The 288,358-nt window shown below is 43.7% G+C and overlaps 2 protein-coding genes across 5 annotated transcripts in view; one reads left to right on the top strand and one right to left on the bottom strand.

Annotated features, from left to right (window-relative positions):
- The window catches only part of pkhd1l1.1 (PKHD1 like 1, tandem duplicate 1), a 192,886-nt gene extending 86,550 nt beyond the window's left edge, over positions 1-106,336 (top strand). Inside the window, exons 38-78 of the mRNA XM_078539759.1 lie at positions 134-386; positions 1,675-1,820; positions 4,477-4,651; positions 7,133-7,289; positions 7,771-7,927; positions 10,506-10,585; positions 12,604-12,733; positions 14,642-14,771; positions 16,113-16,354; positions 18,054-18,190; positions 23,550-24,579; positions 28,042-28,233; positions 29,346-29,497; positions 31,585-31,747; positions 32,400-32,556; positions 33,059-33,153; positions 34,476-34,627; positions 35,913-36,042; positions 41,001-41,119; positions 41,884-42,013; positions 43,230-43,403; positions 49,639-49,752; positions 52,949-53,068; positions 53,325-53,422; positions 55,151-55,241; positions 58,002-58,150; positions 59,565-59,687; positions 70,385-70,493; positions 71,808-71,834; positions 71,923-72,042; positions 73,459-73,624; positions 76,677-76,909; positions 77,584-77,751; positions 79,534-79,691; positions 88,300-88,435; positions 89,147-89,515; positions 91,508-91,659; positions 95,114-95,260; positions 98,873-99,026; positions 100,784-100,993; positions 105,179-106,336. Of these exons, the coding sequence (XP_078395885.1) occupies positions 134-386; positions 1,675-1,820; positions 4,477-4,651; positions 7,133-7,289; positions 7,771-7,927; positions 10,506-10,585; positions 12,604-12,733; positions 14,642-14,771; positions 16,113-16,354; positions 18,054-18,190; positions 23,550-24,579; positions 28,042-28,233; positions 29,346-29,497; positions 31,585-31,747; positions 32,400-32,556; positions 33,059-33,153; positions 34,476-34,627; positions 35,913-36,042; positions 41,001-41,119; positions 41,884-42,013; positions 43,230-43,403; positions 49,639-49,752; positions 52,949-53,068; positions 53,325-53,422; positions 55,151-55,241; positions 58,002-58,150; positions 59,565-59,687; positions 70,385-70,493; positions 71,808-71,834; positions 71,923-72,042; positions 73,459-73,624; positions 76,677-76,909; positions 77,584-77,751; positions 79,534-79,691; positions 88,300-88,435; positions 89,147-89,515; positions 91,508-91,659; positions 95,114-95,260; positions 98,873-99,026; positions 100,784-100,993; positions 105,179-105,294 (7,061 nt within the window). The 3' untranslated portion in view covers positions 105,295-106,336. The remainder of the gene's footprint in view (positions 1-133; positions 387-1,674; positions 1,821-4,476; positions 4,652-7,132; positions 7,290-7,770; positions 7,928-10,505; positions 10,586-12,603; positions 12,734-14,641; positions 14,772-16,112; positions 16,355-18,053; positions 18,191-23,549; positions 24,580-28,041; positions 28,234-29,345; positions 29,498-31,584; positions 31,748-32,399; positions 32,557-33,058; positions 33,154-34,475; positions 34,628-35,912; positions 36,043-41,000; positions 41,120-41,883; positions 42,014-43,229; positions 43,404-49,638; positions 49,753-52,948; positions 53,069-53,324; positions 53,423-55,150; positions 55,242-58,001; positions 58,151-59,564; positions 59,688-70,384; positions 70,494-71,807; positions 71,835-71,922; positions 72,043-73,458; positions 73,625-76,676; positions 76,910-77,583; positions 77,752-79,533; positions 79,692-88,299; positions 88,436-89,146; positions 89,516-91,507; positions 91,660-95,113; positions 95,261-98,872; positions 99,027-100,783; positions 100,994-105,178) is intronic.
- Positions 106,337-120,906: 14,570 nt separating this feature from the next.
- On the bottom strand, positions 120,907-275,125 carry LOC144679440 (septin-7). Of its 4 annotated transcripts, none has more exons than XM_078539819.1 (14): positions 274,994-275,076; positions 253,863-253,965; positions 206,948-207,054; positions 156,732-156,832; positions 154,703-154,837; positions 151,743-151,860; positions 150,852-150,944; positions 147,120-147,216; positions 139,349-139,400; positions 130,040-130,165; positions 128,130-128,150; positions 126,168-126,303; positions 123,803-123,948; positions 120,907-122,035 (listed from the first exon to the last, which is right to left on the bottom strand). In XM_078539819.1, the coding sequence occupies exons 2-14, from the start codon at positions 253,870-253,872 to the stop codon at positions 121,996-121,998; spliced, it is 1,182 nt and encodes a 393-aa protein (XP_078395945.1). In that variant the 5' UTR covers positions 253,873-253,965; positions 274,994-275,076; the 3' UTR covers positions 120,907-121,995. The 4 variants fall into 4 exon arrangements, with proteins under 4 accessions (XP_078395945.1, XP_078395948.1, XP_078395946.1 ...); XM_078539822.1 differs by lacking the exon at positions 128,130-128,150 and adding an exon at positions 226,285-226,328 and having other exon boundaries at positions 274,994-275,059; XM_078539820.1 differs by lacking the exon at positions 128,130-128,150 and having other exon boundaries at positions 274,994-275,125.
- Positions 275,126-288,358: the final 13,233 nt, after the last annotated feature.

Here is a 288,358-nt window from a genome sequence, read left to right as displayed (position 1 = left end):
CCCATAGAACAGTCCATTCAGCCCATCTGCTCCGTGCTGGTGTTTATGCTCCACACCAGCCTCCTCCCATTTTACCCCATGTTGCCCTATCAGCATTTCTTTCTCAGAATTCTTTCCCTCTCCTTGCTTTTAGGTGTGAGTGGATCAACAATCACCATCGTTGGGTCAGGGTTTGGACCTGTTGCCTCTGATATCAACGTCTCGATAGACAATGTCTTGTGTAATGTGACCATGGTGAATGAGAGCTGTGTTGAGTGCATTGTGGGGCATCATGCTGGTGGTACTTTTCCGATTGCTCTGAAACATGTGGGGAGGGGATACGCAAAGACCTGGGTCTCTTTCCACTATCAATTCAATATAACCAGCATCTCTCCAACTGAAGGCAAGTACAGAGTCACATTTCTTTTCATGTTTCCTAGGTACTTTTGTAAAGACGAAAAAGAAATTGGATTGCGACGATTTATTGTGGAAGATTACAGGAGTGTGGCTGTTCTTTCCGAGACCAATAATCTGAGGAGGGTGGTCTCCAACCCCAGTGTAGGCAGTTTGAGAATTTGAATTCAGTTTAGCAAACTTGTTAATAAAAAGCTAGTCTCAGTGAAAGTGACTATGAAGCTGTTGGCTTGTAGTGGAAACCCACCTGGTTCACGAATGCCCTTTAGGGAAGGAAATCTGCTGTCTTTACCCGGTCTGGCCCACATGTGACTCCAGACCCACAGCCATGTGGTTGACCTGCCCGCTGATGTGGGCCCCCAGTGGGTCACTCAGTTGTGCCTCCACCTTCTAAAAGAAATATAGGAATGGGCAATAAATGCCAGCCTTGCCAACAACACCCGCATCCCAGATATGAAAAAATAATAATGAGGCCCTTGAATGTGTAAGTTAACTCATGTCTGTGGCACTGAGGCACACAGACCCGCAAGGGGGTAGTTTTGATCCCTGATCTGTTAACTTGGCTGATCTCACTTGGGACAGAGTGCGCTACTTGGTCTCAATGTCCATGGATGATGGGGAGAAGCTTCTTACCCTGCTCCCTCTCTTGTAGCTCCAGTAAACAGAGATCGGAATTCCCCGGTCTTGCCCACAGTGGGAATCGTTGCCAGAGGGATGGAAGATTTGATGGGCCAGCCATTGACTTCAGGCGTTAATTTCCAGTCCTGCAGTGAATGGGGCTGGAAAATCCCACCCAGAGAGTGGGTAAGATCACGGGAAATAGGAGCAGCAATAGGCCATTCGGTCCCTCGAGCCTGCCCTGCCATTTGATAATGGCTGATCTGATTGCGGTCTCAACTCCGCTTTCCTGTCTGCCCATCATAACCCTGGACTCCCTTGTCGGTCAAAAATCTAACTCAGCCTTGAATATATTCAATGACCCAGCCTCCACTGCTCTCTGAGGGAGAGAATTCCACAGTCAAACGATGCTCTGTGTAAGAACAGGGTCAGCTCTTACAGGAGGATATCTATGTCTAAACTTCAGATCAGAGAGCATCATCAACAACCAAGAACTCTATATCCCAGCCTAAATCACAGCTTTTGTTAGATCCCATTAAAATGGCTGTATGAGAATCTCAGCATCGAGACACATTGAAAACAAATTAAATTCACACACACACACACACACACACACACCGATTTTCATTGTGTTTTACTCTTTCTTTTCTGGAACACAGGAAGTTTTGGTGGTGGCTCGATACTGACCATAAAAGGTGTTGGATTCGACCAGCAAAGATCCCGAGTGTTTGTGTGTGATGGTGAATGCAGAGTGGGACCATCAGCCTCCACCACCAGCACTCTACACTGTCACGTGCCACTGCATAATGGTAAGGTTCAGTCAGCAATTGGATTGGGGCTGAGCGAGGGCACAAGCGACAGGTTTTGGTGCTGGTGCCAAGTTTCTGTGTCTCGCTTCAGTCGGAGGCCTTGTCCCTTCAACCTTTTTGATCTTTTCTTTATTCTTTCACAGGGTGTGGGTGTTGCTGGCTAGGCCAGCATTTATTGCCCATCCCTAGTTGCCCTTGAGAAGGTGGTGGTGAGCTGCCACCTGGTGATGCAGCAGACTCCCCACTAGGATGGCTAACTCTGGGTGTACTTCTGGAGACTTCGTCACATGACTTCCTGCCTCCAACAGCTCCACCCCCACACTCGTGTCATTGGTTGTTGAATTTACCCATTCTCAAGGCAACCCACCTTCTGACAGCCAATTGGCTAGCGCACAGAACCTCCCTTACACATTTCGATGGCTCTTGGCTCTCACTTCTCTCTCCAACATCCAATATTTTTATAACTTTAAAAATTCATTTATGGGATGTGGGCTTCGCTGGCTGGGCCAGCATTTATTGCCCATTCCTAACTGCCCTTGAGAAGGTGGTGGTGAGCTGCCTTCTTGAACCGCTGCAGTCCATGTGGTGTAGGTACACCCACAGTGCTGTTAGGAACTAAATGAAAGAGTTTCCAAATAATATGAAGACAAATGCACAATGCTCTGAATGATTTTTCAGCATATTCTGAGAATTTGAATCCCACCATTTCCTGATCCCAAATACCCGATGAATCCTCATACTGTATTGTGGAGGTCACACTGTATTGCGGAGATCACACTGTATTGCGGAGATCACACTGTATTGCGGAGATCACACTGTATTGCGGAGATCACACTGTATTGCGGAGGTCACACTGTATTGCGGAGGTCACACTGTATTGCGGAAGTCACACTGTATTGCGGAAGTCACACTGTATTGCGGAGGTCACACTGTATTGCGGAGGTCACACTGTATTGCGGAGGTCACACTGTATTGCGGAGGTCACACTGTATTGCGGAGGTCACACTGTATTGCGGAGGTCACACTGTATTGCGGAGGTCACACTGTATTGCGGAGGTCACACTGTATTGCGGAGGTCACACTGTATTGCGGAGGTCACACTGTATTGCGGAGGTCACACTGTATTGCGGAGGTCACACTGTATTGCGGAGGTCACACTGTATTGCGGAGGTCACACTGTATAGTGGAGGTCACACTGTATAGTGGAGGTCACACTGTATAGTGGAGGTCACACTGTATAGTGGAGGTCACACTGTATAGTGGAGGTCACACTGTATAGTGGAGGTCACACTGTATAGTGGAGATCACACTGTATAGTGGAGATCACACTGTATTGTGGAGATCACACTGTCTAGTGGAGATCACACTGTATTGCGGAGATCACACTGTATTGCGGAGATCACACTGTATAGTGGAGATCACACTGTATAGTGGAGATCACACTGTATTGCGGAGGTCACACTGTACTGCGGAGATCACACTGTATTGCGGAGGTCACACTGTACTGCGGAGGTCACACTGTACAGTGGAGGTCACACTGTACAGTGGAGGTCACACTGTACAGTGGAGATCACACTGTACTGCGGAGATCACACTGTACTGCGGAGATCACACTGTACTGCGGAGATCACACTGTATTGCGGAGATCACACTGTATTGCGGAGATCACACTGTATTGCGGAGATCACACTGTATTGCGGAGATCACACTGTATTGCGGAGATCACACTGTATTGCGGAGATCACACTGTATTGCGGAGATCACACTGTATAGCGGAGATCACACTGTATAGCGGAGATCACACTGTATTGTGGAGATCACACTGTATAGTGGAGATCACACTGTATTGTGGAGATCACACTGTATTGTGGAGATCACACTGTATTGTGGAGATCACACTGTATAGTGGAGATCACACTGTATAGTGGAGATCACACTGTATAGTGGAGATCACACTGTATAGTGGAGATCACACTGTATAGTGGAGATCACACTGTATTGTGGAGATCACACTGTATTGTGGAGATCACACTGTATTGTGGAGATCACACTGTGTTGAGATCACGCTGTTTAGTGGAGATCACGCTGTTTAGTGGAGATCACGCTGTATTGCGGAGATCACACTGTATTGCGGAGATCACGCTGTTTAGTGGAGATCACACTGTATTGCGGAGGTCACACTGTATTGCGGAGGTCACACTGTATTGCGGAGGTCACACTGTATTGCGGAGGTCACACTGTATTGCGGAGGTCACACTGTATTGCGGAGGTCACACTGTATTGCGGAGGTCACACTGTATTGCGGAGGTCACACTGTATTGCGGAGGTCACACTGTATTGCGGAGGTCACACTGTATAGTGGAGATCACACTGTATAGTGGAGATCACACTGTATAGTGGAGATCACACTGTATAGTGGAGATCACACTGTATTGTGGAGATCACACTGTATAGTGGAGATCACACTGTATAGTGGAGATCACACTGTATAGTGGAGATCACACTGTATTGCGGAGATCACACTGTATTGCGGAGATCACACTGTATTGCGGAGATCGATGGGCCATTTTCTTTTAAAGAGACGTATTTTAAGAGTTACCAACAGTTGCTGCCTTGAGTAGATGTGAATTTATTCTTTTCAAACTTCCTTACACAGGTAGCGAAGCCCAGCTGACATGTGACGTGTCCATTGTAAATGGTAAAGATTCAATTAAACTGCCTAACGGTTTCACCTACACATCAGCTTTGACCCCTGTCGTTACAGCGATTAACCCGAAGAGAGGAGGAACTGGAGGAGGCACCAAACTGACTATCACAGGGACAGGTTTCAGGTAAGTGAAGATCCACAATTACATCAGGCATCATACTCAGAGTGACTTTTAATATTGTTCAAATATATTCCCCATTTGTACTTGTTACAGTTAATAGAATTGTTTTGTATTAAATGCTCACAAATACAGCCTATATTCATATGTTTCATGTAGATATATTTCGATACAGCGTACATGCTAGGAGGTTTCAAATAATGATGCATATACTAAATATGCTTGTTATTCTTAACCTATTTTAATCAGTTGACCACCCCCTCCCCCTCCCTCCCTCCCTCCCTCCTCCCTTCAGAAACCAGTAACTCCACACTGTGGCACCTTAGCGTGTCACCATCAGACTATTTACTCACATCTGACATCACAGCTCCTTTCCCGCTATCCCAGTTTGGAGTGACACTAGGCTAGCAGATTGGAGTTATACTGCCAGCCACACATCACTCTCCAACACATGGAACAAGAGCCTTACGTCTGCTAGTTCAGGTTTTGATGTTGGTGGGGAGTCCATGCTAGATTACAAATTAAGTTTGGAAAGTTTTCTGTGTACACAATGCAGATAATTGGAGACATGGTGTGTGGGGAGAGCAGTGAGCCTTGGAAGGAACTGGGGGCTCCAGATCTATGGTTCACAAATCTCTCGACCACTGGGGGGGTTTCCTCACCCCATGTCTGGGTCTGTTGTAAACTCACTGACAGAGATTGAGCTCTGTGATTGGTCAACAATCAGGTGACCACCAGGTTGGGAGAAGGCCAATGAGGTTGACCCTGGCCTGTTCTTGTCCGATAATTCTCCTGTTGTTTTGTTTACACGGGTGGTTCAGAACTAAAACAAAACCACTTCACATCATTGCAAAATCTGCAGAGTTCCTGACTTAACAGGTCCTTGGCGGGAATTTTCCACCCTGAAGCCTAAGTTCGGTGGTGGGGGCGGAAGTGGCAGTGATTCCCGCTGGGAGGGGGTGGGGGCGGAAGTGGCAGTGATTCCCGCTGGGAGGGGGTGGGCGGGGAAGTGGCAGTGATTCCCGCTGGGAGGGGGTGGGCGGGGAAGTGGCAGTGATTCCCGCTGGGAGGGGGCAGGGGGACGCGGGACAGCTGAACACGTGATCTTCCTGCTTTTCAATTCATTAATAATGCGTCCATGCGCAGGATGGCGAGTCTCATGGCGGGGGCGCACCTCATGGGATCGAAGGTCCAGGCATCACCCGGACGGCCTCTCCCCCTTTTCCCCTTAGCCTGAGTTCGGGCTCCAGCCTCCAGCCCACACACTTCATCAGGAAGATTAGCCGCCATTGAAGCCCAGAGAACAGAATTCCCACAGTTCATCCCAATGTTATGCTAGGAACAAGGTATAATTTGGAAGTTGAATATATATATTTGTGTGTTAAGTAAGGTAAAAAGGGTTTCAGTTTCACGTAGGTTTGGCATGAACCTTGGTGCCTGGAAGGTCTGGTGGACCCTGTGGCTGAAAGGTCAGCCCTCTGGGTTTATATGTATATATTTTATTATTGAGGTCTTGCAACCCCTGAAGTTAAAGAGATGGGTTAAAAAGGGGTTAGAAGTTTAATGATTTGGGGGAAAAAACACAAAGTAGAAAAAAACTGGGCTGTTGCCTAGCAACAGTGGTCAGTGACACAGAGAAAGACAGGGGAGAGTTCAGTGTGTGTCAGAGAGTGAAGATAGGGATTTTCAGCTCTCTGAGATAAGGAATGCTACCGGGCGACTGGGAGACTGAGTTTAGGGAACCCGAGTGTGCTCTGCTGTTGAAGCAACAGTGAGTTTACAGTGTGGCTTTGGGGATATGAGTTGGGTGAGAAGCATCAAGTGAATGTTCAAGAATTTACCAGAAGAAAACCATTTGCATGTGTGCGAGTCCCAAGCAAGGAGCCATTGTGTCAAGTGGTAACTCTTCATTGGTTGATGTGTCTGTATAGATACTGCTGGGTAAAGGAATATTGGGAAATTGAACTACCTTCTTGTGTTTGCTTTGAGATCTTTCCAATCCTTTGTCTGGTATAATATAATTCATTTTTCTTGTTTAAAAAATATTTTATTTGTTGTGTTAAAAGTGTGTCAGCAGACTCCTGTGAATTTGTTCAGTAATTTCCCTCCATGGTTAATTCTAAAAAAAGGTCTTACTCTGGGATCTGACTTGTCCAGTATTAAAATCAGCTAGGATCAGAACAGTCCGGAAAGTGATTTTTGGCCTCATTCAGACAGATTTACTGTATATGGTTGTTAAAACAATTCATATAATACTGGAAAAATCTTAAATGAAGTTAAATTATGAGCATTCACAAATGCTTCTAAAATCAAACAATACTTTTTAGTGAGTGCAGAGACAGTGGATAAAGGATGGAGAATTGTTTTAATGTGTGTTGTCTGTGTACAATGTCAAATACCTGATGTCAGTATAACTAGTTTAGAAAGTTACTCACTCACTTACCAGTAATATCCAATTCTCTAATAATGTCCTGTTTTCTCTCTCAGTTCAAACATAAGTGAGAATGTGGTCACCATAGCTGAAACTCCCTGTGAGATCCAATCTGTGAATGAAACCAGCATTGTGTGTGTTACCAACGCACACTTACCATCCCAACAAACTAAAGTCCTAGTGAACGTAAAGAGCAATGGCATTGCCAAACCGGTAAGAGAATTTGCCATCCCAAGGCCTGACATTGGGGAGGGGTTGGGGGGTTGGTTTCTTGGGGCCAAAGTGATATAAGGTCTGGTGCTGAGGATTGGAACCTGGTGTATCCGTTCGACCCAGCAGAGTAATTCCTGCTCATAAATACAGGCTCAGTTCTGGTAGAATTGGCTCTTGGCAGAAGACAAGCTTACCCCGAGCTGGTATATGCAATATGGAAATGAGCTGCTAATGCTGAGGTCCAAAGGGGCAGATACAGAGATTCCCCCATTTACAGAATTACACTTAAACGTGTTGAGGAATGGCAGTCGGTCAGATACTTGTAAGAACTGTCAAAGTGGTTTGACATCACAAGCTTTGAATGTCCAAGACTTGACCATTGATTGAAGTGATTAGTGAAAGCTCTGCATGTATTTCAGTGAAAGGCAAAGGCTAGTGATAATGCCTGTTATTGACCGGAATGTTCTTCGTTTTGCTCCAGGACTATGCAGATTTCAGCTACGTTGATGTCTGGTCCTCACGTTACACCTGGGGAGGTGAGTCACCCCCCGAGAAAGGTTCACTTGTTGTTATCACCAGAGGGCAGACGATACTACTGGACCAAAGCACCCCCATCCTGAAGATGCTTGTCATTCAAGGTAATTACGCTAAAAGCCTCATTGACTGAGGAATCAAAGTATCACTGTAGAGACCAGGGTATGATTTAATACTGAGAAAGACTGACCTACACAGTGAGCTGGCACATTGAGCGTTTGCCTTTGCAACCTGTGTTAATGGAGTGGTTACAGCACAGAAAGAGGCCATAAAGCCCATTGTCTCAGCTGTGTTGAAGTCTCCACTGTCGCCTGGATGTGAAGGTTCTACATGAAAGGGGTGTTGGACAGTCCGAACCCAGTGACCAGAACCTGCAGACACCCAGAAAAAAGCTGCAGAAAATTGAAAAGACAGGTCAGTCTGATATGGAACAGAGATGTTGTATTGTAAATGAAGTGGCTGCTTCCATGTCTCATGACATTCCTAATACTCTTTATAAAACACTGAACACTGCCATGTGGAAATGTTATATGGCTTCACCCTCTGGACATGGGCTGGAATTTATTAAGCAGGTTCCAGACCTGAAATGGGTCCAATGCCCACCCAAAGCTGGGCCTCACGTGGATTATTCAGGTGCATTGTCAGCATCTGTTTTGTCTCCAAAAGCAGCTTTGCCCATTTTACAAAGGAGAATTTTCAACTGTTGGCCTCACCATCCTGAAGGGAAATCAGAGAAGAAGATTGATCGTGAGTCTGGGAGGAAGTGAGGGATGGGAGTGAAGAGCTTCTGTTCATACCGGCTCAGCACAAGCCATCTTAAGCTTGCCTTATATTGCCAGACCGTATAGGAGTGAAGACAAAGCTCCTACTCCACTCCCTTACCTCCCACTTACAGCATGTGGTCCTGAAACAAGCTCTTGCCCCTTAATTCCATGTGGATTTCTGCCCCCTAAGACTGTCTGCGGGATTATTCCCTGAAACTGGGGTTCCCCATGTTTGGTCTCTGAAGCACAGAGCCAGAAATTACACAATGTACAGCACAGAAACAGGCCATTCAGCCCCACTACTCCGTGCTGGTGTTTCTGCTCCACGTCCGCATCCCCCCACCCCCTCTTCATCTCACTCTATCAGTGTACCCTTCTATTCCTTTCTCCCTCATGTGTTGATCCAACTTCCTCTTAAATACATCGATACTGTTCACCTCCGCCACTCCCTGTGGGAGCGAGTTCCACATTCTCACCACTCTCTGGGTAAAGAAGTTTCCCCTGAATTCCCCATTGGATTTATTAATAAACTATCTTGTACTGAGGGCCCCGAGTTTTAGTCTCCCCAACAAGTGGAAACATCATCTTGATGTTAACCCTTAATAATCTTAAATAATCTGTTGGGATTTATGGATCCAGGTTGCACACTTGTTGTAGGATGGTCCAGTTGGTACAATATACAAAGTTCTAGCAGATACTTCTTAGGTGGAACACATTCTGTTTATTTACAAGGTACTCAGCAGCTACACATGTGCTTCTACATCAAACCCTGTCTCCATACTTCTCCTTCTAACTACAGACTACTGACTCCAGAGGCAGCCCACGCTACTCCTCTATTGGTTACCAAGATCATGTGATCTTCCTTTATACCATCCTTCTTAAAGGTATACTACACATTACACACAACCATAATTACCACATAATCTTCATACTCTTAAAGACCTCGATCGGCTCACTCCCAGAGAAAATGGCCACAGCCTATTCACCCTTGACCGATTGGTATAAACTCTATTCTGGCATCGTAGAAACATGGAATCCTAGAATAGTTACAGCACAGGAGGAGGCTATTCAGGCCGCTGAGTGTGCCAACTCTCTGAAGGAACAATTCACTGAGTGCCGCTCCCCCACACTTTCCCGCAATCCTCTCCTCCTTCACATAATGATCCAGTTCTCTTTCTGAATCTGCCTCTCCCTCACTCTCAGGCCATGCATTCCAGATCCTAACCACTCGCTGCATTAAAATACTTTCTCCTCACGTCACTGTTGCTTCCTTTGCCAGTCACCTTATTTCTGTGCCCTCTGACTCTTGATCAACTTTGTAAATATTCTGGAAAATACTTTGGTTTAACTCACGTGATCAGTCAAATGAGAGCCAAATCCTGCATGTGCTGGAGATCTGAAATAATAACAGAAAATGCTGGAAAAACTCAGCGGGTCTGGCAGCGTCTGTGGAGAGAGAAACAGAGTTAAGGTTTTGAGTTGAATCTGAGTCTTCCGAACTGAAGGGCGGGAGAAATGTGATGAGATTTATGCTGTTGAAAGGGGACAGGGGGAGGAAGAACGAAAGCACAGTCCTGGGCTAGTGTACAGGGTGGGAGAGGCTAAATAACAACCACGTCACAGAAGAAAAGGTAAATCTTGTCCGAGACCTTTCCTTGTATTCATCTTCATCGTCCCCCATTCAAGATATAAAACCCATCACATCTTTACCTCCCTTCAGCTCTGAAGAAGAGTCATACAGACTCGAAACGTTAACTCTGTTTCTCTCTCCACAGACACTGCCAGACCTTCTGAGTTTTTCCAGAACTTTCTGTAATCACAGTCAAAGTTGGACACGAACAATGACTGGGACAGAATGTTATGTCACTTGTTTCCTGGTGCTGTACCTTATTCGTGTCACTGAATCCCCCGTCTGCAGGTGGAACCCTCCTATTCGATGAGGCCGATATTGAGCTACAGGCGGAGAACATCCTCATCACAGATGGAGGAGTGCTCCAGGTAGCAACACACCGAGTGAAACTGTATTGATCAAAGTGTAGCACCACATCTCAACTGTTTCTGGATAAATCAGGATCTGCAGTGACTTTGGATAAACCAATTCTGTAGCATTTAAAAGGAACTTGTATATGCATTTGGAAAGAGGCAGTAACAGGTTGTGAGGAAGAGAATAGGGAGAGAGATTGTGTCCTCATCCTGAGCTGTCGACTGTCCAGTTCCTCAGTGGCGTAGGAAGATTGTGCAGTGTGAGGATGGTGACATTGTCCCACCTCGTAAGACAATGGTTAGCACCATGGTGATCAACTGCGTTAGGCATCGCCTGGTGTGGCTCGGGACCCCACTCTAACATGACAGTCTCTGCTGTATTTGCTGCAGACGAAGACAGTGGGCTCAGAAGATGCACAATTCGCTGGCCTCTGTTTTCTCTGGACCCTCCTCTCAGCCAGCTGAGCTTTTCATTTCTGTTCACCTTTTCCAATGCCCTTCCAAACAGTCAGCCTCCAGAGGTCACGACCATCAGCGACTCTCTCTCAGTTGTCCATTGTCCTCAACTTTGTACCTGTATGAGTTGTAAGAGGGACAATGGGGTAGGACTCTGCCTGTCTGATCTGTGGCATTGGTTTCTCAGCTACCGTAAAGCCATTCAACACTTGGGGGTAACAGATAAAATCCTGTGTAGAAGCAGGAGATTATCTAAGGCAATGTGAGCTGCTGATTCTGATTGTAGAGACCAAGGAAACATTTGTGGGGAACAATGCTAATCTGCTCAGCTATAGATTCATTCAGGCAGAACAACTGCAACTTTTAAAAAAATGTTTCCACTACATTTTTTTAATAATTAATTCATGGGATGTGGGTGTCACTGACTGGGCCCAGCATTTATTGCCCATTCCTAATTGCCCCTTGGGAAGATGGTGGTGAGCTGCCTTCCTTAACCCCTGAGGGCTGCCATTGTGGTGTAGGTACACCCACGGAGCTGTTAGGGAGGGAGTTCCAGGATTTTGACCCAGTGACAGGGAAGGAACGGTGATATATTTCCAAATCAGGATGGTGAGTGACTTGGAGCAGAACTTCTGTCCTGCCGGTGGGACAGGACATACCCAGGGATGGTGATGGGACGTTGTCTGTAAGGTATGATTCTGTGAGGATGACTATGTCAGGCTGTTGCTTGACTAATCTGTGAGACAGTGCTCCCAATTTTGGCTCTAGCCCCCAGATGTTAGTAAGGGGGACATTGCAGGGTTGACAGGGCTGCGATTGCTGTTATTGTTCCCGGTGTCTAGGTCGATGCCGGGTGGTCTGTCCAGTTTCATTCCTTATTCACTTGTTTGTAGTGGTTTGATACAACTGAGTGCCTTGCTAGGCCATTTCAGAGGGCATTTCAGAGTCAACCACATGGCTGTGGGTCTGGAGTCACATGTAGGCCAGACCAGGTAAAGATGGCAGATTTCCTTCCCAAAAGGACATTAGTGAACCAGATGGGTTTTTACAACAATCGACAATGGTTTCATGGTCATCATTAGACTTTTAATTGCAGATTTTTATTGAATTCAAATTTCACCACCTGCCATGGTGGGACCACATTCACCACTTCTCCCTCACAAACCCCCCAACACCCCCCAGCCCCCACAACCACCGACCCCCCCTCCACCCTCCACCCTTCACCCATCAACTTGGCCACAGGCAGACAGAGAGATATCAGGGTCTGAGCGGTGAATGGGAGACCCCACTGGGTGGAAGATCAAAGATAAGCAGCTCCCGATCTCGCCTCTGTTTCAATCAGTGGGTGAAATGTGGGAGCGCTCGGAGCCCTGAATCCTCCACTCCACCCTCCCTACCAATGTCACTCTCAACATGAATCACCACCCACCCCTCCACCCCCACCATTTGGGAGAAGATAAATCCCACTCTCCAGGTGTTTAATGATGGGTTGGACACTGAAGGTTTTAAGGGGGGAGGGGGCAATGCTGAAGGTACTAGTCATTCAAATCACCTATCAAATGTTTTCTTGTGGCTAGGTCGGAACTGAAGCTTCCCCGTTCAGGCACAAAGCGATAATCACACTGCACGGTCACCTCCGTGCTAAGGAGCTGCCCCTGTATGGAGCCAAGACACTCACTGTTCGAGAGGGGACTCTGGACCTTCATGGTAAGCCTCTGGGTACTGAAGGCAAGCTAAAGTTTCCAAAGTATACACGTTTTATCAAACAACAGCAACTTGCATTTATATAGCACCCTTAATGTGGTAAACTGTTCCAAGACACTTCACATAAATGTTATCAGACACACGAGGGAACATTAGCACAGGGGACAGAAACCTTGGTCTAATAATGATGTAGCCTTTAAGGAACATCTGAAAGGTGACTAGAGGAGTGATTTATTCCTGAACACATTTCAAGGTTAAACACCTGGAGCGGTGTTAATCCGAATCTATTTTAAAGCCCCACAATCCATGTTCATTTTTTATAAAGTTTCTGGCCAGAACCTCTCGTTGGTCGGGCGGGAGCTTGTCCGGCCGGAACGCGCGGGAAATTGCGCCAAATGATGTCGGGTGTGTGTCCTGATGTCACCGTACACACGGGCAATATCGAGGTGGGCGGCTGTGTGTGTGGGAGTTGAAGCCGTGCCCACCAACAATTAAAGGGCCAGTTAAGGATATTGAAACCCTATTGTCCACGACTTTACATTGCCCGCACAATTTCACACTCGTTACACAGGCAAAACAGGCAGGTGGGCAGCCCATTCCTAACTAAATCTCATCCGGGCGTGGGCTGAAATGTCCAGGGTGAAATATGACAAGAAACGATATCTGGGGACTGATGTTTTTTTGAGTTCTGCTGTCAGGTGCTGCACGGACGCAGTTTGCTGCACTTTTTCCTCCCGATCTAACCTGCCCAGGTCCGCAGCTCCCTGAGGCAGCTCCACCAGCAGCTGTCTGCCTTCAGGGAGCTCACCAGAGGTGCCCACCTTCACCCGCACTTCTGTCAGTGCCCACCCTCCTCGTGTCACCCGGCAGCGCTGAGGCTTTCTCAGCACCGGTTTCACGCTGCCTGCCAACCGGTGTGAAATGGCACTCAGGGCCGATTGTGGGCAGAAGCACACTCCACCTCCGCTTCTGGACCTGCCGACTTATTCCGCACGCCTAGTGTGAAATTCAGGCCTATATTTCAATGAAAAAAATCATTAAGACATTAATCACTTGTCCCCGTTACAGTGTACGAGGTCAGGGGTGTAGTGTGAACAATCGAGCATTCTGTTCATCTACCGTAGTCAATCACTTGTTATGGGTCAATAACATATACAACTCACTAAACAGCTCACTGTCACTTGGTGCAAATCAATGCTCATTCGGTTTATTCTTTGGTGTGAAGGAAGGAATGCGCTCCCGGGATAATGTAGGATTTGAGAGCAGCTTTGGAAATCTGCGGAGAGAGAAACAGAGTCAAAGTTTCGAGTCCGTGTGACTCGTCTTCAGAGCTGAAGAGGTATCATATTCCACATGAAGCATTAGCTCTGTTTCCCTCTCCACAGACGCTGCTAGGGCTGCTGAGTTTATCCAGCATTTTCTGCTTTTATTTCAGCTCCCTAATTAATTTGAAAACACACGGATGGTACATAATGTCCCACACAATCAGCGCCACTCTGAAAGTACCAAGCGAAGGATGAGAGCAAACCAGAACTGTCACATTCAGGGAGTGTTAAGGAGGGAGTTTAGCCTTTATGTTAGAGTATTATAAACACAGTGATCTGAGCTGTCTGTTGTTGTCTAGATTAACCTGACTATATCCACTGAAAGAAACAGGTTATCTGCTCAATAATGAATTGCTGTTTGTGGCAACTCTCACTGTGTAAAATTGGCTTCCACATTCCACATATTATACAAGTGGCTACTCTACAAAAGTATGTGAGGCTGTGAAAGGTGCTATAAAAATGTAAGTCTTTCTCTCTTTCTTTGAATTGAAAGTGTGTAACAGGCACAAACATTCACCGGAATTGTTTCAAATGCAGTAAATGTTAGTTTTCGTATGACAAGTGGTTGTTATTTGCTCCGATTTAGGCCTCTCTGTTCCTGTAACCTGGACGCGTTTAGCTCACACTGCTGAAGCAGGCTCCTCAACCCTCATTTTACAAAAAGCTGTGACGTGGAGACCAGGTGATGAGATGGTCATTGCATCAACTGGTGACAGGTACATCTGGGGATATCTAGGTTCATGTAGTGTGACCAGGAGACCCTACCTGGAACCTCTGAGGGTTTTACCTTGGCCATTTATAACCCAGTGAGCGGGACTTGAACACAAAATCTCGGCTGACATGGTGGTGCTGTACGTAGGGAGTGCTGCACTGTCAGAGGCACTGTCTCTCACACAAGGGGCAGAGTTTTATGTCCCACGGGTGGGCGTGCCCCGCCAAAGGTCAAATTCAGGCCAAGATGTTAACTCGAGGCCCCTGTCCACCTTCACAAGTGAATGTAAAAGATCCCATAGTCCAACTTCAAAGAAGAGCAGGGGAGATTCCCTGGTGAGTCTGGCCAACATTTAACTCTCGAGCAACGTCTAATACGAATGACACAGTTATTTATTTCATTGCTGCGGGTGGGATCTTGCTGTGCGTAAAGGGGCTGCCGTGTTTCCTGCATTTTACCACAGAGCCTACGCTTGAGAAACGCCTTCCCTGGCTGGGAAGTGCTTTGGGATGTCCTGAGCTGGAACAGGCTGAATTGCAGGATTCCTCCTCCCATCGACCTCCACAAAACCTGAAAACTCAGCAGCCCCCACCCCCCCACCGCCCCCCCGTCTCCCTCCGGCCTGGGAGGTTTCATTCCGTGACGTTGGGCGGGATTTTCCACACCCTCCCCGCCGCTGGGATCTTCCCATGCGCTCCTGGCTGGAGCGCCCCCTGCCTGCAGCGGGTCCCACCCACAGCAGGGCCGGAAAATTCCGGCAGTTAGTCTTCGAGTCAATTCTCTGACGAGATGTTAGAATCAACTCCGTGACCTCATGTTAGATTACTTAACGTTATCATAGAGTCACAGGAGGCCGTTCAGCCCATCGAGTCTGCACCAGCTCTTTCCAAGGGCAATTCAGTTAATCTCACTCCCCCCTCTCACCCCACCCCACCCCTGGAAATTTCCCCCTTCAAGTATTTATCCAATTCCCCTTTTGGAAGTTGCTATTGAATCTGCTCCCACCGCCCTTTCAGGCAGCGCTTTCCAGATCACAACAACTCGCTGTGGAATATAAGATTCTTCTCACATCACCCCCAGTCCTGGCAATGACCTGCAACGTGTGTATCGCTGGTTATCGATTCCTCAGTCACAGGGAACAGGTTCTCTTTATTTAGTCTATCTGAAGCCTTCCTGACATTATGTTGTGCTAGGTCATCATTTCTATCGGTGCAGCGACACATTAGAGTCTCGTTTCCCAGTGAACTCCAGCACTTGTCAGTTCACCAACCCGTCCGCGATTTCGGGAATCTTATACTCTTTGGGTTCTGCTTCAGCTTTTCAAATGTTCCCTGGAGTTTTTCAGGCACAGCCAGAGAGAGAATGAGAAGAGGGTTATAGAGGCCGTATCGGCTGATGGGAGGACCCTGACCCTGACTGAGCCGCTGAGTTATCGACACCTGGGGGTGTCTTACCCCCTGCCGGGTGGGATTGTCTTTGAAGCAAGAGCTGAAGTCGGTTTATTAACTCGCAATATCGTGGTCCGAGGCTCGAATCACCTTGAGTGGAGCGATCAGATTGAACCGTGCCCTGATGGGTTTGACACAGGTACGGGTGATATTTCATTAAGTGACAGATTATCCAGTGTTTCTAAAGCTGTTTGAATGGAGATTCACATACAATTCGAGAAATTCAATCAGGCAAAACCGCTTAGGCCCCAATATGGTCAGCAGGAGCGGCTTGACCATTAAAACCTCGCCCGTCTCCCCGTCTCCCCTCCGTCCGTCTCCCCGTCTCCCCCCCGCCCGTCTCCCTGTCTCCCCCCCGCCCATCTCCCCGTCTCCCCGTCTCCCCGTCTCCCCCCAACCCCGTCTCCCCCCAACCCCGTCTCCCCCCAACCCCGTCTCCCCCCAACCCCGTCTCCCCCCAACCCCGTCTCCCCCCAACCCCGTCTCCCCCCAACCCCGTCTCCCCCCAACCCCGTCTCCCCCCAACCCCGTCTCCCCCCAACCCCGTCTCCCCCCAACCCCGTCTCCCCCCAACCCCGTCTCCCCCCAACCCCGTCTCCCCCCAACCCCGTCTCCCCCCAACCCCGTCTCCCCCCAACCCCGTCTCCCCCCAACCCCGTCTCCCCCCAACCCCGTCTCCCCCCAACCCCGTCTCCCCCCAACCCCGTCTCCCCCCAACCCCGTCTCCCCCCAACCCCGTCTCCCCGGCTCCCCCCAACCCCGACTCCCCGTCTCCCCCCCAACCCCGTCTCCCCCCAACCCCGTCTCTCCCCCCAACCCCGTCTCTCCCCCCAACCTGTCTCCCCGTCTCCCCCCCCGTCTCTCCCTGCCCCCTCCATCTCCCCCAGTTGCTGCCTCCCTACACCCACCCCCCACTCCGACCATCCTCATCTCCTTACCCCACTCCCAGTTCCCCTCCCCTCCCCCAATTTTCTCTCCCTTCACCCCCTCCCCATTGCCCCTCCCTCCTGACCGGGTGAGCAGCCCCATGGGGTCAGAGTGTGTCCCCCTCCTGCTGCTTTCACCATGTTCACTCGCTCCTGATGTCCATCAGTTTGTGGCTGGTCTGGAGCTGCCACCAGCCATTCTTGATGGAATCCTGCCCTCTTGTGGCCGCCTGCAGCAGCACTTCGGAAACAATCCACTCTCTGATGTCGCTGGTTATTTTCAATTGGACATTTGCTGAGGACTTTATAACAAATCCTGGTTTTGTTTGGGATTGTGGTTTTTTTGGTGAGAATTGAAAATAAATCCTAGCTTTAGCTCTTAGGAACACTCCGCCTGAGTCAGTGGTGAGTCAATCAATTCCTTCTCTAAAACACCATCCTTGAAAGTGCACTACAGCTGTTGTGACCCTTAGTGACCAGCTCCTTCGCTGGGCGTCTCAGGCAGAAACGAAGGCCACGGTGGACTCGCGTGTAACCGCTTAGCGCTAACGCCTGGCAGTGAAGTTGCAGCCTGTGCTGCTGCCTCACCCACCATCCTGACTTGGAAATATATCACCGTTCCTTCACTGTCGCTGGGTCAAAATCCTGGAACTCCCTCCCTAACAGCACTGTGGGTGTACCTACACCACATGGACTGCAGCGGTTCAAGAAGGCAGCTCACCACCACCTTCTCAAGGGCAACTAGGGATGGGCAACAAATGCTGGCCCAGCCAGCGAAGCCCACATCCCAAGGGTTATTTTTTTTAAAATGAGTGTGCACATGAAACTAACTACAGTTAGCATGTAAATAAATTTACACAGGCTTCCAATCACACCTCTTAACTTCCCAGTCGAAAATTCCTTTTGTTCCAGGTGAATTTGCCACACAGACCTGTTTCCAAGGACGCTTTGGTGAAGAGCTTGGGAGCGACCAGTTTGGGGGCTGCATCATGTTCCACACCCCTCGGCCCAGCGAGGGTCTCGTAGTGGGGAGAATCGAATATGTTGAGGTAACACCTTCTTCCTAACCCCTCAGTTTAGCTACTCGAGTCTGTAGAACCGCTATTGACTGCAGGAATTGTAAGGGGTGGAGAGAGAGAGAGAGATACCGGCCCAGATAGAAAAGTAAAAGAACGAGAGATCACCAGTTTCCAGATTTGATCCTGGAGAATTCAGAATGGGAGGAAGGTGGGAGAGGGAGACAATGGTGACCTGTTGAAACACTCACTGCCTTGATGTCAATGACGGCAATATTTCTTTGTCATATTTGTGAACCTCCAACATTTCCTGAACATAAAAACTAGGAGCAGGAGTAGGCCATTCGGCCCTTCGAGCCTGCTCCACCATTCAGTATGATCCTCTATCTCAACGTCATACTCCCGCTCTCTCCCCTTACCCCTTGGTGCCTTTAGAGCCCAGAAATCTATCTGTTTCCTTCTTAAATATATTCAGTGACTTGGCCTCCACAGCCCTCTGTGGTAGAGAATTCCACAGGTTCACCACCCTCTGAGTGAAGAAGTTTCTCCTCATCTCAGTCCTAAATGGCCTATCCCCTATCCTGAGACTGTGTCCCCTTGTCCAAGACCCCCCACCAGAGGAAACATCGTCCCTGCACCCAGTCTGTCCAGCCCTGTCAGAATGTTATACGTTTCAATGAGATCCCCTCTCATTCTTCTAAACTCCACTGAATACAGGCCCAGTCGGCCCAATCTCCCCTCATATGACAATCCTGCCATCCCAGGAACCAGTCTGGTGAACCTACACTGCACTCCCTCTATGGCAAGTATATCCTTTCTTAGGTAAGGAGACCAAAACTGACACAATGCTCCAGGTGTGGTCTCACCAAGGCCCTGTACAGCTGCAGTAAGACATCCTTGCTCCTTTACTCAAGCCCTGTTGCATTGAAGACCAACATACCATTTGCCGTCTTAACTGCTTGCTGTACCTGCATGCTTGCTTTCAGTGATTGGTGCACAAGGACACCCAGGTCCCTTTGTACATCAACATTTCCCAGTCTACCACCATTTAAATAATCCTCTGCCATTCTGTTTCTCCTACCAAGTGGATAACTTCACTTTTATCCATGTTATACTGCATCTGCCATGTATTTGCCCACCCACTCAACCTGTCCAAATCACCATGAAGCCTCTTAACACCCTCCTCATCGCTCACATTCCCACCAAGATTCATGTTGTCAGCAAACTTGGGAATACTATATTTGGTTCCCTCATCCAAGTCATTGATAGATATTGTGAATAGCTGGGGCCCAAGCACTGATCACTGTGGTACCCCACCAGTCACCGCCTGCCACTCCAAAAAAGACCCATTTATTCCTACTCTCTGTTTCCTGTCTGCTGACCAATTCTCAATCCATGCCAATATATTACCCCCAATCCCATGTGCTTTAATTTTACACACTAACCTCTTATCAAAAGCTTTCTGAAAATCCAAATACACCACATCCACTGGTTCTCCCTTATCTATTCTGCTGGTTACGTCCTCAAAAAACTCCAGTAGGTTTGTCAAACATGATTTCCCTTTCATAAATCCATGTTGACTTTGTCTAATCCCGTTGATATTTTCTAAGTGTCCTGTTATCACATCCTTTATAATAAACTCTAGCATTTTCCCTACTACTGATGTTAGGCTAATCGGTCTGTAATTCCCTGTTTTCTCTCTCCCTCCTTATTTAAATAGTGGGGTTACATTTGCCACCCTCCAATTTGCAAGGACTGTTCCAGAATATACAGAATTTTGGAAGATGACAACCAACACACCCACTATTTCCATGGTCACTTCCTTTAGTACCCTGGGAAGTAGCTTATCAGGCTATGGGGATTTATCAGCTTTCAGTTCCATTAATTTCTCCAACAATATTGTTTTAGTAATACTAATTTCCTTCAATTCCTCCTTCTCACTAAACCCTTGGTTCCCTAGTATTTCTGGGAAGTTATTTGTGTTTCCTCCATGAAAACAGAACTAAAGTAGTTGTTTAATTGCTCTGCCATTTCCTTTTTCTCTATTATAAATTCTTCTGTTTCAGATAGTAAGGGACTTACATTTGTCTTCACTAATCTTTCTCTTTTTATATGCTTACAGAAGCTTTTACAGTCTGTTTTTATGCTCCTTGCAAGTTTACTCTCATATTCTATTTTTCCCCTCTTAATCAATCCCTCAGTCCTCCTTTGCTGAATTCTAAATTGCTCCCAACCCTCAGGCTTGTTACTTTTTCTAGCAACTTTATATGATTCCTCTTTGGATCTAATACTATCCTTAATTTCTTTTGTTAGTCATGGTTGGGCCTATTCATGAAATGCACATTTTACATTATATGTCATATGGAAAAGAATTTTCATCCATAACTCCTGGATGTATCCACTGACAATGCAAGTTACAGGTTATTAGTCTTTGTGCAATTCAGGGACAGTTCATGATTGGCAAGATTCTAGATCAGCTGCCTGAAATGAGATGTGGTAAGTATTACTAATGAATAAAACTTCACTTTCCATTTCTATGTTGAATAAATTAAGAGTAAGTTCAATAATTCTTTAATAAACAGCAGTGTATTGGAGCAGAAAGAGGCTGGTTGAGTTTAGTTATTGGCTGTTTGCTGTCTATTAATACAAGTGTTTGTTAATTCCAGTTGGTAAAGAGGTTAGGATGGTTTTCCTTGGAGAAGAGAAGGCTGAGAGGAGGTTTGAGATGTTCAAAATGATGAGGGGCCTGGACAGAGTAGATAGGGAGAAACTGTTCCCATTTGTGAAAGAATCGAGAAGGAGAGGGCACAGATTTAAAGTAATTGGCAAAAGAAGCAAAGGCAAAATGAGAAAAAAAACTTTCACACAGCAAGTGGTTAAGATCTGGAATGTACTACCTGAGGATGTGGTGGAGACAGGGTCAATCGAATGGTTGGGATCTGGAATGTACTGTCTGAGAGTGTGGTGGGGACAGGGTCAATCGAATGGTTGGGATCTGGAATGTATTGCCTGAGGGTGTGGTGGAGACAGGATCAATCGAGTTGTTAGGATCTGGAATGCACTGTCTGAGAGTGAGGTGGAGACAGGGTCAATCGAGTAGTTAGGATCTGGAATATACTGCCTGAGAGTGTGGGGGAGACAGGGTCAGTCGAGTAGTTAGGATCTGGAATGTACTGCCTGAGAGTGTGGTGGAGACAGGGTCAATCAAGTGGTTAGGGTCTGGAATGCACTGTCTGAGAGTGTGGGGGAGACAGGGTCAATCGAGTGGTTAGGGTCTGGAATGCACTGTCTGAGAGTGTGGTGGAGACAGGGTCAATCGAGTAGTTAGGATCTGGAACGCACTGTCTGAGAGTGTGGTGGAGACAGGGTCAATCGAGTAGTTAGGATCTGGAACGCACTGTCTGAGAGTGTGGTGGAGACAGGGACAATCGAGTAGTTAGGATCTGGAATATACTGCCTGAGAGTGTGGGGGAGACAGGGTCAATCGAGTAGTTAGGATCTGGAATGTACTGCCTGAGAGTATGGTGGAGACAGGGTCAATCGAGTAGTTAGGATCTGGAATGTACTGTCTGAGAGTGTGGTGGAGACAGGGTCAATCAAGTGGTTAGGGTCTGGAATGCACTGTCTGAGAGTGTGGTGGAGACAGGGTCAATCGAGTAGTTAGGATCTGGAATGTACTGCCTGAGAGTGTGGTGGAGACAGGGTCAGTCGAGTAGTTAGGATCTGGAATGTACTGTCTGAGAGTGTGGTGGAGACAGGGTCAATCAAGTGGTTAGGGTCTGGAATGCACTGTCTGAGAGTGTGGTGGAGACAGGGTCAATCGAGTGGTTAGGATCTGGAACGCACTGTCTGAGAGTGTGGTGGAGACAGGTTAATCAAGTGGTTAGGATCTGGAATGTACTGTCTGAGAGTGTGGTGGAGACAGGGTCAATCGAGTGTTTAGGATCTGGAATTTGCTGCCTGAGGATGTGGGGGAGACTGGGTCAATCGAGTGGTTAGGATCTGGAATGTACTGTCTGAGAGTGTGGGGGAGACAGGTCCATTTCTAAAGGGAATTAGAATGTTATCTGAATAGAAGCAATCTGCAGGGTTACAGGGAGAAGGTGAGGGAATGGTGAGTTGCTCATTCGGAGGGCTGGAGCAGGCACAATGGGCCAAATGGCCTCTTTCTGCATTGTAAGAATTTTGTGGTTCTGTGATATCAGTTCACACTCACTCCATTGCTCTCTCTGCATCCTTGTCTCGTATACCGACTGGTAATCTCACATCTCTGTTCCTCCTATATGTGGTCTCCAGCTTGGGTTGAATGGTTGAGGAACAATTAAAGGAACAGCTATATTTATATATTTATATAGTGTTTTTACAACACACTGAGATGGTGCTTTTTGTTGAACTGTAGTACAACTGGTGTGTTGTAAAAATGTCACGGTCGTTTTTTGAACAGCAAGATCCCACAAATAACAATGACAAGATAATTTCTTTCAGTGATAAATATTGACCAAGACATGAGGGAGAACCTGTCAGCTCTTTGAATGAACCGTGCCCTGGGATGTTTTACACACACTGGAGAGAGCAGACAGAGGCTCAGTCACACCAGTCACTCAGAGGCTGAGTTTAATACATTTCCCAGGAGTATCAGAGTGGACTGGGTGTCCAAGCTGGGCTTGAACCCACATCTTCTGATTTAGGGCCACCCCATTCAGGTACCTCTGGACGTGAGAAGTTTGGAAAAGGGAACACTTTAAGGTGACCTTGCTGGTGTTTTCAGGATGCTGAGGGAGACTGAGAAAGTAGACCTGGGCCAATTGCTCATTCTGACAGTGGGCTTAGACTTAGCCCTAAGCTCTGGAATTTCCTCCCTAAACCTTCCTCTTTGACCAAGCTTTTTATCACATATCCTCATATCTCCTTGTGGCTCTGAGCGAAATTTGGTTTGATAATGTTCCTGTGAAGCACCTTGGGATGTTTTACTGTGTTAAACTTAGAAAACTTCCACATCTAAGAGCTTCTATCAGTTTGCATCACTCACATTTCCTGTGGCCTCCAGCCTGAGGGTATCACTCCACATCAAACCTGGCTGCCCAGGAGTCTCTCCCTCTCTTACCACCTGCCGCTGACGTGTGCTGGAAGGATTTTTTGGCCATTTTATGAACACACTTTCCTTGACCATCAAGTGTCTGGAGTGGGATTGAACCTAGGGGCAGCGACACTACCCACTGCGCCACAAGAGCTCCACTGTATACGTACAAGTCATTGTTTATAAAAGAATAGAAAGAGCTGTGTTCCTATAACACCATTCACAACCTCAGAATTCCACAAAGCACTTCACAGCTGTTAGAGAAATACAGATGTTTCTTTCTTTTCCAACCCTGTTGCTTTCTCTTTCTCTCAGATATATCACGCGGGACAAGCCTTCCGCCTGGGCCGATACCCAATTCACTGGCACCTTACGGGGGACCTGAGATATGAGTCGTACGTGCAAGGCTGTGCAATACACCAGACCTTTAACAGGGCTGTGACCATCCACGGCACACACCGCCTCCTGCTGGAGGGCAACGTGGCTTACAACATCATGGGGGGAGCTTTCTTCATTGAGGATGGCGTCGAACAGGGCAACGTGTTACGGTACAACCTGGCGGTCCTGGTGCGACAGAGCACCAGCCTCCTCAACGACGACCTGACACCTGCAGCATTCTGGGTGAGCAATCCAGCCAACACCGTCAGTCACAACGCTGCTGCAGGAGGGTCGCACTTTGGCTTCTGGTACCGTCTGCTCGAGCACCCCGGGGGGCCCTCGCACTCGCGCAACGTCTGCCCGCGCAACGTCCCGCTGGGCCAGTTCCGCAACAACACCGTGCACTCCCAGGGCTGGATCGGCCTGTGGGTTTTCGAAGTCTACCATCCACGGGAGGGAGGGCAGTGCAATTCCAGGACCTCGGAACCAGCCAGGTTCGAGTCTCTAACCTCGTGGAACTGCGAGAAGGGGGCAGAGTGGGTGGATGGTGGAGCTCTCCAATTCCACAACTTTGTGATGGTCAGTAATGAGAAGACTGGTATAGAGACCAAGGCTGTCGGGAGGTCCTATGTGAGTGAGTGGGGAGAGGGCCGGGGGGCTCTGATCAAGAACGCTACCATTGTTGGTCACATTGAGGGGCTCGGTTTCAGCTCCGCCTATTGCACCAGCAAAGGGATCGCCCTACCCCTTTCTGAAGGGTTGACCCTGTCATCTGTCAGGTTTGTGAACTTTGACCAGCCCAAGTGCACTGCCCTGGGGATGGCCACACTGCACGGGGTTCACAGCGCCCAGGCTGGGGGCTGGAACGTCAGGTTCAGCGGCATCGAGTACGTTAATGCTACAAACAGAGCTGCCTTCCACTCGGAACACCAGGTGGTCCTACATGATCTGGACGGATCTCTGACAGGTGAGGGAGAGAGGGGGAGGGCAGCAAGTGCTGATGTAGGGGTCTGAGCTGGTTAAAAACAGCCCCTGAGAAAGAACTTCCCCCATGAATTAAGAGTGGGGAGTGGGGAGTGGGGAGTGGGGAGTGGGGAGTGGGGAGTGGGGAGTGGGGGGTGGGGGGTGGGTGTGGGAGGGGGGTGGGTGTGGGGACTAGGGGTGCGGGTGGGGAGTAGGGGTGCGGGTGGGGAGTAGGGGTGCGGGTGGGGAGTAGGGGTGCGGGTGGGGAGTAGGGGTGGGAGGTGGGGAGTGGGGGTGGGGAGTGGGGGTGGGGGTGGGGAATGGGGGTGGGGGTGGGGGTGGGAGGTGGGGAGTGGGAGTGGGGGTGGGGAGTGGGAGTGGGGGTGGGGAGTGGGAGTGGGGGTGGGGGTGGGGAATGGGGGTGGGGGTGGGGGTGGGAGGTGGGGGGTGGGGAGTAGGGGTGGGGCTTCCGGGTGACATATTTCTACATTCACTCCTTGATTGTGATATTGGAAGGCGGCGACACGGATGGGGTTACATTGGGGAGAATGTTCTCCCTGTCGGGGAGGCTGAGCGGGAGCAGGAGCGGGCGGGTGTGTAGCTGATATCCACCCACAATCGGCTGGGCGCCGCCATTTTATGTGGGCCAGCCAGTTAAGGCCCACCCAGTGTGAAGCACACCCAGAAGCTCCGAGTGCTCTCTGTGTGGGTGGGGAGTGGGGGTTGGGGGTAGGGAGTAGGGGTGGAGAATGGGAGTGGTGGTGGGAGTCGGGGCCTGGGTGTGAAAGAGCCACAGAAATCCCCCTGAGACACGGAGCTGCCTCACGCAGATTAGTTTGATTTTTATGAATTGAAATTTTTTTAAACTATTCGGACCTGTTCCCTCGTGTGACAGAGTCACATGAGCTGGGACATGTCAATGAATATTAATTAAACATTTTATTCAATTTATAAACCCTTCCTGAAGCCTCGTCCCACCCGTGGATAAATGCGAAGGCCGCCCGGGCTCTTCCCTCACTCTCCAGCCCTCAGGCTGGACGGGCAGCTCGGACCAGCTGCTCCATTACAACATTAACAGGCCTTTGACAGTTCAGCGGGAGCACAGGCGACTCTGGTGCGCAGCGGCCGAACTGAAGATCGGAATGACGCGCAGTAACGTCGGGATCACCGTCCATCGTTTTACCCGTCGGCGAGATGGACCCGCCCCCACACGCTGACCAGAGGATTCAGGCCGTGGAATTTCCAGCACAGACACAGACACAGGCCTGTGGCCCAGTTGCTCCGAGCTGGTCTTTCTGCTCCACATGAGCCTCCTCCCATCCTCTCTTCACCTCATCCTATCAGCAAATCCTCCTATTCCTTTCTCTCTCATGTGTTTATCCAGTTTCCCCTTAGATGTCTCTGTACTATTCACCTCAACCACTCTCTGTGGGAGCGAGTCCCACATTCTCCCCGCTCTCTGGGTAAAGAAGTTTCTCCTGAATTCCCCATTGGATTTATTAGTGACTGTCTCCTATTTGTGTCCTTTAGTTCGTGTGTCACACACAAGTGGAAACATTCTTTTACAGCTACCCAATCAAATCCATTTTAATGATTTTAAAGACCTCTATCAGGACACCCCTCAGCTTTCTGTTTTCTCAGGAAAATCTGCTCACCCTATAAGTCTTTCCTGATAAGTGTAATCACTCAATCCTTAATGAAGTTCTCCTACACACTTCACTGACTCTCACTTCTGTTGTTCACAACCTATTGAATGGGCTCGATGGGCTGAATGGCCACCTTCTGGGCGGTACTGACTCTATGACTGCAGGACATCGGTGTGGTGCCTATGAGGTAACACCTGCTCGCTGAGTCAGAGAAGATCCAAATCTCTCCGACCGAACAGTGCTGAGCATCCACTGAGAAACCTACTCCCCAACTTACCTGACTGGTCCCTGCAGATAGAGCACATTGTTCCTCAGAAAGGCAGTCAATGCTGGCATTCAAACTACAAATATTAATGTTAATAATTCATATTAATGAGTAAGTAATTGTGACATTGTGCAAAATGTCAGAGGGTCAGGACTGAGGGAGTGCCGCATTGTCGGAGGGTCAGTACTGAGGGAGTGCTGCACTGTCGGAGGGTCAGTACTGAGGGAGTGCTGCACTGTCGGAGGGTCAGTACTGAGGGAGTGCTGCACTGTCGGAGGGTCAGTACTGAGGGAGTGCTGCACTGTCGGAGGGTCAGTACTGAGGGAGTGCCGCATTGTCGGAGGGTCAGTACTGAGGGAGTGCTGCACTGTCGGAGGGTCAGTACTGAGGGAGTGCTGCACTGTCGGAGGGTCATTACTGAGGGAGTGCTGCACTGTCGGAGGGTCAGTACTGAGGGAGTGCCGCATTGTCGGAGGGTCAGTACTGAGGGAGTGCTGCACTGTCGGAGGGTCAGTACTGAGGGAGCGCCGCACTGTCGGAGGGTCAGTACTGAGGGAGTGCCGCACTGTCAGAGGGTCAGTACTGAGGGAGTGCCGCACTGTCGGAGTGTCAGTACTGAGGGAGTGCTGCACTGTCGGAGGGTCAGTACTGAGGGAGCATTGCACTGTCGGAGGGTCAGTACTGAGGGAGCATTGCACAGTTGGAGGGTCAGTACTGAGGGAGCATTGCACTGTCGGAGGGTCAGTACTGAGGTAGCATTGCACTCTAGGAGAGTCAATACTGAGGGAGAGCAGCATGACCGGATCTCATATGTCCGATGAGACATTAAACCGTGCCCTGTCGGGTGGATGTAAGAGTTTGAATAGCAATGCTGCAGGAGACTGGGCAATTCTCTTATCCAACAATCAACCATCCACTAATGATTAAAAAAAAGATTCTTGAATTGTCCTTCTCATCTACTGTTTCTGGGATCTTACTGTGTGCCCCTGCGCTGTTTTCACATATACTACAGGAATTAATTCGATGTGACGTGCTAGTGAGAGATGAGATGTGTTAAATTCACCTCTTCAGTCACTTTCCTTCTTTAATATGGTCAGATACCTAGACAGGTTCATAAAGACAAACTGCATTTCTGTAGCCCCTAGCATGACCTCAGGAAATCCCAAAGTGCTTTCCAGCCAATGAAGTACTTTTGAGTGTAGTCACTGTTGTAATGTAAGAAACACAGCAGCCAATTTACGCACAGCAAGATCCCATGAACAGCATCGTGATGATGATCGAGTAATCAGTGTTTTTTGTTGGTTGAGGGATAAACATTGGCCAGGACACTGGAGTTAACTCTCCTCCCCCTCCCTGGAACATTGATTGCAGGATCACTAATGTCCACCTGAGGGCTGTACCAATTGGCTTATGATTTAGCAATGAGTGTGCAGAGCTCTGTAAACCAATTGTGTTGGCCTTCTGCTCCGGGGGTGGGTGGGGATATGAATAGAAGAATCCTGGCTGCTAAAGAGAGAGTATCTGACTGATGTGCCATATAAACTGACTTTCACAGGTAACCCTGGTAACAAGGTGGTTCCACACAGCTCGATTTTGGATCCTGCCCGGTGTCACCAGTCAGCAGAGTGGAGCCATGGATACCCCGGTGTTATATGTGACTCCACGGTTACTATCCATCGCTTGGTTATCTCTGGACCTTCACCATTCCCTCTGATAGGGAAGAATGTCATTCTATCAAACTCTCATGGTGCGTTCTCTTTATACACTCACATCTTCTCCAGGTAGAAATTACTGGGCCACCCTTCCTCATTACAGCTGGGCCTTCCAAAACTACTCCAGTTGATAGTGAGTCCCCCACCGAAGGAGACATTAGGGTAGGTGACCAAAAGCCCAGTCAAAGAGGGTCTTAAAGGAGGAGAGAGCAGTGGCAAGGGTGGAGAGGGTTAGCCAGGGAATTCCTGAGTCAATGCTCAAGTCAGCTGAAGGCATGGCCACCAGTGTTGGAGTGATGGAAGTTGGGGGATGCACAAGAGGCGAGAATTGGAGGAGCGGAGAGATATTAGAGAGTTGTGGAGCTCAAGGAGAGCACAGGGTTATGGAGGGGTGAGACCATGGAGCAATTTGTACACAAGAATAAGAATATTAGCTAGTCCTATCCCCAACCATAGTTAACATTGTTCAGTAAGTATTTAGTCCTGTTCTGTAACAATACCTTGTACCTTTTAAGTTCTGTTAATACATAGATTGCTGGGAACTTCTACCAATTGCACATGTTCCAGATGCACAAGTGTAGATAGAGGCTCTATGACTTTTCTGAAGTAAATATATTCAGCTGAAAACTGTGCTTCTTTAGACAGGCTGAAGGCTTTAAGTAAAAACCTAGAGGAAGCTATTTAAAAAACACACAAAAAACTCAATGGGTAAATGTAGTGACATTGAGTAATGTGTATCTTTCAAAGTGTATCACTTGTTTATAATGTTAACTTGGACACTATAAATTCGAATTACTGTTTTCCCTAAAAATACCGTTCTAGTATTTTGATTGGCACATTAACAGACTGTGACAAGCAACTGTTTACATTAAAAATCCCCATTATAAAATTTTGCTTTGGGAAGCAACATCTCAAATGGTACCAAAAATTGTGATAACACAAAGTGAGGTTTGTAAAGAAGAAACACTTAAAATTTTAACAGTGTAAATGTACATGTGTAAAATATATGTTAAATATATTGTATATAGTCATGGAAAGGGTATAACCTGTTCCCTCTAGAAAGATTATATGTAGAACTCTATGACATGTTTTATTAAAATGAGTGATGCTGCTGACTCTGGTTCCATTCTCCAATGTGTTAACACAGGGATCAGCATCATCCCATACCTGAGCAGCCACTTCCTACAAAACTCTGGTTGGAAAGCTCTTATACCCAGCAATGAAACTTTAACTTGGTCTTTCAAAGGGGTGGATCATATCACCAATATCTCTTACACAGCCAAGTTCTACCACTTCAAGGTATTTGTGAGTTTAATTACAATGGATTCACTACTGTACCCATTACTTTACTCAGAGACTCTCCTCATGCATTTTGTGGACTAGCTAAAATTGTCATCCTCATTTTCAAATCCCTCCAGGCCTCAATCCTCCCTGCCTCTAATCTGCCCTCATGCCTATGTAGTTACCTTTGTTTAACTCCAGAACACTAGTATGGGACTCAAGTTTCTCGCTCTCAAACTGAACTTGAAATTCTAGCATGCTATGATCACTCTTCCCTAGAGGATCCTTTACTATTAGATCATTAATTAATCCCATCTCATTACACAAAACTAAATCCAGAATAACCTGCTCCCTGGTTGGTTCCACAACATATTGCTCCAAGAAACAATCTCTAATACACTCTATGAACTCTCCCTTGAGACTACCTTTGCCAAATTGATTAGTCCAGTCTATATGCATATTAAAATCACCCATGATTATTGCCGTGCCTTTCTTACATGCTCCCAGTATTTCCTGGTTTATACTGTGCCCTACTGCTGAACTACTGTTTGGAGACCTATAGATTACTCCCACCAGGGGCTTCTTTCCCTTGCTATTTCTTATTTCTTTAAGACCTTCCTTAAATTCTAACACTTTGACTGAGCGTTTGGTAACCTGCGCTGATGTCACCTTTTTGAGCATCCTATTTCTAGGTGTCTGTTGGCAGCATTCTTGCCCATGGGTCAGTAGTTGACAGTTCACTGTTTGGCTCCAGAGACTTTGATTACCTAGTCAGAGTCGGAACCGGAGGGTCCTTTGGGCTCAGGCGAGTCCAGTGGACTGTGTGCCCAGTGAGGCAAGAGATACAGGCATCCACAATGGACTGATGTCGCCCAACCACTGGAGCATCATCCAAGCAAACCCAATGGGTCAACCAACCCCACTAAGGACAATAACTGAAATAAGAGGCTGGGTATCCTGGGTAACCAGCCAGTGAGGGCAGGCAGGAGGCAGAGGTATACCTACCTGTTCCCTGGTAATGAGGTGACAGAGGTAAACCTACTTGTTCCCTGGTAATGAGGTGCCAGAGGTATACCTACCTGTTCCCTGGTAGATGTGCCAGAGGTATACCCACCTGTCCCTGGTAATGAGGTGACAGAGGTATATCTACCTGTTCCCTGGTAATGAGGTGCCAGAGGTATACCCACCTGTTCCCTGGTAATGAGGTGTCAGAGGTATACCTACCTGTTCCCTGGTAATGAGGTGTCAGAGGTATACCTACCTGTTCCCTGGTAATGAGGTGCCAGAGGTATACCTACCTGTTCCCTGGTAATGAGGTGCCAGAGGTATACCCACCTGTTCCCTGGTAATGAGGTGCCAGAGGTATACCCACCTGTTCCCTGGTAATGAGGTGCCCTTCCACTGACCCTGAAAATATTGACATGACGGTTACTGGGGATCTAATTGGCTGCATCACAAATTGTGGATTTTCAGCCCCGTAATCTTTTCCACTTCTCTGTTCGTGGGGAGAAGCCAATGAGCTCCAAATTGGTGCCAACCAATTATACTTCTGGTTTAACCCAAGTTACTTCACTGCATATTTTTAAAGAAACATGTTTTTCAGGAATTATCACATTGAAGAGCTGGGAACAGAATTATAACCGAAGCAGCGAGTGGTGGAGAATAGAGGGATAAATTATATGGAAATGTTAAACTGGTTCCAACCTGGAATTTTAAAATTCCCTTGGGCTGAACAGAGGAGAAGAAGGAAGAGAGTAAAAGAATGAAGGGAGGAACGGGACAGAGGAGGGGGAAGGGAGCTGGTGAGTGGAGGAGAGGCGGCGAGAAGAGGAAGAGGGGAGGGTGAAAGCAGAGGCGAAGGAAGGAGGGGAGGGAAGAGGAGAGACACGAGGATGGGAGGAGAGAGGAGGTGACAAGAGGAAGAGAGCGAGGCAACGTGAGGAGAAATGGGGTGGAGGAGAGGAAGGGGAGGAGAGTGGAGGAGGGGGAGTTGATGGGGAAAGGGGAGAAGGGGGTGAGGGACAGCAGTTCTAGTTTAAAGCGCTGGGATGTTCGTGTTTGGATTTGAGGCGGCTGGTGATGGTTCCATTTGATTTCTCTTTTAGGACAATGACTATGTTGTTATGTCCCATAATTTCACACAACATCCAGACCATTTCCAGATTATCGAACCAGTTCGGAATAGCTCACTCCGGCCTCTTAGCTGGGCCAGCAATGTGAATGGTGATTGGTACTTTGACCAGGACAACTTGACCTTGTATTACCTGGGTAAGCTGAGTAACAGTGACCACATTTTACATCAAAACACACTGGCTGTAAAAACCCTGAGGGGGGTAGGGGTGGGGATGGGGGTGGGGGTGGGGCGGAGACTGGACTCTCGGGGGTGGAGCAGACTGGACTAATGGGTGGGACAGACACTGGACTCGGGGGTGGGGAGGGAGACCAGATTCTCAAGGGTGGGGGGGCTTCTGATGAGGATTTGAGTCCACACAGGAACATAATGTCAGAAAATGACTTTTTCTGATCTACCCAGGGTAGACTATTGGTTTACAGAAGCTAAATGATTTTAAATAGTTTTCCCATTTTCCAATAACGAGTGTTTTCTGACGGGAACGTTGTGCCTTATCCTTTATTCTGGAATTGTGTCCGTGCTCTGTAATTCCTGGCTTTAAGCTGCTCAGATACGTGATATCCACACAACACCAGGAGAACAGGAGCGTTTCTGCAGCCGGCCACACTCTCCATCCATTTCAAATAAGCAAAGGGGACCCTCACAATTATGGACTCGTGTTTCTGAAAGTCACAAGGAATGCCATTTGTTTTGTCTTTTTCTGTCTCCTTTATTCCTTTCATGTCTCTGAAAAGTCCCATTGTTGCTAAAATGCCACTAGTTCCTGATACCGTTTGAATGATATTTCAGTTTCAGGAAGGAGCATTCCACAACAATCCAACGTCAACTCCAACCTCGACCCAACAATGATTGACATCGATGTTCAGTTTCACGTCTTTCGCTGCTTTTTCCAAAATTGTGCCCCACCTCCCGGGGAAACAATGATCAGTGGACCTGCTGATTATAAGTAAGATGTTGTAATGAGTAGAGACTGGCAAGCGCAGAGGGGGAGATGAATAACATTTAAACAGAAAGCCCTCAACTGGTTGTTGCAATAGATTCACAGAACCTCGGAGCACAGGAAGAGACCATTCAGCCCATCGAGTCTGTGCTGGCTCTTTGAAAGGGCTATCCAATTAGCCCCACTCCCCCTTGCTCTTTCCACATAGTCCCGCAAATGTTTTCCTTTTTAAAGTATTTGTCCAATTCCCCTTTTGAAAGTTCCTATTGAATCTGCTCCCACCGCCCTTTCAGGCAGCGCCTTCCAGATCACAACAACTCACTGTGTGTTAAAAAAAATAAATAATTTCTCCTCACCTCCCCCTCTGGTCTTGCTAATTATTTGAAGTTTGTATTCTCTGGTTACTGACCAGCTTATAAATGTAATTCCAATATTTTCGCATTTATCTTATTGATATCTACCCCTGAATTAGAGAACAAAACCTTACTCATTCGCTAAAATGATTTCTTTCCAGCGTCTGGTCGAACTCTTCGTTCTGGGAATTGAGGCCAGAAAACAACTATACGTTTCCGGCTGAGGGTGACAGTGTGGTGATTCCAAAAGGTGACACTAAAACCAACCAATTTCCCAAATTCCAGAGTAAAAGTAAAATACTGAGGATGCTGGGGATCTGAAATAAAATCAGAAAGTGCTGGAAAAACTGAGCAGGCATCGACAAAGACTCGAAACGCTGACTCTGTTTCTCTCTCCACAGACGCAGCCCGATCTGCTGAGCTTTTACAGCATTCTCTGTTTTTATTTCCAATTCCCAGAGTCCGCTCCCTAAACCAATTTCCCTAATGCCGGAGTTTGTTCCCTAACTGTTCCACACACCAAGTTGCAGTTACTTCTCCGTGGACTGAGCAGGTCCCCGGGGGAGGGTGTTGCCGGTCAGTCTGAGCTACTGTTTGGCCAGATAAAGAAAAGTCCTGCACATGCTCATGAAGCACATTGGGACACGGAGGAGAGAATTTGATCAGGCAAAGTGCACGTTCTACCTAAGGAAAGAATTTTATTTTAATTAAAGATGAAAGTGCACAGCCATTAAAACTCTCACAATAGCAACATTTGTATAATTTGGCCAAGTTTGTGTGGGTGATCCGAAAAACTGACCTGAATTTCTATAGCACCCATCCCGACATTAAGATGTCCCAAAGTGCTTTACAGCCAATGAAATACGTTTTAAATACTCTTATAATGTAGGAAATGTGGCAACCAAGTTATGCACAGCAAGCTCCCACAAACAGCAATGCGATTATGACCAGATAACCTGTTTCCATGATGTTGTTTAAAGGATTGAGGTTGAGATTGGTCAGGCCACCAGGGACAACTCCCCTCCTCTTCTTCAAATTGAATCTGTTATGTTGGCCGGGGGTGGGGGACAGACGCGGCCTTGTTTTAACAGCACCTCTGACAGTGTAGCACTCCCTCAGTGCGCACTGGGAGTGTCGTCCTGCATTATATGCTTACGTCTCTGGAGTGGGACTTGAACCCATGACTTTCTGACATAGAAGTGAGAGTGTTATCCACTGACGTCTGGCTGACGATTGGAGATTTGAAACGGCCATGGATCCCAGAAGACACACAGCGTATGAACAATGACCCAATGTCTGGTGAAGCTTCTCAATATTCAGCCAGACCCAACATCTCCTCCTCCCAACAGAGTGCCACAGTGCCAATCCAAAATCCTGCAGTTCGGCAGGGAGAGTGCACTTGTTGTACCATTTATTGGCATGGCCTCTCACCTCAGGTAACACCTTCACCAGGATTAGGGGCAGGGTCAAGATGACGGGAAAAAGGCCTGAGTTGTGGGGATTTTTGTCAAAAATCAAAAGTTTGGTGAATTAAACGCTCATTGTTCATGTTTAAACAAATTATTCCTGCAGGAGTCTGGCTGGTGGTGGACACCCCGATTCCTCCACTGTACAATCTTACCATCTTTGGTACCTTAGAAATTAGGGATGACATTTCAATGTTGGTCAATCGTTCAGCGTCCTACAAGAGCATCGTACTGAATGCAACATACATTTCAATTCAGGTAAAATGCCATCACAACCAGGTATGTGAACAACTGAGAAGTGAGGGTTAGATTCACCAGGTCAGGAGGTTAAGGGTGGACCTAATGGAGGTCTCCAGTGTTGTGCTGGGCTTCAGTGAGTTAAACAATGATTGAATATTTTCACTGGTCTGTAACAGGAAGACAGGAACTTACATGGGTAGGAGTTTCCACTTGCCAGGCGGGCGCACATCCGACCCAAACGAGCGTAAGATGACGCGCGATGGCGTGGGGCGAGTGTCCCGATATCATCGCGCACTCGTGCGGTATTTCAGTAGGCGGGTGCGCACAGGAGTCACCAGCGTGCCCACCAACAATTAAAAGGCCTATGAAGGCCATTAAAGTAATAATTAAGTTCCATCCAACCTCCCGGTTGGTGGGCAGGTGAAAAGGCCAAGTGGCCTTTGGATTTTTTAGGAAACCTCATCCGTGGGCGGGATGAGGTTTCCAACAGCGAATAAAAACAAAATATAAATGTTAAAATTTAATTCATAACATGTCCCTGCTCATGTGACAAACATGAGGGGGACATGTTTTTAACATTTTTAAATTATTTCCTTTTTATTCTCAGAAATCTTCATCTCCCTGATGCAGCGCTGTGCCTCAGAGAGCTTTTCCTGTGCGCACTCTGGCGCATGCGCAATATTCCCCACTCACCCTCCTCCTCCCCCTCCCTCCACACAGGCAGCGCTGAGCGCATGTTTCACGCTGGTTGTGCCTTAATCGGCTGCCAGCGTGTAATCATGGCCGCAGCCCCACCGCTGCGTTCCCACTCACCCCCACCGAGCCCACCCAACGAGGGCAAAATCCTGGCCCTTATCACTAAAATTCAAAAAGAGATTTTAGAAACTCGCTTTGCAAAGAGGGTGGTTTGTGATGCAAATTCTGTGCAAAGAACTGTTGCTGAAGTAGATTCAGCAATAAAAAGGAATTAGTTGCTTGAAAATGAGGAATATTAAAGGGTACAGGGAGTTATCATTAGAGCGTGATTAGACTGGGAGGGACATTAAAGGATACAGGGAGTGAGGGGAAGAGTGCGATTAAATTGGATGGGATATTAAAGGGTATAGGGAGTGAGGGGAAGAGTGGGAGTAGACTGGCTGCAATATTAAAGGATACAGGGAGTAAGCGGGAGAGTGTAGTTAGACTGAGGCCTGCGACTGCTCCTGCCTCCTCTGCCCCTGCACTTGCCTCCCCCACACTCCTTGTCAGGGCTGGTTCAGACAGGGTTTCACCTGTAATACTGTTGGTGTGGATTTTTTGGCAGGGAGGGAGATTGATCGCAGGAACCCCAGAGAAACCATTCCGAGGAGAGCTACAGATTGTTTTGAGGGGAGACCATTTGACACCAGATTGGCCTTTACAAAACGGACCCAATCAAGGGTCAAAGGTGTTGGGTGAGTCACCTTCGCAGATTGAGTTTTGGTGAATTATGAAAGGAAATGTGTAAACTTGTTTAGGTTATGAAGCAAGAAGGCCGAGGAAATAATCTTTTCCAGTTCATTCTATGAGAAAAGCTGTAGTGTCTGTTCTCCACTTCGACAGAAATAGCTCCAACCTCTCAGACCACAGTTTCCTATTTTATAATTCTGTTCAGGTTGATGCAAAGGTTGGTGCATTATTGAATAGAGCAAAGGCACAATTTGGCTATCAGGCCTCAATATGATAGGAACAGCCCCTCGAGCCTACTCCACCATTCAATAAGATCATGGCTGATTTGATTGTATCTCAACCCCACATTCCTGCCTACCCCTGATAACCTTTCACCCCTTGTTAATCAAGAATCTATCTAGCTCTGCCTTCAAAATATTCAAAGACTGCTTCCACATCCTTTTGAGAAAGTTCCAAAGACTCGCTACCGTCGAAGAAAAAAAAATTCTCATCTCTGTCTTAAGTGAGCAACCCCTTATTTTTAAACAGTGACCCCTAGTTCTAGATTCTCCCACAAGAGGAAACATCCTCTCCACATCCCCCCTGTCAAGACTCCTCAGGATATTAAATGTTCCGATCAAGCTGCCTCTTACTCTTCTAAACTCCAGTCAATAAAAGCCTAACCTGTCCAACCTTTCCTGATAAGACAACCCACCCATTCCAGTAAACCTTCTCTGAACTGCTTCTAATGCACTTACATCTTTCTTTAAATAAGGAGGCCAGTACTGTACACAATACTCCAGATGTGGTCTCACCAATGCCCTGCACAACTGAAGCATAACCTCCCTACTTTTGTAATCAATTCCTTTCACAATAAATGATAACATTCTATTAGCTTTCCTAATTACCTGCTGTACCTGCATATTAACTTTCTGTAATTCATGCACTAGGACACCCAGATCCCTCTGAATCTCAAAGCTCTGCAATCACTCACCATTTAGATAATAAGTTTCTCTTATTCTTCCTGCCAAAATGGACAATTTCACATTTGCCCACATTATACCATGTTTGCCAGATCTTTGAGCATTCACTTAACTTATCTGTGTCCCTTTGTAGCCTCCTTACGTTCTCTTCACAATTTCCTACCTATCTTTGTGCTGTCAGCAAATCTAGCAACCATACCATCAGCCCCTTCGTCCAAGTCATTTATGTAAATTGTAAAAAGTTGAGGTCCCAGCACTGATCCCTGTGGTACACCACTTGTTGTATTTTGCCATCCACTCTCTGCTTCCTGTTAGTTAGCCAATCTTCTATCCATGTCAACATGCTACTTCCTACACCATAAGCTTTTATTTTCTGCAATAACCTTTGATGTGGTACCTTATCAAATGATGTCTGTAAACCTAAGTACAGTACATCCACTGGTTCCCCTTTATCCACAGCACATGTGACTCCATCAAAGAACTCCAATAAATAGGTTAAATATGATTTCCCTTTCATAAAATCATGTTGACTCTGCCTGATTACCTTGAATTTTTCTAAGTACCCAGTTATAACATCTTTAATAATAACTTCTAACATTTTCCTATGACAGATGTTAAGCTAACTAGCCTGTAGTTTCCTGCTTTCTGTCTCCCTCCCGTTTTTAATAAAGGAGTTATATTTGCTATTTTCCAATCTAATAGAACCTTCCCCGAATCTAGGGAATTTTGGAAAATTAAAACCAGTGCGTGAACTATCTCACTAGCCACTTCTTACAAGACCTTCGGGTAAAGTCCATCTGGACCTGGGGATTTGTCAGCCCCACAGCCCCAACAATTTGCTCAATACCACCTCCCTGGTGATTGTAATTTTCCCCAAGTTCTTCCCTCCCTTCCATTTCCTGATTTACAGCTATTTCTGGGAGTTACTTGTATCCTATATAGTGAAAATCGATGCAAAATACCTGTTCAATTCATCTGCCATCTTCCTGCTTTCCACTATCAATTCACCAGACGCACTCTCTATAGGACCAACGCTCACTTTATTAAGCCTTTTCTTATTTAAATATCTATAGAAACTCTCTTATCTGTCTTTATATTTCCAGTTAGCTTTTCTACTCTAATTTTTCCCTCCTTTTTAATCCTTTTGTCATTCTTTGCTGTTCTTCATATTCTTTCCAATCTTCTGACCTGCCGCCCATCTTTGCGTAATTATATGCTTTTGCCTTCAGTTTGTTACTGTCTTTAACTTTTTTAGTTAACCATGGGTGGCGGGTCCTCCCCTTGGGATTTTCCTTTCTCATTGGAATGTATATATTCTGTGTATTTCGAAATATCCCTTTAAATGTCTGCCACTGAACTTCTATTGACCTTTCCCTTAACCTCATTTTCCAGTTCACTTTATCTAGCTCTGCTTTCATGCCCTCATAATTGCCCTTATTTATGTTTAAAATACTAGTCTTGGAAGCATTCGTCTATCTCTCAAAATGAATGTAAAATTCAATCATACTATGATAGCTGCTACCGAGGGGTGCATTCACTAGGAGGTTATCAATTAATCCAATCTCGTTGCTCAATACCAGGTCTAGTATAGCCTGCTCTCTGGCTGGCTCCAGAATGCGCTGTTCTAAGAAACTATCGCAAAAACATTCTATGAAATCCTCATCTAGGCTACCTGTGCCCATCTGATTTCTCCAGTCTATATGTAGATAAAAATCCCCCATGATTATCGCTGTACCTTTCTGGCAAACTCCCATTATCTCTTCTTTTATACTCTGTCCTACCGTGTAGTTACAATTAAGGGGCCTGTACTCCAAACCCACATGTGGCTTCTAGCCTTTATCATTTCTCATCTCAACCCAAACCGCTTCTACATCCTTGTTTCCTGAACTTAGGTCATCCCTCTCTAATGTGCTAATACCATCATTAATTAACCACCCCTCCACCTTTTCCTAACTCCCTGTCCTTCCTAAAAGTCACATACCCTTCAACATTCAGGTCCCAATCTATGTCATCCTGTAGCCATGTCCCTGTAATGTCTATCAGATAGTACTTATTTATTTCTATTTGTGCTATCAGTTTATCTGTTTTGTTTCGAATGCTATGTGTGTTTAGATAGAGCCTTTAGTTTCCTTTTATTATTTTTGTAGCATCTAGCCTTGTCTGCTGATTTACTCATATGTTTGTACTCTCTGTCCCTTCCTGTCACAGTCTATTTATCATTTCCCATGTTAGTACCTGTCTCTCTTGCCTTGTCTCTACTGTTTGGTTTACCACATCTTCCCAAATTTGATCCCTCGTCCCTACTATTCAGTTTAAAACCTTCTCTACTTCTCTAGTTAGGCAGTTTGCAAGGACACCAGCCCCAGTCGGTTCAGGTGTACACCATCCCAATGCTATAGCCCACACTTTCCCCAGTACTGATGCTAGTGCCCCACAAACCAGAACCTACTTCTCCCACACCAGTCTCTGCGACATGCATTCATCTCTCTAATCTTATTTACCCTATGCCAATTTGCACATGGCTCAGGTAATAATCCAGAGATTATTACCTTTGAGGTTCTGCTTCTTAATTTGGTGCCTAGCTCGTCATACTGACTATACAGAGCCTCCTTCCTCATCCTGCCTGTGTCGTTGGTACCTACATGGACTACAGCCACTGAATCCTCCCCCTCCCACTGCAAGTTCCTCTCCAACCCTGAGCAGATGTCCCGAACCCTGGCACCAGGCAGGCAACACAGCTGTCAGGACTCTCATTCTTTGCCACAGAGAACAGTGTCAATCCCCCCTCACCATACTGTCCCATACTACCGCTACATTCCTTTTATGCTCCCCCCACTTGAATGACTTCCTGTACCACAGTGTCATGGTCATTCAGTTCAACCACCCTGCAGCCCCCACTCTCATCCAATCAAGCTGAGAGAGCCTCAAACCGATTGGACAATTGCAGAGCCTGACACCTCTGCCTTCTGTGTCCCTTTACCCCTCAACTGTAGTTACACCCTCCTGTACCCGATCACCTTCCAAATCAGAAGACCCTATCCTAAGTGGTGTGACTGCCTCCTGGTATAAAGCATCCAGGTAACTTTCCCCCTCCCTGATGTGTCGCAGTGTCTGCAGCTCAGCCTCCAGCTCAAAGATTCTGCGCCGAATCTCCTCGAGCTGCAGGTACTTACTGCAGACCTGTTTGCCCTGGATCAGAGTATCTGGGAGCTCCCATGTGCTCCAGCCATGGCACATCACCTGTCCTGCCATATTTATGTGCTTTAATTGATTACTTAATAATTTTATTCAATTCTTTATTTCCTTTTATACATTTATTCATCTTATCACAAACTCCTGTACTGTTTTATACCTTAGGAATATAATAGACCTTGACCACTTACCAGCTACTCACTAAAACAGCTGGCTTCTTCCTCTGTAGTAGTGCACCCTACAGGGTGAAAAGATTAGAAAAAGCAAAGGAGCACCTCCCTCCCCTCCTCAATGAACATCCTCAGCTCACCAAACTCTCTGACTCCATTGAGGTCACACTCCATAGATATAAAAAAAACCAAAAGAATGGAACCAAAAGGGTGGAGTAAGAACATAGACAGGAGGAGGCCATTCAGCCATCGTGCATTATCACTATTCAACTACATCATGGCTAATCTGTACCTCTGCTCCATTTATCTGCCTGTGTCCCAAGTCCCTTAATACCCTTACCCAACAAAAATTTATCAATCTCAGTTGAAAGCTCTAATTGACCACCCTACACCCCCACCCCAGCTCCCTACCAAGCATCCTAAGTCTTTTGGAGAGGCCATTTCCAGATTTTTAACTCTTTTTGTGACAAAGTGCTACATGATTTCACTCCTTGTCCCACTGGACTTTCAATGTAACTATCTGTTTTAGATGCAGGATTCAGGGTTGTTTGTCAGTTGTTTGTTTCTGAAGCCGTTGTCTGGTTTTTTTTTAACTCGTAAGCAGGGCTACAATGTCTCTTTTTCCTCCTTGTTCTGTAGGTGTGTTTGGAGAGCTGGATCTGCATGGTATTCCCCATCTCATCTACAAAACCAAACTCGGTTTAACAGCACAGGCCAGGTCCATCAACATAACCCTGGCAGAAGCTGTCGACTGGCAGGTACGAGCGGCTCCCTGTATGGTGCTTACTGCCGATGACTCTGGGATGGATTCTTTAAGGGGCTATAGCCCCTCCTCCTACAGGGATTGGGGTGGGGTGGGTGTGGGTGGGGGGGGTGGGGCCGGGTGGTGAGACCAGGGGATTGAACTTCATTAAATTGGGAGGGTCTTGCATCGAGGCCAATGAATGGGAGCCTGATCTCAGGATGAGCCCAATCTACAGGAGTGCAAGTGGGGCCCAGTTCTGGGGGCTGAGCTGAGAGTCGGATCTTTTCCTGTACCCCCGACTAGAGTGATTTATTTTCTCTCGGGATGGGGCAAGGATTGAAGCAAACCCCTTCCTCTCCGTTAAGCAGGTCACTCTGGACATCTAGATTCTCCTGGGGTTAGGCAGCTAACAGCCATACCACCCACCTCCACTTGCTCTCCAGCCTGTTACTACTGGTGTTCCCTTTTATGAGGTTTGGCTGTGGTTCTCCCACATGTACCTACAGAAAATCCTTCAGCTTCACTTCCCACCCTCTGCCTGACCCCCTCCCCCACCAAACCCCCCATCGCTGCCTGCCCTACCCAGGAGTTAATGTTTAACTCAATCAGAGCTTCTGATTGGACTTTCTTTATAAAACTGTGGGTGCTGGGCTGGGGGTTGGTGGGAGCAATCCTCTTAAACCAGGCTTAAGGGGATTACATAAACGAGATCCAGTTTATCTAACGGTTTTAAATCTTTCTAGATGAAAGCAGCTGACTGATTTTCATTTTGTTCAGGAAGGTGATAGGATCTTGGTGTCAACAACCAGCTACAATCATTTGGAGACAGAAACCAGAACGATCAGCTCCATCTCCTTTGATAGAAGGACACTGGTCTTGAATGAACCGCTTTTATACACACACATCGGTAGGTAGTGGTTGATTGGATGTTCTGGCAGGTCCCTTGGTACAGACGCCCTGGGCACCCTCTGCTGCAGGTTAACCTCAGGAGAGTGATTTACTGAGAATTACATAGGACCTGCGGCATAGAAACAGGCCTTTGGCCCAACCAGTCCATGCCAGTGTTAATACTCCACTCAGATGAGGAACTCTTTACTTCTACCTTCACTCAAACCTCCTCTCACCCTTCCCCATCTCACTGTATCATCATAACCCTATATTCCCTTCTCCCTCATGTACTGGTCCAGTTCCTTCTTAAATGTATTTATACAATCACTCAGTGAGTTCCATGTTCTCACCCCTCTCTGGCTAGAGAAGTTTTTTCTGAATTCCTGAATTGGGTTTCTTGGTGACTATCTTATATGGACAGCCTCTAGTCATGCTCTTCCCCACAAGAGGAAACATCCGCTCTATCAAAACCTTTCAGTATTATAAATATCTCTATTAGGTCACCCCCTTCAGCTCTCTTTTTTCCCAAGAGCCCCACCCTGTTCATCTTTTCTGGATGTTCTGGTATCATCCTTGTAAATCTCTTTTGCACCCTCTCTGATGCCTCTATATCTTTTTTGTAATATGATGATCAGAACTGTACACAATACTCCAAGTGTGGCCTAAACAAAGTCAGATACCAGTTCAGCGTAAGTGCCCTGGGAAGGCTGATCTAGTGGTTGGGATGTTTGACTGTATCCTCGCACAGGTAAGGAGTTCCTCATCTGGAACTAGTTGTCAATTTTGGCTGGAGAAACCTCATTAGGACCTCTCAATGCAATTCATGGGCAGGTTAGCTGAAGGCCCAGGAGTAGATCAGTGACCCACTGCACCTGGGGCATCGAGCCTCAACAACTACAACTTGCATTTATATAGCAACTTTAATGTAGTGTAAAGACCCAAAGGCACTTCACAGGAATGAAACTCGATGGAGAGAGGAGGATCGAAAAGGGCAATGTACTCTCAAAAACATTATTAATGCATTGTACTTGCAAATGTAAATTAATGAAAATTATGATTGAACACCATAATGGATGAGTCCTGAGAATTCTTACCATCAAATTTGTTATTCTATTAAGAAACTGAATGTAGCCACACATTTCCGGATTGTTATGATTATTTCTGGGGAGTGAAATGTTGTCAGTGTCTCCCTGCCGGTTGATCAATCTGATTGGAGATTTGCTGTTTTATCCAAGCGGAAACTCATGAAGTGAAAGGCAGAGGCCAGAGTTACACCTTGGCAGCAGATATTGGCCTGCTCAGCAGAAACATCAAAATCATTGGCCACAATCACCCTGACTCAGCAGAGGAATTGTTCGGAGCCAGAGTGTTAATCAGTTCCTTCTTTTATAATGATCTGGAGTTCAAAGGTATGTCTTCCTATTTTAGCTCATGAAATCTCCAAACTAAACTATGCAAATATATTCCCTAAGATCTCTCGTGGCATTGCTCTTGGTGAATGTGAAGCTTTACAGGTGATGTGAGGTAGTATTAGCTGGGATAAGACTGGGATCTGTCAGCACCGGGTTAAGAGTGGAGAGTCCGGGGATACCCTGAGCTGTGGTCCCAGGGTTCAAAGACCACTGGAGAGTCAGGTATTCAGAAAACCAGGGCTTATCCTACAATCAGAGATTACCAAGACTGACCCTGTCATCGGGGGGAATTGGAAATCATTTAGGGGCACAAAGAATGTGGTTGTGGGGGTGTGACCACCGAGGAGGATTATCCAATTTTTATGTCCCTGTATTTAAATATTTAAGCATAATATTCCTGCATATTAAAATGAATGCTCTGAAAATCACAGGCTTGGGGTACATGATTTCCTGATGTATATGCCAGTATTTGCAAACGGTGCACTATTAGAGCATTGCCAACTCATATAGTCTTTAATAACTTCCTTACACAAACAAAATAATTATCTCGTAAATCATTCATTAGTTCATAGTTGGTGCATTTTCCAAATCTTTACATTATAAAATTATTAAGCTGGAACAATGGGTCAGGAAAGGTTTTTTAACTGAAGGTATTAACAAAGAACAATGTTTGACTAAAAAAAAATCATTCTCTATAAATCTATTTTCTTTTCAAATAAAAAGAACTCATATTAATAACCGTTATACTTTGTAGTAACTGAAGGTATAGCCTTTCCTGCTGTCTATCAGGGGTCATGTGATGTTCTGGGAGGCTTCGACCAATGAGCCCTGAGTGTGGGTAATCCAGGGGGTGGGGCTTCCTGACGAGACCCCTGATCGAGTGTGTAGCACCTGAAAAGCTCTCTGTAATAAAGTTTATCTGTTTCTTGTTGAAACCTGTCCACTCTGTCGAGTCATTACATACTTCCTGCTTTTTGTTTTTCTGTGAGATGTCATAACAAGGATATCTCAATTGTAATGAATGTATTTAAATAAAGTCATCACCTACCTAAAAAAAGACGCTTTGAGGGGCAGTCAATGGGGTTACATGTACCGGTTGGGGGTTAGTTGAAGCCAGTGTGTAACCACAGAATTTTTATTCATTCATGGGATGTGGGCTTCGCTGGCTGGCCCAGCATTTATTGCCCATCCCTAATCGCCCTTGAGAAGGTGGTGGTGAGCTGCCTTCTTGAACCGCTGCAGTCCATGTGGTGTAGGTACATCCACAGTGCTGTTAGGAAGGGAATTATCATAGTATTTTCTGTAACAATTTGATACAACTGAGTGGTTGCTAGGCCAATTCAGAGGGCAGATAAGAGTCAACCACATTGCTGTGGGTCTGGAGTCACATGTAGGCCAGACCAGATAAGGATGGTAGATTTCCTTCCCTAAAGGACATTAGTGAACCAGATGGGTTTTTATGACAATTTTGTGGTTTCATAGTCACAATTACTGAAATTAGCGTTTTATTGCAGGTTTATTTAATTCACTGAATTTAAACTCCCTACCTGCCACAATGGGATTTGAATTCATGTCACAAGAACACAAGAACAGGAGCAGGATTAGGCCATTCAGCCCCTCGAGTCTGTTCCACTATTTAATACGATCATGGCTGATTTGATTATGGTTTCGATTCCACTTTCCTGTCTGTGCCCCATAACCCTTGACTCCCTCGCCGATCAAAAACCTGTCTAACTCAGCCTTGTATATATTCCATGACCCAGCCTCCACTGCTCTCTGAGGAAGAGAAATCTACAGACTAATGACCCTCTGAGGGGAAAAAAATCTCATGTTTCAATGAGATCACCTCTCATTCTTCTAAACTCCAAAGGATACAGGCCCAACCTTTCCAACCTTTCCTCATAAGACAGCCTCTTCATCCCAGAGTCAGTCAAGTGGATCTTTTCTGAACTGCTTCTAATGTAATTACCTCCTTTCCTGTGTCTCCAGATCATTAGTCTGGTTCTCGGGATTACTAATAATATAACCATTACTAGTAATATAACCATTATGCTACTGTCTGTCTCCCTAAGTGCTAAGATTTGATCTTCATCAATAAGGTGCCCAGATACATACTCGCTCCAGGGGGAAGAAATGAAACTTCAATCTGAAGCAGTCTGGGATCTGCTCAGATTCCTAGACCAGGATTATACAGCCCCACCGCAGCGTGTCTCTCCCCCACCCCCAAGCAGATGCAGTGAGCCAATTAAATCTTCATTCGGTTCGGCTAGACCATAATATTCCGCCAGGTGGGAGGGGCCGTCAAATCCTGGCCCCCATCATCTTAACTCCACAAACCCTGATGGGCCGAAGGGCCTTTTTCTGTGTTCTAGACCTCGATGACTCTATGACAAACACTCCTGTGTTCAGGTCACACACACTGATCTCAGTGACAACCACGTTAACACACCGATCTGAAGTTCCTCTGTAGTTTTCACTGAGGTTTTAGACAAAGTGAGGGGTGCAGACAGACGTTCCTGTGGCCAGAGATGCGACTCCAGAATGCTGCCTCCCTGGGGCCAGGGTCAAGGATGTGATTGAACAGCCGCAGAGATTTCTGGAGGGGGAGGATGAGCAGTTAGAGATCGTGGTTCACATTGGTACCAACGACATAGGTAAAAGTTTGGGGGGGAATGAGGCGCTGCAACAAGAATTTAGGGAGTTAGGAAACAGATTAAAAAACAGGACCTCAAAGGTTGTGATCTCTGGATTACTCCCTGTGCCACGTGCTAGTGAGTATAGGAATAGGCTGATAGAGCAGATGAATGCACGGCTGAAAAGTTGGTGCAGGAGGGAGGGCTTTAGATTCCTGGATCACTGGGTCTGTTTCTGGCGAAGGTGGGACCTGTACAAGGCGGATGGGTTACACCTGAACCAAAATGGGACCAACATCCTTGCAGGGAGGTTTGCTAATGCTGTTGGTGGGGGTTTAAACTAATTTAGCAGGGGGATGGGTTATGGAATGGAGGTATAATAGGGGGTGATGCACAGACAAGTATAGAAGACAAACCAAGTTAGTCTGGAAGGCAGAGTATATATAGTCAAGTTAAAGCACAAAGGAGCATGGCAAGGCTGGATGGCATTTACTTTAGTGCAAGGAGTCTTACAAGTAATATATGAGTTGAGGGTGTTGATTAACACATGAAGTTATGATCTCACTTCTATCACGGAGACATTGTTGAGGGAGGGGCAGGACTGGCAGCTCAATATTCTGAGTATAGAATCTTCAGGTGAGACGGGGAGGGGCAGGGGTGTAAAAGAGGAGGTGGTGTCATAATATTGATCAAGGAGTCAATTACTGCAATAAGGAGGGATGGTATCTTAGAAGATTTCTCCAATGAGGCCATATGGGTAGAACCTAAAAACAGAAAGGGGCCAATCACATTGTTGGGAGTGTACTATAGACCCCCAAACAGTCAGGGAGAGACAGAAGGGCAGATATGTAGGAAAATCTCAGAGAAGTGTAAAGATAATAGGGTAATAATAGTAGGGGATTTCAACTTCCTCAATATTAACTGGGATAGACAAAGTGTGAAAGGCTTAGAGGGGGTGGAATTCTTAAAATGTATCCAGGAGAGCTTTTTGAGCCAGCACATAGAAAGTCCTACAAAAGAGGGGGTAGCGCTGGACCTAAATTAAGGGATCGAAGCTGGGCAAGTGGTAGAAGTGTCAGTGGGGGAGCATTTCGGAGATAGTGACCATAACTCAGTAAGATTTATGGTAGTTATGGAAAAGGACAAAGATGGACTGGATGGTTCTGAATTAGGGGGAAGGCCGATTTTAATATGATAAGACAGGATCTGGCCAAAGTGGACTGGGAGCAGCTCCTTGTAGGAAAATCTATATCAGGTCAGTGGGAGTCATTCAAAACGGAAATAGTGAGAGTTCAGGGCCAACATGTTCCTGTAAAAGTGAAGGATGGGACCAACAAGTCCAGAGAGCCTTGGATGTCGAGGAATGTACAGGATTGGATAAGGAAATAAAAGGAGACTTATGGTAGATGCCGAGGGCTCAAAACAGCAGAAGTCCCAGAGGATTATAGAAAGTGCAGGGGGTTACTTAAAAAAGAATTTGGGAGAACGAAGAGGGGACATGAAAAAAACACTGGCAGGTAAAATAAAGGAAAATCCAAAGGCATTTTGTAAGTATATTAGGGGCAAGAGGATAATGAGGGAAAGAGTAGGGACCAAAGTGGCAATCTGTGTGAGGAGCTGGAAGACGTAGGTGAGGTTTTAATTGTGCACTTTGCATCTGTATTTACTATAGAGAAGGACGATGTAGGTGTAGTAATCAGGGAGGGGACTGTGATATACTTGAACAAATTAGCATTGAGATGGATGAGATATTAATGGTTTTAGTGGGCAAGTATCCCATATGCCTTCTTGCCTCTCCTGTGGCCAGAGAGGATTTTAGCAGGCTTAAAAGTGGATAAATCCCTAGTCCCAGATGAGATGTATCCCAGGCTGCTATGTGAGGCAAGGGAGGAGATTGCAGGGACGCTGACATTATTTTTCAAATCCTCTCCAGCCACAGGAGAGGTGCCAGAGTACTGGAGGACAACTGGTGTGGTACCATTATTCAAGAAGGGTGGTAGGGATAAACCAGGGAACTATAGGCCAGTGAGTCTAACATCAGTGGTAGGGAAACTTTTGGAAAAAATTCTGAGGGACAGAATTAATCTCCACTTGGAGAGACAGGGATTAATCAAGGGTAGTCAGCATGGCTTTGTCAGGGGGAGATCATGTCTAACAAATCTGATTGAATTTTTCTAGGTGTGTAGATGAGGGTAGTGTAGTTGATGTAGTCTACATGGACTTCAGTAAGGCTTTTGACAAGGTCCCACATGGGAGGCTGGTCAAAAGGGTAAGAGCCCATGGGATCCAGGGCAATTTGGCAAATTAGATCCAAAATTGGCTTAGTGGCAGGAGGCACAGGGTGATGGTCGAAGGTTGTTTTTGTGACTGGAAACCTGTGTCCAGTGACTTACCGCAAGGTTTGGTGCTGGGTCCCTGGCTGTTTGTAGTGTACACTAATGATCTAGACACGAATGTAGGAGGTATGATCAGTAAGTTCACAGAGGACATGAAAATTGGTGGTGTGGTAAATAGTGAGGAGGAAAGCCTTAGATTACAGGACGATATAGATGGGCTGGTTATATGGGCAGAGCAGCGACAAATGGAATTTAATCCTGAAAAGTGTGAGGTGATGCATTTTGGGAGGACTAACACGGCAAGGGAATACACAATGAATGGTAGGACCCTAGTAAGTACAGAGGATCAGAGGGACCTTGGTGTACATGTCCAGAGATCCCTGAAGGCAGCGGGACAGGTAGATAAGGTGGTTAAGAAGGCATATGGGATACTTGCCTTTATTAGTCAAGGCATTGAATACAAGAGCAGGGAGGTTATGATGGAGCTGTATAAAATGTTAGTTAGGCCACGTCTAGAGTAGTGCGTGCAGTTCTGGTCACCACATTAAAGGAAGGATGTGATTGCACTGGAGAGGATGCAGAGGAGATTCACCAGGATGTGGCCTGGGCTGGAGCGTTTCAGCTATGAAGAGAGACTGTATAGGCTGGGGTTATTTTCCTTAGAGCAGAGAAGGCTGAAGGGGGGACCTGATAGAGGTGTATAAAATTACGAGGGGCATGGATAGGGTAGATAGGAAGAAACTATTCCCCTTAGTGGAGGTGTCAATAACCAGGGGGCATTTAAGGTAAGGGGCAGGAGGTTTAGAGGGGATTTGAGGAAAAGCTTTTTCACCCAGAGGGTGGGGGGAATCTGGAACTCACTGCCTGAGGGGGTGGTAGAGGCAGGAACACTCACAACATTTAAGAATTATTTAGATGAACACTTGAAATGCCGTAGCATACAGGGCTGCGGGCCAAGTGCTGGAAAATGAGGCTAGAATAGACAGGGGCTTGATGGCTGGCACGGACACAATGGGCCGAAGGGCCACTTTCCCAGCTGTAAAACTCTCTGACTCTAAAAGGTGAAAGAGTTTCACTTTAATGCCTTTTACCGTTAAACCAGGGAAGGATGTTATTTGAAATTACACTTTGATAAAGTCCTCACAACCTGCACGAGATATTACTCTGAGAATCAGTGATTCACATGCTGCTCTTGAAACAGCTTTAATTTTAGCAGCATTTTGAAGATAATTTAATTTTTTGGTGCTGTTGTCTGTTGTATAGGTCATGCCAGAATAGAGGATGTTGAGTTTTATCACAGCGGACAGCATGGTTACCTAAGTTACTACGACCCGCGATATTCTGTGTCTTTCCTCAACCTTGGAGAGGTTTGTAATAGTATTTTAGAGCAGATCACTTTGTTGCACACATTGTAATTTCCTGTGTTTGTGTTCCTGTTGAGAAGTTGCTCAGGATGGCGCCAATACTGGGAACTGAGATACGGCGTACAGCCCTGTCTCAGATATGGCGTAAATCCCCGTCTGAGATACGGCGTACAGCCCCGTCTGAGACACGGCATACAGCCCCGTCTGAGATACGGCGTACAGCCCCGTCTTAGATACGGCGTACAGCCACATCTGAGACACGGCGTACAGCCCCGTCTGAGACACGGCATACAGCCCCGTCTGAGATACGGCGTACAGCCCCGTCTGAGATACGGCGTACAGCCCCGTCTTAGATACGGCGTACAGCCCCGTCTTAGATACGGCGTAAATCCCTGTCTGAGATACAGCGTACAGCCCCATCTGAGACACGGCGTACAGCCCCGTCTTAGATACGGCGTACAGCCCCGTCTAAGATACGGCGTACAGCCCCATCTGAGACACGGCGTACAGCCCCGTCTAAGATACGGCGTACAGCCCCGTCTAAGATACGGCGTACAGCCCCGTCTGAGATACAGCGTACAGCCCCGTCTGAGACACGGCGTACAGCCCCATCTGAGACACGGCGTACAGCCCCGTCTGAGATACAGCGTACAGCCCCGTCTGAGATATGACGTACTGTTCCACCTGCAGACATGGATCAGCCACATCGACATTTAGTTCTGGTTTCCTGATATTCCCCCATCACTCGAAACTCTGCAGAAAAGTTAACAAAAATGTGCAAGTTCTAATGAGACATTCAGCGCTCCAAAGGGTTCATCTCTGTTTCATTTCATTGGCAAAACAATCCAATTGACCATGAAAGGGAATTAGACTGTTCTGTGGAGAGAAGCAGTCTGCAGGGTTACAGGGGCGTGGCACTGGGTGTAATGCTCATGCAGAGAGCCAGTGTAGACACGGGCCGAATGGCCTCCTTCTGCTCTGTAACAATTCTGTGATTCTGTGATTTTTAATTTCCGCTCACTGCTACTGTGAGCGTTCTCCTCTGAGTGAGAGTTCGCACTCGCTGTACAATTTACTCTTATTGTTTATGTGTCTTGCTGTTAGGGAACAGTTTGAAGAATCATCGGGATGATGAGTACTCTGACTCACCACGACATGAACCATAACCGTTTATCCCCCAGCAGTGGGCGGGTCTGTCTGATACAGCTGGAGGGATTGATTGGCTCAAACATCCTATATAATGAGGGGGTGGGTGGGGGGGGAACCACAGACCACACCCCACACCAGAGCTGAGGATCCCATTGGAATGCTGACCCACAATCCAACATCACAGCTCTGGGGATCAGCTCAGGAACGGAGGTGGACAGGGGTCTGGAAACTTCTAGGCCGGCCAGCATGTCAGTGTCCTGACCCCCGCACCTGAAATCAGCCATTTTGATTGGTGAGGATCGGAGTTTGCCAAGGCCACCCAACCCCACCAGGCGGCCTGCGAGTTAGACTCATTAAGCTCCTTGTTAACCGAGGATTAAGAATGCGGTCGGTCTCTGGTTCCCCCATGTGACATGGGGCAGTTTAACTGCCTGGAGTCGGGTACCCAGTAGCAGACCAGGGTGCCAGTGCCTAGAGACCCTCCCTAACTGCTGGGGATGCAGCCTGTCCTGTACAGGGCTGCCCTCCCTCCCACCACCACCAAGCCCACCATGTGGTCTGGCTTTCTGTATTTTGTAATGAAATGTTTTAAAAGGTGATGTGACACCTTTGGAAGCTCCCGCTCAGTTACTTACCCTTTACTGCAGCCTGCTCACCATCTCAAGCTGAATGGCCTCTGATTGGTCCTGCAGGCTTTGTGAGCCTGCCCACTGCCCTTACTTGGACAGGGTACCTATCTCCAGGCCTATTAAGGGGACACCCCAGTCAAAATCTCAAAGGGGGATTGTTTCCCCAGAGGGTGGGTTCAGTGTCTGGAAATAGACACTGTTCTTGTCTTCAAAGTGAAAACTCAGCCCATGCTCTCCACTCATCAAGGCTGCCAAAGTCCTCAGGACAGAGCTGCCCTTTGGCCTTCTACCTTCTCACTGTCCAAGCTCCCAAACACCCCTTCCTGGCCAAACACTGATTTACTTGTGCTTCTTTCAGTTTAGTCTGCTGTATTCGCTGCTCACACTGTGGCCACCTCTACGTTGGGGAGAGCAAATGCGCTCTGGGTAACAGCTTTGCAGAACATCTCCGTTCAGTCCACAAGCAAGACCCCAAGCTTCCTGTTATCTGTCATTTCAATTCTTCACTTTGCTCTCACTCTGACCTTCCTGCCCATGGCCTGCTACAGTGTTCCAGTGAAACTCAACGCAAGCTCAAGGAACAGAACCATATCTCTTAACTCGGCACTTTATAACCTTCTGGCCTCAACATCGAGTTCAACAGCTTCAGATCGTAGCCTCAGTCCTTCATCTTGTTCTGTGTTTTTTCTTTTCTCTCGCTCTGTTTTGTTGGGCTGGTCTTGTCTCGTTTCTTTCTTTATCTCTTCATGTTGCATCTCTCCATGTAGCAATCCACGCCTCAGTTGGGCACAACCTTTGTTTCTTTACTAAACCCATTACCACTCTCTTTGGCTGTTGCATCATGAAATATTATTGTTATTTAATCCTTTCTGCCCTCCATCATATCACAGAGCTTCCTTTTTGTTCTTCCTGCCACCCACCCCCAAACACCCCAACCTTTCTATTGGCTTAAAAACTCTTACATTTCCATCTTTCTTCAGTTCTGATAAAAGCTCACTCGAGCTGAAACATTAACTCTTGCCCCTCTCCATAGATGCTGCTGAGTTTTTCCAACATTTTCTGTTCTTATTTCAGATTTCCAGCCTGCATGGTGTTTTGCGTTTGGATTACTGCCCAGAGTGACGTTCAGACACAAGACTGTTTGACTCATGGTGTCGGGGTGGGGATTGGGGGGCGCTTGGCCCACACTGAGCCAGAAACCCATTTCTCTCAATAGCTTATAAACTTTTGGTTTCTAACTTTTTAGTTCGGGCAGAATAAAATGTTTGGGGTAATTTCCAATAAAGCAGAGGGTGAAACAGGGTGGAATATTGGGGGTGGGAGGGGATATCACAGTTGGTCAATCTGCTTCATCTGGAGTGAGTATTATGAGAAATGTATTAGGAGCTGATCCGCTGAGATTGACTGTAAATAACTCTTTACAGATTGTAGGAAATGATTCTTACATCCGGGGATGTGCTTTTCATCATGGATTTGCTCCTGCAATTGGAGTCTTTGCAACAAACGGCCTTAATATTGATGACAATGTCATTCACAACACCCATGGAGAAGGTAATCAGAAGATAAACACACAGGATTGGTGTTGAGTTGTGTGTGAAGGTGTAAACCAGGTGACTGAGAGTTACCCTGTGCTCTATAACATAGGGTAGCTGTGTGAGACTCACCCATCCTCACACTCGTGCACAAGTCAGTTGTGTCGGAATGTTGGTGCACGATACTTACACTCTTATCAAGGAAATCATTCATAAAATGACTTTAATGTTCAGTCCCAAACTAGAAACTAATCAGCTATTCTCACCTTTTCTAGGTATCAAATTATGGGGCAACAGGAATCGGGTGAGGAGGAACCTGGTGGCTCTCGCTCTGTGGTCTTCAGTTTCCGATAGTTGGACTGCAGCGATTGAGGTTAAATTCATTCTGTTTGAAAGAAGTGGGGGAAGCACATTTAACCAAGATATTCTCTTCACCCTGGGGAGTTCAGTTTCACTTTCGTCCCAAAGTGGGGAATCACCTGCTATTATCCAATTCAATCGAATCCCATCCTATTGAAACTGGGAAACTGATGGGTTCTCTGATGGCCGGTGTAGGGAAATTGCTTTAGACTCATGGTTTAGGCTCAAGTGTATTATCCAAATGCAAGCCTACTGCTCAAACATTAAAAGTATAATAACTATTCCCTTCCCATTCACTTATCCTCTCCATACGGGGATGTGTTAAGTCTGGGCAAGAACGAGCAATCCAGTTCAACATTTTCAAAACTTGGGCAGAGGAGGTTAACACTCCTGCTCCACACTCTGACCCCAAACCTGCACTCTGAACCTGGCTCTGCACTCTGACCCCAGCTCTGCACTCTGACCCCAGCTCTGCACTCTGACCCCAGCCCTGCACTCTGACCCCAGCCCTGCACTCTGACCCCAGCCCTGCACTCTGAACCTGGCTCCGCACTCTGAACCTGGGTCCACACTCTGACCCCAAATCTGCACTCTGAACCTGGGTCCGTACCTTGAACCTGGCTCCGCACCCTGACCCTGGCTCTGCACTCTGACCCTCTACCATTGCAGTAAGTAGCAACTCAGTTGAATCTTTAAAAATTCAAGAAGCAATAAGAAGACTTGCATTTATATAGCGCCTTTCATGATCACAAGACAGCTCAGAGTACTTTACAGCCAATGAAGTGCTTGTGAAGTGTAGTCACTGCTATAATTTAGGAAAAGCAGCAGCCAATGTGTGCACAGCAAGATCCCACAAACAGCAATGTGATAATAACCACATAACATGTTGTTTGTGATGTTGGTTGAGGGATAAATATTGACCAGGACATTGAGGAGACCTCCCATGCTCTTCTTCAAAATAGTGCCACGGGACCTTTCACATTCACCTGAGCAGGCAGGATAGGGCTTCGGGTTAAAGTTTACCTTTATTCTTTCATGGGACATGGGTGTCACTGACAAGGCCAGCAGGCGTTGCCCATCCCTAATTGCCCTTGAAGTGCAAGGCCCATTTCAGAGGGATGTTAAGAGTCAACCACATTGCTGTGGGTCTGGAGTCACATGTAGGCCAGACCAGGTAAAGACGGCAGATTTCCCTCCCTAAAGGGCATTAGTGAACCAAATGGTTTTTTTTGACAACAATTGAAATTAGTTTCATGGTCACCATTACTGAGACTAGCTTTCAATTCCAGATTTATTAATTGAATTTTAATTCCACCAGCTGCCATGGTGTGATTTGAACCCATGTTTCCTTGGGCATTAGCCTGGGCCGCTGGATTATGAATCTGGTGACATTACCAGTATGTCACCATCTTCCCCCAAAGTGTAATCCAAAAGGTGGCACCTCTGACAATTGGAGTCTCAGCCTTGACTTTGTGTTTAAACCCTGGAATGGGACTTAATCGCAGAAGCTTGTGATTCCGAGGTGAGAGTGTCACCCACTGAGACGCTCCATCACACAAACTGGGAAGGGTAGACCTAATGAGCGGCCGGGTTTGACACTGATTGGATGGGCTGAATGGCCTGTGTCCTTATTGTAAATTCTTTGTAGAGATTTACATTCTAAACTGTTCAGGAAAAAACACCTTATTCTTTGCAAGATGTTGTGAAGATTATAATTGGATTTTTTTTTTAATATTTGAAGATAAATCATGGCTCTAAAATTGTACTACAAGGCAATATTGTTGCAGGATTTCAGAAGATTGGCTATCACATTGATGGGGAGCCATGCCCAGGTAAGTCTCAGCCTTTTACAGACACCCACATTCACCTTCTGTCCCTTGTTTGTGTGATATTAACATTCTCCCATTTGGCCCATGTGAAATCACCTACACTTGGGTAATGGACATGGGTCTGAACGAGGAACCCAGAAGTTGAGAGTTTGAATCTTGGAGGGGGTGCAGAGCAGATTCACCAGAAAGGTACCTGGGCTTAAAGGGTTGCATTACGAGGACAGGTTTCATAAACTTGGCTTGTATTCCCTTGAGTTTGGAGGATTAAGAGGTATTATGACTGAGATGTTTAAAATGTTAAACAGATTCGATAGGGTAGATAATTTCTCTCTATCTCTCCTCTGATGGGAGAATCAACAACAAAGGGACGTAATCTTAAAATTGGAGCAACAGTATTCAGGGGTGGTATCACTTTTTGACATAAAGGGAAGTTAAAGTGTAAAACTCCCTCCCCCAAAAAGCTGTGGATGCTCAGGGACAATTGTGATTGGAAGAGCAAGAAGGGTAGACCTTTGTTGGTTAAGGGTATCAGGGATATGGAGCAAATGGAGTTTAAATACAGATCAGCCAGGATCTAATGGAATGATAGAACAGGATCAAGGGCCGAATGGCCTCCTCCATTCAGGGACAGAAATCCAGGGTGGAGGGGCGAGACACACACAGGCAAGGCCACTGGTGGAACGAAGGGAGCAAGGAACTTATAAGAGGCAAGAATTGGAGAAACAGAGTTCTCAGAGGGGTCTTAGAATCATAGAATGGTTACTGTACAGAAGGAGGCCATTCAGCCCGTGTGCCCTTGCTGCCTCTCTGTAAGAGCAATTCACCTACTGCCATTCCCCTCTCCGGTATCCCTGAGATTTATTTTTCCTTTTCAGATAATTATCCAATTCCCTTTCAAATTCCAGGATTGAACCTACCTCCACTACACTCCCAGACTGTGCATTCCAGATCTTAACCACTTGCTGCATGAAACATTTCTCATGTCGCCATTGCTTCTTTTGCAATTACCTGAAATCTGTGTCCCTCTGGTTCTCGATCCTTCCACAATGGAAACAGCTCCCTCCTCTCTATCTACTCTGTCCAGACCCTCATAATTCTGAATACCTCTATCAAATCTCCTCTCAACCTTCTCTACTCCAAAGAGAACAGTCCCAACTTCTCCAATCTATCTACACAACTGAAGTTCCTCGTCCCTGGAACCATTCTCGTGAATCTTTTCTGCATCTCTCTATAATGCCTTCACATCCTTCCTAAAGTGCAGCACCCAGAACTGGGCATAATACTCCAGTTGAGGTTGAACCAGTGTTTTCTACAGGTTTAATGTAACCTCCTTGCTCTCTTACTCCATACCCCTATTAATAAAGCTTCATTAACCGCTTTCTCAATCTGTCCTGCCACCTTCAATGACTTATGCACATATACACTCAGGTCCCTCTGCTCCTTCACCTTTAGAGTTCTACCCTTTATTTTATATTGTCTCTCCAAGTTCTTCCTACAAAATTGAATCACTTCACATTTCTCCGCATTGAGCTTCAATTGCCTCTTGTGCACCCATTCCACCAGCTTGTCTATGTCCTTTGGAAGGTCTACACTATCCTCACAGTTCAAAAAAAACTTCCATGTTTTGTGACATCCACACATTTTGAAATTGTGCCCTGTACACCAAGGGTCCAAGTCATTAATGTATATCAGGAAAAGCAAGGACCCCACTGACCCCCGGGGAACTCCACTACAAACCTTCCTGCAGCCCAGAAACATCCATTAACCACAACTCCATGTTTCCTGTCACTCAGCCAATTCCGTATCCAATACTGTCCCGTTCATTCCATGAGTTATAACTTTGCTCACTCTGTGTGGTGTTGTATCAAATGCCTTTTGAAGTCCTCAACTGCATTACCCTCATCAAACCCTCTCTGTTATCTCATCAAAGAACTCAAGCAAATTAGTTAAACATGATTTGCCCTTAACAAATCTCTGCTGATTTTCCTTAATTAACCTACATTTGGCCACGTGTTATTAATTTTGTCCCAAAATATCGTATATCATTGTGGGGCTGGAAGGCAATTACAACAATGAGGAGGGGTGAGGTCATGGAAGTATTGGAACATGAGGATGATGTGCAGGCTCAACTGCAGGCAGCCATTATTGAACCAGCTTTATTTACACCTCCCCAACAGAGAGGGCAGGATAACAAAATGCTCGGCTATTACAAAATACAACAAAAGGATAACAACAGCTTGCATCTATATAGCACCTTTAATGTAGTAAATCGTCCCAATGTGCTTCACAGGGGCATTATAAAACAAAATTTGGCACCATGACACATAAGATATTAGGACAGATGACCAAAAGCTTGGTCAAGGGAGGGGAGCAAGGTAGACTAGACGGAGGGGTGTAGGGAGGGAATTCCAGAGCTTAGGACCCGGGTAGTTGAAGGCAGCCACCAACGGTGGAGCAATTAAAATTACAGATGCTCAAGAGGCCAGAATGAGATGAACTCAGTGATCACAGAGAGCTGTAGGGGCTGGAGGAGATTACAGAGATAGGGAGGGGTAAAGACTGTGGAAGGATTTGAAAATGAGGATGAGAATGTTAAAATTGAGTGACTGCCTAACCGGGAGTCAGTGTAGGTCAACGAGCGCAGGGGTAAAGAGATATCTGGCTTGTTGTGAGTAAAGACATAGTCAGCAGAGCTTTGGGTAAACTGGACTTTATGAAGAGTGGAATTGATCCATCAAATGTAATTATCTTCATTATCTGCAGAACAATCAAATCCTGTTGAGACTTGGTCTAATAATGAGGCCCATGGAGGGGAGTTTGGTGTTTACATGAACGGAGATGGTCTTTCCAAATGCTCCCATATCCAAGGATTCACTATTTGGAAATGCTGGGAATATGGGATATACTTCCAGGTAAAAGGATCCTATCATTTCTAAATCCTAAAGAGGGCAGTGCATCCCAAACATTTTCCCACTGTGACCCCATTTCGAAGTTTCAAAATTTCTGTGACCACTCAGTGGGAGCTATGAGAGTGGAGTGGGGGAGGGAGGGGGTGAAGAGGCCTGTGAGAGCGGGGGTGAGGGGAGTGTGGACTGGTTCATCTTCACATTTGTTTTTAAATTTACCTGTTCAGTGGGTTTCTTGCAGCAGGAATTAGGCCTCGGGCCACGCCCAGTGTTTAAAATAAAGCGAGGGCCTCACAGCTATTAACATTCAGCCTGGGCTCCACAGCAACCACTGCTGCTGCAGAGTTTACAATCCCAGAGTCTCGTCTCGTCACCCCACTGTGGGTCACAACCCCCCAGTTTGGGAAGCCCTGCCATAGGAGCTTCTCATTCAACTCATCAGAATAAAAGAAATGTTTGCTCAGCTCAGTCTAAGCTGATAAATGATATTTATAAATCAGAATAGAAAATTACTACCTCGTGCTAAATGCTTGGTGAGTTTAGATTACTCAAACGGTCACTTGGTAGTACATTGATCCGCAGGGACCCGTTCTCCACAAACAGAAGGAATATGTTCAAACCTTGTGCCTTTTTTGAATTACCCAGGAGCTTGGGGAGCCTACAGTTCCCGGTTGCTTTCCCTATGGCAACAGCTTAGCCAATCAGAGTCGACTGGCCAACCAATCAGCACCCTTTTCTCCTGTGGTATAAATGGTTGTGATTGTTTGAAATTTGGCATTCTTGCGTTTGTCCTGATGAGTGCAAGATGAAAAGCTTCAGCAACATGTCTCTTTTCAGCAACACACGAAGATTGTAAAGAAAATTTATAATCGAATGCTGTGATTTCAGGGGAAAAATACATCTTAAACGTTTCAGGAGAAAACACCCATATATATGCTTAGTTGGTGACATATTGTAACAGAGCAGAGGATGGATACAAGATCAAGTTATATTTCTATAGCCCCAGCCTGAGGTGGTGGTGAGTTGCCTTCTTGAACCGCTGCAGTCCATGTGTTGTAGGTCCACCCACAGTGCTGTTAGGGAGGGAGTTCCAGGATTTTGACCCAGTGACAGTGAAGGAACGGTGATATATTTCCAAGTCGGGATGGTGAGTGACTTGGAGGGAACTTCCAGGTGGTGGTGTTCCCATCTATTAGCTGCCCTTGTCCTTCTAGATGGTAGTGGTTCTGGGTTTGGAAGGTGCTGTCTAAGAAGCCTTGGTGAGTTGCTGCAGTGCATCTTGTAGATGGTACACACACTGCTGCTACTGTGCATCAGTGTCGAAGGAGGCTTGGTGAGTTGCTGCAATGCATCTTCAGCACAAGGGGGCACAATCTTAATTATCTAGAATGCAACATAATTCATTTTTATTTTATTTCAGACAGAAGAATCAGTGCAAATCTCCAACGTGACTCTGGTGGAGAATAGATTGGGTATTTTCCCAATAATTTATGGATCCTCAGCTACCTCTCACCAGATATCCAACAAGTACATTCTTATTAATGTAAGTGGTCTTATTCTGCTGCATTGTGGCTGTTCAATGTCCAACTGTTCAGATTCCTGCTGTCAGTTTGAAAGATTTGTAGAAATGAAGTTTGGTTATTTTCAGTAAATATAGTCAACAATAATTGTAGGTTGTGTCTTTCGTTTAGATATCATTGAGTTGGAAGAAGTGTTGTTGGGCAGTGGGTAGTGCCTCTGCCTCTGAGCCACAAGCTCCACTCCAGGACTTGATGGCCAAGGAAGGTGCATTCAGAATACAGTCAGACTGAGCATCAATCTGTAAACCCTTTCAACACACGCCAATGGCAGGTAGTAAGAGCAGGAGAGATTCCTGGTCAGTCATGTGATGGAAAGAAAGTTGGAGCCTCTATCGTCACCATCCATAGCTCCAGGCTGCAACATGCTTGTAAAAGTGTATGTTACCACAGCAACTCTGACTCTTTGGGGCACCAGTTGGTTCTATTGGCTAGACGGCCAGGGTGGATCAGATTAGGTTTGATCCCGGCTCCGGCTGGATTTGGGACCTGTCTCCTTGCTCTACTTGTGGTGCTGAAGGTCGGACCAGCCTTCGGACAGAAACCAGAAGAAGAATCATTAAGTTCTATCAGCGGTGATTTTTATCCATTACGTAGATTCATGCATTTGAAGGTGGGTGATTGATCTGATTGAGGCCTCAACTCCAGATTCCGCCTACCTTTGTTCCTTGTTAGTCAAGAATCTACCTACCTCAGCCTTAAAAATATTCATTGACTCTGCCTCCACCACCCTCCGGGAAAGAGAATTCCAAAGATTCACAACCCTCTGAAAAAAATTCTTCTTGTCTCCATCTTCAATGGCTTATTTTAAACTGTGTACTCTAGTTCTAGTCTCTCAAACATCCTTTCAGCACCCACCCTGCCAAGTCCCCTCAGAATCTTATATGTTTCAATAAATCACCTCTCAATCTCCTGAACTCCAGTGGATACAGCCCTAGCCTGTCCAACCTTTCCTCATAAGATAACCCCACCCCATCCCAGGTATTAGTCAATGAACCTTCTCTGAATTGCTTCTAACACATTCATGTCCTTTCTTAAATAAGGAGACCAAAACTGTACACAGAACTCTAGATGTGGTCTCACCCACACCCTGTACAACTAGCATAACCTCCCTACTTTTATATTCCATTCCCCTCGCAATAAACACCAACATTCCATTTACCTTCCGAATCACTTGCTGCACTTGCATACTAACTTTTTGTGATTCATGTACCAGGACACCCTCTGGACCTCAGAGCTCTGCAATCTCTCTCTCTATTTAAATAGTACACTGTTTTTCTATTCTTCCTGCCAGGATAAGTTCATATTTTCTACATTATATTCCAACTGCCAAATTTCTGCCCACGCACTTAACCTATCTATGTCCCTTTGCAGATTCCTAATGTCCTCTTCACAACTTACTTTCCTACCTAACTTTGCATCATCAACAAATTTAGCAACCATACCTTCTGTCCCTTCATCCAAGTCATTGATATAAATTGCAAATAGTTAAGGCCTCAGCACTGATCCCTGTGGCACTCCGTCACATCTTGCCAACCCAAAAAAGACCTATCTATCCGTAATCTCTGCTTCCTGTTAGCTAATCAATCCTCTATTCATGCTAATGTTATCTCCTACACCATGAGTTCTTATTTTGCATAATTTGATGTGGCACCTTGTCAAATGCCTTCTGGAAGTACAGCACATCCACAGGATGTTTTATCCATGTTGCTTGCTACTTCCTCAAAGAACTCCTATTACTTAGTCAAACATGATTTCCCTTTCACATAACCATGTTGACTCAGCCTGATTGCACTGCGATTTTCTAATTGCCCCACTATAGATTCCAACAATTTCCCTACGACAGATATTAAGCTCACCGGCCTATAATTTCCTGATTTCTGTCACCTTCCTTTCTTGAATAGAGGAGTCACATTCACTATCTTCCAATTCGATGGGACCTTTCCAGAGTCTAGGGAATTTTGGAAAATTAAAACCAATGCATCGACTATCTCAGCAGCCACTTCTGTTAAGACCCTACATGTATATGAACATACGAATTAGGAGCAGGAGAAGGCCACTCAGCCCTTCAAGCCTGCTCCGCCATTCAATAAGATCATGGCTGATCTGACCATATCCTCCTGCCTACTCCAGATAACCTGTCACCCCCTCATTTATCAAGAATCTATCTACCTCTGCCTTGAAAACGTTCAGAGACCCTGGCCAGGGTTTTCCGTGCCCGCTGGTGTCGGGAGTGTTTGGCGGACTGAGCAGACAATATGGAGAGAAGGCCAAAAATCAGTTTCACCACTCCGTGATCATCTGCTCAGCACGTCGATGGTGGGCCATGTTCCCCGACATCGAACATCTGGAACCTCACTGTAACCCATCAGCATTTCATTATAGGGCCAGCCCACCGCACTCATCCCTCCCCCCACCATCCCACTGGATCGTCCGCCCACATCTGCAGGAAAACATCCCGGTGCAGAACACGTCTTGACAACTGTGACGTGTGGAAGTCGGGACTTACCCGCCAGGGTCTTGCTCACATTGCGGACACCCGAGCAGATGCTGGAGCCCAACAGCAACGGGATCCTGGAGGAACGTCCATGCTGGGTGGATTCTCATGGACATGGCTCTGCTGTGAAGCAGCTCACGGGAATGGGAAAGTCACCATTGACGCTCACAACGGATGATGGTCAAGGGGGGTGGGGGTGGGAGAGGAAGTCCTAGGATCGACTAGGAAAGGAAGAGGTGTTGGGGGGGGTGAGGTTGGGAGTGGGGGAATGAAGGTTTCGGGGAGTGAGGTTGGGAGGGGGGAGGGAGCACGGGGGGGGGAGGGGGTAACGGTGGAGAAGATGGCAACTGGGGAGGTAGGTGTAGAAGGTGTAAGGGAAGAAGTTCGGATGGGGGAAGGAGTGTGGAGAGGGGAGAGAGTCCGGGGGAGGAAGGAGTGTGTAGAGTGGGGGGGGGAGTCTGGAGAAAAGGTGTGCAGAGAGGGGAGGAAGTAAGGATGGAGGGAGAAATCGGGATGGGGGAGGGGAAAAGCTGGAGGAAGAAGTGAGGCTGGAGGAAGGAGTTTGTGGGGGGAATAACTAAGGATGTCTGAGGGAGTCAAAGGGGAGGGATTAAGTGGGGGTTGGGGATGTGTGGGGGGTGCGGGAGGACTAACGGAGGGGGAAGGGGTTCTGGTGGGGAAGGGATCCGGAGTGGGAGGGATGTCCAGTTGAACTTGCAAGGGTTGGGTCTGATGGGTCGATGACTGTCTCCTGGGGAGCGAACTGAGGGTGGGCATGGTACGAGGCAATGGTGAGAATGACTGAGGGCAGAGTGAGGGGGTAGAGTGGGAGTGGGAGGGTGGGGTTTTGACGGTAGAGGTAGAAGGGATGGCGAGGGTGGTTGGTGGGCACTCAGAGGCAGACACAGACCCTGGGGGTGGGAAGGGGGAGGTCGGGGAGGTGAATATAGATGGGGGGGTGGGATTTTCAGGAAGGAAGGGAATGTGCACGTTGACCTGGACATCCCCGAAGGAAAAGGGTTGTGGCTGGTAGGTGACGGAGGGGTGGTGGAAAGTGATGCGGGGGTGCGGGCGGCTGTGGGGGTGGGGGATTGTCTGTGATGGAGGAAAGGAAATGGGTGACTAGGGGAAGGGAAAAGACGGGGAGATCAGAAAAAAGTGAATTCAGACCACACTGTCCAAATTGAAAGTGAAACGAGAGTCCTGGTGGGCGAGATTAGGTGCTGTATGGGAGTATAATCAGTGGATACGCGGAGATGCAGATAGACAACTGAAAGAGAATCCCAGCAGGCAGCAATGAAAACACTCGGGACATTGAGGCAAGTGTGATACGTGAAGGATCCGCGTGTGTGGGAGAGTGCTTGCACAAGGTTCCAAAATGCCCTGACTCTCTCACACACACACAAACACACAAATGCTTCTCCCTCCAGAATCACTCATTGGCCAGCTGCTCCCTCTGCAGTGACTGAGGATGAGGTTGAGGGGCTCACAGGCAAAGGGGACTCGGAGGGAGCAGACAGCCTCTGAGATTACTGAGTGGATGATCCAGGCATGTCCAGCTGCTACTCCTCTTCCCTTCAGGTGCCCGAGGGCACCAGCCTGACTCCTTGAGGGGAAGAAGCACCTGAAAGGACGTTGAGATGCCCCATTTCCCTCTCGTGTTGCCACTGCAGGAACTCACCCATGGCTCCCGTGATGGATTGCGGGGCTGCACGCATCTCCACGTTCTGCTGGACCAGGGTCTCCATGTCGTCCGCCATCCTTTCCATGGAGGCCAACATACGCACACATGTGGGCACCACTTCATCAGAGAGCAGGCAGATGCACTCCTCCGACTCACATGTCATTCTGTTTTGGGCTTCCAACAGCTGTGTGTGATGTTCCCCGCCTTCTGCTGACTCTCCATGATGAGACGTTCATCATCTGACTGGGATCTCACTGATGCCTCTTCCCCAGCAGCCCTCCGAGTGCCGGGGAGCTCAGCTGAACCTGCCTCCTCCTGCTGCGGACACATGTCCAGATTGTGAGCCCAAGCCTGCTCTAGATCTAGGTTCTGCTGAGGTGTGTGTCTCTGTACTGGTGGAGGGTGTGGGTAAGCGCTGTGACAGGTCTTCCAGGTTGCTTATTTCCAGCTCTTCAATGGAGGAGGTGTCCTCTTGGCTGGAGGTGAGGATGTGGATGGAGCTGAGGGACTGGCTGACTGAGGGTGTCGGTCGCTTGGCAGAGCTCCCTGTGAACCAAAGTAGAGATAATTAGTGCATGGCAGCAGAGTCAAAAGCAGGAGAGAGAGAGAGAGCACTCACAGTGGCATTGAGAGAGGGGGATGATGTGGTGGAGGATCCTCACGAGGGTGTTCACCTCTGACCTCACTGTCGCCACAGACATAGTCCACGTCCTCACCAGTCAGCGCGATGACACACTCCTCAAAGTGAGTGAGGGGCCTAATGTGGGCCACTCCACCCCCGGCCTGGGACCTCTCCCTGCTGCTGTGAACCAGCTTCTCCTGTATGAAAACAGACGGAGAGAGTGTGAGCAGGACACATGGCACTGGGTGGAATGTTTGTGTGGTGAGCGGAGCCATGGACAGGATGAGGACCCGACCTCCAGAGGATATGAGCCTGATGGAGATGTGAGGAAGGGAGTTCCAAAGACTCACTACCATCTGAGAGAAAAACTTTCTTCTCATCTCTGTCTTGAATTTTTTTTATTCATTCATGGGATGTGGGTGTCGCTGGCTAGGCCAGCATTTATTACCCACCTCTAATTGCCCTTGTTCAGAGGGCATTTACATGTCAACCCTTAATTCTCCTCATCTGTCTTAAATGAGCGACCCCTTATTTTTAAACAGTGATCCCTAGTTCTAGATTCTCCCACAAGAGGAAACATCCTCTCCACATCTACCCTGTCAAGACCCCTCAGGATCCTATGACCAACATATCCCCCCTCTCGGGGGAAGATGTGCGAGAGTGGGCGCGGGCGGGCAGGCCTCCGATCAGCGCCCCAGATGGGGGCACACAGCCATTTTCAATCCCTTCATCCAAGTCATTTATATAAGTTGTAAAAGGTTGAGGCCCCAGCTCTGATCCCTGTGGTACACCACTTGTTACATCCCACCAAACAGAAAAAGACCCATTTATGCCAACTCTCTGTTTCCTGTTAGTTAGCCAATCTTCTATCCATGTCAATATGTTACCCCCTACACCATAAGCTTTTATTTTCTGTAATAACCTTTGGTGTGGCACCTTATCAAATGCCTTCTGGAAATCTAATTACAGTACATCCACTGGTTCCTCTTTATTCACAGCACATGTGACCCCTTCAAAGAACTACAATAAATTGGTTAAACATGATTTCCCTTTCACAAGACCATGTTGACTCTGCCTGATTGCCTTGAATTTTTCTAAATGCCCTGCTATAACATCCTTGATAATAGCTTCTAACATTTTCCCTATGACAGATGTTAAGTTAACTGACCTGTAGTTTCCTGCTTTCTGTCTCCCTCCCTTTTTGAATGAAGGAGCTATATTTGCTATTTTCCAATCTAATGGAACCTTCCCCGAATCCAGGAAATTTTGGAAAATTAAAGCCAATGCATCATCTATCTCACTAGCCACTTCTTTTGAGACCCTAGAATGAAATCTATCAGACCCGGGGATTTGTCAGCCCGCAGGTCCAACAATTTACTCAGTACCATATCCATAGTTACTCTTTTCTTTTTAAGGGGCATGACTGTCTCCTGGTACAAAGTGCCCAGGTAAACTTCCCCCTCTCTGATGCATCACATTGTCTGCAGCTCAGCCTCCAGCTCTGAATCTGAGCTGATGCTCCTGAAGCTGCAGACACTTACAGCAGATGTGTTTACCCTGGATCACCCTGGTGTCCAGGAACTCCCACATTCTGCAGTCACAACACATCACCTGCCCTGCCATCTTTATTATTAATTAATTTATTCTTAATTAATTTCTAATTAATAAACACTGCTACTCCCAATAACCTTTACTACCACTAGTAAACCTTACAACTAATAAAACCTTACAATTACTAATAAATTGCACGAGTTTTAAAGATGAACAAGGAAAACATGCACCAATCATTTATCTGGTTTCCTGCGATGTCACACTTTGATCTCTCTCAGAACATGGCTGCTGTGCTCTGGCGACACAGACTGGACTAGATTGGATAGCTCTTCTGGATAGGTGGTGGTTACTCTCTCCGAGTCCTCTCGCTCCTGTAGGTGGGGGTTACTCTCTCCGAGTCCTCTCGCTCCTGTAGGTGGGGGTTACTCTCTCCGAGTCCTCTCGCTCCTGTAGGTGGGGGTTACTCTCTCCGGGTCCTCTCGCTCCTGTAGGTGGGGGTTACTCTCTCCGAGTCCTCTCGCTCCTGTAGGTGGGGGTTACTCTCTCCGAGTCCTCTCGCTCTCCTAGGTGGGGGTTACTCTCTCCGAGTCCTCTCGCTCCTGTAGGTGGGGGTTACTCTCTCCGGGTCCTCTCGCTCTCCTAGGTGGGGGTTACTCTCTCCAAGTCCTCTCGCTCCTGTAGGTGGGGGTTACTCTCTCCGAGTCCTCTCGCTCCTGTAGGTGGGGGTTACTCTCTCCGAGTCCTCTCGCTCTCCTAGGTGGGGGTTACTCTCTCCGGGTCCTCTCGCTCTCCTAGGTGGGGGTTACTCTCTCCGAGTCCTCTCGCTCCTGTAGGTGGGGGTTACTCTCTCCGAGTCCTCTCGCTCTCCTAGGTGGGGGTTACTCTCTCCGAGTCCTCTCGCTCTCCTAGGTGGGGGTTACTCTCTCCGAGTCCTCTCGCTCCTGTGGGTGGGGGTTACTGTCTCCGAGTCCTCTCGCTCCTGTAGGTGGGGGTTACTCTCTCCGAGTCCTCTCGCTCTCCTAGGTGGGGGTTACTCTCTCCGAGTCCTCTCGCTCCTGTGGGTGGGGGTTACTCTCTCCGGGTCCTCTCGCTCCTGTAGGTGGGGGTTACTCTCTCCGAGTCCTCTCGCTCCTGTAGGTGGGGGTTACTCTCTCCAAGCCCTCTCGCTCCTGTAGGTGGGGGTTACTCTCTCCGGGTCCTCTCGCTCCTGTAGGTGGGGGTTACTCTCTCCAAGCCCTCTCGCTCCTGTAGGTGGGGGTTACTCTCTCCGAGTCCTCTCGCTCCTGTAGGTGGGGGTTACTCTCTCCGGGTCCTCTCGCTCCTGTAGGTGGGGGTTACTCTCTCCGAGTCTTCTCGCTCCTGTAGGTGGGGGTTACTCTCTCCGAGTCCTCTCGCTCCTGTAGGTGGGGGTTACTCTCTCCGAGTCCTCTCGCTCCTGTGGGTGGGGGTTACTCTCTCCAAGTCCTCTCGCTCTCCTAGGTGGGGGTTACTGTCTCCGAGTCCTCTCGCTCCTGTAGGTGGGGGTTACTCTCTCCGAGTCCTCTCGCTCCTGTAGGTGGGGGTTACTCTCTCCGAGTCCTCTCGCTCTCCTAGGTGGGGGTTACTGTCTCCGGGTCCTCTCGCTCCTGTAGGTGGGGGTTACTCTCTCCAAGTCCTCTCGCTCCTGTGGGTGGGGGTTACTCTCTCCGAGTCCTCTCGCTCTCCTAGGTGGGGGTTACTCTCTCCGGGTCCTCTCGCTCTCCTAGGTGGGGGTTACTCTCTCCGAGTCCTCTCGCTCCTGTAGGTGGGGGTTACTCTCTCCGAGTCCTCTCGCTCTCCTAGGTGGGGGTTACTCTCTCCGAGTCCTCTCGCTCTCCTAGGTGGGGGTTACTCTCTCCGAGTCCTCTCGCTCCTGTGGGTGGGGGTTACTGTCTCCGAGTCCTCTCGCTCCTGTAGGTGGGGGTTACTCTCTCCGAGTCCTCTCGCTCTCCTAGGTGGGGGTTACTCTCTCCGAGTCCTCTCGCTCCTGTGGGTGGGGGTTACTCTCTCCGGGTCCTCTCGCTCCTGTAGGTGGGGGTTACTCTCTCCGAGTCCTCTCGCTCCTGTAGGTGGGGGTTACTCTCTCCGAGTCCTCTCGCTCCTGTAGGTGGGGGTTACTCTCTCCGGGTCCTCTCGCTCTCCTAGGTGGGGGTTACTCTCTCCGAGTCCTCTCGCTCCTGTAGGTGGGGGTTACTCTCTCCGAGTCCTCTCGCTCCTGTGGGTGGGGGTTACTCTCTCCGGGTCCTCTCGCTCCTGTGGGTGGGGGTTACTCTCTCCGGGTCCTCTCGCTCCTGTGGGTGGGGGTTACTCTCTCCGGGTCCTCTCGCTCCTGTAGGTGGGGGTTACTCTCTCCGAGTCCTCTCGCTCCTGTAGGTGGGGGTTACTCTCTCCGGGTCCTCTCGCTCTCCTAGGTGGGGGTTACTCTCTCCAAGTCCTCTCGCTCCTGTAGGTGGGGGTTACTCTCTCCGAGTCCTCTCGCTCTCCTAGGTGGGGGTTACTCTCTCCGAGTCCTCTCGCTCCTGTGGGTGGGGGTTACTCTCTCCGGGTCCTCTCGCTCCTGTAGGTGGGGGTTACTCTCTCCGGGTCCTCTCGCTCCTGTGGGTGGGGGTTACTCTCTCCGGGTCCTCTCGCTCCTGTAGGTGGGGGTTACTGTCTCCGAGTCTTCTCGCTCCTGTAGGTGGGGGTTACTCTCTCCGAGTCCTCTCGCTCCTGTAGGTGGGGGTTACTCTCTCCGAGTCCTCTCGCTCCTGTGGGTGAGGGTTACTCTCTCCAAGTCCTCTCGCTCTCCTAGGTGGGGGTTACTGTCTCCGAGTCCTCTCGCTCCTGTAGGTGGGGGTTACTCTCTCCGAGTCCTCTCGCTCCTGTAGGTGGGGGTTACTCTCTCCGAGTCCTCTCGCTCTCCTAGGTGGGGGTTACTCTCTCCGAGTCCTCTCGCTCTCCTAGGTGGGGGTTACTGTCTCCGGGTCCTCTCGCTCCTGTAGGTGGGGGTTACTCTCTCCAAGTCCTCTCGCTCCTGTGGGTGGGGGTTACTCTCTCCGAGTCCTCTCGCTCTCCTAGGTGGGGGTTACTCTCTCCGAGTCCTCTCGCTCCTGTGGGTGGGGGTTACTCTCTCCGGGTCCTCTCGCTCCTGTAGGTGGGGGTTACTCTCTCCGAGTCCTCTCGCTCCTGTGGGTGGGGGTTACTCTCTCCGAGTCCTCTCGCTCCTGTAGGTGGGGGTTACTCTCTCCGGGTCCTCTCGCTCTCCTAGGTGGGGGTTACTCTCTCCGAGTCCTCTCGCTCCTGTAGGTGGGGGTTACTCTCTCCGAGTCCTCTCGCTCCTGTAGGTGGGGGTTACTCTCTCCGAGTCCTCTCGCTCCTGTAGGTGAGGGTTACTCTCTCCGAGTCCTCTCGCTCTCCTAGGTGGGGGTTACTCTCTCCGAGTCCTCTCGCTCTCCTAGGTGGGGGTTACTCTCTCCGAGTCCTCTCGCTCTCCTAGGTGGGGGTTACTCTCTCCGGGTCCTCTCGCTCCTGTAGGTGGGGGTTACTCTCTCCGAGTCCTCTCGCTCCTGTAGGTGGGGGTTACTCTCTCCGAGTCCTCTCGCTCCTGTAGGTGGGGGTTACTCTCTCCGAGTCCTCTCGCTCCTGTAGGTGGGGGTTACTCTCTCCGAGTCCTCTCGCTCCTGTAGGTGGGGGTTACTCTCTCCGAGTCCTCTCGCTCCTGTAGGTGGGGGTTACTCTCTCCGGGTCCTCTCGCTCCTGTAGGTGGGGGTTACTCTCTCCGGGTCCTCTCGCTCCTGTAGGTGGGGGTTACAGTCTCCTCTGGGTCCTTTCACTCCTGTAGGTGGGGGTTACTGTCTCCGGGTCCTCTCGCTCCTGTGGGTGGGGGTTACTGTCTCCGGGTCCTCTTTTCGCCCACTCCTCAGTGGGTTAATCAATGGAACAGGGTCCCTAATGAGACAGTGGGAATAGTTAGTGCTCATTCATTCAAATGCAAATTAGAGAGATTTCCCTGAGAAAATAACATTTTGGGTTAGAGTATATGAGAAATTTGGGAGATGTTGAGTGGAGCATGTTCAGGAGGAACAAGTGATTTTGGGCCTATGGTTCCCAAACCTCTCGAGCACTGGGGGGGTTTTCCTCACCTCATGTCTCAGTCTGTTGTAGGCTCATTGATACAGATTGATCTCTGTGATTGGTCAATAACTCCATTATCGTTGTATCATGGGGTTACCACAATGGTGGAAGGTTAATTAGATAAATCTTGGTCTTTAATTGTACAATGAATTCCATGTTCCTCCATGTTTTTTTAAAGAATGCCTTGGTGGTAGGAATTAATCCCAACTTCAACTGCTCGGATATACAGCCTGATGAATCCATCCTGAGCCAGAGCGATGTGAAGCCAGATTCTAGACAAGCTTCAGGTAAGGACAACCTGTTTCAAATGGACAAACGCAAGTGTGGTTTCTCCAAATAAAATCATAGAATAGTACAGCACAGAAAGTGGCCATTTGGCCCCTCCACTCTCCACTGGCTCTTTCAAAGAGCAATGCAGTTAGTCTCACTATCCCCCTTCCTCCCCCTTGTCCCTGCAAGTTTCTCTCCTTCAAGTATTTATCCAGTTCCTTTAGGACGTTGAAAGTGCATCCACCACCCTATCAGGCAATGCATTCCAAATCATAACCACCCTTCGCGTAAAAAAGATTTTCTTCATTTCTTCTGGTTCTTCATGTGTCCTCTAGTTCTTGAGTTATCAGCTATTGGGGATAAATTCTCTCCCCAGGTTTCTCTGTGTTCCTGTAGCCCTTTTAAATTGTACCATTTAGTTTATGTTGCCTCTCCTCATTCTTCCTATCAAAATGGATCACTTCAGACTTTTCTGAGTTGAATTTTATTTGTCACGTATCTGCCTATTCCACCTCCTGTCTTTGTCCTATTGAAGGTTGTAACCACCTTCCCTACTGTTTACTATACTTCCAAATTTCAAGTCATCTGCAAGTCTCAAAATTGTGTCCTGGACACCCAAGTCCAAAGCATTAATGTTTATCACAAACCGCAATGGTCCTAGCACTGGCTCTTAGGGAACTCCTTCTGGTCCATTTGCTACAACTCTCTGTTTTCTACCCTCAGTATCCATGTTGCTGTCTCCATCCTAATATGCTTTACTTTATCAAACACCTGCATTGCCCTCATCCACCCTCTCTGTTGCCTCATCAAAAAACTCAATCAAGTTAGTCAAAAATGATTTGCCTTTAACTGTCCCATGTTGGCTCTCCTTTATTAGTCCACACTTGTCCAAGTGTCTGGTAATTTTCTCCGGGATTATTGGTTCTAAAAATTTCTCCACCTCCCACGTTCACTCACCTGGCCTGGAATTGCCAGATGTCTCCCTTACACAGGACATACGGCACAAAAACAGGCCATTTGGCCCAACTAGCCCAGGCTCCTGTTTATACTCGAGCCTCCTCCCATCTTCTCATCTAAATCTACCATTGTAACTCTCTATTCCCTTCTCCCTCGTCTAGCTTCCCCTTAAATGCACCTTTTTTGAACACGGGAGCATCATTTTCAATGCTCCTGTCCTTCGGAACCATCCCTGTACCTAAGGAGGATTTGAAGATTGGGATGAGTACCTCTGCAATTTTTCATCTTGCTTTCCTCAGCAATGTAGGATGCAACCCATTCAGACCGGGTGACTTGTCCAGCCCCTCTAGTGCCTCCTCATTATCTAATTTTAGCTCATCCAGTATCCTGGAAACCTCCCTGTTTACCATAGCTTTGACAAAGTTGTCTTCCTTGGTTAACTCTGTAGCTGTGTGGCCTGTTGATGAATTTGTATCTTGTTTTATGGAGCAGTCAGTCGGAATGGAATATGCTGGCCAACGTTTGCCTCGGATAAGAACTCTGCACCCTTTCATGCACACGACAGCTTGATGGCCTACCCTGCAATCAGTGGGAAAATGACCGTAGAGAGTAAGTGAAGGAATGACCCTGACTTTGCATGAATTTAGCTGTAATTGATCAGCACAGGGCTGGAATACTCTCTGCCTGCGTAAGTCTCTACCTTTCCAATGTTTTAGGAAGGATTTTTGAGTGAAAGGGATTATACAAGTGGAAGGATCATAATAACTTGCTGGGGGTCTGGGCTTTAAACCTCACATGACAGCACCCACATCGAGAATAAAGAAATACTATACACTCAAAAAGACAAAGGAAGATCCCACACCCAGTACAGCTGATATACAACAGCGTACACCTTGAGACAAGTTGAGCCTGATGAATATGTGCATCCAGGAAAAAGATCTTTGTACATTGGGATTAGTCACAGATTATTGTCATGGTTCTGTTGTTGAACTAATAATCCAGAAACCGTGAGTTCAAATGTCACCAAGGCCCACTTGAGAATTAGGACTCAGTCTCTGTCAATAAAAAGATGGTCTCAGTAAAAGAGACCATGAAGTTGTCGGATTGTCGTAAAAACTCAACTGGTTCACTAAAGTCCCCTTCGTGAAATAAAACCTCCCTTCCTTATCCTATATCGATCTCTAGTCACACATTTACCAGCCCTCTGAAATGGCCCGGCAAACCCCGAATATTGCACAACTAGGAAGTGTAATAAATTTCTGCCCTGGCAACAATGAATTTAAATAAATAATGTCAACTGATTCTGAATTTTGAAGGGGTGAGCTACTAAAATATTCCAGGACTGTCCAACACAGGACAATGAAAGATAAGCTTCTGACCGTCATAAGCCTGAGAAAGTAGTTTTACATAACAGGTGCTTCCATGCAGTGTTTGTGAAAGATGATGGAAATAATGTGCAGTCTTTGCAGCAGGAGTTTGCTGAGACTATCAGCAGCCTCCTGAGCCAGTGATGCACTGAACCAGTGCACCCATTGAGCCAGTGATGCAGTGAGCCAGTGCACCCATTGAGCCAGTGATGCAGTGAGCCAGTGCACCCATTGAGCCAGTGAGCCAGTGCACCCATTGAGCCAGCGATGCAGTGAACCAGTGCACCAGTGCAGCAGGTGAGATTTCTCTATCCGCTTGAAGAAACCAACATTAAGGCCTTCCCATTTAAGGTATAATCTTTGATATAAAAACAGAAAATGCTGGAAAAACTAAGCAGGTCTGGCAGAAACAGAGTTAATGTTTCAAGTCCAATGTGACTCTTCTTCAGAAGTAGTCAAAATGTTAATTCTGTTTCTCTCTCCACAGAAGCTGCCAAACCTGCTGATTTTTTCCGAGATTTTCTGGTTTATTTCAGATTTGCAGCATCTGCAGTATTTTATTTTTATTTTGCGTCATTTTTGTGTTTGTGAAATATTTGAAACTTTTCCATATTGTTAATTCCGTGTGACCTGATTGTAAACTTTTCTTTAATTGAAGATACGACATTTGTTGGATTCAAGGGTATGTGTTCCAAAGAGATGAATGTCATGTTTATCACCAATCCCATGAATGAGGATCTACAGCATCCCATTCTAGTGAAGGGAATCAGCATTGTGGACAGTGAGGAGACAGGGAAAGTCTTCATACACAGACCTGATGTTAAGTGAGTTATTGTGAAGCTGAGATCACTCTGAAGTTTTAGAACTCATTCACAAAGCACTAACAGGCTCTTGTGTGCTGAGCTCAGTCACAGCCACAGAATCACAGAATTCTTACAGCAAAGAAGGAGGCCATTCAGCCTATCATGTCTGTACTGGCTCTCTGAATGAGCATTTCACCTATTGCCCTTCTCCTGATTTCTCCCCGTAACCCTGCACATTGTTTCTTTTCAAATAATCATCTAATTCCCTCTTGAAAGCTTCAATTGAACCTGCTTCCACTGCACTCTCAAGCAGTGCATTCCAGACCCAAACCACTCACTGCGTGGAAATATTTTCTCTCCTATCACTTTTGCTTCCTTTACCAATTATTTTAAATCTGTGCCCTCTCGTTGTCGATCCTTTCATGAGTGGGAACAGTTTCTCCCTATCTACTCTGTCCAGACCTCTCATGACTTTGAACACCTTCTATCGAATCACCGCTCAGCCTTCTCCTCCAAGAGAAACCATCCCAACTTCTCCAATTTTACGTCATAACTCAAGTTCTTCATCCCTGGAATCATTCTTGTGAATCTTTTCTGCACTCTCTCCGATGTCTTCATATCCTTCCTAAAGTGCAGCACCCAGAACTGGACGCAACACCCCAGCTGAGGCTGAACTAGTGCATTATACAAGTTCAACATAATCTTCTTGCTCATGTACTCAATGCCCTTATTAATAAAGCCCAGGATACTGTATACTTTAACTGCTCTCAACCTGTCCTGCCACTTTTAATGACTTATTCACATACACATCCAGGTCCCTCTGCTCCTGCACCCCCTTTGGAATTATATCCTTTATTTTATATTATCTCTCCATGTTCTTCCGACCAAAATGAATCACTTCACATCTCTGCATTCAACTTTATCTGGCACTTGTCCACCCATTCCACCAACTTGTCCATGTCCTTTTGAAGTTCTATATTGTCATCTGCAAACTTTGAAATTGTGCCCTGTGCACCAAGGTCTAGTTCATTAATATACATCAGGAAAAGCAAGTGTCCCAACACTGACCCCTGGGGAACCCCATTACAAACCTTCCTCCAGGCTGAGCACTATCCATTAACCATTACTCTCTGTTTCCTGTCACTCGGCCAATTTTGCATCCATGTTGCGACTTCTGTTTTATTTTATGAGCTGTAACTTTTCTTATGACACAGGTTTTCTAATCCTGCTGTTTACAAAGAGTTTGCAAATGTTGATCTCTTGCTTGGTACCTGGGTATTGTTGATGATTGCAGTCCCAATTCCCAGATATGAATAGCCTTCAGCACTGCTCAGAAAACTAGTGGTTAGAAATTCATCTCTGGGGGTGGGGTATTGTCCCAGCTGATATTTAAATCCATTGACTGCGATGGAATGCTGAATTACAGGCACTCCAAATACTGACCCAAAATCACCTACTTTGTATCATCGCTGGAGGTGAATTTCCTATCCTTTAAGCCTGTTTTCATCAACTACCCAGCCTGTGCAGTAGTTTCCAGCACTACAGGTTTAAAAGAAGTGCCCCCAAACTCTTCAAGAGCCCTGACTCGTGGACAGAATTCTCAACTCTCTGTCTGTCAGGTCCCACTCCAGAGACTCGAGCAGTAAATCCAGGCTGACGTTCCCAGTGCACGACTGAGAGAGTGCGGCACTGTCAGAGGTGGGACATTAAACTCAGGCCTCTGCCCTCTCGGGTAGATGTAAAAGATCCCTAGGCATCGTTGAAAGAAGAGCAGGGGAGTTCACCCGAGTGTCCTGGCCAATATTTATCCATCAATCAACATCACAAACCATTATCTGATCATTATCACATTGCTGTTTGTGGGAGCTTGCTGTGCACAAATTGGCTGCCATGTTTCCTACATTACAAGCGACTGCACTTCAAAAAATACTTTGTTGGCTGTGAAGCGCTTTGGGACATTGTGTGGTTGTGAAAGGTGCTATATAAATGTAAGTCTTTCATACAGCTTCCAACAGCACAGGAAAGACAGGTTTGCAAGAAGCCACAGAGCCCAAAGTTATACCAGGATCAGTCAGATGAACTTGATTTAGTTAGAGAGGATTGTCACCAATGGTAGGTGGTGTGACACCCAGGAACTGGTGCTTTGCTCTCTTGGAGGACCCAGCCTGCTATAGCTCCAGGTTTTGATGATCGAGTCCATTCGACCAAGTGTTGGCAGGGAACACATCCCCACTGACTCCCAGAGCCCCACTGACTCCCAGAGCCCCACTGACTCCCAGAGCCCCACTGCCATTTTACACTCTACCAGGCGATGATAGGTGGTAGATGGGACTCCCACCCTTCACTTGCAAGGAAGTCCCACCTTGGCGAGCTGCGGGCCAATTAGATTGGCCAGCAACTCCCCAGTCTCCAGGAACAGTGCTGCAGTGGCCAGAAGAGGCACTGCAAGAAGCTTCCTGAGCCTAAGTCCAGGGAACCAGAGAAAAAGGTAAGTGTCAGGGGGCCGGGTGGGAGAGTAGGGAAGGTCTGAGAGGTCATAGGGGGGCGATCGGGGTCTCGGGGGATAGGCCAGTGGGGGGAGAGAAGTCCACAGCTCACTGGGCATTAAGGGGAGGGCACCCCAGTCAGAAGGGGGCTCCTGATAAGAGGTGCCCCTCCCTCCACATTCCCACCGATGTCTAACTCCCTTCATTTTCAGCCTTCCCCATCTCCCCCCACCAAGCGGTCATCCGCCCGCCAGTCTAAAAATTGAGGCTGGCAGGAAATGGCCCTTAAGTGGCCACCAAATGGCCAAATACAGGCCTTAATTGGGACATCAGAGGCCCCCCCCCACCCCCCCCAGCGTAAAAGCGCTCCGAGGTCGGGTCGAGTGGGAACCCGGAGGGAATGTCATCCGTGCAATTTTACCCTCCCCTCCCCCCAACCTCAGAACCCACTGGGGTGGGAGTGTAAAATCCTGGCTCTGATATCTGCGGGCTATTCTGCTTTCTCCATTTCTACAATTCACAGGTGAACCTCGCTTCAGGGAGTTGCCCATCTTCACCCAGTGGTGTTTGTTGTTTCTCACTGACAGGAAGGCGAATCCTGCCGACTGTGTGGACATGGTCTGCGATGCCAAGAGGAAGGTGCTGCTGAAAGATCTCGATGGCTCGTTCCTGGGAGCAGTTGGAGCAGTCATCCCTCAGTCAGAATATGAATGGGATGGTGACAGTCGCTATGGGACTGGCGATTATCGAATTCCAAAATCCATGCTGACATATGTAAATGGCAGTCGCATTCCAGTCTCTCAAATTGCGCCACATAAAGGTTTGAAACTGCAGCTTTTTGCTGACGTTTTTATTTCTCTTTGCACAGATGCTGAGTAGAGGTAAAATATAATATCCAGGGAATCGAGAGTGAGGGATTTTCAGGACTCCAAACCAAGGAAAGACTGGGAAAACTGAGACTGCTCTCCTTGGAGCACAGAAGTTAAAGAGGAGATTGAATATCAGTGTTCAAAATCATGGAGGGTTTTAGAGTAAACCACAGAAAATTATTTCCACTTGCAGGAGAGTTGGTAAGAGGAGGGACACAGATGTGAGGTAATTGGCAAAAGAACCAGATGAGTAGAATTTCAGCGAGTTGTTGTGATCTGGAATGCGCTGCCTGAAAGGGCAGTGGAAACAACTTTGGAAAGGGAATGGGATAAATACTTGAAGGGGAAAATTTGTTGGGTATGGTGAAAGAGCAGGAGCGAGTGGAGACTAATCAGACAGCTCTTTCAAAGAGCCACCTCAGACACAATGAGCCAAATGGCCTTTTTCTGTGCTGTCTCGTTGTATGATCCCTGTGCAAAGGGACAAACTGCTCCATCTGTGTTTGAGTTGAAGAATGAATGATATCTAAATGAGATGGGTTTATTCTGTCTCTGCCACAGCATTCCTTTGGGCAGACAGTCTTAAACAGTACTATGTCACCACTGATTGATTGTTTTCCCACAGGTATTATCCGAGATTCCACATGTATCTACGTGTCTGACTGGCAGAGCTACAAATGCTTTGGGCTAAATTACGAGATGCTGGTTATTGAAAGTCTGGATCCTGATTCAGAGACCCGGAGGTTGTCTCCAGTAGCTCTGCTCTCAGAGGGTTATGTCGATCTTATTAATGGTGTGTATTACTTCCAAATTGGCACCACTGCTATTTCACAAAGCAACAGAGTACTTACACCGAAGGAGAAATGAAAAATAGGCAGAGAACCGCAGGCAATTTATGAATGGGAATTTGTGATGGAACCACACCCCGATATCGCAGACTTAATGCCACTTAATCTCTCCTGTCCCCCCACAGTCTCACAGGCTCCCCAATTGTTCTTTCTTCCCCTGCCTCTGTAATTACTTAAAACCCATTACATCTCTAACCATCTTGCAATTCTGGTGAAAGGTCATCGACCTGAAACAATGGCTGAGATTCACAGTCCAGCGGCAAAACAATGGTGTTCACTGTGACCTCAAAGTAAGCTGCCCACAAAGATCTACCAGCGTAGCATGAATTCCCCCTTTCCCAGCATCAGTATGAATCTGCTGCCAAGCCAAAGGGATCTCCAGGCATTCAGCAGCAGTGATGGCATTAAACAGGGTAAGAAGTCAATCACATGGAAGTATCCTCACAGACAGCAAATCAGGAAGTAAAATGCACTGATGTCCTTCATTTTAAATTAAATTTTAGAGATAAGCAAAATATTGCTGAAAAAAGACACATTGTCGAAGCTTTTCGCCTTGCACTCATCAGGACAATTCGCAAGAAAGCAGGTTGTAAAGGGAACAACAATTTATACTGCATGAGAAGAGAGTGCTAATTGGATGGCAAGTGAACTCTGATTGGTAGAGGTGTTGCCATGGAGAATGCACCAGACAACTTATAATTGACAATTAACTGCCAAGCTTTGTTTAAATTCAAACCAGGCAGATTGACTCTGATTGGTCAAGGCATTGTCCTGAGGAATGAACAAAGGAATAGCTGTCACCTATTTTGTTTAATTAAAAAAGGTGCAATGTGTACATGTTCTTTCTGACTACAAAGGACAGGGCCCTGTGTAATAATAGATGTTACTTCTAGCACGCATAAGTGAGCCAGACTGCCAACCTGATTGATAATCTTAAATTGGTTGTCAGTGTGTGCTGAGAACTTCACTTTTTCAGCTAAAAATAAATAGGTGACAGCCATTCCCTGGTTCATTCCCAGGGCAATGCCTTGACCAGAGACCACCTGCCTGGTTTGAATTTAAACAAAGCTTGGCAGTTAACTGTCATTTATCAGTTACCTGGTGCATTCTCCATGGCAACACCGCTACCAATCAGAGTCCACTTGCCAACCAATTAGCACTCTCTTCTCATGCAGTATAAATTGTTTTCTTTATAATTTGGAATTCTTGCAAATGGCCTGATGAGTGCAAGGCAAAAAGCTTCAACAACATGTATCCTTTTTTTGTAGCAAGATTCAAGTTGTGTATGACCAAATGACTATAAACAAAATAAATAAATGGGGCAAAAACAAAGGATTAAGGTAGCAGGTAAAATATCATAAACATATAAAAATTATTATTTTAAAGTTATGTGGAATTTATCCTAATGGAGAAATTTGACATTCAACAAATGTAACATTGCTCTTTCAAGACCAGTTGAAACTTCCTGGGCAATTCCCAGGTGGACCCACACGTCAGAACTTCCACAGTGTCCCAGCACGTAGCTTCAGTCATATGTCCGATCACCAACAACACAGAGATTGAAAGATTTGAGTCATAGACTGAAATAAAACTAAAATATGGCTCTTACTGATTGACTCTTACTGTTGACACTGAGGACTAGGAGTGAGACTGATTAAAATGCTCTACCAGCTTTAAACTGTGTAGTTTGGCACTGTGAAATATTTAACTTATTTTTACTTTGCCAGGGCCCCAGGATCATGGCTGGTGTTCTGGATACGCGTGTCAGAAAAGAGTCTCGCTCTTCTATGGAATTGTGGCAACAAATAAGTTGTATGAGGTATATTTCACCAGCACAAGCCCTCAGAACCTGCGGCTCATGCTTCTCAACACTGACGACAGCAAAGTAAGGAGCCAAGACGAGTGTTTTATACATTCCATTCTGTTGTTTGCCTGGTTTCAGCATTTTTACTTGTAGCAATGGCTTCTCATTGGCCAAGCTGGGCAAGGGTGGGTGGGACAGTACCTGGTTTGATCTGGTGGGAGTTAAAGCTCAATTTGTGTGTGTGAAGCAAAATAACCCAGTTGGTGTGAGATGTTGGGTGGAGGGAGAGGGCCTGAGGATATCAGGAATAGTTTTTATTTTATTATTCGTTCAGGGATGTGGGCATCGCTGGCTAGGCCAGCATTTATTGCCCATCCCTAGTAGCCCTTGTTCAGAGGGCATTTAGTGAGGGACATGGCGCAGGGTGGGGAAGGTTCAACCCCACCCACCTATCGGAAAACTGGGGGATTCAGGTGCAACATCAGTTTTGTATATCTTGCCCAATTTTACTCCAGTTAAAGTAAGTATGGAGCAAGTCCGATTGCCCTGGGATTCCCACCTGGAAAGTTGGGTTAAAATGACCTGAGAAGGAGGCAATTGGAGACACGAACCAAGCTGGTGGAGAAATGATAAAGACATTGACGGAGAGGGAATAACGCTGAGGGCGAAATGGTATGGGAGATCTTAATTTCAGAGCCTAAAGCAGTCAGTGGGCAACACGTGAACCCATCAAGGTTTGAGCTCCGAATAAAATTTCAAACTCCCCATGCTCAGGGAATCTGAATCCCAGTGACATTTTTGGTTTTTCACTTCTTTGCTCTGCCTGGTGGTTGGTGCTTGGTAACCCCCCTGCTCTACACTGTGTCTGTCATCGGTGTCATTCTCTCTGTCACCCACTGATTTACATACCTTGAAACAGGATTCCATTGCCATGTTTGTATCACAAACATTCAGGGCTGGATGGTTGGATTTGGATTTGAGTTGAAGGCAATCAAGTGTAAAGTTGGACTGGGTATAAACCTGGAATCTGACACCCCCACCCCCCAACCTGCCCCATTCTCCCAGGCCCAGGTTAAAATTGGGACCAGGGAGACCGGGTTTAGGTTTGGTCACCAGGAGGTTGTCTGGACCATCTGGTAGTCATGTGATGGGATCTGTGACATCTGATTGCTCAGATTAAATCCTACGAAAGTGCTAGTTACTAATGTGGGAAATGTGGAAACCGCACGGAGATAATTATCTGGTAAGGGAGCATGCAACTTGGTAATGTTGTACAGGCAGATTAATATGGTACAATTGTGACTTAAATGGTGGATTCTAAAATAGAATTTTTAATTTACTTTTGTAAATTTACCTTTGTTAAAAACCCAGAGTCGCACAGGGTGTTTCTGAAAGAGACCAGAGAGAATAACTATCGCGCATCAAGGACAAAAATATTTTGGAAAGGAGAGGGAGTCTGAGTTTAATAACAAAAGAATTCACCTTGCACGAAACACAGAAAGATTTGCTTTTCGATAGTGCTTTTCATGCTCACCAGATGTCTCAAAGCGTTTAACATTCAATGAAGTACTTTTCTGAAGTGTAGTCACTGCTGTAATGTAGGAAATGCTGCAGCCAAATTGTGCACAGCAAACTCCCACACACAGCAATGTGAAAATGACCACATAATCTGTTTTTCACATGTTGGTTGAGAGACAAACATTGGCCAGGGCACTGAGGAGAACTCCCTCGCTCTTAGAAATAGTACCAGGGGATTGTTTATATCCACTCAAGCAGGCAGATGGGGACTCGGTTTAACATCTCACCTGAAAGAATGACCCTCGGACAGTGCAGCATTTCCTCAGTACTGACCCTCCGACAGTGCGGCACTCCCTCGGTACTGACCCTCTGACAGTGCGGCACTCCCTCAGTACTGATCCTCGGACAGTGCAGCACTCCCTCAGTAAAGACCCTTGGACAGTGCAGCACTCCCTCAGTACTGATCCTCGGACAGTGCAGCACTCCCTCAGTACAGACCCTCGGACAGTGCGGCACTCCTTCAGTACTGACCCTTTGACAGTGCGGCACTCCCTCAGTACTGACCCTCTGACAGTGCGGCACTCCCTCAGTACTGACCCTCTGACAGTGCGGCACTCCCTCAGTACTGACCCTCTGACAGTGCGGCACTCCCTCAGTACTGACCCTCTGACAGTGCGGCACTCCCTCAGTACTGACCCTCTGGCAGTGCGGCACTCCCTCAGTACTGACCCTCTGACAGTGCGGCACTCCCTCAGTACTGACCCTCTGGCAGTGCGGCACTCCCTCAGTACTGACCCTCTGGCAGTGCGGCACTCCCTCAGTACTGACCCACTGACAGTGCGGCACTCCCTCAGTACTGACCCTCTGACAGTGCGGCACTCCCTCAGTACTGACCCTCTGACAGTGCGGCACTCCCTCAGTACTGACCCTCTGACAGTGCGGCACTCCCTCAGTACTGACCCTCTGACAGTGCGGCACTCCCTCAGTACTGACCCTCTGACAGTGCGGCACTCCCTCAGTACTGACCCTCTGACAGTGCGGCACTCCCTCAGTACTGACCCTCTGACAGTGCGGCACTCCCTCAGTACTGACCCTCTGACAGTGCGGCACTCCCTCAGTACTGACCCTCTGACAGTGCGGCACTCCCTCAGTACTGACCCTCTGACAGTGCGGCACTCCCTCAGTACTGACCCTCTGACAGTGCGGCACTCCCTCAGTACTGACCCTCTGACAGTGCGGCACTCCCTCAGTACTGACCCTCTGACAGTGCGGCACTCCCTCAGTACTGACCCTCTGACAGTGCGGCACTCCCTCAGTACTGACCCTCTGACAGTGCGGCACTCCCTCAGTACTGACCCTCTGACAGTGCGGCACTCCCTCAGTACTGACCCTCTGACAGTGCGGCACTCCCTCAGTACTGACCCTCTGACAGTGCGGCACTCCCTCAGTACTGACCCTCTGACAGTGCGGCACTCCCTCAGTACTGACCCTCTGACAGTGCGGCACTCCCTCAGTACTGACCCTCTGACAGTGCGGCACTCCCTCAGTACTGACCCTCTGACAGTGCGGCACTCCCTCAGTACTGACCCTCTGACAGTGCGGCACTCCCTCAGTACTGACCCTCTGACAGTGCGGCACTCCCTCAGTACTGACCCTCTGACAGTGCGGCACTCCCTCAGTACTGACCCTCTGACAGTGCGGCACTCCCTCAGTACTGACCCTCTGACAGTGCGGCACTCCCTCAGTACTGACCCTCTGACAGTGCGGCACTCCCTCAGTACTGACCCTCTGACAGTGCGGCACTCCCTCAGTACTGACCCTCTGACAGTGCGGCACTCCCTCAGTACTGACCCTCTGACAGTGCGGCACTCCCTCAGTACTGACCCTCTGACAGTGCGGCACTCCCTCAGTACTGACCCTCTGACAGTGCGGCACTCCCTCAGTACTGACCCTCTGACAGTGCGGCACTCCCTCAGTACTGACCCTCTGACAGTGCGGCACTCCCTCAGTACTGACCCTCTGACAGTGCGGCACTCCCTCAGTACTGACCCTCTGACAGTGCGGCACTCCCTCAGTACTGACCCTCTGACAGTGCGGCACTCCCTCAGTACTGACCCTCTGACAGTGCGGCACTCCCTCAGTACTGACCCTCTGACAGTGCGGCACTCCCTCAGTACTGACCCTCTGACAGTGCGGCACTCCCTCAGTACTGACCCTCTGACAGTGCGGCACTCCCTCAGTACTGACCCTCTGACAGTGCGGCACTCCCTCAGTACTGACCCTCTGACAGTGCGGCACTCCCTCAGTACTGACCCTCTGACAGTGCGGCACTCCCTCAGTACTGACCCTCTGACAGTGCGGCACTCCCTCAGTACTGACCCTCTGACAGTGCGGCACTCCCTCAGTACTGACCCTCTGACAGTGCGGCACTCCCTCAGTACTGACCCTCTGACAGTGCGGCACTCCCTCAGTACTGACCCTCTGACAGTGCGGCACTCCCTCAGTACTGACCCTCTGACAGTGCGGCACTCCCTCAGTACTGACCCTCTGACAGTGCGGCACTCCCTCAGTACTGACCCTCTGACAGTGCGGCACTCCCTCAGTACTGACCCTCTGACAGTGCGGCACTCCCTCAGTACTGACCCTCTGACAGTGCGGCACTCCCTCAGTACTGACCCTCTGACAGTGCGGCACTCCCTCAGTACTGACCCTCTGACAGTGCGGCACTCCCTCAGTACTGACCCTCTGACAGTGCGGCACTCCCTCAGTACTGACCCTCTGACAGTGCGGCACTCCCTCAGTACTGACCCTCTGACAGTGCGGCACTCCCTCAGTACTGACCCTCTGACAGTGCGGCACTCCCTCAGTACTGACCCTCTGACAGTGCGGCACTCCCTCAGTACTGACCCTCTGACAGTGCGGCACTCCCTCAGTACTGACCCTCTGACAGTGCGGCACTCCCTCAGTACTGACCCTCTGACAGTGCGGCACTCCCTCAGTACTGACCCTCTGACAGTGCGGCACTCCCTCAGTACTGACCCTCTGACAGTGCGGCACTCCCTCAGTACTGACCCTCTGACAGTGCGGCACTCCCTCAGTACTGACCCTCTGACAGTGCGGCACTCCCTCAGTACTGACCCTCTGACAGTGCGGCACTCCCTCAGTACTGACCCTCTGACAGTGCGGCACTCCCTCAGTACTGACCCTCTGACAGTGCAGCACTACCTGGACACTGGGGTGTCGGCCTTCTTTTCAAACTCTATCCCTGCAGTGGAATTGGACCCGAGAACCCTGTGATTCAGAGGTGAGTGTGTTACCAGCGGAACCATGCTGACACCCAACATGTACTCTTGTCAATGATTGGCTATTCGTTTAATGTTGACCAGAAACATCCAACTTTTCATTTCAGTGTGACTTCAAAGGGGTTTACATTGATCCTCTGCAGGTGACCAGTTTTACCAGAGAGTCACTTCCAAGTCTGCAGGCTGCAGAAATGTATGTGTGTGTAATTGTGAAAGGGGGCGACCAGTTTAACGTCGCAGAATAAAAACTGAGCTTCAGTTTTAAAGAGGATAATGAGTTTTATGAATTATTCTCGACATTGTTTGGCATTCCTTGTCCTGTGGAATTCTGTCTGCACATTCAGTCCTCTTTTCAAAGAGAGGAGGATCTCTGCTGATACAGTAAGAGTTCTCGGTTGTGAGATTCCTGATGGGGTGGGGGATGAAATTGGTTTTGGGTGATAGCGGGAAACGGGTGATAGCGAAATCAGTGCTTGTTTTGCAGCGACCTCATTTTATAGGTCGGAAAGAAAATCAGGCGAGTGTAAAATGGCAGCTAGTTTTGTGATGCAACCAAAGGCCTGTTTTACCCCCTTACCATCCTTCCCCCTGGATCGTTGCTGTAGTTTCTCCAGATAGATCGAGTAGGAGAGGTTAGAATGAAGGTGTGCTCCCAATAACAAGGGGTGTGAGGTCCGCTGATGGGAGTGCTCAGTAATGCTAAGGCCCCAGTATATACTTAGCATAATAATCCAAAAAAATGTAGCCAGGAACTAGTTGTCTCAGAACTTCACACGCTGCTTTTCAGGTTTTGACTGGTACATTGGCAATTTTTTTTGTCCAGCCTCATATTCACTCTGTCACCAAAACCATTTCCATCTCCAGATTAATGCTCATCTCCTGCCTCAGCTCATCTTCTCCTGGAACCTTCCTCCACGTTTTCGTTATCTGTAATCTCAACTATCCCAATGCTCAATTCGCACCCAGTCTGATGACGCCTCAATTTTAAAATTCTCGTCCTTGTTTTCAGATATATCTATGGTCTCTCGCCTCGCTATCTCCGTAATCCAGCCTTACAACCCGCCAAGACCTCTGCGTTCCTCTAATTCCAGCCTCTTGAGCATCCCCAATTTCCATCGCTCCACCGTTGGCGGCCGTGCCTTCAGCTGCCTGGAGGGGTGCTAAGCTCTGGAATTCCCTCCCTAAACCCCTCCACCCCTCTCTCTCTCTTTAACCAAGCTTTTGACCACCCGCCCTAACATTTTGTCTGATAATGCTCCTGTGAAGCACCTTGGGACATTTTGTGTACTAAAGGGTGCTATATAAATATAATTTGTTTTTATTTAGTGTTTCAGTAGTGTTAGGAAATAAAGATAGTTCAAGTAAGTTATATTTGTGTGTGTTAGGAATAAGGTATATCTTTAAGTTTAAGTTCAATTTATATTTGTTTTCTCTTTGTGGATTAAAAGGTGAAACCTGGGATCTAGTTTCATTTTTGGGTGTAGACAGCCAGGCCTAAAGCTCTGTTTGTATATCTGCATTTCTAATGAGATTTTTATGACTCTTGAAGGGGAGTAAAACAAACCAAGAGTAGGAAAATATATGCTATTACCTAGCAACAGGTGTCCAGAGAAGGAGACCCGCCCATACACACACACACACACACACACACACACACACACACACACGGGAGAATTTTCTCCCCGTTGGGGGAGTTGGGTGGGAGCCCGCGTGAGCAGGTGTGCAGCCAATCACTGCCCGCGATCGGCTGCACGCCGCCATTTTACGTGGATGGACGAGTTAAGGCCCGCCCAGCGTGACACGCACCCGGATGCGCTGAGTGCTCCCTGTGCGGGCGGGGGTAGTGGGCTGAGTCGGGGCCTGCGCTACGCATGTGCATGAAAGATCGCAGAAATCTCCCTGAGGCACGGAGCTGCATCAGGGAGATTACACTGATTTTTAAAAATTTTAATAAAGGAAAAAAAATTAAAGACATGTCCCCTCATGGGACAGGGCCACATGAGCTGGGACTTGTCTATGAATTGTATTAAAAATTTTTATTAATGTTTTAAAAACCTTCATGAAACCTCATCCCGCCCGTGGATGAGGTTCCATGAAAAATGCGAAGGTTGGACAGGCAGCTCAGTTTATTAGTTTAATTGATATTTAAATGGCCTTAACAGGCTTTTGACAGTTTGGCGGGTGTGCAGCCGACTCCAGTGTGCGCCCACCAAACTGAAGATCGGAATGACACACGGTGACATCGGGACACTCGTCTCCACTCACCGACCTGAAGATTCTGCCCAGAGAAAACTTTTAAAAAAGCAGATTCAGTTCAGTTGGAAGCAGCTGGAGGGACAGATAAGTGTTACAGACTTGATCTTTCGGACAGGTTTTTCATAAGGCAAAAGCAAAAAGCTCTGAAGAAGAGTCATACGGACTTGAAACTTTAACTCTGTTTTTTCTCTCCACAGATGCTATAAGACCTGCTGAGTTTTTCCAGCATTCTCTGTTTTTGTTTCAGGTTTTTCATAAGAAACAGTGAACTTTATTTACAGGGCTTCAGCAGCAGTTACATTGCTTCCATCGAGATCCACAACGAGACACAAACTCCACCCCTAACAATCCCCACAGTTAGGACTGATTTGTCCACACTGTCACGTGATACTACACAGTACAATAAGCTTTAAAGCTACAGCCACTACATTCTTTAAAGCTACAATTACTACCTTTCTTAAAGCTACAGTCACTACAGATAGCTGGTCCCAAACCAAAGTTCAGTTGAAGCCAGGATTCCAGAGAGACTGGACAGCAGAGGGACAGATAGCAAGTCCCAAACTAATGTTGAAGCCGGCTGCCTGGAGAGGCTGGACGGGAGAGGAAACTGCAGAAGCAGGTTCCATAAACTAAAGATTAAAATCCCCAAAGGGGAGTGGAACAGGAAAGGCCTCAAGAGGACAGTCTAGTCAAAGGACAAGGACAGAAACCTGGGAAAGGTTCTGTTCTGTGGAAGTGACAGTGAGGAGCAGAGAGGAAGGCTCCAAGCTTCAATCTTAAAGAGAAGAAAAGCTGCAGGAAGCGGATTTAAAGCAATATAGGCTTGGGAGAGGCTGGGAGCTCCACAGGGACAGCTGAAGATCTGTAACTCTTTACTATGGGCATGTGGAAGCAGTGACATGGCTGAGTCAGTGAGACAGGGTATGTGGAAGGAAATTGAATGCACATGGCGATCCAAGGGAGAGGACAATTGGAAGGAAAGTTTGAAACCCTGGAGGTGGACCCTTGTGGAAGGCGTTTGGGAGAAGATTCCAAAGGGAGTTCTTCAAGAGTGAAAATTGGGAACCCTCATGTGAAAGACGGAGTGCAGTGAGACCGGTTGTCTCATGGTGTGACAAGCGTCTGGGTGGAGTTGAGGAGAGATCCATAGCATCTGTCTGGGGTGGCATCTGTCACTTGGTTTCAGACTGTGGTGTGTATGACCGTAGGGTGCCTATTGGTTTACATGGACTGTGCACTTATTGTGGACATTAGAGTATAAGATAGCTTTTGTTAACTTGTGTTATCCTTACAAATCTGTAAAGGTGTAGTTGTGAGTGAAGGAGTATTGTAATATAGTTCATCTTTCCTTGTTTAATAAATGTTTTATTCTTTTGTTAAAAGTTCATCAGCTGACTCCTGTGACTCTGTTCAGTCACCACTCTCCACGTATCTACACAAAAAATAAAAGTTAGGATCTATCAAGCTGGGTTCCACCCTGGGATTAGGCTTGTCCAGTGGTAACCTCAGCTGGGATCCTAACAGTAGATGGGTTTATTGACTGGAAAGATGCCAGGGATATGAAGGACAAAAAATCAAAAGTTAATCATTCTTTCCTTTTTTTTGAAAAAAAGGCTGTACGTTTGGCAATATATTACTCCACATCACAACGTCTGGAAGTGTATGTGAACAATACCTTTGTCCCTCCTACCAATGCGGAATGGAATGTTGAGCACACTGACTTCACACTAAAAGGCCCAACCTATGCAGGTAAACTAATGTCAGAATCTTTCCTTTAAAATAATTGCCTGAATTTCACAGTAAAGGCTCCTGCGCAAGAGAGAAATGAAAGAAATGTGTCACCTGAACTGGATATTTGGGTGTTACATAGTATTTACTGCACAGAAACAAGGCACTCTGCCCAAGTGCTAATGCTCCACATAAGCCTCCTCCCACCCTCTCTTCATCTCACTCCATCACCATATCCTCCAATTCTGCTCTCCCTCGTGTGTTTATCCAGCTTCCATTTAAATGTATCTAAACGATTCACCTCAACCACTCCCTGTGGGAGTGAGTTCCACATTCTCCCCACCCTCTGGGTAAAGAAGTTTCTCCTGAATGCCCAATTGGATTTATCAATGACTGTCTGGGGACTAGTTTTGGTCTCCTTGCAAATGGAAACATTTTCTCTATGTCTGCCCTATCAAACCCTTTCATCATTTTAAAGGCCTCTGTCAGTTATAGTGGGATTTCTCTTTTCTAGGGAAAAGGTCACCAGGCTGTCCAATCTTTCCTGATTGGTATAACCTCTCAGTTCTGAAATCATTCTAGTTTTTATGTACCTCCTCCAATGTTTCTCTGTCCTTTTTGTAATATGGTAGACAGAACTGTTCACAGTGCTCCAGGTGTGATATAAACAATGTTCTATATTCATATAAAGTCTGCTGTGCTCCCTTGATGCATTTCGTTTTATGTTCACAGGAGAATTCGTTCCCAAGTTGGATTCCCCTGTTCCTGGAGCAAATTACTTTGACAGAACATACCAGATGCTTAATGTCCTAGTGAGAGGATCGACTCTAATCGAGGTCCACACATCTCCTGTCCTTCACATCTCCTTTAATCTACCTGCAATGACCGTGGATGAATTCTATGGTCCCAACCTGGTAGAGAATCTCGCGCTGTTCCTAAATGTGCCTCCGAGTAAAATCCGCGTTACTAATATTGTCCGGGAGACAGGGCGTCGCAGGAAACGTGCTACAGGGATTACAGTCGAAGTGGAAATTGGAGAGCCCCCATTGGAGCAGTTCTCATCAGGCAGAAGTAACTTGACCAACACTACCTCGACTGAAGGTAAACAGCAGCTTTGAACACTATGGTCCAGCATTAGGGTATAACTTTGTGTATGAGACTTTCACCTGATCTATTAGTGTCCAGGAGAAGTTCCAGGACAAGCAACCCAAATATCGACAGTTCAAATCCCAGGAGAGCATGTTATGAAATTGAATTGAAAAAGTCTGACAATACCTGGAAAGTGGCCACGACAAACTGTAGGATTGTCGTAAAAACCCAACTGGGTCATGAATGTCCTTTAGTCATGGCTCCGGTCCTACAATAAGGATGACTCTTCAAACCATCTGGAGTGATACTAATGCCACAATTATGACAGAATCATTCAAATTTCCCTACCTCACACCATCACCACATGGGACTGTAGCAGTTCACAAAGGCAAATTAATGATGGGCAAGAAATGCCAGCAGCCTGAGATCAAATATTTTTTTTAAACACTTAACTGTTGCCTTTAAATATGAATTCAAACCCTCCACAGCAATATGTTTTTACATTGGGGAAACAGACCATTTGGCCCAGCTATTCCAAGCTGCCCTTTATCTTTCACATGCATGAAACCCTCATCTTGTGTTTTCACTGTGTTCCTATATTCCTTTATCCCCTTTCCTTCAGCCATCTATCAAACACATTCTTAGATAGTCTCTGTTTTAATCACTTACTCCAGTAGTGATTCCACAGACCACAACCTCTGTGTAAAAAATGACCCTACTGCTCTCAGTTCTAAATCTTTTAACATTTAATCATCACATCTATTTCCCCCCAAAATGGTCCTGAAGTTTTGAAACAGTCAGACATGAGATGAGACCATTAAAAGATGTGCCGGTTCCAGTGATTTACTCACCTTGGCTTCATTTCGCTGATACTCTTAACCAGTTACAATCTATTAATCTCTGCCAGGAAAGCTCCAAGTCATTTTCAGCATTCACAGTTTTTTGGGGGCGAGTTTTCCAGATTTCCACTTCCCCTTGTGTGAAGAAATACTTCCCGAGCTCAAATTTTAAGATTATTCTTCCTTGTCCTGGATCCCTCCCCACCCAGAGGAATGAGTTTCTCTGCAGCTCCCCTCGGTCTGTCTAAATTCAAGAGGATACAAGTTAAGTTTATGTTTGTCTTCCTCCCTAACTTAACTCTCTCAGGCCCAGTATCGTTCTGCTAGGTATGCTGAGGGCGGAATTTTATGGCCCCTTTCACTGGCGGGATTTTCCGATCCTGCCAGTCAATGGACTTTTGAACGGCTCGCTGCTTTTTACAGTCCCTCCCGCTCCGCGATGGGGCTGTCAAATTCTGCCCTAAGTGTTCAAGAGAGCCAGATGATTGCCTGTTTCCCATGTCGATGTATCTTCCACTCTGACTTATCTGAGGGTGTGACTGTAGTTAGTGCAGCGATCCTCGAGTGCTCTGTGTACATCAATGGTTGATCAATGACCACTCAATTGGGATATGGAATCGACTCATTCGTCTGCAATTGGACAGGTGTTTTCCCAATATTCCACCATAACTTTGGCAAAGAGCCTTGAAAATGTGAAGAGGAGGAGGCCATTCAGCCCCTCACGTCTGTTCCACCTATCAATCCAATGTGTATCTCGATTCCATTTTTTCACCTTTCCTCATATTCTTTAACCCAACAATAATCCACCACCTCAGTCTTAAATTTCAATTAACCCTCAGCATCCACACTCTTTCGAGGGAGAAAGTTCCAGATTCCCGCTCCTCTTTCTGTGAAAAAGCATCTGAAGCCATTTCCACACGGTTTTAGATGATCCTCCACTGAAGTTAGGGTAGTTTTTTGGGAGAACACTGCAGCAATTCTACCCTCCCCTCTCCCACCTGTGCCACATAGTAAAGGAGAGGGTGACTGAGAGTAAATGCTGTTTCACTGGAGGCCAATTATGATCCTTCAAATGAAGTACTGAATCAACCTTGCACAATGTTCAGAGGTTTATGAAAAAGTTGGTCCACTGACCTGGGATTTGTGTTCATTTCATATTATCCAGGTAAACTGCAGTTCTCCGATCTGAGGGAAATTGCCAGCAGTCTTGGTGAGGCAATGCTCAGTGGGAACCTCAGTACTTCCCTGGGTTTTACAGTCTCTGCAATGGATATCTCCAGTCCAGTCCCACCTCCTGGTGACGCACAGTGGACCCAGGTAATGCCTTATGTTTGTATTTCATCCAGTTCAGCACTGTACCTTCTCCAGTGCATAAATAGGCAGAGTGGGGAATGTAATTGGCTATATAAACACAAGTTGTTGTTGTTCATTTACATAGAATATACGGCACAGAAACAGGCCAATCGGCCTAAGTAGCCTGTGCTGGTGCTTATACTACTCAAAATCCTCCTCCCATTTCATCTGCCTTCTCTCAGCCTTTCAGCATTTCTTTCTATCCCCTTTACTCTCATGTACTCATCTAGTTTCCTTTTGAAAGCTCTTCACATCAATACATTCCTTCCAGAACAAAAGTAAAATACTGCAGATGCTGGAAATCTGAAATAAAGACAGACAAAGCTGGAAACACTCAGCAGGTCAGGCAGCATCTGTGGATAGAGAAAGCAAGAGTTAACATTTCAGGTCAATGACCAGCATTCCTTCCAGACACTTAACAGAACAACATTCACATTGAATTATTAGTCCAATAGCCTTCAGCTCAGCCTCAAAGACTAACTAGTTATCCTGACTGTGCCAGGAAAAGATAACACAGTTATTGGAGTTTGTGTTTGCTTTTACCAAGTGGAGAGATAAGGAGAATTGCTGAATTTGGCGACTGAAGACACAAGAATGTGTATAAGGAGCTCCCCGAAGAGGAGTTTCTAACCATGAGAATGAGTGGGGAAAGACAGCATTGGCTCGAGGGGGACTAGCCCTCCCAGTGATAAACTGAGGGGATCAGATCATCTGCCCATTTTACACCCCATTGACACCTGGCAGGTTAGAATCACCTTCCCCGTGTCTTCCAATCACAGGGAATAAAGGATCCTTGCACCAGCTGGTAGTGGTATGTTTCTAATATGACCACTCTCCTTATTGAAGCTGTGGTGATTTGTATTTTCACTGGTATTCGTACTTAGGTTTGTCCCTAAGAATTTGATGCTCCTACCTTTGCAAATTTTAGTGAAAACATAGACGTGGTCCCTATCTGAAATTCATGGCTACGACCTCAGCAAAATTAGCAACTAGGAGGAAATCCATCCTTGAATGTTGGAGGAGCATGAAGATTTGGATTCGCCAGATCTGTATGAGGTTTGGTTACTGTCTTGTTTCTCCTGTCACTGGTAATTGTGTGTCTGTTTACTTGAAGAGAAACAAAGGAAAGTTAGGTTACTCTTATTTTAATAGAAAATGTACTCTCCGGGAGATTTGTTGGGATGGGTGACCTCTGGCCTGTTGGATAGGAATGACTGCTCAAGGGTGGGTTCCATTTTGGAAACTGAACACTGGTCACCAGAGTCCAGATGAGTCAATGTGTGCAGTTGGTTTCATAGCGACTGTATCTCTAGAGAGGAGGTTCTGCCAACTGTTTCTTTCACATCAGAAACTCTGCGTGCCAGGTTAATAAATTGAGAACTGAAACCAGATGTGGAGGTGGACGTGAATCTCGGAAATCTTGGCCTTTTGAAAAGTTGTAGTTGTTTTTCAAACCTCTGCCTCAATTTCTCAAACTGAAAACAAGACTTCTCCAAATATCAGCAGTAAAATGAGCCTTAGTAACAGAAGTAACTGCGCCCAGGAGTCACATCAATGTGAAGGATGTAAATCAACAGTCTGTGTCTGTGCTAAGAATCCAAGTTGTGGCTGCACATTGAATAATTGCTCAAGAATGTCCTCGCATACTTGCCATTGTGTCAGCTGAGGATCTTCAGAAAAGAAGTGAAAAACCTAATTTTCTGCCATTGGATGGAAGAAGATCTCAACAAAATGGGATTTAAAGGGATATGGGAATAGGAAGGGCACCAGATCTTGGATACAGCACTTGTGAAGGAGAAAGACCAAAGCAGATGTGTTGGGCTAAGTGCTTTGTTTCAGTGTAACTGCTTTATGTATACTGAGGAAAGGCATATAAACTGAAATAGTGTAATCTACACTACAGAGTCCAGATGAGTACACTATGGTGCAAAGGGTTACATATTTGATGGTAAACTTGGTGATGATACTTGGAGTGATAGTCAGGTAAAAATTAGATTTTTTATAACACAAGTGCTGAGTTCAAAAAAACTCCAGAAAATTTGGGCAGTGAAAGACACATACAAAAGGAATATTCTCAAATTCAGACCAATATGTGTAAATCTGCTTTTAGTGAATGGACATTCTTAGACAAGGAAACTCATCACAAAAAAAACCTCAAATCTGTCACTCAGAAACGAAAGGCACACTTTTGTTGTAATTTTATTGCCGCCATGTTTTGTTTGAGAAGTTCTTCATTTTCTTCCCAATATCCCTGATTTCCACAAGTGTTAGAGTTGGACCTTTAGGAAACAGGTTGAGGGACAGTAACCCGGTAGCAGTGGGGGGTCTCTGTCAGCTGAGGACCTGACCCCATCTCATCTCTATTCTCATAGATACCAAAAAGGTCTCACCAACAAATTCTGCACAAACATATTACACTGTCACATGTACTGTCCATGTAAATGATCAAATTCTGCATTGATCACCATGGGAAACAGTCAAGGGCTTGGTGAAGTTCACCCTCCACTTTCCCGAGTCCAGGATGGAAGTAGCAGAATGATGCCTGTTATTTGAGAGGTTGATGAATTTACTTAATGCCCTTCAAGAAGCAATGGTCTTGAACAGGAGATAACTGCCTGTCTTGTATCCCAACCATCCACCATTGAAGGACCAGTTGCTGCTGGACTGGAAAGTGGCCACCATTTTCTATATAAATAGGCACATGTCTAATAATCACCCATGCACCGTACCGATCAGCAGTGATGGACAAATAAGTTCCTACAGGGCCTTTGTTGTAGTAACTCCAGTTTTGATCAACTGATTTGTTTTCTTGGTAAACTCTAACATTCTTCTCTGTCCTTCCTAGCTCATCTGCTGCTGAAACCTTCATTCACGCCCTTGTTACCTCTGGACTTGACTATTCTAGCACACTCCTTGCTGCTCTCCCACATTCTACACTCTGTAAACTTGAGCTCATCCAAAACTGCTGTCCATGTCCTAACTCATAATAAGTCCCATTCACCCACCACCCCTGTGCTCACTGACCTACAATTGCTTAAGCAAAGTTCTGATTTTAAAATTGTCATCCTTGTTTTCAAATGGCCTCATCCTCCCTTATCTCTGAAATCTCCTCCAACCCCACAACCCTCCGTGATCTTTGCCCTCACCTATCCTGCCCTCTTGAGCATTCCTGCTTTTAATTGGCAGCCGTGCCTTAAGCTGCCTGGGCCCTAAGCTCTGGAATTCCCTCCCTAAGCCTCTCCACCTCTCCCTCCTCCTTTAAGCCGCTTTTGACCAAGCTTTTGGTCACCTCTCCCAAAATCTCTTTATGTAGCTCGGGGTCAAATTTCATTGAAAGTTTCTGTGAAGCACCTTGGCATGTTTTACCATATTCAGGGCTCTATATAAATACAAGTTGTTGTTGTTTCTGTTACTGTAGATGGCTTCAAAACCGGTGCTGAGCAAAGCAGTGAGTAATAACTACATGGCCACTGTGACAGGTCTCATTGTGGTAAAGGAACCAATTGCTGGACAGGCCGGGCAATTGTTGAAGCAACAGCCCAGTGTGATGGCGCTGGATGATAACGTAAGTTAGGCTTCAACCGAAAGGTTTCATTTGCATTGCCTGAAAACGTTCATCATTTTCCAAAAAAAAAAGATACATTTGTTCTTGAGATTTGGTGAGTATTGGTGAGCTAACAATTAAATAAATCCAATAGTATCTCCACATGTTGCTCAGGGTAAACAGGAACCTCAAAATAATTGGCTCATGAAATCAGAATAGTACCACATAAAGGGCCTTTCAGCCTAAGCATTCTGTTCTGGTTCCCTCAAAGGGCAACCTGTGAGGCACTGTGGGCCATCAGCAGCAGCAGAATTGTATTTAAACACAATCTGTAATCTCATGGCCCGGCATATCCCCCACTCTACCATTACCATCAAGCCAGGGGATCAACCCTGGTTCAATGAAGAGTGCAGGAGGGCATGCCAGGAACAGCATCAGGCATACCTAAAAATGAGGTGTCAACCTGGTGAAGCTATAACACAGGACTACTTGCATGCCAAACAGCATAAGCAGCAAGTGATAGACAGAGCTAAGCGATCCCACAACCAACAGATCAGATCTAAGCTCTACAGTCCTGCCACATCCAGTCGTGAATGGTGGTGGACAATTAAACAACTCACTGGAGGAGGAGGTTCCACAAATATCCCCATCCTCAATGATGGGAGAGCCCAGCTCATCAATGCAAAAGATAAGGCTGAAGCATTTGCTACAGTCTTCAGCCAGAAGTGCCGAGTGGATGATCCATCTCGGCCTCCTCCGGAGGTCCCCAGCATCACAGATGCCAGTCTCTAGCCAATTCGATTCACTCCACGTGATATCAAGAAACGGCTGAAGGCACTGGTAAGTCTATTGGCCCTGACAACATTCCGGCAATAGTACTGAAGACTTGTGCTCCAGAACTTGCTGCGCCCCTAGCCAAGCTGTTCCTGTACAGCTACAACACTGGCATCTACCCGGAAATGTGGAAAATTGCCCAGGTATGTCCTGTACACAAAAAGTAGGACAAATCCAACCCAGCCAATTACCGCCCCATCAGTCTACTCTCGATCATCAGTAAAGTAATGGAAGGGGGTCATCAACAGTGCTATCCAGTGGCACTTGCTTAGCAATAACCTGCTCACTGACACCCAGTTTGGGCTCCGCCAGGGCCACTCAGCTCTTGACCTCATTACAGCCTTAGTTCAAACATGGACAAAACAACTGAACTCCCGAGGTTAGGTGAGAGTGACTGCCCTTGACATCAAGGCCGCATTTGACTGAGTGTGGCATCAAGGAGCCCGAGCAAAACTGGAGTCAATGGGAACCTGGTAAACTCTGCACTGGTTGGAGTCATACCCAACACAAAGGAAGATGAAAAAACAAAAACGGAATTACCTGGAAAAACTCAGCAGGCCCGGCAGCATCGGCGGAGAAGAAACCAGCTAACGCTTCGAGCCTTCATGGAAGGGCCATGAAGGCTCGAAGCGTTAGCTGGTTTCTTCTCCGCCGATGCTGCCGGGCCTGCTGAGTTTTTCCAGGTAATTCCGTTTTTGTTTTGGATTTCCAGCATCCGCAGTAGCTTTTAGCTTTTTGTTTTTAACAAAGGAAGATGGTTGTGGTTGTTGGAGGTCAGTCATCTCAGCTCCAGGACATCACTGCAGGAGTTCCTCAGGGTAGTGTCCTCAGCCCAACCATCTTCAGCTGCTTCAATGGGGATGTTCGCTGATGATTGCACAATGTTCAGCACCATTCGCAACTCCTCAGATACTGAAGCAGTCCATGTCCAAATGCAGCAAGACCTGGACAATATCCAGGCTAGGGCTGACAAGTGGCAAGTAACATTCATGCCACAAAAGTGCCAGGCAATGGCCATCTCCAACAACAGAGAATCGAACCATCGACCCTTGACGTTCAATGGCATTACCATCATCGAATCCCCACTATCAACATCCTGGGGGTTACCATTGGCCAGAAGCTGAACTGGACCAGCCATATAAATACTGTGGCTACAAGAGCAGGTCAGAGGCTAGGAACTGTGTGATGAGTAACTCACCTCCTGACTCCCCAAAATCTGTCCACCATCTACAAGGTACAGGTCAGGAGTGTGATGGAATACTCCCCACTTGCCTGGATGAGTGCAGCTCCCACAACACTGAAAAAGCTTGACACAATCCAGGACAAAGCAACCTGCTTGATTGGCACCCCATCTACATTCACTCTCTCCACCACCGTCACACAGTAGCCACAGTGTGTAGCATTTACAAGATGCACTGCAGGAATTCACCAAGGCTCCTTCAACAGCACCTTACAAACCCACGACCACTACCACCTAGAAGGACAAGGGCAGCGGATAGATGGGAACACCACCACCTGGACGTTCCCCTCTAAGTCACTCACAATCCTGGCTTGAAAATATATCACTGTTCCTTCACTGTCCCTGGGTCAAAATCCTGGAACTCCCTTCCTAACAGCACTGTGGGTGTACCTACACCACATGGACTGCAGCAGTTCAAGAAGGCAGCTCACCACCACCTTCTCAAGGGCAACTAGAGATGGGCAATAAATGCTGGCCCAGCCAGCGAAGCCCACATCCCATGAATGAATTTTTAAAAATCTAGTTATCTCCCTCCTCCTCCCTCCTCTACTCTCTCCTAATACCCCTGTAAGTTTTTCTTATTCAAGTATTTATCCAATAGTTGTGCACCCTGAAAGAGGGAAGATTGGTTTCTTGTACTTCAGCTTTTCGAACACCATTTAGAAATCAGCACAATCTAATATAAAAATATAATTGAAAAGATTCCTGTACCTAAAAGTAGCCAATACTTAACTCCATGGCAATTTCTCTATGACACCTGTCAACAGGAGATTCAATGCATTGACTTTCCAGCCTCAGCTCTATTCATCCAGCATTGATGTCAACATTCCAGCCAAGCTTGGGATAGGTTTTAATCAGAATATTTGTTGCACTTTTTGAAAACATATTCATTGCCATTTACAAATTTGTGAACAGTTGGGAAATCTCAGCGAGACCACACCTGAATTCCCAAGGGTCGGAGAGTGGAATTTCCAAAATGTGCCCAGTGTCCAAAAATCCAACCACCATTACCAGACTTTTCATTAAAAGCCTCACGAGACACTCAGTGCCTCAGTGGAGAAGCATTAGAAGTTGGAGCCAAGGGAAAGATGGAGCGGGGGTTGGGGGTGGGTACCAGGCCACTTACACACTGCTCCCAGAAGCTGGCTCGGGTGTGGTTTGGAGAGGAATTGAGATCTGGTTGACCCTCAGCCACGGTCAGGAGACAGTCTCGAGGGTTTGGGAAAAGGAAAACAAGTCTTTAAAAAGTACTCTTTATGACAGTATTGATATTCCATCCTAGGATGGCTTGTTAAAAACATACCAGAACATGCAGTGTAGGGTGTTTTGGTTGTCGGGCAATGGGCCGTTCCAGGCTTTGCCATTAGGGTAGTGGGCATTAGACTGTTGGGTGTTAGGGTAAGGGACTGTCCCACTGTCTGATGTTGTGGTACATGGCATTCCAGCACACAATGTTTTGGTACGGGGTGTTGTGATACACGGTGTTGTGTCTGGAATTCTCGTACACAGTGTTGCACTGAACTCTGTCTATAATCTGATGGTCCTGTTTTGTGTTCTAGGATAACTGTGTGTCAGTGGGTGTTACCTCATGGAGACTGGACGCTATCCTCATGGATTCTCAGAATGTGACCATTCCAGGACTTAATGGGACAACAAGTATCTTGTTCACTGGCTGTTGGGCAAATTACACTGACCTCTCAGTCAGCACAACAGGTAACAGGAATCAGCAGCTCAACTCCCCACAAAACCAGTTCTCTCCTAAAGTAAAGATTTTCTCAAACTGGCACTGCTGGAAGTTACATACCTAACATTCCTGAGTCAGTGACAGAATCTCTGGGCTTTCACTGGTAATATTTCTGTGACCATTCATATCGCTTCTCAGGGTCTGCGATGAGGAAACAGCAAAATCAAAATGATGGAAAAGTGGGATGGGGAGTAACTCAAAAAGGACAGAATCAGACGGTGGGATTGGAGAGGGAGCTCAGGGTCAGAGTGTTGGGGCGATTGTATTAAAATGTGATATCATACAGAGAAACATACCCAGTCCTGTGCCCCATCAGATACTGAACCTTACATTAGCAACTTCTAACCCCAACCCCCCACCATAAACTCGAGGGAAAGGGGCAGGCAGGGTGAGTGAAGAACCTCATCCTGACTCCAGCAGTACCTGGATAGGATTTGTCTCCAGGTCAAATTTCCAACAAGTGGGATTTTTGGGGTGGCAGCCAATCATCAATGTTCCCAGGAAAAGGTTGGTGAGGGCAGTGTTGGACCGGACAGTGGGAATCTCAATCAGGGGGAGGAGGTGGGGCTGGTGAGGATCATGAGTCCAGCAGAGGGGTGGGAGAGGGTCCCTGTTCACTGGATAAGGTTAAAGTCAAAGTGTCTTTGTTGATAGACGGATTAAACCTCATAATTCCAGCTTCACTCCCCAATATCCAGGCAACATTGGCTCTGCCAATCAGCTAGAGGCAGGGCAGAACTTGTTTTCAAATCCTTCCCTATCTCTGTAACCTCTCCCAGCCCCTACAACCCTCCCTATCTCTGTAACCTCTCCCAGCCCCTACAACCTTCCCTATCTCTGTAACCTCCCCCAGCCCCTACAACCCTCCCTATCTCTGTAACCTCTCCCAGGCCCTACAACCTTCCCTGTCTCTGTAACCTTACCCAGCCCTAACAACCCTCCCTATCTCTGTAACCTCCTCCAGCCCCTACAACCTTCCCTATCTCTGTAACCTCCTCCAGCCCCTACAACCTTCCCTATCTCTGTAACCTCTCCCAGCCCCTACACCCCTCCCTATCTCTGTAACCTCTCCCAGCCCCTACAACCCTCCCTATCTCTGTAACCTCTCCCAGCCCCTACAACCTTCCCTATCTCTGTAACCTCCTCCAGCCCCTACAACCCTCCAAGATATCTGGTGGCCTCAGTTTCTGGCCTCCTGCACATTCCCAATTATAATTAGCGGCCATATCTTCAGCTGCCTGGGCCCTAATCTCTGGCATTCCCTCCCTAAACCTCTCCACTTCACTCTGCTCCTTTAAAACCAACCTCTTTGTCTAATCCTTTGGTTGTCTGATCTAATATCTCCTTTTGTGGCTTGGTGTGACCTCTTGTTTTCCAGTGCCCCTCTAAAGTGCCTTGGGATGTGCTATTGCATGAAAGGTGCTGTGTAAAATTTAAGTTGTTATTCTGTGGTGAAAATGTAGAACTTGCTACCTCGGGTTGAAGTGAATATTGAAGATACATTCAAGGGGAATTAAGAGAAATACATGCAGGAGAAAAAAACAAAGATTATGTTGAGAAGATTAGACGGGGAAGTTGGGAGAAAGGATCCTGTAGAACATAAACATCAACGTAGTGAGTTGTGTCAAACAGCCTGTTTCTGTGATGTAAAATTCTAAATCAATGACAAATTGGCTCCAAAACATTTAGACTAATTATTTTTTTGTTGTTAATTATTGTGTCACAGGAACCAGCTACAAACTAATGTTCCAACTGAAGTCAATTCAAACTCGTTCTAACGTCTTCTCTGTGGAACCAACAAATGGTATTCCAGTCAAGCCCGTAGGCCCTAGCACAGCTTCATTCCGTGATAACACAGGAGGGATAATCGGTGGCTGCGTTGTGGGAGGCTTCCTGCTCATCCTCTTCTGTGTTAGCATAATCTGGAAGTTAACAGGTGGGGACAGGGATCGACTGTCAATGTTAAGCTGCTCACTCAACCCTTCAAGCTTGATCCATTAACACTAGCTTACTGTCATTCTAATGTTTGGGATGTATTCAGGGATAAGCAGTGGCCCATTTATGCAGGTGTTCATTCATTCCCAGAATGTGGGCATCACTGGCTGGGCCAGCATTTATTGCCCATCCCTAATTGCCTCCTTGAGAAGGTGGTGGTGAGCTGCCTTCTTGAGCCGCTGCAGTCCATGTAGAGTAGGTACACCCACAGTGCTGTTAGGAAGGGAGTTCCAGGATTTTGACCCAGTGACAGTGAAGGAACGGTGTCCGGACCTTCGAACCTACCAGCTGACGGTGGCCGCATGAATCAACTGCCGACCTGCCAGGATTCGGACCGAAACGCGCCTTTGCATAATTAACGAAGCTCCAAGCGCAGAATCGGGTGCGAGTTCCCGCCCTTCCAGACAGTGGGGTGAGCACTGCCCAAACAGCCCACTACCGCACTTAGTCTCATTTATGGAAAATTCTGCTCACGGTGTTCAGGAAAAATAGGAAAGGAAGAAAAGGGTAGTGGTATTGATTTAGGAGAACATTGCAATGCTGGGGAAAAAGGATGTTCCATAGGGGTCAAGGACAGAATCTATTTGACTAGAGCTAAGGAACAAAAAAGGGTGCAGTTACATTGCTCGGAGTAATGTATAGGCGAGCAAGAAGGGGGAAAGATGCAGAGGAGCAAATTTGCAAGGAATTACAGAGAAGTGCAGGATTTATAGAAAAGTTATAATAGGGGATCATAATTATCCAAATATAGATTGGGATAGTGATAGTGTAAAGGGCAGGGAGGGGCAAGAGTTCCTATAGTGTGTTCAGGAGAATTTTCTACAGCTGTATGTGTCCAGTCAAACAAGAAAGGAAGCACAGCTAGACTTGTTTCTTGGGAATGAGTTGGGCCAAGTGGATCAAATATCAGTGGGAGAACATTTAGGGGACGGTGATCATTGTATCATAAGGTTTAGCCTGGCTATTCAAAGGGCAATGAACAACCCAGAGTAAGAACAATTAACTGGGGGAAACCAACTTCAATGTGGCAAGAACAGATCTGGGCCCAGTCAATTGGAACCAAAGATTGGCAGGAAAAACTGTAGCTGAACAATGGGCAATCTTCAAAGAAGAGATAGTTCATAGAATCTTTCATATGATCTTTACAGTGCAGAAGGAGGCCATTTGGCCCATCGAGTCTGCACTGGCTCTCCGAAAGAGCATTCTACTTAATCCCACAACCCTGCCTTATCCCTGTAACCTTGCACATTCTCTCTTTTCAGGTAGCAATCCAATTGCCTTTTGAATACCTCGATTGAACCTGCCTCCAACACCCTCTCAGGAAGTTCGTTCCAGACTCCAACCACCCTCTGGGTGAAACATATTTTCCTTACATCACTTTTACTCCTTTTGCCAATTATTTTGAATCTGTGCCCTCTAGTTCTTGATGTTCTTGAGTGGGAACAGTTTCTCACTATTTACTCTGTCCATACCCCTCAGGATCTTGAATACCTCTATCAAGTCTCTTCCCAGCCTTCTTTTCTCCAAGGAAATCAGCCCCAATCTCTCCAATCTATCCTCATAGCTACAGTTCTTCATCCCAGGAATAATTCTTGTGAATCTCCTCTGTACTCTCTCCAATGCCTTCACATCCTTCCTCAAGTATGGTGCCCAGAACTGGACATAGTACTCCAGATGAGGCCTAACTAGTGCCTTACGCAAGTTCAACATGACCTTCTTACTCTCCTTTGGGCACAGTCAAGGTATATTCCCTCGAAAGGGAAAGGGAGGGCAAAAAAATCCAGAGCTCCCTGGATGACAAAAGAGCAAAAAATTAAGATAAAGCAGAAAAAGTGTGCTTATGACAGATGTCAGATAGAAAATACAATTCAGAACCCGACTGAATATAGTAGGTTCAGAAGAAATGTGAAAAAGCAAAGAAAGAGTATAAAAAGAGACTGGCAGTTAACATAAAAGGGAATATCAAAGTCTTCTTTAGGCATATAAATAGTAAAACAGTGATAAAAGGAGGAGTAGGGCCGATTAGGGACCCAAAAAAGGGGATTCACACATGGAGGCAGGGGGCATGGCTGAGATATTAAATGAATACTTTGCATCTGTCTTTACCAAGGAGGAAGGTGCTACCCAGGTCATGGTGAAAGAGGAGGCAATTAATACATGGGCAGGATTTAAAATTCACAGAGAGAGGCGTTGGATAGGCTGTCTGTACTTTAATGTGATAAGGCAACAGGGCCAGATGAGAAGCATCCAATGATATGGAGGGAAGTGAGTGGAAATTACAGAGACACTGGCCATAATTTTCCAGTCTTTCTTAGACTCAGGTGTGCTGCCAGGGGACTGGAGAATTGCAAACATTACACCCTTGTTCAAAAAAGGGTTTGAAAGATAAGCCCAGCAACTACAGGCCAGTCAGTTTAACTTCAGTGATGGGGAAGTCTAGAAACAATTCAGGACAAAATTAATAGTCACATGGACAAATGCAGGTTAATTAAGGAAAACCAGCAGGAATTTAAGGAAAAATAGTCTTTACCTAACATGGAGTTTTTTGAAGAGGTAACAGAGAGGGTTGATGAGGGTAATACTGTTGAGGTGGTATACATGGACTTCCAAAAGGTGTTTGATACAGTGCCACACAACAGACTTGTGAGCAAATTTATAGCTCATGGAATAAAAGGGACAGTAGTGTTGCCGGAGGTCACCGGTAATAGTTGTTGGCTTAGTACAAAGAGGAGAAGAGTCAATTCTCTCTTAACTCTCAATTCACTTTATTCACGTCGTTAGATCATCTACATATAGCTTATATGTCTGATTAATATGGATATGAAATTGGCTGAGTGACAGGAAACAGAGTAGTGGTTAATGGTTGTATGTCAGGTTGGAGGAAGGCTTGTAGGAGTTTCCCAGGGGTCAGTGTTGGGACCTTTCTTTTCCTGATATTTATTAATGACCTAGACCTCGGTGTACAGGGAGCAATTTCAAAGTTTGTGGATGATACAAAACTTGGAAGCATTGTGAACTGAGGATGATAGTGTAGAACTTCAAAGGTACGTAGACAAGTTGTTGGAATAGGTGGACAAGTGACAGGTGAAGCTCAATGTGGAGAAATGAAGTGATTCATTTCGATAGGAAGAACATGGAGACACAGAATAAAATAAGGGGAACAACTCTAAAGGGGGTGCAGGAGCAGAGGGGCCTGGGTGTACATGTACATAAATCATTGAAGGTGACAGGACAGGTTGAGGGAGTGATTAATAAAACATACAGTATCCTGGATTTTATTAATAGGGGCATAGAGTACAAGAGCAAGGAGGCTATGTTGAACTTGTATAAGACACTGGTTTGGCCTCAGCTGGAGTATTGCATCCAGTTTGGGTACCACACTTTAGAAAGGATGTGAAGGCTTTAGAAAGAGTACAGAAAAACATTCACGAGAATGGTTCCAGGGCTAAGGAACTTCAGTTATGAAGATAGACTGGAGAAGTTAGGACTGTTTTCCTTGGAGAAGGTGAAGGTTGAGAGGAGATTTGATAGAGGTATTCAAAATCCTGAGGGGCCTGGACAGAGTAGATATAGAGGAACTGTTCCCGCTCATGAAAGGATTGAGAACAGGTTTAAAGTAATTGGCAAAAGAAGCTATAGCGACGAGGAAAACCTTTTCCATGCAGCAAGTGGTTAGGGTCTGGAATGTACTGCCTGAGAGTGTGGTGGAGGCAGGTTCAACTGAAGTGTTCAAAAGGGAATTAGACTGTAATCTGAAAAGGAAGAACGTGCAGGATTACAGGGAGAAAACTAGGCAACTTGCTCATTTGGAGAGCTGGTGCAGGCACAATGGGCTGAATGGCCTCTTGTGTTGTAACAATTCTGTGAATGTCGGAGTTAAGTTTGGTATATTTTGCAAGGGGCATTGCCAAGCTTCTGCAGAATCAGTGAATACATTTAGCACAGTATTGACCCAGGCTGCACGGGCACCTCCCAGGTGATAACTCAATCCCTAAATATCTGCTTCTAAAGCTGCTCTGACAGAGGTCCGGGGGAGAGTGACTTCAGCCACGGATGACATGGTTGCGCTGGCTGACCCAGCTCATGGCTTTTGGTTTTCACACTGTGCTGATATGTTTATTTGCAGCTGTTAACACCAAGATGATTCAGCCTTCTACCGGGCCAGAAGCACAAGACAAGAAGCACATCGATACAGTATCTGCTGACAGTCCAGGCCACTCTCTCCCACCTGTGCAAAACTGACCAGCTCAATGCATGAAAAATGGTAAAATGTTCTCCATTGTGCTACTTCTGGTTAAATAAAGAATACAGCCTGTTGCAGTTTTCTGCATTGACCTCTTTCCCAGCTGCCCAACATCCATACTACACGTGTTGTGCCTCATTTCCCCCCTAGTCTCCGCTTATCTTTCTGGTCCCAGAGAATCAATTTTAAGAGCTTTGACCGCTGTCTTGCTCCTCTCAATCGCCGGGTTCTTCGCCAGCTCCGTTCTCTCTGCTCCATCACTGACGGTCACCTGTTTACAGTTTTGTTCTCCTTACCTAAGACTTGCATTAGCAGTTCAGAGAAGGTTCACAAGGCTGATTCCTGGAATGAAGGGGGTTGGTTTATGAGGAAAGGCTGAGCAGGTTGGGCCTATACTCATTGGAGTTTAGAAGAATGAGAAGTGATCTTATCAAAGGGGGCTCCAGTTCGTGGGGCACTGGCACCTGTACTGGGGAAAGTGGGGGCTGTACCATTGGGACGGTCTACACCTTAACTGTGCTGGGACATGTATTCTTGTGAATCGTATAACTAGGGATGTAGAGAGGGCCTTAAACTAATTAAGTGAGGTGAGTGATCAAGCTTGGATAGATGTGGCAAATCAAGGGGTAGATTCAAAGCAGAAGACCATAATAGTGGTGTAGGAAGTGAGGGTCATAGAATAGCAGGAAGGGACAGAGATAAAACCTAAGAATACGCCAGTAGTCAAGTCTAGATGTTACAAAGATAACAAAAAGACAAAACTACAGGCTCTGTATCTGAATGTGCATAACTTTAATAACAAAGTAATTGAATTGATTAGAGTCATACCTAGCACAAAGGAAGATGGTTGTGGTTGTTGGGGTCAGTCATCTCAGCTCCAGGACATCACTGCAGGAGTTCCTCAGGGTTGTGTCCTCAGCCCAACCATCTTCAGCTGCTTCATCAATGACCTTCCCTCCATCATAAGGTCAGAAGTGGGGATGTTCGCTGATGATTGCACAATGTTCAGCACTATTCATGACTCCTCAGATACTGAAGCAGTCCATGTCCAAATGCAGCAAGACCTGGGCAATATCCAGGCTTGGGCTGACAAGTGGCAAGTAACATTTGCACCACACAAGTGTCAGGCAAGGCCATCTCAAACTATTGAAAAGCTATTCTCTGTGCTAAAAATGAAGATTCACTAGATTTGAATGAAAAAATTCTGGAAAAGCTGTCAGGTGAATTAAAAGAATACATTAGTGTTGATTCCATCGAAGATGATGCTGTTAACAGTTTATACCCTCCAGAGTTTCTACACAGTCAAATTCCAGTGAACATGCTACTGCATAAACCTGGGCTCAACGAGGAAGCAGTTATAATGTTGCTGTGCAACTTGAATCCTAAACAAAGACTTTGTCTTGGAACAAGATTGGTTATAAGGAGGCTGTTTTCTTGAGTGATAGATGCTGAAATTATAGCAGGCAGATTCCACAGAAATGTTGAGTGTCTATACCTCAAACAATATTTGGTCCATCGGATGTAAACCAACCTTCTCGCCTCAGGAAAAAAAATTCCCAATTTGACTTCCACATTTGATGACTATAAACAAGTCACAAGGTCAGACATTTGACAAAATCTGTATTTATATTTCTGAACCTGTTTTCAGCTATATTGTAGCGTTTTCTAGGGTGAGAAGTTTGGATTCTGTTAGTCTTTGCTGAAAGAATAACTAGAATTCCTGTATTTAAAGGAGTACTGTTGCGATAAAGATACTAATTTATCAGCAAATGTTTTGTGGATCTCTGGTATTAAACAGAGAGTTCAAATATTTTACATCCATTATATTTAAATACTAAATTCAATGTAAAACATTGAATCAGTTTAACTAAAATAATCAATTGTCTTGCAGAAGCAAGTAACCCAAATCGCCTGAAGTTGAAGCAACAAATGAAATCGGAAGATCTTCTATTTTCAGGACGTGGTACTTTTGTGTTGTTTTAATGTTTCTCCTCAAACAAAACCTTGAAAATGAGTTTTATTTCTTCTTTCCTGGGTTATATATATTCATTGATATGTACTTCTGTGCGTTTGATCTCACTGCAGTTTTCACAATATTAATGCGAGAGATATTACACAATATTGCAACACTGATTTATTTTATTTACTTTATCTACTTTATTTTGTCAGAGGCCGTTCAGGTAACACTTGTCTCCAGGTGAGCCCTTAGTCTGCTTCTCATATGCCCTTTAATATCCCACCCAGTCTAATCCAACTCTCCCGTTCACTCCCTGCAACCTTTAATATCCCACCCAGTTTAATCCCTCTCCCCCTCACTCACCACACCCTTTAATATCCCACCCAGTCTAATTGCACTCTCCCCCTCACCCTTTAATATCCCACCCAGTCTAAACCAACTCTCCCGTTCACTACCTGTAACCTTTAATATCCCACCCAGTCTAATCCCTCTCCCCCTCACTCACCACATCCTTTAATATCCCACCCAGTCTAATCCCCCTCACTCACCACACCCTTTAATATCCCTCCCAGTCTAATCCACTCGCCACCTCCCACCCCTCAAAATTCCATCTAATCTCACTCTCCTGCTCATTCCCCAAACCCTTCAATATCCGACTGACTCCCCATACCTTTTAATATCCCACCCAGTCTAATCCAACTCTCCCATTCACTCCCTGCAACCTTTAATATCCCACCCAGTTTAACCCCACTCTCCCCACACCCTTAAATATCCCAGTCTAATTCCAATCTTCCTCCCTCAGTGTGCACCCTTAAATATCCTATCTAGTCTAATCCCACACTCCAGTTCATTCCCCTCACCCTTTAATATCCCACCCAGTCTAATTGCACTCTCCCCCTCACCCTTTAATATCCCACCCAATCTAATCCCACTCCCCCATTCACTCCCTGCACCCTTTAATATCCCAGCCTAATTCCACTCTTCCCCCTCTGTGCGCCCTTTAATATCATTCTCTCCCTCACTCCAATATCCCACCTTGTCCAACCTTACTCTCCTGTTCACTCCCCACACCTGTAAATATCCCAGTCTAATCCCACTCTCCCATTCACTCCCTGCACCCTTTAATATCCCACCCAGTATAATCCCACACTCCCTGCACCATTTACTGTTCCATCCGGTCTAATCCCAATATCTCCCTCACTCCCTTTAATATTTCACCCAGTCTAATCCCACACTCCCTGCATTGTTTAATATCCCACCCAGTCTAATCCCCCTCACTCTACGCACCCTTTAATATGCCGCCCAATCTCCTGTTCACTCGCCCTATTCTTTAATATTCCTTGCTTTCAAGCAACTGTAATTTATTTTTATTGCTGATTTGCTTCACCAACAATTCCTGGTGCAGAATGCAAATCCCAACCACACACGGTGCAAAGAGTTTTTCTAACTTCCCCTTTATTTTTGTGCCCATCTTAAACTCCTGTCGCTTCATTATCATCTCACTGACCAGTGGCAACATTTGATAATTATTTGCCCAACTATAAACCAACACAATCCTGGATATCTCCATCTGGTTAATCCTTAACCTCCTCATCCACTGAAAGTCATCCTCACTACTCAGCTGTCTTCATAACTCTCCACTCATGCTGGTAACGTCCGTCACTACACCAAATCTTTTCCAATGATTCTCTATCTGTGTCTCCAATAGAAATCACTGAGCAGCCCCCAAAAAGCTGTTTTAGCCACATGCACTAATTTTAATGATAAATGCCTGACACAATACAGGCAAATGTACTTCCCTTGTTTATATTTATTAAGTAGGCATTTCTCACTCTTCAGTAATGGAGTAAAACACTGTGATCGAGAAACACATACGATTTTTCATTCATCCACCAAGACACAATAGGTTAAAATTCTCTCACACATGCCAGTTTTTGAGATCAATGACATGACACTAATGATGATGTCTGTGATTCCTTTCTGTTCATTAATCGGAAACACAATTGGTCAATTTGGATTTCCAATCAGCGGTGGCTTATGTATTGGATAACCTTCGTTTATGTTGGCCCAATGGCCAAAAAAACTCTATCCAATACTTTTAAATGTTACTGTAGAAGTTCAACATTACCTCAATGTTCTAGCATTCTGTGTCTCTACTCACAATATCAAAGATTGTTTTTGTCCTTTTTCTGGGTTAATCTACCGATGTAATGGCTCAGGTACTTGCACACCAAGGAACACCTGCTCCATGCATAATCTCACCATTTAATATTGATAATAGTTCTTACTTGCAAAATACATTACTTCATATCAGCTGTGTTGAATGCATATAGTTAAAATCAATGGTGCTTGAGTGATTTTGATTTGATATAAAATTTGGCTAACATTTGACTTAATTTAAAGGGTTTTTGATGACATTAAATTGCTCTGGTGTTAAATAAAAACATTTTACAAAAGAAGTGGCCTGCATTAGTTCACAGGGTCAGTGAAAAGGTTTGGAGTTTGGTACCCATTTTGCAAGTGTTGTTGATGAATTGTTTCAGTTTAGAGGGTGGGGAATTGAAGCACCAAATATTCACAAATAAATGTGTCCCTGCTTACGTGTAATCCAGATTCCTGTTAAACAGAGCAGTCCCGGTGGATGTGGAATCAACGCACTTGTGATCAGAGTTTAAACAAACCCCCAACGCACCCACTTCTCCAGTGGACCTAGGCAGGGTGCAGCATGACATCCTGCCAGCTGATTTCTTAGCGGGAAACCGCACATGGTAATTGGAGGGAAATGATGTCACTTGCCACTTGTGCTGCAAGGTCCAAAAAGAAGTGTGGGGTCACACAGGCAGAAATGAACCTCAAAGGTTTCAGCTGTGGTTCAGTGGACAGCAATCTTGCCAGTGAGTCAGAAGTTTGTGTTCAAAGTCTGATACCAGGTACTTAAACACATAATCCAAGCCAACACCCGCCAGTGCTGCACGGTCAGAGGGTCAGTACTGAGGGAGTGCTGCACTGTCAGAGGGTCAGTACTGAGGGGGTGCTGCACGGTCAGAGGGTCGGCACTGAGGGGGCGCTGCACGGTCAGAGGGTCGGCACTGAGGGGGCGCTGCACGGTCAGAGGGTCGGCACGGAGGGGGCGCTGCACGGTCAGAGGGTCGGTACTGAGGGAATGCTGCACTGTCGGAGGGTCGGCACCGAGGGGGCGCTGCACTGTCGGAGGGTCGGCACCGAGGGGGCGCTGCACTGTCGGAGGGTCGGCACCGAGGGGGCGCTGCACTGTCGGAGGGTCGGCACCGAGGGGGCGCTGCACTGTCGGAGGGTCGGCACCGAGGGGGCGCTGCACTGTCGGAGGGTCGGCACCGAGGGGGCGCTGCACTGTCGGAGGGTCGGCACCGAGGGGGCGCTGCACTGTCGGAGGGTCGGCACCGAGGGGGCGCTGCACTGTCGGAGGGTCGGCACCGAGGGGGCGCTGCACTGTCGGAGGGTCGGCACCGAGGGGGCGCTGCACTGTCGGAGGGTCGGCACCGAGGGGGCGCTGCACTGTCGGAGGGTCGGCACCGAGGGGGCGCTGCACTGTCGGAGGGTCGGCACCGAGGGGGCGCTGCACTGTCGGAGGGTCGGCACCGAGGGGGCGCTGCACTGTCGGAGGGTCGGCACCGAGGGGGCGCTGCACTGTCGGAGGGTCGGCACCGAGGGGGCGCTGCACTGTCGGAGGGTCGGCAGTGAGGGAGCGCTGCACTGTCGGAGGGTCGGCACCGAGGGGGCGCTGCACTGTCGGAGGGTCGGCACCGAGGGGGCGCTGCACTGTCGGAGGGTCGGCACCGAGGGGGCGCTGCACTGTCGGAGGGTCGGCACCGAGGGAGCGCTGCACTGTCGGAGGGTCGGCAGTGAGGGAGCGCTGCACTGTCGGAGGGTCGGCAGTGAGGGAGCGCTGCACTGTCGGAGGGTCGGCCATGAGGGGGCGCTGCACTGAGGGTGCGCTGCACTGTCGGAGGGTCGGCACTGAGGAAATGCTGCACTGTCGGAGGGTCGGCACTGAGGGGGCGCTGCACTGTTGGAGGGTCGGCACTGAGGAAATGCTGCACTGTCGGAGGGTCGGCACTGAGGGAGCGCTGCACTGTCGGAGGGTCGGCACTGAGGGAGCGCTGCACTGTCATTTAGCTAAAATCTTAAACCCATCCCCTTAGGTGGACGTAAAAGATTGCATGGAACTATTGGATGATGATCAGGGGAGTTCTTCTCAGTATCCGGGCCAATGTTAATCCCTAAACAGTAAAACAGATTATCGGGTGAATATCACATTGTTGCTTGTGGGAGCTTGCTGTGTGCAAACTGGCTGCTGTGATTACCTCAACACTTCAAAAGCACTTCACTGGTTGTAAAGTGTGTTGGAATACCCTGAGGTGTGAAAAGTTAAATTGGATTTGCCTTTATCTGGACAGGTCACTGGGCAATAGCAAGTGATGACTGCTTTCCCAGAGAGGGTGTACAATCTGCTACCTCAAAAACCTGTGTTGGTGGGGGGGGGGGTGCTTCTCAGCTCACACCATCATTCATGAGGTGTTAAATATTATTACTTGTCTAACTCCAGCCACTTACTTTATTCTTCTTAAAAAGCTGGGTAGCAAACTGAATTTATCAGGCAGGAAGTAGATAAATAGAACAGAATCAGAAATACTCAGCACCTGCAGAACGGGTGCAAACCTTGTCAGACGTTAAACCAAACTGTGGTGTATGCAGGCAGCTACGTCAGAGATTAGGAAACAGACAGTAAGATATGTAGCAACCAGCCCCGACATACAACAGATGACTTAGCATAGCTGTCTGTGTCTTCACCAACTTAACTGGCAACAACTTGTTCCAGCCTTTTGCCAACTGAACTACAAAAGTTCATCAGCTCTGAACTTCATAAGAATGATCGGCAAGTCTGGGCTCAGTCAAGGTCTGCACTTTGTTGTAATGAAGCGTTATGAAATAGATGAGCCCACATGCAAACATGCAGAAAGTCCCACAGACCAAAGTTCACCACAGTACACAGGATGTTCAACAGGTCTCCGTGATCTTGGCCACTTCCTTTCTCATTTTACACTATTGTTCCTAGTCTCGGCTTTGAAAGGAGATTGCGCTCAGTAAGATTAGGAGAGAACATTAACACTTGACCTTGTGTTCCACACATAAACACAAATCTGTGTTACTTTTTCACACTTTGATAAAACATCAGTGACGCTGAAATCAACCAAATTATTTTTAACTCAGTTATTTTATGGAAAAACAGAACACTATAAATGGCACCATTTTTAAAACCTAAGATGTGCAGAGACCTTGATATCCATATGCACCAATCCTCAAAGATAGCAGGGCAAGTTGATAGTTATAAAAAGCTCATGGGTTACTTAAATTTTGTGTTTGAAAAGGCGGTGGACACTGAATCCATAACTAATTTTTCAAAGGGAATTGGGCAAGTATTTGAAGATGAGGAACTTGCAGGGTTACAGACAAAGAACAGGGAGAAGGTAGAGCTCCTGCTCTTTCAAAGAGCCAGCACAGACTGACACTGCAGCACACCCTCCATACTGACCCTCCGACAGTGCAGCACACCCTCCGTACTGACCCTCCGACAGTGCAGCAAACCCTTAGTACTGACCCTCCGACAGTGCAGCACACCCTCTGTACTGACCCTCCGACAGTGCGGCACACCCTCAGTACTGACCCTCCGACAGTGCAGCACACCCAGTACTGACCCTCCGACAGTGCAGCACTCCCTCAGTACTGACCCTCCGACACTGCAGCACACCCAGTACTGACCCTCCGACAGTGCAGCACTCACTCAGTGCTGACCCTCCGACAGTGCAGCACCCCCTCAGTGCTGACCCTCCGACAGTGCAGCACTCACTCAGTGCTGACCCTCCAACACTGCAGCACACCCTCAGTGCTGACCCTCCGACAGTGCAGCACTCCCTCAGTACTGACCCTCCGACAGTGCAGCACTCCCTCAGCGCTGACCTCCTTCGGTGCTGCAAGTTTCTAGGATTTCTTTTGGATTTCCCACATTATACTCCATTCCTTGGCCAATTGAGTGAAAAGGCAGTCTCAGATCAATGTGGTACTGAAACTAGCTGCAAATGTGCTTATTCCATCAAAGTGTCAGCACAAAGCAGTTTTGATGTTGCGTAAATCTGGAGTTGGGCACTCGAGGAATGGAATCTTTCTGCTTACTCAGTTTCACACGCCAGTTTTGCAGTAACTTTTCAGTGTTAATTCAAAGCAAAACATCTTCATGCGATGGTGTGGCTGTAGTGTAAATAGTATCTTACTCTCCTTTATCCATGACAGAAGCACCTTTAATTATTTGGTCTGGGGTACAAGTGACACTGGCGAGCCAGTATTTATTACCCATCCCTAACTTCCCTGAGGGCATTGAATCCATGTAGTGTGGGACTGGAGTCACATGCAGCACAGGTCAGGGAGGAGATTCAGGATGTTCCTTGAAGGATCGGATGGGTTTTTACAACAAACGCTCATGGTCATTTCTCTCGTGCTCCTTAGCAGTGTTTACTGAATTCAAGTCACACTGGCAGTAATACCAAACCCACTGTCTCCTAAATCAAGACAAACTCTGAAAAATCGAGAGATCCAGCACATAAGCTATTAAGTTGCCTTTCCCCGTTCCCACGCAAAGCATAAAAAAAACAGAACAAAAATACAAACCAATATAGAGCGAAAATACCTGACGTGGCGGATAAAGAATTGTCAAAAAGGAAACCAGGATTTTTGGCTCTGTGGGTGGGTGCACGCCCGATCGGACTGAGCGTGAAATGACGCGCGATGATGTCAATTTACAGTTACGCGATAGTTCGGCAGCGCGCCCGCCGACAACTTAATAGCCTTAAATAAGCCTTTTAATTATCAATTGAGTTTAATTTTTACTGCCCGTTCAACCTAATGGTTGGCGGGCAGGTGAAAATTATTTTGGAAGCCTCATCCACGGGTGGGATGAAGTTTCCAAAAGCAAATACAAATAAAATAAAAACTTTTATTTTTAAATTAAAAACATGCACCTGCTCATGGGACGGAGTCACATGGGGGGACATGTTACATTACATTTTTATGCTCTTTATTATTTAAAAAAAAATCTCTCCATCTCCCTGCCTCAGAGTTTATTCAGCGCTCTCTCTCTCACGCAAATGCGTGAAACTCACACCAGGCCTGCTCGCCCTTCTCCCCCCCCCACCGCCCGCACAGACAGCGCTCAGCGCTGCCGCTAGATGGACCTTAATTAGCCCGCCAGCATGAAATTGCGATGCACTGTCAATCGCGGGCGGCTTCCTGCCCATCCTCACCCATCTCGCACGCCAAGGGGGAAATTCTACCCCCAAGTCTCCTTGTAATCTCCTGTCTGGTATTTAGCGACAGAGGAATTAACGGCCTCATCTGCCCCTTGGGAAAAATATAATAATTTGCAAATCTAGGCAATACTTACATTAAAACGGCCCACAAGGAAATATTAACAAATCCCTGGGTTTCAGTGATCTGATCAAATTACAATGAACTGGAAAACCTGCTGAATACAAAATGCAGATAGTTGCACAAACCACTTTCTCCTGTCGGGGCTAATAAAACATTAGCTGGAATTTTCCGGCCCTGTCATGGTGGGTTTCCCCGTGTCGGGTTTCCCGGTGTCGGGTTTCCCGGTGTTGGGTTTCCCGGTGGTGGATGTGGTAGGCCATTCAAATCCCTGTCCACCCCCCTGCCCCCAGGTGTTTGCACCTCACTAAACAATCTTCAAAATATGCCTTACAAATTTTTCCACTAACCTTTCCCTGTAAAATATAGACATTTCAGGAATTTTTTTTAAATTGTGGATTTCATAGAAATAAAACCAATTAGAAAATTTACTATCACAGAAAATCTCAGTGCAGAAGAGGCCCTTTGGCCCATCGAGTCTGCACTGACACGTGAGAAACACCTGACCTGCCTACCTAATCCCATTTACCAGCACTTGGCCCATAGCCTTGAATGTTATGATGTGCCAAGTGCTCATCCAGGTACTTTTTAAAGGATGTGAGGCAACCCGCCTCCACCACCCTCCCAGGCAGCGCATTCCAGACCGTCACCACCCTCTGGGCAAAAAAAGTTTTCCCTCACATCCCCCCTAAACCTCCTGCCCCTCACCTTGAACTTACATCCCCTCGTGACAATATTTAAAACCCAATGGAGATTTGATCATGAGGTACAGGAAAGCAGCAGCAACCACAAGCAGCTGGAAGCTGCATCATTTCAGTGACCCATGTGTGTTTGTCCTCTTGCCTGGGCTGAAATTGGGCAGGATGCCAATGCTATATCCCACGCGCAAGTCTTCATTTACAGACGATCCCATGCTTGGATGCATGACATTAGTATGGCTTGTGCACAGGTATATATATAAGGGCGTCCGTGATTGAGGTAGTGGACAGGTTGCATAGCCTTGGGGGCATGAGGGTCATCATACATTGCAGTCAGTCTCCCAGCTCCATCCATTTTACTGTAACGTGAGGCTTCACTGTATTGAGCGCGCGAGAGAGAGAGAGAGAGAGAACGTGGGAAAAATCAGCATTTAAACCAACTACAAAACTCTGTACAACTTAGTTGTCTAGTTTTTTAATAGAACAGAGCAAAAATGAGAGACACCATTTGGAGGTTATGACTATTAACCCAAGTAGTTTTAACAAAATTTACACTGCACAAGGTTCCATTGCCAACAATATAATCTCAAAGGAACAGAAGACGACCATTCAGCCCTTTGAGCTTGTTGGTTTATCCGAATCTTAACTATTTAATCAGTCTTTGTTTTGTAATCCTTAACAACCTACCCTAACAAAAATCTATCAAAAAGAAAATACTGTGGATGCTGAAAATCTGAAACGGGGGAAGAATGGAAAATGAACAGAAGGGGAGACCTGTGATAGGGTGGAAGGCGGAAAAGATGAAACGGCAAAGGAGTTGGTGGTGCAGCGCCAAAGGGAGCGGTAATGGGACCAGTAAAGAAACAAAAAAAAATGTCCAGAGCAACTGCCATCTGATAGCGGAAAAAAAGAGCAAGACCGAAACCTGCAAAGAAAAGGGAACAGAACGGGGGCAGAAACAGCCTGAAATTATTGAACTCATTGTCAAGTCCACAAGGCTGAAAAGTGCCTAATCAAAAGTCTTAGACACTATCACAGACATTCCCTTTTGTCCTTTTTCCATCCACCCGCCTCCCTCCCACCCTCCGATTTTGCCTGTTTAAAACCTATTACATTTTTATCATTTCCAAGTTCTGATGGAGGCTTTGTTTCAGGTCAATAACCTATCAAATCTCAGTTCCGAAACTCTCAATTGGCCCTTAGCATCAACAGCTTGTTTTTTGGAGGGGGAAAAGAATGCAGAAGAAAGAGCGCCAGATTCAAGATCCATGTCAAAAACATTTCAAACAAGTGACCAGATCCATACAGCAGGACTTCATTGAGAGGAATTTGACAAACTGTAAGCCAGGACTACATAGTCTCAGCTTCCAGCAACTCACTCGCTCTGCTGCACTCACACAAGGCCGACTATAGCAGGCTTCACGGAGTCCATGTTACACACTTTGCTGTATTCCCTCACTGCTGCAGTCCTGAAGTCCTCATGCATGAGAAACAATTGTATTCGAGTCACTAAATAAAGTATTAAAGAATACCTTAAACCAGAAACAATTAGATGCACACAGAATAATATAAATCAGGTTCCCAAGGGTAATATTCTAAATACTTATTGTATTGTCCTACACAACTATAGCAAACATGTAATACGATTAAAAGACACAATTAATATCAACAGCTTAATATTGATGCTAACTTAGGTGCTTAAACCAATTGTTATGACTGCAGGTTCCAATGAAAAGAACAGCACACTCCTTATTAATTGTTGTAAAATATCTTGTACAGATTCAGAAATGGTTGTAAACCTTTGATGCCACTTGCAGCTTTGAACAAATTGGGCTTGCTTTGTCAGTCTGGAGTCTACAGTTTACTCCGTGTACGTGTCAGTGCAGGGGGGGTGGTGGGGAGTTTTCTGTTTTATCAGTAGATACAGGAAGTGCTGAATTAAGGCAGGAAGTAGGTGCAATCTTGCTTCGCTGCTCACAGCTGCCATTTCATCCCTTTTGAAAGAAACTCATTCAGTTTAGCTTTGCGGTTTCAAAGTTTAAGAAAGGAATTCCTCTTGCAGTGCAGAGTGAAATGGAGCTCAGTGAAAACCTGCAGTTTGAGAAATCATTTAAAATCGATGTCAAATTTAAACATGACAATTGAGAGAGACATGTAAATGTTAGCGGCACAAAACAGAAAACAAGCATAAATAATATTCTAATTGTTATCTATTAGTAATTACTACATTATACTACCTATAAACTCTCCTCTCCGCTGCCTGCTATATTGCACCATCATCAGAAACAATGCAGGCACAAAGCTTATTGACAGGGTGCAGTGATGGGCAACAGAAATCTAGTCAAATATCTCAACTGATCTGGGTTCTTGACAAGAGGAAGGAAATACTTGGGAGAAGTTGCACGGGATTATGAGCAGATGCAAATTTCTTAATAGCAGTGGTGTTATTATGCCCACTGTCATAGTTCATATGTTTTTGAGGTATGGCTTTTTAGTTTTAGAAATTGAATTTTAAATGCAAATTCAGTGGGAAAACCCTAGGTAAATATCTTGTGGCCAAACCACACAGGCCTAAGATAATTACAATCAAAAGGGTGAAACAAAAACAGAAAACGCTGGAAAAACTCAGGTCTGGCAGCATCTGTGGAGAGACAGAGTTAACATTTCAAGTCCATATGACCCTCCTTCAGGACGATCGAAAGGGTGTTTGGATAAACTCAGTAAAAGGGTGAGAGTCATAAAACAGCAGGTGGTCTTACTAAGCTACAGAACTGGAGACATGATGCCTGCAGTTATTCCAGTAAAAGATGTGTCATATGGTTTCCCAGAATTAAGGAAAGTTTTGCATTTCTACCTGGGAACAGGTGTGCGTGTCATGTTGCCATGGAGATGGGTGGAGCCAAGTGAGATTCTTTGAGTTATCTTGAGAATTCAGTCAGGGCAAGGCAGGTTCGTGTTTGGAAAAACAACCAAGTGACTGTGTCGGCTTTGGGTCTTCTTTAACTGGCAGCGCCTCAGCAGTCACGAGATAAAGCCAGACCTGCACCTGAAGTACACAAAATGTCGGCCATGATGTAACTCATGATTGGGAGCTGGTATTCAGTATAAGACAAAGCTGGTGTTAGGGAATTTTAACAGGAAGATTTATTTAGCTGGAAGCTAAAGGAAGAAATCTACAGTAATCCTCTCAGTGAAAAGCAGTTAACCTTGTTGCAGTTGGAGCCTGGAAGTAAGCAGCTTGGTTGCAGTTTGAAACCATAGCAACGGGCTATTGGAAATCAAGGGTGTTTTCCAATGTTTTAAGCTGCTGCCCAGGAGTCGAAGGGAGGCCTGTGCTTGAGCTGTGGAATCCAGAGTTGTGAAGTCGGTAAGTTAGGGTCACTTAGCCAAAAGCTAATGGAAGGACCCCATGAAGTCTTTTACCTTGGCGAACAACTGGATGATTGAAGAGTGAATTCCAGAGAACAAGTACCTTTTGAGTTGGTTCCAGGAAAAGTGAATGAATCTTAAAGATTTAGTAGGATAAGGGAACTTGGGGAGGGTCAGGGTGGGTATACAGAAATAGAAAATAGAGCTGAGCTTATAGCACAAGTCTCTTTAAGCTAGTGTTAACAGTGCTAACTTTGTTTAATTTCTCTTTATATATAATAAAGGTTTTGCTAAGAAAAATGTTATTGAGTTGTCATTTAATTGCTGGGTGTTCAGATTTCTTCTTCAAACATTTAACGGCCCCTAACAGGATTGTAACAGTGGTAACATGCGTTATGTTAACTTTGTTTTAACATTTAGAACGGACAAAGTTCTGAGTGCAAATATCACCCGAGAGAACACTACTCAGGCAGATGTCATAGAATCTTACCTGGATGCTTACCCAGAAAATGTTAATACGAAAATCCTAGTCTTATGTCTAGGTAACTATACAGCTGACCCTCCTCCCATCCCCAACTCACTAACCCTCTGACCCAGCCTGATGATCCCCCACCAACCCCCCCGCCACAATCCCCATTTGCCACCCTACCTCCTTACCCACTTAGCTCACCTACCCTACCCCATTACCCACAGAACCTCACCCACCCAACCCCTTTACCCGCATCTCTTCTCACTATACTCTTTCAAAGAAACTTTGGGACATGTAAACTCTAATTACCGGAACACAGTAGCTAGTGGCTTGTCTTCCGCTGATGAGCCGGTGCTATGAAGCAGTTCTATTGCAGATACGTTCTGCATTTCTGGAGTCCAGGATCGCAAGTCTTGGCCAGAAATGCAGAGTTCTGGTGTGGCTCAGGAAAATTCAAGCAGAGTGGCAATCCGACAGTGATTACCGCTCCTTGGAATATTGGGGCTATTGCTTTGATTGGTAGGAGCGGAATCAAGTGAGGGCAATCCACTGAGGTGGTCAATGGAGGTGAAAGTTGGCCTGATCAACTGCAAAGGCTGCAGGGGAAACAGGGAGAATGAGATGGGATAATGCACCCACCACAGACACAGAGCAGGGTGGCTTCTGTGTTGTGTCAAGGATAAAAATCTGATGGGAGAGATTTGAACAGGAAGCTGCAAGGGTGGACAAGGATTTGGGAGACAACACATTCAAGGGCTCAACAGGAAAGGGAGATAGTTCACAGGATCAGAGGAATCAAAGGTAAGGTTTTTTTTTGAGGAAATGGCTGATGACCAAAATCTTGAAACAGGGGGGACAGTACCTAAGGAAAGGGAGCTATTTAAAATATCAGCTGGCATGGGAACCTGGAAGAGGTGGTGAGTGGTCAGTAATTTACAGAGAGTAGGATACAATTCTATGTGAAGGCTCTTTCCCCACATTGAGCAATATCTGAGGCAGAAAGTTGAGAGTTTGAGTCACACTACGGATACAGGCACAAAACCTAGGCTGACGTGCCTAGTGTGGTACTGAGGGACGCTACACTCACAGGCACCATCTTTCAATGAAACGTTAATCCAAGGCCCTGTCTGCCTTTCTTGTGAGCGTAACAAATCCCATGGTACTACTGCAAAGAGCAGGGGAGCTCTTCCCGGTGTTTTGGTCAATATTTACCCCTCAACCAACATCACAAACAGATTATCTGGTCATTATCGCATTGCTGTTTGTGGAAGTTTGCTATACATAGATTGGCTGCCACATTTTCTACATTAAAAAGGTGAATCCACTTAAAAGTACCTGGTTGTCTGTAAAGTGCTTTGGGGGTGGGTTTCCTGAGGTTGTAAAAGATGTTGTATTAATGTTAATCTTTATTTTTCATTTCTTGCACACTGCAGACACTGAAAACAACAAAAAGCTACTTAGGCGCGACTCAAGATACCACAGGTTGCACTACACAAGTTAAGTGTCTCACTAACACCCTTTGTGACAGACTGGAGCGGATCTCCATCCCTCTATAGAAATATAATCTTCAGGTCAATTGCAAACTCAGGTTAGCCTCCTGTCAACATGGCAGCGAGCCAGACATTGCCAACAAAATCACAATGCCGCAGAAAGCAGTTACGTCATCACAACATCGTTTTATTATGTGACTCTGTACAATACAAACAAAAATACAGAGATGGGTAACATGTATACAGCTAAATGTGACTCTTTTCTCCCTCCCTCCCAACACCACCCGCACCCCCCTCCCCCTCCCCCTCCCCACCCACCCACCCACCCCCCGAACCCCTTGGAGCCCATGAATTCCACTGAGTAAGGAGATACAAGCTTGACTGCAATTAGCTGGAGAAAGGTGCATTAATGGCTCCAGAGCTTACATGTAATGCAGTACTTTAGTCAGTTACAATAAAATGCAAGAGAAAGCATGTTGTTGAATCCCCCATTACTTCCTAACATACAAAAGCTATGCTTTTTTTAAATTTTTCAGCATTTTGCTGGGCAATATATGATGAAATATCTAAATTAATTGTTACAATAAATGAAGCAGTTACAAAAAAGGTAAATGTTTCGCTAGAGAACGTTAATTATTCAATGGAAACAGCAAAAATCTAAGAGAACACATTATGGAAGTGGCTGAGATTCCACACAAGCCCTATAACATTTCTGTATTGTTGTGGGGACAGGAGAACACTGAAAGGTGGAAAAGAAACTGGTGCTGCCCCCAGAACCGAAATGTGTTAAGACAAGACTATGCTATAGCTGCATCGTATGAGGTTTTTGTGTTATTTCTGAAGCAGAGTAAAGCTGCAACAAATTATAGCACTGTTTCTTATAAACATCGTTCAAAGTTCCCACATTTATGGAAGAACAGTCAATATTCTGTAAACAATCAACCACCAGAACATGATTGCATGACAGTAACACATTTATCTGCATAAAAAGGGAGGCATCAGTTTTTTTAAAAAATTCAGATGTTGTGTCTCTACATACATTACCCCAGATAACTTGAGACTTTTCTAGCTTCCTATTCCAGAGACTACAAATAGAAATTAATGTACAAACATAATATTAGGTTGGCCATTTCACATGCTAATACATTAACATTATAGAGATAATAGGTGCAAAGTTGAATCCTTTCAAAATAAAGAAAAAAAATTATGTCCAGGGCTGGCAAATTGGCAAGTACATAATTTGGTGGTCTTCAAATGTTTTAAAAGATCTTCCCTTTCTTCTTGTTCTTTTCCAAGGTCCTTTGAAAGAAAACAATATTTATATCTCAGCACAGTTCTCATCACATAGGCTGTCTAGAAAATGCAACTAAATAGAACTCTTTAAAAAAACCCAAACATCTTAAGTCTTGTTGTTGACTCAGTTAGAACATGCAAAAGATCTCCACTGGATCCCTGATCAGTTAACTGGAATAGTTTACAGGCACACTAATGGCTCAGTGTCTTGGGGCCAGGCTATTTGTTAACCTGCAATCTGTGCCAAAAATCAGGGGAATTGTGGGGATCAGCCTCAGGTCTCAGCCAAGCTCAGTGGGTAGCACTCCTGCCTCGGAGTCAGCAGGTTGTGGGTTCAAGCCCCACTGTAGAGGCCTGAGCACAAAAATCCAGGCTGACAATCCAGAACAGTACTGGGGGGTGCTGCACTGCTTTGATTATGGCAATAAAACAAAGCCTTACTTGCTCCAACAGGTGGATGCAAAATATCCCGTGAGAGCATGGGAGTTCTCCCCAGTAATCCTGGCCGATATTTATCCCTCAACCAACTTCATTGAAACAGATTATCAGATTGATCACAATATTGCTTGTGGGACCTTACTGTGTGCAAATTGGCTGTGGCTTGTTTCCCACACTATCAAACTGAGTACACTTCATAAGAATTTCATTGGCTGTGAAGCACTTTGGGACGCTCAGAGATCATTAAATGCGCTATATAAATGCAAATCCTTTCTTCTTACATTGATGGTCACCAAGGCAGCTGTTTAAGCTGAAGACCCAACATGAATTATGCCTGACAAATATTGCCTGACATTACCAGCTACTGCCTCGGGTACAACGGAGGGTAAAAACTACGAGAACTAGTACTTGTTTGAAGAAGGCTGCTCTCTGCCCCTTTGCTGGGTGGTAAATTTTACAGTCAGCCATATAAATCCTAATGAATTCACTGGAGATTTGCTTCGTTCAAGGGTCTGTGATTGGATGTACAAATTAGAAACTCCCACCTACAAACAGCTGATTGAAGTGACTATTAGCTCGAATCCAGGGGGTTATGTTGTACAAAAACTAAAGCCAGTGTCACCTTTTCAAAAAATAGATGGTCATTATCTGAGAATTATAAATGGAAATTCAGAGCACTGAACTGCAATCAAACATCTGAGCTCATCCAATTGAACCTTGCATATTCCAGAAAACAATGTCCCTTCTAAACTCTACTGAAACATTAACAATTCACGATTAGGCCACAGGGTTTGATAGTTAGAGCACTCTGTATAGTTTTGGATACCTAATTATAGGCAGGATATTGAAGCAATAGACAGTGTGTATAGTATATTCAGCAGCATTACACGAGAGAAGAAAATTACAGTAATCAGGAGAGAATGAAGAGAGGACTTTCACAGGAACTAAGGCTAGGATTAGATTCAGTTACTTTTTTTAAAATTATGAAGCGCTTGATAGAGTGAATAGGGAGATGTTCTGTGTTTTGGAAGTCAGTGATGTGGAGTTATAAATCTAAAGTCATCACAAAGGGGTGAAGAGGTTTCTTTACAAGGGGAAGTTGAAGCTTTGATTCAAGGTGTGGTTGAAACAATTTCAATACAGAGCTATGAGGAAAGTGGAGCAGTTGGATTAGTTTTGAAGAGTCAACAGACAGGATGGGCTGAATGGCCTTCTTTAGTGCTATAAGTATCTATGTTCCAAGCACTGGCACCACCACCATTATTTAAACCAAAAATTGGTAAGCCATCGCAGGTGCAGTGGATCAAGCATGCAAGGTTTTGGGAGGGGGTGTACCTGGTAGAATCTAGTTTTTGTTGTTCCAGAATACGCTGTTGAGCCTCCCAATTCTGTTTCTCATCTTCAAACTGGCGGCGTTTTTCCTCAAGTTCTTTGTGCTGCGCCTCTAAATTCTTCTTCATTTGTTCATGGCGTCGCTGGAGCTATAAAACACACAGTAATTACATCAAGGCAGCCCAAATTACATCCCCCTGACTTGGTGCCCCTCCTCAATACCTTACAAATCCTATACTGCGTACAACGCTCTGCTGCCTTCCACACCCATGCTATACTAAAATGCCGCACTCACTCCATACACCGCTGAAATGAGGATGAAACCTTGATATTTCACTGCAGGGGGGACAGGGTGAAGGAAGGGAGAGAGGATAAGCTGTCACCTTGCCACCCTCTCAATTCAAACATTTTCTTTTGAAACAAGCAGGTTAACAAAGATGTTTTTTTTAACTGTGAGCCCGTAAGCCATACTGATATGGCTGCAAATATTTAAAGTAACTGGCACAGCACAAAAGCTGCTCAGCCTTTCAATTCATCACATTTTAAACTGCTATACTGCAAAACCCAACAGCTATAATGTAAATCATTCATGGAACATGAGCACCATTGGCAAGGCCAGCAATCTGCAACTGCCTTTGTTGTGGTGGTGGTGGTGGGCTGTCGTTTTGAACTGCTGTAGTCCATCTGGTGTTGGTACGCCCACAACACTGTTAGAGTGTTCCAGGATTTTGACCCAGTGACAGTGAAGGAACAGTATTACAGTTCCAAGCCAGGATTGTGTACACATTATGCTGTTGAATTCCACCTGGAGTACTGTGCTCAGTTTGTCAGGAAGCATGTATCGGCCTTGGAAGGAGTACAGCATAGATTCACCAGTAAAAGCTAAATTATGAGGACAGTTTACATAAACTTGGGTCATATTCCCTTGAATTTGGAAGATTGGGGGGTAATTCAATCAAGGTCTTTAAAATGAAAAAGGGATTCAATGGATAGATAGAGAAACTATTTCCTCTGGTGGAGTAAGTCTAGAAAAAAGCACAACATTAAAATTACAGCTGGGCCATGTAGGTGTGAGATTGGAGAGCACTTGTTCCACATACAGGACAGTGTAATCTGGAACTCTCCCCACTGTCACCAACACCCAAAAAACATCAGTGCATAATGAGGGAGAGATGGTCAACAAACATTTTCGAGACTGAGACTGATAGATTTTGCAATGGATATGGAGCAACGGTGAGTAAATTGAGTTAAGGTGCAGATAAGCCATGATTTACTCAAATGGTGGAACAGGCTCAAGGAGCTAAACAGTCTCCTCCTGTTATCAGGTTCCTGTAATATTTTTGTTAAGATGATCATTTTTTTTCTACAACTTTATAAATTAGGTTTTAATTTAAAAATGGGTTACGGTGGTGCTGCAATAAATACATATAAGGGCACAACCTACTTTGGTGGGGCGGGGGAGGGGGGGTGGAGAGAGGAGCAGGGAAGAAACAGTTGTTACGTTTTAATGCTGGGACTGCTGATATCTTTTCAAAGACGAATCAATACACATGTAGGCGCGGAGGTGATTGAGCATTGCAGCTTCCGTTTTATTTTACTTCAGCAACCGAACTGACAAGATGGATTCTGTGATCCCATTATGTGCTGCCTTGCAAAGTATGGCAAGCTAAACAAGACATACAGTACACAACAACAGTGGCGTAGTAGTAGTCACTGGACTAGCAATCCAAAGGCCCAGGTTAATGTTCTGAGGATACGAGTTCAAATCCCACCACAGCAGCTGGTAGAATTTCTATTCAATGAATAATCTGGGATTGAAAGCTGGTCTCAGTAATGGTGACCATGAAACTATCATTGATTGTCATAAAAGCCCATCTGGTTCATTAATGTCATTTAGGGAAGAAAATCTGCCATCCTTACCTGGTGTCTATACAAGACTCCAGTTCTACACCAACGTGCTTGAGTCTTAAGTAGCCTAAGTCATAACTGCTATAAAATGACCTGCATGGACTATAGTAATTCAACAAGGTGGCCCACCATCATTTTGCACAGCAACCAGGGATGGAAAATAAATGCCAGCCCCATCAGCAACATGCAAATCCTTAGCACTATTTATTTATTTAAGTAAGTGCTGACAACTCAGTAAGCTTGACTGAAACACTCCAGCAATGTGATGGGATCTGGGTGTTTGACACCCCCTCCCCACAAAAAACACTTCAGAACTTGACAATTACTGTACTTTAGGGAAATTATCCCACATCAGCAAACTGATATAAGCAGTATTTATTCTGAAATCTGTAGACGAAAATATTAAAAAAATGCAGAATTGTTTGCAAATTGTAAATGAGCTTGCATTCTTGATAAATACCTCTGCCTCAGAATCTTTCAGTTTCTGAATCTTCTCCTTGACTTTCATTTCAAAGACTTGTTCCATTTCCATTTCCATCTTCTTCATCTTTGCCACATGCTCTCTCCGTTCTTCCTCCATCTGAGCCAGGGGACTTCTATGGTCAGTGAAGAGGATTAGTGAGTTAGTTTCATAATATACAAAATATATGAATGAACACCAGATGTAAATATAGGATAGATGTGATTTTGAGTTTTCAAAGAACCAAATCAGGAAATAGTTTCACATGTGCCAAACCATTATAAACATATCAATCCCATCAAATGATTGCCACACCATCTCAATCTTAAATCCAAAATCTACGGAAATGGAATAGGGATGGCTTCTTCATGTCTCTGGAGAAACCACTGGCCTCGCTCCTTCTAAATGAAAAGCTCAAAGGAAGAGGGGCTTTGCCTCTTGTGAACACATTACACGTGTGTGCGTGTGTGTGCGAGAATGCAGAGGCTTGTTTAATTTAGTTTTTAAAGTAGTTTATTTTCCCTATGGGTTTCCTTGTAAATTATTTACAACCCATACCTCAAGCTCCAGTTACAAACTTAAGATAACTTCCTAGAGACACTACAAGGGAATGCAAGGTCTCAAGAGTCAGAAATACATGCAGTTGATTTTACTGGTTAAACTACCCACTAATGGGGCAGGGAATGAAAAATATCAGAAAACTAGGGCAAGACAGTGTGGGCACAAGATCCAATATAGATGCTTATTTCAACAGGAAATGTGGTACGTAAAGAACTTGAATTGCTAAAGTGTGTTACACCTAAGTATGTGATTGATATATATTTTGATTAGATGAGGTGAAAGGAGGAAGTCTTGTAAAGCAATGAACTCCAGAGAGGGGCAGACACCCAATGAAAACATCTCCAGTTTTGCTTGTTTCGATCATACAATTTAAAAAACACTCCATTTTCCAAAACATTGTCTGAAGGTTTACTCTCAAAGTGTTTTCAAAGCTAATCGTTAACAAAATCACATCATTCCCAAAGCCAAGTGATCGATACCTAGGGAAAACAAAAAGAGGAAATGGGGAACGCAAAACCAGCCAGTAGAATCCTGAAGAAAAAGTCCCAGTCATCCTGACAGAAACCATTTAGCATAAAGATCAGTGTATTGAAAGTGACAGCAACCAATATTGTAGAGCAGTGCTGGGGAACGAGACCATCTTATTTCCTTTGACTAAGATCACGTGGTTCCATTTCTCCTAGATATCCATCAGAAGGATGCAATCATTAGCCAGGTCATTATTATCAACTGCAATGACTGCAGCACCATTTGCACCTCACTGCTTCCACTGAACAAAAGGGAATTGGAAGGAAAAAAGGTTCAGAGCACAGTATCTTTATGCAGCAGGAAACACGACTACTGGATTAGCCTCCATTCCTAAAAGGACTTGTAGAACTGTGGGAGCGAGGAGAAAAGCAAAAAGCAGTTCAAGGGCTTACATACAAGCATCTATCCATGGAAGCTTTTCCATCCTTCCTGCCAGTTACCCATATGTTTACCAGAAAATTCATGTTTAACAAGCAGAGAAAGTTTGTAACAAAGATTGCTCCAAAAATAACACTGCTGAATTTAAAAAAGTCAAATTGCACAACTTGTTAACGTCTGAAGTAAATCTCTATATAATTCTATAATACTTTAGCTTGAAGGAAAATATTTAAATTTACTTGCTCATCTTAGACATTAGGTCCAGATATTTCAATGATTCATTTCTTTTCTTACCGATTAGGTAAGTTTTTGGCAACAGGAAATATTTTTGGAACAAACTTTTTTTTTTATAGTTAGGACCACCTTGTGGTGATAACACAAGAAATCCCACCCAATGTCAGAAATTTAATACTTTTGTGTCCAACGGATCTGAAATTCAAGTTGATGCTAAAAAGTGTTGTAAAGTTCTTACAAATAATTTAAACAACCACTTACATGCCTTCAACTGTGTCAAATCTAAAAAGAAAAACAGATACACAGACACTTAGGATGAGGAAAACACAACTTTACATTAAATTACATGGAGAGGTTATAAAGATGAAATAAAACATTTAAAATCGGACATTATGCAATTTCATTCAATGGCGCAAGTGTGTAACATCCAAGAATACAGCTCATTTCTACAAACATTCAGATTTTCCCATGATATGCAAGGTATCTGACTGCAAGTTGAACCATCCCACTCCACAGTCTTATAATTCAAAACGTGTGGAAGATTAACTGAATTGGCTAAAGAATTTCAAACAAAATCTTGGTGGGTTTCAGCTATGGGAGACTGCTGCATAAAATGCTCACTTATCATGTGAAAAATAACTTGGCATAAAGTAATGCTCTGCTATGTGGCGAGGCAGTGGAGGCAGAATAATAGCTTGATGGTTAAGGTATTGGCTGCACTAATTGTTTATGAAACTGATCAGCTGGATAAGAAACGAGATAGTATTCTGCTGTCTGCTCTATTTCTCTGAATAAACTCTGAACCCATTAAGAAGCACAACTGGTTTCCAATTCAAGTGCTACTTACCATATTTACCTGACAGTTGACATTTAACTGCAACATATTACCTTGCACATCACAGATATTCTGACAAAGTTGGTGCTGGGCAATTTTATTCACAATCACGTTTCACTCCAAATTACTGGAAGTTTTGATATTTGATAAAATTATTTCAGCTTTACAAAAGACAGCATTTCTTCTGATCAGTGCACTCAATTTGAAGTTTAAAGCTATAAGCAGCCTTCACATTTTGAAAGCAATTAAATTTAACACTTGAATTATTCTATATTGCTACCATTTTTAGTTTTTAAGATCTGATACCTTCAGAAATACTGTCTTCAAACTCCATGTTTTTTAAAATGTGTATTTCCTTTATACCACTCATACAAAAGAATATGGTTAAAAATATGGGCTGGTCAACGAAAAACAAACAGATTTCTTAAATGACAGTCCAAGAACACACTCAAAATGCACTATCTTAAAGCCGCATCTATCAATTGGCTGATTAAAAAAAAGTGAAATTCAAAGATTAAAAACCAAAGTCAAATGACAACAGCTAGACAATCAGATCGCTTCCACCATAATTTCCACATGTAATGAGTTTAAGTATGAAAGCTCAGTATTTCTACACCAAATGAAGTAACAGTGCAAGCTGATTCACCAACTGGTGAATACCATAGGTCACCTGTCTGCATTGGCAATGATCTTGGAGTTGCCTGTCTATGCATTTGGTCATGGCCAAGTGCATGACGTGGGTAAGGCACAAGAAATGGCTAAATATCTCAGGGCTTGGGATAGCAATATCAATGTTGCTAGGCTTGCTGCAGAACAAAACAGCCGAGATCGAGGCCCAAGGTTACGTGTATCTTATAACAGTGCCTCACGCTCCATCTTAAAAAGAAACTCTACAGTTTGGCTAAATGCAGATGAGCAACACAAGCACAAGTAAATAACTGAGAGGCTCTCCTTTCATATGAGCATAGGCAAGACCAAGAAATTATAAACCTATTTTTCATTTATAAAACATTTTAAAGCACCTACAATTATTAGCACAGATAATTCCATTCCATTAATGTGGAAAAGCCAAACTTTTGGGAAGCTACAATAGATCACAAATCTTTCTTTTCTTGTACATGTGGAACAAAAGCAAAGCATTTTAAGCACAGCAGACTACATAAGGTTTCCAGATGTTTGTTAACTGAGGACACCCTGAACGAATAGAAAGAATTTCCTTGAGGCATGTAGAACATTTTCAGCAAATCCTGTCAGCAGTTTTGATGGCCACCATTTACTTTGTGTAAAGGAGTTAAAGGGTTAAGTAAATGCCCAAATGGTAGAAGAGGTTTCTTACTTGGTCAACTGTCCTTTATTTTTATTGTTATCAACACCATTGTATGTGACTGCAGCCAACTTTCTGCTCCTGTAGTTCTCGTAGTGAACATTGTTGGTCACATCCTTCAGATCTTGCATGTGAGTTCTGTGTGGAGTGAGAAACCAACAGGTTACACAATCTGGCACACAATCCACGAGCCTCTGAATGCCATCACAAACCAAGTTCCATCGGTATAATAGCCATCACTAATATTTTGCCAAAAAGGTATCTGAATATTTCATTTTACAGCCTTCAATATAAAGTATTGGAGAGTACAACAACTTACGTTAGGAGCCTACTTCACTTTAGTCTGCCACATTTGGAGCTGTTTACTCACATTTCAGTTTAACATCCATTTTAGCAGCAAATCTCAGGGCAGCTGACAGGTTGAGCCAAATTCAAAGCTATTGTGTTGAGAAAAATCACTGAAAGCTGTGGTGAAACTGGCTAAATTTCTGAAACCCAACAGCTCCAGGAGCTCCCCAACCCGCGCACCCCGCCTGTGCTACATATAACTATAATGTTCTACATATCAAAAGGGCATGGCTCCTATCTTAGAATGAAGAAGCCCTCAGGCTCCAAGTGTGTTTGAATAAAAACTGGCTCACACAAAATGTGCATTCAGCAAAAACAGCAGAGTTTGCTCCCAACAGCTTGTTCCCATCATTATAATAGCCCATACATTTAACAGCTTTCAACTGAGGTGGGTCTACATCAGGTGTAGGATGATAACTGTCTAACTAACCTCCAGAGGGCTGGCAAGAAACTCAGGCTTTTCACAGCAACTTTAAACAGTCAAGCCTTTTGCATTTGGAGATGGGCTGAATGCTCGTCAGCTCCAACTGGCTGACAGCCATCCTACAATCAAATCTTTATGCTACTACTTGCCAGTAAGTAGATTTTATACTGAGTCACAGCATTCAGCCTGTGAACTACACACTCTATTCTTCCTCCTAACACTGAAGCAGAATACAAATAGCACTTTAACTATTGAAATCTGGACAGTAGCAATGTGGATACAAAACTGGCTGAAAAATAGGAAGCAGAGAGTAGTGGTCAATGGATATTTTTTGGGCTGGAGGAAGGTTTGTAGTGGAGTTTCCCAGTATTGGGACTCTTGCTTTTCCTGATATATATATTAATGATGTAGATCCTGGTGTGCAAGGGACAATTTCAAAGTTTGCGGATGATACGACGCTTGGGAGTGTTGTGAACTGCGAGGAGGACAGCGCAGAACTTCAAAAGGACATAGACAAGTTGGTGGAGTGGGCAGACAGGTGGCAGATGAAGTTCAATGTATAGAAGTGTGAGGTGATGCATTTTAGTAGGAAGAACATGGACAGACAGTATAAAATAAGGGGTGAAATTTTGAAGCAGAAAGACCTGGGTGTAAATGTGCATTGAAGGTGGCAGGACAGGTGGAGAGAGCAGTTGATGGCATATACTATCCTAGTCTTTATTAATAGGGGCATAGAGTACAAGAGCAAGGAGGTTATGCTGAATTTATATAAGATGCTCATTAGACCTCAGCTGGAGTAGTGTACATAGTTCTGGGCACCACATTATAGGAAGGATGTGAACACATTGGAGAGTGCAGAAGAGGTTTACAAGAATGCTTCCAGGGATGAGAAACTTCAGTTACGAAGGTAGATTGGAGAGGTTGTTCTCCTTGGAGAGGTTGCAGCTGAGAGGAGATTTGACAGGGATGTTCAAAATCATGAGGGGGCTGTACAGGGTAGACAGGGAGAAGCTGTACCTGCTTGTAAAAGGATCAAGAACAAGAGGGCACAGATTTAAAGTGATTTGCAAAAGAGGCAAATGTGACGTGAGAAAAAACTTTTTCACACGAGTGGTTCAGGTCTGGAATGCATTGACTGGAAGTGTGGTGGAGGCAGGTTCACCAATGCATTCAAGAGGGTATTAGATGATTATTTGAATAGAAACAATGTGCAAAGGTACAGGGGAAAGGCAGGGCAATGGCACTAGGTCATAATGCTCATTTGGAGAGCCGGTGCAGACATGATGGGCCGAATGGCCACCTTCTGCGACGTTAAAATTCTGTGATTCTGCTTCAAACTTATGAAATAAAGAATACAAGATCATAGTACACAGTGGTTTGATTCTTTCTACACAAGCCAGTTTTATAACAGAAGAGAGTTTGTTCTATATCCCTATTTCTGTTACGTTGCCAAAGTAAATTACATCAATGTTCAAATTTATCCTTAGAACTATTCCCTGTATGAAATTCACCTGACAATCATAGCTGTTGCTTAGATTCCTTAAATCATACCTCAAGGCTTGAGCAAAGATGTTTTAAATAAGCCCACATTAATATTCAGCAATGTTAGTATTTAAAACAATTAGTCCTGTGTAGACTGTCATGGGCACTGTCCAATTATATTTTCCTGTGTTCACTAACTGTGAAAGCATCAATTAAAAGGTTTAAGGTCAAATTCAATTTACACGAGGGGGGGGAAGAAAAAGCTGTACTCCCAATTCTGACAGCCAAAGCCAATTAAAGGTGTAAGGAATGAATATATTGAGTACCCACCCTTCAAGAATCTGGAAAATAGGTTTAAGAGTTGGGAGACCACATTGCACAGCAACTTTTCAAAAGCAGATTCATCAGCTCATTTAGTGATTTTCCAAATCTGATCATTTGCAGCAGCTTTGACAATGGTGCATGCTCTTCTACAGTGGGGTCAATACACTGCAGCTGGTTAGAAACTAATCAATCTATATTAAATAGGAGGATTACATCTTGATTTAAAATCGGATGACTAAATTGTGACAGTAGATTTCGCTCACTCCTTTCCAGCTCTCCACCTCCACAAAAAAATAGCACACTAAACCTTCACTTAACTTTGCAAACCACAGTAAACTGCGGAACACGGTCTGGCTGACTGAATATAGAAGATTCAACTGTGACTCATTAAAAATGAACTGGCAACATTTGCACCCACTCCCCCAGTTTAAAATACAATTAGTTAACAACTTATGATTTTTCACCACATACATATATCACACTTTAACATGGGATATTTACTTAAAAATTGATTGCAGTAGTAATGTGATATGACTGGTGAGTATTTTATTTGACAGTGATGTAGGAACCAAGTGTTATAGATTTTACATGTGAACATTATAAAAATACACAGCTAATAAATATTGGAGACTAAGCTGGGCTTCACTTTGAACTACTTACACACATTAAGCCACAAGAAAGATAGCCAAAGTTTACAGTTGGGGGTGGTGGGGGGGGGGTTTGCAGACAGGAGAATGACGGTCCAGTAAAATTTCGTCAAAAAATTAATTTGCTCTCCAATCATTGTTGGAGTGGTATGTTTGTAAAGCGTTTAGTCTTACCCAGGATTTGTGGAAGATTAGGTCTTCAGAATTCCCCTCCCATACACATTGCACACAATACATGGGAACGGTACCACTTAAGATCAATTCCCTAGCTTTAATTTAGCACAGTTTTCCTATCGCTTATGACTTTCATTAACACAAGCAGATCCTTTTTTTTGCTTCCAACAGCAAAAAAAATTAACTGTCACCAATCTAGAGATTTCCAGATATGAAATATCAGAGGCAGGTTTTTTTGGGGGCAGGGAGGGTGAAGAAGATGGAACACGCATCAAAATCCCTCTCTTCTGCAAATTACTCTTCAAATATAGACCAAAACTGATCTCATGTTAAATTCAAGCTTTGTTACTCAAGTATCTTATGTATTGACATACGTGACATACTTGACAGCTTTTGAAGTTCTGAAATAAAAAATTAATTATTGGTGAGAGAATGTAAACAGATGCAGCTGACCAGAGTGATCACACTTAAAGCTACATAGCTGCCAACAAACACCCAGTTTTGTCAAAGACAACAGCCCAAATAAAGCTGACAACTGAAAAATAGTCATGAATAAAGGTTTATGGGCAAGGCCACTGACAGAAGCAATTGAAGTTAAATTCCTTTAAGCTACATTTGATAGTACGATTTGTGTTGATTTCACATTGCAATCTGCAATTCAATTTGTTTTTCTACACAACAATGCTTCAAACACCCCACTCGAGGGAGCTCTCATGCTCTCCATCCTGATTCAGTATCAGCTAAATTCACATTAATTTGGATCGATACGGAATTAAAACTACTCAGGCATGAAATAAAAAATGACACGGGCATGGGATAGTAATAAACTGCATTGGTGGGTTCAGTTTCCCAGACCCCCACCCAATTTACACCGTGTGGTGGCCTCAGAAAAATACTACTTTCCAAATGCCATCCCCGATTAGCTGACAGTTTGGTGAAATAGACGGAGCGATTTGGCAATTGTGACACTGCCCATCTAAAAAGGATGGCAAATCATTTGCAAATGGTTATAAACGTAGACTGTGCTTATTGTTTAGACACAATCTTTCAACGAAAGGGTTAGAAACCCATGCCCCAGCCAGATACCATTTTTGATTCAAGATAATCAAGTGTTCAGAGTAGATTGTGCTTGTCAAGAGTGCTGACAACATGGCAATGCTGTTTTACTTTTGATTTGTGGAAAAAAGGGTTGCATTTTAATTCTACCATATATTATGAGCACACCGTTGTTAAAATAGTGGAGCTGAATACAGTATGTGGCTGATATGACGACTAAGCACATAGGTTTTATAAGACCTTGTGGTCTTGATTTGGGATATTTGTTTGCTCGATATGGAGCTTTGGAGCACGAGCCATAACAACCAAGTGCCTGAGGGGCTGCATTATCTTTTAGTTCTTGGAATCTGGGTGAAGCAGCATTTACTCCTCAAGCAGAGTTCCCCTGAGAACTTCAGGAGTCAGCCCATACAACATGGAACTCAGGAAACAGAGTAGGGAGGGCTCTCAGTTTCCAGTTAGAGTGGGAGGAAATCCTACTGCTCGTCACTCAACCTCACCCTCTGAAAGAGAGGCCTCCAAAGCAGTTCAACACCAGGTAGCAAGAGGACACTGAGCTAGATGTGACCCAAGAACAACAACAAAATTCTTTTGAGGCGAAAATATGCAAAGGAGAGGCATTGGTGGTACTTCACATTTCCTCAGGATAAAGTGAAGAATAAAGTGTTTAGGCATCCTAGTAACATGACTGAGTAGTTAGCATTATGGATACTAAACCATATGCATGATTGTCAGGTGTAGTCAAAGCCCTCAATGGGTGCATGAACTTGCACATGTTACTGAACTGCTCCAACGGGTGACTCCAACATGCTACATCAGCACAGCTATATTCTGGTGCAGCATACTCTTAATGACCCTGTTTTTGACTCCACTTGTCAAATTAGTTCAATGTCACTTCCACCAACAGTGCTGGATTAGTAAAGCTGATCTATAATAGTGCAGGAGCTGATGTCTTTGAGGCCCTGCAGATTGTCAGTGTTCCAGCTGAAAAAATCCTCAGTGCCTTATAGAGAGCTATACAGCAGCAAAGTGAGAAGTACCTCAAGAATGCTGCATTTCACGTGATGATTAAATCCGGACATTATCGTTCATCATCTTGATTCAGCACGAATGAAGCTTTAACTGCAACTGGAACTAATTCAGTTCTCAACAGCAGAATTCCAGCACCAAACTGTGTTCTTGTATCATATAGGAATTTGAAAGCAGCAACATCCCATCATTCCCAATTATGGAACATTTTAAAGGAATGTCATCCCTTGCAGTTTTTTTTTAGTGAGAACTGCTGTAGTTAGAACTGCCAGGTTCAAAGAGGATGGGGTATTTCAGTAAGAGATGGGGATGTGATGTCAGGCAAACGGGAAATTTCTGGACTGGTATTCAGAGAATTTGCTACTGGTGCTCTCCCTGACCAAAATGAGTCATTTTTTCAGGATAACATTCTGGAGAATATTGCAAAGAAGGGTATTGTTAGGAACTCCCAGGTTTGAACACATCAGGGCAAGTAGGCCATCTTCAACAAGTCTGTTAGGTATCAAAGTTTGTGACAAAAAAATAACTTGCTGGATTTTGTTCAACAGCAGCGGCTTGCATTTATATAGCACCTTTTAAAAAGTAAAACATCCCAAGCTACTTCACAGGAGCATTACCAGACACATTTGGCTCCTTTTTAAGAGAGGGAAGAGAGGTAAAGAGGTTTAGGGAGGTTAAGGTGCGAGTGCAATGAATAGTTGCGACAGTTACTTAAGTGGATTAACAACTGACGACGTATCAAAAGGATGGGGAGATAGTGTAGTGGCAATGCTGCTCGATTATTAATCCAGAGGCCCAGGCTAGTGCTCTGTGGACATGGGTTCAAATCCCACCACAGCAGCTGGTGGAATCTAAATTCAATTAAAATCTGGAATTGAAAGCTAGGAAAAGCCAGGAAACTATCGGTTGTCAGAAAACCCCATCTAGTTCACGAAGGTCCTTCAGGGGAGAAACCTGCTGTCCCTATCTGGTCTGGCCTGCAGGTGACTCCAGACCCACAGCAATGTGGTTAACTCTTAACTGTCCTCTGAAATAGCCTAATAGCCACTTGGTTGTAGTAATTAGGGAAGGGCAACAAATGCTGGTCTTGCCAGCAACACCCACATTCCATCAAAAAATTTAAAAAGCGTGTTTGATCTGATTATTTAGGTGCTCCACGTACCTGCGGGTGGGATTTTTGCTTTCAAGCTGTAGATCAAAGGTTTAGAAGTTCAGATAGGGGCAAAATTGCCAACATGTTCGAGTGGCATTAAAGTGGGAGGGGGAAGTTTTCAACCAATCATGAGCTGGCTGACCAAGTGCCGATAGGCTGGGGCAGAGGAGAAATGGAAATCATTGGCAAGTGTAAACCGCAAACCGCATTTTTAACTGCAGTTTTAATGAACTGAGTCATGACAAGGGGACGTCGATTTAAAATTGTCCAAGGTGAGTGGGGTTAGCAGAAATTTCTTTATGTAGAAATCTGATGAAGCATGGAGTGCAGGAAGTGATTGAGCCAGAGACCATTGCTGCTTCAAAGGAAAGACTGGGCTATGTTTTCGAAGCAGATAAATATGAAAGGGGCTGTGGGGAGAAATCAGAGCTGTGCGATTAGTTTTGGATTGGTCCAGCAGAGATGGCAGGAACACAATGGTTCCCCCATGTTGTAAACATGAAAACAATAGGAAAAACTGCAAATGCTGGAAATCTGAAATAAAAACAGAAAATACCCAATGTCTGTAGAGAGAGAAACAGTTTACATTTCAGGTTGTGACCTTTCATCAGAAGTGAAAAAAGGTATAGATGTAACAGGTTTCAGTCAAGTACAGAGACAGGGGAAGGTAAAAGAGAGGAAAGAACAAAAGGGCAAGTTTATGATAGGGTGGCAGGCCGGAAGAGTTAACCCCTTCTACTTTGCCAGGCCCCAAACACTCCTTCCAGATGAAACAGTGATTTACTTGTACCTGTTTCAATTTGGCATACTGTATTCACTGCTCACAAGGCTGTCTCCTCCACATTGGGAATGTGGAACATCATTTAATTCACAAGCCTGACCCCTAGCATCCAATCACCTGCCATCTTAACTCTGATCTGCAATGTCCCATTGAAGCTCAACATTATAGAGCAGTATCTCATCTTTCAATTTGGCACGTTACACCTTTCTGGGCTCAACACGTGTTCAACAATTTCAGATCACAATCCTTTCCCCAATTTTCTCAGTCAGCAGCCGTTGGCACTGATTCCGCTATTTCTCATTTCCACCTCCCCATGACCTAGCTTTTGTTTCTTTACTTGTCCCATTACCATCTCCTGTTGCCTTGCACCGTCATCTCTTTTGTTATTTAATCTCTCCTGCCTTCCACTCTATCATAGGCCCTCCCTTTCCCTCTTTCCTCCACTCTATACCTCTGTACTTGCTTAAAACCTGTTGCAACTAACTTTCTCCCCAGTTCTGATGAAAGATCTTCAACCAGAAATGTTAACTCCATTTCTCTCTTAACAAATGCTGCCTGACCTAAGTATTTCCAGCATTTTGTTTTTAATGCTGTAATCATTAATGGTTCTGTGGCACACAGTGATGAGGCTGGGGAACAATAAACATTAGAACTACTCAAGTGTTAGTCTACAAGATAAAGGATTTGTAAATATTGTGTAATGATTGAACATATTTGCATAGCGTGGCAGTATAGATAAGGTACATAGAGTTTTCATTTATCAATCACATGTAATAGAACATAAATTACAGGACGTAATAAAAAGGCAACTCAAAGCCCCGTGGAGTACCATGTGCATTTTTGGCTGTCATATTGCAGGACAGGCATCCTGGTACTCCATTAGATGAAAAGGGCATTCAATATCTGTCTTAATCTCTGGTAGCTCAGGTGTCTGAAGGAAACAGAGTTTGCTTACAAAAAGAGGAAGATAACAAATGAACCTTACAAATATTTAAGATTCTTAAAAGCTTGGACAAGCTCAACCCTAACAAACAGCTTACCATGGCCCCAAGAATGAAAACGAGGCTGACTGGGATGGATCTCAGGAGCAGGAAGGGGAATGGCGAGATCACATGTTCACACAGTGAGGAATGTTTGGAATGGACTGTCTAGCAATTTTACAAGCAAGCTGGATAGGCGTTAGGCAAGAAAATCAGTTGAGGGATACAGGCAATGAACTGTATCATTGGTCATTGAATACTTGGGATGGCCAAATCATCTTCTTCATTTTCTACATTCCTATGTTCCAACAAAACCCTAGGGCAGTATAATTTATAAAGCATTGTTTTCACTTTCAAATATCTACCAAGGCCAGTGAAGAACAGGTAGAAAATCTTAAGGTATATTCACAGCGACAAATCATTTGCTCCCATTGTAGATATGCCTGCTTTGCAGGTTTAAAATCATTTTTAAAAATTCTTTGAAAAGCAGTACTGTTTGTTACAACTAAGATGTTGAAGCCAAGTTACAAAGTGCTAGTCAGTGAGCTGATTTGCACATGTGTAAGGGAACTCATGGCACCTAAAAGACAATGCACAATGCCAATCACTGTAGCAGTGCAAGACAGCAAAATATACAAGACCGCACAGACAAACTGGGGTTGAGACACTTTTGGTGTAAGGAGGGACCAAGCGCGTTTGGAAGTATTGTAGTGCAAATGTTAGAATCTACTGCACTTCTAACATGAGCTGATCTTTTGAATAGTAGTTTAAAGAGGCAATTTTCAAACATTACTTGTTAAGAATTTTATTCTAGTTTTTTTTTTTAAATGGAAAAAATAAGGTCTAGCTTATTAACACCAGTCATGAGGCTAACCTGTCATCTAAGCACTATATGTTGGATCAGTCAAACGTGTCCACCTTACCTGATCAGCATGTTTCGTAAGATTGTGAAGTCACAGTGCTCACTATTTTCAACTGTAAAAAGAGAATTGATTGGAGAAGTGAGTTTCATATTGTACATTGAGCCAGGTGCACTGTATAGTGTAGGAATAAAGGTGTCAGATGTAACAATATTACAGCTAATGTTTGTAAATGCAGTACAAATGGCACATATTGCCTTTATACAACTTTTTACAGTGAGCAGGCATACAAGAGAAACATTTCAGAACATTCAGTGGTAACTTGAATAATCCCCATGCCTAAATGCACTGTTTGGTATGACAAACATTTGCCTGCAGTTGCAGGGGCTTTCACTGGTATTTAACTCAGTGGTAGCAGGTGGTCAGAAAGGGCAGCTGTTCCAATATTCAGCTCATGTTAAAGCAAACACTGATATAGCTGCTCAAATTCAACTTGCATCAAAATTTAACAAACGCTTCAAGGTCACATTGTTGTCTTAAAGTTGCAGTCTGCAGCGTTATACATTAAAAAATCGTTATAAAGAATGAATTCAAAAACAAAATAACCAAAAGCTTCCAGTATATTTTCAATAAATCAGGACAGATTCTGAACATACACAACTTCAAATTACTTTTGTTGAAAAAAATAACTAAAAATACTGATTTATCTACCTGATTGAATTATATTAAAGTAAACATCGCACCCCATGTTGTGTACTTAACTTGCTAGAGACATGAACGACTGTAGCAATATCAATGCAAGTTACTAAACAGGGCCCAGGAAACATTTTTCACAGAAACAGGAGGAGAAGAAGCAAAGCTAAAAATCACAAGGTCAGCAAGTGAAAGAAATACAATTACTCCTACAATGGTTACACGACATTTAAAAAAGCTTCACATCATTAATGACCCAAAGAAACAGAACTGCCAATTTAATCATCTCCTTGAAAATCTCCTTAGTATTTGCCTTGCCACCTGCTCAACCTTCTCCCTCTCCTGCCAGGGTACAGTTCCACAGTGGCTAAAGTGAAACTTGTTAATGGGGATACGACGCCAGAGGTTATTTAGCTTTTCTGAGTGGGGTCCCCTCCAAATTTGGCTCATTCTCACTTGAAGGTGTCAACAACAGCCCAAAGTTAAAAAAAAAGTGAACTGTTTGTTTGTGCAGGACAACAGAAAAAAAGGTTAAATCTACAAACACAGAATAAAATCGGAATTCCTGAGATACTGGGCAGGATAATAATAACTAAAGGCGGGCAGTGAGTTGGCTTCGGGGGCTGCTTTACAGAGGTCAGGAAATCCAAAAAGAGAGACTGGAAGTCCCAGGGAGATGGTAAGTGTCAGGAGGAGTGCATATCTGATTGTGGGGAGATTGAAGTAGTAAACTGGATCCAGCAGGTAAGAGGCAGGGCGCTTACTTTCTGGAACCAGCAATCTTGGCTTCCTTTAGCCACTCCTGGGTTTCCCAGAGGACTGGAAAATGCAACCAGGGTTAAAATTAAAATAGTGGTTAAATGAGGCAGGCAGCCTCATTATAATATTTAAATTGCCAACCCGCATTCTGGGAGGTATCGGTTATCCACACACCCCGCCACTGTCCCACCTCCGTTAAAACCAGAAGTGGACAGGTTGGAGTCAGGATTGAGATTCTTAACATGTTAACTCGCATCTAACCCAAACCTGCCTGTTTCGGGGTTTAAAATTGTCCCCACTGGGTATGTTTTGCCAAACAACCCACAGTGTGTACAGGACAAAACAAAAGCCATCTACACAAGATAGATAATGAGGTAGTCACAACAGTAAATCACTGCTTTGCCATCTCATTACCTCAACAGAATTTGATCACAGTACAGTGAAACCCCATTATAAACTTGCTGATTTGCTTGTCAATAGGGATTGACCTTGGAAGTTGTGCTCCTCTTCTGGTAACAAGAAGTGTTACAAACTATATAAGAATGTGAAAATCATTGTTGCAAGTCTGTTTAAAAAAATCCCAGAAAAGGGTAAAACTTATTCTGGAGAAAAAAAAACTTCTGTCAATAACTTTAAAGGGAGTGGGCCAATGAACACTTCAAAAACAGAAAATTGCTATGGTGATGCATATAGTTTGCAATAGATAGCAGGGTTATTGAAATTATAAGTAATTTTTAGAGGATTGCTTCCTGGCGAACCTTCACAGAGGTGTTTTTAAAAGTTGGACAAGTTCATTTCCTGCCCTTCATCTTGTCCACGCTTTACACATATAATTCATAATGAAATTTAATAGTGTTAAGTAATTGACTGTCCTAATCTCTCAATTATACTGTCATCACCTACTGGTTTTTAACATGTGAAATATTCAGTTTCTACTGGTGAGTAAATCTCACCATGCCAAGATATTCTACTGGGCCTTTGCCTAACAGGACAATGTAGAAAAATATTACCCTCTGCTGCAAATGATTCAGCTATAAATGTACTGCAAGTTTTCATTGTACACAACAACTACTGGCCTGCACAGACAAGGGTTTTAGTTTATTAAATCCAGTTTGGATATGAAATGCCATGTATGGTACACAACTGAGAGAAAATTAGGCTAGTAACAATTAATTACCAGTTTACTTTTCAAAAGGATGTAATTCACTAATGAGGAAACTAAATTTGGGAAATGGGTAGGATAGATCAGCATCGATCAATTTTCACCTCTGGCATTTGGGTTACTATCCAGACCACACTGATGCAATGAAAGTCTCTCTTCCGCTAACTGTAAAGGTTCTACATGAAATGAGCTTGAGATATTTCACCCTGTCCTGCTGGGTACAGACCACAGCACAAAACTGATGCTAATCTTTGCCCTACATTACTCTGAGGCCACGCAATTTGTGGAAAATCAAAATGACTGCACTCATGCTGAGACACATTGGGAAGGAAGAGATGGTGCTTTACTAGTCTGGTAGTGCTCATTATGGATATTGATTGCCCAACATGGTGAATGCACTCCATTACTAACACTCCTCATTTTGGCAGCCTACAAGAGTTTTGTTTTAAAGCATAAAATTTGGCAGACAAAAAACATGTTGAGATTGGTGAAGCACTTCCCACCCTTCAATTCTGGGTGAAGGTCAGTCGCTCAATAAGATCCAGATCTATCCGGGAAAGCAAGGTGGTAAGATGCCTCCTCCGAGGTATCTAGGTGTGTAGAGTCATCTTGTGCAACCCACGTCAAATTTCTCAAATAGGGATGGTGCACTGTGCTGATGTCACTGGAATAGTAATCCATCCGCCCAGATTAATACTCAAGGGACATGGGTTCAAACTCCACCACAACAGCTGGTGGAACTGAAATTCTATTTAATTTAAAACAATGGAATTGAAATCTAGCCTCAGTAATGGTGACTATGAAACTGCTATTGATTTTGTAGAAACCCATCTGGTTCACTAATGTCCTTAAGGAAAGGAAATCTGTTGTCCTTACCTGGTCTGGCCTACATATGACTCCAGACCCAGGGCAATGTGGTTGACTTTTAACTATCCTCTGAAATGGGCTAGCAAGACACTCTGTTTAAGGGCAAATAGGGATTATAAACAAATGCTGACTTTGCCAGCAAAGCTCACATCCCATGAAAGAATTATAAAAATTACATGCAAGATAGGTATAAAATTATATCTTCCAATTGCCATCGTTCCCTTTCTAAAGGTCCAACTCTTGATGTTGTATGGGTCAACTGATACCATCAGGTACCCTTGCCAAATTGTCAGTTATTTTTCTGTAACCCTGCAGAGTGAGTGTGGCAAGTAACTGAATGCTAGGGAGCATTATTACCAAAGTTGATATTGGATTCACCCAATGTTAACATTTCACACCACAGAAACTCAAGAGGTCAATGGACACCAATCAGCTCTCCTGGTTTCAAGGGCACGGAGGCCAATTTTAGCAATCTTGATTCTTGTGTCGGCTTACAAGAATAAACTTCTTGTTGTAGTCGGCATAATATGTTACAGAATATTTATCCACCAACGTGGTGCCAAGATGAGAGGCAGTTTTGTGCTGTGACTACTCAAAGAAACATACACAAATTTTCTTAAGCATTGACTTCAACCAGGATCAGCTGACCTTAGATTTGATTTCTGGAACACCGTTTGACATCACGTAAGTACACATGGCTGTTAGTACATTTAAAGATTTTCATATGCAAGTCAATTTCAAATTATTATTCCACCTTCCCAACACAGGCAGGACCCATAAAATTACCACTGTTTAAATCATGCCCCCATCTGAAATAGAGGTCATGGTCACTACAGCCCTTTCAGAGTGTTGCCACCACTAACAGAAAACACAACCTATCAGCCATTTCCTGATCTTAACAGCAACCTACAGGGACAAGATACAATCTTCCAATCTCATTTATCCACTGGTGCAGCTGCAACTACACCAAAACCAGGCCCCTCAGTTTCCTGACAGCAGCACAAGCCAAAGACCGGAAAGCATTTCCTCTGGAGTTGCTGTCTGGAAATGCTGCTCTGTGTTCACTACATTCAGCCCCTCCATATCAAGACATTTGCAGTTTAAAATTCACAAAGATGTACATTCTTCACCTGCCTTATATTCTAGCAGAATAAACAAACACCAGATCTTTGGAACTTTCAATTTGCACTTGCCCTAGAATTATGCTTTTCCAGGGGGGTGTGTGCAAAGGTTTCTAAATCCATTTCCAAAGCAGCTGTAAATCCATTACTAAAACTGGATTCTGGCTGGATTGATTAAAAATATCATTTGCACTCCCTAAAAGATTTTATCTGATTCACTGAGAAGTTAAACAATAAATACAGGATTAATTTTAAATTCAAGCAAAAAATGTCTCTGGCTAGCAAACAAACTTCTAATTGAATTATACAAGTAGTAAACTGTCAAAACAGACCATCCAACAATGCCATGCCACAAACAAACTTGCTCCCCAGTGTACCTTAAATCTGATTAGAACACTCAGTCATGTACACTTCATAACCCCAAAAACTGCATGATTGAATGCCAGGGGAAAGATGCATCATTTATTTGTATATAACGCAAACCAGCCCCACCCACATTTGGCTTTGGAACTGTTAGAAGAACTCTAGTGCACAGAGATGCTTTGTTGCATTTCCTGTTGCAGTTATGCTGGTTTAGGTCATGTGTTGCACTTCAAGCATTTTAAACAAACAGTGCCACCATTCCCAAGTTACTTGCAAATGGTTTTACTTCAGTCTCTGCATATAATGTGAAACCCCTACTTTTGGGCTGTGTTTTGGTAATTCACAATAGCTATCAAATGAAATACAGATGTAACACTTCAGCAGCAGGTCCACAAAGGGTTGCTTAAAGTGGTACAGCCTGTAATTAACAGTAAGGTGAGCTGCTTGAAATTTTAATTTGATTTAAATGCCATGACACACATTTAACAGTAGTGCTGAATCATCAAACAAAGCCACAACAATCTGGCAAAGAAGAGATGAATGCATTCCTAACACTAAGTGGAAGAGAAGGGGAGGGTTCCATTAAAAATTTAGCAGCTCTTGCCAGAGGTTAGAGGCTGGGATGTGGTGAGATGTGTACCCAGAATTGAAGAGCGTCTACAGCACAGTGACAGGCCATTTGGCCCAATCAGTTCATGCTCACATGAACCTTCTCCTACCTCTCTTTATCTCACCCTAAAATATCCTCTTTCCTTTCTCCCTCATGTGCTTATTTAGCTTCCCCTCTAGTGCATCTATGTTATTTGTCTCAATCAATTCTTGTGGTAATGAGTTCCACATTCGAACCACTCTCTGGGTAGGTACAATTAATGCAGTGAAGTTTTTTTTTACTGTAGAGTATTGGACTGGTTAAATTTCATGTTGAAGTTGTACAAAGATCAGTTAAGGAGTCCCAACATAACACTGATGTCATGGTTTGAAGTACAAAGGGATATGTAGGCAAGGTAAATAACCATCTTGTCTGAACCTCTGATGATCGGGGCAGAACCTGCAGCTTGGAAAGCTTTATAAAAAACACAATAAGGACATTCCTTCGTCCATGAGAAAGGTGAATTCTGCCCAGACGATGGATGCTGAGAGGATGTTTCCCTTTATGGGAGAGGCTCGAACTAGGGGACACAATTTAAAAACAAGGGGTCTCCTATTTAAGATGGAGGTAAGGAGAAACTTTTTTCCTCTGAGGGTTCTTAGTCTGTGGAATTCCCTTTCCCAGAAAGCAGTGGAGGCAGGGCCATTGAATATTTTTAAGGCTGAGTTAAATATATTCTTGAGTCAAAGGTTATAGGAGATAGGCAGGAAAGTAGAGTTGGGGCCGCAATCAGATTAGCTATGACTTTACCAAATAGTGGAGCAAGCTTGAAGGGCTGAATGGCCTACTCTTATTTCCTATGCTGTAAATCATTTGGAGCAGTGCAAATAGTAAAGAAAACAATATACAGCAAGCACTGCAGAACAGATAGTACCCATGCTATACTGAACAAGGCAATACACAAAGCCAAATGTGAAAAATCAGAAGCAATAAACAAGCATCTTGAGGTTCAGATATGTGACCTTCGCCTCATCCCTTAAATGCTAAAATTCAAACACACATGAATTTGCTTTGATGGTAAATTATAATGCCCATGCAAGACATTAATTACACCATGACTCAAGCTAAGAGTTCTGCCAAGGAATTCCATGTCAAAATCTACATTTTTCAACACAATTCTAAAATAAAACTCGGTCTCCCTCTGAACATGAACCATGTGTTGAATTTGTGTAATGTGGAAACAGCCAATGTTAAAAAGCCAATAACCAAAACATAAATCATTCATTCTCATCAACTGTCCTATTTTATACAAGTAATGTTTACAACTTTAAGAATTAAGCAAGTTTACCAAATGCTTTTCAGCCCATCATGCTTACGTCAGGACCACACTGAGGACCATCACTGGGTATTACCTGCTGGACTCAAAAGACCACACAGCTTTCCGAGAATTGATTTTCTGCTAATTTGTTAGCTTGCTTCCATTCCAGAAATTTAAACACACAATTTAGGTTGAGTGTTGTACTGATGGAGCTCTCCCAGGTGTTCTGGGCCAATTTGTGGGGAAACAGTGGTGTAGTGGTAATGTCACTAGACCAGTAATCTAGAGGCCCAGGCTAATGCCCAGGGAACACAGCTTCAAATTCCAGCTGGTGGAATTTAAATTCAATTAATAAAATCTAAAATTGAAAGCTAGTCTCGGTAATGGTGACCATGAAACCATCGATTGTTGTAAAAACCTGTTTCACTAATGTCCTCAAGGGAAGGAAATCTGCTCTGACCTACATGTGACTGCAGGTCCACAGCAATGCGGTTGACTCTTAACTGCCCACTGAAATAGCCTAACTAGTCATTAAAAGGGCAATTAGGGATGGGCAACAAACGCTGGCCTTGCTAGCAATGCCCAAATCCCATGAAAGAATGAAAAAAAAAATATGCTTCAACCAACATCACTCAAACAGATTATCTGGTCATTATCTCACTGCTGTTTGTGGGAGCTTGCTGTGCACAAAACAGCTGCTGCGTTTCCGTTGCAACAGTGACTACACTTCAAAAGTACTTGATTGCCTGTAAAGTGCTGAGATGTCCTGAGCTCATGGATGGTGCTAAAGAAATTCAAGTCTTTCTTGCTGTATTAAAAGTCTGTATGAACAGATGGGAACGCCATACAACAGCACACGTTTAAATCAAAATTTAAAACATATTTGTAAAAATACCACTGCTGTTTACAAATAATTTAAATCATGGATAAAAGCTTCAACATACTAAAAGCAAGAAGCTTACCCTCTGCAACTCCCCAAGGATACTGTCTTCCTCTCACTCGTTTTCCATTCACCTCAATGATAGTATTACTACCTACAACAGCAAGAGGCAAACGATCCTGGAAAAGATTCACATAGATCAGTATAAATATAACTGAAGAAAAAATTAACAGTTAAGATGGTGGAAAAATAAAAACCAATTTAAGACTTAATGTATAATTCCACTTAAGCCTCCACATATAATTTATTTGGGACCAAGTCAGCACCCATGATCTCAAAAATTCTAAAAGAGAAGAATCCTGCACATACGACAATGAAGAGTACAGAATTTATGCTAAACTTCTATCAAACACTAGTTAGGTCCCATCTGGAGTAGTGTCCAATTCTGGGCAACACCATTTAGGGATATGGGAAATGTTAACAACGTGGGGAAATGTGAACTTGTCCATTTTGGCAGGAAGAATAGAAAAGCAGAATATTAATTTAAATGGAGAGAGATTGCAGAACTCTGAGGTACAGAGAGATCTGGTTATCCTGGTACATGAATCACAAAGTCAGTATGCAGCTACAACAAGTGATGAGGAAGGCAAATGGAATGTTGGTGCTTATTGCAAGGGGAATGGAATATAAAGTAGGGATATTTTACTACAGTTGCACAGGGCATTGCTGAGACCACATCTGGAGTACTGTGTACAGTCTTGGTCTCTTTATTTGAGAAAGAATATAAACGTGTTAGCAGTTCAGAGAAGGCTCACTCAACTGAGGCCTGAGATGGAGGTGGTTATCTTATGAAGAAAGGTTGAACAGACTAGGCCTGTATCCACTGCAGTTTAGGAGAGATGATCTTTTTGCAACACAAAAGATTCTGAGGGGACTTGAAAGGGCGGATGTTAAAATGATGTTTCCTCTTGTGGGAGAGTCTAGAACTAGGAGGCACCGTTTAAAAATAAGGGGTCTCCCATTTAAGACAGGGATGAGAAGAAATTTTTCCTCTCAGGGGGTCGTGAATCTTTTGAACACTCTTCCCTGGAGAGCGGTGCAGGTAGGGCCAATGAATATTTATAAGGTAGAGGTAGGTACATTCTTGACTAAGGGAGTCAAAGGTTATCAGGGGTAGGCAAAAAGTGGAGTTGAGGCCACAGTCAGATTAGCCATGAACTTATTGAATAGAGGAGCAGGCACGTGGGGCCAAATGGCCTAATCCTGCTTCTAATTCATATATTTGTAGACAAGGATCCAGGGGAGATTGACTAGAATGGAACCAGGGGTGAAGGACTTCAGTTGTGTGGAGAAACTGGAGAACCTGGGATTCTTCTCCTTAGAGCAGAGAAGACTAAAGGGAGATTTAATACAGGTGTTTTTGACAGAGTGAATAGGGCAAACTGTTTCTACCGACAGGAGGATCCGTAACCAGACACGACAAATTGGAGAATTGGCAAAAGAACCAGAGGGCAGATGAAAGGTTTTTTCTGTGGAGCTATGATCTGGAATACACTGCCTGAAAGGGCAGTGGAAGCAAATTCAATAGGATCTCTCAAATGGGAACTGGATAAATACTGGGAAAGAATTGCAGGCTGTTTTTGCAGGTCGATGAAAATTACACAATGCAGAATTCATTGCAGTGGATGTAAAAAAAAAACAAGAAAATGTTGGGAATACTCAGTTCCAAAAAAATTATGACTTGATATTCAGAATCCAGACCTATCTGCCTGAAAAATCACTGCAGACATTTAACACTGGCTATTAATTTTACTGCTAAGTTTAGTGATTTTCTCCAACTAAACCGTTTCTTTTTAATATTAGTATATAATTCCAAGGTGTCTTGGCTGCATTTGCTTTTTACTGTGCAGTGTGGTGTGTTTCACCACAGTTTGCCCGTTAATTCATATGTACCTCATATTAACCCTGAATGTTAGAGTATAGGGCAGATATTGTAAATTGTTTTATCTTTTTGAAAGTATGTAGTAAAGTTTATTTTTATCTGCTCAAAACCTGCCAAATCTTGTGGCTTTATTCACTGAGCAAGTGTTTTGAATCTCAAACTTTGTCTACTTTAAACGAATCGGATCCTAACCTAACCGGATCTCACCAACAATTTGGGCATCTGATCTAGGGTCATAAAATAGAGATGAGTGAGTAGACAAAAAACCCAGAAATGATCTGAGGAATTAGCTTGGTTGTGTGCTTGCTGCTTAATGAATACCAGTTGTGGGTGTGGGGTGGGCGGGGGAACTGCTTAAACATCTAATTACTGGCTTCTCATTGGTGCACTGCTACTTCATTAGTTAACACAACCATATTTGATTAATAACCACATATCTGTTAAGTTACACCGCTGGCAATATTTTGCCCTATGGTAGCATGATGCTTTGAAGATGTGACATGATGGGTACGTGCTTAAAAAAAAATCACCTTTAAAACAGTCAAGAATTGATGTTTAAATCAATTCTTAAATGGTAGTGCTTACAAATAGTTATCTGATTCATAGGTGTTGCATTGCACTGTTATTTTTAAAAAGCAGTCTTTAAAAATTAATTTTTGATCACAGGAAAACATATCATTTTCCAGACTTTGTGCACAGTGGCAAAACGGATGCTAAAGCAATGCCGCCTCCCAACGTTACATTCGCCTGCTTTCTCTCTCTCGCCCCGTCCAGTCCAATCTTTTAGGCAAGGAATTCCCCACCCACCAATTTTATTCATGGCTTTTTCTGTTCTTGGCACATGGCCTGTCTGCAGCACTAAGATATACCATATCTCCTCCCCCATTGTTACACGATGACAGCACAATGCACGTCTCAGGGTATATTTAAATAAAAGGTGACACATTATCATCTCCACGAGAAAATGAGCAGAGAATCTCTTGTCAACTTCAAAAAAGCTGGGCTGAGAGGCCATTCAGCTCCTTACATCAGATTCTAATGACCCAATGCATCCAAATTTTACATCTAATGCTGAATTTATTTCTCCTTATTTAAATGCATTTACTGGAGCCTGGCGCAGGTGCAGTCAAATTTATGTTCCTGTTTTTAAACACCATTTTTGGCTCTATTTTAAAGCTTATATGAATTATTTATTTCTTCATCGTATTGATTGACCACACAGGCCCATTTATCAGCCTTCTATCCTCTACCTGGTTTGCTATTACATGTTGCATTGTGGCTGATATTTTGGCTTTTCTTCACGTTCACTATCTGGTGTAACCAGGTGGTACAGTCTCCTTGTGACATGAATATTTACATGTTTTTCAGCACTTTGCATGCTTCCCAGGTTCTGTTCAATTTACACTCGAGCTGAACCACAATACATTTTTAACCCACCAATAAAAATATTACAGTTTTAAGACTCATTTATGGATTGCAAAAATTAGTTATATATTTGTCAAAAAGAATATTTAATTCCATAATTTAAGGTCGCTCCAAAATTAGTGCAATTGTACTTACAGAATGAAAACCTTCCAGTGAGGTGTTATTTGCAACACTGCTTTGTCATCACAAATAGCCAGTTATAGGTTAATAAACCCATAAAGGATTTTCTTGTCATCAGTTAGATTAAAAATGTGGGTCCATATTTCAAGACTCAGTATAAAAGTCATAAGGTTTTACATTTCATTAGATGTTCGCTTCAATATGAAATGATGCTTCCACTAATATTAGTTGTTGCTAAAGTTGTAATTAAAGTTTCTCTCTAGGGAAGTACTCATTTTATTAATATGGGCAGCCTGCTGGAATCACATGCCTTCAATGATACACTACCTTAACTTTTTTCACCAACTTGTTTTCTTCTTCATCATCGGTTTCTGGAAATTCATAGATCTTTATTTTGTGTTCCTGGATTTCTCTCATCACCTGTAAAAATAGTTGAAGCATTATTTAAAAAGTAAAGAAAACTCAACGCTGTTTCATTGTGCAAGTGGCTGTGACGTAGAATGTGCTGCCTTTTAAGATAATAGCATCAGATTCAATGCTAACTTTCAAAAGGGAATCAGATAATACTTGAAATGGGAAAAAATTCCCGCAGGGTCGTGGAAAAAGACGACGGGATGAATTGGATAGCTCTACCTAAGATCTAGCATAGGCACCAAGTTGAATGGCCCCCTTCCGTGCTGCAGTTTTACAAGATATAGCAAGTGTGCTGGCTATTTCAAGCAGACCTATTTCTTAGCACTTTGTTAACATCCTGCACTTATTGCTTTACAACATCCCTTGAGCTTTGTAATGTTCGTCTATGATGCACTGGGGATTTGAAACTGTCCCAAGTTAAACTGGAGTTCTATGGTTGCAGAATTGAAGATATTGGGATTTAACTATCCAAAAGATTTGCTAGAACCTCATGCATTACAAAAGCCAGATAGCACTTGTAGACAGTTGTCTACATCTTGAAGTTATTTGATCTGGCCATAATGGGATGTGTGATAAAGAATGAAAATGCATCAGTGTTTTGTGTTTGCTTGGTTTAAACTGTACATGCACTGATGAGTTGGTTTTGTGTCTCCTGCTTATAATGGTAAGCTACATTAGCCAATGTATCCACTGCATGATGGATGCATTGTACAAAATGTTTTATTAAAAACTCATTCCACATGGCCAAGCACACCTTACCACAGCAGACAATATTCTCAAAACCACTAACCATTGTTTTCTCACCTGTCTCTTGAACTGCTGGCATTCTTCTGGAGTGAGGGTGTCTGCTTTGGCGATGAGTGGAATAATATTGACCTTTTCATGTAGGCGCTTCATAAATTCAATATCCAAAGGCTTTAGTCTGTAGAAATGTAACATCTAAGTCAGCAAACTGATTATCCATCCCATCATGTTTGTTTAATGAATTCAAAATAAAAACATCAGATATGTCTTCCATTCATGCTATATAATTGCCAAACATTGAGGGTTTCTACATGTGAAAGGCTAGGAAGCAGAATTGGTCAATTGCCTTCACAATGAGCACTCCTAAAAACAAGTCATAAAGGTCATTATTTTTCCCAAGCAGGTAATGTTTGGGAGTCTGCAGTCTCCTCTGCTCTCAGCTGATGTTAAAATAAAACTATTGCAAGACACTAAGTGTGAAGATGGATACAAACTCATTTTTGACATCATTCCTTTTCAGAAAAAACCTATTTTGCTTGCCTAATCTAATGCAATTAAGAACCAGACCAAGGTTTATTTCACTGAATTGGGCTGTAGTTATTGTTGAATATGATGTTCTTAGACCTCAGGAACATCTCCAAGAGTTATCAAGTCTACTGGTATTTTTGTAAAGGTCCCTATAGGTCAATTCTCCCATTAAATATTAAAATCCAGTGACTGGCAAGGGAAAAAAAAATGTTGCTCCCATTCCTGATGAACTAGTAGCCCCTGTTGGAAACATGTGGCTGCATTTACCACAAGGGGGATATCAGATGCAGCCGATATGAGAAATAGTTAATTCAGTGTCAGAGCTGTCCATCTTTATGTAAAAAAAATGCATCTTACAGCTGCCAGACTTTTAAGGCAGTTGAATTCATGTAACCATTAATCCACTCATTCACAAAAGGCACTAAATAGCATGGAAGACACCTACTCCAATCTACTGCAAATCTCCAGTTGTACAACCACTATAGCAGTGACAAATAAGAGATAGGAAGCAGCTATATTGGCGATGAGAAGCAATAATAATTTGTCTACGATAATAGTTTGTCTACGATAATAATTTGTCTACGATAATAATTTGTCTACGATATTACACCATATCAATTTTATATTTTCCTGGTACAAACATTCTGATCTACTGCTATGCAGCTGGTTTCAATTTGGCAAGCCCAATGGCGTACAGAAACTTGTGCATTCCAACCATTTCCCAGATGGCATATACTTCAACAACGAGATTACGAATAAATGCTTATGTCACTGATAAATTTAAAGAAACCTCCAATGCCACAAGAAACAGTTACAATTCTGCGAGCTGTCTGGGAATGTAGGTCAAGAGACCTGTCCTACAGCCAATGTTGGAGAAAGGTAGCATAGCCACAGGTTCAGGACCATTCAACACTGTAGTGCAGTCAGGTTGGAAGCAGAAGTCTGGAAGCATGGGACAAGGCCAAAAATTAATCTTGGTATCAAAATTTCCCACTGGGTTGGGTCCCTTTAGAACTGGATATAGACTCTAGTGCAATATTAGGGGAGGTAGTGGCACTCACTAGTATTCCAGAGACTCTGGGGGCCCAGGTTCAAATCCCATCCCACAGATGGTGAAATTTGAATTCACTAAAAACCTGGAATTAAAAGTCTGGGATGATGATTATGAAACAATTGTCATAAAAGCCCAGCTGGTTCCCTATTGTCCTTTAGGGAAGGAAATCTGCTGCCCTTACTTGGTCTGACCTACATGTGGCTCCAGGCCCACAGCAATGTGGTTGACTCTTAAATGCCCTCTGAACAAGGGCAATTAGGGGTGGGCAATAAATGCTGGCCTAGCCAGCAGCACCCACATCTCACGAGTGAATAATAAAAATTAAAGCAGTCAGCCGCTTTCAGATGTGAACAGCACTGAATTTCCAGACTTAACATTCAAGAACTTCTTATCTCAAGAACTCAATATTTGAGTTTAAAAACTTCTGCACAACTTTAAATTAAAACATTGATTTCAAATCACTGGACCTCCAAAAGTAAATCAAGTATGCTATTATGGCAGAGAAATACATATGTAATGGAGGACTGAAGTAAATCAAATAAATAATGGATTTGTGAATTATCTTCACACAAGTGCTTTCACAAAAAAAAACTAAAACGAATGGGGTGGTTTGGTGATATAGCAGAGCAGAGGGATTTAGGCTCAAGACAATAAAAGTAATATTTCAAGTGGATAAAGTCTTCAATAAAAAGCTGATGGGATTTTGGGTACAAAGGGTATGGAATATAAAAGTTTCAATGCAATGCTGAACCTATATAAAACCTACTAAGACCGCAGTTGGCCCGTGTACTGCTGTTATCTCAACATTAAGAAGGATGCTGAGGCAGTAAACAGGTATAGTGCTGATTCACAAGGATGCTGCCTGGTATGAGAAAACACAAGACAGATCTGAAAACATTGTGGCCTTTTTTCTTTGGAACAGAGGTGATTAAGGTGCATTTTGGTAGAATTATTTGATGGGATTCGACAAAACAAATAGAAACAGACCATTTTTAGTTGAGACAGCTAGAATGGTAAAAAAAAGAAAATTAAACATTAAACATTTAGGATTGAGAGCAGAATAGAATACTTGGAGGGTGAGGAATCACTGCCAAGCTTTGCAATTGAAGCAGAGGTTATGTCAACATTGAAGAATAAGTTCAAGGGGTGGTTGAAAGAAAGGCAATGGAGATATTGCAACAAGCCAGGTATATGGAACTAGGATACTATTCACGGAAAGGATAAACGGCAACATGGCTGGATCATAAGGCCTGTTTCTATGCATTAATTTCTAGGTCATTTTCAACAATTTCTAAGGCTTTATTACAGAGTGATTTATCAGTGGTAAAGGTGATCAGCAAACACTGGGCTTCATGGCATAAACAGTCAAACCTAGAATGGATTCAACACTAGCTAACAGTTAGCCAGTATTTGTAACCGTACAAAATCTTTTACCAACCCATGTCCTGAAGGAGCAATAAAGTATAAACAACAATGGACTCTGCTGTCTGGCATCTGACGCCGATTCACACGGGACTCAGCGTTAAGGTAATCTTCAAATTTGCTGTCGATATGATCAATGACAGGTTGCCAGCTAGAAAGTCAAACAGCAGTGCAATAATCGGTTAATCAGGGTCTTAAACACTGAACCACAACCAGCAGCTTCAGTTACAAAAACACATTTATATTTTGGTGAATATTAAAACTATGAAATGCAGCTGCATCCGTTTTCCTGGATCTTATATATTTTTCTTAAAAAATTAAAATATAACCTCGAATTTTTGTTTTGTCTTGTTAGCTGTTAGAAATATAGAAAAACATCCCCATACAAGTGTTACAGCAATATGCAACTTTTTTGGAAAAGGGAAACCATAAAGCAATCAAGACTGACATTCACACAGAGCAAACTCAAAAGTCTGCATACAAACAAATGTTAAGCAAGCAAAACTGAAATGAAATTTAGTCCAAAGCCTAAGCAGACACTATTTTACTTTAGGAAGTATATCCCAAAATCAAAGTGCTTGCAGAAATTTTGAAGAGGGGGAAAAAATATTGCATATTTTTCTGAACTTTTATTGAATTATTAAAAATGCAGTTAATTCATTCATAGGATTTTGGCTTTGCTGGCTGGGCCAGCATTTATTGCCCATCCCTAGTTGCCCTTGAGAAGGTGGTGGTGAGCTGCCTTCTTGAGCCGCTGCAGTCCATGTGGTGTAGGTACACCCACAGTGCTGTTAGGGAGGGAATTCCAGGATTTTGACCCGTGACAGTGAAGGAACAGCGATATATTTCCAAGTCAGGATGGTGAGTGACTTGGAGGGGAACTTCCAGGTGGTGGTGTTCCCATCTATCTGCTGCCTTTGTCCTTCTAGATGATAGTGGTCGTGGGTTTGGAAGATGCTGTCTAAGGAGCCTTGGTGAATTGCTGTATATTCTGTTTACCCATCTGTGCTCCTCCAATTCTGGCCCCTTAAGCACCCTGATTTTAATTGCTCCAGCACTGGCAGCTATGCCTTCAGCTGTCGAGTCCCTAAGCTCTGGAATTCCCTCACTAAACTTCCCCCCTCTCCCTTGACCTTGAAGACACCCCTTAAAACCCACTTCTTGGATCAAAGTTTTGATTATCTGTCCTAATATCTTATGTGGCTCAGTATCATGTTTTGTTTGATAACATTCTTGTGAAGTACCTTGGGATTTTTATAACATTAAAGCCATTTTTTAAACGCAAGTTATTGAGAATTGATCAAGATTGCTAATGAGCATATTCTGTCCAATAGTTCAAACTGAATCAAAATTATGGGCATTTCAACTCTAGAAAAAGCCCTCAGGATGTCCCAAAGTGCTTTCCAGCTAATTAAGTAATTTTGAATTACAGTCACTGTTGTCATGTAGGAAATGTGGTAGCCAATTTTTACACAGCAAGCTCCCACAAAAAGCAATTGACAACGACCAGATAAACTGCGGATACCAAAAGAACTTTCCTGCTCTTCTTCAAAATAGCTTTACATACATTTGAGGGGGCAGGCAATGCCTTGGTTTAAAACTCTGGTATAAATTTGATCCCGAGCACGGTTTAATTGATAATGAGGTGTTAGTGCCCTGCTTCAATGTTAGCACTTGTGCCTAAGCGAGAGGGCCATGGGTTCAAGCCCACTCCAGGCCAGAACTTCAGTGCAGTACTGAGGGAATGCTGTATCAGTAAACAGTATTTCAGCTGATATATTAAACTGAGTTGTCTCCAATCTGCTCAAGTGGATGCGCTGTTTAAAGAGCAGGCAATTCTTCTGGTGCGCTGGCCAACATTTATCCATTAAACAACATCAAAACCAAATGAACTAGCCATTTTTCTCACTGCTGTTTGTGGCATGTTGATAGACATAAAATACTTACCTAGTTAATTCATGAGCTGTGAAGCACCTCTAAATGATGTGAAAGGAACTCTATAAATGCAAGCTCATTCTTTACTATTCGCTTTTACAAAACCTTACCAGTTACTGTTGTCCACAGCATCCCCAAAGCCTGGTGTGTCAACTATTGTGAGTAGTAACTGAACGCCACCTTCTTTAACGAATACTTTTGACTGTTCAACCTGTAAAAAGAAAACAATATTATAATACCTGCTTACACAGTAGAAGGCACAATAAAGATCTCAACAGTATTGATTTAAAAGTTCAGGTTTGTTTATATACCTTCTCGGGTTCACTGAGTCAGTCACTCCCTGAAGGAGTCAGAGTGTTATTATTTTTATGGAAATAAGCTCATCATGCCCTGTTCTAACCACATGCTCACACAGCTAGAGGATGTAATAATAGCATCCCCTCATGATGTGGACTGGCTACTCATTTCTATTCATTTATTTAAAAATTTCTCCAAATCAGACCAAGCTAACGCTAGATGCAAAAGTCAATTCTGGTAAGCTGCTTCATTCCACAGGAAGGTAAAACATACAAAGCAGGAGATATCATTGAAGTTGTTTAGTTCAATTGGCACAACCAAAATAAAATATTGCCAACATTAACCTTACTTCAGTGTGTTGTCATTCTCGTTTGTCCCAGGATGAAGTGTCTTGTTTTCAGAGTTTTACTGACTGACTGACAGAAACAGGCTACGCTTCTAAAGAACAAATGCGACTTTTTGGTATAGGTTTCCTTTTCCAAGACTGACTCAAGCATCAGATTCTAAGTAAGACTGGTGCCCCTCGCTGTTCCCTCAAATGTTGAATCCTCCTGCCCAACTTGGCAACAATACGATCAGGGTTAAAACGGATGTTTGGTGCAACGTGAAGTTACTGGGATGTCACATTATCTTTTGTCTTCAGGATGAATTCAGACACATGCCAGAACTGCTGCTCTGAGTTATTGCTTTAAAGGGAAAAAGTTCCATGGGACACACAAGAATGACAACACACTGAAGGAAGGTTAATGTTGGTACATGTTAAAGAAACTCATATCAGAAACTTTTCTGTAGAAAATGGTCAAAAATTGCATAAATACGACAAATCTAGACAGCATAGGTAAGATAACCAATGGTTAACTGTCACTTTTATCCTGGATGGGGTAGAAAGCAGTGTAGGTCAACACCACCCATCATAGCAAGTGGGGAGTATTAATTACACTTCTGACCTGTGCCTCGAAGGTGTTGGAGAGGCATTGGTGAGGTGAGTTATTTGCCATAGAATATCCAGTCTTTGATCTGTTCCAATAGCCACAGTATTTATATGGCTGGTCTCATTTAGTTTTTGGTCAACGGATGTTGATGGTGGGTGATTTTGTGATGGTAATGCTATTGAATGTCCTGGGGAGGTGTTTAGACTGTTCCTTGTTAAAGATGGTCGAGTGGCACGTTTAGTGCAAACATTACTTACTTAATATCCCAAACCTGAATGTTGTCCAGATCTTGCTACATGTAAGAACAGATGGCTTCATTATCTGAGGAATTGCTAATCAAACTGAACACTGTGCAATCAGTGAACATCCCCACTTCTGACCTTATGACGAAGGAAAGCCATTGGTGAAGCAGCTGAAGATGGTTGGGCCTAGAATATACCCTGAACAACTCCTGCAGAGATTTGCTGGGACTGAGCTGACCTCCAATCACAGAATCATAGAACGGCTACAGCATAGAAGGAGGTCATTCAGCCCATCATGTCTGTGTTGGCTCTCTGAAGGAGCAATTCACCTAGTGCCATTCCCTGCTTTCTCTCCATAGCCCTACACATTCTTTCTTTTGAGTTAATAATCTACTTTCCTCTTGAATGTCTCCACTGAATCTGCCTCCAATGCATCCTCAGGTATTGAATTATAGGTCCTAGTCACTTGCTGCGTAAAGAAAATTTTTCATGTCATCCTTACTTTCTTTGCCAACTACCTTAAATCAGTGCCTTCTGGTTCTACCAATGGAAAGTTTCTCCCCCATCTACTCCATTCAGACCCCTCATCATTTTGAATACCTCTATCAAATCACCTCTAAACCTTCTCTTCTCCAAGGAGAACAATCCCAACTTCTCCAATCTATTCACATAATTGAAGTTCCTCATTCCTGAAAACATTCCCGTGAATCTTTTCTGTACTCTCTCCAATGCTTTCACATCCTTCCTAAAGTGCGGTGCCCAGAAATGGACACATCCTCCAGCTGAGGCCGAACCAGTATTTTATATAGAGTCAACTTAACCTCCTTGTTTTTGAACTCTGCCCCTATTGATGAAGCCCAGGATAAACCATTTCTCAACCCATCCTGCCACCTTCAATGACTTATGCATATACCCCCAGGTCCCTCTGCTCTTGCACTGTTAGAATTGTACCTTTCATTTTTTATGGTCTCCCCGCATTCTTCCTACCAAAATGAATTCTTCACAATCTGCATTGAAAGTTCATCTGCCACTTGTTTGCCCATTCCAGCAACCTGGTATTTTTGATGTTCTACAATATCTTCACAGTACTTCAAAGTTTTGTATCATCTGCTAATTTTGAAATTGTGCCCTGTACACCAAGGTCTAAGTCAATAATACGTATCAGGAAGACCAGGGCTCCTAATACTAACTCCTGGGGAACTCCACTATAAACCTTGCTCCAGCCCAAAAAATCTGTTAACTACTGTCACTCAGCCAATTTCATATCCATGTTGCCACCGTCCCTTTTATTCCATGAGCTACTTTGCTCAGAAGTCCATTGTGTGGCACTTAATCAAATGTCTCAAAGAACAGATATTTTGCGTCTGCCTTCACTGTAGAATATAGAAGTAATATCCCAGAAATAATTGTGAATCTAGAAGTGAAAGGGTAAGAGGAACTAAAAACAATTATAATCACAAGGGAAAGGGTACTCAAAATTATTAGAACTAAAGACCAACAAGTCCCCAAGTCCTGATGGATTTCATCCTAGGGTTTTAAAAGCAGCAGCTGCTGGGATAGTAGACGCATTGGTTTTAATTTTCCAAAATTCTCTAGGTTACGGAGGTCCCATTGGATTGGAAATTAGTAAATATGACTCCCCTATTCAAGAAAGGAGGGAGACAGGCAACTACAGGCCAGTTATCTTAACATCTGTCAGGGAAATTGCTGGAATCTATTAAGAAGGTTATAGCAGGGCACTTAGAAAATCATAATGTGATCAAGCAAAGTCAACATGGTTTTGTAAATGGAAATCATGTTTGACTAATTTACTGAAGTTCTTTGAGAAAGTAAAAAGCAAGATGGATAAAGGGGAACCCGTAGGAAAGTTGTGAAAAGGACGTAAATAATCTGCAAAAGGGTATAGGCAGGTTAAGCGAAGGGACAAAAATTTGACAGATGGAATATAATGTGGGAAAATGTGAACTTATCCACTTTGGCAGGAAGAATAGAAAAGCACAATATTATTTAAATGGAGAGAGATTGCAGAACTCTGAGGTACAGAGGGATCTGGGTGTCCTGGTACATGGATCAGGAAAAGTTAGCATGCAGGTACAGCAAGTGGTGAGAAAGGCAAATGGAATATTGGCGTTTATTCCGAGGGAATGGAAAATGAAAGTAGAGATATTTTACTACAGGGCATTGGTGAAACCACATTTGGAGTAATGTATAGTTTTGGTCTCCTTATTTAAGGAAGGATATAAACGTGTTAGAAATGGTTCAGAGATGGCTTATTTAACGGATACCTACAATGCGGGGTGGAGGGGTATTTTATGACGAAAGGTTGGACAGGCTGGGCCTGTATCTACTGGAGTTTAGAAGAATGAGATGTGATCTTATTGAAACATAAGATCCTGAGGGGACTTGACAAGGTAGATGCTGAAAGGATGTTTCCACTTGTGGAAGACACTAAGCTAGGGGGTTACAGTTTAAAAGTAAGGGTCTCCAATTAAGACAGAGATGAGAAGAATTTTTTTCTGAGGGGCGAGAGTCTTTGGAACTCTTCCCCAGAGAGCGTTGGAGGCGAGGTGAATGAATATTTTTAAGGTAGAAGTAGATAGATTCTTGACTAACGAAGGAATCAAAGGTTATCGGGGGTAGATCGGAATGTTGAGTTGAGACTGCAGTCAGATCAACCAGGATCTTACTGAGTGGCAGAGCAGGCTTAAGGGGCCAAATGGCTTACTCCTCCTCCGAATTCATATGTCCATATGTCCAAGTACACATCAACAGACATTACCCTCATCAACCTTATTACCTCAGGAAATCTCACGCAAATTAGTTAAAACACGCTTTGTCTCAACAAATCCATGCTGACTTCCTTTAATTAGCCAAGGTTGCCTAAGCGGTTATTAACATTGTCCCAGATTACCATTTCTAGAAGCTTACCCACCACCAAGGTTAAGCTCTGAAATAAGCAAAATGCTACAGATGCTGGAAATCTGAAATAAAAAACAGAATTAACATTTCGAGTCGAATATAACTCGTTCAGAATCATATTCGACTCAAAATATTAAGCCTTCTCTTGTTATGGATGCTGCTAGACCAGCTGAGTATTGCTTCGGTGCTGCTCCATGCTCTCGTCTGGACCTGGAGAAATGTATTAATTTTGCTTCCAATTTCCACCCCTCCATCATTTTCACATGGTCCATCACTGACCCTTCCCTTCCCAGGTTACGGGGAGAAGGTGGGAGAATTGGGTTGAGAACCTTATCAGCCTTGATTGAATGGCGGAGCAGACTTGATGGACCGAATGGCCTAATTTCTGCTCCTATGTCTTATGGTCTTCCTTGACCTCTCTGTCTCAATTTCTGGTGATAGACTGTCCATCAATATTCATTACAAGCCTACCGACTCCCACAGCTACCTCGACTACAGCTCCTCACACCCCGCTTCCTATAAGGACTCCATCCCATTCTCTCAGTTCCTTCGCCTCCGTCGCATCTGTTCTGATGATGCCACTTTCAAAAACAGTTCCTCTGACATGTCTTCTTTCTTCCTTAACCGAGGTTTTCCACCCACGGTGGTTGACAGGGCCCTCAACCGTGTCCGGCTCATCTCCCGCGCATCTGCCCTCACACCTTCCTCTCCCTCCTAGAACCCTGATAGGGTCCCCCTTGACCTCACTTATCACCCCACCAGCCTCCGCATTCAAAGGATCATCCTCCGCCATTTCCAACATGATACCACCACCAAACACATCTTCCCTTCACCCCCCTGGCAGCATTCCGCAGGGATCATTCCCTCCGGGACACCTTAGTCCACTCCTCCATCACCCCCTCCCACGGCACCTTCCCATGCAACTGTAGAAGGTGCAACACCTGCCCCTTTACTTCCCCTCTCCTCACCGTCCAAGGGCCCAAACACTCCTTTCAAGTGAAGCAGCATTTCACTTGCACTTCCCTCAATTTAGTCTACTGCATTCGCTGCTCCCAATGCGGTTTCCTCTACATTGGAGAGACCAAATGCAGGCTGGGTGACCGCTTTGCAGAACACCTTCAGTCTGTCCGCAAGCATTACCCAGACCTCCCTGTCGCTTGCCATTTCAACACTCCACCCTGCTCTCATGCCCACATGTCTGTCCTTGGCCTGCTGCATTGTTCCAGTGAAGCTCAACGCAAACTGGAGGAACAGCACCTCATCTTCCGACTAGGCACTTAACAGCCTTCCGGACTGAATATTGAGTTCAACAACTTTAGATCATGAACTCTCTCCTCCATCCCCACCCCCTTTCCGATCCCCCTTTTTTCCCCCCAATAATTTATATAGATTTTTCTTTTCCCACCTATTTCCATTAATTTTAAATGTATTTCCATCCATTGTTTTATCTCTGCCTTTTAGCCTATTTTGATCCCTTCACCCCACCCCACCCCCACTAGGGCTATCTGTACCTTGCTCGTCCTGCTTTCTACCCTTAATTAGCACATTCCTTAGATAATATCTCCACCTTCAACACCTCTTTGTCCTTTTGTCTGTGACATCTTTTGGTTATCTCCACCTGTCACTGGCCCTCTATCCAGCTCTACTTGTCCCACTCCCGCCCACCCCCCCCCACCACCCCCACCGCCCCCAAAACGAGCTTATATTTCACCTCTTTTCTATTTTTCCTTAGTTCTGTTGAAGAGTCACATGGACTCGAAACGTTAACTGTGTTTCTCTCCGCAGGTGCTGCCAGACCTGCTGAGTTTTTCCAGGTATTTTTATTTTGAGTATTTCCAGTACTGTTTTTAATCATCAAGGTTAAACTGACCAGCCTGTAGTTGTTGGGCTTATCTTTACAGCCTTTTTAGAACAAGGGTGTAACATTCACAATTCTCCAGTCTTGTGGCACCACCCAAATCGAAGGAAAATTATGGTCAGTGCCTCCAATTTCCACTCTCACTTCCCTCAGAATCCTGGATGCATCACATCCAGTCCTGGTGCTTTATTAATTTTAAGTACAGAAGTCCATCCATTACCTCTTCGTCATTAATTTTAAGCCCTCTAAGTGTCTAAACTGCCTCCTCTTTTATCATGACTCACATAACGTCATCTTCCTTGACAAAGGTAGACACAAAGTATTCATTTAATACCTCAGCCACACCCCCTGTCTCCATGTGCAAATCCCCTTTTTGCCCTGAATTAGCCACTCCTTTTACCATCTTTTTACTACACATATGCCCAAAGACGACTTTGGGGTTCCCTTTTACGTTTGCTGCTAGTCTCTTCTCATACTATCTCTTTGCTTCTCTTATTTTCTCTTTCAATTCCACTCTGAACTTTCCATATTCAGCCTGGTTTTTGGTTGTATTATCCACCTGACATTTATGATACACTTCTTAATTTCTATCTCTTTTGACATCTCTGGATTTATTTGCCCTACTTTTTCCCCTTAATGAGAATATAACTTGACTGTGCCCAAACAATTTCTTTAAAGGTAGTCCAGTGTTCAGTTACAGTATTGCCTGCCAACCTTTGATTCCAATTTATCTGGATCAGATCCATTTAGGGCACACAATATTTTGGAAAGACAGGCAGAACGGCAAAGGAGGACGGAAGCCCTGATAGTAAAGGATGACACAAGGACAATAGTGAAAAAGGATCTGGCCTCAGAAGATCATGAATCAGAATCAGTATGGGTAGAAATTAGAAATAGCAAGCGTGAGAAAACACTGGTGGGAGTAGTTTATAGAGACTTCCTAACAGTAGTTATCTCACTGGGCAGAGCATTAAACGTTATATCACTGGGCAGAGCATTAAACAAGAAACGATTGAATCTTGTAACAAAGGCAATGGAATAATTGTGGGAAATTTTAATGTTCCTATAGACTGGGACAATCAAATTTGAAAGAGTGGTCTAAAAGACAAGTTTGTAAAACGTTTTTGAGACAAGTTTCTGGGAGCAAAACGTTGTGGAGCCGACTAGGGATCAAGTTATCTTAAATCTAGTATTATGTAATGAAGCAGGGTTAATTAGTAATGTCATAGTAAAAGATCCACTGGGAAATAGTGATCATAATGTCATTGAATTCCATGTTAAATTTGAAAGTGATATACTCCAATCACAATCAAGAATCTTAAGCTTAAACAAAGGTATGAGTGCAGAACCGGCTGAAGGCAATTGGGTAAATAGACTAAAAAGCATGGCTGTAAATGAACAGCAGGAAACATTTAAAGAAACAGTTCAAAATGTCCTACAAAATACATTCCATTGAAAAACAAACTCAGCAAGAAAGACCCATCGTTGGCTCACTCAGGAAGTTAGGGATAGCATTAGATTAAAAAGAGGCTTACAATATTGTAAAAAAAACAGGTCTGAGGTTTGGGAGTGTTTTAGAAACCAGCAGCAAAGGGCAACCAAAAAATTGAAAAAAAAGGAAAAAGTAGAATGAGAGTAAATTAGCCAGGAATATAAAAACAGATAAGAGCTTTTATATGAATACAAAAAGGAATAAAGTAGCTCAAATAAATGTTGGCCTATTAGAAACAGAGATAGGAGAAATTATCATGGCGAATGAGGTATTGAACAAATATTGTGTGTGTCTGTCTTCACAGTAGAAGGCGCAAGTTTCATTCCAGAAATAGATGGCAAACTAAAGGCTAAAAGGAACAAGGAAATTAGGGAAATAACAGAAAAAGTATTGGAGAAACTTAAGCGACTAAAATCCAACAAATCCCAGGGCTTGAGGCCTTGACTCACGAGTTCTAAAGGACATAGCTACACAGATAGACGATGAGCTAGCTGTGATTTTCCAGAATTCCTTGGATTCAGAAACAATTCCATCAGATTAGAAGTTGGCAAACGTTACTCAACTTTTCAAGAAAGGGGAGAGAGAGAAAACAGAACTAAAGGCGAGTTTGCCGAACATCAATTGTAGGGAAAATACTGGAATTTGTTATTAAGGAAGTGTTAACCACTCATTAGAAAAGCATACTATGATTAGAAAAAGTAGGCATGGTTTTACGAAGGGGGAATCCTGTTTAACGAATTTATTAGACTTTTTTTTTGAGGGTCTAACTGGTAAAGGGGAGCCGGTAGATGTAGTAGTATACCTGGCTTTCCAAAAGGCATTTGGTAAGATGCCACACAAGCGATCAATAAGAAAAGGGTGCATAGAGTTGGGGGTAAAATATAAGCATGGATACAGGATTGTTTAAAAGGCACAAAGCAGAGAGTGGCCACAATTGGGAGTCTTTCAAGTTGGCAGGTAGTAAATAGTGGAGTACCGCAAGGGTCTGCGCTGGGGCCTCAGCTATTTACAATCTATATTAATGACTTAGGTGAAAAGAGAGAGTTATGTATCTAAGTTTTCTGATGACACAAAGCTAAGTGAGAAGGTAAACTGTGGGGAGGACCCAGAGAGGCTGCAAAGAGATATAGATGGGTTACATGAGTTGGCAACAAGATGGCAGATGGGAGTATAATGTAGGGAAGTGTGGAGTTATCCACTTGGGTCGAAAGATTAGAAAAGCTGAATATTTTTCAAGGGTGAGAAAACTTCTAACTGTTGATGTTCAAAGAGACTTGGGTACAGGAATAAAGAAGTCTTCCTACAGTTGTACAAGATTTTGGTGAGGTCAAATCTGGAGTAGTGCAGTTTTGGACTCCACAATTAAGGAAAAATAAACTTGCATTGGAGGCAGTACAGCAAAGATTCACTAAATTGGTCCCTTGGATGAGGGGGTTGCCCTATGATGAGAGGCCAAGCAAATTAGGTTTCTTTTCTCTGGAGTTTAGAAGAATGGGAGGTGGTCTAACTGAAGCCTACAAAATTCTGAAGGGGCTTGATAAGGTAGACACAGATTGTTTCCTCTGCTTGGGGAATCTAAAATGCAGGGGTCTCAGGATAAGGTGCCAATCATTCATGACAGATGAGAAATTACTTCACTCAAAAGGTTGTGGATGCTCCATCATTGAATGCATTTAAGTCTGGGATAGACAGGGTTTTTTTTTGGGAATCAAGGGATACAGAACACGGGCAAGTAAGGGAGTTGAAGCCCAAGATCAGCCATGATCGTTTGGAATGGCAGAGCAGGCTCCACAGGACATATGGTCTACTCCTGCTCCTCTTTCCTGTGTGCTTGTATATCCTTATCCCAGTGAACAACCACAACAATCTTCCTTTGTACTAGATAGGATTCCAACTAATAGAGAGTTTGCCCAATTCCAATGGGCTTCTTGATGCCACACAGTCAAATGTGCTGCCTTAAGGTTGAGGGCAGTCACTCTTTCCTATGTCTGCAATTCATCTCATGCCCATGTTTGGACCAAGGTGTTGAAACAAATAATTCTTGCAAATTTAAAAAAAAATGCTCCATTTATTCTTTCATGGGATGTGGATGTCACCAGCGAAGGCTGTATTTTTAAAAATTCATTTACAGGATGTGGGTGTCACTGGCTGGGCCAGCATTTATTGCCCATCCCTAGTTGCCCTTGAGAAGGGGGTGGTGAGCTGCCTTCTTGAACTGCTGCAGTCCATGTGTACACCTACAGTGCTGTTGGAAGGGAGTTCCAGGATTTCGACCCAGCAACAGTGGAGGAACGACGATATATTTCCAAATCAGGACAGTGAGTGGCTTGGAGGGGAACTTCCAGATGATGTTCCCAGCTATCTACTGCCCTTGTCCTTCTAGATGGTAGTGGTCGTGGGTTTGGAAAGTGCTGTCTAAGGAGCCTCGCTGATTTCCTGCAGTGCATCTTGTAGATGGTACACACTGCTGCTGCTGTGAATCGGTGGAGGGGAGAGTGAATGTTTGTGGATGTGGTGCCAATCAAGCAGCTGCTTTGTCCTGGACGGTGTCAAGCTTCTTGAGCGTGGGGAGTATTCCATCACACTCCTGACTTGTGTCTTTGGGGAGTCAGGAAGCGAGTTACAGGATTCCTAGCCTCTGAACTGCTCTTGTGGCCACAGTATTTATATTGCTAGTCCAGTTCAGTTTCCTGAACTGCCTTTGAACCGATTGGCTTGCTAGGCCATTTCAGAGGGCAATTAAGAATCAACCACAGTGCTGTGGGTCTGGAGTCACACGTGGCCCAGATCAGGTAAGAATGGCAGATTTCCTTCATTACAGAGCATTAGTCAACCAGATGGGTTTTTACAACAATCTACAGCTTTGTGGTCATGAGCCTTCAATTCCAGTTTATTTTTAATTGAATTCAAATTCCAATGTGGGACTTGAACCGCAACTCAGGACATTTACCTGGGCCTCGGGATTACTAGTCCAATGATATTACCACTATGCCACCATCTTCCCCGTAATCCAAACTGAGCATTGCTGAGTAGGTTTCTGATGACTTAGCCACTTAGTAACACTATTCAAGACTTCTTCCATGATTTTTGGGGGTCAATTCACTCAGTTGGCTAGAAGGCTAGAGTGTGATGCAGGATAACTCCAATGGGTGGGTTCAATCCCCATACCACTATGGTATTTCATACAGGCCTGTCTCCTTAACTTGTCCCACACTTCCAGGCTGGTGCCCCTCAAGCTACATATAACCAATTGGCTCTCTTTAATGGAGATGCCGCCTCTGGTCCTTCATGGACTATGGTAATTACCTCACCATTATTATACCACAGATTGTAGCAGGCTTATTGGGCTATAATTGTCAGATTGGATTTATCCTGCCTTTTGTGGACAGGATATGCTCAGGCAATTTTCTGTTCTTTTGGGCAGATCCCACTGTTGGAGCTATACTGGAACAGATAGTTCTGGAGCACAGGCCTTCAGCATTACTGCCAGGATATTGTCAAGGCCCCATAGCTTTTGCTGTTGAGTGTACAAGCCACATGGGTGAATGGAATTGATTGAAGACTGACATCTGTAATACTGAGGACTTAGGGGATGGCAGAAAAGGATCATCTACTCGGCACTTCTGGCTGAAGATAGTTGCAAACATTTCTTGTTGCAGGGAAACTGATGACCAGGCTGTAGTTTTCCAATTTATACAAACAATAAAGAAAGCAGCGGTGTACTTCGCTTTTGTGGCCATCAAGCTTGACCACTGTTTGAGGAGAGTACAAATTGGGCTCTGAAATGAAGATCACGAAATTGGCATTGAGACAAAAATTTTTCACTAGAGCTCTTGATAAGTCAGGATAAACAGCATCTGCACACAGTCTCCAATAAATGAGTGGACAACTGCAGGTCACAGTGGCAAAACAGAAGCAGCATAAGATAGGACAGAACATTATGGCAATGCCGTCACTCCAATTTGTCCCACCTGGCAATTTTCCATTCAACTCTGTAGCTTACACACATCTGAACACTGGGTGACTTTAAGTATTATTCCCATGAGCACAAGTTACCTGTATATGACTAGTCCGAGACACAAGTACAATATATGCCGTGGTTTCTGTGATTCAGGCAACGTCAGTGATCCGCTGCAAGTCTTACTGCAAGCAGTCATTTCCTTCGTAAACTGGAATATTTTTTGTAGTTGCTTTCATTTTAGTCAATTGCCCGTGTGATCCTGATCCAAATTGCTTCAGTAAAATTTGATTCATTTCAGTAAAATTTTTACGTTACTCACTGAAGTGCCACCCATCCTGCTCTGGTTTTTGCTGACTAACTACAAAGATAAACGTGTCCCTGGCTACATTAACATATACAGGAATTCCTCGGTGGCAATCACACCCTGCGCTTATACACACACCCACACAGTTCACATTGGATTCATACTGCCAAATACAGTCTAACTTCACAAGTTAAATTATCTAAATCAAATATTTTCACTCAAATACATAATGCCACGTGCTATACCTACATTGCTCAATTTAAAATATGGCTGATTCAAATCATGTGCCAAGCAAAAACAACTTGAAATCAAACAGAAGTAAACTATCAGATGCTTTACTAGTTATTCTCACCTTATATATCATCCACCATATCTCACAAGAGAGTCAGCATATTGTTCCCAGTGCATCCCAGTGCAATCATTGACATCACATTGGGCCCCATGGCTACACAAACGCCCTTCTGCCTCTCCTCAACGGATCATAATGATCCGCATTGTTGAAGTCAAACTATCATATGGAACTGGTGAGCAAAGTTTTAAAGATAAAGCATTCTTCTAAAAATTTCCAGTCTAAGGCCATGATTGCGAATAGTTTGCAGTACACAGTGGCATGCTGCATTCCTGCGCTACAGCTGGGACAACTGCCTGGATGCAAATCCACGGCACTTGTCTATCCGTATGGGGAGGAAGGGGGTCTGCTCAACTCCGCTAAAACCTTCCCCATGCGGTTAAAATGGGTGTTATGATAACAAAACCATTCTCTTCTCCCTCTGCAGCCCACCACAAACTATGTTCAATACATGCAGCAACTTATTAAGGTTACTTTGACAGTACATCCCTTCCCTTAAGATTTCTCCCACCAAGATGCCGTCAGTGGGAATACAATGATCTTCAAGTCACACGTCATGCAGACGTGAACATACATTGTTATTCTGGGATCCCCAACACAATGCCATTATGGGAGAACCATCAGCACAAGTAACTCAGTAAATAGGCCTAGCACCTTCACAGGGAATAAAGCATGGACCATGAATATGGCACTTGCAGGATTTGTCATGGCTCAAGAAAAGGATTGGCTACAAATTTAGAAGCCCAATGTTTTTCATAGGACAAAGACTTTATTTTCCAAAAAAAGGGTCAAATCATGTGAATTTCAGAGCCACTGGGAAGATTCAAAAGGCGGTTATTAATATAGCATATAATGAAATATATTGCTGGCAACTGTGTGGCCTCTTTAAAATTTAAAGAGACCAGCTACAATTTGTGGACAGTCTGAAGCAAATACTGTCATAAATTAACAAAATGTTAAGAAAAATTCCCTTTTTTGCCAAATATTGTGATACAGAACATATCATTCCCAGATAACCAGATTCATTCCTATGAAATGAAACATCTGATACGGTTTGGCTGCAATTTAAACCCATTCTATACAGGCCAACAAAATAGTGAAGCTGTGCAATTCGCTTCATCTGATTCGCATCCTGCAAGTCAAATTGTGCTTCTGTCCTTTCAACACCATCAACCTTTCACATTAGCTCAGCTGTCAAAAAATCAGAACTGATGCAAGTTAGCTCACACACAGACAAGTGCACGCCTTTAGATTTTGATTATGTTGAGGATGAAGTTTATAATCAGCATGATGGAATACCAAAGTGCTCGTTGTATTTGTCTATCACAAAAATTGCAATGTCTCATCAATGGCAATGGACCACAGAGATCCACAATCACAACACAAATGTGCAATTCAAGGGGTATTTAATTGAAGACAATACAAGGCTAATAAAATGAACTTACAGAAGAATGCAAATCCAGAACAAAAATAACCTTCAAGTTCCCATTTTATGCTAAATAGAAGCTCCTTCTAAAGACAAGAAAAGGTGCAGTGGAGAAGCAGATCTCAGGGCTATGAGCTCTGCTTCAGAGGTCAGATAATGAGGGGCTGTGGGCCACTTAATGGAACACAGGCCACAGTTTGAACAGTCTTCTGAAACACATATAAACCAAGTGATTTCAAATCGCTTTCTTTCCAGAAGCATTACTGCAGCTAATGCATCTGATCAGCCACACTAGGGAGGTAAACACCACTTACTTGACACAGATTAGCCGAGGCTGAATGTCTACATATTTTTTTATTATTGTAATTAAACTGTGAGTAGCAAGTATCAGCCTGCATATGATGGAATGATGCAGGACCTTCTAAGCCCTGATTTTGATAAAATCAAATTGTTGGTATTAAACAGCGAATCAAACCCCCATCCACTCCATGTGGTTTGAAAGTCTTCCAGCTTCCTTCCCAAGAGCAGCTGAAGATGCAGCATCGAGGCAGGAGCCCAGGTACCAATACTTCACCATTAATTTCATTTTGACAGAGTTATACTGTCCAGCAGCAAATATCTAAGTTTGGTGGCTGATTGAAATATTAATCTGTTTCACCAAACGAGCTGTACTTTGACTTGTTAATGTTTGAATGTATATGGTAAAATGAAAAGGTGGGCTGCACTGCATACCAGTTTGTGTAATCTAGACAAATCTATGATATGCTGTTCAATGCCTGTGCTTAGCTGCACAGAAGGCAGTCTTTGAATGACATGTGCAAATCAAGTTGTGCACCACACAAGACAATCCACAAAGTGCCTTTTGTGATTTTAAACATTGGCTTCTGCGGCACAACCAATCATGTCACACCCTCTCATGCCACGATAAACTGTTAATTATCCAACTTGACAAGCTACACAGAATGCACCATCTGACCAAAGATGTTTAGCTGCTAGTTCATGTTTCACCCTCACCACCCTCCCCCCCGACCCCAAAGTATCTTGCTGGCCACCCACCCACCCCAGAAAAGTGACAGCAAATTTTAAGCTTACAAGCATTTCCCTCATGACTCACTGCTCAGTTCAATGCCAATAAATCAAAATGACAGATCGTCCTATCAAGGTTGCAATTTGTCTAAGTCAGGAACACTCAGCATTAAGGACTTCTGTAGAGTTCCCTAGTTTTATCAACCTTTATCCAATAAAACGTCAGCCATTAAATGCGCATTTTGAATGCTGCTTATTTTTGGTTGAAAATAAGTCTTGAAATCTCCCCATAAGCATGGAATAAAATATTCCCGATTTTATCAAAGCTTTCTAATATTCTACATGCGACAGGGTGGCCATACATGGGAAAATACAAAAAGCAGAAACTGGAAACATTCCAGGGAATGTTCCTGTAAACAACTGACATTCACATAACAATCCCCGACCATATCCCATCATCTGGTTTTCACATCATTCCCTTGAGAATCCTCAAATCCAGAGTCCAATTCTTGACATTCCAAGCTTACATTGTTCCAATCACACCATTCTCTATCACTGTTCAGTTACTGGCATTAGCATCTTCTCAAGCCATCAGAACACATGCATTGCAAAAAGTAATGAAATAGCATTGAGGTATTTTTGGGTTGTCAATATTAACTAAAGAAAATAGCCCAGTCCAGGTCAGAGATGTTAATGGGACAGACTGTGGGAAATAAATTCAACAGCCACTTCTTACATGGAAAAATAGTTAGCATTTATGTCACTGAACCAGCAGGACCAGAAGAGTGCAAACAAAGTACTATCTTAGTATATGCTTAGTGTTTCCAGATGTGATTGTGTGCAACTGTGCATTTGCTAGAAGTTTGCACCATGCTCAACAGTTATTCAAACATTACATATACATATTCTTTACAAGAAGTCACAACATGGGTAGAGTGCCCAATTTGCCTAATAATGAAAGTAATTAGAAGTTTGAAGAGAAACAGTCCTCCGTGAATTTGAGTGAAAAGCCGAATGATAAACTGACGTACTGATATTTACACAAGAATAAATCTTGTGTGATTATCAGCCATTTTATGCAGTAAACCCACAGACCAGGAAATGGCTCATCAAAATTTTGGCAAATTCATCCAAGAGAGTTGAGGATTCATCATGTCACAGATATGTAAACTAGGTCACAAGAACAATGTGCCTCGTTAGTAAAAGTCTATGGGAAACTTGAAATCAGCAAAGCATTTTAAACACTGGACAAATTCAGGCTCATGGGCAGACCAATAGCATTGTAAAACTTCCACTGGAGGATTTGTCAAAAAGTAAAAATAAGCTCCCATGTTACATCAAGGCAAGACGTTTCCACTGAAAACAGATTTACTATTCTGTGCCCCAGTAACTCAATGCTCTGATTACGCTAAGGTTCATAACTCATTGCTATCGCTATTTCACAGGGTTTATTCCAACAGTTTGATGTGTTATGCATGTTGGCCAAGCCATTAAAAGGGTTCACGCTATGACACACAGGGCTAGAACATCTCTGCTTGTTTAACCGTCCTATATTAAAATCAAACTTCAAAGCAAACATTTCAATTTTGCTGCTGGGCGGTAAAGAGAAAACCCAATCACAGTGAGGTACTGTACATCAATACACAACATCCAAAATAAAGCTGTAAAAACCAGCTTCAAATAAAGGTCAAATGGGGTGAATGCTCCTCATTAATTTGTGGCTAAAGAACAAAGTTAATTTTGTTACTGGTTGACTGTAAACAGTTCCAGGATATTAACTCACCATCTTGTGGTTAATTCACAATAACTTGAGAGCCAATTGTATTTATACCATGGAATCATGCCCCGGAGGATGTAAATTTATTCCAGCCTTACTGAAGTTTTAAAGCATTAAAAATTTTGGAAAACTGCAATTTTTAATATCTGAATGTGAATGAGTCTCGCTGAACTGCATTTACTGCCTAAGGTTAGTTGGCTTCAGCAGGTGGTTGTGAATTTTCTTGAGCTGCAATGTGGTGTATGTGCTCCCACAATGCTGTTTTGTAGAAAATTCCATGATATAACCAAGTGATGATGGAGGAAGAGAGCGCCATGCTGCAATCAGGATGATGTGTGGCTATGGTGGGGAAACTTGGCAGGAATAATGTTCCCAATGAATAGGGAAAATGGAACCAGATGAAAAATAGGCTCGCTCCTGGCCTCCATGGTCAAAGGGGAGGGCAGAACTATGCCAACGCTCTTAGCAAGTTGCTGCAGTGTACCCTGTGGTTTGCATATAATGCAGCCACTGTGCACTGGTCTTGGAAAGGCTGGATACCGAGTCAAAGACCATAAGGATTAATTAAACAGCTACAGCAGTTTGTGTTGTGCAGCTATACTGAGTTACATGGTGAACATTCCATCTGTAGCACTATTGACTAAAATCTTGTTAGGTGATGGAGAGGCTTGCAGGTATAAAAAGGTGAGCCTATCATGGTAGTGTATTCAGCTTCTGCTCTTAACAGCCACAATATTCATTTGAATAGTCCAATTTAGCTTCTGCTTAATACCTCCACTTCTTTTGTAACAGTCACTGTCTAACATTGAGTGTAACCTGCCTTGTCATTCAAATATGTCACTAGGCAGGCACAGCTGCTTCATTATCAGCTAACTTGTGAATGGAACAGACCATGAACTGTTGAATGGCCCCACTCTTGATCCCAAGATGGAGGGAAGATATTTGATGAAGCACTTGAAAATAGTTGGACTGAGGTTGTGATGATTGTGCAACAAGCACAGCCGATATGTTGCTACTTTTGGTAGATTTTCCCTCCGCCCTCATTAACCCTTGGCTTGCTAAGGCTCATTTGTCAGTTTTTAACCTGTTTGGGCGTTGAGGGAAGTTACTCTCACCTCTCCTCTAGTATTCAGCTCTTGCGTCCCCACATTTATTAAGGGTTAATTTTACACAAAAGTACCTGAACATATCTCACGCTAGCATTTCTTGGCCCAATTCAAGTTCCCCGATTTAGTCTTCTCATTTCTACAAATTCTACCAATACAGTGATAAGTTCCTGTCATAAGAGCCCCATATATCTTCCTTTCACACCGCTGCTGCCATTGCCATTTTGAAAACTGGGTTTCATTAGCTGATCAGCTTTTAGGTATGTTTTGTAGCCAGAGGACTTGGCAACCTTCTCATGTGAAAATCTCAAATAGTGAATTGCCAGCAGTTGGCATGTAAGCTCATCAGTGTATCGAGAAATCAACTGCAATTGTATGGCCCAAATTTAAACCTCTCCCTATTCATTAGCTATTCTGTGCTTTGGGAGGCATTAATTGAATTATTAACAACAGGTCATGAAATTACTGATTTAAAAGTGGACCAACAATTAACCAAGTCTTTTTATACAAAGACAGACAAATCACACTGCAAGTTAAAAAAAGGACCATTTTAAAATTTGACTGGGTTTGTGCTCCTTCAGTGGTTCTGGATTCTGTGTCTGAAAGTGACGATGGTTGATGAGAAGAAACCAGCTCCCAAGAAAGGAGGCAAGAAAGCCTTAAAGAAACCGGTAGCAAAGGGCGGCAAGAAGCGGTGAAAGTCGAGGAAGGAGAGTTATGCCATCTACATCTACAAAGTGATGAAGCAGGTTCACCCCGACACCGGCATCTCCTCCAAGGCCATGAGCATCATGAACTCGTTCGTGAGCGATATTTTCGAGCGCATTGCGGGTGAGGCTTCCCGCCTGGCCCATTACAACAAGCGCAGCACCATCAGCTCCCGGGAGATCCAGACCGCCGTGCGCCTGCTGCTGCCCGGGGAACTGGCCAAGCACGCCGTGTCGGAAGGGACAAAGGCGGTCACCAAGTACACCAGCTCCAAGTAAAACTCCCGAACTGACTGAAAAACACATTGTGGTTCTGGCAGTATGCAACAGCCATGCAGACCAGAATATCCCAGGTTGATCTCCTATTTGGTTAACTGATAGAAGCAGGGTATTGAATCAGGGAGGGGAAGAACGCCATTTGGGATTGCTAGTAACCCACTCAGTGACGCAGGTGTGCGTAGGATCCAATTCAGATTTCAAGTCTCCCTGTTAGAAGAGCTGATGCTCGCCAACTGGATTCACTAATAGTCCTTGAGAGAGATACCAGCCAGCAACTGGTGCCTTTGAAACAGTTTCACAGCAACAATCAGCATTTCCAGGAGGAGAACATTCCAGGAGTGGGGAGACAACAGGGGTGAAAAAAAAATCATTAACAAGGATTTAAATTAACACTAATTTTAGTCAGTACTTTCTTAACTTTCAAATCGTCAACCCCCATACCTGGAAAATGAAAAAAACCAGCAACTGATGAGGTTGTTTAATACAATATATTCAAGCGATGATTTGGTAAGCTTGTGGATACAGGCATGTTTCTATATCCATGTGGTACATAGAACTAAGTACAACAAATGCCTGGTGACTGAGGGCAAGTCATTTATGAAGTGTATGCTAAAAATCAGGCCACGTTTGGAGTACCATGTACAGTACTGGTCTCCTTATTTAAGGAAAGATGTAAATGTGTTAGAGGCTCAGAGGGGGCTGACTTGACTAATAACCAGGAGCGGGCGGGCTGTCTTGTGAGGAAAGGTTGGACAGGCTAGGTTTGTATCCGCTCAAGTTTAGAAGAGTAAGTAGTAACTTGACTGAAACATAAGATCCTGAGGGGTCTTGACAGGGTGGATGTGGAGAGGATGTTCCCTCTTGTGGGAGAATCTAGAACTAGGGGTCACTATTTAATGAGGGGTTTAAGACAGATGAGGAGAAATTTTCTCTGAGGGTAGCGTCCTTGGAACTCCCTTCCTCAAAAAGCAGCGGAAGCAGAGCCTTTGAATATTTTTAAGGCAGACGTAGAAAGATTCTTAATAAATAAGGGGGTGAAAGATTATCGGGGGTAGGCGGCAGGTTACAATCAGATCAGCCATGATCTCATTGAATGGCAGAGCAGGCTCAAGGGCGGAGTGTCCTACTTCTGCTCCTAATTCGTATGTTTGTATGTAAATCCTGTATTGTTATAAAATGGCATCTCAACAGCATTTCTTAAAGTACAGTCCTGCAAGTGTTCTGAACATTGTTCAATTTATGATAGCAACTTTCCTGCCTAGCTTCAGTTTTCAAAAAAAACTCTAAATTACATACACAGCAGGAAAGGCAGATATTGACTAAATGCCAACTTCATTTGCATGTACAGGAAGAATCTTAATTATCTCAAAAATATTTGACTGCCAATAAACATAAATAACATCAAGGGGAAGACAGTTTTGAATCCATGGTGTTGCAATGTACCATCTCTGGAGGCAGTGGGGAGGATCGTCCCCATTCCACTCTAAAGAGGGTGAAGATTGCAAACTCGTTCCAAGCTTGCAGAGATTTAGGAATTTTGGGGTGAGATGTTAAGTTTCTGCTGGAATGACAAGTCGAAATGGGTTGCTATATAAGCTTTAGAAAAGGTTAAACATTTATATAATCTTTGGGAACAAATCAGATTGAGAAGAAGCTTATGCTGCAAGATCCTTACTTTGATGTTGCATTGTAAAGTTGTTCTGCTCCCGAAACTGCAAAATATTATTTGGTTAATGCACCTTCAGCTTCAAACATGTCAGCTATGAAAAAAGTCTAACCACTTATGAGGTTCATTAAAAATGTCTAGGACAGGTTGAAGATTGTGTGCAATGTTCGGATATAAATCTTTCTTCAGGCGAGGGAACAGAGAGAGAAAGCGGAAGAGGAAGTAATAGGGTGAGAAGTTTTTTTAAAAATTAACCCGTGCACCCAGACATAAAAAGGCAAACTATGTTTCTCCCTCAATCTCAACAAACAAAAAAAATCACACTGTTTCTGTAACAAAAATTCAAGAGAATGGAAACAAAGACTCTCTATTTGATTCATTAAACCTGTTCCTTCATAAGCCATACACAGTTACCACCGGTCTCAAGATGCACTTGTCTACATTTCACTATTCATGTCTTCCATCGCTGGATATCTCCAAATTTCCAGCAGTTCAAGAACTATAGCCAATAAGGAATCAGTTTACCTTATTCATAACTGAGCCTCATTGCTTGGTCATTTTCAGGTATGGCTTCTCTTCCCAACAAAGCACCATTCCTTGAAGATTCCGACAGAAGCTTTCCTCAGTCCCCTATTCCTCATCTACATGCTGCCCTTTGGTAACATCAGACCCAAATATGTTAGTTTCCACATGTATGCCAACTACATCCAGCTCTGCCTCTATCTCTAGAAACCCCTTTAACTGCTTCTGCTTTATATATGTGAAACATCTTTAGGCTGCACCATCAGCTCCATAACTTTAATACTGCTTCCATCCCACTTGCCAACTACAGCCTCAGGTTGAACTCAATTGTTTGCAGCCTCGGTAATGGAGCTCATCCAAGCCACTGCTGCTCATGGTCTATCGAACATCAAGTTATGCTCTATGACTGCTGCCTTGTTAACCGATGTAGTCTCTCAGTGCCATGAAGCCTCAAATTTAGAATTCCTATCATGTTTAAATTTCATGTCCTTGCCCTTCTCCACCTCCAGCCCAACAACTGCTCCTTCAAACTCAGGCCCATTTCATCCCCACCATTGGAGAGCCGTGTCTATAGTTGTTTCAGCACCAAGCTCTGATGTTCCCTCCCTAAACCATGACACCACTGCTACCTGCCCCACCACGTCCTCTTTAAAATCTTCCCTAAAGCCCAAAGCTTTTGATCAGGCTTTTGTTACATCTTAATACACTTTCTTTGGTTAAAGATAGGAATATAGGAGTAGGCCATTCAGCCCCTTGAGCCTGCTCCACCATTCAGCTGGACCATGGCTGATCTTCTACCTTAACACCATTTTCCTGCACCACCCCCATATCTCTTGATACCTTTAATATCAACACTCAATTTGTTGCTAATGCTCAAAAGTCTTTTGGGGATGCCAGATAACTGCTGTATAAATTAAAGGAGCATTAGATAACCTTGCCGGTTTAGGAGAGTTTTCTTTAGTATCATAGTCAATACCGGCTGACATCAAATTTTGTTGCCTTGACAAAACTGAAGGCTAACTATCATCTGAAGCCCAATTTCTGCTCAGTCTTGTTCCGCTAAATGCTGCTTCCTAAATGAGTGGTTGCAATGAAATCCAGCAGCAGTTGACACCCACATTAATCTTGAATAGTTATAGGGGAGGGAGGGTAGGAAGAGAAACACCATGTCAAGAGTGCCAAAATTAAGAACATCTCTGAGGCTGGAGAGGAACTTGGGAGCGATAGGGGAAGCATCCAGTTGTCGTGGTCTATGTGGGTACCAATGGCATAGAGAGAACCAAGACAGAGGTTCTGCTGAGGGAGCTAGATGTTAAATTACAAAGCAGAACCACAAAGGATTGCTACCTCACGGTAGCAATGGCATAGGGTAAATAGGATCAGAGAGTTGAATGCGTGGTTCAAAAGATTGGTGTTGGAGAAGTGGATTTCGATATGAGGCACTGGCACTAGTACTGGGGAAACAGGGAGCTGAACCACGCTGACACCAGTGTCCTGAAAAATAATTTTTAAAAATTTGTTCATGGGATGCAGGTGTCGCTGGTTAGGCCAGCATTTATTGCCCAACCCTTGAGAAATGGTGGTGAGCTACCTTCTTGACTACAGTCCATGTGGCGTAGATACACCCAACAGTTTTGTTAGGAAGGGGGTTCCAGGATTTTGACCCAGCCACAGTGAAGGAACAGTGATCTAGTTCCAAGTCGGGATGGTGAGTGGCTTGGAGGGGAACTTGCAGGTGGTTTTGTTCCCATGCATCTGCTGCCCTTGTCCTTCTGGGTGGTAGAGGTCAAAGGGTTTGGAAGGTGCTGCATAAGGAGCCTTGGTGAGTTGCTGCAGTGCATCTTGTAGATGGTGGTGGTGGAGGGAGTGAACGTTTGTGGATAGGGTGCCAGTCAACCAGGCTGCTGTCCTGGACAGTGTCAAGCTTCGAGTGTTGTTGGAGCTGCGCTCATCCAGACAAGTGGAGAGTATTCCATCACACTCCTGACTTGTGCCTTGTAGATGGTGGACAGGCTTGAGAGTCAGAAGGTGATTTGCTCTACGCAGAATTCCCAGCCTCTGACCTGGTCTTGTAGCCACAGTATTTATGTGGCTGGTCCGGCTCAGTTTCTGGTCAATGATAACCACCAGGTTGTTGATAGTGGGGGGGATTCAGTGATGGTAATGTCATTGAACATCATGGGGAGATGGTTAGATTGTCTCTTGCTGGAAATGGTCATTAGTGCCAAACAAGTGCCAGGCAATGTTACTTGCAACACAGAGCTATAGAGAGGGCTTTAAACTAAAAAGCAAGGGGGACAGATCATGAGGGGAGATTTGGAAAGTTGAAGTGGAAAGACTAGGTAATAATGCAGGGTAGCAATATACATAATGATAACCAGGGTGTGACAGGATGGGACAGAGCAAACAAATATACGAGTGCATCAGAATATCTATTCTAACTTGCTTTCAGATTAAAGGTAAATAGGAGAAATATTTTACAGATTGATAAACTAAAGACCAGTAGAAAATTTAAAAACAAATTGAATAAAATAGAGATGCAGGGCCAGGCGATGTGTTGTAGCTGCATGATGTGGGAGCTCGTGGACCCCATTGTGTTTCCTAGTAACCACATCTGTAGCAAATGTTGGTTGCTCGAGGAACTCCGGCTCAGAGTTGATGAACTGGAATCTGAGCTTCGGACACTGCGACACATCAGGGAGGGGGAGAGTTACCTGGACGCTGTGTTTCAGGAGACAGTCAAGCCCCTTAGATTAACTACCTTAAATTTGGCCAGTGGTCAGGGACAGGAGGGTGTGACTATGAGTGACGCAGGTTGAGGGATCCATGAAGTAGCGCTGCAGGAACCTCAGCCCTTATCCAACAGGTTCGAGATTCTTGCTCCCTGTGAGGACGAGAGCTGGGACTGTAGGGAGGATGAGCAAATTGACCATAGCACCGTGGTACAGGGAACAATTCAAGTGGGGGGAGAGAAGAGAAATGCAGTTGTTATCAAGGATAGTATAGTTAGGGGAATAGATACTGTTCTCTGTAGCCTGGATCGAGAGTCCCGAAGGCTGTGTTGCCTACCTGCTGCCAGGGTTAGGGATGTATCATCTGGCTGCAGCGGAACTTGGAGTGGGAGGGGAAAGATCCAGTTGTCGTGGTCCATGTAGGTACCAACGATATAGGTAGAACGAGGAAAGAGGTTCTGTTAAAGGAATACAAGCAGCTAGGGGCTAAATTAAAAGCAGAACCAAAAAGATAATAATCTTTGGATTACTACCTGAGCCACGATCTAATTGGCACAGGGTCAATAAGATTAAAGAGGTAAATGCGTGGCTCAAAGATTGGTGTGGGGGAAATGGGTTTGAATTCATGGGACATTGGCACCAGTACTGGGGAAAGAGGGAGCTATTCCGTTTGGACGGGCTCCACTTGAATCAGGCTGGGACCAGTGTCCTGGCGAATCGCATAACTAGGGTTGTAGATAGGGCTTTAAACTAAATAGTGGGGGGAGGGTTCAGTCGCATGGGAATATAAAAAATCAAAGTTTAAGGAGAGGGTAAGTGTGCAGGTTAGTGACAAGGCTGATTGCTACTAAAAAGCGAAAGGGACAGTGTGTATGAACGCCATATTGCACCAAAGAATCATAGAGTAGGGAAAATTAAGAATAGGGAAAACTTAAAAGGCTTTGTATCTGAATGCACGTAGCATTCGGAATAAAACTAATGAGTTAACAGTGCAACTAGAGATAAATAGGTATGATTTGGTGGCAATTACCGGGACATGGTTACAGGGAGAACAGGTTTGGGAGTTGAATATCCAAGGGTACTCCGTGTTTCGGAAGGATAGGCAGGAAGGAAAAGGAGGTTGTGTAGCTTTATTAGTAAAGGAAGAGATCAGTGCTATAGTGAGGAATGATATAGGCACTGGAGAGCAAGGATAATAGTCAGTCTGGGTAAAAATAAGAAATAGCAAGGGAAAGAAGCCCCTGGTGGGAGTAATCTATAGGTCTCCAAACAGTAGTTTAGCAGTAGGGCACAATATAAACCAGGAAATACTGGGAGCATGTAAGAAAGGCACGGCAATAATCATGGGTGATTTTAATATGCATATAGACTGGACTAATCAAATTGGCAAGGGTAGTCTCGAGGGAGAGTTCATAGAGTGTATTAGAGATTGTTTCTTGGAGCAATATGTTGTGGAACCAACCAGGGAGCAGGCTATTCTGGATTTGGTTTTGTGTAATGAGATGGAATTAATTAATGATCTCATAGTAAAGGATCCTCTAGGGAAGAGTAATCATAGTATGTCAGAATTTCAAGTTCAGTTTGAGAGTGAGAAACTCGAGTCTCATACTAGTGTTCTGGAGTTAAACAAACATAGGCATGAGGGCAGATTTGGCCCTAGTGGACTGGGCAGGAAGACTACAAGGTAGGACAGTTGATGAACAGTGGCAGATATTTAGGAAGATATTCAATTCCTCCCAAGCAAAATATATTCCAAAGAGGAAGAAAGATGGTAAGAGGGGTAAAAACATCCATGGCTAAGCAAGGAAGTTAAAGATAACTTAAAGGCAAAAACTAAGGCATACCAAATTGCAAAGGTCAGTGGCAGGCTGGAAGATTGGGAAACTTTTAAAGATCAACAAAGGGTTACTAAAAAAAGAAAAAATAAAAAGAGCAAAGGTAAATTATGAAAGAAAACTAGTGCAAAATGTAAAAACTGATAGCAAAAGCTTCTACAAGTATATAAAAGGAAAGAGAGTAGCTAAAGTGAGTGTTGGTCCCTTGGAGGATGAGACTGGGGAGTTAATAGTGGGGAATGCAGAAATGGCAGAGGCGCTTAATCAATATTTTCCCTCAGTTTTCACAGTGGAAGAGATAGTTTTAGTCTAAGGGGTGGTAGATTTAAATCAGAGATGATGAGAAATTACTTTTCTCAAAGGGTCGTGAATCTGTGGAATTCACTACCTCAGAGTGCAGTGGATGCCGGGACGCTGAATAAATTTAAGGAGAGAGACAGATTTTTAATTAGTAACGGGCTGGAAGGTTATGGGGAGAGGGCAGGAAATTGGAGTTGAGGCCGAAATGAGATCAGCCACGATTGTAATGAATGGCGGGGCAGGCTCAAGGGGCTGAATTGCCTACTCCTGCTCCTAGTTCTTACGTTTTTATGTTCTTATGTAAGAAGCGTCAGGGATGGGCAACTAATGCTGCCCTTACCAGCGATGCCCATATCCCATGAAAGAATTTTAAAAAGGGTCAGAGCAGCAAAAAATGGCAAAAAGAGAGAATTAAAGGCTCTTTATCCGAATGCATGCAGCATTCATAACAAGATGGATGAATTGATAGCACAAATAGAAATAAATGAATATTGTGTGAAAGCCATTACAGAGGTATTGCTACAAAGTGACCACAGCTGGGACCTGAATGTTCAACGCTATTTGACATTTCAGAAGGACAAGGTAAAAGAAAAAGGATATGGGATAGGTCTGTTAATAGGTCAGTGCAGTAGTGAGCGATCAAAATGCAGAATCGATTTGGGTGGAGACAATTAACAGCAAAGTGAAGTCGTCACAATTGGGCATAGTTTAGAGGCTCCCTAGCAGTCCTTACACTGGACAGAGTATAAAAGGAATAATGGGGGCTTGTAAGAAAGTTACTGCAACAATCATGGGAGATTTTAATCTCTATCTAGATTGGGCAAATCAAAATGGCAATGGTAGCCTGGAACTCTGGAACCATTCAGGGGATAGGCTATTTTCCACATGGTAATTTGTTGTCAGGCTGGATTAATTAATGACCACATAGTAAAGAATCCTTTAGGTAAGAGTGATCATGAAAAATCAGTCTGAGGGTGAGAAATGAAACTACTGTCTTGAGCTTAAATACAATTACAAGGGTATGAAGACAGAGTTGGCTTAAGTGCAATGGGAAAATGGGTTAAAAGGCAGACAGTAGAGAAGTAGTGGCAGATATTTATGGAGATCGTTTCTAACTTTCAAGGATATATTCCATTGAGAAAGAAAGCCTCTGCTAGAAGGATGCATTATCCATGATTAACTAAGTTAAGGATGGCATAAAATTGGAAGAAAAGATGTACAGTGGGCAAAGGATGACTAAAAAAGAGAGAAATTGGGAGTATGAGAGAGAAATAAAACCGATAGCAAAAGCTTTTACAAGTATTTAAAAAGGAAGAGTGTAGCCATAGAGAGCAATGGCCCTTTCGGGCATCAGACTGGGGAACTGATAATATGAAACAAGGAAATGGGAGGGTTTGAACAAGCATTTTAAACCTGTCTTCGCAGTAGCAAACACAAAAAGCATCGCAAGAATAGTAGAAAATCAAGATGCAAAAGGGAGGGAGGGACTTAAAACAATCTCAATCATTGGGGAAAAAGTACTAGGAAAACCAATGGGACTAAAAGCTAACAAACCCCATGGACCAGATGCCCTGCATCCTAGGGTCTGAAAGGTTGCTCCCGAGATAGTGAATGTATTGGCTGTAATCTTCCAAAATTCCCTAGGTTCTGGAAAGGTCCTAGCAAATTGGAAAATGCAAATGTGGCGCCTCTGTTCAAGAAAGGGAGGAGAAAAAATGCAAGAAACTATAGGCCAGTTAGCCTAACATCTGTCACTGGGAAAATGCTAGCTTCCATTATTAATGAGGCAGTAGCAGGACATTTAGAAATCAGAGAAAGTCAACATGATTTTGTGAAAGGGAAATAGTGTTTTTGACAAATTTATTAGCTCTTTGAGGATGTAGCAACCAGGGTGGATGAAGGGGTATCAGTAGATGTAGCGTATTTGGATTTCCAAAAGACATTCACAAAGGTGCCACATAACAGGTTACTGCATTAGATAAGAGCTCAATGATGTTAGGGGTAATATATTAGCATGGTTAGAGGACTGCTAACTAACAGGATGCAGAGAATCAGAAAAATTGGATCATTTTCAGTTGGCAAACTGTAAAGTGCGGAGTGCCAGAGGGATTAGTGCTGGGGCCTCAATTATTTACAATCTGCATTAACGATTTGGATGGAGGGACTGACTGTATAGTAGTCAAATTTGCTGACAATACAAAGACAGGTGGAAAAATAAGTTGAGAGGATATAAAGAGTCTGCAAAGGGATACATATGTACAGGTCAAGTGAGTAGGCAAAAATTTGACAGATGGAGTATAGTGTGGGAAAAAAGTGAATTGTCCATTTTGGCAGGAAGAATAGAAAAGCAGAATATTACTTAAATGGAGACTGCGGAACTCAGTGGTACAGAGGGATCTGGGTGTCCTTGACAAGAATCGCAAAATGTTACCATTCAGGTACAGAAAGTAATTAGGAAGGCAAATGGAATGTTGGTCTTAATTGCAAGGGGGATGGAATATATAAATAGCGGAGTCTCACAACAACTGTACAGGGTATTGGTGAGACCACACCTTGTGTACTATGCAGAGTTTTGGTCTCCCCAAGGATATACTTGCATTGGAAGCAGTTCAGGGAAGGTTCACCACACTAATTCCTGGAATGAAATGTTGTTTCATGAGGAAAGGTTGAGCAGGTTGGGCCTATACTCACTGGAGATCAGAAGAATGAGGGGTGATCTTACTGAAACATAAAAGATTCTGAGGTAGATATCATAGATAGAAATAAATGTGTATGTATAAATATGACCTGATAGCCATTACATCGATATAGTTGAAAGGTGAATACGGCTGGGACCAAATTATTGAGGGCATTTGACGTTTTGGCATGACAGGAAGCTAGAAAAGGTGCTCTGTTAATTAAGGATGATATCAGTACAGTGGTGAAAAATGACCTTAGCTTGAAAGAGGGAGATGTGGAATCAGTTTAGGTAGAGATAAGAAATAGGAAAGGTAAGAGGTCACTTCCACTATTAGAACTAAAAGCTGACAAGTCCCCTGGCTCAATCATCCGCATGCTAAGGTCTGAAAAGAAGTGGCTGCACAGATATTAAAGGCATTGGTTATAATCTTCTAAAATTTAAAAGACTCCGGAAAGTTCCCAACGGATTGGAAAATAGCAAATGTAAACCGCTATTCAAGAAAGGAGGGAGTCAGAAAGCAGGAAACTATAGGCCAGTTAGCCTAACATCTGTCATAGCGAAATTGCAAGAGTCCATTATTAAGGAGGTTTTAGCGGGGTACTTGGAAAATCATAATCAGGCCCAATCAATGTGCCTTTGTGAAAGGGAAATAGTGTTTAACTAATTTATTAGAGTTCTTTGAGGAAGTAACAAGCAACATTGATAAAGGGGAATCTGTAGATGTGGTGTGCTTGGATTTCCAAAAGGCATTCGATAAGGTGCCATATCAAAGGTTGTTACACAAAATAAGAGCTCATGGTGTCAGGGGTAGCATATTAACATGGATGGAGGATTGGTTAGCTAACAAAGCAGAGAGTACGGACAAATGGCTCCCTTTTAGGTTGGTGAGCTCTAACTAGTGGACAGTGATCAGTGCTGGGACATCAACTATTTAAATCTATATCTATGCCCTGGGTAAAAAAAACCAAACATGTGGTAGCTAAGTTTGCCGATGATACCAAGATAGGTAGGAAAGTAAGTTGTCAAGGGGTGGTAAAGAGTCTACAAACGGGTGCAGATAGGTTAAGAGTCGACAGAAATTTGGCAGATGGAGTATAATGTGGGAAAACGTGAATTTGTCCACTTTGGCAGGAAGAATAGAAAAACATTATACCATTTAAATGGAGAGAAATTGCAGAACTCAGAGGGCGAGGGGGATCTGAGTACCTTGGTACATGATTCACAAAGTTAATATGCAGTTAGAGCAAGTGATTAGGAAGACAAATGGAATGATGTCATTTATTGCAAGGGGAATGGAATATAAAAGTAAGGACGTTTTACTGTAGCTGTGTGGGGCCTTGGTGAGGTCACATCCGGAGTATTGTGTACAGTTTTGGTCTCGATTTCAAAAAGGATATAAATGTGTTGAGAAACAGTTCAGAGAAGGTTCACTCAACTCATTCCAGGTATGAAGAGCTTATCTTATGAAGAAAGGTTGAACAGGTTAGGGCTATACTTACTGGAGCTTAGAAGAATGAGAAGTGATCTTATTGAAACATAAAAGATCGTAAAAGAAACATAAAGAGGGGACTTGAGAGGATGAATGCCAGGAGGGTGTTTCCTCTTGTGGGGGAGGCTAGAACTGGAGGACACAATTTAAGAATAAGAGGTCCCATTTTTAAGATGGGGATGAGGATCATTAGTCTGTGGAATTCTCTTCCCCAGAAAGCAGTGGAGGCTGGGTCATTGAATTTATTTAAGGCTGAGTTAGATAGATTTTGGAGTCAAGGGTTATGGCAGAAAACAAACAGGAAAGTAGTTGAGAACAGAATCAGATCAGCTATGATCTTATGGAATGGTGGAGCAAGCATGAGGCTGAATGGCCCATTCTTGCTCGCCAGTCCTTTGTTCCTATGAGGGGGCTTGACAGGGTAGATGCTGAGAGGATGTTCCCTTTATGGGTAAATCTGGAACTGGGGGGGAATTTAAAAATAGGAAGTCTCCCATTCAAGATGGAGATGAGGAGGAATTTCTTTCTCTGAGGATGGTTAATCTTTGGAATTCTCTTTCACAGAGATCAGTGGGGGCTGAGTTTATAGAATGTATTCAAGGCTGAACTGGACAGATTTTTGATCAACAAGGGTGTCAAGGGTTATGGGGAACAGGCAGGAAAGTGGAGTTAAGGCTACAATCAGATCAGCCCATGATCTTATTGAGTGGTGGAGCAGGCTCGATGGGATGAATGGCCTAATCTTGCTCTTATTATTGTTATGAAATAGAGTCAGTTTGAGTTATATTTATATTTCGGGGTGTCAGGAATGAGTTTTAGCTTTAAAATTTAAGTTTAATTTGTATTTCTATATTTGCATGTTAAGAAACGGTCAAGTTGAGTTATAGTTTCACTTTAAAAGGTGCATTCCTAATGAGTTATTTTAGGACTGTTGAAGAGAAGTTAAAGCAAGCACAAGAGTAGAAAAAACTGTGCCATTGCCTAGCAACAAGGGTCCAAAGGAGCAGGCCCCACTCACCCACAGGCAGAGCAGTTGAAAGCAGTTCGAGTTCAGTTGGAAGAAGAGGTGCCAGGACAGGCAGGACATGAAAAAGAAACAGACAGCTAGTCCCAAGCTAAAGAAGAAAGGTCCCAACGCCAAGGAGTGAGACAGGAATTAAGGAGAAAGTCCCAAGATGACCTTCTAGCCAAAGGAAGGTCAGGAACCTGGAAAAGGGCCTGTTAAGTTAAGAGTGAGGAGCAGGGGAAGGCTCAAAGCTTCAAGGAAGAAAATCTGCAGGAAGCAGATTTAAAGCGAGAGGCCAGAAGGTCCAAAGAGACGGCTGAAGGCTGTAACTCTTTGGCTATGGGCATGTGAAGCAGTGGTGTTCTGTTGACAGCTGAGTCATTGTGTGTGTATGGAAGAAAGCTTGAATGCATGTGGTGACACGGGGGAGAGGAACAGCGGAAGGAGAGTTTAAAGCCCTGGAGGTGGACCCTTGCGGAAGATGCCTGATAGAAAGCAGCGGTTTGGGAGAAGATTCCAAAGCGAGTTCTTGGCGAGTGAAGATTGGAAGCACTCATTTGAAAGACGGAGCTCAGCGAGACCAGTTGGCTCAAGCTGGGACAAGCGTCTGGGGGGAGTTGAGGAGAGATTCATAGCATCTGTTTGTATTAGTCATAGAGGTCTACAGCACAGAAAAAGGCTCTTCAGCCCATCGAGTCTGCGCCGGTCAAACAAGTACCTAACTATTCTAATCCCATTTTCCAGCACTAGGTCCATAGCCTTGTATGCCATGGCATCACAAGTGCACATCCAAATACTTAAATATTATGAGGGTTTCTGCCTCTACCACCATTTCAGGCAGTGAGTTCCAGATTCCCACCACCCTCTGGGTGAAAAAATTCTTCCTCACATCTCCTCTAAACATCCTTCCCCTTACCTTAAATCTATGCCCCCTGGCTATTGATCCCTCCACCAAGGGGAAAAGTTCCTTCCTGTCTACCCTATCTATTTTCCCCCTCATAATTTTATACACCTCAAACACGTCCCTCCTCAATCTCCTCTGCTCCAGGGAAAATAACCCGAGTCTATCCAATTTCTCCTCATAACTAAAACTCTCCAGCCCAGGCAACATCCTGGTAAATCCCCTCTGCACTCTCCGTAGTGCAATCACATCTGTCACTTGATTTCAGAGTATGGTGTGTCTGGCCATGGGTCACCTATTGGTTTGCATGGACTGTACTTACTGTGAACATTAGAGTGTAAGATAGCTTTTGTAACTGGTGTTATCCTTACAAATCTGTATATATTTGTAAAGGCATAGTTGTGGGTAAAGGAGTAATATCTTTTCTGGTTTAAATGTTTAATTCTTTTGTTGAAAGCTCATCAGCTGACTCCTGTGACTCTGTTCAGGAGCTACTCTCCATGTATCTAAACAAAAAAGAGTTAGGATCTATCAAGCCGGGTTCCACCCTGGTATCAGGCTTGTCCAGTTGTAACATCAGCTGGGATCGTAACATTATCTTATGAACATTTATGTGGGGATTAGTAATTCAAGCATTGTACCAAGAGTGCACCATTAACAGTTATGCAAACTATTAAAAACAAACTGCAATGCTTTTCAATAAGGTTCATTGGAGCTAGACAACTCAAATTCTGAAGACACCAACTGATCTCCAGTGACATTGCTCATTGACAAACTACAGTGTCTCATTACTGTTATAAAGGTAATATGAAGTGTATATTTTTTGGTTCATTTTTGGGATGTGGGCATCACGTGCAAGGCTTTCATTTTTTACCCATCTCTAGCTGCCCTTGAGAAGATGGTGGTGAGCTGCCTTCTTGAACCGCTACAGTCCATATGGTAGAGCTACTCCCACAGCACTGTTAGGTAGGGAGCTTCAGTATTTTGACCCAGCAAACGATGAAAGAAACATCTGATAAGTCGGAAAGATGTGAAACTCGTGGGGGAACTTGTGGATGATGCCCTTTTCCTCCTAGGTGGTGGAGGCCACAGATTTAGGAGATGCTGTGAACTTCTGATACACATCCAGCACACTTTGCATCCTCAAACACTTAAGATCCTGACAAACATCTTACAGATTCCAAATCTTTAATTATATGAATCAATGCCTGCAGGTCATCTTATGCAAGACACGTTTAACTGCTAACTACTACAAGCATCTGCCACTCCTTTCCCTCTAATGCATAACCTGTGCTTTAATCAGTGACCAAATACCAGCTCCTCTGGCTTCCTTCAAAATTTGCACCATTGGGCAGGCCCAGAACTTGTGTGACATACATGCAATGATGCATCAAATATTGGAAAATGTTGAAGTGCCTAATATCTAAGTTAAACACCTCCCAGCGCATAATTCCCAGTTTCAAGGAGTTACATTTCGTACGGCAGTGCAAAACATTAGCTATAAGGTACATTGGATTAGAGCGAGAGATTGTCAGTACCAGGGTTAGGCCACTCTTAACATTAGCAGCGCATTGGTAGATTCAAAAACAACTTTAATTTCTGCAAATTTATACTGCTATAAGTGCAGATGCACATTCAAACTTCCTTCTAGACACATGGCTATGTGCATTAAAAAGGTTTTTGATGGCCCTGCACTGCAAAAGTGCTTTGACTTTCACTTCTTAGTGTATGAAGTGTTCCAAAGGACTGAACAAAGGCATTCACTTGTGAGAATGTGGAGGTATCTGCAAAGCATCAATTATTACAATCTCAACCATTTGACTTCTGGCAGATTAGCAGCTGCTGAGAAATAGATTCTGTAACATAACAAGGAGGTCTCCCATATTTGGAAAGTTATTTTGCTGTATAATTGCTAAAGCATTTCAACCAGCTTGTCAGAGAGCTTTCAATGAAAAACTGAGCTTCAAATAGGAATAGTGCATGAATCACATGGATGCAGCAAATCCCAGCATTCTATCACTCCAATGGCTATAACTGATAGTCTATATGTCTGGATTTAAAGAGCAGTGTCCACTGCAAATAAAATGGGAACTAGGCTGATGTACTTTCATCAATAGCACCTTTCAAATCCATGACCTCGACCACCTAGGTCAGGGCAGCAAGCACAAGGGAACACCACGACCTACAAGTTCCCCTCCAAGTCTTCCACCATCCTGACTTGGAAACATTTTGTTCCTTCATCATCCTTGGGTCAAAATCCTGGAGCTCCCTCCCTAACATCACCGTGGTATCTATAGGACACAGACTGCAGCGGTTCACCACCACCTTCTCATGGGCCTTTCTAGTGATGCCTTTGAACGGATAAAAAAAATTCTCTCCTGCAACTGTTATACTATAGAATCACAGAAATGTAAGGCACAGAAAGAGACCATTTGATCCATCATGTCCATGCCAGCCAAAAAGCTATCGAGCTTAATCCCACTTTCTAGCTCTTGATCCATTGTCCTTTAGGTTACGACACTTGAAGTGCATATGCAAATACTTTCAAATGTGACGCCCTTTACCACTCTTTCTGACAACAATGAGAAAGGGGATGGGAAATACAGGACTGAAGGTGTTGTGTCTGAATGCACGCAGTATACGAAATAAGGTAAATGACCTTGTGGCGCAGATTGAAATTGGCAGGTATGATGTGGTGGGCATCGCGGAGACATGGCTGCAAGGGGATCAGGACTGGGAGCTAAATATACAAGGATGTACATCCTATCGAAAAGATAGGCAGGTTGGCAGAGTGGGTGGGGTTGCTTTGTTAGTAAGAAATGAAACTAAATTGATAGCAAGAAACGATGTAGGGTCAGATGATGTAGAATCTGTGTGGATAAAATTGAGGAACCGCAAAGGTAAAAAAACCATAATGGGAGTTATGTACAGGCCTCCGAACAGTATGTGGGGCACAAGATACACCAGGAGATAGAAATGGCGTGTAAGAAAGGCAAGGTTATAGTGATCATGGGGATTTCAATATGCAGGTAGACTGGGAAAATCAGGTTGGTAGTTGATCCCAAGAAAAGGAATTTGTAGAATGTCTGCGAGATGGCTTTTTGGAGCAGCTTGTGGTGCAGCCCACTAGGGAACAGGCAATTCTAGATTTAGTGATGTGTAATGAGGCAGATTTGATAAGGGAGTTCAAGGTGAAGGAACCCTTAGAAGGAAGAGACCATAATATGATAGAATTTACTCTGCAATTTGAGAGGAAAAAGCTGGAATCAGATGTAACGGTATTACAGTTGAATAAAGGTAACTACAGAGGCATGAGGGAGGAGCTGGCCAGAATTGACTGGAAGATGAGCCTAGCAGGAAAGACAGTGGAACAGCAATGGCAGGAGTTTCTGGGAGTATTTTGGGAGACACAGCAAAAATTCATCCCTAGGAAGAAGCAGCATACTAAAGGGAGGACGAGGCAACCATGGCTGACAAGGGAAGTCAGGGACAGCATAAAAGCTAAAGAGAAAGCATACAATGTGGCGAAGAGCGGTGGGAAACCAGGGGATTGGGAAGCCTACAAAGACCAACAGAGGACAACTAAAAAAGAAATAAGGAGGGAGAAGATTAAATATGAGGGTAAACTAGCCAGTAATATAAAAGATGATTGCAAGAGTTTTTTTTAGATATATAAAGGGTAAGAGAAGTGGACATTGGGCCGCTGGAAAATGACGCTGGAGAAGTAGTAGTGGGGAACAAAGAAATGGCGGAGGAACTGAATAGGTACTTTGCGCCAGTCTTCACGGTGGAAGACACGAGTAACATCCCCAAAATTCAAGAGAGTCGGGGGGCAGAGGTGAGTATGGTGGCCATTACCAAGGAGAAGGTGCTAGGAAAACTGAAAGGTCTGAAGGTGGATAAATCACCTGGACCAGATGGATTACGCCCCAGAGTTCTGAAGGAGATAGCTGAAGAGATAGTGGAGGCGTTAGTGGTGATCTTTCAGGAACCACTGGAGTCAGGGAGGATCCCAGAGGACTGGAAAATCGCTAATGTAACCCCCCTGTTTAAGAAGGTAGTGAGGCAAAAGACAGGAAATTACAGGCCGATTAGCCTGACCTCGGCCGTTGGTAAGATTTTAGAGTCCATTATTAAGGATGAGATTTCAGAATACTTGGAATTGCATGGTAAAATAGGGCAAAGTCAGCATGGTTTCATCAAGGGGAGGTCATGCCTGACAAATCTGTTAGAATTCTTTGAGGAGGTAATGAATAGGTTAGACAAAGGAGAGCCAACGGATGTTATCTACTTGGACTTCCAGAAGGCCTTTGACAAGGTGCCGCACAGGAGGCTGCTCAGTAAGATAAGAGCCCATGGTGTTAGAGGCAAGGTACTAGCATGGATAGAAGATTGGCTGTCTGGCAGGAGGCAGAGAGTGGGGATAAGGGGGTCCTTCTCAGGATGGCGACCGGTGACTAGTGGAGTTCCGCAGGGGTCAGTGTTGGGACCACAACTTTTCACTTTATACATTAATGATCTAGATGAAGGAACTGAGGGCATTCTGGCTAAGTTTGCAGATGATACAAAGATAGGTGGAGGGACAGGTAGTATTGAGGAGGCGGGGAGGCTGCAGAAGGATTTAGACAGGTTAGGAGAATGGGCAAAGAAGTGGCAGATGGAATAGAACGTGGAGAAGTGTGAGGTCATGCACTTTGGTAGGAAGAATAGAGGCATAGACTATTTTCTAAATGGGGAGAGAATTCAGAAATCTGGAGTGCAAAGGGACTTGGGAGTCCTAGTCCAGGATTTTCTTAAGGTTAACTTGCAGGTTGAGTCAGTAGTTCGGAAGGCAAATGCAATGTTGGCATTTATTTCGAGAGGACAAGAGTATAAAAGCAGGGATGTGCTGCTGAGGCATTATAAGGCTCTGGTCAGACCACATTTAGAATATTGTGAGCAATTTTGGGCCCCGTATCTCAGGAAGGATGTGTTGGCCCTGGAGAGGGTCCAGAGGAGGTTCACAAGAACGATCCCAGGAATGAAAGGGTTAACATATGAGGAACGTTTGAGGAATCTGGGTCTATACTCGATGGAGTTTAGAAGGATGAGGGGGGATCTGATTGAAACTTACAGAATACTGAAAGGCCTGGATAGAGTGGACGTGGGGAAGATGTTTCCATTAGTAGGAGAGACTAGGACCCGAGGGCACAGCCTCAGAGTAAAGGGAAGGCCTTTCAGAACAGAGATGAGGAGAAACTTCTTTCGCCAGAGAGTGATGAATCTATGGAATTCATTGTCACAGAAGGCTGTGGAGACCAGGGTCATTGAGTGTATTTAAGACTGAGACAGATAGGTTCTTGATTGGTAAGGGGATCAAAGGTTACAGGGAGAAGGCGGGAGAATGGGGTTGAGAAACTTATCAGCCATGATTGAATGGTGGAGCAGACTCGATGGGCCGAATGGCCTAATTTCTGCTCCTATGTCTTATGGTCTTATGGTATGTTAGACTCCCGACACACTGGGTGAAAAAATTTCGACTTGAATTAAACTGAACATTCATTCGTACATCCACATGGATCACATTATCTCCATAATCCTGCAATTTTCAGGCCAACCCAAATAGCCTAGTGCTGATGCAAAGCCAGCATGAAGAGCCTGCACTGCGCAAACTGTGGCTAAATTTAAACAATGGTACTTCCATCTTAAAATTTCTGAATTCTTACCTACAAGAGACTAGTGGAAGTGGGTTTGCTGGTTTGACAAATGCATATATCTTTAAATAGAATTTCTGCATTCAGTAATGGAAAAATCAGCAGGGAACAAAGTTTTTTGCCAAAGTTATGTTTGCTTAACATTCTCCACGTGTCTTCACCACAAATACCACTTCCTCTGGACAAAAATTCCAATGGGAAGTTTCCTGTTGAATCCTTGTAAGCTGGCTCACTTTATAACAATTTTATAGAAGTGATCATCATTTATTGTGTCCCAATATTCTTCTACATTTTGTGCCATTTATGTTTCATAAACATAGCAGTATACATTAATGTATTAGCCCTAAATAAGCTGAGATTTTCATAAGGTTGAGTTTGAACCCTAAAGTATATTGGGTGTAATAAAATGCTTCCACAGACAAGGGTCACGGATCACATTTCCAAATTGACAAATTGTTGGTATTTATCTGGCCAGAATTTGAGCCAGGATTTGTGGTGGTCAGGAAAATTACTAAAAAGCCTCACTCTTACATCAGTCAGTTGCAAACAAGTTTTCTACTCTTCACGGAAAGAATTGTTTTTGTATATAGTAAACTGAAGGAACGTTTTAATCTGATGTAATTTCAATATGCTAGAAAGCATATCATTGTTACAACCTGGAATTTAGCACCAGTAAGGCCCATGACAAAAAATGTGTAACTGAGGCAAATTGTAAGGGAATGAGATGAATTGCAATAAATTAACTGGCAAATGCATCTGATGATTATCACATAGAAAAACAGAATATGCTTCCAACTATTGATGCTGAATGCACAAAATACACATACATCTGAGGGCAGCAAAAATATAAATTAGTAATCACCAAAATGGATTCAGAAGGTAATTAAAGTATAAATTGAGGAAAAATACAGACCTTAATGAGAAAGGATGCCAAACTTTGAGTTATACAAAAATAGCTTTACCAGAAATATTCAAATTAGCATTCTGGTCTTCTGATGGAAATAGAATACTGCCGTGTGGGGCCATCTGCTTAGTTGAACTTATTCGGGGCTGACATTTCAGAGGAGGCATAACAAAAAATACCAAATAAAAAATACCTGGAAAAACTCAGCAGGTCTGGCAGCATTGGCGGAGAAGAGTTGACATTTCGAGTCCTCATGACCCTTCAACAGAACAGACTCTACTCTTCTCCGCCGATGCTGCCAGACCTGCTGAGTTTTTCCAGATATTTTTTATTTTTTGTTTTGGATTTCCAGCATCCGCAGTTTTTTGTTTTTATTTCAGAGTAGGCATGGCTGACCACACCAGCTTAATAAATGGACTCCCGTAGGTATTGGTTCAAGTATCACTGCACATGCCTGACCTGTCTGTAACCAAATTGTGGCTATTCATACCCACAGAAAACTTCATCATTGCTACTGGCTTTCTACCCTGGTAACCACACTCATGAACAGTATGAACCTTATGGTGCAGTGTTGCCTGAAATCATGTCTTCAATCAAGTACCAAGATTTTGTCCTTCACCTCCCGCTTTCAAAACTGTGTTCCTCATGAACCATCCATAACTAGCTATAGTCCATGAGGGGCTGCAGACATCTCCCTGTTCAATGCAATTTGGTGTGCTGCTGTCATTCTTCCCTCCATGCAGTTTCTGTTCTTGTCCACCCATTGAGTCCTACTCCAACCTGACCTGTTCTTTCCTGATGTTTCACCTTCTATTGTCGCAATCACCAGATACTCACCCTGCCTTTCCCAGTGGTCATACTCTCAGCTTCCGCTTCTTCACTCTATCTAAAAGCCCATGAGATGCTGAGGTTCCAATTTTCCTGTGGAAAAATATTGGTTCTTCAGTGTCCAACCAATTCGAAGGACCCCTCGAAGAGCCAGATTTCAAAAGCTGTCATCCTCTTCTCACCAGCCTTGAGGGCCAACTTTCACACCCATACAGCGCAATGTTCCAGCAGGGATTTTTAACTTGCTCTTTCAAGTGTTGGCTGATGTTAGGTACCCTCCATACTTCACTCAGCTAACAAGTTGTAGTGTGGCCTGTTGCTAGTGTTGTCTTGATTTCAGTGCTGCTAGTCCCATTTAGGGTCACTTTCAATCCCAGAAATTGAACTACATTTACAGACTGAATTGGTCACACTGCTCTCATCATGAATTGTCATCTCAACCCTAGCTTCAGTCTCAACTTTCTCAGCTCTTCAGCTGAGATCTTCAGCCCCTCATGGACTATAGCTAGTCATGGATGGTTCATGAGGAACACAAGAATTTTGCAAGTGGGAGGTGAAGGACAAAATCTTGGTACTTGATTGAAGACACAGTTTCCGGCAACACTGCACCAAAGGTTCATACTGTTCATGAGTGTGATTACCAGGGTAGAAAGCCAGTAGCAATGAAGTTTTCTGTGGGTATGAATAGCCACAATTTGGTTACAGACAGGTCAGGCATGTGCAGTGATGCTTGAACCAATACCTATGGGAGTCCATTTATTTAGCTGGTGTGGTCAGCCATGTCTACTCTGAAATGTCAGCCCCAAATAAGGGATAGTTCTTGCTTGTCTTTGCCATTAAGGCAAAGGTTTCATTACAGCCTTGATTCAAACATGGACAAAAGAGCTGAATTCCCGAAGTGAGGTGAGAGTGACTGTCCTTGACATCAAGGCAACATTTGACCGAGTGTGGCATCAAGGAGCCCTAGCAAAACTGGAGTCAATGGGAATCAGAGGGAAAACTCTCCGCTGGTTGGAGTCATACCTAGCACAAAGAAAGATGGTTGAGGTTGTTGGAGGTCAATCATCTCAGCTCCAGGACATCACTGCAGGAGTTCCTCAGGGTAGTGTCCTCAGCCCAACCATCTTCAGCTGCTTCATTAATGACATTCCTTCCATCATAAGGCCAGAAGTGGGCGTGTATGCTGATGATTACACAAATCTTCAGCACTATTTGCAATTCCTCAGATGCTGAAGCAGTGCATGTCCAAAAGCAGCAAGACCTGGACAATATCCAGGTTTGGGCTGACAAGTGGCAAGTAACATTTGCGCCACACAAGTGTCAGGCAATGACCATCTCCAACAGGAGAGAATCCAACTATCTCCCTTTGATGTTCAATGGTATTATCATCACTGAATCCCCCACTATCAACATTCTGGAGGTTACCATAGACCAGAAACTGAACTGGACCAGTCATATAAATACCGTAGCTACAAGAGCAGATCAGAGGCTAGGAGTCCTGCGACGAGTAATTCACCTCCTGACTCCCCAAAGTCTGTCCACCATCTACAAGGCACAAGTCAGGAGTGTGATGGAATACTCCCCACTTCCCTGGATGAGTGCAGCTCCCACAACACTCAAGAAGCTTGACACCGTCCAGGACAAAGCAGCCCGCTTGAATGGCTCACATCCAGAAACATTCACTCTCTCCACCACCAAAGCACAGTAGCAGCAGTCTGTACTACCTAATAGATGCACTGCAGGAATTCACTATGGCTCCTGCAACAGCACCTTCCAAATCCATGACCACTACCATCTAGAAGGACAAGGGCAGCAGATGGGAACACCACCACCTGGAAGTTCCCCTCCAAGTCATTCACCATCCTCACTTGGAAATATATCGCCGTTCCTTCATTGTCACCGGTTCCAAATCCTCGAACTCCCTTCCTAACAGCACTGTGGGTGTACCTACACCACATGGACTGCAGTGGCTCAAGGAGGCAGCTCAAGGGCAATTAGGGATGGGTAATAAACGCTGGCTCAGCCAGCGAAGCCCACATCCTGTGAATGAATTTTTAAAAAAAAGAGCAGTGCCATCAGCATATATGTTCCAGATGTTGTGGCTACCAATATTGGCCCCCAAGATGTGCTGGAAGAGGAGAACTGGTGTCTCTCATGACCTTTTCTTTATGAAAATGAATAGTACTGGTGAAATTAGACATTGTCTGACTCCTTTGCCAAAACTGAATGGCTCTGTCTTGTCTCCCAAGTCCTCATGATAATCTTGTAAAAAAACACTGGTTCGACCTCAACTGTGTCTAGTTCTGGACACCACACTTTAGGAAGAATATGAAGGCATTACAGTGGGCACAGAAAAGATTCACAAGAATGGTGAGGAGCTTCAGTTCCATAGATAAATTGGAGAAGCAGTTCAAAGTGTAGAGTCAAGACAGGAGAGCAAAATAGTAATATGAGAAATGAGGGTCAGAGAATGGCAGGAAGAGACAGAGAGAAAAAAACCTAAGAATGCATCAACAGTCAAGACTAGATGTTACAAAGGTAACAAAAAGAAAAAACTGAAGGCTCTCTATCTGAATGCTCATAGCATTCATAAAGTAAATGAATTGATGGCCCGCAGTGAAGTAAATAAATATGATCTAATAGCAATTAAGGAGGCATGGCTGCAGGATGAAGAAGATTGGGTTCTTAATATTGAAGGGTACATGACATTCAAAAAGAATAGGATTCTAGGTAAAGGTGGAAGGGTAGCACTGTTAATCAAAGAGGGTATTGGTGCAATAGTTAGAGATGACCTTGGTTCAGATCATCAGGATGTAGAATTGGTTTGGATGGAGATGAGGAAGAGAAGGGAGGAAAAGTCATTAATGGGAGTGGTCTACAGGGGGTCATTAATGGGAGTGGTCTACAGGCCCCCTAACAGTAGCCAGCGTAGAACAAAGTATTCAAGAGAAAATATTGTGCACTTGTGATAAAGGGACGGCAATAATCGTGGGCGATTTTAATCTAAACAAACTGGAAAAATCAGATTGGCAGTAGTAGCCTGGATGAGGAGTTTTTAAGAATGCTTTCGAGATAGTTTCTTAGAGCAGCATGTTTTAGAGAGGTTATATTAGACTTGGTATTGTGTTACGTGACAGGATTAATTAATGACCTCAGAGTAAAGGCACCCCTAGGTAGCAGCGATGACAATATGACTGAATTTCACATCCAGTTTGAAAGGAAGATGACTAGTAACTTAAATTTCAATAAGGGCAACTATGTGGGGATGAAAGCTGAGCTAGTTGAAGTGAACTGGGAAACTAGGCTAGAGGATAGATCAATAGAGAAGCAGTGGCGGACATTTAAGGGGGTATTTCAGAGTATTCAGAATAAGTACATTCCTACGTTAAAGGAAAATTCAAAGGGGAGCACCCACCATCCGTGGCTAACTAAAGGTGTTAAGGAAGGCATCAAACATAAGGAAAAAGCGCACAACTCCGCAAAAATGAGTGGCAGGACAGATGATTGGACAGAATATAAAGAACAGCAGAGAATGAGTAAAAGGTTAATCAGGACAAAGAAAGAGTATGAGGGGAAACTAGCTGGAAATGTAAAAATGGATAACGAGTTTCTACAGGTATTTAAAAAGGAAAAGAGTAGGTAAAGTGAGTGTTGGTGCTCCAGAGAGTGACAGTGGGGAGTTAATAGTAGATAAGGAAATAGCGGAAGAAATGAACAAATATTTTGCTTCTGTGTTCACTATAGAGGATACAAAAAACATTCCAGTAATAGCTGCAAATCAGGAGGTGAATGGGAGAAAGGAGCTTGGTAAAACTGAAACCCCCGAGGGAAACAGTACTGAGCAAATATGATGGAATGGAGCTGCAGGTTGACTACATCCTAGGGTCTTAAAAGAGGTGGCTAATGAGGTAGTTGATGCACTGGAGTTAATTTTCCAAAATTTGCTAGATTTTGGAAAGGTTCCATCAGATTGGAAAGTAGCAAATATAACCCCTCTATTCAAGAAGGGAGGGAGGCAGAAAACAGAAAACTATAGACTAGTTAGCTTGACATCCGTCATGGGGAAGTTATTAGAATTGATCATTAAGGAGGTTATAGCTGGTCACATAGAAGAGCTCAAGGCAATTCGAAAGAGTCAGCATAGTTTTGTGAAAGGAAAATCAGGTTTAACCAATTGACTGGAGTTTTTTGAAGGAGTAACATGTGCAATGGATAAAGGGGAGCCTGTAGACATATTGTACTTGGATTTCCAGAAGGCATTTGATAAGGTGCCACATCAAAGATTATTACAGAAAATAAAAGCTCAGTCTAGTGGGTAGCAGATTAGCATGGATAGAAGATTGGCTGGCTGGCAGAAAGCAGAGGGTCTTTTTCTGATTGGCAGGATGTGACGAGTGGTATCCCACAGGGGTCTGTGCTGAGGCCTCAACTTTTTACGATTTAGGTCAATGGCTTAGATGATGGGAGTGAAGTCATGGTAGCTAAATTTGCAGATGACACAAAGATAGGTAGGAAAATATGTTGTAAAGAGGACATGAAGAGGTTGCAGATGGATATAGACAGGTTGAGTGAGTGGGCAAAGACCTGGCAAATGGAGTTTAATGTGGGGAAATTGTGAAGTTGTTCACTTTGGCAGGAACAACAAAAAAGTATTACTTAAATGGAGAACGGCTGCATAATTCTGAGGTGCAGAGGGATCTAGGTGTTCTAGTACATGAGTCACAAAAAGTTAGTATGCAGGTACAGCAAGTAACTAAGGCGGCGATTAGAATGCTATCCTTTATTACGAGGTGGTTTGAACATAAAAGTAAGGATGCTATACTTCAGTTATACAAGGCACTGGTGAGACCGCACCTTGAATACTGTGTACAGTTTTGGTCTCCTTATTTAAGGAAGGATGTAAATGCATTGGAGGCAGGTCAAAGGGAGTTTTACTAGGTTGATACCTGGAATGAGTGGCTTGTCTTATGAGTAAAGGTTGGACAGACTGGGCTTGTTTCCACTGGAGTTTAGAAGAGTGAGGGCTGATTTTATTGAAGTATACAAGACCCTAAATGGCCTTGACATGGTGGATACCGAAAGGATGTTTCCTCTTGTGGGTAAATCCATAACTAGGGAGCACTGTTTTAAAATTAGAGGTCACCCTTTTAGGACAGAGAAGAGAAATTCGCTGAGGGTTGTGCGACTTTGGAATTCTCTGCCTCAGAAGGTGGTGGAGGCGGGATCACTGAATACTTTTTCAGGCAGAGGTAGGTAGATTCTTGTTAAGCAAGAGAATCAAAGGTTATCAGGATTAGATGGGAATGTGGAAATCAAAACACAAGATGATCAGCCATGATCTTATCGAATGGCAAAGCAGGCTTGAGGGGCCGAATGGTCTACTCCTGTTCCCATTTCTTATGGTCTTATGTAAGCTGAGGCTGTTTTCCTTGAGAAGACAAGGTTGAGAGGAGATTTGATAGAGGTATTCAAAATCTCATGGGGGGTCTAGACAGGATAGATAGGAAGAAACTGTTCCCAGTGTGGAAGGGTCAAGAAGCAGAGGAAACAGATTTAAGGTGACTGAGAAGCAACAGTGACATGAGGAAAAACATATTTTTTAAGCAGCGAGTGGTATTTAGGATCTGGAAGTCACTGCCTGAGAATGTGATGGAGGTTGATTCAACTGTGGCTTTCAAAAGAGAATTGGATCATTATCTGAAGGATAAATTTGCAGGGCTATTGTTAAAAGGCAGGGGGAATGGCACTAGATGAGCTGCCCTCGTAGAGAGCTAGTATGGACACGATGGGCCGAATGACCGCCTTCCATACTGTAACCATGCTATGTTTCTATCAACTCCATGTTATCTTAAGTGGTCAACATCAGACACAATGTTACCCTGTCTACTTGGGCATCCATTATCAACCACTAACCTACAAAAACAATCTACTGAAAACTACTGAGAAAGGCGAGATCAGAAATAACCTAGTCACTGAACTTGCCAATTCTATCTGGGGAGCTAAGGCCTCCACTTTACAGCTTCTGTTCTTGCATTGTGTGGCTTGAAGTAGAATATTGCACTCCCATTTGCTTTCACCCACTGCACACTTAACTGGTGGATCTTAAACTTCCTATTATATGTCACAGGGTGCCCTACTCCTCATTCATAGTGATCAGCAATATAGCTGCTCTGTATCTTTTCAATCTAGTGCAACAGCAAAACTGATTAACAGATTTGGTTAAAAAGTCATGTTTCCAGTTAATTCTGGCTTGCTTCCTCTTCCAACCATGTAGCTTTATTTTGGGCACTTATGTCACACATCTGTCATTCCACTGACCTTTTTCTCAGCAATTTGGTAACCTTCTGACATAGGTTAGAAATTGGTTTGGGTAGGGGAGGATGGGAGACGATAAAGTAAGGATAACAGACATTTACTTCAATTGGCAGGTTGTGACCAGGGGATTTTTAGTGGAGCCTCTGCTATTCACCATGATTCAGATGAAGGAAGAGAGTGCCATCAACAACCTTGGTTCTAAGTCAGGTGGCACAGCAAGTAACAGATGGGAGCAGAAAGTTTCAAAAGGGCATTGACAAATTAAGAGAAAGCTACTTAAATTATCAAGACTGGAAGGAATCGTAAACATTATCTATGTAATTAAGAGCCTTGTGTATAACATGTCACATGTAGACTAGTATCTTGAATGTATCTGTAGCAGAAAAAAACTAATCAATTATATACTCAGTATAATGGCTGACTCTTGTTTTTGCCAGCAGTTATATTCATTCGATGAATGAAAATGTTTACAAGACAACTCGAGCTGAGCTGGCTGTTGTTAACATGATTGAAGGCAGCTCAGTGCTAAGTACTGCAGACTGGCACTGCCAAGTCTGGCTACCACAAAAATCAGCAATTGTCCCTAGATAAAGATGTTTTGTTTATTCTTAGAGGGATCTTATCCATCACAATATTTCACTTCATCAGAAACCAACTGCATGAGCAATTATCATTTGATGAAATCCTAAAACTATATGCCAGCATCCATAAAGAACAGTCTTCCAGAGACTGTTTCCCCATCTGATGTGTCAGTCACGGCTTGGTTGGTAGCTCTCTCACCTCTGAGTCACAAGTCTCCGGATTCAAATCACACTCCAAGACTTCAGCACAAAAATCAAGGCCGACACTCCAGTACAGTACTGAGGAAGCACTGCACAGAGGTATCATCTTTCAGCTGAGACATTAAACAGAGGCTCCATCTGCCCTCTTCGGCAGCTGCAAAAGATCCTACGGCAATATTTCAAAGAGATGCAGAGGAGTCATTCCCCCAGTGTCTTGGCCAGTATTTATCCCTCAAGCAACACCACTAAAAGAGATTAATCTGGTCATTATCTGTTGTTTGTGGGAGCATGCTGTGCACAACTTGGCTGTCACTTTACAACAGTCACTACGCTTCAAAAGGGCTTAACTGGCTGGAAGGTGCTTTTGAGACACCCGGTGATTGTGAAAGAGACTAGAGAAAAGGATATCATTTCCTTTTTTCTTCTGTTGCTGTTCTTTATACCTCTCTCAATCATCTGGATTGCTCTGGGCTTTTATATGCTCTTCCTTCAGTACTACTGCTCATGTCTTCTATCAGCTGTGACTGTTTCATTTAGTTAGAGCTCTTTGCCCTAAGTGGTATACATTGATCTTGTAATATGCCAAATTGTTTTTTTTGAACATTTGCCACTGTTCATCTGTATCTTTACCAAATAACTATTTTGACAAGTTTTCTTTTGTCAGTCTCTTTCTGACTCAAGTCAAGCAAAATCTAGAACCTTAGTAGCTTAATGAGTCTTGGTAGCTTGAGTTCCCATGTGAGCAATTTGCACAACGTGAACAGCATAGAGGAGTTCTCTGATCAAGGTGCACTGTATTTCTGTCTTCACTTTCAGTCTGGATAGATTGTACAGCATGCTCTCTGACCTAGTCTGCAGGTAAACTCCTTCCATATCTGCAGGGGTAATGGTCATGAGCATGGAGCTGATGAAAGCAAACAGAGCAGGGGTTAGGGATGCAGCCCTGTTTCACTCCATTCTTCACTCAAACGGTCAGAAGTGGAGTCGTCAAACTGTAAAATACAATGCATGCTGTCACAAAAGGAACAGATGAGGCCAAGCTTTGGTGAACAGCCAATTTCCCCCAAAATCTTGGAGTCCTGCCCTGCTGACAGCATTGAATACTTTAGTCAGATCTATATAAGTAAGATAAAGAGGTGTAGCCTGCTCCCTACAGTTCTCTTGTAGCTGGTGTATGGAGATCACATCCATTGTACATCTGTGCTTTTGCATATACTTGGTCTGCAAGTAGATGGAGATTTTTTTAAGCATGACCCTAGTGAAGGCCTTTCTCAGTGATGCTGAGGAGTGGGAGATGATCCTCATGGATTGTCTGTCCCATGCCAGTAGCTTGTTCTCCCTGACTGTAAGCATTAAGAAAACCATAGATATGGGACAAGGTGTTGCATCTCCGCCCCTGATCACACTAAATAACACCCCACTGGAAGTGGTTAGCAAATTTCGCTATTGCGGATCCATGGTGATAGACAATCAGTCTCAAAGCAGAACAAGATACATGCATGCAGAAAGCAGCTACCAACTTTGGCTGATTCACAAAATGTGTACGGAGTAACATCAAGCTGATTCTCAGGATCAAGATGCTGGTTTGAGGCCTGTGTTCTCAGCACCTTGGGGCACAGCTGTGAAACATGGATGACTTACAGCTATCAAGGAATGCAGCTCAACTATTTTCATCTTGGCTGCTCGTGGCACATCCTGGGTAACTCGTGGAAGGACAACACCATGAATGCAGCAGTGTTCTCAAAGGCAAAGTCCAGCACTCAAAGCAGAGGCTGCTTCTACTACACTGGGCGTAGTCAGTAGATGGAAGATGGTCACATACCAAAGGACTTTGTTTGGTGAGGTAGCCAGAGCCAAGCAACCAGTAGGGCATCTGAAGCTCCGCTTCAAGTATGCTTCCAAGTGTGACATGAAGCCCCAAACAACTATTTTCGCACTAGCTAGCTGATGATAGAAGAAATGGCGACATCACCTGAGGGCTGATGTGAGCCACCGTGACCATCAGTGGCTACAGCAGCTTGGCAACAGACAGCAACGTGGAAAATAACCCACCACAACACTAGATAACTGCTTCAAATGCAGCTTTTGAGACAGAACCTGCTTCTCTTGGATTGGTCTGTTCAGCTATCAACAAAAATGCACCATATGAAGGCATCCCAACACCAACAGATTTGATTTGCTTTATGTCCATCTTCTTACGCAGATGAAAGGATGCCGATGAATAACTGTTAAGTTTGTCCTTTTCAAACTCTATATTGGGCTTGATCATATGACTATTGCTCGGTCAATGCTCCCTTGGTGTTGGATTTTTAACTAAGTCTGGCTAAATGCTCGTTACTAAATCTAGTATGCCCTCTTGTTGGTGCTGAAATATAGTTCTCTGAAACAATATCTTGAACGCACTCAAGAAATTCACTACGTGACTCGAGCTAATCTGCTCTTCCTAATCTGTATAAAAATTCAAGATTCCTATTAAAACTTTTGTGACCAACCTCTATTAAATGAATTAATTCTGCCACTAATTGCTGCTATCCAGGAGGATTGTAGACAACTCCCACTGCAGTTTAAAGTCCTCTTCTTTTCAAAGTCAGAACTACACAAAGGGCAAACACTTGCAGTGCAAAAACTACAGGCAAAATGAAATTAGGATGAAAGTGCTTTCCTAAATTGGAGATAATCTATATGGCTGTTATGCATTTGGCATGTTTTAAAAAAATTTACCATCTTGCCAAGAAACAAAATTGCCAAGTCAAATGTAAATGTTCCTGGTTAAAGGGGGTATAGGTTTCAAAGGTTTTATTTAAAACAACCACATCCATTGAGCCTACGATTTATAGTAAAGGTTTTATTTTTAAACTCAAATGAAACCTCCACTGCCCACCAGTAACACCACAGGCATTTGAATAAACAATTACAATACAAATAAAATTAATCTTTTCTAGACCGATTTACGCCAGACAGAATACTGGTGTTAGCAGTCTGCACAATGAGGCAATGTCTGGCATGAAGCTTTGTCCCATGGAAACACTGGCAAACAAACAGGGAAGATGGATAATGGAAACCTTGCTTTATTGCTGCAGTGGCATGTATTTTGACAACATTGGAAATGTATTGGACAACAAGAAAATCAGGTAAAAGGTTACACTATAGCAAGGAATTTCAACATGAGTACAAAAACAAAATACCGTGGATGCTGGAAATCTTGAAATAAAAGTCACATCTGGCTGTGTGCTTACAAATAACAGACACCATTGTATTTAAATCACTCCTAATGTCCACTTGATCACAGTTCTCTCTCTTTGTTCTCTACCTCCACTCCCTGCACCTTTTCCCTGGCCCAGTATTTGCTGACAAAGTTACATCTCCAGACCTGCTGAAAAGGTCATCGACCTGAAACGTTATCTGTTTTTCCCTCCACGGCTGCAGTCTGACGAGGATTTCCAGCATTTTCTGCTTTGCTTCAGCATACTATCTAGTCCTGTCATTCATTTTGTCTTTACCACATCAAAGCCTAATGGGATTTAGATAAATTTAGAATTGTCTTGCATCAAATTCAGAAATGGATTTTGTCAGAGCAGCCCAACAGTTATGTAAACTTCACAATCTCAGTAAATATAAAACAGAAGTCTGACCACTTAATCGCCATGCATTACAATATACTAACACTTCAGCGATAATTCCTTAATGGATAATCAGATAGCACTTTAAAATTTATGTTTTCAACACCAAAATTCCACAATGCTGTAGCTTGTCATCTAATCTGCAGATTTTGTGTGGCTTCTTCAATTGCTGATAAACCGAAGTTTACAAAAAAGGCAACCAGCCATCAAACTGAAACAGTGATGGCTGCTCCATCCTTCAATGTCTGCCCTTCTGAAAATTAGATTTGTCTGTCACTGCAAATAAAATTGAAAGCTAAAAGTGCTTCAACCCTTGAAACATGTTTTAAATTGTGAAGATGAACAAGCAAACACGTAGTTTGCAGGCTGAGGACATACCATGACTGTTTTTTTGATCCTATGTGAAGGGCCTGGGTAGTCTGCTGAATACAAGTCTGTCAGAAACAAAGAGTTGATGAGCGTCGACTTTCCTAATCCTGATTCACCTGCAACAGAAACAGTTTCAGAAAGGTTTAGTATCAGATAACTCATGTTTACAAATGACTTGCATTGCCTAAAGGCTCTTGATCCTCATACCCCTTAAATCTTTAAAAGGAGCTCAATTAGAGCTGCTGGTTACATTTTGCCAGGTTTACATTCAAAGAATACATGGTCAAAATTTAACTGATTGTCCCAAAACAATTAGCAGAACAACAAAAGCTATCCTTTACTTTTCAAATGGATTAAAATTCCTAGTCAGTTTGAAAACATAAATCCTCCAAACATAGATTAAAAGCAAATCAATCGTTTGAACTAGCTTGTGGTTTAAAGCCTTCTCAGACCTCATGACACTGATTATCACTCATTTGCCGCCCTAATCTCGATGCTATTGGGGCAAATGGCTGAAAGGGAAGTGCCATTACTTCGCAAAGGGCCTTACCTCTCCTGTTCCTGATTTCAAAAGCCTAACAAAACTCATCTTTCCCACCACGTTTCTGGCTCTGCCACTCAGCTCCACTTAACCAATTATTTCTATGCAATGCCCACTTGAATTTACTCAATCTGTGAAGTGCTTTGGGATGCCTTTAATGATGCAAGTTGTTGTTGATTCAGGAGACTAGGAACAGAGCTGGGAAGGCAGAGGCAACATTCAGTAAGAAATAGTCCAATATCCTAAATATCTGCCTAACGTGAAGATCAAAATTCCTGGCAAACAAGAAAGCTCGGCCAACTATATGACTTCTGCCAAAGCCTCAATGGTTTAATTTATGTCTTACTTTGTTTAATTATCTTCAAACTAAAACACAGGAGATGAAACAATTGAGTTATTGTTATAATAAGTTCCTGGGATCATGACCACTTCACAGAAGACCTATAAACTCAACCATGAGTGTTAGTAGCATAACAGTGCCTGGAATTTATTTGGGAACATTAGTGGTGCAATGCAGAGAGTTGGAGCTGCAGTAATTAGATTTCCTCTCTTGATTTTACACATAGGAACAGACAGATGTTTCTGCAGCCGCACACACGTCACCAGGATGCTATGTTGCCTACCTGCTGCCAGGGTCAAGGATGTCACTGAGCGGCTGCAGGACATTCTGAGGGAGGACAGCGAACACCCAGAGGTCGTGGTCAATATCTGTACCAACGACATAGGTAAAAAGAGGGATGAGGTCCTGAAAACAGAATACAGGGAGCTAGGAAGTAAATTAAGAAGCAGACCTCAAAGGTAGTAATCTCAGGATTAGTCCCAGTGCCACGTCTCGTGAGATCAGGAATTGGAGAATAGACCAGATGAATGCGTGGCTGGAGAAATGGTGTAGGTGGGGGGGGGGGGGGGGGGGGGATTTGGATTCCTGAGGCATTGGGGCGGATTCTGGGGAAGATGGGACCTGTACAAGCTGGACGGGTTGCACCCCAGCAGGACCGGGACCAATATCCTCGCAGGGGTATTTGCTAGTACTTTGGGGGAGGGTTTAAACTGGAGTGGTAGGTGGATGGGAACCTGAGCAGGGAGACACGAGGGGGAAACAAAAATAGGAATGAAAGACAAAAGTACAAAGCAGGAGTGCAGCGAAGGTTCACCAGACTGGGATGGCAGGATTGTCATATGAGGAGAGATTGGGCTAACTAGGCTTGTATTCACTGTGGGGGGCGGGGGGAGAGAATCTCATTGAAACATATAATATTCTGACAGCGCTGGACAGGCTGGATGCAGGGATGATGTTTCCTCTGGCTGGTGGGGGTGGGGTGGTCTTGAGCAAGGAGTCACAGTCTCAGGATATGGGGCAGGCCAGTTGGATGAGGAGAAACTTCTTCACTCGGAGGGTGGTGACTCTATGGAATTCTCCAGGCCAAGTCGCTGAATATATTTAAGGAGGAAATAGATTGATTTCTGGACCCTAAAGGCATCAAGGGGCATCGAGAGCGAGAGCAAGGCATTACGATGGAGGGTCAGCCATGATCAAATTGAACGGCGGAGCAGGCTCGAGGGGCCAAATGACCAACACCTGCTCCTATTTTCTACGTTTCTATAGAAAGATCCCATCAGGAGGTCTTTGCTACGAACGTATAATAATTTTAATAATATTTTTCTGGTTTGTTGTAAAGTAGGTTTATTGGTGAGTGTAGATGGTTGTGTTTGATTTAATTACATTTGGAGTCAGGTAAACTGCAAGCTTGAAATTATCAAAAGAAGCTAGGTATAGAAATGTACTTGAAATGTTAATGAGTAAACATGGGTGCTGTCTTAGCATGTAAGGCGTGAAAGGAATTTGCATTTTTAGATCAGTGAAGGGATTGTTTGGATTTCAAAGATCTGTTTACAACTAGCCAGATAAGCAAAGGTAAGCAGTGTGTTTATTTTTCACAAAGGTTACTGATAATATTGACATCATTAAAGTTATATTATGGGAAAGGTACAGTTCCAAAGACATATGGAACAATGGAATTTGCATATTAAACAGAGTAACATATATAAAGGAGAATGAGTGAAAGGCTATGTTGGGGCCATGTAAGATCTAACAGGAGTGTGTGAAATAGCCTTGAAGAAGCCTCCAGCCATTTGTGTACAAGTCTATTGTGTCCAGTAACTAAAGTTGGGGAGAAGCCATTTGGAATTCCACTGTCAAGTGGGTACCATGTTAACTTGTTTTTTTAAATCTAAATTCTATTTTGGACTGTTGCCTTAAAGGGGGTGTATAACTGGGAGTCAGGTTAATTAGGGATTTTAAGATTTGTAGTATTAAGTAATTGTAGCCTTATGTATGTGCTTGAAATCTTTTATTTTGTTGATAAATATTTTAATTTTAAAAAAAATCTCTAAAGGTTTTGGTGGACTCACTACTTCTGAATTCAGTGCACACATCTCAAATACAAATGGCAAAACTGCTGTGAAAGCGTGGTGAAGTTTCCCTTGTGGATTTGGTCCGCCTGGCACACATTCGCCACGTCATAACAGTCTTGTGGTCCAGTGGTAGCGTCCCTAGTGCTGAGCTGCCTTCTTGAACCGCTGCAGTTCATGTGGTGTAGGTACACCCACAGTGCTGTTAGGGAGTTGCAGAATTTTGACCCAACAACAGTGAAGAAACTGCAATATAGTTCAAGACTAGATGGTGTGTGGCTTGGAGGAAAACTTGCAGGTGGTGGTGTTCCCACACATCTGCTGCCCTTGCCTATTAGGTGGCAGAGGCAGTGGGTTTGGAAGGTGTAGTTTAAGGAGCCTTGGTGAGTTCCTGCAGTGCATCTTGTAGACAGTACATACTGCTGCTACTGTGCGTCGGTGGTAGAGGGAGTGAATGTTAAGGTGATGGATGGGGCATCAATCAAGCACCCTGCAATCCTGATCGTATCAAGCTCCTCGAGTGTTGTTGGAGCTACATTCATCCAGGCAAGTGGAGAGTATTCCATCACACTGCCAACTTGCACCTTGTAGAAGGTGGACAGACTTTGGGGAGTCAGGTGAGTTACTTGCTGTAGAATTCCCAGCTTCTGACCTGCACTTGTAGCACAGTATTTATACTGTTAGTCCAGTTCAGTTTCTGGTCAATGGTAACCCCTGGGATGTTGATAGTGGGGGAGTAATGGTAATGTCACTGAATATCAGGAGGAGATGGTTATTTCTCTCTTGTTGGAGGTGGTCATTGCCTTGCATTTGTGTGGCATAAATGTCACTCAACAGTCTAAGCTGGAATGTAGTCCCGGTCTCGCTGTGTATTGGCATGGACTGCTTCAGTGTCTGAAGAGTTGCGATCTGAACACTCTGCAATCAGCAGCGCACTTATGACTTTATGATGGAAGGTCATTGATGAAGCAGTTGAAGATGGTTGGGCCTAAAACACTACCCTGAGGAACTCCTGCAGTGATGTCCCAGGACTGAGATAATTGACCTCCAACAATCACAACCACCTTCCTTTGTGCTAAGTATGACTGCAACCAGTGGAGAGATCCCCAAAACCGATACCCACCGACTTCAATTTTGCCTGGGCTCCTTGATGCCACACTCGATCAAATGCTGCTTTGATGTCAAGGACAGTCACTGTCACCGAGTTCAGCTCTTTTGTCTATGCTTAGACCAAAACCAGGTTATTGTCCTCTAAGTGCCACTTGATAACATTGTCAGAGACACCTACCATCAGTTTCTGACGATTGAGAATAGGCTGACAGGGCGGTAACTGGCTGGGTTGGATTTGTCCTGCATTTTGTGGACAGGACACATCTGGGTAATTTTCCAGATTATCAGGTCCATGCCAGTGTTGTAGCTGTACTGGAACAGCTTAGTTAGGAGCACAGTTAGTTCTGTAGCACATCTTCAGTACTAGTGTCAGGATGTTGTCAGGGCCCACACCCTTTGCAGTATTGGGTGCCTTCAGCCCTTTCTTGATATCACATTGAGTAAATTGAATTAGTGAATTCTGTGATGCTGGTGACTTCAGGGGGTCAAAATGGATCATCCACTTGGCATTGAAAGGACCAGGGGTGATCCTTTGGCTTGATGGTAATGGAAGAGGATACTTCAGGCCATAAGGTTACAAATTGTGGTTGAATACAACTCAGATGCTGATGGCCCACAGCACCTTATCGATGCCCAGTTTTGAGCTGCTAGATCTGTACGAAATCTATCCCATTTAGCACAGTGGTAGTGCCACAAAACATGATGGGGGGGCGCTCTCAAGTGAGAGGACGAGGCTTCCTCTTCTGGGACATAGGCTGTAAGTTATGTTTCGTTGATGACTGTCAGGTGGGACCAGGTAAGGCTGGCACATTTCCTTTCCTCAAGGGCATTAGTGAAACACATGGGTTTTCATGACAATCAATGATAGTTTCATAGCACCATTACTGAGACTCGCTTTCAACTCTAGGTTTTTGATTGACCAACTCAATTATTTGAATTTAAATTCCACCAGCTGCTGTGGTGGGATTTGAACCCATGTCCCCCAGGGCATTACCACTATGCCACCATCTCCCCATGTCAGGTCACTCTTTCACACCTCCCACTGAGCAGCTCAAGATTAACTATCAAATGTTTAGCAAGTTGACTACCTGAATGATGTCACACCTGAATGATGTCACACATAAACAAGGCATACATAGCTTGTTCAAAGCTGAAGACAGGAAAAGCAAAAATAAAGGTAGAAAGGTTGAGCTGAGGTAGATAGAATGCAAGGAAGCCTAGCACATACTAGCTGGGCCAAATACCCTGTACAGACCATGTAATTCTAATGTTTCATAGTACCACAGAGCTAATGTTTTTTTAAATCTCCTCAGTGCAAGAAAACACTACAAATTTTAACACTTGGAAGGACCACATGTCCTAACTTCTGAAATAGTCTTTGCTGCGTATATGATATCTAGGCTTGCTTTAAAGCTCAATCACCCTAAACAATGGCATTTAAGGTTAAGAAACAAAGCCAATGTTTAAATGACATCTACAGCAGAGAGGGTGCTTTGTAACACAAGTCTACAAATTAGATGTCAGCTGTGGTTCAGTGCTATGACCATTACCTCCAAGCCAGTAGTTGTGGGTTCAAGCCCCACCCGAGAGTCTTGAGTATATAATCTAGGCAGATGATCCAGTGCAGTGATGAGTGAGTGCTGCACTGACTGAGATGTTGTCGCTTGGGATAAATCGGCCCTCTGAGGTGGGTATAAAAGATCTCTCGATGAAAAATAACGTTGTGTCAAATTATCCTAAACTAAAGGCGTTCTATCTGATTGTATGTGGCATTCATAACAAAGTAAATGAATTGACGGCCCACATTGAAATAAATAAATATGATATCAATTACAGGGACTTGGCTGCTGGATGACCAAGGTTGGGTCCTTAATATTGAAGGGTACATGACATTTAAGGAGAATAGGAAGCTAGGTAAAGTTGGAGTAGCACTGTTAATCAAAGAGGGCATTGGTGCAATAGTTAGATGTGACCTTGGTGCAGGAGATGAGGATGTAGAATTGGTTTGGGTGGAGATGAGGAAGAGAAGGGAGGAAAAGTCATTAATGGGAGTGGTCTACAGGCCCCCTAACAGTAGCCAGCGTAGGACAAAGTATTCCAGAGAAAATATTGTGCGCTTGTGATAAAGGGACAGCAATAATCAGGGGTGATTTTAATCTACACAAATTGGAAAAGTCAGTTTGGCAGCCGTAGCCTGGATGAGGAGTTCTTAGAATGCTTTCGAGATAGTTTCTTAGAGCAGCATGTTCTGAAACCAACCAGAGAGCAGGTTATATTAGATTGTGCATTGTGTAACGTGACAGGATTAATTAATGACCTCAGAGTAAAGGCGCTCCTAGGTAGTAGCGACCACAATGTGATTGAATTTTACATCCAGTTTGAAAGGGAGAAGGGTGGGTCGAAGACTAGGATCTTAAACTTAGGGATGAAAGCTGAGCTAGCTGAAGTGAACTGGGAAACTAGGCTAGAGGATAGATCAATAGAGAAGCACTGGCAGACATTTAAGAGGGTATTTCAGAGTATTCAGAATAAGTACATTCCTACTATAAAAGAAAAATTCAAAGGGGAGCACCCACCATCCATGGCTAACTAAAGATGTTAAGGAAAGCATCAAACTTAAGGAAAAAGCACACAACTCCGCAAAGATGAGTGGCAGGACAGATGATTGGACAGAATATAAATAACAGCAGAGAATAACTAGAAGGTTAATCAGGAGAAATCACTAGGGAAACAGTACTGAACAAATTGATGGAATGGAGCTGCAGGTTGGCAAGTCTCCAGGTCCTGTTGGACTACATCCTAGGGTCTTAAAAGAGGTGGCTAATGAGGTAGTTGATGCACTGGTGTTAATTTTCCAAAATTTGCTAGATTCTGGGAAGGTTCCATCAGATTGCAAAGTAGCAAATATAACCCGTCTATTCAAGGGAGGGAGGGAGGCAGGCAACAGGAAACTATAGGCCAGTTAGCTTGATGTCTGTCATGGAGAAGGTATTAGAATTAATCATGAAGGAGGTTATAGCTGGGCACTTAGAAGAGTTCAAGGCAATTGGGAAGAGTCAGCACTGTTTTGTGAAAGGAAAATCATGTTTAACCGATTTATTGGAGTTTTTTTTTGAAGGAGTAACATGCGCAGTGGATAAAGGGAAGCCTGTAGACGTACTGTACTTGGATTTTCAGAAGGCATTTGATAAGGTGCCACATCAAAGATTATTACTGAAAATAAAAACGTGTAGTGGGTAACATATTAGCCTGGATAGAAGATTGGCTGGCAGAAAGCAGAGTATGCATAAATGGGTCTTTTTCTGTTTGGCAGGACATAATGAGTGGAGTCCCACATGGGTCTGTGCTGGGGCCTCAACTTTTTACATCAATGGCTTAAATGAGGGGAGTGAAGACATGGTAGCTAAATTTGCAGATGACACAAAGATAGGTAGGAAAGTAGGTTGTGCAGAGGGCATGAGGAAGTTGCAGATGGATATAGATAGGTTGACTGAGTGGGCAAAAATCTGGCAAATGGAGTTTAATGTGGGGAAAATGTGAAGTTGTTCACTTTGGCAGGAAGAACAAAAGAGCAAAGTATTACTTAAATGGAGAATGGCTGCATAATTCTGAGGTGCAGAGAATTCTGAGGTTTCTGAGGGATATAGGTGTTCTAGTACATGTGACAAAAAGTTAGTATGCAGGCACAGCAAGTAATTAAGGCAGCTAATGGAATGCTATCCTTTATTACGAGAGGGATTGAACATAAAAGTAAGGATGTTATGCTTCAGTTATACAGGGCATTGGTGAGGCCGCATCTCGATTTGTGTGCGCAGTTTTGGTCTCCTTATTTAAGGAAAGATGTAAATGCATTGGAGGTGGTTTAAAGGAGGTTTACTAGATTGATACCTGGAATGAATGGGTTGTCTTATGAGGAAAGGTTGGACAGACTGGGCTTGTGTCCACTGGAGTTTAGAAGAGTGAAGGGTGATATGATTGAAGTATATAAGATCCTGAATGGCTTTGACAAGGTGGATGTTGAAAGGATGTTTCCCCTAGTGGGTGAGTCCAGAACTAGGGGCCACTGTTTTAAAATTAGGGGTCACCCTTTTAAGACAGAGATGAGAATTGTTTTCTGAGGGCTGAGAGGCTTTGGAACACTCTGCCTCAGAAGGTGGTGGAGGCAGGGCCATTGAATATTTTTAAGGCAGAGGTAGATTGATTCCCTTGCCTAACAAGAATCCAAGGTAATCGGGGTTAGATGGGAATGCAGAAATCAAAACACACGATGATCCACCATGATCTTATTGAATGGTGGAGCAGACTCGAGGGGCCAAATGGGCTAGTCCTGTTCCCATTTATGTTCTTATCTCTCACCCAACAGTAAAAACAGGTGATGTGGTCATTTATTTAATGGCTGTTTATCAGGTCTTGCAGTCCAGTAATTAATTGTTGCATTTTCTACATTCTAGCAGTGACTATTTCAAAAGTACATCATTGAAGAGCCGATCATTACAAACTGGTTTGTAACACAAAAATTAGCTTCACCATTGTAGAATATACAAATTCTACCCTGAGTCTTACAATCAGGGCCAATCACACTATCAAACGATCTGAATTTTTCACCTAAGCATTTCAAAAGAGACCTCGATATTCAGGCAGATCTGGGCATTGATAAATTTAAGTGTTTCACAGGGATTTTAGGAGATTGAAGTTGTTTAAGGTTTACCATTTATGTATAACTTCAAGGAATCAAGGTTGAAGTTGGAACAATCAGTATCTTGTATCTTTAAGTGCTGAGTTTTAATTGGCGGGGGGGGGACAGGATCAGAGCTCAAATCCTCGTTTTGCTTACTTATAAACACTGTAATAGTGCAGGTATAGTATAATGTTCTTCGTTCCCTTGAAGGCAAGGGAGAAAATAATAAAAATGTTGACATTAATGATCGCATTGCAATGCTAAACTGCAGAAGCATAGTGATAATGTAATTGCTTCAATATAATGCCCAAAGTCATGCATGGCACAATTTTAAACAAAGTTTCTATCAGGCGATCCACAATTTTATTAAACCAACATAATATCCACTTGTGGCCTCAGGCCTGATCAGGAACATCTCATCAGCTCTACTCTGCTCAGTCTGGTGCTAATTCACATACCCCATGCCTTGCCAGCTTCCAAGGAGCGAAGAAACTTACTCTCATGACTGCACTCGCCTGTTGAATGCAGTCATTCCAATTATTGACTGAATAATTGGAACATAAACCTCAGACCCATTACCCTACTCAAATTGACAGAGCTGCTTTCAAAGTCTTCTTTCTGGATCTTATTTTTGAAATTAGCGTATCACTGACAGCTGCAAGGTGCCTTCCCATTTACTTGAGGGGTTTAGCTGTTGAGGGTTGTTCCATTGAGCAGGAACAAGGTCAGCAAAGGTTCTACTCAGGGTAACAGAGGTGCGGTACAAGGATCAAGTAAGTTATGCACAGCTGGGTTTTGCACAAGTTGGAGTTCATGGAGTGTTTGCTCAAAGTTCGAAACAAAAAAGGAACATTACAGTCATTGATAAAACAAGATGGAAACAAACATGGTAAATCCTCATCAAATCTAGCTCTTTGATGAACTGATGCGATTTGTAATAGTACGCTTATAGATACAATACTTTTTAAACAGAAACGCCCCTGTGAAATGAATTATTCTACAACTAGTCGAGACTTCAAATTGGAGGTCCCAAACGCCCTCTTGGGTGGATGCAAAAGAAATCCCATGGCACTAATCCCAGAGCAGGGAGAACTCTCCTGGTGTCCTGAGGCAATATTCATCCCTCAACTTCAGATTATCTCATTTATCTTCTGATGAAAAGTCATACGGACTTGAAACATTAACTGTGTTCCTCTCCGCAGATGCTGTCAGACCTGCTGAGTTTTTCCAGCTATTTTTGTTTTTGTTTCAGATTTCTAGCATCCGCAGTTTTTTGCTTTCATTTATCTTATTGCTGGTTGCGAGAGTTTGCTGTGGACAAATTGGCTGCATGTTTTCCTTCAGTGATTATACTTCAAAAAGTACTCCATTGGCTGTAAAGTGCTTTGGAATGTTCAGGTTGTAAAGGGTACTATACAAATAAGTTCTTTGTCATGGGCCCAAAAATATTTGAAGGATTATGCAACTTTAAGGTCAACTTTTAATACAAATACTAATTTAGTAATCAGTGCCCCAGGCAGGAATGTGGTTCACAACTGGTGCTCTGTTAGTAGGCAAGATATTTAACAGCATGAATTAACTTCTGGAGCCAGTCAATTGTTCCCAAACATGTGGACTGGAAGTTTGGCATTACTCTTACTGCACAAGACGTCACTGTTGCTTTGATGCCCAGTGTGATCAGACTTGGGTGACAGCCATCTTCAGACAAATTGCTTGTATTTTTAAGGGTGAAGCTATTTTTACAATCCAAGAATCCTCTAATGCTCAGTTATCAAAAGCAGCAGTGCTCCTCAAGTACATATTTAAGTTTGGGACAGATATGTAGCATTTTGCCTGTTTTTGTTGATTCTGGGACAGTAGTGTAGCATGCCCAAAGTAGCCCAGTGTGAACACATTCATAATCGCAAGTAGGCATCTTCCACATCTCCAACAGTTTGCCATGGTTAGCTGGTGCTGTTTTAAGTCAATGCCACAGGTACAGGGATCAATTCATTAGATGGTCACTTACAGAAATCAAGCCATTTGCACAAAGTGTTGAAAAAGTCTGATGTGCAACATGAACAGTTGTAGTATTCGAAACTCCTGTCCTCCACTTCATGACAGCTATCAACTAGGGATGGGCCTTGTCAGCAACACCCCCATTGTAAAATAACATCCTTCACCCTTAATTATTTGGATGATTTATGTATCAAAGTTAACAAGAACATAAATACACAGTTCGGATAAAAATCACATTAATTCTGTTTCTGTCCCCACAAATGCTGTCTGATCTATTTCCAGCATTTTCTGTTTTTATTTTGGATTTCCAACATCCACAGTACTTAGCTTTCACTAAATTTTTTTAAGATTAAGCTCTGAAAAGCAATTGTGTGTCCTGGAACTTTTATCAAAGGAAGCTAAAGGAGGACCTACAAAACGGAGAGATTAAGAACACTGGAGCTATGTAGTGTGAATATATAGAGAATGCCAGAACCAGCAGGCTGAGATTCAATACACAAAAATTAAATACAAAATGCAGGTGATGGAACAGGAAATTTTATAGCGCTTTAAAAACTAGATAAGTTTCTGGCATCAGAAAATAAATCATTAGATTTCACAGAAATATCTACTAGAAAGGAGATAAAGATTTGGTAGGCTGATGAACTGCTGCCTGAAACAAGGTATTGTTATGGATTAAACTCCTAAAGTTTTAATAGTTTTCCTAGCAAGGTGGCGAGCAGAGGAAATGAAACAATTACACAATTCCTGAAAGTTTGGCTGGAGTACACCGTTTGGGAGTTGTCTATTTTCACACTTGCAGGTTATGATGTTTCCAAAAATCAGCCAAAACTGTCAAGATTTCCTGATCACCACTAGGGTCACTTCCACAGACAACATAGAACAGAAAACTAAGATTTAGTATTGCCGCTCAAGTGTGGAGTATTTGTGTTGTAGATATACTCCAGGAGTAAAAGCAGTAATGTGAAAATTACACACTAAAAACTGTACTGAAGACAATCAAGGGCAAAACAGCAAATTTAAAGAGGTATCTTTAAAATAATTTTAATTTTTTTAAAAAGGCATACAAAAGGCAAAAAGGTTTCAAGTACCACTGTACAGCACTGCTGCCTGATGCATTCCAAAAATTCTTTCAATTTTTTTTTCAGTGTCTAACCATGAGTTCTATCTAGGAGGAGGTTTGGAGTCAATACTGGAACAGATTACCAAAGCAGATTGGATTTTCATCCACTGTTAGCCCAAACAGAGCTCACACTTGTGTAGTCAGCAAGTGAACCTGAACAGGCAAGTTACGAATGAGTGAAAAAAATACTTACAATCAGATCAATCCCAGTGTTTACGGAATAAACCAAAGATTATTGAAGTGTTTCTATCAAGTAACCAACTAACTGATAGAGTGGATTTCTAACTTTAAGAGATAGTGTCAGCTCTCATTCTAGCAATGTCAATATTATTCCACACAGATCAAATTGTAACTACGCCATTATATATAACCAAACGATATAAAGTTAGCTTACATAAACAGTTTGATCTTCGTTCTTACAATATTATCCCATCCTTCCACCATTGGAATGTCAGGAGTTTTTTTTTACACGTTTTGAACAAACTCCACACAAATTGGACACAACATTGCGTATAGGAATCTAGAAATTCCTGTGTATCTGCACCCAAATACACATCTAAATCAGGGTGTTCATCACATAGGTAGCCTAAAAGTGGGTAAAGCAAGTGCACAAGTATAGTACTCACATATCTCCTCAATCCCTTACATTCATGTACCAATCCTCTGCCTGAAACCTCTCCACCCACAGCAATAGCCCCCATCTAAGTTAGAGCCTAAAGCACAAATAATTATCAACGGACAGTTCAATGCAATGCTGAGAGGGTGACATTGTTCAGAAAAGTTAAATTGCTCATGCAGGTCTAAAAGATCCCATGGCATTATTTCAAGAGGAGAGTTCTACCTGCACTCCTGGCCAATATTTATCCCTCAAACTTCTCAAAAACAGTTTAATTGGTCATTTATCTTATGACTGTGAAACCTTGCCGTGTGAAAACTGGCTGTTGCTTTACACTATACTGTATGACATTAGTGACTATACAACAGAAAAAAAATCCCAGCTGTGTTAGGTGCTTTGGCATGACCAGATTCCAAAGGTGTTCTTTCTTTTGTTCAAGATCTCAGGACCCAGTGCAGGAGAGAAAACCTTTTTTTTGGGAAATTTGATTAAGATGAACTTCTTCTATAAACCCCGACACTAACTTTTCTGTATCAACTGACGGGGTACAAAAGGTGGTTTCAGTGTCACTCCACAGAATCTCCCATGTGCTTGTGAAATGGAGGATTAGTTTTACTGCTCATCTCTTGGACCCATAAAGCCCACTGTTAGAGGCCCCTACATAGCTACACATTCCTGCATGTGACAAATAACCCAAGTCCTAGCTGGGAGGGTAATATCTATTTCATTATTGATAAAGATGAAGCAGCTGAAATCCAGTGCAAGAAACTCTGGCAGGTAGCGTTGCTCACAAGTAAAAGCACCATCAATAGTATGACAGCATGAATTCCAAGCTGCATTTCAGTACAACCAATTTGTTTGGGGGAGGGAAAGAGGAATCACTTAAAGGAATCCTGTCTTTTGTTGCATATGTATTTGCTGTTTAAGATCTCATCAGTTTTTGCACATGAAAATAACTGTTTCTTCAAACTGGGAGATACCTTAATTGCTGTGATCTATGAAAGTATAATGCAAAATGAAGTTGTGCCATTTTGAGGAGAAATACACTGAAAGAACACAAGAAACAGGGGGAGTAGACCTCATTGAGCTTGCTCTGCCATTCAGTATGATCATGGTTGATATGGGCTTCAACCCCATTTTCCCATCTGCTCCCCATATCCCTCAATTCTCCGAGACACCAAAAATCTGTCTGTCCTCGCCTTAAATGTATTCAACGATGGGAGCATCCACAATCTCCTGGGGTAAAGAATTCCAAAGATTCACAACCCTTTGAGTGAAGAAATTTCACATACGAACAAGGAGTAGGCCATTCAGTTCCTCAAGCCTGCTCTGCCATTTAATAAGATCTTGGCTGATCTGATAGTAACCCGAAATCTGCATCCCATCTACCGCCGATAACCTATCACCGCCTTTGCTTACCAAGAATCTATCCACTTCTGCCTTAAAAATATTCAAAGACTACTTCCACAGCCTTTTCAGGGAAAGAGTTCCAAAGGTGCACGACCCTCTAAGTGAAGAAAACTTACCTAATCTGTTTTAAATGAGACCCCCCCCCACCTCCTTATTTTTATCATCCGTCCTAAATGAATGGCCCTTTATCCTGAGACTGTGCCCCTGTGTTTTTTGTTTCCGCTGGTTGGGGAATCTCTCTCTAAGCGTCTACCCTATCAAACCCCTTCAGAATTTTGTAGGTTTCAATGAGATTGCCTCTCATTTTTCTGAAGTCCAGAGAATATATGCCCAATTTACTTAGCCTATCATTGGTCCCTGAGATGAGGGGGTTGTCCTATCTAGTGAACCTTCACTGTACTGCCTCCAATGCAAGTATATTCTTTCTCAAATGCCAAGACCAAAACAACACAGTGCTCCAGATGCAGACTCACCAAAACCCTGCACAACTGTAGCAAGACTTCTTTATTCCTGTACTCCAATCCCTTTGCAATAAAAGTCAACATGTCATTTTCTTTCCTGATTGCTTGCTGCACCTGCATGCTAACCTTCTGCGTCCCTTGTATGAACACACCCAAGTCTCTCCGAAAATCAACACTTACAAGTTTCTCACCTTTTAAAAAATATTCTGCTTTTTTATTCTTTCTGCCAAAGTGAATAACTTCACACTTCCCTACATTATAATCCATCTGCCACCTTGTTGCCCACTCACTTAACCTGTCTACATCTCTTTGCAGCCTCTGGGTCTTCCCCACAGCTTACTTTCCCCACCTAGCTTGGTATCATCAGCAAACTTAGATGAAGAGAGAGAGTCATGTATCTAAGTCATGAATATAGACTGTAAATACAGGAGGTCCCAGCACTGATCCTTGCAGCACTCCACTAGTCACTGCCTGTCAACTTCAAAAAGTCCTGATTATGCCCAACTGTTTTCTGTTAACCAATCCTCTATCCATAATATATTACCCCCAATTCCATGCACCCTTTTCTTGCCTATTAACCTTGTGTGGCACCTTATCAAATGCCTTTTGGAAATCCAGGTGTACTACATCTACTGGTTCCTTCACCTACCCTACTAGTTACATCCTCAAAAAAGTCTCAATTTGTCTCAGTCACCTTATTGTGTTGAGGGAATTGACTCTGCTTCCAGCCTAACGCACACCTTTTAAATCAAGAGCAAAAATTGATCTCTGAAAATTCCTTAATGTGTGTGGAGTTGTGGCACTTTGGTGACTAAATCCCATCCAACAGTTCCCTCTCTAGACCGTTAAGATAGTCCTTATAACTGAAGCAATGTGAGTAGTGCTTCCCTAAAACCATTCAATAAACAGGTGAATTACTTACAATAAAATACCACCCTCTCTAGCTTTTCTTTGCTTTACAAGCCATGCTTTCATAAGCATGGATATACAGGAACCTTGTTTAATTTGCTGAGTGGTATAAAAGGATAATGTTACCAAAGCTGAACATGTTATTTGATGTGCAGTGGGTACTACAGTAAGAACCCTTTCTTGCACACTGTTCTGTGGATCACCAGCTTGATATGGAGGAGAGGCTTGGGTACCCCAACGTTCCCTTGAGCGATGCTGTTGGAAGCTCTTTGCTCCTGGTAGGGTCATCCATGGCGACAAGATCAGGGGGAGATGCCAGGCAAAGTTCGTTCCAAGGGATCATGAACAATAGAACAAGCAGAGGAAAACTGTGCACCTCACCAGCTGCGAAGGCGCACAGCGGTATGATGATCTCGGTCATTGTGGTTTGACATCGCCAAACTCTGACCAACCTGTCAAAATTGTGATGGCACCCTAAGGTCCCCATGTTAAACAAAGTCATGCACTGGCTTCTAACCAGGATCTAGCACAGTACAATAAATTTTATGCTAGTTGTTATTTGGTGTACAGGATTTCAGTATTGCTGGAAAAAAAGAGACGTCAAAGCTTTTCATTTTGTACTCATCAAGACACTTTGCAGAGGTGAATACCACTCGTGCTGCTACTAACAGGATGCTGCCATCAAGCCAAAAAGACGTTCTGCCTATCACACAAATGAGTAATGTGGTATGTAAATTACAGTGCCAGTGTGATGCTAGCTATGTAGGCCATATGTCCCAAAGACTGGCAGGTTGTATCAAACAGCAGGTCCCTTCCGCTGCTCACAACTAGCAAGGTACTGACCATATGCAACCAGCCCATGCTTGCAAAATTCAAAACAGTGCCCAACATTACATGTGATTCTGCGAATGGACAACATTTGCTAAATAATCCTCTATGTGCTAAGAATTACACTGACAACCAATTTAAGATCGTCAGTCAGTCTCGCAGTGTGGTGCATGTGTGTGTGCTGGCAGCTACATTAATACACAGGGCCCTGTTCTTTGCAGACAGGAAGAACATGTACACACATTGAGCTTGTTTCAGCTAAACAAAATAAGTGACAGCCATTCGCGGACTCATCCCTCAGGGCAATGCCTTGACCAATGAGGGTCAAGTTGCTGGTTTAAATTTCAAACAATGCATGGCAGTTAACTGTCAGTCACCATCATTGGTGCATTCTCCATGGCAATGCCACTTGCCAACCAATCAACACTCTCTACACCTACAGTATAATTGTTGTTTTCCCCTTATATTGGTATTGAGAGTGTCCTGATGCATGCAAGATGAAAAGTTTCAACATGTCTCTTTTCCAACAGTATTCAAATTTTATGCTATTCTAACCTTGTATGGTGACAATCAGAATTGTATATCTGATGATCCCCGTTCAACACTTGCAAATCTTTATAATCTAATATAAATATGTCGGTGTGATGCATATAGAGAAAAGTGCTACTGCTTTTTAAAACTTCACAATGTAGGCCTGAGTATAGCCTTGCTAAGATTAAAAACATACCTGCTAGTAGGAACATATGTATAATTTATATCTTTAAATTCCTGAAGATACTGCACATTATGAAGAGGCCTCATTACATTCCTAACTTTTTACTTTGCTATATCTGAATTCTCTTGCTTACACCCAGGCACAATTATTTTAACTGGGTCGCTTTTTAAAATACATTGCTGCAGTAAATTGCTGATGCAATGCCTGATTCTCAGCATTTTGTCTCATCTGACTGGCAGTTTGTAAGGTCCCACATTTCAGCACCATTTCCAAGCTATGTTTGGGTCTCATCCCCAAAATGAAAGACAGTGAACGAGAATTTATTTATGCACTGAGGTGTTATCATTTTGCAAATGCTGACTGATTTGCACACTGCAAAGGATGAGGAAAGGTTTGAAGTGAAGTTTTGATGCTGATGGTGACAAATGGATGAACTATGGCCCGTTTCTCAGAACTTCTGATACAAAAGCAAAATAACGTGGATACTGGAAATCTGAAATGAAAACAAAGTGCTGAAGCATTGCTAAAATACGGAACCTTAAACTGTTGGGTGGATTAGGCAAGATGCTAACAACTGCAGCTTTGCATCAGCATTTTCCTGCAGCAATGTATTTTTAAAAACTCATCTGGATAAAATAATTGTGCCTGAGAGCAAGCACAAGTAGATATAATGAAGTTTAACAAGTTCTGGAAATCATCAGGCTCCTTCAATACAATGCGCAGTATCTTCAGGAATTCTTGGTCATAAATCACATATTACAGCTCTACTGCAAAGAACGCTCTAACTTGAACAAGGCAATACACAGGCCTACACTTCTAATATTTTCTAAAGTTGTATTACTCCCCTGTATATGCATCTCACTACCATTTATACTAGATGGGTTAGGTTTGCAAATTTCATTTATTCAAATGAACTGGGGGTTAGCAGAAATATAACTGCAATTTCATTACCATACAAATATTGACTGGCATATAATTTATTGTACTGTGCTGGAGAGGCGCTTTATTGTTGTACCCAATGCAGACCAAACTACATTTTTGGCTCCGACGCCCTTTTCCTTTATATCACTCAGCAGTTTGAACAAGGCTCCTGGTCAGTCATGCTTACAGTGTTTAACTGCGCTTTAAATGTGACATGAAAAGATGGAGTGCCAGAGTTCAACTCAACCTGTTTATATACTCTCAGTTGAGGATTCTATCTGAACTATTACTACAAGCAGTTCATGTGATCTAAAAATAAAGCAATTTTGGAAGGAATGTGAAAGATCTGAATGAAAGGATCAGATGTTAAACCTGAAAAAAAACCCCAACACTTTTCTCTCTTTTGAGTATCCAATGCATGCTAACACTCCCAGGTTGGTTATAATGACGTTCAGTGCACAGTAAAGCTCCCTAAAGGAATTTAAACAAAATTTAAAGCTCGTTTCAACCTCCAACAAGTGCCCTGGCCCACACCACCCCCCCACCACCAATGACTGGAAAAAATGGAAATGCCACAATTATCCTGTTTAAGTCATATTGCGCACACTTTAAGATGTGTTGCAGATCAATGTTCACTAGGAAATACACTCTACTCAAACTCATTTTATACAGGGTCCTGTGGGCCAAATTGGTTCTGGATGCGATGGGTTCAGGCTGTTCCAAAAGTACAGTCAGCGTGCTAACCCATGCAACGTAATCCTTTCCTCAAATATAAGTGGTGTTTTTGTCCCCTGGATACACTTGCTGCATGAAATTCCACAAGATGACATGCTAGCAAGAGATTTCATAGAGTGGTGAATCCTATTGCTCAATGTAGCAAAAGGCCATATACTTCGAGTAATTCTACTCATATTTCAAATAGTCTTCCGGCCAGATTAAATACCCAAAATCAATTTTATCTACTTCTCTTAAAGCTACACTGTTATTTTAAAAATATTTCTGCAGGAATAAATATTTTATATAAATCTACACAACTTTTTCATGGCCAATTCTTCAGTGAAGTAGATGTGCAGAACTGTGATTAGTTAAATTCATGGCAAAAAGCTCATTTCAAACTAAAGTATCTCAAGCTTAATCATCAGGGTTAAATAACGGTGTACCATAACCTGCCTGCAAGTTCAAAAACAGAGAGATTTCAAAGCAGGGGGACATGTTTGCTGACCAAAGGTGCAGCCAATGGATCAGAGAAGGTCCCCATAAATGCAGATTAGATAGCCACGAGGTCCATGCTGTCAAATATCGATACCAACACAATTTATATCTGTAATAGTCATGAATTTAAATTCTAGTGACTACAGTACGACCCTTTGCCAGCCATGCAAGTCTTGCAATTGCAAGTCTCATCGCCAATCTCTAAATTTAAAGATATTGTTCCCTTCTAATGTAAGAATGTCATTTCCAATTACTCCATAAAATTGATGTCTCATTCTGACATTTAACTCAGAGGTCCTCAAAGGATCTCCCCATCTTGAAACTGATCACCTCTCCCAATCTGTTAACGAGTATAATCTTAGTGGTCGTTTTATTTTACATTCCATATTCTTTAAATTGCACACAACCTCACCTTCTCTTGCAACGACTGAATCAGTACATCTTCACCTCCAAGCCCTTTGAAAGGAAAATGAAAACCTTGTTTTTCCAATTGTTCAAAAAGATTTTTTATTTTTCTTGCAAGTCTAATATCTGCATATTTTTAATGGCACTAGCTTCAAGTCTTAGAAACTTCAACACCCTTGCTTGTCCCCTGGAACCTCAATTACTGAAGCTCCATATCATCTACCCAATAAATCTGACAACTTCAAATTCTCCAAGGCCAAAATTGAAATAGTACACCCATTACCTGGAGTTACTTGCATAACTGGACAGGGCAAGAAAAGTTGACGTCTAAAGGCAATCTCCTCTCAACTTCAGTCTCCAATCTGTGTTGAATCTATTGTCTTTCGGTACAGGAGCGATTCTCTTAACTTTCAACTTTCTCTGATCCCACTAGGCTTGAAAATATACCTGTACATAGGCACTTGCTCCTCACTTTATCCTTGCAGGCTCAGGGCTGAGTCCCTGTCAGCTCTGTTCAAGAACTCGTCACCTTGATTGGTCAAGACTTTTTAAAACCCAAGCTTGTCACCTAGACTCTTTCATCCCCACTTTACCACATTTTCATGTAGCTCTTTCCAATCTAAAAAATTTAACTATAGGCCTTGGCCATTCATGCTGGAACCTGGAACAGGAGGAAGAAGCGGGAGGATGCAAGCATCAAAACGCAAGCGCAAAAAAAGTTTAAAACTACAAATGAACCACAAGCTTGGATTTATTGAAGTGTATGGTAGAATAGTGGTTAGTTTACTGGATAAGTAATCCAAAGGCCCAGTCTAATGCTCCAGAGACAGGAGTTCAAATACCATTATAGTAGCTGGGGGAATTTAAATTCTATTGAATTAGTAAATCTGGAATAATCTCGTTAACGACAATCTTGAAACTACCGACTGCTGTAAAAACCCATCTGGTTCACCCTATAGGGAAGGAAATCTGCTGTCCTTACCCAGTTTGCCCTACATGTGACTCCAGACCCTCAGCAACATGGTTGGCTCTTACCTGCCTTCAAAAATAACTGAACAAGCCTCTCAAATAAAGGGCAATGAGGGGTGGGCAATAAATGGTGGCCTTGCCAGTGACGCCCACACCCCATGAACAAATAAGAATTTGGACGTATTTACCAAACATACCTATCCATCTTTTTAAAGGAAAAATACTTTTGCTTTGTATTTCAGACAGCACATAGGGAATTGTACCCCTTTGTGATTTAAGTTCAGGCCTATAGAGAAAGTTGAGTGTCCAAGTACAACACAGTATGAAGTTGTAGGACAGCTTAAGAATTTCCTGCAATCAACCAAATTGTTTTTATAGTCTTTAGTCCTGTTGTACAAACATTCAACCTGCAATCAAATGCCCAAGCAGCGGGTATCTGCATGGACAATTGCTGTGGAACTGAAACTGGCCAAAAAAACTCACTAGTCCCTTAACAATTAATGATGCAAAAAACAACCAGGCTCAGCACAGCGGGAGTAAAGTATGTACCAGTTGTTCATGAGAGCGCTTGGTGATCTTGTCCTTTTGCCAAAAGGAATGAGTGGAAGCTAGGCATTTCTCCACAGAAAAGGGAAAAAAAAAAGGCAAATATCAATGTACGTCATTACACAAGAAGCCAAGGAACATGCTTCCTCTCAACCCAAAATAAGGAGTTTAACAGTAATCTCCATTCTCGTAACCAACTGCCCATATCTCCTAAAATTTGAGCCACAAAATGTAAACCCTGAGATGTTCTGGGATACATGAGCACAAATTTCAGGATATTAGTGATTGTAAGAACTTGCATCATGGCTCCATGCAAATAAACATTGTTGAAATGAGGGGAACTGTGGGTGTATTTCAAGGATGTAAATCTCACATTCACCGGCTATATGCAGGCTGCTTTTAGAATGAAATGCCCACTGGCCCACTCGAATATTTCAATATAAACACCCATCACTTGGAGAAGTCTTAAAGAACAGCTTGATTAAAATTGCAAAAGTAATTCAACACTTGAAATTTCATTTTTGGCACTTTTCCTGGGTCTCTTTTGCAAAGTGTTTAACAATCTGAGGAAATATATACTCTGTATATATTTTGTTGAATCAGCAAACACATTAGCAGACAAAAATTCATTTGTAAAAGCCACACGACTGAATGGCTCGAGTAAATGCGACGCTCTGTGTGCTGCCAAGTTATACAAACAAAGACAATTCTCATTTTGTTGCCTGATCTGTTCTTTTCGCTGATCCCAGCCAGGAGCAATTGTGGTGCTCACCCTTGATGGTCACTCTTCTAGTGCTGTGTACCAACTCCGTGGCACAGAGGTGGCTTTGATTGCTTTGCCCCATCACCACCAGTTTTCAGCTAAACCTTTAAAGCCAGACACAGGCTGCAGTATTCTACTTGGGATAAATTACCTTCTGAGGAAATAGGAATTATCATTTCTAGTTATATCAAAAGCACAATCGCTCCTGACTGAAGCCATGCAGGCCACAGTTCAGAAAGGTGAAAATTCAGTAACTCAATCTTTTAAGTAGGACATCATTGTACTGTGTTTTAGAAATCCTCCCAGACCACAATTTCCCTTATGAATTGTGCTACTTGAATAACATGGCCTAGTAGACCTGTGCAGGTCTATTAACCAAAGAAACTGATAATTTGTTACCTGAACTTTTTTTGGTTATTTCATGAAACGTTAACAGGCATCATGCTCTGGAAGAGCTGGCAATGCCCCAAAGGCACAATCAAATAAGTGGATACCCAGTCAAAAGTGAAGATTCGCAAAGGAAGACTTTGGAGCAGGAGTATGCCATTCAGCCCTTTGAGCCTGCTCCGCTATTTAATAAAACCATGTCAGATCAGGTTCTGTTCTTAACTCCACCTTCCTGCCTGCCCATCATAACCCTCGACTCCCTTGTCTATCAATTACTTTAATATAGCATCTGAAATGCAGACAAACATCCAAAGGCACTTGAGTGGTGCAAAGCAAAATGGAAATCTGCCCAACGATGTTAGGAGGGGTGATCAAAAGCTTGATTAGAGAGATGGATTTGAAAGGAGAAAGATGACGGGGGCAAGGGGAGAATGTGTGTAAGGGATGTAAGCTATAGCAGTGTGGGGGCAGGGGGCCGATGAAGAGGCGGGGGGGAATCCAAGATACACTGGAATCAAAGGAACTGAGAATTTGGGGGCGGTGGTTTGTTAGAGGTTACAGGGGTATTGAAGAGTGTGGCTGTGCAGGGATTTTAAATGCAAATCTAAAGCATTTTAAATGAGGCCATGAAGGGCTATGAGCCAATGCAAGTCAGTGAAGGGCGAGGCAGATTCTGTGCCGCTGAACATGCGTAAATTGCAACTTACAGACGGAGAACATTGGAAGAGTTAAGTCGGAAGCAACAACTGAATGAGAGCTTCAGCACCAGATGAGCTGACGTGACCAATGTTAAAGATACTGAAATAAATCGTCTTTGTGAAGAGGATTTGGGAGGATACTCAGCTGGGACTCAAATATGATGGCAGGACCATGAACTGGTTCAACCACAGATGGCTGAAGGACAAGGATGGAATCTATAGCAAGAGTAGAAAGTTGTGGCAGGTGAAGATAGTTTCAGCGTTCCCGATACTTAACTGGGGGGAAACAAATCAATACATTGCACAAGGTGGTCGTCTCATACTTGCACTGTACAAATTCAAGCTAAGTCTGAAACTTTTTTCTACATTAAGTATCAGCAGAAAATACGTATTTTAACAAACTTGGTCACAAGAACCGATGAAAGATGAACTGAATCCAAAAGGCTGGAGCTTCAATCTCTATTGATTGCCCAAGATCAGCTGCACTTGCAGCAGGCAGCATCCTCCAGGGTCTGTCAGTACTCTGAACCAGCTGATGTGGACTGAGCTCCTCCAACATATCTAACACATGTCCAGCAGCATGACATTGTGAATGTGTACACACATACATTTTTGTCTACAGTTCAGACAATGCTACGACCTACAATACTTCTGTTTTAAAAATGTAAGTTAAAAAAATTAAATTTTTAAAAATGTATTTCATTTTGACTTTACATGACCAATTGCTAAATAACACAAGGAATATATTGTTTACAAATTATGATATTAAGTTTAATTTATATTATAAATGACTTCAGTAAATTTCAGTTTAGCCTGTTCTTTAGCCTACTTGTATCATTTCATGTTGCTGTACTTCAAACTTTCACTGTTACGAATATATGTATACGAGCATATAAATTAAGAATAGGCCACTCAGCCCCTCGAGCCTGCTTCGCCATTCAATAAGATCATGCCCTAGCAAAACTGGAGTCAATGGGAATCAGTGGGAAAACTCTCTGCTGGGCTCCCCAACCCTATTATCCTCCATGAACTTCAGGTCATGCAAAACTCTTGTTTGTATTCTAATCTGCACTGTCCTACTCACCTATGTGCTCACTGACTTACATTGGCCCCTAGTCTCAAATTCTCCACATCCTTACTATCAAAATACTCATACTCGTCTTTAAATCCTCTCATGGGCTCACCCTGCCCCCTCTTCACAATATTCTCCCGCCCTGAAACCCTGAGAACTCTTTCTCAAATCACCTCTGACCAACCAGTGGCGGCCGTACATTCAGCCATCTCTGTCCTAAGGGCTGGAATTCCCTCTATCAGCCACTCTGCAACTCCACCCGACCAAGCTGTTAGCTGCTCCTCCAAATGTCACCTTTTTGGCTTGGTGTCAATTTTTGTCTGAGTACGCTTCTGTGAACTGCCTTGTAATGTTTTTCTATGTTAAAAGCACCAAACAAAGGCAACATTTGTTGTCATCGTTTCCTAGTGGTAGAGTTCATCACATTGGCAACTAGGGCAGATCGCAAAAGTTCGAAAGAACTTGGACACTTTGTTAGAAAGATTAGCACACTCAGAATCTGGCATTGTTTTATAAACTAGGTCTAGTTTCAGCACCCAAGTGAATTTCTTCTGCCAGAAAAATGGGATAAAGATCTCTCTCCAAACTAAGTGCAAAGCGCAAAATAGTTCAGGCAAACAAATCCATTAACAAAAATGTATTTGGGTTTGATTTAAATAACTTAAAATGGTCATTTCAAAATTTCAAGGGATTTCCATATGTGCTATCTCTAGGGTTTCAGCAAATATAATGGCAAAGTTTCTTACAAATTTTCATTATGGGTTGCTCTCCAGTTCTCAAATTAAGCAGTGCCCTTACTTTTACTGATGTATTCTGTTTGCTAACCAAGCCATGTAAAGCACAAGAGCTGTTTGACCCAGACAGGTTGATTAATATAGCAATGGCCAAGAATCATGCTAAGAAAATTATAATTGATTGTAATTATCTAGTATTTCCTACGAGAAGTATTCCTGATCTGGTTTTGTTGTGACAGTCCCTGTAATCAAATAATCTGCAAATATTAAACGTATCATCCCACCTGCAAAAAAAAGACATTCGGGAGAAGTCAGACGGCACCCAGAGGATGATGGAACTGCGACGCTATCCGGCTCAAAAGCCCGCAGCTGAAGCTTTCAACAATTATTCAATGCCGCAAAACTTTCCAGTCTTTTGAACACGCTAACAAGCGGCTCTAAGTTCCGAATTGATCTTGGTGACGAGACCAGCTGAACACAGACGCTCACCAATAGTCTGCTACATGAGTTGGACCTCAGACCAGCCTTTTTGACATCTATATGGTTTATATGCCTGCATCAAATCCCAGAGATTTGACATAGCACTGCTGATACAGACATCAATGCTAGAGGAAGCACTAAGACGCTAACCAGCAATCTGGGCCTTCTGAATGCTACTTCACCCCAGTCCAGAGATGGTCAAATCTGTTGGCATTCCATCTGAATGATGACTTCACTAGGAAAGAACTCAACATTTCCTTCTGCAGAAACTGGCTTACCCAAGATCCCAGCGAAAAATACCAAGATGTCATCCGCCTCATCTCATGCACACTTACCAAAAAGTAAAAACCACTGTGAACCTGGTCCAGAAACTCACAAACATCACAGGGGAGCACAGCCAGAACACAACATCCACAACAGTGACCCTAGACATTTTCCTGCAGATTAATATTGTGCCTCATGACATTGCAGCTGCTACACACAAGATTGTGGGCCTGCAGCTAAATGTGACCAACAGGACAGGGTCATGGATGTTTAGGGCCACTGAGTGGCTCCCTGTGCCATCCCACATTATGCTGCCTGCCACTTGCCGCAACGCCATCATGCACCATGAGATGAAGAAAGTCATGAGCAACACTGATCTTCTCATTCACAAAGGCTTGAAAAACCCACCAACACAGCATTTAAAACCACAGCAGCCATTTCTGGCAACAACCCACTATCCAAGGTGGGCAGATATAAAGAGGTTCCTGGATTCAACTGTGCTTCCAAACAGTGGACAGCTAGTGGCAAATCCACACAGGGCATGGATGATGCAACCACCCACTCCAAAAGTGGAAGATGAGGGACAATCCAAAGTGCGATTGTGGCCATGAGACCCAAACCATGGAACACACTCACTTCAACCAGCCAACTAAGATCTGTTGTGGGAGGGACAGGAATCTATTTCCCCACCTGGCATCACATCGAATGAATAGGCAAAATAAACTCTCCTGTATGAGCTTTTCCCATATTAAAATAACAATGCATTAACAGGACTAAAGGATGGAGAATCCATTGGTCAAGTGGACTTTTCTCATTCTTGGTTTTTATATTTGTCGCTGGAACAAAATCCTGGAACTCTCTTCCTAACAGCACTGTGGGTGTACCTACACCACATGGACTGCAGTGGTTCAAGAAGGCAGCTCACCACCACCTTCTCAAGGGCAACCAGGAATGGGCAATAAATGCTGGACTAGCCAGCGATGCCCACATCCTATGAAAGAAAATAAATATATATTACGCCCAACTGAAATGGAGTCATGAATCTTCAAATCTTCCAACACAACAAAGGGAAATGTTACTAAAAGGTCACTACAGCAGAATTTACCATGATACCAGAAAACATCTATTTTTCCCGAGTTTCCAACAATCTAAAAGAAAGCAAGTTTACAAATGTAAAAAAAAATTAATGGGAACTGATCTTACTACTCTAAAAGTGCCGTTTTGAAAAACACAAACTAGAACCAGCACTGAGCAAAGAGTAAACTGGTCAATATAACAGAAAATTAGCCACCTTTGAACTGAACGGGTTCATAGCCGGATCTCCAGTTGCATCAGGAATGCTGTTTCCAACTAGAATAGGCAAGGGGAATGCAGGAACTTAGAAAGGACAATCAAAGAAAATTGCCAGACAACAGGGAAAGGATGGGGAAGTTCGACTGGCTGATTTGCTCTTGGAGAGCATGAACAGGACAGACAGAATGGCCTCCTCCTGTGCTATAACTATTCTATGATTCAAATAAGTTGCACTGTGGTGCTTATAGTTGATGATGCTTCAGTATATATTAACCATAAGATGCCTTCCAAATTCTCTTGTACATGATTGTGGCAGACATTGTTTTAATAAGCTTAATGTCAAGGATGGAGCATTAAACTTCTGCAGAACTAAAAACTAATAACAGAATGTGAACTGGAATAAAAGCTGAATTGCAGGAAACAGGCTGCCTGAACAAAGGTCTTGATAGAGTAACTAAAGAGAAACTGCTTCTGATGGCAGAAAGGTCAGTTACCAGAGGGCATAGACTGGCAAGATACAAGACTTTCTTTTGAAAAACTCAGCAAGTTGTCATTTTAGATACAATTCCTGAAAAGGTGGTGGAAGCAGATTCAATATTAACATTCCAAAAAGAATAGGTTACGAACATACAAATTAGGAGTAAGCTATCCGGCTCTTCATGACTGCTCTGCCTTTCAATAAGATCATGGCTGATCTGATTGTAACCTCAACTCCACATTCTGCCTACCCCAGATAACCTTTCAGCTCCTTGCTTATCAAGAATCTATCTAGCTCAACATTCAAGATATTCAAAGACTCTGCTTCCACTGCCTTTTGAGGAAGTGTTCCAAAGACTCACAACCCTCAGAAAAAACTTCTTCTCAGCTGTCTTAAATGGGTGACCCCTTACTTTTAAACAGTGACCCCTAGTTCTAGATTCTCCCACAAGAGGAAACATCCTCTCCACATCCACCCTGTCAAGACCCCTCAGGATCTTGTGTTTCAATCAAGTCACCTCTTATTCTTCTAAGCTCCAGCAGATACAAGCCCAGTCTGTTCAAGCTTTCCTCATAAGACAACCTGCCCATTCCTGGTATTGGTTTAGGAAACCTTCTCTTAACTGCTTCCAACAAATTTACATCTTTTCTTAAAAAAAACAGGCCAATACTATACACAGTAATCCAGATGTGGCCTCACCAATGCCCTGTACAACTGATAAAAGCAAAAAACTGCGGATGCTGGAAATCCAAAACAAAAATACCTGGAAAAACTCAGCAGGTCTGACAGCATCAGCAGAGAGGAACACAGTTAACGTTTCGAGTCCATATGACTCTTCAACAGAACTAAGGAAAAATAGAAAAGAGGTGAAATATAAGCTGGTTTAAGGGGAGGGTGGTTAGAGCTGGATAGAGGGCCAGTGATAGGTGGAGATAGCCAAAAGATGTCATAGACAAAAGGCCAAAGAGGTGTTGAAGGTGGTGATATTATCTAAGGAATGTGCTAATAGGTGGCATTAAGGGTAGAAAGCAGGACGAGCAAGATACAGATAGCCCTAGTGGGGGTGGGGTGGGGGGAAGAGATTGAAATAGGCTAAAAGGTAGAGATAAAACAATGGATGGAAATACATTTAAAAATAATGGAAATAGGTGGGAAAAGAAAAATCTATATAAATTATTGGAAAAAAAACGGGGATCGGAAAGGGAGTGGGGATGGAGGAGAGAGTTCATGATCTAAAATTGTTGAACTCAATATTCAGTCCGGAAGGCTGTAAAGTGCCTAGTCGGAAGATGAGGTGCTGTTCCTCCAGTTTGCGTTGAGCTTCACTGGAACAATGCAGCAGGCCAAGGACGGACATGTGGGCATGAGAGCAGGGTGGAGTGTTGAAATGGCAAGCGACAGGGAGGTCTGGGTCATGCTTGCAGACAGACTGAAGGTGTTCTGCAAAGCGGTCACCCAGTCTGCGTTTGGTCTCTCCAATGTAGAGGAAACCGCATTGGGAGCAGCGAATGCAGTAGACTAAATTGAGGGAAGTGCAAGTGAAATGCTGCTTCACTTGAAAGGAGTGTTTGGGCCCTTAGATGGTGAGGAGAGGGGAAGTAAAGGGGCAGGTGTTGCACCTTCTGCGGTTGCATGGGAAGGTGCCGCGGGAGGGGGTTGAGGTATAGGGGATGATGGAGGAGTGGACCAGGGTGTCCCTGAGGGAACGAACCCTGTGGAATGCCGCCAGGGGGGTGAAGGGAAGATGTGTTTGGTGGTGGCATCATGCTAGAGTTGGCGGAAATGGCGGAGGATGATCCTTTGAAGGCGGAAGCTGGTGGGGTGATAAGTGAGGACAAGGGGGACCCTATTACGGTTCTGGGAGGGAGAGGAAGGTGTGAGGGCAGATGCGCGAGAGATGGGCCGGAAATGGTTGAGGGCCCTATCAACCACCGTGGGTGGAAATCCTCGGTTAAGGAAGAAGGAAGACATGTCAGAGGAACTGTTTTTGAAAGTGGCATCTTCAGAACAGATATGACGGAGGAAAAGAACTGAGAGAATGGGATGGAGTCCTTACAGGAAGCGGGGTGTGAGGTGCTGCAGTTGAGGTAGCTGTGGGAGTCGGTAGGCTTGTAATGGATATTGGTGGACAGTCTATCACCAGAAATTGAGACAGAGGGGTCAAGGAAGGGAAGGGAAGGGAAGTGTCAGAGATGGACCATGTGAAAATGATGGAGGGATGGAAATTGGAAGCAAAATTAATAAATTTTTCCAGGTCCAAACGAGAGCATGAAGCAGCACCGAAGCAATCATCGATGTACCGGAAAAAGTGTTGTGGGAGGGGGCCGGAGTAGGACTGGAACAAGGAATGTTCCACATACCCCATAAAGAGACAGGCATAACTGGGGCCCATGCGGGTACCCATAGCCACACTTTTTATTTGGAGGAAGTGAGAAGAGTTTAAGGAGAAATTGTTCAGTGAGAGAACAAGTTCAGCCAGACGGAGAAGAGTAGTGGTGGATGGGGATTGTTCAGGCCTCTGTTCGAGGAAGAAGTGGAGAGCCATCAGACCATCCCGGTGGGGGATGGAGGTGTAGAGGGATTGGACGTCCGTGGTGAAGAGGCGGCGGTTGGGGCCAGGGAATTGGAAATTGTTGATATGATGTAGGGTGTCAGAGGAATCACGGATGTAGGTGGGAAGGGAAAGGACAAGAGGAGAGAGAATGGAGTCAAGATAGCAAGAAATGAGTTCCTTTTTCCTTTGTTCTGTTGAAGGGTCATACAGACTCAAAACATTAACTGTGTTCCTCTCCGCAGACGCTGTCAGACCTGCTGAGTTTTTCCAGGTATTTTTATTTGTGCCCTTTACAACTGAAGTATAACCTCTGTACTTTTGTATTCAATTCCCCTCGCAATAAACACTAACATTCTATTAGCTTTCCTAATTACTTGCTGTACCTGCATACTAACCTTTTGAGATTCATGCACTAGGACACACAGATCCCTCTGAATCTGAGCTCTGCAATCTCTCACCATTTAGATACTATGCTTCTCTTTTATTCTTCCTGTCAATATGGACAATTTCACATTTGCCCACATTATACTCCATTCACCGGATCTTATCCCACTCAGTTAACCTTTCTATAACCCTCTGCAGCCTCATGTCCTCTTCCCACAATTTAGTTCCTACCTTTGCATCATCAGCAAATTTAGCAACCATACCTTCTGTCCCTTCATCCAAGTCATTGATATAAATTGCAACAAGTTGAGGTCCCAGCACTGATCCCTGTGGCACACCATTACTTCTGGCCAACCTGGAAATGACCCATTTGAGTCTACTCTCTGTTTCCTGTTAGCTAACCAATCTTCTATCCATGCTAATGTGTAACCCACTACCCCATGAGCTTTTATTTTCCGTAATAACCTTTGACATGATTGATTGGATAGCTCGACCAAGGAATGAGCATGAGTGTGCTCCCTTCTGTCCTGTGCCATTCTAAAACATCAGGCCTAGAGTAAATGGTTGTAATTGAGGGAAAAAAAACAGCAAGCTTTCACTAAAACAAATTGGGGCATTTTTAATCTAGTTCGGGCATTGAAGTTTACACAATTGAAATGGTCACTAACATTTCCATGCACATTTCATTTTTTTAAAAAAAAAGAATTTGATGTGCTCAAGTATGAAATCCAATAAGCATGACAAGTTCAGTAAAATTTGTGGATGTGAAATAATGAAGCCTTTCTCCTCCCAAAAACTTCAGGAATGTGATGCAGGTTAGTTATTACTCTGCATTATAACCAATTTGTTTACAATAATTCACCCGTCTCCTAACTTTACTCAGTGCTGCTGAACGGTGATGAGGACTCGAAACATCAACTCTTTTCTTCTCCGCCGATGCTGCCAGACCTGCTGAGTTTTTCCCAGGTAATTCTGTTTTTGTTTTGTTTACAATAATATTCATTTGAGTCTACAGTTTATGCACCAGCCTGAACACACTGGCAAATCCACATTGTAATCTAAATCAACTGGATCCTTTGCTTGCCACAGGTGATGGCTACATATAACCTCGTTAAACAGATTGAGAATGTTCAGATTTTTTTTCCCAAAAATATATAGTCAAAATTTGCATAGGTACATTACATTAAGTGCAGTGCTGATCAGCTTCTTTCAAAACAGTGCATGAAATGCACCACTTCACTTGTCATTACAGGTTATATTTGCAACGTCCACTTACATTTCACGCCAAACATTCTCTGGTGCACACAGTCTAAGGGATTTTACAATGAGTTCGAGCCCCTTGGTATACTGTGGTGGGAGGGCCATTGACATTGGCCTTTCTCCACTGAGCCTTTGTGGCAGATGGCCCAAGCTTTAGTGCATCCCTCAGCACACAGTCCTGGATCTTGGAATGTGCCAGTCAGCGCACTTGGTCATCGACAGCTCTTTGCACTAGAACACCAGCAGTTTTCAGGCAGACCAAAAAGCATCTTTCACTCAGTTGCCTCCAGCAGCAGCTGATCTTTATCTTGGCATGTATCCCTGGGAACAGCCCATAAAGCCCAAGAGTCCTGCATTATGTTAGTGTTCGGGGTGAACTTAGACAAAAACCACTTCAGCTCTTTCCAGGGTTTGTTCACAAAGGAACATTCCAGTAGGAGGTGGGCAAAAGCCTCTTTCCCACCACACATGCCACGATGACAGCACGCAGAGATTGAGGGGAAGGACCCTGTTCACCATCAGCCAAGCTACGTCATTGTACTCATTTCAAAGTTCTGGCAATGAGCCATTCTGCCAAGTTATTTCAATAGTCTGCTCAGGGAACCACTACCTGATAGACTTGTGGTCGAAGTTGCTTCCTGCACAAGCTTTTTCACAAGGGGCAGGCGATACGAAACAGTCCAACAAAATGGAGCGTTCTGCAGCAACGTGGCCAAACTCATCCTTCACAACACCAGGGATAGATAGAACCTCAGCACGTAGTGAGAAGGTCCTGGTTTGACTGACAGCGCAATAAGGAATAATGTGAACCAAGGAGGAAAAATTTTAAAATGGCAAACTGCCATCCAGAGAACACTACAAAGTCACATGCCCTTAATGGGCAAATATGAAGTAATCTTCTTGTACAGTTATAGTGCTGATTCAAATGATTTGTGTGGAGACAATCTTAAAATTTACACCAGACAAGGAGTGCCGTTTCACAAACTAGCCAAATATTATCAGTAATTTTTGAATATTTAAATGAAACAAGACCCAAGCCACCAATGTTCTAGTCAATATTGCATTTCTAAGCATTGCAGTTTAAGAAGCTGCCATTGTTGCCTTAAAAGCCATTTGAATTCTACTGGGAGCTGGTAGTACATTGGTCAAAACATTTAACGCTTCAGCATTTGGTGGCTGCTCAAACAAATCGTGATGATTTGAATTTGCACCTCATTTGTTTTTCATTCCGTTAATACTACATTATAGTTTTTGCAAAACAACTGGCTATGCTGCAGAGGCAGGGGCTTTAATGCAATGTCATCTGCTTCTCTTACTGCTGGACAAATGGTTTCATTTTTGAAAAAACATGAATTTCAAACATAGGATTGTGATGTAAAATGCAGCAAACTTAACACGATCAAATGGTTTCAGGGGCTCCAAAACAAGGACAAATGTGGCATTCCAATCAGATATTACTGTCATCCACACAAAGTTCCACCTTAATCAGTGAAAGCAAATTACTTGCATTTTAAAGACTAAATGGAAATATTTGACTTTTTTCTCTTTAACTGGCTACATAGCCTGCAGCTAACATGATTCAATACTAAATACCCATCACTTTGCAGAAGTCACAGTGAATGCAAGCATTATCGTGTGATCAGTTCCTTTCTTTGCTAAAGCCCCAAACCAGCATTGGATTGTTTTTCTCTCATACAATCCCTTCACCCAGAAATAAAGACAGCAAGGGCTCATTACGGGAACTAAAACCACACTTCTAATCCTTCGCATGGTGTGACAAAGGAATCCCAATCAAAGAAACAAAACTAATTTGCATAGATTGCCCCGAATCTCCCATGCCCCACGTACTTCACGTGACCCATGAAGGGCTAGGCAATTTTTATAGGAGGAAGACGACTCCAAACTAGCGTTCCAAAAATATTATACAACACAATATCAAATGTTGTGGAGAAACCCCATTTAACTTTATGCAACTGAGCAATTCATCGAGTGTTGCGCTTCAGCTTTGTTATGAATAATCTTTGCTGTTCAAATTTACTATCAATGTTGCCCCCCCCACCTTGCCATACCACACCCCTACTATCCTGCAGCTCATTATCGTTTAATATCTGAGGCAGAGAAAAAATACAAGACTAGCGAGAGAAAAGGGTGGCTGGGGTTAGGAAGGATTTGAAATGCTTCAGCAAGGAGCCAACAGACTAAATGGTTTTTGTGCTGTAAACCTCCACAGTTCTTCTTATTCATTCACGGGATGTGGGTGTCGCTGGCTGGGCCAGCATCTATTGCCCATCCCTAGTTGCCCTTGAGAAGGTGGTGGTGAGCTGCCTTCTTGAACTGCTGCAGCCCCTATGGTGTAGCTGCACCCACAGTGCTGTTAGGGAGGGAGTTCCAGGAATTTGACCCAGTAACAGTGAGGACGGAGATATATTTCCAAGTCAGGATGGTGAGTGGCTTGAAGGGGAACTTCCAGGTGCTGGCTACCATTGAACAGGAACTGGACTGGACTAGCCTTATAAATACTGGGGTTACAAGAGCAGGTCAGAGGCTGGGAATCCTGCAACGAATAACTTACCTCCTGACTCCCCTTAGCTTGCCACCATTTACAAGGCAAGGTCACGAGTGTGATGGAATACTCCACTTGCCTGGATGAGTGCAGCTCTCACAACAGTCAAGAAGCTCGACACCATCCAGGACAAAGCAGCCTGCTTGATTGGCACCACATCCAGAAACATTCACAGCAGTCTGTACCCATCTACAAGATGCACTGCAGGAATTCACCAAGGCTCCTTCAACAGCACCTTCCAAACCCACAACCACTACCATCTAGAAGGACAAGGGCAGCAGATAGATGGGAACACCACCACCTGGAAGTTCCCCTCCAAGTCACTCACCATCTTGATTTGGAAATATATCGCCGCTCCTTCACTGTCGCTGGGTCAAAATCCTGGAGCTCCCTTCTTAACAGCATTGTGGATGCACCTACAACCATATAGACTGCAACGGTTCAAGAAGGCAGCTCACCACCACCTTCTTAAGGGCAACTAGGAAAGGGCAATAAATGCTGGCCCAGCTAGCGAAGCCCACATCCTATGAATAAATAAAAAAAACATGATGGAGAGCATCCTCAATGTGAAGACAAGACTTCGTCTCCACAAGGACTGTGCCGAGGTCACTCCTACCGATACTGTCATGGACAGATGCATCTGTGGCAGGCAGATTGATGTGGATGCGGTCAAGTGTGTTTTTCCCTCTTTGTTGGTTCCCTCACCACCTGCCACAGACCCAGTCTAGCAGCTATGTCCTTTAGGGCTCAGTCTGTGGTAGTACTACTGAGCCACTCTTGGTGATGGACATTGAAATCCTCTACCCAGAGTACATTCTGTGCCCTAGCCACCCTCAGTGCTTCCTCCAAGCATGTTCAACATGGAAGAGCACTGATTGATCAACTTTGGGGGGCGGGCGGAATGCAGTGCACGTAATCAGCAGGAGGTTTCCTTGCCCATGTTTGACCTGATGCCATGAGACTTCATAGGGGCTGGAGTCAACGTTGAGGACTCCCAGGGCAACTACCTGTCTACTGTGTACCACTGTGCTGCCACCTCTGCTGGGCTTGTCCTGTCTGTGGGACAGGACATACTCAGGAACAGTGGTGATGGTGTCTGGGACATTATCTGTAAGGCTGTTGCTTGATTAGGCTGTGAGTCAGCTCTTCCAATTTTGGCACTAGCCCCCAGATGTTAAGGACTTTGCAGGGTCGACAGGGCTGGGTTTGTTGTTGTCGTTTCCAGTGCTTAGGACGATGCCAGGTGGTCCGTCCGGTTTTATTCCTTTTTGTTGACATTTTAGTGGTTTGATACAACAGAGTGGCTTGCTCCTCCATTTCGAAGGGCATTTAACAGTCAACCACATGACTGCAGATCTGAAATCACATGTAGGCCAGGTGAGGCCAGCAGATTTGCTTCCCTGTAGGACATTAGAAAACCAGATGGGTTTTAATGACAATCGTCAATGGTTTCATGATCATTAGACTTTTAATTCCACATTTTTACAGAATTCAAATTCCACCATCTGCCGTGGTGGGACTTAAACCCGGGTCCCCAGTGACAATACTACTAATCCACTACCAGGCTCTCCTCTGTACTTGGACTTGATTCTCAACTATTTCATTGCTCAAGAGCCAGATGTCAAACATCCTTTAGACAATCAAGTCCAATTGTGTAGAAAGTGACTGCTTCGAGCATAGAATATTGCCTCACATCTTCAACCACAGAAACCGGTTGCAACAATGAACGATCCTGGATCAGCAGGTTTGGCAAATGATATTACAAAATATCGACTATATCAAATATTTTGACATTTTCTTCCCATGTGACACCAGAAATGTGAAATACTTTAGGCAGGAGGAGAGACAAGAGAAACTAAAGCCCTATTCATGAAAACAATGAAGAATCAAGATAAGATGAGTAAGTGCTCAAAACTGAGGGGTTTTGATTAAGTAAATCATGAAAAAATATTTCCACTTGTCAGTAACCGGACAGCAGAAATTTAATAGCCAGAGGAATTAAGGAAGAGTTTAAGAGCTGAAGGTTGTAAGGACACGCAATGTCCAGTACATGAATGACGGAAGCAGAATCCTAATAGCTTTTAAAAGGAAACTGCCCTGCTAGCCCACAGATCACTAGATCTGTTGAATTAATTTCACAAGTCGATATGTTGACATTGGATTGAGAGTTCAATGCTATGACTACTAACACTTTCATACTTGTGGTTTTTTTTAAATGCAATGAAAATAGACAATGTAATTTATTGATCTAAAATATTCAAAACTTCCAAATAACTGGGAATAAACATGCTTATCTACTGCAAGCTTCCACCAGTCAGCAGTTTGAAAAACAAAATGCCAAAGTTTCAAACAAGTGTGCTATAAACAAGTTTTTCCACTTCAACTAGATCTGAACCCAGATCTCCAGGAGAGCTGCTCCTCTCTAATAGCTTTTGATGAAGATTATTCACTTTTGGTGCAGTTCCAATTCACCCTCCAGCTTACAAACTTGAGTACCCTTCGCTTCAGGTCTTTCCCTCATTTCTGAATATTCAGCAGGAGAGTTGCTGCTAATGCACACACTCGTTCCCACACTTGGAATACTAAGTCCACTGCAATATGCATCCATATGAAGGCCATACCAACACACTAACAAGAGTTTGTTTTCAGCCAACCTTGGCCCTCACTTTAAATAAAAAGCTGTGGGCAATGTCAGTAAAAGTTGTCTTCTTAAAAAGAAATCACAAAAGGGTCAAAATTGGTTTAAGTGAAATCCAATTTCTCCACAAACAACAGGTTTTCATCGAGTTAACACTGTCTTAATTGGATGAAAAATAATAACTTGGCATATTTCCTTTTAAGGAAATTTCACACAACAGGGGAAACCACAAAGCTCATTTACTGAAACCTCCAACGACTAAGCCCAGTCCAGAAGTAATAGTCGCTATAAGCAATTTTTTATTTTGCATGGTGGGGAAGGGAACCACAATGAGCAGTATAGTGGAAAAGGTTCAATGACTATTTTTGTCAAACTCCATATATCTCCAAGCGGTTTTCATTTCTAAATGTTAACAACTGCGCACAACTTCAATGAGATAACTCAATCATCTTGAAAACTTCACGTGAAAGTCCATTAAAAATGAGTCCATTAGTCTCAGAACTAACTGTGCAATCTACTAGCTTAAACAACTCTGGCTAAAGATTACTCTTCAAAGAGTGTGGAGCTCTTTGCAAGTTTAATTAGTGATAGCTGTTGCTTTATCTCATTGCTGTTTAAGGGATCCTGCTATCTGCACATTGACTGCCATGCTACACAGGGATAAAACTTCAAAAGTAATTTGAATTTAATGTAGAACACTTGGCAATAGCGGAGGTGAAAGATTCTATATAAATGTAAGCTTGTCCCATTTTCCAATAGGTTGAAATTAACTACACAAGCCAATATACTTCTTGGTTGAAATTATTTCCCATTGTTCCTCCCTCAACTAAAACCAGTGACTAACCGATTTATCCAGTAACTTTATCTCATTGAATACATCGAAATGCTCTCTTCAGGTCTGTCAAAATTTGGAAACGTCTACAGGGCAAATAGTTATAGAACTCCTCTGACAATTCATTAGCTGTGGCACTGCTAGTGCTATAAAGCACTGGATTTAAGCTCCAATTGCTTTAAGTAGGTGTTTTTGAATCCCACCCCTGTTAGTACAACATTTGAATGTGAACTTGCAGTAGCAGATAAAGAAGTTGCTGTAGACCAAATGGCCATCCCTCTGATTCTATTGAGTTGAACTGGATATTGTACACAATTTCATGAGATTGTGCTCACCGAAACCCTGGGGATATCATGACATTTAATATATTCATGAAGGCCTAGAGAAATTTCCTCCAATTAAATACTGGAGAAGGCCGAAGCTATTGTCCTCAGGCTTCCTTGCATCATCCTCTCCCTGGCACCTGCCTGAATCGGAACCGGACTGGTGTCATATTTGAGTCAGAAATGAGTTTCAAACCACATATCCATGCCATGATTAAGACCACCTACTTTCATTTCCATGGCATCTCTCAATTCTACCTCAGTTCATCTGATGCTAAACCCTCATCCATGCCTGTCACCTCAAAACTCAACTATTCCACTGCACTCTGGCTGGCCTCCTAAACTCTACTCACTGTAATCTGAGGCCATCCTAAATTCTGCTGCCCGTGTCCTAACTCACACCAAATCCCATTCACCTCTTACTCTACGCTTGCTGACCTACACTAGCTCCTATTTACGCAACAACTTGATTTTAAAATTCTTGTCCTGGTTTTCAGATCCATCCATGACCTCACCCCTACTTAGCTCAAATCTCCTCCAACTCCACGGCCCTCGAGTTATCTGTGCTGCTCCAATTCTTGAGCATCCCTGATTTTAGTCACTCCACCATTGAATATAATAAACGTAAAAAAGAGCAGGCCATTTGGCCCTTCAAGCCCACTCCATCAATGAATAAGATCATGGCCGATCTGATCAACTCCACCTTCCTCAGCTACACTTTCCTGCCTGCCCCCCATAACCCTAGACTCCCTTGTACATTAGTAATCTGTCCAAATCAGCCTCGAACATATTTAATGACCCAGGCTCCACTGCTCTCTGGGGGAGAGAATTCTCAAGATTAATGATCCTCAGAGGAGAAATTCCTCCTCATCTCAGTCTTATTTGGGAAACCCTTAGTTTGAAACTGTGCCTCCCAGTCCTAGACTGCCCGAGTAGTGGCTGTGCCTTCAGCTACTAGGGCACGAAGCTCTGGAATCTTCTCCCACAACCACTGTCTCTCTTACTTTAAAAGACTCCTTAAAACCAAGCTCTGAGCAAGTTTTTGGTCTTCTGCCCTGATTTCTCATTTTATAATACCCCTGCGAAGCACCCTGGGATTTTTTATAACATTAAAGGGGCTATAAATATAATCTGTTGTAGTACTTAAAAACAAAATATGGAGCACCAGGGAAGATTATTTTGATCACACTCCGAAGTTCAAAAACAGAATACCTAATTGGTTGCCAATATTCCTCAACTGCATGTCCTTGTACAACTCCCTCATAAAATAACTGATTTATCAACCTCAATCACCTTTGGAGGGCAGCCCATTCCAAACATTCACCACCCTCTTAATGAAATGATCTCAGATCTGCTCATTACTGCTCAGAGTGCCATACAACATAAGAAATTGTAGGCCATTCAACCCCTCAAGCCTGCACTGCCATTCAAGAAGACCATAGCTAATCTTCTGCTTCAACTGCACTTTTCCACATCCCTTCATTCCCAGAAACACCAAAACTCTGTCCTCAGTCTTAAATTTACCCCATAATGGATATTCCACAACTCTCTAGACAATGTGAGAGAAGTCCCGAGCCTGGTTGTTGTGAAGACGACACAGACTAGGATGCCTTGGTAGTGACAGTTTATTGCTCACCACAGAGCTTACTTCTCCACTCCACTCAAACACCAGACACCCAGTGCTGACTGACTTCTTTATATACACCTGAATATAATCAACTAACCAATACCCAACACCCACTGGAGGTGTCAGCTGTGGCTCAGTCCATAGCACCCTCGCCTTTGAATCAGAGGGTTGTGGGTTCATGTCCCACTCCCGGAAACCAAGAACTGTGATTGTACTCGAAAGAGTTGCAATCTGTGACTGTTGATAACTCGAAAGAATTTTAAACTACTGGGTATTTAACACTCACCAACACAGCCTATTAGATACTAACAGACAATTCCAAAGATTCACAAGCCTTAGTAAGAATTTTTTTCCTCATCTCAATCCACAATGATCAACCCCTTATCTTGAGACTGTGCCCTGTGTTCTCCATTCCCCAGCCAAGGGAAACAACATTGGTGTCTGCCCTGTCAAGTCCCTTCAGAATCTAATATGCTTCAATAAGATCATCTCTCATTCTTCTAAACTCCAGAGTGTAGGCCCAATTTACTCAGTCTATCATAGGACAACATTCCTATCACAGGAACTAATCTAGTGAACCTTCACTGTGTCACCTCCAATGCAAGTATATCCTGCCTTCAATATGGAGATGAAAACTGCACACCATACTCAAGCTGTGGTCACACCAAAGCCCTATATAATTGGAGCAATTGTGTCACATATCTTCTCAATGCCTGTCTCAGGGACATGGTAAAGCTTCTCAGATGGGCTTATTAATAACCCTTGAATGTCTCTTCCCAGTCTTAAGATTAAAACAAGGCCATGAAGGAGTGAAATCCTGTCTCACAAAAGGTAGTGAAAATCTGAAACTCACTTTCCCAAAAGGCTGTGCATACTGGAGTCAATCAAAATGTCAAAGCCTTCTGCTGGACAAGGGTATCAAGGGATATAGAACAAAGACAGGCAAATGATGTTGAAGTAAAGATCAGCCATGATCAGGAATGGCAGAGCAGGTTCGAAGGAGTGAATGATAGTCTCTTGTTCCTATGGTCTCGTGTTTGTAGCATGTTAGTTTTATAATCCCAGTTTATCCCTTTGCTCGCCATGCATTCACCCACCAGAGACAAAAGGAAGGCAGAATGGGCAACCCCCCGGAGGGGCGTGCATAACACCTCAAAACTACCATCTAACTTGCCTCTACCACCACTGCGTGAGGAAACCAGCACTAAACCTCATTTCAGCAGCGTGACAGATACCAAGAGCGAGAAATGGAAGCTGTGTGGTGATATTCAGTGGCATTGCACATTACCTTTCTGTCCGACAAGACTACAGTATTCAATTTTCCAAAGTGAAAGTAAATTTTTGCAACCCTGAAGAACACTTTTCCCTTCATTACAGAAAATCTTCAACATTTTACCAGAGCTAAAGATTCCCATTCTAAAGTCAACATAAACCACAACCAATCAATTGTACACAAAAACCTTTGGACAAGATACAACTCCTCAGAGTAACATAGATAAGCAAGACAGAGTTATACATAGCTTTGTGTACATGAATGGTGGCAATTACCATGACAATCATGTACATTACAACAGTGTCTACACGTCACACAATTAGCTGAAGTGCTGTTCTGAGGTCATAGAAGGTTCTATTTAAATAAAATCTTTCTACTTTCTATCTGATTATGTGTTTCTCACTATTAGCTACAGCTGACATTTGTCAATAAAATAATGTTAAAGTTGGTTTGAAACTACAAGTCAAAATTCATATGTTTACTGCTCAAATTCTGGATTTTCCAATGACTGCATGTCAACTGTGACAGGAACAGGATAGAGTCAAAATACTGTCAGTAAATGGGCACAGCAGAAATAGTGACTCCACTGACCAATCTATAATTTTCAGCCAGTAAAGCTTGGTGAAAGAATCTGATACCAGAAAAAAAAACCATTGAACAAAGCAGAGAAAAATGCACACCTCCTAATCCAGCTCACCTCTTAGCTATTTCCCGCACCAGTACAACGATGAATAATGAATATTGTTGAAGTCAGTAACTCAATTGCCCATTATTCCAGCTCAAGAAAGTTGTAAACGTGAGTGGCCATAGCAGACGTGGTTTATAATCAAAACTAAGCAGTTCAACACGGAGTAAGCCTTCATTCAGCCTCATTGCAGCTTATAAATAAGGATCAATTAACTTGCAGAATCTGACAAATTTGGAGCAGAAGTGGATTTTAAGCTGCTCACATTAATAGAAAAATTGGACGCTTTCCCTCTTGGGTGCTGTGCTATATAGACATGCAGCTGTTAACAAAACGCAACCAAAACAACTGGAGAAAAGGGCAGTGTGTCAAGTGAATGCAACTGTTCCTTTGAAACTGCACCTGTACATGAATCTATAAACCACTCGTCAGGAACTGGTTAGCAGCTATTGTTCAACCAGGAAATATTCCAATGTTGTTTTCCTTCATTTAAAATTACCCAACATCAAATTGTGACATATTACAACCTAAAAAAAGCAGGAAGTTTCTCCACCCAGAAAGAGAGATCTGTGCCAAGGAAAATATATTAGCACCATTTTGTGTTGGGAAAATTTGATTTCTGTTCAAAACAAAGCCGTTTTAAAAAAAATAAAAACAACCAACTGTTCTTTCCTAAAGGACTGGAAATCATGCCCTTTTTGATGCCAATTTATTTGAAAATTAAAAGATGATCACCACAAGTGGATGGAATATTTTATCACTTGTCTCACTTTTTGGCAAGTACATTTTTTTAAAAATGTGTTCCTGGAGTGTGGGGTGGCTGCCATGAGGCAGCATGCTTTGTTCATTCCTAGTCAATCTTAGGGCATTAAGAGTCAATCACAGAATGGGATTGGAGTCATACACATGTTGCCTGGACAGGGGGTGGCAGAATTTTCTGCTGCCAGTCTACAAATTAGCAGATTTATTGAATTCAGTTTCACAACTTGCCATGTCTCTGATTTGCCTGTTCAGTGGTGAGCCATTACGTTCAGACTCAAGATATAGAAACATAAGTTATGCAGTAGGTAGTTGAGCCCAAGAGACCAGAAAGATGCAATGCTAAATGGGCAATCTGCTGCAAGTAGATCATTTGGGGCAGTAATAGACCTCTGACAACAATGGCTTCATCACCCCTGATCTTTTAAGCAGTGGAAGAGAAAGGTGGCAGGTGGGGGTGGTGGTGGAGGAGAACGAGAACAAATAAAATGTCATGGTTCCAGTTCCTGATCTCCATTCAATCACTTTGGCTAGAACAGTGACTGTAGGTTGCTGGCACTCATCATGAAGACCCACTGTGAAAGGTATTCATCAAGATGGAGTGCCAGAGAGCAACCAGCACTCAGAACATGCCCCGCCAAGGAGTGACTCGAAAACTGGTGAAGAATTTTCTCCTGCATTACACTGGCTATCAAAGCCATGGACAGGTCAATTTGAATAAACTCTCCTGTGGCCAACCTGTCTCAAGACCAACCTCAGAAGAATCATCCCATAGAAATGCATAAAAATACAAGTTACACCACAGGTCACTGGGACCCCACACCCCACCCCCTTCACGCAAATAATTCTAATCACATTTCCACACTGCTCCAACCCTATCCACTCTAATATTGAATAATGAGTTTCTGCCTCAGCCACTAATCCTGGGACACTGCGAAATTTACTTCCAACTCTGAAGATGTCCCTCCCCTATATTCTAAATCTATTTCATCTTGACCCCTCAACTACAAGAAGCAATCTGCTTCTACCTACTGTGTCCCATTCTTTCATGATTTGTAACCCTATTACATTTTCACAGCTTTTTTATTCTATAGCTCAAGTAAAACCTGGAATCAAATGCGTTTTTTTTTTAAAAACAACCTTATTGACCCCTACCACAATCTAAATATCCTCGAGGATTCCCATCAATCTTGTTTTCCTCAATTATCTGACTTTCATCAGTTGCCAGTAAGCAAATGTCTGTAGCCAGATCATGTCATTGTCATGGCTGCCTGTTGCATTTCCAGCCAAAGGTCTCTCCAGCTCACAACCTAACCTCAAACATTTGCAATTTGTCCAAGTGTAGAGATTCCAGAAATAGACTTGGATCTTATATAAAATAACATATTTCAGGCAATGTTCATAATGCACATTTCCCAGCCTTCCTTCATAAACTGCAAAAACCAAAGTTAAGCCCATTGGAATGTTGCAAACTAAAACTGCTTCACTAAGATCTTTTCACTTTACCATAGACACAGCCATTGCTCAGTTCACATGTTGACTCCTAGCCACACAATGATGCAGTTGTGCTTGATATCAAGTCTGCCACTACTGAGCTTCCTAGCCAAATCATACTAATCATGTATTTATACTGCAGCTCCTAGTTTGAGACTTGTACAGTGGAGGCAGTACCGATGCCCATGTATTTTGTTTATACTGTCCCAGAATAAACCAACTTGGTAAATTGCTCAGAAGGTCATTACAGTAAAACTACATATAGTGCAATGCCAAACCAAATAGCATCTAAATAGCTCAATTCTAACACTAGAGTTTGACCAACTACAAGCAACAGGAAAGGTATTGGCCGAAAGCATGCTTGCATCACACATTGACCAGTAGCTACAAAATAGCAGAAGTTATGTCATTTCAGCATAAACTTGTCTAAAAAACCGGTATTAACATCTTTCCTATGGACATCCTTCTCAAAGACAATTAGGGATCGCAATAAATGCTGGCCTTGCCAACAACACCCACATACAGTGAATGAATAAAAATGCTTTCTCTTGAATGTATCTAAGCTATTCGCCTTAACTAGTCCATGTGGTAGCAAGTTCCATGTTCCAGCCACTCTCAGGGTGAAGAGGTTTCACCTGAATTATTTATTTGATCAGCGAATGTTTTATATTATGACCCCCAATTATATATGTATATCTACACACATGCGCACAGATACATACCTGCCACCTTCGGAACTACTGCCTGCCTAACAGTTTTTAATTATGACATAAGAACATAAGAAATAGGAACAGGAATAGACCATTCGGCCCCTTGTCCACCATTCAATAAGATCATGGCTGACGGTCTTGTTCCGATTTCCACATTCCCATCTAACCCCGATAATCTTTGATTCCCTTGCCTAACAAGAATCTATCTACTTCTGCCTTAAAAATATTCAATGACCCCCCCCCTCCTTCACCTTCTGAGGCAGAGAATTCCAAAGTTACAAAACCCTCAAAAAAATTTCTCCTCATCTCTATCCTAAAAGGGAAACCCCTAATTTTAAAAGTGCCCCCTAGTTCTGGACTCATCCACAAAAGGAAACATCCTTTCCACATCCACTTTGTCAAGGCCATTCAGAGTCTTGTAAACTTCAATCAAATCACCTCTCACTCTTCTAAACTCCAGTGGAAACAAGCCCGGCCTGTCCAACCTTTCCTCATAATATAATATTTGTATTTCTTGAATATTTCCGTAAGAAACATGACACTTCGACCAATGTACACTACAGCCAACCACCACAAATAACTTAGCAACGATTATAGAGTACAGCACGCAAGTATACCACAAAGCACATAGCACTAATCCAGAGTTACATTCCCAGAGTAAAGCTATTGTACCATCTCAAAGGATAAGATAAACATGTCAAACAAAATAAACCCCATTTACAAGAAAATTCACGAGTTCAGTCTCCACAAGTCTAAATGTTACACCACTATACTGATCTGCTTCAGTTAACTATAGAATCTCAACCTATATCCCACAAAATTAATTTCAATTTTATATGTTTTATTTAATCTATCATCTTTATGTTCCATTGACACCCAAAAGTGCAAAATGAAATCCACCTAAATGGAAACAGTTTTACTAAGTTTGCAATAGTGCTACACAGAACAGCTCAGAAAGGGGCCTCTTGGCCCAACCACTTCATGCCAGCCAATATTTATCCTCCACACAAACCTCCTCTTTACTCTTGTCTCTACTTTTCCAGCTTCCTCATGAGGTTAGAAGCCTTGGATTAATGGAAATCAAAGCAAAAAACAAAGGCCAGCAAGAATGTTGAGGGGAATATAACTGCAGCAAAGTGAGGCAGTGCAGAATGCCCCAAATATCCTTGGAGATTTTAGAAATCTGTAGCACTTCAAGGAAAATAACTGTCACAAATCCAACTAAAATTCAGTAGCATTAGAAGGGGATTGTATGCACCAACTTTGCAGGTTTGGTGATCTCAACACAGTAAACATTTCAAAAATGCTCAATTCAGCGGCTTGGATTTTGCAGTCAGCACATTGCTATTCTTGAAGAAAGCTGTTCAGAGATCTCTCGATCTCTGTGCTGTACATTTCCCCTTTCCTGGTATCAGTTTAAATCTGGCACATCAAGGGGATCTCAGGAACCCAGCAATAATAATAAACAGCCAATCACACTTAAATATTCTCAACGACAGCAAACCAGGAAGTAAAATGCACTGAATTTTTTTTACCTTTAATTAAAAATTTTACAGACAGGGAAATAAGTTTGGGGGTTAAGGTAGCAGAAATATTTTTGATATTTCAAATTATCTGAATTTATCATAATGAAGAAATTGATATGCAACAAATATCAAATAACTAAGGGCTAGTGGGGCTGGTCAACAGTAACTCTGAGCTTAGCATGCCATTGTAAAACCAAATACAACTCATTCAACAAGGTGCAACTTTTTCAAGCATTTTTAAATTGGGACTAAAGAGTAAAAGGGCAAATTTTTATAATTTCAGTGCTTACTAATTGATGGCAGTCTGTGGGGACTTCAACAGTGCAGCCTATGGAAAAGCACAGAATCATTAACAGCGACTTCTGGATCTCCACATTTAACTGCACACATGCAGACTCGAGATGTTGCTGCCAGTTTCAGGGGGATAATGACGGCAATGCTGACAATTTCACGGTCATTACTATCCCAAATTTTAGGCCAATAAATACTAAATTTCAATGCTAATATAACCTGAATTTATTTGCCCTGACGTAGTTTATGGTTTAAAATACATCACGAGATGTTATCAGAAACTTGACATTAAACGTTGAAGGAATTCTGAAGTTGCCTTTAATAATATCGCTTTGAAGAATTGCATCACCCATTCTGCCAGATTTAATCAACTCTTCTCTTTTAGCAGAGTCAGGGGATGTTTATTACAATCTGTTACCAGAAATGATCTAATCGCAGTGTTTTTGACAACGGTCTTGTGGCAAAATGTTCACTTTACAAATATTCAGACTTCACTCATGCACAGTTGTCCGAAATACTTTCTCTCTGGACTCAAATCCCCTTTTCACAACAGAATGGATCCCGAGAAGCCATCCTTTCCATCTCGCTCAGTTTTCTCCATCTTTTCGCCAGTTGCCACTCCTGCAGACACCATGCAAGTGACAATGTTGTCTGATTATCTGGCCACTGAGGGCTCAACAGCCAATAAAATGAGTGCTCTCATCTGATAATATATTCATGACTGGCTTTTCTGCTCCGTAAACCAGGGTCCTGAATCAACTATAGCACCCCAAGTAAACTTGGCCAATTTACCTCATTCTGGGAAAATAAGATGGGGATATTTTGGTCTGCACAGTTTAAAGGTCACATTCCAAATTGTCTGTATCCTCTAAGATATCAAAGAATTCTCAACGCCATTTCTTAAAATCAGTTTGCTTTCACACAGGACAAATCAACTGACAAAGCAACAATTGCTGAATTCAATACATTTTGAATCACTTACCTACAACCATCAATGTAAATTCGAATCCCCTTTTCACAGACTTTCTGTACACTTGATTAGGGAGGTTTGCAAAACCCACATATCCTTCAAGATTCTTTTGTTGCTGTAACAGACCAACAGCATTTAGTGTCTAGACTAGAAAGTCAATAAACTTATAGCACTGACAACGGGAAAGAATATACTAGACAGCAGAACAGTGATGCAACTTAAATCCACAATTCATATATAGAAAACTTCCTAACTGTAATCTTATCACAAGTACCAAGGAAGCTAGACACTGGTCATCATGTACAGAAGTATTAAAAACCAGCATGTAGCTTCAGATACTTACCGCTGTGTTGTGAAAGTTGAAAACCCACAGGTCCAGCATTTCAGATGGTAATGAAACATCCACATGGCACAGCGAGAGGAATTCAAAGCAGGATGGGATTGTAAAAACCCGCAGCATCCAGCAGAGCATGTAAAGAAAATGAGGATCAAAAAGTTAGAATTCAAATATAACCACATTGCCTATTTAGTTTTTAAAAAATAATGCATTGCAAATCATTTGCAAAGGCAATCACTGAGTAATCCCGAACCCTGCCCAAATCATACTTTTAAAAAAGTACTAAGCATTAATCAATGATAATTTGAATCACTAAGTTACAGCATGAATTAATTAAAGAGTTAAACATTAATAATGTTCATCCCCTTCTCCACTACCTGCTGCCATCTCCTACAATATTTACAAATCAGGATACCCAAACCATATCCCCCAACCCTTCAATCAGAGGTCATAAATAGTCCTTCACCCCAAAAGATATCATGGGCTCTGGATTTCTTATTACTCTTTCATGGGATGTGGGTATTGCTGGCAAGGCCAGAATTTGTTGTCCATCCCTAACTGCCCTTGAACTTGAGAGGCCAACTGCTGTGGGTCTGGGGTCACATGTAGGCCAGACCAGGTAAGGACGGCAGGTTTCCTTCCCTAAAGGACAATAGTGAACCAGATGGGTTTTTATGACAATCGATGACATTCACCATTACTGAGACCAGCTTTTCAATTGCCGTGATGGGATTTGAACCTGTGACCTGGGACATTAGCCCGGGCCTCTAGGTTACCAGTCTAGTGACATTACCACTACACCACCATCTCCCCACCAAGTGAGATTTAGATGCAACTGTTCATAAACACAGCAAGAAGTTACTGAAGTTACATGTCAAAGAGTAGTTGCTCACAGCTTTTTAATGAACCTTTGCAGAGATTTTGCCTCATGTTTCATTTTCAGTACCGTGTACTAAATGCTTAATATAGTTACCCAACTAGTGCGCTGTCAATTCCACTTGAGTGCTCCTCAAGCCATATTACCAGAGGAAAGTTAATCAACAGTACGGCATGTAAAACCTCTTGAGGACTGCAATCACTTTTTTTTCCCCCCAAAGTAGAACCTTATTTGGGAAGTATGTGAATCTGTGCAATTTATTATTATTTCCATTTCTAGAGGAAGCCTCCAGAACATCCATGAATTTAGAAAAAAAATTCCACTTATATAATGTTTTACTACAACTCCAATGCTTCAATACATAAACCAATGAATTAGTGTTAAAATGCAATACTGTTGCTATGGAGACAAACATGAATTTGCACAACAATGAAGGAAGAAATGACCAGACAAGCTCTTTTCGCCTACTCCAGCATGATGCCACCACCAAACACATCTTCCCTTCACTCCCACCGGCAGCATTCCGTAGGGATCGTTCCCTCCGGGACACCCTGGTCCACTCCTCCAACACCCCCTACTCCTCAACCCCCACCTATGACACCTCCCCATGCCCACGCAGAAGGTGCAACACCTGCCCCTTCACTTCCTCTCTCCTCACCGTCCAAGGGCCCAAACAATCCTTTCAAGTGAAGCAGCATTTCACTTGCATTTCCCCTAACTTAGTCTACTGCATTCGTTGCTCCCAATGCAGTCTCCTCTACATTGGAGAGACCAAACGTAAACTGGGCGACCGCTTTGCAGAACACCTGTGGTCTGTCCGCAAGAAAGACCCAAACCTCCCTGTCGCTTGCCATTTCAACATTCCACCCTGCTCTCTTGCCCACATGTCTGTCCTTGGCTTGCTGCATTGTTCCAGTGAAGCCCAACGCAAACTGGAGGAACAGCACCTCATCTTCCGACTAGGCACTTTACAGCCTTCCGGACTGAATATTGAATTCAACAACTTTAGATCTTGAAATCCCTCCCCCATCCCCACCCCCTTTCCGTTTCTTCCCCCTCCCTTTTGTTTTTTCCAATAATTTATATATTTTTCTTTTCCCACCTATTTCCATTATTTTTAAATCTAAACTTGTAATGCCCTGTCAGTCTTTCCACCCCATCCCCACTAGAGCTGTACCTTGAGTGTCCTGCCATCCATTCTTAATTAGCACATTCTCTTAGATAATATCACCACCTTTAACACGTCTTTGTTCCTTTGTCTGTGACACCTTTTGGTTATCTGCTCCTATCACTGCTTGCTTGTCCCTACTACCACCGCCCCCCCCTCAACTTCTCTCCCCTCACCCCACCCCACCCCCCACCTTAGACCAGATTATATTTCACCCCTCTCCTAACTTCACTCAGTTCTGCTGAAGGGTCATGAGGACTTGAAACGTCAACTGTTTTCTTCTCCGCCGATGCTGCCAGACCTGCTGAGTTTTTCCAGGTAATTCTGTTTTTGTTTTCGATTTCCAGCATCTGCAGTAGTTTTTTGTTTTTATCTCTTTTTTTGGTGATGGTTGAAAAATGAATTTTAGTTGGGGCAGTAGGAAAACTTCTGTTACTCTTCAAAAATAATGCAGGATAGGAGAAGCCCATTATCAAATCCACCATCTGTTATGACCGATGCAGTTGGTAAAGCGGAGTTATTTAAAAAAAAAGAGGGAAACTTTAAACAACTGTCAGAACCTATTTTAAATGTTATGTTTGAGATGCGACTCTAAGCTCAGGAATCAGACCACCAGTTTGAGGCTTTACATTAAACTAAATGAAACGCTTTATTAATTTACACAGGTTAAAATACATGGCTACAAATTACAATCATAACTTTTAACAAATTCTCAAACGAATCTCCATTAAGGCAACAGCAACCCATAGACTTAACCAAACACTAGGCAAAGCCTAGCGAATTCACCTTATGAATTCAAAATGAGGTTCCTTCACTTGGTTCCTGTGGAGCCAGTTGGAGGTTTGCAGCTGCTTTTTGATCTTACTTTGCCTCTGCTCTGCACACCCCAAAACTACTGAAGTTATACCTACCAGCCCCCATTGAATGTTAATTCTCATTGTATCAACAACCTCTGAACTAAACCTCTCTAACAATAAAACCCCTTTCATAGCACCAATTTTATTAGTGATATAAACATATTGCTTGGCAGCTGCTAGAAAGGTGTCAGTTTTCACCCCATTTCTTGAATGCTCTATTCAAAAAATGCGAATGCACGCTATCTCTTATATATCAAGGCTAGTACCCAAAGCACCCAGACTAGCTGGCTTTAATCCAATTAAAACAGACCCACATGACACATTCAAAATCAATTGCCATTCCATTTAATTTTCCAGCAGTGTGCGCCAGTTTTGGGACACGGGTTTAAACCGTGACGCCGCATGGCCAGGTTACTGCAGCGGTGAGGAAAACTTAAATACTTGAATAGTGTTTGAGAGGAGAAAATAGAAGTTGTTGCATTCTTGGATGTTGGACATTAATTAGCCAGACTCGCATTTACAAATCAAATGTACATTTCGAGATGCAAGTTCCTCCCACTTAGGATTTGGATACTGCACCAATAACGATAGTATACTGCTGAGCTTGGCTCACTATGTTAGTTCTGCATTTCGATTGAACGAACCAAAGGGCAGGTCAATCAGCCCAGCATCTTCACGGCTTTAGACTGACCCAAAACTAATCCTGCTGCTCTCTCCCCATCTTCCACTACTTCTCATGTTGATTCAGATTGCCCCTAGCTGAGTGGATGTCTGAGCTTCTCCCTGTGGCAAGGCTGGATCATTTAACAACTTCTGTTGTGCCAAACTTTTAAATCCATAACTTTAAAAACTTGAGTAATTAACCTGCAATACACAATGTTGTAAATTTAGACCATAGTCAGAAGTTATTGGAAACTGGAAACTGTGGAATTAAATAGTACATCATTTCAGTAAGTTTTTCATATTCCATTTACTTAAAAGACTGAGATTTCCAGATTGCTTTAAAAGTATTGCTTGCTTTAAATTAAGTTTTTTCAATCCTTAGAGTGGAGTTAAATTATCTCCCTCATCTAAAACCTATAAAGATTTCAAAATATTTAAACTTACAGCATTAATTGGAGTTCGAGAACCAAAACAGTTTCATGTGAAGTTATGCAGAGGAGGGATATTGAATTAAGCATACTATCGCTTTACTTCTGGGACCTGGTTTGAATCCATCACAGACTGAACTTCGCTTCCAGTAGTCATAAGCTCAACACAAGAATATTCTTAAACTTCACAATTATGGGCAATAAATTGGCAACTTTAGAGAGAGACCAGATGGATGCCTGATAGGAAAAACATTACACTGATAATAGAAGTTCTAATAGAAGTTTTTTTTAAAATAAGCCTGACCTATTCAGAGATTACCACCATGTTTCAGACTCCAAATTGAGCCTCCCAGCAACTTCCAGTGTTTTCAATAATGGACAAGACAAAATGCTCAGTCCATCTTATTAGGAAAACACCCCACTGATCCAAATACAACAATCTTAGATGTATTTTGCAAAGCCAAGGATTAGGGATAGTACTGAGAGTTTATCTACATAAAACCATGCAGATTACAGTATAGAGACAAACTGGAAAAATACTGCAGTGTCCAACAGCAACAATACTAAGCAATACCAAAATTCTTGGGCCCTGTTCACTTTGGACTACCCTAACAACTAGGCTACTGACTTTCAGCATTACCTGGAGTCCAGTGAGGAGGATTGAATCCTGGCTGACAGTGCCCTCGTGCACTGCAGATCTTGTTAATTCAGGGTTCAGATGACTTCAGTATGTTCATTTTCTTCCCAAATTCCATCACTAGTCTGCCACTTTACAGCGAACTCAACAAAGACTGTAACCTTCTCCTCCATCTCCAAGGACAGAATCAAGAACTATTGGTTAAACTCATGAGCACAGATGTGAGGCCTCACTATACAGATAGTGATTAGGAAGGCAAATAGAATGCTGGCATTTATATTCCATTTCCCTTACAATAAAAGCAGGCAAGTGTTGGTACAATTGTACAACAGTGTATAATTTTGGTGATCTTACTTGAGAGAGGATATAATTGCATTAACAGTTCAGAGAAGGTTCACTTGACTCATTCCTAGGATGCAGGTCTTATCTTATGAAGAAAGATTGAGCAAGTTGGACCTATATCCATTTGAGTTTAGAAGAATAAGAGGTCATCTTAATGAAAAATAAGATCCTGAGGAGACTGGAGAGGGTGGATACCGGGAGGGTATTTCCTCTTGTGGGGAGACTAGAACTAGGGGAAACAGTTTAAGATGTCCCCCTTTTAAAATGGAGATGAAGAGAATTTATTTCTATGGGGCATTTGTATGTGGAATTCTCTCTCCGGGGGCAGTGGAGGCTGGGTTATTGAAGTTATTCAAGGCAGAGATAGACAGATTCTTGATGGACGAGGGAGTCAAGGGTTATGGGGGCAGAGAGGAAAGTGGAGTTGAGACCAGATCAACCATGATCTTACTGAATGGTAGTGCAGGCTCAAAGGGCCAAATGGCCTACTCCTGCTCCTATGAATCAGGAGCTCCATACAAGAAGCACATCTAGCCAACAGTATAATGCCATCATTCTCATGAGTGGGGCATGGATGCACGCCATATCCAAGGAAGGAAGGACTTGCATTTCTATAGCACCCTTCATGACAACAGGATGCCCCAAAACACTTCACAGCCTGTTAAGTACTTCTGAAGTGTAGTCACTGTTGTAATGTAGGAGCTGCGGCTGCCAATGGGCACACAGCAAGCTCCCACCAACAGTAATGTGATGATCACCACAAAAACAGATGATCTGGTTATGTTTGAGGGATAAATATTGGCCAGGACACAAGGGAGAACTTTTCTGCTCTTTTTCAGAATAGTGCTATGGGATCTCCCCCAAGAAAGGGCAAACGCTGCCTCAATTTAACATCCCATCCAAAAAAAAGCACCTCCAATAGTACAGCACTCCCTCAACTCAGCACTGGAATGTCAGCATGGATTTTTGGAAATGGAATATAAATGCCATGTTCCGGAATCCACAGCCTTCTGACTCAGGAAGTGAGCGCGGGATCAACTAAGCCACGATTGACAAAGAAAACAATGTTCTGCTAGTTGCAGGAGTGCAGCTTCAGCAGCAGCTCCGTATTTGTCTATCTGATAATAGGAATGATGAAAGCAAGATAGACAGCAAGTTCCGGACATTCATGAGCTCCAATAATGGTCTCCAGGTAATGCCGTAATCAGCTGTCATCATCAGTATATAATGTAGATCCATATTCAGCATGGTGGAAGGACCTGCACAAAGCACATCGTGCTGTGCCCGCCATCTTGATTTTCTAGGCATCCAAATCCAAAGTTATTACTAGGCTCATTTGTCACCAGCTGCTTAACCCTTGTCATCAAATGGCTTTAGCATGGCTGACTCCCTCTAAATATCCTGCACATCTCAACATACATGAACCCTCGGGAATGAACCAGACAGAAAGAACACATTGTACCTTTTTCAACTCAACAAAATAGGCGGCAGCCATTCCCTGGTTCATTCCCAAGGCAATGCCTCGACTAGAGTCAACCTGTCTGGTTTCAATTTAAACAAAGCTTGGCAGTTAACTGTCAGTTAACAGTTAACTGGTGTATTCTCCATGGCAATACCTCTACCAGAGTCCACTTGCCAATCAATCAGCACTCTCTTCTCATGAAGTATAAACTGTGGTGTTCTTACGAATTGTCCCGATGAGTGGAAGACACAAAGCTTCAACATGTCTTTTTCAGTGACACTAGATTAAAAATACTTCAAGCTATATGCTGGCAACAATCAGTGCCAACACTATGCTCGAAACGGATGAAGATTGATTGAACAAAGTATTTTTCAGGTAAAATTATAAAATTTTAGGATTGATGCACTTACTTTGTTTTAAAGTTTACCATGCCACAGGATTTACTGCAAAACTTCACACGTTATCTATATTAGAAACCTTGCAGATGATCTTCCTATCCTCAAACGTTCCTTTCTGCTGTCGTGATTTTTAATCACACTTTGCAGTCAACATTTCCCAGTTTTGCTATGCCACCTGCCACAATTTCTTGCTACTGCCACTAGGTGGCTCAATAAAGTCTCTCTCCCAACTCTTTGCCCATCTTGTATATAAAATGTTTATCAGCCATAGATAATGTCAAATAATTTACTAGTGCTGAACTAAACCTTATGGCATTGGAGCTCACCTCGCACAATTTGAATCCAACCCAGAAATTTTTGCTGAAAATAAAACCCAACATTCATTTAGGTAACGATTATAGTAGCAGCTTTGGTCTGGTGTAATCTTCGTTCTTGCGACTTTAAGCGATTTGCAAACTGGGATGCCATGTAGGTATTTTTTAAAATAAAGCCTGCATTTAAAAAGTTGACTGATTTGCTGCAAACTATCACAGCAACTGTGCCAGGATACTTCAATATCCAACTGCGATCCACATATCCATGCCCAAGAAATGGACAGCATCAAAAGATTCTCTGTAAATTCACAGTTAATGTGACAAAAAGAACTAGCTGAAATCCTAACTGCCTGAACACACTTCTTTAACTCATTTATTACATGCTCTACATACATGCCAACTCCAAAACATTTATAATGTGTCTTAAAACCAAAACTGACATTTCCCATCACTAACAGAACATGGCCTAATTTCTAGAATAAAGATACAGGAAGTGAATCTGCCAAGTATCAGCATTTTGAGGGCATGGGAAAACTCAAAACATCATTAAGCTGGGCTGACAGACATGACCTATGATACCTTCACAGATCACGACTGAAGCAGTACAAGAACTATTTACACAAGACAGGCCTCCATACTTACACCAAAATTTGACTAAGATTTGGTCCAGCTGCATTTTACATGTTAATATTCTGCAAGTTGTTGCCTGGAAAGTGCTCCTCATAAACAGGGACTCAAATATACAAGCACTGAACTCCAAGGCGTGTAGAACATGCATCAGTCTATGGAAAGTGTCTGAAGCACTCCCACCCAATGGATTGAAGGACTTGCAAATCTTTGCCAAATGTCAGAATGCTTTGCTGTTTCCAATATCTGCTTGCTACAAATTGGGCTCCAATCCCAGAATTAACCCAGCTCTGTTCTCATTACACTTCTAGCTGGTCATTTTCCAACAGTACACAATCAGTCTCTGGAGAAATGTTGTAGTCATGGTTCTAACAGTTAGACAGCACTAGCTCCATGTTTAACTATTAGGTGGAGGGGAAACAGGAGAAGTAGGGAGGGGTGAAGGACTTGGGGCTGAGGGTGGAGGGAGGCAAGAAAGAGAAGCAAGAAAAAAAGATAGGGGTAGAAAGCAAACCAGCCAGAGAAGTCAAGTCACACTGGCCCTAAACAGAACAGAAGCCCTGGATCACGACTCAGCAGGCCAGCCTTCATTAAGGAATGTGGGAGAGAACACTGGGAGAACTTCCCCTCCTTCTCTTCCAATAGTATCATTGTAGCTTTAACACAAACCTCATTTTAATGTCTTTTCTGAAAGATGGTTTCTCCGACAGTGCAGCACTCCCTCATTACTCTAATGAACTGGCAGCTTAGATAAAACGATCAAGCCACTGGAGTGAACTTAAACCCACAACCTGACAATGTGGCCAACAAGCCACAACTAGCACTTAGGCCTTAATGCTCCCTTGTCCTGCAGCATGTTCCTTTTAAAGCCGCAATCACCTCTATTCCGAGCTGAAACTGTGCCCTGTCACTGTCCCATCTAGAATCCTTTCTGGACAAAGTCACTTTGCTTACCCCTGCTGCAAATCTGACATCCTCTGCTGGCTCAAATTTCCTAACCTGGTCTCTGGAGGGCCAACCCAATTCATTCTCCTCCATGCTCACATCACAGCCTCTGCCCTTTGTTCATCTTATCCTAATCTCCTAATCATTCCCTCTGATGTCTTCCCTTATCAGTAAAGGCTTTCAGTCATGTTGATGTATATGTGTGTATTGGCCATTTTCTATGCCCAGATTTCCTGATTTTACTGCCACTGACCTCATGGTCAAAAGCTTAAAAACATCTCAAACAAGTTTCTGTTTTTTTTTTATTCATTCATGGGAAGTGGGCTTCGCTGGCTGGGCCAGCATTTATTGCCCATCCCTGGTTACCCCTGAGGTGGTGGTGGTGAGCTGCTTTCTTGAATCACTGCAGTCCATGTGGTGTAGGTACACCCACAGTGCTGTTAGGAAGGGAGTTCCAGGATTTTGACCCAGTGACAGTGAAGGAACGGTGATATATTTCCAAGTCAGGATGGTGTGCGGCTTGGGAGAGGAACTTCCAGGTGGTGGTGTTTCCAGAGTTGTGACGGTTAGATCATTGAAAGTATTTAAAGAGGAGATAGATAGATTTTTGAAATATTGGGGAGGTTGAGGGCTATGAGGAACTAGCATGAAAGAAGAGTTGAGGCCTGGGGCAGATCTTATGAATGGCAGGGCAGGCTTGAGGCCTACTCCTGCTCCAATTCTTAGGTTCCTATCTGCTACCCTTGTCCTTCTAGATGGTAGATGTCTTGCCCTTAGAAGGTGCTGTTGAAGGAGCCTTGGTGTATTCCTGCAGTGCACCTTGTAGATGGTATATACCGCTGCTACTGTGCATCGGTGGCTACGCTATTAATGCCCTGCATCCATTTTCCATCCTCTTGGTTCACTTGTCAAGTTAAAAAAACACTAATCTTCCCCCTGATTTTTTTTGTCAATTACCATACATGTGTGTCCTCTGATTGCTAACATTCATGTCAGCAGAAACTGCTTTTCACTATTACTATATAAAATTTTACACACCTCCATGAAATCGTTTCTTAACTACTGCTTCAAGGTGAACAACCAAAGCTTCTCTCGTCTCTACTTAACTGAAGTCGCTTAACCATGGTACCATTCTAATAAGTCTCCTCTGCACCCTCTTCATGATCTTGGCCTCCTTCTTTAAGAACAGGACACAAAACTCTCTTCCCAGAAAGTGGTGGAGGCAGAGTTGTTGAATATTTTTAAGGGAGAGTTAGATGGATTCTTGACAAGGAAGGACAGTGGGTAAGAAGGAAAGTGGTGTTGAGACCGCAATCATATCAGCCATGATCTTATTGAAAGGTAGAGCAGGCTCAAGGAGTTGAATGGCTGACTCCTCCTAATGTGTATGTTCATAATACCAAATACTCCAGCAAAGATCTAAACATTGATTTATAAAGATTTAGCATAAGCATCTAGTTATTTGCTCCAAATTATGACAAAGTAGTGCTCCAGGTTATAGAAATTACATAGATTAAATAGGCTAGAACACCAACTTTACTCTAGGATAGCTTCTAAAGCTTTTCTTAATCCCAAGAACTAGGCACATAGAGACGATTATGAAACGGAAGACTACAGTTCAAACTATCAGCTCCAATACTGTGAAGACAAATTGCGAACGCTGGAAATCAAATTGACAAATTGCTGGAGAGACACAATCTGTCCATTGGTGTTTGAAGAGAGACCAGGCAGACTGCTTTGACTGAAATTCATTTCCTCAGACACTGAAGGAGCTGCTTTAGGGGTCTCTGGCATTTTTTGTTTTTATAATATGCCACTTGTTAGATTTGCAGTTTTTCGATTCAACTTCAATTGCCTTTGTGGTGTAATTATATCACTTGACTGGAATGATAATGCAAAGGCCTTTTGATTCAAATGCCACGTGACTATTAAATTCAGAGGTATTTTGATAAAGAATCTACACTATGTAATCAGAGGTTTGTTTCACGAGAAGATACTTCCAACAGGATTCAGATTACTCCACAGTTCGTTGCCAGGTGTAACGTAACATGTAAACACAGCACCATGTTAAATGTGAAGTTAACCAATTTGGGAGAGATTCAGAATCCTAGCAGAGCACCAGGGTCACAACATAATTCTAGTGTAAACGTTGCAAGCTTTGTTGAAAAGCAATTTGCAGGAGTGATGAAAATCCCATGCAGTGCAATGTTGTTATCTAATAAAAAGTACATATTTCATGAAAAAATGATAAATAATTTGAATAATGCCCACATCCCTCTTAACAGAAATCAAGTTATTTATAGAAAAAGACCTCAAAACTCCAACATCCACTGAAGTCAGACAGATGCCCTCCAACACCAAGCAGATACAAAGTTTGATACAGGCTCTATATAAAACTCTAAATGCTCATTTCTCACAAGGGAGGAAGGAAGATTGTTTTTAAATAACTATTACATTTAGTTTACAAAGTAGTTGCCTGTATAGTTATCTTAAAAGGAAGCCTTTTCTGCAGGATGCTTTCACAATTCCAAGTGAGGCTGCCTCTTATAAGCTTTTTACACACATCATCAGTGTTTTTGTTTCAAAGCTCCTCAAACAGGACATCATGAGTGGGAACAGCGAGCTGTGGGTCATACTGCTACTCCCATCACTGAACAAAATGACATGGACATTGTGAACTCTACATAAACGGTACATGTCTATAACTGAGTGAGACATCAGTGATAAATGCACCACTCATCAATTTCATAGCATTAGGATTCTGTCCAACTCAACAAACTACATTTCTGTTTTCAGTTGGAAAATTTTAATGTATTTTAGGATGACATTTAGACTCCTTGGGATTTTCCTGGCTCTAAATAGCTAGTCAATGCAAGAATTCAAAGTACACAACAGCCAGTTAAGATCAGCTTTCAACTTCCTCAATGGATTCCTGGGGGAATGTGATACTCAGGCATTGAAACATGCAAACATCTAGGGTTGACCAGTCAGCTGTGGTTATGATGAGGCTTCAACTGACCACAGCCTCTGGGATAGAAAGGGGAATGGGGGTCAGGGCTGGCAGAGGAAGTAACTCAGCCACTGCTTCTGCTCCTTATTCTGCAGACAAATACTTGAGGCCAAAAATATTACCATAATAATTGCTTATCTTTTCCAAAAATTGCTAATCACCTTTCCCATCACATCAAAGTCCAACCAATCCTCCAAAGTATACCAGCATGACCAAGTTCAGGTTTACATGGCAATGACCACCTTCAAGATTAAAGAGCCTGCTGGCACTCAGCTGCTTGAAGACAGTAGAAGTTAAATTGCACAACTTTCTTGTTCAGCTGTTATTTCTATATATATGTTTGAAATGTCCCTGTTGGACCTCTCCAGCAAGAGGAGGTTCTTAGCTCTGTCTAGACTTTGGCATCAATGCAAACAAAAGTGAAAGACCCAAAACAATCCATGACACGAACTAACCACTGGATGTCTCAGCTTCAGTTAATCATCTTTCTAACCTTATTAAAAGAAAACTGAAGAAGCTATTACCAGAGATCAAAACTTTTGCAAGCAAGAGAAACAAGGTTTAAAGCTGAAAACATGCTCCAGATACCATATGCATTATCCAAAAGTAGTAAATTTAAAAGATCAGAAGATAATCATTAAGGTCATTTGGCTCATTGCAATTCATCTACCTAGAGATCCTGAAGTCCTCCCATTTTAGTATCCAGCTGTTTCTTATAGGATTCCAGGAGTTTTAGTTTCCATAGCTTTGCCTGAAGAGCAATTTCTTTTGACCACTGTATGCAAAGAATCCTAGGACATCAGTGCTCAATGTACCGTTTACCAACTTCAACCTGCAGTTCCTTACCGACTCTCAGAAATTAAACTAGTCTTCTGATATTTTTCCACTTCCATAATCTGTACATCTCCGAGATCATTTTTCAAAGCTAAAAAGCCATAAGTCTGCAGTCCTTCCTCATAATGATCAGCCTTTGGTGTCTGCTGGAGAGGAGTGCTTCAGCCTTTTCAAAGAGTGACTGGGTAGAGGTTTTTAAAATTATGAAACAGTTTGACTGTGAAAATGTTTCCACTTGTGCAGAGACCAGAACAAGAGATTATAAATAAGATAGTCATTAATAAATCCAATAAGGAATTCAGGAAAAACCTCTTTACCCAGAGGGTGGTGAGAATGTGGAACTTGCTCCCACAGGAAGTGGTTGAGATGAATAGTATAGATGTATTTATGGGGAAGCTGGATAAACATGAGGGAAAAAGGAATAGAAGGATATACTGATAGGGTGAGATGAAGAGGGGGTGGGAGGAGGCTCATTTGCACCATAAATACTGGGATTGATCTGTTGGGCTAAATGGCCTTTTCCTGTGCAATTGTTAGATAACAGATATGCTAAATAATACATTAATTTTTTTTTAAGTAATGTAAAATTGGTTGAGGTGCAAATTAGTGAGCAGGAATATATCATGGAGGGAGGCAGTAAGCAGGGATGCTATCTTTTATATGGAGACCCCACTTATTAATAATTAAGATTAACTGGTTCACAAGGCTTTAACACCTATTCTACAGACCAACCAACGTTTAAGGCCAAAGATATCTCAACACTTGCTCATCTCTGCGAAGGCGGATAACTGAAATAGCTCATAAAAACATTTTCCATCATATCTATGTCCAAAGATAAGTCACAGATAAGCAAACATTGGTGAAGGAGGTATGTACCGGCTGCACAGACATGGTGGCTTGAACAATATTCATTGGCTCAATAAAAAATGCCCTTTCAAAACGTGATATGCAATTCAAAATCTATATCTATTTAAGAGCTTTCGTGGGAGCTTGAGTAGATTAACATTCTGTATATCTCAGAACTTGGTACACAGTGGAAACTAGTTTGTCAATTTTAAAACGGATCAAAATATTGAAACTTCTAAGGTCAGAAATTTCCCATCAGCAGGTCTGTCTTAAAACAAGATTCAACATCACATACCCCATGTTTGATAACCTGTCTGCACTGAATCGGCTGGGGTTAAGTCATGGGTACAATAATCAGCTTAAAATGACCTTGTGGGGATTGGAGAATGAGGGCTCTCACTTCTGATTGCTATTCAATGGCCACTGCTGTCCTTGATGATAACGTGCACAATTGACAAGATTAGGCTCAAGGACTGAGTGAAATGCGTTTCCCAACTCAGGTTCTAGTACACATGAACCCAGAACACAATGTCCACAGTTCGGCAGACTGGAGCTGCATTCGGCAGTCATAAGCTTAGCTAGAATGGAAGCAACTGTCACACTGATGCCACACTCCAATGTTGGGTCTTGGAAGATGAGGATTGAGTATTATTCTGCACAATGCTCATTCATTCTACGTCAACAGGAAACACCCTATATTGTCACTGGCTGCTTCCTGCAGAAATTCAATTGCTCAGCAACATCTTCACGTGACTACAAGACTTCACAAAAAATCATAAACACGTGATTTTGAAAGGAAATTGGATAGGCACTTGAAGGAAGTTAACTCGCAGGGCTATGGGGTAGAGCAGGGTAAAGGGACTGACTAGTATGCTTTGTAAAGAACCAACATAGGCTTGGTGGGCCAAATGGCTTCTTTCTGCACCGTAAATGACTGACATCTGTCAGACAATTGTCCTGTATGGTGCCAATCTATTATTCTCTACAGCAGCCATCCTTATGGAGAGTGGCCGTCTACATAGTGCTACATTTTTAATAATTCCCTTCCACCTCCATCTCTGTGACTCAAGGCTCTGTAGGGGCCACTCAAACTTCATTTCAGCAGGAACTTTCACATATCAGAATAAACACAAATTAAATCAAATTCAAAAATGTAACTTACTGTAGCATACAAAACATCTGCTTATCAACCATTCCCTCCTTACTACCCCTCCCCCTCCTCATTGTGGAATGAAATCCAAAAGCTTTCAGAATTTCAAAGTGAATTCAAATTGCTCCGAGTCACCCAAGAGACAAATCTGTTCCTTAACTTGTCACTCTCATCTTAAAGGCTCGTACACCATTTGCCTTCCCTTGTATCAATGCCCAGTTCAACAAATATTCAATATGATGCACAAAGGAGAAACAAACGCTCACCCTCCAATCGCTTTGTGATATACAAGAGATTTTTAACCAGACTAAATGGCACATCACAGTCGATTTTCATTTCAATCTGGTCTCAGCAATGAGCCTCAAACTAGTTTGTGGTCATATGCTTTAGAGCTGATAAGAGAATCAACACAATTGTGGCAACTCATGCAAAATGGAGCAGTATGGAAAATAGAATCAAGATGTGCTTGATTTAGGCAGACTTCGAACTTTATCATGGCCAAACGATGCCGATGCAAACCCCTGCTTTAACCAAACTGGAAGTATGTCAGACTGGCACTGAGCAACAGAAAGAAAACATTTCACCTGCCATGCTGGTTATTCTGCCAGATTGCAAAATATAAACCAAAACCCGTTAGCTTTTATAATTCAAGGTGACTGCAATTTTTAAAAAATTCCTAACAATCAATGGGAAATTTTCACTATTTCCCCAGATAATCAATCCTAATTGCAGCAATTCAGAGAGGCTATTGATCATATTTTACTGTACTAGATCCATTTATTCCAGTTTTTTGCCACAGAAGAGGCTCCCATGTGGCTCATGATGAAAACTACTACAAACCGAAGTCACACTTTGGTTTCATGTGTGGCCTGCTAGCCCATCAAAAACACACAATTTGCATTTATATAGTGCCTTTATTGTTAAATTCAACTTTGCCCAGTTCTGTTACACAATGCCTCATTAGCTTAACTAAAGTAACAAGTCAATGTATGTGTTACTTCCCATCTAGTGTCAGTTATATACCAAGTTTACATATATGGATAAAGACTTTCAGCACATATCTTAGATAATATCACCACCGTCAACACCTCTTTGTCCTTTTGTCTATGACATCTTTTGGCAATCTCCACCTATCACTGGCCCTCTATCCAGCTCTACCTGTCCCCCCCCGCCACTCACCCCCACCGTTAAACCAGCTTATATTTCACCTCTTTTCTATTTTTCCTTAGTTCTGTTGAAGAGTCATACGGACTCGAAACGTTAACTGTGTTCCTCTCCGCAGATGCTGTCAGGCCTGCTGAGTTTTTCCAGATATTTTTGTTTTGGCTTTCAGTACAAATACTGCAGTCAACATTTCCAATTCACGAGGTCGCGAGCTCAAGGCCCACTCTTGGACATGAGCCATAATACACCCCGATACCAAGAGCGTGCTGCCTTTACACAACATTAGACTCGGGTACCTCCCCACTGTTCACATGTAGACATTATTCAAGAGTAGGGAAGTAACTCACCTAGTGCCCTGGCCAACATATTTCTCTCCATCACCAAAGGCAGATGACCTGGTCATTCACCTTGCTGTTATCTGCTGCATCTTGAAGTGCAGTAAAATACGCTCTTCTTTTAACTTCAATAATCACTGACAGTCAGAAGCGAGGAATCTGGATTAACATCAGCTTACCAGGGTAGTCCTTGCTCTAACAAACAAGATGCCCAAAATGCAAATGCTGCATTCCCCAACAGAGATATTATTCGCTCTGTTTGCCCCAGTTTTTGTTTTAACAAGCATTTCAGATAGTGGAACCTGCAGCAAGAAATGAATTCCAAACTGAATCATGTTAATGAGAAGGAACCTCAGCAGGCTAGATGCTACTCAAAGTAGAGAGAAACCAGCTTTGGAGAGCTTATTTAAGCCAATTCAAGTGTTGAGACTTTTAAATCTCACAACAATTGATTGTACAAGATGCAACAGACGAGCAGAAAAATAAAATACTTCGCAAAGACAATGCAGCAACTGAACTGCTGGTCCACAAGACATCACTCGCGCACCTACTTCCTGTACTTCATCCTGGCCTACATGGTTTTTCTAAGAAACCTCCAAACTCAAAAAAACCTAAATTATGAGTGTTATAACTGCAGGAAGCATTTTGTCACATTCTGACATACCTCACATACATATAGCCACAGAGAAATGCTAAGCCAACCAAAACATATGGTCCCCTTCTCCTCACTTATGACCCCACCAGCCTCCGCATTCAAAGGATCATCCTCCGCCACCACCAAACACATCTTCTCTTCACCCTTCACTTCACCACCACCACCCCCCTACCCCCGGCGGCATTCCGCAGAGATCGTTCCCTCCAGGACACCCTGGTCCACTCCTCCAACACCCCCTACACCTCAACCCCCTCCCACGGCACCTAACCATGCAACCGCAGAAGGTGCAACACCTGCCCCTTTACTTCCCCCCTCCTCACCGTCCAAGGGCCCAAACACTCCTTTCAAGTGAAGCAACATTTCACTTGCACTTCCCTCAATTTAGTCTACTGCATTCGCTGCTCCCAATGCGGTTTCCTCTACATTGGAGAGACCAAACGCAGGCTGGGTGACCGCTTTGCAGAACACCTTCGGTCTGTCCGCTAGCATGAACCAGACCTCCCTGTCGCTTGCCATTTCAACACTCCACCCTGCTCTCATGCCCACATGGCCGTCCTTGGCCTGCTGCAATGTTCCAGTGAAGCTCAATGCAAACTGGAGGAACAGCACCTCATCTTCCGATTAGGCACTTTACAGCCTTCCGGACTTAACATTGAGTTCAACAACTTCAGATCATGAACTCTCTCCTCCATCTCCACCCCCATTCCGATCCCCCTTTTTCCAATAATTTATAATTTTTAAAATATATTTTTCTTTTCCCACCTATTTCCATTATTTTTAAATGTATTTCCATCCATTGTTTTACCTCCACCTTTTAAGCCTATTTCGATCCTGTCCTCCCACCCCACCCCCACTAGGGTTATCTGTCACTTGCTCGTCCTGCTTTCTACCCTTAGTTAATATCACCACTGTCAACACCCCTTTGTCCTTTCGTCCAAGACGACTTTGGCAATCCATATTTCACCTCATTTCTATATTTCCTTAGTTCTGATGAAGAGACATATGGACTTGAAACGTTAACTGTATTCCTCTCCGCAGATGCTGTCAGGCCTGCTGAGTTTTTCCAGCTATTTTTGTTTTTGTTTCAGATTTCCAGCATCCTCAGTTTTTTGCTTTTATCAAAACATATCGGCATTTGGTGAGGGTCAGAAATCTGATGATCTTGCAAACCTACACAAGTGTTCTGTCAATGTCTGTAAACTACGTGAACTGGTATCACTTCCTGTTCAATTCAACTAAAATAAAAAACCACGACCACCTGAATGGAAGTGATATACTGGCTAGCTCCACACTGAACACTAAAACACTCACTATACTCTTCTGTAAACTGTAGTCAACTGCCCAACCTTAATGCCTGCATTCTACAGTCTGTACTTATTAAATTACCAGATTTTTTGATGTTTTTGGGTGTAAAGTACAAGTTACCATGAAAAAAATAAATGCAATAATTGAAATCAATTCAATAATTGTCATAGATTGAATTGCATGTCATACAAAACAGCACTGCCGACAAACAAGAGTTTTCCCTCATTCCAAATACAATGACTAATTCATAATTAGTCAATTTTAAAACTTTCCTTTTTCAAGGCTATCATTTTGAATATTTGAATGTTCGTACCAGATACAAAAAAGGCCTAATTAAATCAACATGTGGTTGAATTAAAGCCAAAGGTTCTGGCATTTTAAGAAATCGATTATCAGTAAGTACCTATGCTGAGAATAGAATGGCATTGCAAAATAAAGTTGGCCAAAAAATGAATTATTAAACAAGTGACCTGCATCTCCTTCAAGCAGAGGCTGATGTATGAAAAAAATTCATAAAGTTCCACTCAGAGGCCAGGAAAAAAACAAGTAGCTACATTAGTATGGTAAGAGATTGCTTTGAGAGATAGGTGAACAGGAGGAAGTCATGTAGCTTGCCTCGTCTGGGTCGTTTAGCTGAGGTTTCACAGCTCTGTAGCTCTCCATCTCCACGGAAACCTGCATTTACATTACTTGAGGGGGAGGATATGGAAGAGTTTAGAAATATATTTTGTGAATTCAATTATATGGATCATCAATGCAATAAATCTAACTTTCCCCAATATATGGCATCTTTCAAGGTGATAGAAAATGCTGGTAGAGTTAAATAAGCATACAGAATCCTTGGTTTTACAAATAGAGGCAAGGAAGTTACGCTAAACCTTTATAAATTACTAGTTAGGCCTGAGCTGGAGTCGAGGGACCAATTTGAGGTTATCACACTTTAGAAAGGACAGCAAGGCCAGAAAGGACAGCAAGGCCAGAAAGGATGAAGAGATTTACTTGGTACCAGGAACGAAGGGCTTTAGTCAGATGGAGAGATTGGAGAAGCAGACATTGCTCTCCTTAGAAAAGATTAAGGGAAAATGTAATAGAAAAGCTCAAAATTATGAGGGGTTTTGATAGATTAAATAAGGAAAAACCATTTCTACTAGCAGGAGGGTCTGTAACCAGAGGACACCGATTTAAGAAATTAGCACAAGAACTAGAGGAGAGGTGGGAACTCTTATTTATGCCACAAGTTCTGAATCTGATAAACACTTGAAAAAGCATTTGTAAAGCTATGGAAAAAGTGCACGGGGAGAGAGATTAATTTCATAGCTCTTTCAAAGATCTAAGAGAGAGACATGATGAGCCAAATGACCTCCCTTCTGTGCTTCCAGATTCAATGGACAAAAAGATTCAATAGTAATCCATCCAAATTTCTGCCCCTTGATAAAATCACAAGCAATGAGAATACCAAATACTATTCAGTCCCGCCAGCACAAAAATTAACAAAGACTGAATATGCCTACTTGGTCATGGATAAATAACATATCTCCTCCCAACCATTAAGACTTTAGACATACTGTTAAGTGACTAATTCAGTCACAAATTTTCCATGGGTTAGTTATTGCATGTGAAAAAAATAAGTCTATTGATAACAAATCCTTTGTAATACTTTACAAACATCCATAAAAAATTCCGAAGCTGGTTCAGGCTTTTTTTTGTTTTGTAAAACGCTACCATATTATTTTCAAGAAACTGGGTAAATACAGGAGGGGAGAAAATGTGGGTGGGTGGGGAGTTAGTCTGTCAAAAAGCCAGCACAGACACGATGGGTCAAATGGCCCCCCCTTCCACACTCAATATCCTCCTGAACAATTTGCACAGTGGCTGTTGGATTGCAGTGTTCAGATAGAGAGCTATATATAACATTGAACTGGGAGTGAGGGAGAGGGCGAGCTGTTAAACTCAGCCCTTGGCTGGAGATTAGGGTGGGTCCCGGATCCCAGAGCCCAGAACCTGCGAGAGGCGAAGCGACTCGGCCACAAACACATGTATTCAATAGGCGGCCCGGCCCCGCACCCCCAGACTCTGCCCAGACCACCGCCCCACCCACCCACACAGCCCCCACCCCGACCCCATCCCCCGCACACCCCAGACCCCCACCCTCTGCCCAGACCCCCACACACACAGCCCCCACCCCGACCCCCTCCCCCACCCCCGTACCCCCCAGACCCCCACCCACCCACACAGCCCCCACCCCGACCCCATTCCCCCGCACACCCCAGACCCCCACCCTCTGCCCAGACCCCACCCCCTCCCCCGCACCCCCCACCACACAGCCCCCACCCCGACCCCCTCCCCCACCCCCGTACCCCCACCCTCTGCCCAGACCCCACCCCCTCCCCCGCACCCCCACACACACACAGCCCCCACCCCGACCCCCTCCCCCGCACACCCCACCCCGGCTCGCCATCCCCGCTGCCGCCTTGTCGCTCCCTCCCCGCCCCCACACAGGGTCTATCCATTGATCAATGGGCCCGACCCATCCCCGGAGCTCCAGCCATTCAAAGGCAATCGGAGACAGCAGCAGAGGGGGTGGGGGTGGGGGTGGGGGAAGGGGGAGAACACCCAGGCCCGAGGCTCGGCCGGGCCGGGCTCCGCTCCTCCCGGGGCTGGTCGGAAATCGCGGCCCAGAAGCTGACCGGGCCGCCTCCCTGTCGGCGACATCCGCGCCGCCCCGTTCCCCGGGGGGAAGCTGCCTGTGCCCGGGGTCCCGCGGCCCGGCCGCCCGCTGGCTCACTCACCCATGCCGCCGGCTGAAGCCCTGTCACAGCCCGACATTGTGCTCTACATCCCCGCCCGGCCGGCCCGCCAAACCTCGCGACAACTCCCCAGACCGAGGCGGGACCTGGCGCGATATCTCAGCCCCAGCCCCTACCCGCGGCCCGCAAAGCAGCCTGGGCATTGTAGTTGCCGCTGGCGGGTCGGCCGCTGCCGGGGCCACGTGACTCCGGAGCCAAGGGACTACAACTCCCGGCGTCCCGCGCGCCCGCCGTCCGCACCCCGCCAAATTCGGCGGACGTGCGCCTGCGCAGATTGGTTGGCGGGCCGGGGGGGGGGGTGGTGGTGGTGGTGGTGGTGGTGGGCTGGGACGCGCCTGCGCGCCACCTTCATGATTAATGGCGGATCGAACAACTGCTTTGGTCTCCTCTTCACGGTGGACGGTGATGAAAGGAGAAGGAATCAATGTGCGTGGCTGCTCTTCCATTTACCCCCACCCTCATCATCCCGGAGTTTTACAAGAAATCACATGTAATATTTACTCGACACGATTCAATTGGTACATTGTGGTATTGAGCGAATAACTTGCATTTCTGTAGCGCCTTTCACCACCTCAAGACGTCCCAAAGCCCTTTACAGACAAGGGAGGACTGTTTGAAATATAGTCAGGGAAACTTGACAGCCAATCTACGCACAGTAAGCTCCTACAGGCAGCCATGTCATAATAATAGAAAAAGTATTGACAAAACTTGAGGGACTAAAACCTGACATCCCTGGGCCTTGAAGGCCTGCCCCCAGGGATTCTAAAGGAGCTAGCTACAGAAAAGCTGCAAAAAAATGGACGTGTTGGCTATGATTTTTCAAAATTCCTTCGATTCGGAAACTGCCCTATTAGATTGCAAGTCGGAACGTTACACCACTTTTCAAGAAAGAAGGGAGCGAGAAAACAGTGAACTGCAGGCCAATTAGCCAAACGTCAGTTGTTAGGACCTAAATGCTGGAATCTATTATTAAGGGAGTCTTGGCAATGCACTTAAAAAAGCATAGTATGATTAAAACAAGTCAACATGGTTTTACTAAGAGGAAATACTGTTTTACAAATTTGTGAGAGCTTTTTGAGGATGTATCTCTTATAGTAGATAAAAGGGAACCAGTAAATGATGTATACCTGAATTTCCAAAAGACGTTTGATAAGGTGCCAAGGAAGATAAGGGCTCATGAAGTTGGGGGTAATATTAGCATGGGTCAGGATTGGTTAAATGGATAGAAAGCACAGTGTTACAACTGGGATGGTAGAAGTGCACATATGATCCAGCCCCACTACTCTGCAGGCTGTACCATTAATTTAAAAGTTTAATTTTCTCACCAAAATAGTCAATCGTCTATTTTCCCTATTGCTGCCAAGAATAAAAGATAAAACAAAACCTCTTTTTAACAAGTTGCCAGTACTGGTTAACACATAGTTGTAATTGAGAATTTTACCTACCTATCTCTTGCTAAAGAATTCCCCCAGCACACACACAGACCAACAAAGGACAAACAGGCAGAGTCTCTCTTCAGAGATGGGCTTTGAGGGATTGGCATTATATAATAAAGGATAAAGTCTGCAGGGTCTCGACGCTGTCGACCTGGAATTCTCTCGTGTAAAGACAGGCTGCTGGTCCCTGCAGATGTCTGTAAGTTCTCACCACTGGTCTCAACTTTGCAGGTCCAAATACAAACTGGTTACAATAAGATAAGGGTTCTCTGGCTACAGGTTGATAGCTACACATAATTGCAGGCAAGGTAGGTAGAGAGCCAGTTAGGATAGCCTTCTTTCCTCAGCTTGCTCCCCAACAAGACTGCCCTCAAAACCAGCAGGTTTCACACCTCAAGTTTTTTCTCTCACCCATGTGATTTCCAGCAAGTTACCAACCTTTGCCTTTTCAGTTTTTTCCCCCATCAATTAAAATGATTGCTGTTCAAAACAAACAACCAGATCTTCCTCAAGTACCATCAAGGCCAGGTGATTTCTTGAAAGAGGCCTGTTTGTTGATAATTCCAGGGTGAACTTATGACCTCCTTAAAAAAAATCCCAGGTTAGCATCCAAATGTACAGATAATGCCACATCCATTTTGTAAAAAAAGAATTCAGTCTTGAGGGATATGATTCTAACACAGAATGGGCATAAATGAGGATTTTTCAAGTTAGCAGGCAGTGAATAGTGGAGTACCACAAGGATCAGTGCTGGGTCCTCAGCTATTTACAATCTATATTAATGACTTGGATGTAGAGACAGAGTAATGAATTAAAGTTTGCTGATGGTACCAAGCTAAATGGAAAGGTAAGCTGTGGAGAGGATGCAAAGAGATTTTGACAGGTAACGTGAGCGACCAAGAAGATGGCAGATGGAGTACAATGTAGAGAAGTGTGAAGTTATTCGTTTGGTCATAATAGAGAAGCAGAATATTTTTTTAATGGTGTGAAAGGTGTGTTGCTGTTCAAGAAGACTTAGGTGTGCTTATACAAAGAACACAGAAAGTTAGCATGCAGGTGCAGCAAGCAGTTAGGAAGGCATGTTGGCCTTTATTGCAAGGGGATTGGAATGCAAGAATAAAGAAGAGAAGACCATATCTGGAATACTGTGTGCAGTTTTAGTCTTGTCATTTAAGAAAGGATATACTTGCTTTGGAGGCGGTACAGTGAAGGTACACTAAATTGGTCCCTGGGATGAGGGGGTTGTCCTATGATGAAAGGCTGAGTAAATTGGGCTTATATCCTCTGAAATTCAGGAGAATGAGAGGCGATCTCATTGAACCCTACAAAATTCTGAAAGGATTTGATAGGGTAGATGCTGAGATTGTTTCTGCTGGTCAGGGAATCTAAAACATGGTTGGAGTCATACCTAGCACAAAGGAAGATGGTTGTGGTCGTTGGGGGTCAGTCATCTCAGCTCCAGGACATCACTGCAGGAGTTCCTCAGGGTAGTGTCCTAGGCCCAACCATCTTCAGCTGCTTCATCAATGACCTTCCCTCCATCATAAGGTCAGAAATGGGGATGTTTGCTGATGATTGCACAATGTTCAGCACCATTCGCGACTCCTCAGATCTTGAAGCAGTCCATGTCCATATGCAGCAAGACCTGGACAATATCCAGGCTTGGGCTGACAAGTGGCAAGTAACATCCATGTCACATAAGTGCCAGGCAATGACCACCTCCAACAACAGAGAATCTAACCATCACCCTTGATGTTCAGTGGCATTACCATCACTGCATCCTCCACTATCAATATCCTGGGGGTTATCATTGACCAGAAACTGGACCATACTATCCTTATAAATACTGTGGCTACAAGAGCAGGTCAGAGGCTGGAAATCCTGTGATAAGTAACTCACCTCCTGACTCCCCAAAGCCTGTTCACCATCTGCAAGGCACAAGTCAGGAGTGTGATGGAATACTTTCCACTTGCCTGGATGAGTGCAGCTCCAACAACACTCAAGAAGCTTGACACCGTCCAGGACAAAGCAGCCCGCGTGATTGGCACCACATCCACAAACATTTATTCCCTCCATCACCGACGTAAGTAGCAGCAGTGTGTACAAGATGCACTTGCAGGAGTTCACCAAGGCTCCTTAGAAAGCACCTTTCAAACTCATGAACACAAATATCTAGTAGGACAAGAGCAGCAGGTCGATGGGAACACCACCAGCTGGACATTCCCCTCCAACTCACTCACCACCCTACTTGGAAATATATCGCCGTTCCTTCACTGTCACTGGGTCAAAGTCCTGAACTCCCTAACAGCACTGTGGGTGTACCTACACCACATGGACTGCAGCGGTTCAAGAAGGTAGCTTACCACCACCTTCTCAAGGGCAATTAAGGGATGGGCAATAAATGCTGGCCTAGCCAGCGAAGCCCACATCCTATGAATGAGTTAAAAAAAACTGTCTGAGATGAGGAGAAATTACTTCACTCAAAGGGTTGTGAAACTTTGGAATTCTCTACCCCAGAAGGTTGTGGATGTTCCATTGTAGAATGCATTTAAGGCTGGGATAGACAGATTTATGATCTCTCAGGGAATTAAGGGATATGGGGAGCGAGTGGGAAAATGGAGTTGGAGCCCAAGATCAGCCATGATTGCATTGAATGATGGAGCAGGCGTGATGGGCCAGATGGTCTACTCCTGCTCCTATTTCTTGTGTCCTTGTATCACGCAGATAATCTGTTCTATTGATTTTGGTTGAGGGATCAATATTGGCCAGGACACCAGGGAGAACTCCCCTGCTCTTCAAAGTAGTGCTATGAAATCTTTTACATCCACCTGAGAAGGCCCTAGTTAATATTTCATCTGAAAGACAGCACCTCCGATATTGCAACACTCCCTTAGTACTGACCGTCCAACAGTGTGACACTCCCTCAGTACGGACTCTCCAACAGCTCAGTTCCTTCTCAGTGTTGTCCAGGGTGAGTTAGCTTGACAGTGGCCCTGGAATGGGACTCAAACTTACAACCTTCAGATTCAGAGGCAAAAATGCTACCCACTGAGCCATGGCTGATATTTAATGGTTGAGTCTCATTGAGTGGTTAGAGTTTTGGATGGTCCTGCAGGTTAATTCCATTAATTCAAGGCTGAGATAGACAGATTTTTAATCAGTGAGGGAGTCAAGGGTTGTGGGGAAAAGGCAAGAAAGTAGAATTGAGGATTATCAGATCAGCCATGATCTCATTGAATGGTGGAGTGACTTGATGGGCCGAATGGCCTACTTCTGCTCCTATGTTGTCTTATGCATACACCCATCCTGTCAGTCTCTGCTGAGTCTTTGTGTGCTGCTTGGTTCTTGACAGTCACCCAAACGTCCAGCTGCATGCCCATATGACCAAAATGGGGCTACTTTTGATAGGCCAGCCAACACTTAATGGTGGGCCAGGGACTGGGATCGGACTTTCTCCTTGCTTAGTCCATGACAGTACTTGATTTTCTCCCACAAGACCACCTGTAGTGCCAAACAAAACGCTGCGCTATTAGTCTCTATTGTACTTTTCTGTTCGCTTTGTTTAGTCTGTATAGATACTTTAGTATTTAACACCTTTTATGGCTTTAGGCCATACCAAAAAAAAACTATTAGATATTAAGTGGGACTTTATTGTTAATTGAGCTAAAAGCTGGTAAGATAAAAAGTTGCATCCTTTTGCACACTGTCCTGAGGAACCTTATTTAAGTATTTAAATTTATTCTTCTCTAAATCTAGAATGTTGCAGTTGGGTAGGAGAGTCATCTCAACGATGAAATGAGGTGAGCAGAATATATTTTACCTAAAAATGCATCAAAATTCTTCTATATATTAGATTTTACCGAAAATTCCTTACTCTTGTTTTGACAAAAGCTATTTTCACTTTCGACCCTTTTTTTACAAGAAGACTCAGACACTAATTGCTGGCCTTTTCCAGAGGTCCCCAGCATCAGCCATAGAAATACTGTGACTACAAGGGCAGGTCAGAGGCTCAGAATCCTGCAATGAGTAACTCACCTCCTGACTCCCCAAAGCCTGTGCACCATCTACAAGGCACAAGTCAGGAGTGTGATGGAATACTCCCCACTTGCCTGGATGAGTGCAGCTCTCACAACACTCAAGAAGCTTGACACCATCCAGGACAAAGCAGCTGCTTGATTGGCATCCCATCCAAAAACATTCACTCCCTCCACCACTGACGCACAGTAACAGCAGTGTGTACCATCTACAAGATGCACTGGAGGAATTCACCAAGGCTCCTGAGGCAGCACCTTCCAAACCCCAGACCGCTTCCACCTAGAAGGACAAGGGCAGCAGACACATGGGAACATCACCACTTGCACGTTCCCCTCCAAGCCACTGACCATCCTGACTTAGAAATATATCGCCGTTCCTTCACTGTCACTGGGTCAAAATCCTGGAACTCCCATCCTAACAGCACTGTGGGTGTACCTACACCACATGGACTGCAGCGGCTCAAGAAGGCAGCTCACCACCTTCTCAAGGGTAACTAGGGATGGGCAATAAATTCTGGCTGAACCAGCGATGCCCACATCCCGTAAATGAATTTAAAAAAATATTCCCAGTGCCATGCAGGCATATTCTTGTCCAATTCAATGTTCAGGGTGTGTAGAGTTTCCAAGCCATGCTTTCCATTTTGTTAATGGGAGAGTCGTTTGCAGAGAATTGGCAGGTCTCCTGACACGGTGGTAATCTGACGTGCTGATGTAGGCTTACCCTGCTCTTGATGTAGCTGGATCTATCTTGCTCTTCATACCAATCTGTTTGAGGAGGAATGGATTTCATGGCCATTACCAGGCCTATTTTTACCAGTACGTCTACCACTGATAATCCCATAAATGTGCCCCACAGGGTTCTTGTTCTTCGATTAGGAAATCCAATACCAATCAGTAAACATTTCCATACAGATAGATTCCTTCTCTTTCCTCTTAATAACACCATATTTACTGGTACAATCCATTGCCCTGGCTCTGTGCTTTAACAAGTTGTACCATTGATTTTGTGCTGCACATATGATTGCTTCCAGTTACAGAGTGTCATTGGAAATAGCTGCAGGACAGGAAAATTGCTTGGACTTTTTATTGTTATTTAAACTTTCAGACCTCTAGCAGTAACAATTATCTTTGTTATTCAATGATTAGGCAAATTCTGTTTTGTTTTGTGGAATAAATATCACATTCTGCAGCACGTTAGCTGAAACTAGTCATTAGCAATATAAATCATATTTACAGTCTATGCTTTGTTCCAATGGTACATTTTCCCTTTATCTCTCTTTGTCTGATATTTTGTCCCTGTGTGTCTGCGTACTCCTCTGCTAGTTGCTGTCTCCACTGTCTCTTAATAATGAATAACTATGAAGAGTACACGTATTATGGGTGATATCACACAGAAACCCCACAGCTGCCGGAAATGACCCATTGAAATAAAGGTTGAGTGCATCCATAACCTTTGTAGCAGCTCCAGACAGAGCTATACAGGCAGTTTGACTGTGGCTGCGGGTGTTTATGCAGTACAGTAGCTGGTCCAGTTCCAGACAGCTTCATTAGCAACAACAACTTATATAGCACTTTTAACATAGTAAAACGCGCCAAGGTGCTTCACAGGAGCGTTCAGACAAAATTTGATACTGAACCACATGAGGTATTAGGACAGCTGACCAAAAGCTTGCTCAAAGAGCTAGGTTTTAAAGGAGCTTCTTAAAGGAGTAGAGGGAGACGGAGAGGTTTAGGAAGGGAATTCCAGAGATTAGGGCCCAGGCAGCTGAAAGCACGGGCACTCATGGTGGAGCAACTAAATTAGTGGATATGCAAGAGGCCAGACTTGGAGGAGCACAGAAATCTTGGTTTACAGTCTTCCAATGAACAGCTCCTCACTTGTTCTTCATAGGCTCTGTGGGGTGCATGAATGCTGTAAGAGCCCCAGATGTTGCCTCATTATCCTTTCATCCACCATCTTCTGTTTGTCCACCATGATCATTGCATACAGAGGGACTGACATTCTTCCTCCTGAGAAGCCCTCACTGTGGGTGGAGGGATGTCAAAATACAGTATCCTTGTGACTTGATTGTCTCATGTTCATGTGGCTTATAAAATCCCTGCAATTCACACTCACAAAAATGAAAATAAAATTAATCTGAGCAAGAGCTATTAATTTGTGCTCTTATCAAACCGGCTATGATTGACAATTCAGGAATGCTGCAAATCTTGCTGCGCTGCAGTATCTTCACTTCTGCTGCATTGTGTGCACAACAGGGCAAGTAACACCCAAAACGTACAGCAAATTTAATACTTGACAGCCTTTCAGCTCAGCTTGATGCCATTGTCTGGAGCAAATGCAGCATTTTAATTCAGCAAAACACCAGGCTGACCCATTTTCCCATTCACTGATGCAATTACTGCACTTCATAGACATGTTGTTAAACACAGATGAAGGGGAAAAAACATCATCCCTTGCCCATAGTTTGCACTAACATTTCCCACTGGGAGGGGGAATTGGTTTTCCAAGGACCTGTGCTGTTTCATCCACTTATGTATCAAAACTTTAAAAATGTGTTAATGACTCAAATGACATCTTGTCTCTGCTTCACTTTCTCTCTCCTTCACTTTGACACAGTCTATGTCTAGCTATTATATGTTAAAATTGTTGAGTTGAAATGTTCCATTTGAACACTCATTGAACGTTCCTGTGTCAGGCTCTGACTATGGGGGAGAAAACCATTGTGAAAGAGTCAGTATGTTCCTGCAAATGGGTGATTTCCATTTTGTCTCACAGTAACGATAGGTAGAAAAGAAACAGTATTGTTGTATGACCAAATATTGGCAGCACAGAAGCAGGCCATTTGGACCATGGATCTGTGCTGATACATGTGCTTATCTAGCTTTCTCTTAAATGCACCTACACAGTTTGCCTCAACTACTCCTGATGGTAATGAGTTCCACATCACTCTCTGGCTAACGAAGTTTCTCCTAAATTTCCTACTGGATCTATTAGTGGCTGCCTAATATTTATGGATCCTGGTACTCACCTAATGTGCAACATCTTCTATACTAAACCCTGTAATATTCTTAAGAACTTTACCAATGCCTTATCAAAGGCATTTTAGAAATGCAATTATTTTATATCTACACCGCCATAGAATATAAACATAGAATGGTTACAGCACAGGAGGAGGCCATTTAGCCCAGCGTCTCTGTACCAGGTCCCTGCAACAGCAATTTAGTCAATCCCACTCCTTTGCCCTTTCCCCATAGCCCTGCATGTTTTTCTCTGCAGGTACTTATCCAATTCCCTTTTGAAAGGCATGATTGAATCTGCCTCCAATACACCCTCAGGTAGCATATTTTCAGTTCCTTACCACTTGCTGTGTGAAAATGTTTTTTAAAAATTGGAGACAATACTCCAGTTGAGGCCTAACCATTGTTTTAGAAAGGTTCATCATAACTTCCCTGCTTTTGTATTTTATTCCTCTGTTTTCAAGTCCAAAATCCCATACGCCATAACAACCTTCTCAATGTGCCCTATTCAACAATTTGTGCACATCTACCCCCAGGTCTCAATTCCTGCACCCCCTTTAGAATTGCATCTTTTATTTCATGTTGCCTTGCCTAGTTCCTCCTGCCAAAATGTATCATTTCACACTTCCCTGTGCTAAATTTCATTTGCCTCATCTCCACCCACTCCATCGGCCTGAGTAAGACCTCTTGAAACTTATCACTATCCTCCTAATAGTTTGCAATGCTTCCAACTTCCGTATCTTCAGCGAATTTTGAAATTGTGCCGTGTACACCCAAGTCTATGGGCCTGAACTTTTGCAGAGTGGCAATCAGAGCCACATTGCCGCTCCACTCCTACTTTCTTCCATGAAATTTTTCTGGATCTTATCCCGCCCAACCTTCTGACTCAGGCCAGGCAAGGTGCAGGCAGGGCAGCACGTCCCTGGGGTCTAATATTGAGGGAGCTCAATTGGATGTAAAGAAGCCATGCCCCTTTTTGTTGGCACTAGCTGCTGTAAGCCAGGTAAGTTAAAGTTCCAGCCAAGTTTAAAGGTTCTTAACAGGCCAGGGAGAAGTCAAGTGTATCTGGTAAGTAGGTAGGATTTGGAGGGGTGGTGCAGGGTTGGAGGGGGGGTGCCGGGTTGTGCCTCATTGTTGGGGGAGGAGGTAGAATCGGGCCTCGCAAGGGAGATGGTCAGGTCGGGTCAGATTGGGTCAGACTTCAGGTAGGTGGGGTTGGGTCGGGTCGAACCTTGTGGGGGGGGGTTGGGTCAGGCTGAGCCTTGGTGGTGGGGGGGGGGAATGGAACGGGGGGCGGTTGGGGGAGAGGTGGTGGGGTTAGGTCGGGCCCTGGTGGGGGTGGAGTTGGGCCTTAGGGGAGTCCAGTTGGGTCAGGCCTCAGTTAGAGGTCAGGCCCCAGCTGGTGGGGTTGGGTCTGGCTTCGGTGTAGATGGTCAGGTCGGGTCGGGCCAGGCCTCAGCGATGGCGGGGGGGGTGCAGTTTCAAGTTGGGTTGGGTGTTGGGTCATGCCTCAGAGTCGGGGGGTGGGTGTCTAGTTGAGTCGGGCCTTGGGAGGAGTTGCAGTGAAAGTCGAGACTCGGGCCATTGGTGGGGAAGTCCTGAGGGTGGGGGACGAAGGGGAAGAGTCCCAAGGTGGGGGTTGGAAGCACATGGTGGGGTGGGAATTCCGTGGGAGGGGGGAGTTCTGCGGTGGGGGGGGGGTGGTGGTAGTGTCCCATAATGGGGGAGTCCCTTGGGAGTTGGGAGTCCATGTGGGGGATAGCTAGGGGAGGTGGGGAGAATCCCCTGGGGATTTGGGGTATGGGGGTAATCTATTGGGGGTTCAGTGTGGGTCTGCACAGTAGTTACCCAGAAATTAGAAGTGGTCTTAATCCTAACTTTTTCCGGGTAACTATTGATGTAACACAGTCGGAACTATCTGAGGTTTGTGATTTAAACCACATTTTCAGTTGGTTCCCAGTGCAGGGCAATTACTCAAGGGAAGTTTGCACTTCCCAGGCAATTGCCATGTAACCCTTACCTGGGAACCTCTGAGGCAGGAGGGGCGTTCCCCCAATGCATCTTTGAAGTACCCCCCAGTTACGCTGCCCTGGAGCTCAGAAGTCATGGCCCTATGTCATTAATATATATAATATATATAGAAAAGTAATGGTCCAAGTGCCAACCCCTGGGAAACCCCCCTGTATATCTTCCTCCAGTCTGAGATGCAACATAAGAAAATAAGAACTAGGAGCAGGAGTAGGCAATTCAGCCCCTCGAGCCTGCCCCGCCATTCAATACGATCATGACTGATCTTATTTCGGCCTCAACTCCAATTTCCCGTCCTCTCCCCATAACCTTTCAACCCGTTACTAATTAAAAATCTGTCTATCTCCTCCTTAAATTTATTCAGCGTCCCGGAATCCACTGCACTCTGAGGTAGTGAATTCCACAGATTCACGACCCTTTGAGAAAAGTAATTCCTCCTCATCTCTGATTTAAATCTACCACCCCTTAGCCTAAAACTATGGCCTCTTGTTTTAGAATGCACCAGAAGAGGAAACATCCGCTCCACGTCTACTTTGTCCATCCCCTTTAGCATCTTATATACCTCAATTAGATCTCCTCTCATCCTTCTAAACCCTAGCGAGTATAGGCCTAAACTGCTCAATCTTTCTTCATAAGACAAGCCCCACATCTCTGGAATCAATCTAGTGAACCTCCTCTGAACCACCTCCAATGCAACAAATTCACCAATAATGTTTCCTGTCACTGAGCCAACTTTATATCCACGCTTCCACTGTTCTTTTTATTCCTTGGGCTTCAACTTTGCTGACAAGTTATGTGGCATTTTATCAAAAGCCTTTTGGAAGTCCATGTACACCCTCATCAACCCTCTCTGTACCTCATCAAAAAACTCAGTCAAGTTTGTTAAATATGATTTATCTTTAACAGATCCATGCTGGCTTTCCTTAATTAATCCACATTTGTCCAAATGGCTGTTAATTTTGACCCAGCATATTGTTTCTAAAAACTTTCCAACCGCCAAATTTAAACTGACTGGCTTGTAACTGCTGGGTTTATCCTTAAACCCATTTTTGAATAAGGGTGCAACATTTGCAATTCTACATTGCTCTGGAACCACCCCTGTATTGAAGCATGATTGCCAGTCTCTTCCCATACTCTCTTTGCTGCTCTTATTTCCTTTTTCACTTCCCCTCTGAACTTTCTATATTCATCCTGGTTCTCACTTGTATTATCAATCTGACATCTGTCATATGCACCCTTTAATTGCTTCATTTTACTCTCTATCGCTTTGGCCACCCAGGGAACTCTGGATTTAGTTGCCCTCCCTATCTTTCCTCCTCATGGGAATGTACCTTGACTGTACGCGAACCATCTCCTCTTTAAAGTCAGTCTGTTGTTCTGTAACAGTTCTGCCTGCCACTCTTTGGTTCTAATTTACCTGGGCCAGATCTGTTCTCACTGAAATTGTCCCTCCTCCAACTAAGTATTTTTACTCTGAATTACTCCTTGTTCTTTTCCATAGCTAACCAAAACTTTTTGATACTATGATCACTGTTTCCTAAATGTTCTCTGACTGACATTTGATCAACTTGACCCACCTCATTCCCTTGAACTAGATCCAGTAATGCCTCCTTCCTCACTGGTCCAGGACCAGAAACATGCTAATCTAGAAAACTCTTCGGAACACACTCAGGAACTCTTCCCCCTCTCTGCCTTTACCCTACTATCCCAATCTATATTAGAAACACTAAAATCCTCCATTAAAACTAGTCTATAGTTTTTGCACTTCTCTTTAATTTTCCTACAAATTTGCTCCTCTGTATCTTTCCCACTTCTTGGTGGTCTATAGGATGTACCCAGGTAACTCTTGTTTCTTATCTACCCTTTCTGTTACTGTTGCAAACCACATTCTGTGAGACATCCTGCCCCTTCAGACACTAGCCACCCGGCAGATCTGCATCAGAATGTTACTTCAAGCGCCTTAAATCAGCCAGTCAGGCTAAACATCGACCTCCCCATCAGAAAAACCTAGCAGAACATTTCTGCAAAGGCAGGGGATCAGCTACTCTCACTCAAAACAGGCCAATCCCTTTCAGAACCACAAGTTGAAATTCTTAGGGACAATTTTGACGTTGTGTGCCTGTTAGAAACCGGACGAATAGGCAATCAGGAACATGCAGGGTACTTCCTGGTTCAGAACTCAACACTATTTCCAATATACAGACTACTCTTTTTAATGTCTCCAATCTCACATCTAGTACTCAGCACCAGAATGAAACAAAACAAAAATATGTATAGAATTATATAATATTAAAAGGCAAGCTTCAAAGGAAAACAAAATTTGCAGGGCTGTGGGGAAAAGGTGGGGAGTGGGATTTGTGAGTTGCTCTTGCGGACATCCAGCACAAGCATGTAGGACCAAGTGGCCTCCTGTGCTATAACCATTCTATGTTTGCCAAAAAAAAACAATTAAATAGGAAGTATTTCTGACCATGACTTCCTTTCCCCATAAATCATAAATTAATTGCAAAGTGCCCACGATTTTTCGATTATGTGCAGCCAATGGGTGAGGTTCCTTGTGAGCAGCACAAAATTATCCAGGTGATGAAAACATGAAATAAAATATGTAGTTTGGCTTTGGAATTAAAAGTTATGCCACACAAGCTCTTTTGACTTCTGTGGGACTATTTACAGCTATATGAGTGTGGCGCTCCATCTAGACCTCTGGTTCTGAGTTCAAATCCCACCCTTGTAAACTGTAAAGCTGAATTGACTCATCTCACGGCACCAGGGGTAAAATAAGAACCATGAGAGCTCTGAAGATGAGTCATACGGACTGGAAGCGGTAACTC

The sequence above is a fragment of the Cetorhinus maximus genome, chromosome 4 (assembly GCF_964194155.1).
Source record: "Cetorhinus maximus chromosome 4, sCetMax3.hap1.1, whole genome shotgun sequence".
Classification (NCBI taxonomy): domain Eukaryota; kingdom Metazoa; phylum Chordata; class Chondrichthyes; order Lamniformes; family Cetorhinidae; genus Cetorhinus; species Cetorhinus maximus.
This window is presented reverse-complemented; position numbering and strand designations above follow the sequence as displayed.

Coding starts and splice junctions, on each gene's coding strand:
- LOC144679440 (XM_078539819.1), bottom strand. Junction 151,861..154,702: donor ATTGCTCCTTCAGGACATGG/GTTGGTAAAAGA, acceptor ACATTTCTACAG/ACTAAAGCCTTTGGATATTG. Junction 147,217..150,851: donor AGTTGGTGAAAAAAGTTAAG/GTAGTGTATCAT, acceptor AATCTTTTCCAG/GATCGTTTGCCTCTTGCTGT.